This window comes from Alligator mississippiensis, chromosome 3 (genome assembly GCF_030867095.1).
Source record: "Alligator mississippiensis isolate rAllMis1 chromosome 3, rAllMis1, whole genome shotgun sequence".
NCBI classification, from domain to species: domain Eukaryota; kingdom Metazoa; phylum Chordata; order Crocodylia; family Alligatoridae; genus Alligator; species Alligator mississippiensis.
Window position 1 is genome coordinate 37,090,143 of NC_081826.1, and position 288,358 is coordinate 37,378,500.

Below are 288,358 nucleotides of genomic sequence, written 5' to 3' on the forward strand. Positions count from 1 at the left end.
CTCATACGTATCAAAATTCTTCACTTGCTCCACACTGACTCTCCCCTTCTGGCTTTACGTGTGCTGTTTTGATGTGTCTTTGCTTACCTTCATTTGCATTAGTGTTGCTTCCAGCAGTTTGGCTTCTATCTTTTCTTCACCCTTTTTAATATTTCAGCAGTGCCCAAAAGACTCATCTGAGAGCAGTGTCATGTTTTCTTAACGCTATATAAAAAAAATAAGAGTTTCTACCCTAAGAGTTCATACTTGTAACTAGGGTTGTCCAAATTTTTGACAGCTGAGAGCTAGATTGTATTACAGCAGTTCACTCAAGGACTAGATGGGAGGTTCCCTATTCTCTCCCTGGTTGTTCCTGGCGCTCAGAGCCCCCTGACCCAAAGGTGCAAAGGCAGGGAAGGAAGAAAGGGATATTCCCCTTCTGCCTCCACAGAGACAGCCCATTCCTTGCATCCCCACCTTCTTCTCATATTCCCAATCTCCACCCACATTGGCACTGCTAGAGGTCCCACTAGTTTGCTTGAGTCTACACTGTGGGTGAGTGCTGAGGCCCCTTGTTTCCCCCAGCAGAAGGTCCACCCATCTATGCTGAACTCAAGACCCGGGGACTGCAGATTAGTCTCAGCTTGACTGCATGTAGAGGCTAGAGAGGAGGAAGGTAGGTTGGGAGGGCCCTGCGTCTGCATAATGTTGACTGTGCACCCCCTCGCAGCTTCTCTCTACCATGGATGGCCCCAAGTCTACAACCTTCATGTTCTGCATACCAAAATGCCTGCAGAGAGACCACAGCCAGCTCTGCCTATGTTAATTCTGAGAAGTAGCACCGATCACCCCAGGGGCCATGCAGGCCCCACTCTAATTCATGGTGCATTATATAAAGTGCCATCAGTTAGGGTGTCCCGCAACCCTCCCCCCCAGCCCAACAGACATTCACCTGTTGGATTGGGGGAAAGGGAGGTGGGGATCAAGCACCACTTTGGAGCCGATTAAGCCCAAGAAGCCTGCCTGCAGCCTCTCTCCCCTAGCTCTCCCCCTGCATCCCAGTTCCAGTGCTGTTTGCAGGCAGGGAGGGAAGAGAAGGGAGGGGGAGTAAACTGCAGGCTGAAATCTGCTGGGCCTGAGCTGGGATTAGGGCCTGGAGGGGGCCTGCAAGGCAGGGGGCCTCCAATCCACCTGCCCTCCTCCAGCTCATCCAGGCAAACCCCAGCCCACAGCTTGCTCCCTCTCCCTTCCTGCAGACAGCACTGGAGGTGCATTACAGCACTGTGCACAACAGATTGACCCTATGGAACAGAAATTCGGAGCGCCTTCATCTGATTCCTCATTTCATAGATTTCATAGATGTTAGGGCTTGAAGGGATCTTGAAGATCATCAAGTCCAGCCCCCTGCTCCACAGGCAGGAAGTCAGCTAGGGTCAAAGGACCCCAGCAAAATAAATATCCAAGCGTTTCTTGAATAAGTCCAGAGTAGATGCCTGCACCACATCTGGAGAGAGTCTATTCCAGGTCTTGGGGGCTCAGACAGTAAAGAAATTTTTAGGCAGACACCAGGTCCCCCCTGAACCTGCGCTTTTCCAGACTGAAGAGTCCCATGGCTCTCAGACTTTCTTTGATGGGGGTTAATTTGTTGCATAAACAGCACTTTTAAAGGACTCTGCAGCCATACACCTGTGTCATGACACAGCTGTAGAGTGCTTTCAGGGGGCCAGTCATGAGACAAATGTAACTTTTGTCTGTGCCCCAGGAGCAGCACTGTGTGAACACCATTTTACAGCTTCTGGAGCTGGTGGATGAACCCATATCTCGTAGTCTCAATGCACTGCCTTAATTAAATTAATATTTTTTTAGGGTAGGAGGTTCTTACTTGGGCATATTCTTAGTGAGCTCATAATGATTTTTTTCCTTAGCACCAATCCAGAGGTTCTTGTCCTAAGTTGTCTGTGGGCTTTTTCTGCCTTATAAAGAATATACATCCCTTTAAATGTTTAAGAACAACCACCCAGCTTTACAAATATGAAATTTAAGGCTGGCCCCAGATTCATTATAGCCAGGAATACACAAATATAGTGTAACCCTGCTTTTGTGTATGTATACGTATGTTCTAATGATAACAACTCTGTTCCACTGTATGAGTGTTCAAATTTAAATACTCTGACCTGGTATGCAGGTTCAAAAAGTTAGGGGCCTGCTTGTGTCTCCCTCCTGATTTGTATCCCTAAGAAACTAAATATAAGGGGCTGGGGCAAATCTGGCGTCACTAGGCCTCCCTCCAGATTTTTGCAGTTGGAAAGAACAAATGGGCTGTGGGACACAGTTGTGTGGATGTTGTGGGGGGGTGGGGAGGAAGCAATGCTCAGTGTGACTCCTTTATAGTAAAATACAGCTGAAGCCATCTTATTAGTAAGTCTAAGAGTTGAAATCCCTGAGGAAATAGCAAACAGCTTGAGATATGAAAGAGTTGAACTACTTGATCAGCTGATAGGTCGGTCAGGACCTGAAGAGTTCACATCGCTCACCAACCTGACAAAGAGAAGTTCAGAGGCCCTAGGCAATGTGACCTTTGAGCAGTGAGGGACTGGTAGGCAGCACAGTCCCAAGACAAGCAGTGATAGGTGATGTACCTCCATGTGCTTAAAGTCCATCAGATGTTAAATAGTCTTTGCAGGACTGGAGCTACAGCACTTGTCACCTTTGTGAATATAGCCCTTGCTCATGTGTCTCTTAATTTTGGAGGTGTGTAACAGGTACCACCTCCAGGGGTGGCTGCGAAACCCCTGGAGTCCCATGAGCCCTTGCTCTGTTTGGGCAGCTGCCCCATCTCACCTGCCACACCTTGATGTTTTGTTATTTTTATCAAAGAGGCTGTTCCCAGGGCTTCCAATCTGTTCTATCTATCTATCACCCATGACCTTCTCACCTTAAGGGCTAATTGCATGGCTCCATTTTGCCCCTAACTATGCCCCAAGCCTCGCAGGTGTCATCATTCATTGTTCTTCCCACATGACACTTTCAGCCATGACACTCCAAGGCCAGGCCTCCCTCAGGCCCATCTATTCCAGAGCTTGGCCTCCCTGGCCCTGTCCATTCCTAGACCCTCTTCTCCCTGGCCTCTCACTTCCAAGGCCCTCTGCCCTGTTCCTTGGCTCTCCATTGCTTACCTTACCCCACTGTGGAGCCTGCGCCTCGCTCCACCTGGCCTATCGGGGTGTGGCCCCTCCCCTCAACTCGCCTGCCACGACTTGGATGTACTCGATTACGTTCAGAGGGGTCTCCAGTGGAGATCTTTATCCTGGGTGGGACCTCCCGATAGACGGTGTTACTCACGGTTACCGGACGTAGTGATCCACGGGGCTCCGCCTCCCCTACACCCCGTCCACACGCCAACCGCTGGGCGATGTTGTCCAGATGTTGCCAGGCCCAGTATGATGGCCCCTGACCGGTTCCCCGGTTCTGGTCGTCCTCCCTCCTGCTGAGAGGGGTTTCTCCTTCCTCCTTCCTTAAAGATAATACTCCGCCGAACCAGGGGGAGCTGGTGGGTGCTTCCCCTGATGCCAGCCCCCTCCCGGGGCCTCTGCTGTCTCCCCTCTCGTCCCGTCCGCAGGGCGCTCCCCTGCCTCCTGTGCGTTTGCCGTTTCAGGACGCTGAGAGAGTGCCTCAGCGTGCACTCTCTGGCTGCCTCTCGCTTGGCTGCCGGCGGCAGGCTTACAGCTCCTACCTACACTGCCTGTTTGAGACCCGCAGGCGGGGTCCTCGCTGCCCCGTGCGAGAGCCTGCGGCACGGGCAGCACACCCGTACTCTCTCTCCCTGGCTCCCGCGCCTTCCCTGTTCTGCCGGCGTTCTTAAATCCTCCCGCCGCGGCCGCGCCGGCCGCTGGGATTGGCTCAGCTGTTCGCCGCGCGGGGAACAGCTGTTGCCAGAGCCGGCGCAATGGCGGCTCGCACGACTGCGGCCGCGGATGCGGCTCTTCCTTCCGCTGCCCCTCTGACGGTGCGTATGCCCTTCTGGGGGCTTGCTCTCGGGGTCTGGGGTCTGTGGGTCCCCTTTGCTCCCCCTCGCTCGCCTGTGGGGGTGCTTCGCCGCCACAGACCTCCCCCCTTAAGTTGCCTTGTGGCGGCTGATTTCCTCTCATAACGGCATGTGTCCCCTGCGGCTCCTCCCTATGGATGTGGCCCGTACCTTCCTCTGCGTCGTCTGTGCCTCCCCACCTGGACAAGAAGTCAGCCACAAAGTTATCTCGGCCCGGACGGTGTATCACCGTGAATTTGAATGGCTGTAAAGCCAAAGCCCAGCGGGTGATCCTGGTGTTCATACTCTGTTTCTGTGTTAACCACTGTAGTGGTGCGTGGTCTGTTACTACCACGAATTCCCTCCCCATCAGGTAGTACTTAAAATATTCTATAGCCCAGCGTATTGCCAGGCACTCCCTTTCGATGGTGGCATACCTGGTTTCTGCATGACTGAGTTTCCTGCTGGCAAAGGCAATTGGGCGCTCCTCCTGCCCGTGTTTCTGCGGTAACACTGCTCCCAGTGCCCGTCCTGATGCATCCGTCTGTAAAACGAAAGGGGCATTAAAGTTAGGCGTGTGCACGACAACGTCATGGCGCATTGCTTCTTTCAAATTCTGGAAGCTTTTTCGCATCCCCGGTGTCCATTTCAGTGGCGTCATAGATTTCCCAGCTAACGCGTCCGTAAGTGGTGTGGCAAGCGTCGCGAAGCAGGGTATAAATCGTCGATAATAGTTAACGAGTCCCAAGAAGGAACGCAGTTGTTTACGGGTTCTCGGTTCCTGGAACTGCCTTATAGCCTCAATCTTATCTGTGAGTGGCCGAACTGTCCCTCGGCCTACTCGAAACCCTAGGTATGCTGTTTCTTTCCCCGCCAATTTACATTTCTTCGGGTTGGCGGTCATCCCTGCTGCTCGGAGTTCCCCCAGGACTGCTCTGAGGTCTTGGAGGTGTTGTCGCCAGCTGGCGGAAAATATAATGATGTCATCAATGTATGCCGCCGCGTATGCTGCGTGGGGTGCCAATAGGTTGTCCATCAACCTCTGGAACGTCGCAGCTGCTCCGTTGAGGCCGAAGGGCATCCGCGTGAATTCGAATAGGCCCCATGGGGTCCCGAAGGCTGTTTTGGCACAATCCGTGGGCCGCATCGGGATCTGCCAATACCCCTTTGCCAAATCAAGCGTGGTTATATACTGTGCTTCCCCGATTCTCTCAACGAGGTGAGTGACATGTGGCATCGGAAAGGCATCAAACGTAGTCAGGGCATTGAGCTTCCTGTAGTCTATACATATGCGCAATGACCCATCCGGTTTGACGACGGGGACTATGGGGCTCCGCCATGGGCTGCGGGATGGTCGAATAATCCCTTGTTCTTGCATTCTCATGATCTCTTGCCGTATTTCCTGTTGCCACCGCTGCGGTATCGGCCTCCATCTCTCCCTCACCAGTGCTCCCTGAGGGGTCCTGATCTCATGTTCTACTCCCATTACTCGCCCCGGGATCTCTTGGAACACTGCCCTAAATTCCTCTATCAAAGCTAGCAATTCTTGCTGTTGGTGGTGGCTCAACTCCTTGCCCGTCTGTACTGACCCCTTCTTCCCGGGTCTCCCTAACTCGGGACACATCGGTCCCAGGTCCTCCTTTGCATCCTCGTCTAGGGCCAACCAGCCCTGGGGAGTTTTCCACTCCTTGAGCAGATTTACGTGGTAAATCTGCCGCTCCCGGCGGTGACCTGGTTTGAGCAACTCATAATCCACGGGCCCTACTTGTCTCACCACGGTAAATGGCCCCTGCCACATAGCCAACTGTTTGCTGGAGGAGGTTGGCAGCGATACCAGAACTTTGTCCCCCGACTGGAACGTCCGCATTTTCGTCTTCTGATTGTAACGCCTTTCCTGTATGCCTTGGGCGTCCCTCAGGTTTTGCCTGGCGATCCGTTGGGCCGTGGAGATTCGGTCTTGTAGCTCCTCTCGGTACCTCTCCGCCGATACCCCCAAGCCTATTGGCTTTTCCCACTCTTCCTTTACGATTTGTAGCAGTCCCCGAGGGCTATGGCCATACACCAACTGGAATGGGGAGTACCGGGTTGACTCTTGCAGCGCGTCCCTTATGGCGAACAGCAAGGGTGTCAAGATGGTATCCCACCTCCGTGGGTCTTCCTGGGCACACCGCCTGAGCATCCGCTTGATGGTCCCATTTAACCTTTCTACCAAACCGTTAGTTTGGGGATGATAGACCGAGGTCTTTAGCTGGGTGATGCCGAGGGTTTTACATAAAGCCTTCATTACCCCAGACATAAAGTTTGTTCCCTGGTCCATGAGGATCTCCTGAGGGATGCCCACCCGTGCTATCCACTTAAGAAGTTCTTCCGCTACTCGAGTGGCAGTTATGGACCTTAGGGGCACGGCGTCTGGGAAACGGGTGGCATAATCTACCATCACCAGGATATATTGGTATCCGTTATGCGACCTGGGAAGGGGTCCTACTATATCCAGGGCGACCCGCGAGAACGGTGTCTCTACTATTGGCATGGGCTTCAGGGGTGCCCTTGGGGGCTTCCATTCCTGGGCCCTCTGACACTCTGGGCATGCGGCCCCCCACCTTTCCGCATCCTCTTGGAGCCGAGGCCAAAAGAATTCTTGGGCCAGCCTCGCCCGGGTCTTGTTACGTCCCAGATGGCCACCCAGGGGTGAGTCATGGGCCAGTCTCCACACCACTTGGCGGAGTGAGGTTGGGACCACTAATTGTCTCCCCCGTATGGTACCCTCCTCACCCCGTTGGACCCGATATAATAGCCCCCCTGTTACCTCGAAGCTGAGCCGCCCCTGTGAGGGTCCTTCCCCGGGGTCGGCGTCCCACATCCGCTGTAGTTCCGGGTCCTCATGTTGTGCCCTGCGAAATTGGGCCGCGCTCATGAGCTGTTCCAGGTCGATGTCGCCTGTCATTGTCTCGTTGCAACGGGCTGGGCCCTCGCCGGCCCATCCGTCGCCCCTCTTGATCCGGTTCCTCGCCTCCTGCGTAGCCCTCACTCGCTCAAGGACTGTATAGAATGAGCCCCATTCTCGGCCTATTATCATCTCACATGCCAGGGTCGGGGCAATTCCCACTCGGAGCTCTCCGCTAAACTCCATCACCCTAAGCGGAACATAGCAAGTCTGGAACCGCATCTCTCCGCCTAGTATGCAGGTCATCGTCAGGGGCCCCTCACTCTTCCGTTCCCTCTGCGGAGCGAGGTCTGCCCGAAGTAGGGAGTGGGAACACCCCGTGTCCAATGTGGCCTTAACCATCCTGTCTCCAACCCATGCGGTTACTACGGGCCGGTTCCATCCCTCGTTCTGGGTTGCCGACCTGAAACTGCAATCCATGGGTTCCCCTCTCTCTGCCTCTTTGCCTCTATCCCGGGACGGTGGATATCCCGGGACGGTGGATATGTGTCCGGTTTGCCCACAGCGGTAACACACCACCCCTTTCGGTGGCCCTCGTTTGGCGACCGTTCGCCTTTCCCCTTCACTTGTGGGTCCCTCTTTCGTGCCTTGGGGGCCTCATCCGTATCCCCGTTCCCTTTCCGAATTCGCAAAGGCCTCCGCCAAGCGAAGTGCCTCCTTGCTAGTTTGCGGCTGGTGTCTGCATACCCACCTCTGGGCATCCTCTTCCAAATCCCATAGGAATTGTTCTAACAGGATCTGGTCCATCACGCCCGCCCAGTCGAACTTGCCGGGTGGCAGCCATTTGTTAAGTGAGTCGCTTAATGCTTGCAACAACCCTCGGGGTTGCCTTGCCTCCTTTGACTTTCGGGCTCTAAAGGCCTGGCGATGGCTTTCAGGTGAAATCTCGAGCCTGTAAAGGATTGCCGCTTTCACTGTCTCGTAATCACGAGCTTCTTCCCTCGATAGCGCTCGGTAGGCCACTTGGGCCTGATCTATCACCAGCGCCCCCAGGTGGTGGCCCCACTGACCGCGGTCTAACCCTGTCTGGATGGCGGTCCTCTCGAATGCCTCGATATAAGCTTCTGGGTCATCTTCCCTAGTCATCCGGGGCATTTTAAATAAAGCAGCATTTCGCTGTATCCACTCCTGCTGGTGTGCGCCCTGTTGTTGCTGTACTGCCAGCACCTGCCCTATGGCCTGGATAGCCTGCGTAAGCAGCTCCGTGGGCGCGAGGGCTGGCTGCTGCATCGCTATCGGGTCCCAGGTCGGGACACTGTCCCTTTACCACCGTCCGAGAATGATGTTGTTCCCAGCCAATGCACCACTGTGGAGCCTGCGCCTCGCTCCGCCTGGCCTATCGGGGTGTGGCCCCTCCCCTCAACTCGCCTGCCACGACTTGGATGTACTCGATTACGTTCAGAGGGGTCTCCAGTGGAGATCTTTATCCTGGGTGGGACCTCCCGATAGACGGTGTTACTCACGGTTACCGGACGCGGTGATCCACGGGGCTCCGCCTCCCCTACACCCCGTCCACACGCCAACCGCCGGGCGATGTTGTCCAGATGTTGCCAGGCCCAGTATGATGGCCCCTGACCGGTTCCCGGGTTCCAGTCGTCCTCCCTCCTGCTGAGAGGGGTTTCTCCTTCCTCCTTCCTTAAAGATAATACTCCTCTGAACCAGGGGGAGCTGGTGGGTGCTTCCCCTGGTGCCAGCCCCCTCCCGGGGCCTCCGCTGTCTCCCCTCTCGTCCCGTCCGCAGGGCGCTCCCCTGCCTCCTGTGCGTTTGCCGTTTCAGACGCTGAGAGAGTGCCTCAGCGTGCACTCTCTGGCTGCCTCTCGCTTGGCTGCCGGCGGCAGGCTTACAGCTCCTACCTACACTGCCTGTTTGAGACCCGCAGGCGGGGTCCTCGCTGCCCCGTGCGAGAGCCTGCGGCACGGGCAGCACACCCGTACTCTCTCTCCCTGGCTCCCGCGCCTTCCCTGTTCTGCCGGCGTTCTTAAATCCTCCCGCCGCGGCCGCGCCGGCCGCTGGGATTGGCTCAGCTGTTTGCCGCGCGGGGAACAGCTGTTGCCAGAGCCGGCGTAATGGTGGCTCGCGCGGCTGCGGCCGCGGATGCGGCTCTTCCTCCCGCTGCCCCTCTGACGGTGCGTATGCCCTTCTGGGGGCTTGCTCTCGGGGTCTGGGGTCTGTGGGTCCCCTTTGCTCCCCCTCGCTCGCCTGTGGGGGCGCTTCGCCGCCACACCCATCTTATTTGGTCTCCCTCATAACTCAGGTACAGCCCTGTGCCAGAAGCTCCTCACCTCTTGGCACTCAGGGCTAAACTGCGTGACCTGGTTGGGGTCTGGGCTTATCTCCCAGTTAAGCCCAGCCCTCTCCTGATTCTGCTACACTTGCAGGAAGCTTTCCAGGCTGGTTTTTCTCTTAAACTGGCAGGCTCACCATGCAGCTTGTCACAAGGTAGAACAGGTGCCTTCTCCAAACTATGGATGTCAAGAGATCTTCCCTGTCTTCTGCCCTTCCACCTCATGGTCTATAGCAGGGTAGGCAAAATATGGCCCATGGGTCAGAGCTGGCCTGCCAGGCCATTCCATCTGGCCTGTGGCGCCCCTAAAACATATAGAAAATTAATATTTATCTGCTCCTGGCTGCCTGTCAAAGACGACAGGAGCCAGGGGCAGTAGTACCCAGTATCCTGGCAGCAGGACCCAGGATCCCAGCCCTGCCCCACCCCCAGCCATTTCCCCACTTCCCTGCCTGCACACTGCTCCAGCACCACATGGCTCCTGGCTACATGGCTGGACCACGTGGGCATGGGGCACATGCTGGTACCCTGGGGCCAGGAGTGGGGTGCATGTGTGTTTAGGGAGGGGGAGACAGATGGTGTGTATGTGCGTGTGTGTTCATAGGGCGAGTCCCACATGCACACCCCACCAAACATGTGCACCCATAGCCCCCCCGCACTGCCATACACACAGACCCCGACACTCACCCCCTCACATACCCCAGCCACTCTCTTCCCACACACATTCACCCACAAACCCCATGCCCACCCACATCCCAGATATCCACGCACATGCCCACATGCTCCTTCAGCCCACCCCCACCCCCCCGCACCTATCCATCCCCACAGACACACCCACCCCCTCCCCCACGCCCCCCCCCACATACTGACACACACACAGCCCCCCAATAAACCTATACCCACCCTGCCATGCCCCCACCCCCTCACAATATACAAGGCTAACTTCATTTTAAGACATTGTGCAATCACCTCTATGGACACTAAACAAACACATGTAAATAGGACAGGACAAAAATATAAAAAATATAAATAGGACAGGACAAAAATATATTTTTAAAAATTAAATTAATGAATGTTGTAGATGTTCACTTTTTAGAATATAATTTGGTATCTTTCTGGTTCCAAGATGGCAAAATCCCTTGCTGAAAGGAGTACATCTGCGGGGGGCAAAGGGAGGGACTTCTGGTAGCAAAGGTCAGGGGTTACAGTGTGGGACTTTTGGTCACAAGATGGCGACCAGGGGGTGGGGCACTTGTCAAGAGGTGAGGCTACCCATGTTGCCCTCGATAGCTTGCCAAAACTCGGTAAGCAGCCCTCCAGCCAAAATAATACCACCCCTGGTCTATAGCGAATCTGTCATTGCTTCCACAGTGTTGACTGCTGAGGAGGGTGAGTTCGCTAGCATGGATTCCTGTAGGCATTGTCCTCTAAATCCGGAGTGGGATGACATCATGCGAAGCGATTCTGCCAGAGCTACTCCCTCACTACCAAGGCAGCCAGCATTATGCAGCATTTACAGATCCCCAATATGAAGAGATGATGTGCAGGGGCTTCTGAAGACATCAGTGGAGGAGAATGAAGAGGGGGAGATCATACTATTCAAATGCCTGTCCTCTGACACTACTGGACCCACTCTGACTGAGGGGCTTTTCCCCCTTCCCCACAAACCCAATAGGATGAAAAAAAGGGATGGATATGGTTTCTAAGATTTGAGCGTTAAGGTTCAAAGAGCTTAGCGAGAAGACAATATGCAAAAAGAGGACTAACTGGTTAGGCAGATGACTACCAGGGCCATATGTTTTTCCTGTTTGTTAGGAATCAGTCAATCGATATGATGTGTTGTCATTGCACACTCACACATAACAAGTCACCTTATGTGAGTGCTTGGCTATGAAACCACATGCCAAGAGCCATTAACCTATGTCATAATTATGCAACAGAAATGCTGGATCTTAAACTTACTTTTATCAAAGAGCTTGTCATCTCATTTAAATGTAAAAAGAGACAAAATGTAACTTCCTTATCATGAAGATGAATTTTTGCATCCATACTAAGGCCCCTCTGCAGTGCTTTGGTGGTGAAAGGGGCTTTTAGCATGAATACATGGCACTGTGGACTATACACTATTGAAGTTATGTCTGACCACCAACAAGCTTCCAGTTGGAGTGGAGCCAGGTATGGCTGGTGAACTCAGACTGGTGGGGTGGGTGGAGCGTTCCACAGGAGTGGGCGGAGGCAGGGGGCAGGGGGCTTTGCAGCCTCCCTTCTACCGGCCGGAGTGCTTGGCTGGCTGCAACCCCGCCTCCCTGCCGGCTGCAACCCCCCTCTCCCCCCTCTCCCCACGCTCTTGTGGGACACTCCACCCACTCCACCAGTCTGAGTTCACCAGCCACACCAGAGTGGAGCTAAACTACTGAATGGATGGTAAGCTATTTAATCTCAGCTGACTCCGAGCCAAAATCAAGACCATCACACCTCAATCATTGAGATCCAGTACTTTGATTATGCTGTAGTCTGTGCTTGCTCAGAAACAGATGTTCAGGCAATCGTTGATGTCTTTACCAAGGCATAAAAGAAAATGGGACTGATGCTTAACATTCAGAAGACAGAGGTCCTCCAGCAACAAACTCTTAATGAGCAGTCCCCAGCTCCAGTAATTCAGATTCAAGGTGAGACTCTGGAGAATGTTTAGTGTTCTGCATTTTCAGTTTTTATTAAAAAAAATTTTTCAGGGTTTATTTTCCAAACATAAAAACTGGGTTGACATTGGGGTAAAAGGAAGAAAAGAAAAAAAATGGGTTTAAATTGGGGGGGAAAAAAAAATGTTCCCATGGTGGGTGAGGGGAGGAAGGGAGTCCCCACTCACCCTAACCACTGCTGCAGGGGCCCTGGCAGCAGCCGACGCCGGTTGCCTGCAGCTTCTGGGCTGCGCTGCACCCCGAACTCTCCAGGGCTCCGCTTGTCCCCACTCACCCCAGCCCCTGCTGCAGCAGCCCTGGGAGCAGCTGACTCCACCTGCTTGTACCACGGCACAGTGCAGCCCAGAGGTTGGGGAGCAGTGGTGTGCGGCTGGACCCGACCCTGACCATGGCACCAGCACCTTCTCCCTGCCTAGGGTTAGAACTGGGAGCCCCACACCCCTGGGCAGTGGCTCCGGTCCCACGGGCCCGTGCAGAGCAGCTGGGTGCAACGCCTGTTGCAGCGAGTGGGGCCGGGTTCTCCTACCTGCCTCCATGAGTGGGGCTCCCAGTGCCTGGGACAGGGCTGCAGCCGGAGCTACCGGGGTGCAGCTGGGTCCTGCCCGCACCAGGAGTGATTCCTGTGGCCCCTCCCTCCCTGCCTGGGGTCAGAATTGGGAGCCCCACACCCCCAGACAGCAGCTCCAGCCACCTTCCCCTGGCCCTTGGGCAGCCACTGCCCCCCTCTCCATGTGTGGCTGCTGCCACCCTCCACCCTCTGCATCCAGCTGGAAACCTGTGCCTCAGGTAACTGGCACTTTTAGCTTACCAGTACCCCCCAGCCATTACCCGCTCATGCCAGTTAACAGGGATTTTACTGTACCTGGTAAAATTGAGTGAACTGAAAAATGGGTGTAAATCAGTAAAACCTGAATAACTTCAATAAAAAAACCAAGGAATTAATTGGTGAAAAGCGGAAAAAACAGAAAACGTGGAACTACCAATGCATGGGGAGAATTAGGTTGTGAATCCCTGTTCCTAGGCACAGCTATCATGCTAGGAGATGATGCCTATAGTAGCCAGTAAGACATGGGTATAGAGGCTAGCTCACTTTGTTAAGAGTGGAGGAAGAGGTGCCCACACTTTCCATAATGGCATAGTCATTGCAGGACATACGGTGGAAGTAGAGGCCCAGATTCAATGTTCTCATCAGCTTGAGGATTTTCAAACATAACCCACATCTCTCACCTCCCAGGAGAATGCCTGGGTCCCCAGGCTAGAGGCATGGTCTAATCCAGGATTGCAGCAAGGGGTCACTGTGATACTGGATGCCAGTGAGCTCTCCAGCTTGTCTTCACAGCTCCTTCTGGAATTCTGAGCTCAGTGGTTGGTAGGTGTAAGGACCAAGTTGTGTGCAGTCTTGCCTAATGGTTAGGCCACCAGAGGAGGGCCATAGGCAGGTACAGAATCCAAAACACAGGCTAAGTCAGGAGTCAGGAATTGGGGACCAAATTACTGGAGCCAAAATGGGTATTCAGAGGCAGAATCCAAAACATAGGTTAAGCTGAACCTCCTGGATTTGCATGTAGCTACAGGCAACACTGCAATAGGAGCATGCCCCCCACTTCTTCTGTTGAACTTAACTTCTGTGTAAAAGAGAACCTAAGGGCCCTGCTACCCATTCAAATTAAAGCTGGATAGAAACCAACCATGTTACACATTTTCAAGCACTAATTTTGTAGCTAGTTAGCTCCTTTTTATAGTCATTTTTATGATGTGATAATTACTTTGCCTGTGTGGCTGGTTAAATTTATTGCATGATTGACCAGTTAATTGTGCAATATATGTAAAGTGTATCAGGGGCCTAAGATCTACAGAACAAGAGAGAAGGAAGCAAAAGAGATTATGACTTGATAGCCTAGGAATAAGAGCTCTCCATGCTTTGCAGAGCCTGTCTTAGGTGTCTGCATCCATTTTTTTCCTAGACATCTTAGAGAATAGCACCAGTATTTAACCCCAGTTAAGAGCATGGGTTGGTGAGATTTCTTGCTGGTTCATGTTTACTTCTGGAATTCTATCTTAGAACAACTGTCAATTGAGTTTATCGTTGCTTGACAAAATTGCGTTCTTCCTTACTGACATAACTTAATTATGGCTAGATGAGTCTTTGTCATCTCAAAATTAATTAATGCAATGTAATATACATTGAGCTGCATCTATATATAATTAGTAAATTACAGCGAGCAGAGGAAGTATCTGCTCACTTATTAAATAGTGTTTTTGTTTTTATTGATGGAGCAGTCTATAGCTCTTGTACATGCATGAATTGTTCAAACTGGGCTACTTCTGTAGGCCAGGCAGTTAGATTTAAGCCCTTTGGTGTATACCATAATCCTTGGTTTTGTCTAAATTAACACTGGTGTGATTACAAATTTATTTTGGCTGCTTCTAGCCACAACTGTTCCACATCAGCAGCAGAACCAGAGAGATTCAGATACAAGACTCGCTGAAGTAAGAACATTTTAACTGTTTTTTTGACCTCCTCACTGTTCTCCTTTTATCATGAGCCTTGTAAACATCTTGTATTATTTCTGAAAGCCCCAGCTCTTGGTGTCAAGTGATAATGTCAAAATCTCGGTTACTGCTAAAAGAAAGTAAGTTTCTGGAATTCATGAATGCAGAGAAAAGCTGGAACTTCCTTTTACAAGCAAACCCCAAGGGCTCGTCACCAAGTGTTAAATAAAAAAGCCTAAGATTTATTTTGTAACCCTCCTAATTTTAAAGCCAGTCGCATGATTTTGGAGGAGTTGGTTGATCATTTATCATTACTCTTTGTGAGCTTGATTTAAATAGGCACATCTAGCCAACATGTAGGTCCAATCTTGACTGCAGGCCTTTTCAAGCAAATCAGTTTCATTTCATAGATTTCATAGACATTAGGGCTGGAAGGGACCTTGGAAGATCATTGAGTCCAGCCCCCTGCCCCAGGGGCAGGAAGTCAGCAGGGATCATAGGATCCCAGCAAGATAAACATCCAAATGTCTCTTGAAGGTGTTCAAAGTAGGTGTTTGAACCACCTCCGGCAGCAGTCTATTCCAGAACTTGGGGGCTTGGACAGGAAACAAGTTCTTCCTTATGTCCAACCTGAAACAGTCACAGAGGAGTTTGTGAGTGTTTGACCTTGTCATCCCTTGGGGTGCTCTGGTGAACAGATGTTCCCCCAGATCCTGGTGAGCACCCCTGATAAACTTATAGGTGGCTACCAGATCACCCCTGAGCCTGCGCTTTTCCAGGCTGAAGAGTCCCATAGCTCTCAGCCTGTCATCATTAGGTCTGTTCTCCTGACCTCTGATCATGTGTGTGGATCTCCTCTGGACTCCCTCAAGCTTCTCCACATCCTTTTTGAATTGTGGAGCCCATAACTGGACACAGTACTTCAGCTGCGGCCTCACCAAGGCTGAATACAATGGGAGAATGACATCCTGGGATTTACCTGAGAAGCCAGCGTTTTGCCCACTTTATTAGCCACAGCATCACATTAAAGGCTCATGTTCATCTTGTGGTCAATCATGACCCCTAAGTCCCTTTCGTCCATAGTGCTAGCCAGCGTAGCACTGCTGAGCCTATAAGCATGCTGCGGGTTTTTCTTTCCAAGGTGAAGAACCTGGCATTTTTTGGTGTTAAACACCATCAGGTTCTCGTCCGCCCATTTGCTGAGCCTGTCCAGGTCATCCTGGATTGCCCTCCTGTCCTCAGGTGTGGATGCTTTACCCCAAAGTTTGGTGTTGTCGGCGAACTTGGCCAGTCCGCTTCTGATACCAATGTCCACATCATTAATGAAGATGTTGAATAGTATTGGCCCAAGGACAGAGCCTTGAATGGGCTTGTAGTCTCCAGTCCACAGTTCAAGCTATTTGGTGAGAAAGCTGGTCCGAATAATGTCCTAGCTATGCTGTGAATACAATAATCTTGGGGTAGCTAATTTTAACATAGTTGCATATCATGCATGTTGTGCCAGAGCTTGATTCTTCTTTGTACAATAAGACTGGTGGCACAATCAGATTAAAGAAATGAATGCTAAAGGTGTGTTCTTTATCAGGAGCATAGCATGGCTAAATCTTGGTTTACTTTTCTAACAAGGGTAATATTTTTTAAATGATAGCCAGTGGGACTAGCCAGGAAAAAAAGGTTTCTTTAAAAATTTAGGCTTGATCTGTTAAAAAATGGCATGATACATGCAAAATAAATTATTCTATTTAGTGTTATTTTTCCTATGCTCCTGTCACTCAGTGCAGAAAAAGTAAAAGAGTGGTTCTCTTCCACTGCAGCTTCCTTGTATTTACTCCTCCCAGCCTTATCCAGTTGGGTGGAAGAAATCCCTCCCCACTTCTGTTTTTATTTCACTCCCACAACTTCTGAAGAATCCTTATCAAGACATTTCCTCCCATCATTTCAAAAACTGTGTTTGGAAAAAACACCTAATGAAATGCCTTTCAGAACAAACTCATTGAAATTTCATGTTGTAACATGTTATTCCTGGTTAAAAATTTGACCGGCAATCATGAGAACCTGTAAGCACTGTAGTTGTTCAGGATGACAAACTTTATTAATCAGATTGCCCAGGTTAAGCTCTGTATCATGTGACTGGAATACAGACCTTATTATGAGGTACCTTGTTTGGAGTGAGGCTCAATCTGTATTGAAGGCAGTGTGATAGACTTGGCTAGCTTGGGTGCTGGGATATCTTCCTTAGGTTCCTGCACTCTCACGGGTGCTGTGCTAACCTATGTGTTCGTTGCTAGGACTTCTGGGGGCGCATATCCTATGGTTCTTTGTACTGCTGAGCCCCTCTGATTCTTCACCAGTGAGCTGTGGAGAATGTGCCTCTGTCTCTGGAAGCATGGGTGAGGGTAGTAGGGAGATAGCAGGAGAACACTGGAGTTAGCTGCCAACATGAAAATGGAACCTGGGTTCCAACCCACAACCCTGGCCAGGGCAGTTAGGTGTGGAGAAGAAGCTCAAAAACTAACAAGAGTCTGGGCAAAGCATGTTGTAGACACATGCCCTTACAACCTGTGTAGATTGGGACTGACAGGAAAGTTAAGGTGAGTTAACTACAGGTGTTGATGTGCACAGTATAAGGCACAAAACTCCTGTGTGGATGCTCTTATTCAGTCATGAAGTGGCCATACATCACTGCAATCTAAAGCAAACTTAAAAAGATTAACACATTTAAAAGGATTACCAGAATGTTACTACTCTATACAGTGATCTATGTCACTTCCTACCCAAGTGAGACCATACAAATGAGGTAATGTGCTTTACCTATGTACCTTGAATTAACATAGGTGTAGTTATTTCACTATAACAGTGGTTTTCAACCTGTGGTCCACAGATCCCTGGGGGTCTGTAGACTGTCTTAAGTAAAAGATGTAAAAGATGACTCTGATCAATGAAAAGTGTGTGACTACCCACACTTACAATTCAAAGGGGTCTGCACTTCCATTCAAAATATTTTAGGGGTCCACAACTGAAAAAGGTTGACAGCCACTACATGGCTGTTTCCTGTACAGAAATATTGCTTAAGAATAAAAACAGTAAACTGGATTGATTCCAGTTTGAGTGTTTTATCTTATACCAAACCCCAGAGCTTATAATAAGGGCTTCTACAGACATTCAGGGAACAGATTTCAGTATTCAAGTCTGCTGGAGCACGGAAATGGACACACTCCAGCAGCCTTCCACGTCACATGTATCGGTGTCCCCATGCATCCCCGGGTTGAAAAAATGGTGGTGGAGTGCACTGAAATAAAACACGTTCAATGAGCTTTAGTTCAAAGCATCCTGCCATCATTTTTTCAGTGTGGGGACTCTGATACGCATTAGTGCGGCTTGCTAATTAAAGTGCCCAGTGCTGCATCCCAGAGCACATGTAAAAATGCCCTAAGTACCTGTGAATTATCTGAATTAATGCTTTACCTGAGAATAGTTGGGGCTACTTCAATTTAAGCCTCATGTATAAACAACTGTGTCACATTTGTTTTGATCAGAATCATATCCCAGACTAATTAGTAGCACCACATTAAGCTGGTTGGGTTTTTTAGCCTAAAAGGCTGAAACTAAGAAAGTTAAAATGCTGCGGGGCTTCAGCAGGGCTGGAAATGCATAATGGATTTGGCTTATGGTCCTCCTTTTACTAGGATAAAAATGGAGCTAGGCATGATCCTGTTTGAATCTGGTTGTCAGCAAGGTTGTAGCATGGCTGCCCTGATGAGGGATTTTTTTGATAACCGAATTATAGTTATGTGGCAGGCAGGTGTTACGAGAAAAGCACGATCAAACCTTGTTTGAATAAGATTTGTTTTCAGTAGTGTGGACAGGACCTTAACTTCTACCCTTCATTTCAGCAACAGCTCTTAGAATGGTTTGTTTCCCTGAAGCAAAATTCCAGTTTTTCAATAGGTTGTGAGGTATTTCTTAACATTTTGTTTAAGGGAGTATGTGCTGGCTGCAATTCTCCAATTTGGCTTAGGGAAATAAAGAAGCTCAAAATTGGATAAGTTCTATTTCACATAGTTTTGCAGTTAATGCATCTATAAAAAACTGCAGTCTGTTTCCTAGCAACTTCCTTTCATGGGTTCTTTATTAGGATCTGTCTTAAAAAGTGCATTATCAGTATCACATAATATTACTTTTGCTTAATTAAATAGTTGTATAATTCTTAGTTGACCAGGCAATTGGGGTGGAAGCAATAGTATCTGACTCATATACTTTTCCCTCGAGAACTAACAAAGACAAAATTCTAAGATGATGCGTGTGGTTGAACCATTTCCTTTATTTCTAAGGGGGAAAGAAAATCCCTATGTTGAGACATTTTAACCACTTTGCTGAGAATCTGTTATATGACCATGCTTTGAAGCAGGAAACTTAGAATTTGGTAGGGATGTACTTTTTGCTATTTTTGTAAAAATATACCTAAATCTGTCTGACTTACAGGCCTCTATACCTCATGTGCTTGACTAATTAGCATTTGGACTGATGACTGCTCTGTTCCTTAAGTTGCTGTGCATTTGGGGAAAAATTTTAAACCTAAAGTGGGCGCAGTTTCTTCTATACGTACCCCTCTCACATGACTGCTCAGAGCCTTTTGCATTTTTAAACGAACAGATATTGCTTATGCTGGGAATAAGCTGCCCCCCAAATGGCTGTTGTACTATCATAACAAGTGACCACAGGAACTCTCAGGTCATTAACCCAGACCCCAGTATTTCTTGAACAACCAAACTTCCAACTCATGCCCCTTGCAACAAAACTTGTATGGTTTAACCAAAATTAATTCAAATACCAGGTCAGTTGAATCAATGTAACCCTTGTATTAATACACTTATATTTGGTTTAAGACTGCCTATCAGTTTAACGTTTGCCTGGCATTTACATGTATATAATTCAAGTTGAAATAGATTTAAATGTTTAAACAAAAGTTTGTAAGACCTGCTAAAATCTGTTTATACTTTTAGATAAACTGGTGTCACTTGGTAGAACAGACCTAAAAAAGCTGGACTTAGGGGTACACCAAGAATACAGGAACAGGATTCGGTTTGTCCAAACTCCTTAATCCATGACGTATCTTTGAGACAAGTTATTTTCTACAGGAATTTGCCATTTGTGGCTCTTCAGACCTCACAGATTGAAAGGACAGGGGAAGAAAAAAACCCAATAAGGACCTGAGAAACTCATTTCATATACTGAAGTGTTTTCATTGGAACCCGTCTTTGTCCAGTAAGCTTTCACTTGCAGAGCAATCTTGAAGCAACTGAAAGGCCAGAGTTAACAGGAGACTCTGGGATCTTCATATGCAGTATCTGGTCTAGTTCTTCTCTTTAGCAGGGATGATCTGTACCCAGCTGGACAAACAACATACTCATGGAGTTCATCACCCCACCTGTGGTTGCTTTCATAACCAAAGCATCCTTCAAACATAATCTGATCTGAAACCCCCAACCTAAACCTCCTCAGGCTTAGCTGCCCCTATAATTACCTTCTCTCAGTATAAGACACTTGTCCCCATTTGGCAACCCTTGCATCCTGTCTAGAGCTGGAATTATCTGGATCACAGCAATTACCTTGCTTCTCTGGTACAGATCATGGTGTTCCTTGCTTAAAGATGGCATTTGTACCAAAGTAGCTGCCACAGTGGCTAACCACATTTGGAATCTGTTCTCAACACTCCTCTCTAGTTGAGAGTTGTTCCCTGTCTCTTTTATACCTTAGTGGAATAATGAGCCATTTGGACTCATAAACTAGTTCATTAAATAGCCCTCTCCTCGGAAAGTTAGGACTATGTCTTACGTACTACAATCAGTTTAAAGAGCTGTTGAAGTAGAGTTCTAGCTGACAATGTCAATTGATTTAGAAGTGGTACTGCAGCACTTGCATTCTGAGAACAACTGAATATTTCTCTAATGGCAGTCACTTCACCTGGTTTGGAAACAATCTGTATTAAACTGTGACTGGCTACTAGCCATGTTTTTTCTTTTCCAGGGCATCCCAGCTGAATGTGCATATTACATATTCTGGACAGGAATACAAGTTCAAATTCCTGACAAATACAGTATAACCCCAGGAGACATTAAACTAGTATAAACTAGGTATGTGCTCAGGGGGTTGCCTGATATAATCTTAGTACCTGACTTACTAGACTCTATGAGACTGCAAAGAATTCCAAGTAGTCGTTCTTTTACATAGGAATTCCACAATTAGCTGTAATGATAAAGAGTTAATAGTATGCTGAATGCCTACAAAATCTGTATAACGCATGTTTGGCAGGTTTTCTGCATCTTTTTAAAAATTACTTCTGTCTTTTTAAGCAAAATCTAAAGCAGTGCTTTAAAAAATAAGTGGATATTAACATTGCATGTAATAGGATGGCTCAATTAAATATCAATATGTTTATCTTGACTGTTCACTCTAGGATTTAAATTTTTATATTAAGAACCTACCTATGTATTTAAATATCTTAAATACTGATGCTTATTCAAGGTACCTTTTTTGAAAGTCCTGTAGAGTGAAGTCTTTAAGAACAGCACTGACATAGCATTAGAGCATCAGCAATGTACTCTTCCTGGCTCTACCCTGATGATGCTCAGTCATGATCTGGAAAATTTTTCCAGCTCTGAGTCTGGTTACCTGTCTATTCACCTTAAATGTCTCTTTAAACTGCTGCAAGTCATATTTTAAAAAAGTATGAAATAAAGCTTATAAAACACACTAAACACATCTGTCATCAATGAGATTCAACTCCTCCTAGACTGACATTCTGCTCCCTTGCTGTTATTGACTAATTTACTGTAAATTGTTCAGGGTAGTGACCTTTCATTTTGTCTGAAAACTTATTGTGCTTTAAAAGTGTCACATCTAAAAAACATTAAAGAACACTGAATGCCTGACTTTCCAGGCTGAAAAGTTGGGCAATAGCAAAACTTTACCTTCAGCATTCCAGTGCAGCTGTTCTCCTTCTCCTACATGCTACTTGGGCAGCACAGCAATAACACAGGGAGCACAAGAGAGACAGTCTTCATGCTCTCTTAGCCATGAGGAGCTGTTTTTCAGGAAATGTCTTCATCAACCCTGGGGATCTGATAAAGCATGTTTGGTCCTTTTGGCACATACAGGCAAGTGAATGGAACTTGCCTACCACAGATGAAATCCTTGTCCAAATGCTAATTAGTCAAGCACATGAGGTATAGAGGCCTGTAAGTCAGACAGATTTAGGTATATTTTTACAAAAATAGCAAAAAATACATCCCTACCAAATTCTAAGTTTCCTGCTTCAAAGCATGGTCATATAACAGATTCTCAACAAAGTGGTTAAAATGTCTTAACATAGGGATTTTCTTCCCCTCTTAGAAATAACTTAAAAAAAAACAAACATCAATGGAAATTGTCAGCCCAAACAATTAGCTTGGTCATAAGCCACTAAAAATATGCTATAATTTTGACTAGTATTGACATTACCTGTACCCTAAGACTGTGTAATGAGCTGTAGTTTATCGGCATCCCTAAACAAACATGCTTGTTTTCTTATTAATGTACTGAATTAATAGACAGCAAGGTGGATAATATGTCAGCATTTGTTGTATTGTTGACTGTAACATTTCACAACTGTTTAACTGTCTCCTTTTCTTAAGTCAATGCTACTTTGCAATGCAAATATTTCAAAACCATTTTTTAAAATTCTGATTCTTGGATTATTTACTTTTTTTTCCTTTTTAAAAAATGTACTGGTGTGTAAAGGTAAATTAAAAAAATGGTTCTATACTTAAATATTGATGTGTATGTTAGCTCATACTGTGGAAGGACTTTTCATTTGTAAGACCTTGTCTATCAGGATTGCCGCCTCAGCTGAGTCCAAAATATACTGTGGTTTTGCATTGTAATCATTTCCACAACTCATTCGGATGTCCTGGAAGGATTACAATCTCAGCCTGCGAATAGGCCAGAAGAGTAAATTTTTTTTAAAGAACAAAGATCCTTTCATTTCTAGTTTAGTTTAGTCTCCTTGGTAGTATTGTTTGGTATCTTATGTAAAATTACCTTAGTCTTCTCATTTGCTTCCCTGATCTTGTAAAGCCTTATCTGTATGCTCAACTGTACATTGAGGATGATGAGCAGTCCAACTAACCTTTTAAGGTTAAACATATGCATCAGGCTTAGCAAGCTTAGAGCCAAAGGACATACATAACCATCAGCAGTCTTTGAAGCCAAAAATAGAATGTTTGGAGGATGAATAAAAATCCCAACCCTTCAAAATGGATCTAACCACCAGTAGCTGAAGCACTTTTGCAAGTTGCTATTGAGGTAAGCTCCAGATGTTGCCCACAGGGTACCCATGAACATGGAAAATGTCAGTGTTCAGGTTGTCTTGGTTTAAATCTCTTTTCACCAAAGTACTATGTTATTTAGCCATCAAATATAATCACAGCACAAAAGGAGCTCCACAACTATTCAAAATAGAGAATGAAACTAAATCTGTCATAGTCTATTTCTTTAGAAAAAAAGAAAGGTCCATTGTATATTGAAAGAATGTTCAAGATAGTCTGTTTCTTTAGGGAAAAAAAAGATAGATCCATTCATATTCCTAATTCTCTATAAAGTAACAATTTAAAACTTTGCTGGGAGACAGCCAGAGGTGCTTTATGACATATTTTTTATTCTTAATAATGTAAATGCAGGAAGCCCCAAAAGTGAATGATTTCAGTTTGTGTAATGATTTCTGATTTGCATAATAACAATTGAATTCTTTTGCCTTTGGTTATGCTTGTGCAACTACATTGTCTTCCATATTGTGGAACACCGTATAAAATGGGGGCAGACTTTGGCTGACAATCCTGATTATGGGCACAGCTGCTGTCTCTTCCCCTCACCGTTGACTTTTAGATCCCAGATGGAATTTGAAAACAGAACAAAACAAAAATTGCATTGAGCACATTTTTTTAGAAGTTGTGGGGATGGCTTAGAGGTGAAAAGCATTGTAGGGTGAAGGATTTGTGGCAGGGCTGCCAGAGGTGAGGGCAACTAGTAAATATCTGGGATGACCCAAATAGCTGAAGCTCCATGAAACACTTCATATAGTATTTGGGAAGGACCATTCTACCTCCCAGTATGACTGGACACCTTATGCAATCTGGCAGAGATAGCCTTCATCTGGCACCAGTAGAGAAGAAGGATGCAAACCCTGTAGAGAACCAAGAAATAATGACCTTATCAGACCTGAGTGGACACAGTAGAGCTGTGAAGAGCCCAAAAGGAATAAGAAAGGGAGCTCAGGTAGCTGCATTATTACATAGTATATTTTTTCTTTTGTGGTGTCCAAACATTTCCTTCCTTGCCCTGGACTCAAATGTCACGCTTGTGTTGCTAGAGAATAAAAGACTTGCCTTTTAAAGAAGCCTCTTTGTTTTAAGACTTTGTATTAGTAATAATAACTATCTAATATTTGGGATGACCTGGCACCAGGGTAGAATTCTAGCTATCATAAAGGAGAGAGAGATCAAAAGATCAGTTGAGCATACCCAAAGAGATTATCCAGGAACTATCCAGGAACACTAAAAGATGCCTGAGCTGCTGCCTGTTTAGTAAAAACCAGGAGCTCTGAGAAGTTTAGTATAAATGTTTTACAAGAGTAATGTAAGTGTTGCAGAAAGCAAGGCCTTGCTTTAGACCAGGGGTGGCTAACCTGGAGTGCAAGTTCCATAAGTGGCACAGGCTGCCTGTGTGTGTGGCACATAGCAGATGGGGACAGGAAGCACAGGCAGCAGATAAGGCAGGAAGCAGAAAGCAAAGCAGCAATCTAAGCAGGGAGCACAGGGGAGAAAGCAGAACAGCAGATCAGGTATAGGAAGGGGATGGGAATGGCACTTTGGGAGGTTGCAGTGCTAATTTGTGGCACTAGGTAGTGGGGACAAACCTTTCCTTGTGAAGAATATGGCTGATGTGTCTACGAGTACCCCTGTGGTCCTGAGCACCAATTTACTTTGACAGTATTTTGTACCTTCTCCTCGACATTTGTAGAAATGGTAGCCTTGGTTTCTTCTACAGTAATATGACGCCCTGCCATACATTCTGCAATGAGCTCTGCTGGCACCACTGCTTTAAATAGCTTGGGAGCAATTGGGGTAGGGTGATCCCAAGCTGGCTGGAGCCTTGCTTTCTCTGGGCCTTCCTACCCTCAGGCATGTTGTATCAGCCTTAATCACCACTACCGAACTGTTCCTACACAGTGAACCCCTTCTTCTGCCAGTCCCTCATTCCTTTATGGTAGTGAAACAAGTTGATATGTCTGGGGGGGGGGGGGGGTGTGTGTGTGTGTGTGTGTGTGTGTGTGTGTGTGTGTGTGTGTGTGTGTGTGTGTGTGTGTGTGTGTGTGCGCGCGCGCGCGCATGCTTGTTTTAGCATCTGGAAAAAAAATGGAAAGTTGAGACTTTGTGCTTTCTTTTGTCAGCTACCACTATAAATCTAAGGTTTTTTTCTGAATGCACTTCTGATGTGTCAACAAAATAACAGGTCCTAGCAAGGCCAAGTCTACACCTAAAACTTCTGCCAGGATTAGCAACTTTGGTTAGCATGATTATTCTTGTAATATGCCTTTACCAGTAAAATGTAGATTGGTATAACGGCATTAAATCCTTTGGCTGGTGTAGCAGGTATAGTTGACATAGACACTGCTTGTTTGTTTGTTTTTTGTATAGGTTAGGCCTAAGTGACAACCCACCACTATCTATGATGTCTGGGATATAGGGAGAGTGTGGTATTGCAAGCTGTATTTCTTGTGTCCTAGTCTACATCAGTGTTTCTCGACCTCTTAAGTAGCAAGTACCCCCTAACTTCTGAAAATTCTAGACTAATGTGTGCCATGTGTTGGAAGAAGGCCTGTGTATATAAGGCTGTGATATGACAGATGTCTGATCTGGTGTGGGTAGGGTTGCCACCTTTTACACCGGGGTACACAACTCAAGTATGTACCTGGGCTAGAGGTGATGTTGGCCAAAGCTAAGAGGGCTGAACCATATTATTACTGAGGAATTTAAAGCACCGCGCAATGCACCAAATTTTTTGCTATAGTTTTGAGAGGAGGAAGGGGCAAGAAAGAGAGGAAAAGAGGGCGAGAGAGAGAGTGTTGGGATACTAGTGTACCCCCTGCCTGTGTCTTGTGTATCCCCAGGGGTACATGTACCACAGGTTGAGAAACTATGTTCTATATCACCGGGTTTATTGTCAAAACAGCAACACCACCCATTTTTCTTTTTAAAACATAATGTTTGTAACCTATATTCAGTAAATAACATTTATTTTAACTAAAAGCTAATCTCTCATATTTTACTGATGTCTTCGTTAAGATGCAAGAGCCTTGGGGCTAAGTTGTTCCAGCATCAAAACAGCATGCTAGGTTTCATTTTTTTTCTGAGCAAAGTTACTTTTAAATGCTGTCATCTACGCACATCAATCTTTCAAGAACCACACAAATGAAGCAATAAACACACAAAGTACATACCCTGAAATTAAATCTATTAAAATTAAGATTCAGTCTGGAACACTCGTTAGAACTTAGAGAAATATGAGACATTCATTACTGCTAACTGGAAATTCCCTTTACGTCTATTGTCCTCCAAAACTATTTCAGAATAGTTTGTAAAACTGTTGCTTTCTGAGATGGTTAGAGCACTCAGATCTTGAAACTAGTTGCAATTTTAGCCATCATTTAATTTAACAGCATTGGTGGAACCCTAAGCATGAACCCATTGCCAAACTTAATTTTAGTAGAAGAAATGATGGCTTTCTTGTTTGCACTGGTGCAGGTAGGCTGATGACTGAATTTGGGCTTTTGCCAGGTTAGCCAGCATCTGTACACTAGATTGATGGGCCCTCAGAAGAGACATGCTCCTGTAAAACTTTCCTAGCTCTTCTTTTCCTTTCTGTCTTTTATATTTTGGGTTATACAGTATGCTAACTTCAAGTGTGTGTGTGTGTGTGTGTGTGTGTGTGTGTGTGTGTACAGTGACAATTGCTCTGTGTGTGTGTACAGTGACAATTGCTCTTTAATAGAAAGCTGCTGCATTTGTCTGTATATCTGGCAACTTAAATGACCTGGACATTCCAGGAGAGCCTGAGATTCCAACTAATGAAGACTAGAATGCTCCAGACCACAACTGTTTATATATAACACACTTCAAAAGGCATATTAAGAGAAGCAGACTCATTGCAGAACTGCATGAACATAGTACAGTGGAGAATACCAAAGCCTGTTACAAAAACAAGTATTTAAGAACTGTTAAGTGAATTAGATGTTGAAATAAATGTAATGAAATCTGAGATACTAGGCTTAAGTGAATTATTAGAACACATACAAAATCTTGCTGATAAAATGACTAAGTTCCCTCACCTTCAGAAAACATAGTTGTACTAATTGATGTGAATTAAGAGATTTCACCAGGCTAAAAGACTGATGTAAAGAAGGAAAGTGAAGCAAATGTTGGTATAGAATCTTCAGAGTAGTGTGGCATACAAACAAACCTTCATTTTACCCTGCAGAAAAAAAATGTAAATGTAGTAGTATATTTAATCTGGGACCGTGGTCATAAGTGTACAGCATCGATGTAAAACTCCCTATCCTGGATTTTAATAAAAGGGGTCTGTACCTTTATTACAGGTGTACTTATCAGTATTCTTGAGATATTTAACTAAAATACACACAAAACCAATGTTTGCTGTTTTACTTTTTAAGAAGGAAAGACAGGCTCAGCTATAATCAGCTGTAGTTCCATCAAAATCAAAGCTTGGCATGCTCTAATCTATGGATTTGTTCAGCTGTTGAACCTGGCAATGTCTATTTGAAGGACAGACCAAGCAGCTGGTTATCAATGCCAGAACTTCATACTAGCTATGGCTATGGTAATTTCATACTAGCTATGGCCAGAACTGGTAATTTCATACTAGCTATGGCTCAAACCAGCCAGTTCCCAGATGCATAAGTTCAAGCATATGGTGAAAAGTGACAAAACTTTTTGCATTATACCAGAGCGATCTGGTTCACCAAGCACCTCCATTCATTTTTAGGGAAAACTTCTTGAGAAATACAAATTACCCAAGTGGAGGCATCATCTCTCTTTTACCATGGGCTAATATGACTAACAAAGTTACTGGCAGCAGAAGGGCAAAGAAAGGGGAGAGTGGCAATTTACAGACTAACTCATTCAGAAATAAGCTTTCATAGGCAACAGTGCACTTCATCATTCACGTCCCTTCTTAAGAAACAGCCTGGTTAGTAGAAGGCCAGGAAAATGAAAGGTACTATTTAAATTCTAAGAAATAATCAGTTGCTCTGCACTCTTCTTTTAGAGAATACTGGCAGCATCTTCCCCCCACCTTTGCATAGGTGAACCCATTTATAGGGAAGGATAAAAGGATTAGTCTACAGCAGTAACAGAATTATTTCCCTTGCCATGAGAATCTATGGAAGGCAAATATGAGAACTCCGGTGCATTACCAAGGATGCTGTTCTTCGTGATGTCACGAATGCTTCCTTCTCGTGTCCTTGTGACAGGTTATCTAGCAGAATTCACGGAGTCATTGGACTCTGACAGGGCTGCACTGCGAGTGCTTCTGCTATGGCCTCAAACTTGCAACCTAGACTGTACAACACAGTTATATCTTAACTTCCTTCATCAGCCAGTCTTCATGTTTACCTTTAGAGAAGTGCTGACAAAGTGTTCAGGGAGAGATTTCAGGTGTGTTCTTGACATACTTGATTATGGAAGTCAGATGGTAAACTCATTGCAGTTATCATCCTTCTCATGTAAAGTGGAGGTACATCTTAGTAAATTGTAACTTCATATAAACACTAGTGTTGTTCTTCCTTGGAGAAGTCTCAAAAACAATTCATTACATGGTACAGACTAACACCTCAATGCATCCTGATTTTAAATACATTCTCTACACTAGGATTAGAGACATCTTAATCCCTTGACCTATAACTTTCTTTCCTAAATAAGCACCTTTTGCTAGGGCACGCGAAGAGAGACTACGTGTTCGTGGGTAAACAACACTGGAGTTGCAAGGGACGTTAAGGGGATACTAAACCTTGCATGCTGCAAGGCCCTAAGTACCATAGGAGCGAGGTTGTAGCCGCGACTGTCTGGAAATTTTGGGAGGGGCGAGGATTTCTTAAGGCGATGTCTTTTATTGGGCCAAGACTAGACTAGAGACGGTGCAATATAAGAAATCCTTCAAGAAACCCGTGCCTCTCCTGAACTACGCGGCTCCGGCAATAAGAGGCTGGGATGCGACCTCTCCTCCTTACGAGCAGGCCCTGGTCAGCTTCAGAGGCAGATCCGGGGCCGGGCCGCAGCGCCGCTTTCGTGCTTGGCAACTGGGAAGGCAGAATACAGGGCCGCTTCCCTGGGGTTTAAGTCGGGCTCCAGCCTCCTCCCTGCTCCGCACCGAACTGCTAACGGCTCCCAGCCACCCCCCGCACTGACGACCGCCCGCCCAGCCCCTTACAGCCTCCCGCACTCCCCCCAGCCGAGGCAGCCAAGGCCGGCGCCACGCCCCGCCCGCCGCCTACGCGGAGAATGGGCGGAGCCACTCCGACGCGAAACCACGTGGCCTTGGCGTAGCGCGCGTCTTACGCCACCGCGCTCGGTGAACCGCCGGCCAATCCGCAGCGCCCTTAGAGAATCGCTGCCACTCGGCGTCTGCCGGGCCAGTGAGTGCCGGCCTTGCAGCGGGGTCGGCGGGCGCCCCGCCCCTGCCGGGCCCGGCGCGGCGCAGGGCGGGGGAGCAGGGAGGGGGAAGGGGAGGCTGGAAGTTAAGATGGCGGCGCGTGTGTGAGTGCGGCGCGGGCCGAGGCTCTCCCTGGCGCTGCCGCCGCGGCCCGTGCTCCGCCGCCACCGCGCCGCGCCGCGCCGCGCTCCGCCGCCGAGCGCAGCCCCCGCCCGCGGGCCTGAGCGCGCCGCCGCCCCCGGCCGGGGGCCGAGCTCCCCCCGCCCACCATTGTGTGGCCGGCCCCTGCCCGCCGCCGGCCGGCCGCGCAGCATGACATCCATCCACTTCGTGGTTCACCCGCTGCCGGGCACCGAGGACCAGCTCAACGACCGGTGAGGCCAGGCCCCGCGGCGCCGCGCGGGACGGGCCCGGCCCGGGGCGAGGGGAGGGGCCGGCCCGGCCCATGCGGGCGGCGGGGCCTGCGGGGCGGAGCGTCTGTCCCGCGTCTGCCGGGGGATCCCCCCCGCCGCCTGCGCGGCCTCGCCCGAAGCGCCCGGCTCTGCGGCGGAGCAGGTGCGGCCCGAGCGCCGCAGAGGCCGCCCCGGGCCGGGGGGAGGGGGCTCGTGATAGTGGCCGTGACCTCCGGGGCCGGCGCCGGCGCCGCCGCTTCCTCCCGCGCAGCCTGGGCCGCGATGGAGCGGCGAGGAGCCCAGGCCCGGCATGCGGCGGCGAGCCGAGGGGGGAGGGTGCAGACTCTGCAGGGTTTCGGCCGCGGGGGGAAGGAGCCTGCTCTGAGTGACTGTGTGCGCGTGCTGGGGGGGTGACGCGGGGAGCCTTGTAGCTCACTTCAGCTCAGGCTGAGTCCGAAGAGCTGGGAGAAAGTCGCATCCTCTGTGTCTGGGTTCCTCTCTGGGTGCTCTTGGCCTTGCTGTCCCTTCCCCTCAACCATGGGGTTTCTGCTCTTCCCGCATTTCTCCCTTGCAAAGCTGTTGGGATCCAGTAATGGTTTCCTCTTGGAGAGATTCCCTGTTTTGGCTGCTTGTGCTGAGTAACAGTAGCTTTACTTATAGGCCGGGAATTGTTCCCATCCGGCTGCTTCTGGATGTGGATCTACATTCTTTCTCACAACTTGAACAGGTCTGGGTCTGGGCTGCTTCAGTCAGGGTTTTTCTCCCAGTAATTGGAACTGGGCAGAGACACGTACCAGTTCATGGCGGAGATGCTGCCATTCAACCGGCACCTGAAATTCAAGGGCTGAATGTTTACAGTAAAGTAGGTCACTCTAAAGATCATATTTCATCCAAAGTGCTTCATTGCTGTTCTTAAAATGGAGATGAAGTTTTATTTGACGATAAAATGGACTGCGACCAGAAGCTTGGCATTTGGTTATCATTTTTGGATGACCTGATGTCACATTTTGTAGGGTGGTGTTTGTTGTATGCTTCCCAGAGGAGGAGGTCTGACTACTGCTAAGATTGGCCTGCTCCACACTAATGCCTTTAAATGTGGCATACAGCTGCTTCCTGTCGAATGAGAAAATTGTGAGGAGTAATACAGCACAGCCATCACTTCCGTTCCTTCACCAGGCTATTCTGATTAACGAAAGCCCTTGATTTTGGAGGGGGGGGTACGTGCGTGCATGTGCGCGCGCACACAGGCACGCACACGCACACACACAAATGTAATGTTAAGAAATCCTTTAGAAAATACTTGATACATAATTTTCACACATTGAAACATCTCTTTAGATTTTTCTTTATGAGAGCAACTTAACTCGTCTTGCTGATATATCAGTACTGGATGTGTCCCTTCAGTCCCCATGTTTCTTTTTTTTTTTTTTTTTTTAATCACAACAGTAGCTGTTAAGATTAGCTTTCTAAAATATAGTAATTAATATGTGAAAAACTGGAAGTGTTATTAAGTAGTGACTTCTGTCAAATCAAGTGGCACCTTAATTTCTGCTGTAAATCAAATATCCATTTCACAAACATAATTTTACTAGAAATGTGTAAATGTATCAGAACTTGTCGTTGTATTATAATGTTGTCAACCCCTTTGAATTTATGACTAGTTTCATATTACATATAGGCATAAGTATTTCTGTACAGAAAGATGTACAATGTTCTTCTAGGTCGTCTTTCTCTGTTTTTATAGGCTTCTTGCTCTCCTTTACTTGCCTAGCATGTTCTCCCTGTTCCTGGTATGGTCAGCAGGTTGCCTTACTTTTCTGCATCCTGCTGCAGCTTCTAATTGCTACTCAAAAATCTGATTTTAGGGAATCGGAGTTCTGTTTTGCTTATAAGTGCTTTGTTTAGCACTGTGTGCATAATAATATTAAATTATGCTGTGCTCATGAAATCCTAAATATATGAAGAACAGATATTTGCTTTTAGTGTGTTTGCCTGTTTTGAATCATGAGAGATTTATGTGTGTAATACCATTGTGAGTCAACATATTGGATGGCTTTGGATATTAAAATAATGCATTTAACCAGTGTAAATCCTATAGAGCAGGAAGTGTAAAGGATAAAGGACAGTCACTTTAAAAATCAGTTTTCAGAAAATGTCAGCATCATATAATAAATATCTGAAATTTAAGGGTGGAGGTTTGAGAGCCCTTTGTATATGTGTAGCTTTTCACTAATTCCTTCTACGTAATTAGTCTGTTTTCTTAAAGGAGAATGTTCATATAAAACCATAAAAAATTAGAAAGGACTTGGAAATCTATAGTATCTGAAATTACTTTTAGACCATGCCTTGATGGTGACTCTTGTGCTCTCATAGAAGTAGTATTAATTGTAGCTTGTCCAGGATACTTGTTAGATTGTAGAAGCTGTTTTCTTTGGAGAAACTTAGTACAAGATACTGTTTTATTTTGGGGACTTTTATTAAGATTCATCTTTTGAAATGGATAGTAGACTTGTTCAGCTTAATTTCGGATTAACGGAAGTAACAAAACTTGAAGAGAAATAGCAAGCTTGTGTAGAGAGTAGTAGGTTACTTTTTTTTCTAATCAATTTATATTCTGTAAACTAAATAGGAAAAATGAAATTCTAGGTGTTTTTTTTTTCTACAGCTTGATTAAGAAATTAAATTTCTGTAGAGTAATTGTAATTTGTGGTTTCCATTTAAAAAATTGAAGGGCACAGCTACAATGTTAGTAGGAACTCCAGATATTTTATTAATCATACACTTATGGCAAATTATATCTCATCTTTTCAGGGATTCTTCATTACGTGAGAGGCTGAAGCTCGGGCACTACAAGAAGTTAGTTCTGCAGGGGCTCCTGCACTGACTGACAGGTTATATGGGGAGAGACAGGAAACTGGCAAAATCCATAAATAAATTCTCATTAGTTTTTTCCTTATGTAATGTTGGGGAAACGGGTGTTACTAGAAGAGTGGCTCCACAGACTTACTGAAACCTCAGAAAAACAATTCCACTTGCTGTTCTGTGGCTTCAGAAGTCATTTGCTTACTTTAGCAGGCATCACAGTTCTTCATACATGAATGACAAGATCTGTCCTAGGGGCTTGTTTTCAGGAGAAACAAGGTGCACTTCTGCCAGATTAGGCAGCATCTATACACTAGCATGATGATCTTAATGTAGACAAGGTTAGTTGTAGTTAGATGCTTCTTGGATGTTATGTGATAAAAGCACCTTTTTTCTTCCACTGATTAGCTGCTATTGTTAAAATCTGCGAAGAATAAAAAAAATCTTGGAGTGTTTGCAAATGGGGAAATGGGTGCATAATGAAAGTAGCTGCTGAATTATATTCAAATGAAAAGATACAGAATTATTGTTTAGAATGTTAGCAAACACAGGGAAGTTATACAAAAATAACTCCAGGAGGGGGTCATACTTTTCAGTTGTAAGCTTCATATATATTTCAAAAGCCAGTGTCTTATTCCATTGCACTTCCATTTGAAGGAAATCTCCAGGCATTTTACTCAGTCTAGTACTGACAAAGTTCAAAAGGCAAATGTCTCTATGAAACACAATGTGTTTGCAGATAACAGACTTGGAAATGCCCGTTAAGATTTTGATGGGGAAACCATTTTTTGTGGAGAAAGTGCTGTTACATTTAAAGTCTGTGTGCTTAAATCAGGATTATAAATTAATATCGCAAATTGTCCTAATTTAGAAGGATGGCTACCACTTGTTTTGTGGTAGCACCTACTAAACAATTGGATTCATTTTTTGTTGGACACTGGGCATAGTACATTGTTGTTTTTTTGTTGGAAAGAGCTTGTAAGTATTGGTCCTGAAATATGATCATTGAAAACTAAATTTCATATACAGTTTATTTATGGTGAGAGATTTTTTTTTAAAACTTCCAAACTTTTAAAATGTTGTAAATTTAATAGTCAGCATAATTTGTACCTGCTTCTGTTATTTCTATGTCTCTTGCTTTATGTCTTTTCCAACCAAACATTTAAAGTAGTGCAAACTCCTGCACTGATATTTCTGCTGAGTTAACCTATCTTGTCGTAGTTTAAACTGATTCCTAGCTGAGTTGAGCTAAACTGAAATTAACCTTATAAACTGGAATAATTGTCCTCCTCAGGGCTTTAAACTAGTACAGAGTTGCACCTTCAGTTGAGTCCATGTGATTTTTTTGTGGGACAAAGGCCTAAGTAATATTAATGATGGTTTGTTTTAATGGTTCATTTTCTTAAATGTGTAGGAAATCTGAATTTAACTTCCGGAAGTATTGGTGGCACTGGAATGTCTACCTTCCACAATGACACTATAATTTATTTATTAACTTGAGGAAAACATTGGTAGTCAGTCCCCTGTCGAAGTCAGGTCTTGGAATAAGCCCTTCATTTACAAAATTAGAAACATTTCAAACTCATAATGCTTTAAAAACAACACTTGATTTTCACTAAAGGCTAACTCTGTGAAAGATGACCAGTAAAAAACAAGAAGACAAATAATACCCCTTAAAAAAAAAAAAAAAAGTCTGATAATTCCACTTTATATATTTTTTATGCAGCAACCAATTGGGTGGTACTGACTCTAACAGATCCAAGTTGTAGTTAATTGATAACATAAGGATTTTTTTAACACTTATCACTTCTTAGAAAGAAAACTGTTCTTGCTTACTTATATAATTTTTTTTTCCTTTTACCAGTGTTTGTAACTAAAATCCCCCCCATTTCTTACTGTGAAAATTTTAGCAGCACTGGGTTTTATCTTTTTTTTTTTTTTTTTTGTAATTACTTTGAAGATGGGATGGGATTATTGAAACTCTGTAATGGTCTGTAGCAGGAGTGTTTAGATCTGTGTAGCATGACATACATTTTGATATCAATTCTTATTGACCATCTCACCCATTTGTGATTACACATCTTTGTGGCACCTGCAACAGTTGCTCCTATATAAGATTACTCAGTATACCTGAATGTGTCCCTTAAAGCAGTTAAGAGCAGGAGACAGAAAGGTCCAGTTCTGTGTGAATGTGAGCTCTTTCTAGGGCGCTTGTGGTCTGACAACAAAAGTTTAAGAATCCTTAGACTATAGAAAGAATTATTGTACCTGTGTCCACCAGTGGCTGGTTAATCCCAGATATTTCAGAGGAAAGCATAGTAATCCTTATACAGTGAAATCATGAAAAAACATGTTGGTAGAAGTTTCTTCCTTCTCCAGGCTGTCATTTTTTTGCCTTATGCCTTGATGTATTAGGCTTTGTATTCTTTCTGTGAAGTTCTTTATACTAGGGGGAGTTTTTGGCTAGATCACTATCATTTTAAGTCTTACCTGTATTTGCTATAGTGTGAAGAGCATCCACTGTTGTTGAAAAGTGCAGTAAACTCTGTTTGGGATTACAGAATATAATAAAGTCCAAAATGTATTATGGAAAGGACTTCCATTGAAAGTTAGACTATACACATTTTTTATGATGCTTTTGTCCAGGGACATCCTAGATTTCTAGTGTGTTTGTCAAATCACAATGTGTGTTTGATAATCTTGTAGATTTAAATACTGTTACATACTTTTCAAATTTAGTTTCCTTATGTACAAACCTCTGATTGGATATTCATGTAAAAATCCTGAACGCATCTTTTGAGCAGCACTTTATACCTGAGGTTGAAAATGGAAAAAATTACTTGTTAAAACCCATAATCCTAGGTGATGTACATTTCTCCACTTCTGTCCCAGAGTCCTTTTTCAGTTTTTCTCAGCTCTTGCATTTAAACTCTACTTGTGGTGAGCATGTATGTAATGGACTATGCCTACACTTCTGGGATATAACTGAGAAAAGCCAGACAAGGAATTTAACAAAAGAGCAGTTGGAGCATACAAACTACTCATTTCCCTCCTGCTTTTCGATTGCCTATAGCAGTGGTTTTCAACCTGTAATTTGCAGACCTGCGGGTGTCCACAGATGATGTCTAAGGGGTCCACAAAAGATGACTTTGATTAATTAAAAGTATGTGAATACCCACACTTGCAATACAAAGGGGTCTGCACCTCCATTCAGCTTTTTTTTTTTTTTTAGGGGTCCGAAATGAAAAAAGGGTGAAACCATTGGCCTATAGACTTGAGCTTCATGTGTGCTAATCTTGCAGGATTATTGGCTCCATAATAGGAGACTGTATTGGCCATATTTTGGGGATGGAAGTCCAAGTCGGACCTGTCAGAATTTTTTTCAGCTTTTGATTGTAAAGGTTTATAAGATTTTGCAGTTTAGTATCGGTACGTTGTTTTTAACGTGTTCATTTACTGTAACCTCACAGTTCCACCTTGATCTATCTTATTGTGGTCTGTTAAGATATGCTTTAGTTGCCATTGGGAATGACTGTATAATACTATACATTGCATACCATACCATATTTTAAGAATTTAGCTTTAGAAACAGATTTTAATGGGTGTGAGCATTTGTTTTTAACCTTTTGTGAAAGACCGTTGACAGGGCTTATATCCATTGCACAAGAAAAGATTTTTTTTTCACAAAGAGAAAATGTATAACCTCAGAGATTCTACTCAAACAGCATACCTAAATACTACCAGCTTTTCAGTTGGTTGAAACTATGACTTTGCAGTTCTTGGCTTAAATTAAATTCTTAGACTGTCCTTTATGTTATATAAAATCCATGAAAAAGATTAATCTTCCAAAGTAACCAGATGCTGATTTTTTTTTTTTTTTATAGATATAGGTATCAGTTATGTAGTTATGCAGCCATCTTCATAACTATATAAATTATGGAGATGGTTGCACTAAGAGCCATCTCCATAACTTAAGTTGGCAAATAATTTCCCATTATAACCCCTTCCTCTACATACTTGAACTGCCTCCTCAGAAGAGATGCAAACATTGTTTTTAAAACAGTGTTAGACACACCACACAGTCCTGGAGGAAGTAGGTTATTGGATGTGATTTCATGTAGAATATACTTTGATGTCACTGATGTGCAGCAACATAAAAACCTCAGGGACAGAAAAAAATGACTGACAGATTGGGCAGGAGGTGAGTTGATGTAAGCTAAGCAACAGTTAGGCAAAGACTTACAGGCTGTACTTTAAGGTGTGGTTCAAGTTGTGCATATATTGCTAGCATCTGTCCTGGCACAACATACCTCTCATTTTAAATGAAGATTCTGTGTGGTGACTACACAGTGTTGAAAGAGTGCACTAAAATCATGGTTACTGGCAGTGCATACCAAGTCTCAGCTTTCAAACTTCAGATGTTTTTGACATCATACTCAGGAACATTGTGCTTCTGATTTAAAGAGTCAGCATTTTGCGCACACTCACTCTCTCTCGTTAGGTTTAAAAAAAATGAAACGGGAGAAAAAAATTCTCTTAGGACTTTTGTTCAAATGTTAATGCAAGAAAGACAAAACATGAAAACTTCAGAAAGTTACAAATATGAGAGCTCTTTGTTCTTCAACAATATTTTAAATTGAATTCTTGTAAACTTGTGCAAGAATGTAATAGATGTATACTTTGTAATGGTACATTGATTTCTGTTGTAAGGATGTTAACTGTAAGAGCAATTTTTCATGGGGCAAAAGAACTCTGGTACTTATCCATATGCCCTGGTAAGTGAAAATCTAAACTGCAGTTGTTTAGCTGTCTATGGAAGAGAATTAAGTTTACTTCTAATTTACCAAGTGGTAAGAACATGCAAGCGGGCAGTTACCCACTGGAACAGCTGACTTGCAGTAAAGTCCTTTGCTCTTTTAAGCTAAAGTAAATGGTTTATATTTTTATGACCTTGTATAACTAAGTGGCATAAATGTAAGGGATGATGTCTCTGTACACATTTTAAAGTGCTTCTTGTATATAATTACAGAGTAAAAAAGTGAGGATAAAAGATGCAGGTATCATAGGGAAACAATTCCCAGTTCCAAAACACAATTGGCATCTGCAGGATTGTTTGTGAATTTTGAGCAAATTTTTTTAGTTTTACTTATTGTATTTAAAAATCTCAGGTTGTGTAAGTACTTAAACCACACAGGGTAGAATTATCTTCACCTAAGATGATAGCAAATATTTATAATGCACTGTTAGAAAAATATCGCTCAGGGGTTAAATTTAAATGCTGCTCATCTCCTGCCAAGATTCAAAGGTAGCTCACACTAGGCATGTGTTAGGCTGTCAGGGTGTTGCTTCTAAATACTGTTGGCTAGCCCCATCTTGCTTACTGGCCATTTGTAAGCAAAGTTAGCATTGTTCTGAAGCTGCAGTTGGATTTACTTATGTGCCAAAGACTGCCTATTTAGATATAACCGCAGACTGGGGCTTAGCTGCCAAGTTTGTTCTACATTGCCTCTGAGAAACTAAAGAACAGAACAAAACTGTCACGAGTTAGCATTTTATTCTGTTGCTGCAAGTTCCTGTACTAATGAGAGTGCCTCCTTCCCTTGGAGTCTTATGATACGTTATACAGTATTGCAGGATTCACATTTTTAGGTAAAGTGCCTTAAATGCAAATAGGTTGTACATTTATTAGCATCACAAAACAATTGCATATCTGGTTACAATTATGTGTGTGGCATACTTTGTTTGCCTGTTACTTTAGTTTTTTTTTTTTATCAAACAGTCCACCAACATTATGCCATAAAATAGTTCCAAGCATTTCTTTGGAAAATTAAATTTAAGATTATCATAGTCTCTTGCATATAACCTGTACCTTTCCCCCTGAAAAGTAGCTGGGGAAAACTGTGGAATGTGTATTATATAAGAGAATAAAGGATCCCTATAGGTCTGGAAATTTTGCGGGGGAGGGGGAAGAGCAGGGTGCAGCAGAGGCAGCATTAACTGCTGTGGCTCTGGGAGCTGTGGGAAATAACACCGGTACTGCACCTCGCTTGCTTCCCCCCCCCCCCCCCCCCTTCCTTCAGTGGGGAATCATGTCCCACTCTGCATGTGGGGTTGGTTCATGGAAGGACGAGGCCTGATCTGGCACATGACTCAAGACCCAGTGTGCCAAGTCCAGGACTGTGTGCTAGCTTTGGAGCCATGTGTACAGCTTGGGACACTAGATCTGGGACAGAGTGCAGGTTTTCAGGGTGAATGCGGTGTCAGACCTGGTGTGTCCTAGTAATTGGTTCTGGATGTGGCATGTTCTCAGGCTGAAGCACCCCAGGCCCACTGCATGGCTCCAGACCTGCTGTACTGGATTCATCTGGGGGCACTATCTCCTTGCTGCATGGGGCTAGCAGCAGGTTTGGCTCCCTAGCTGCTGCTACTCGGATACTTGATTTAGATAATTTTCTTCATGTTATCTTTTAGAAGATGGTGTGTCTTATATCTAGGGGAAAGTTATATGTAATAAAATACGGTATTTTTTTTCTTTCATTTTTTTCTTTTTAAGTCCAGTTGTTCTAAGTCAGTTCTGTTACAGAACAAAGTTTCACAATGTTTCCTAGCCCTTTCTTATGGGTTTCTACACTTCATTTTATAAAACCATTCTAAGCTGGCAATGGTTTGCTCCCAAATCTATTTTTGCATGAAAAAAATACAGACTATGAGTAATTCAGTGAGGACATATAACTGTAGTTTATGTGTTGTAACAAAATAGATAGCTTAGTATAGCATCATAAGACTATGATTTGAAAGAGAATTTTGAGAAAACAGTTTATTGATTAACACCTCTACGAATTGACAGAACTGGCCAGTCATTGCTGTTTTATGGCTGTTGACAGTAGGATTTTCTGTCAGATTTTTGTGGCAATAGAAGTATAACTCAGATAAATCTGAAGGCTGCTGGAGGCCTTACAGTTTTAGGAAATGTATTGATTCAAAGAAAAACTTCATACTGGCTGCTTTGAGTAAAGACCACCAAGCACCAGTATGAGCTACAGGCAAGGATGTGGTGGGTAATTCAAGGCCAGTGTTCGTATCCATAACTTTTTTTTTTCTTGGTAACCACAGGAGTCTTCTCAGGGCACCAGACTTTGCATGGGGGAAAATCAGTAATAGTCAGAAAGGTTCTGTATTATCTCCTACCTTCATTCGCTCAATTCACCTTGGGACTGTGTGTGTGTGTGTGTGTGTGTGTGTGTGTGTGTGTGTGTGTGTGGTATTGTTGGTATTAGTTCATCTTAACTGTACACAGCTTCATTTTTCCTACCAGTTTGGCTTTATGCCATCTTCTCCCATTTATGAGCTCTCAGACTTTTTTAAATTACTTTATCCTTCAAACTTTTTATTCTTTCTTCAATTCTTTCCTATTTCAGCACTTCACTCTGACTAGAGCCCTCCCAAAATAAGTTTTTAAACTACACGGAAGTACCTGCACTATTATCATGCGACAATAATAGATTTATAGATTGTAGAGTCGGAAGGGACCACAATGGATCATCGTGTCCGACCCCCTGCCCCTGGCAGGAAAGAGGACTGAAGTCAGATGACCCCAGCCAGGTGACTATCTAGCCTCCTCTTGAAGACCTCCAAGCTAGGTGATAGCACCACCTCTCTTAGAGGCCCACTCCAGATCCTGGCCACCCTTACTGTGAAAAATTTCTTGCTAATATCTAACCTAAATCTACTCTCAACTGGTTTACACCCTTTATTCCTAGAATCCACTCTCAACTAGTTTATACCCTTTATTCCTAGGAGAATAGTTTTCACCCGTTATTTCTCCTAATGGTAGGAGAAAAGGAAATATATGAGTAAAGCAGTGGGAACAACGATAGGTCCAAGTCTTGTTTAGTTTGTATAGATGCAAAGCTACAAAACACAAACCTTCCCTTTCACCCACATTTGCTGTTGTCTTGCTGGATTGCACCTTCTGTGGGGCCCATAATCAGGTGTTGGAAATACCTTAATAATCTTGCAAATGCCATAAAAATATGGTGGCAGCAGGTGTTAACTTTTTATGTGCAAATTTTCCTTTGCAGACTCTAAAACAGAGAGCCTGAAAGTAAAAATGAGAGAGAGAATAGGAAATTACATCCTTGTTTTTCATAATCTAAATATAGGTATTGTGTAGTTTCTTGCTAGATATAACTTTAGACTATTAATTGAAATAAGGCATTGTTTTATCAGTTTATCATTGTTTTACACATTCTTACAGTAAGTCTTCCTAACTTAGCACTGCTTTCTTTTGTATTTCAGCTGCATTATATGCCCTCTAGGTGGTGCACAGTTATTCATGGGTTTTCCAGTCTTCATTAATCCACCATTTTGTTATCAGTGACAGATAAACTTATTTTTTTTTATTAACTGTGTCCTAGCTAGCAATTGTAATTGTCTTAGATTTCAAAGACTGTACTTCATGGAGATGAATGTAAATAGCTGTTTACATTTCACTTGTCTACACTGCAGCATTAGGAAGACATCACATGATGGCAGTCTGTTTGAAAACTGGAGTTCCAAATTCAGGCAAAGGTATCTAATTAAAATTATGATTTTTAAGTTTCCCATCAGAATTTAACTTTGGTAAGGAAAGTGACTTGCTCTTCCCTCGTATTGCTTCTAGTGGTTGAATGTATCACTGCTGTGTTCATCAAATCATACGTCATAATTGTTTCTTTAATTCTTTAGTGATTTTAATTTTCTTTTGCAGGACATGCCAATGGGAATTGCTTATAATCTGTGCAAATAAGAAAAAGCTTAGACTTTGCTCACGGTTTCTAGAGAACAGAAAATTGCCTTAAGCACTGTAAAACAGTTAGACAACCTACAACGCTGTAAAATAGTTAGGCTTTAGTTAAGTTTCTGCTATGACTGCTTCTGCTTATTAGTATAATCTTGTTTTCTTTTGATCCTGCTGTATGTGTATCTAGTTCCCAGCTTCTTAAACTGTTTTTCAAGACAAGGGCTGTCTAATTTGCACAGTGCCTACCACAAGGGGCAGGGGATATGAAGGTGCTCTTGCAAAAAAAAAAAAAAAAAAGAGAGAGAGAGAATTTTAAGGTTGTCTTTTTTTTTTTTTTTAACTTTAGGATTTGTGAACTTTGCTCATCTAACTATGACACTATCATAAGGTCAGAAGTCAGTCTTAAAGTTAGTATTAAAGATGCTATTATTAGATTAAATTATGGCTGTGCATTTTACAGTAAATTTGATTTAGAAGAACACTTTCTTTTCTCTCATTTTAACAATAAATATTTACATTGTTGGCCTGATTCCCCAGCTCAGAACACACTATTTCCAGATTGTGTTCTAGCCCTTCAAAACACTTTTTATTGGTTGAACCCACAATCTTTAGCAACCCCCAAAATAACAGTTCAGCATAAATCCAATAGCTACCTTTTCCCCTGACCCTGAGGCTTTCTTGCTAAAGTATTTCTGCTTTTGGTAGTCCCATTGAGCATTAGTTCGTTCTCTTCCTCAGACTGAGCCCATTTGCTTCTGTAAAAACCCATCCAACCAAATGCATCAAAACTGCCATTCTGGCAGGTCAATGCAAGTTATCTCCTAGCTTGCAAGATGTAGTCTACAAATCCCCATTTAGTTATTTTTTTTTAAAAATCCAAAAAAAGCTCTACTATGTAAAGTTACTCTCTGAACCTACTTACTTTTATTCTTTTTCAAGAAGGATGGACCCCCCCCCCCCCCGTGTACACCCCATTCTGTGCATTAGATTTTACAGAGTATTTATATTATGTTATTGATGTTGTCTTTGTTCTCTTCCTTCAGCCTTTCATTGCCTTGTCCCTTTGCCCCTCCTTTGTATAACTTTGTAAAGTTTATAAGCTTCTTTTGGGTAAGGGGGGGTGGTCTTTGTCTGAATCAAGGGTCCTAGGACATCTAAATAATTAACCCATACAAGGTCTTCTGCAAGATTTGTGTTGGAATTTGAAAATTTGATCTGATACATGATTTCTGCATGCTGGATCATTTTAAAGTCTGTATGAGGACTGATCTTGGGTTTTGTCGTCTCCCACAAACGTTCAGCCTGGGGCACAGGACTTCTTATGTCAGCAAGCACGCTACTTTACCTTCAGACTAGTGGCAACAGCCATGGTCAGTTCCTCAGTCCTTCACACCTTGTTACCTCCGTTCTTATGCTACATTTTTATTGCTGAAAAGTGCAAGTGTCTTCCATGGGAGGAGAATCTTGTAATGCTTTATCTTAACCACTTAACAGTGTTCTTGCTGCTGACAGTACTTTATTACTATGGCTCACTGATACCATTCCTGTGAAGGAAAGGATAGTGCTTAATGGAATATACTTGTGTTGATTACACATCCTTAAAGGAGATAATTTATGTACACAGATGCTGATCCAAATGGTAACTTGACCTGTTTTACTTTTTAGGAACTTTGTGCAGAAAAGAAGGTGGAATCTTAGTGTAGTTTTAAATTTACCCAAGAGTCTACCAAAAATTAAGGAAATCTTATAATCTTTTTTGAAGAATAGCGTTGGCTGATATCTATTACTGCATAATTTCTTTAGGATGGTAGTACCCAGAGGTTCCAGTTAGGATAAGTGAACTTGTGCTGGGCACTACACAGGTATAGCAAAGAGTCCCTAGGTCAGAAGGCTTTCAGCAGTTTCTGAAACTCAGAAAGGACCTTTGTAGTAATCTAGTCTGACCTCATGTATAATGCAGGCCATAGGATTTCTCAGAGTTGATTACTGTTTGAAGCAGAGTACATTTTGGAGGAAAACATGGTTTTGTTTTAAATATTTGTAGCGATGAAGAATCTATTGCAGCCCTTCCTAAGTTGTTCCTGTGGTTAATTATCCTCATTGTTTTCTTTCCTTCTTTTTTCATTTTTTGTAAGAGTATATTGTTTTTAGTCCAACTTTTGAAAGTTGAAATTAGATGGCTTTTGTCTCCTGGACGGCCGGTTATCTTTGTCTGCTAGATAAACTAAAAGTAGCCTATTAGTGAGGGCACTTCCCTGGCTGGCAGTAGAACTGGGTTCCAGTCCTGTCTTCCAGAGTTATTTCTGTTTTTAACCAATGACCTTTTAATGCAGGAGTGCCAAAGATGTGACCAGTGCACGGAGCCCTATCATCATGGGTCAGACGGACTCTGGCATGCTGCATGCAACAGATCACCATGCTGGCCCTATGAGCCTGATTTAAGCCAGTTCTGGTTTGTGGGCTTCATGCAGCACATGTGGGGCTGGACCAGTGCTGCACATAGCATGCATGGAGCCAGTCTAAAGGCTGCTTGGCCCATGGACTGACCCCCGGCTACTCATCTGGCCCCTGGGACTGAGTGTCTTTGACATCCCTTGTTTAATGCAAAACACACGCATCCTGACAGCAGTGGTGCTCCACTTTCTGCAGCCCATCTTCTTGGGTTATAATAGCCATGTACAGGTATTTACATCTCTACTGGGAAAATTGCTGCTCTCCTAGTAGAAATGGCAGGCAAACAAGTGTTCACTGAATTCCTGCCACAGGAGATATGTCCCTTCAGGAGAAAAATCTTCTGGGTGACACCTGGAAGATCTCCCTTGTGAGAGAAATTCATTGGCAAGAGTGAAGGCTTGTGTGTTCCTCAGTCCAGTCTGGGAGGGGAGTAGTGAGACTACTGTTCCCCAGCTATTCCCCAGACTTGGCCTTGCCTGATTTGGGGAAGGGGCTGGGGTTTTTGCCTAGACTAGTCCAGGAGGGAGTGAGAACAGCAAGGCAAAGCCCTTTAATCACTATTCAGACCATGGTTCCCAGTCTGAGGATCAGGTAGCAGGGTTTGACAGGCTGCTCCCTCTGCTCTAGGCAACCAGGAGCAGATCATAGAAGCAGCTGATCCTTGCTCCCTGCCTTCTCCTCATACCAGGGTCCCCTCATTGCTCCCTCTGTGGGCAATGTTTATAGTCCACAGGGCCAGGGATTGCTGTGGGGAGAGCTCTCCCCACCCCATTCCTGATCCCACAGGCTTTAAATTACTGTGTGCATTGTTCAGCTGGGCATCAACAGGATGATTTAAAAGCTGGGGGGCTGCCTCTTGGCAACTTGCCCCTTTCCCAGGCTGGGGAGAGGACAGGCTGTCAAGTAATGGGCTCCCTGTCAGCAGTAGCCCTGGGAGCGGCCTCTTACTGCCTTCTGGCTGGAGAGCTCACCTGTGTGGAGCTCGCCCGTGGCTAGAGAGCTCATCTCTAACCAGGGGCTGGAATGTATGTATGCTTCTGCTCTGAGGCTATTTTTCTGTTGGTAAGAATTTAAGTAAAGTTCTGACTGGTAGAAATAAATGCCTGTCTGTGGCCATTGTCTTGTACATGGAACTCTTCAAAATTTCACTACTCCTACAGTCTTTGAATCACCTGTGAAATCTGTCAGTAATTGTTTTCTTGCACATGTTCAGTGTCAAAAAATATAGAATACCATAAGCCAAGGATAAGTCCCCATGAGCCCTTGTTAGAATTTGTATATCCTTTGGTAGTGATTCTCCATTACACATTTTTTGCCATCTAATGTATGCTGAATTGATTTTGACTATAGTGGTTTTTTTAGGAAAAAAAAAGTTATGCAGGACCAAATCAGGTGCCCTTTAGGAGTTTCTTACATTCAACACTATTGCATTTAACAACCAAATTTATCTAATTAAAATATCAAATTAGTATGGCAGTGTCTAGCTTCAAAAAATTTATGTTGATTGGCATTAATACTTTTAATGCAGTCTTGTATTGTTCATGCCATTATTTTACCTGTGATTGTCGGTCTGATAGGTCTGTATTTAGCTGGATTGTCCTGTTTAACCTTTTGAAATACTGGCACAAACTTTAGTTGTCTTCCTCGTGTCCCAATGTTCAGGTTTGTTAAAAATCAACACTAATGTTTCAGGGAACTCCTTAACTTGTATCAAAATTTTCAAAAACTAGACATTGTGGCAGGGCACTGTTTGTGCCTGCCACTTTAAGGGCCTGAAACAGCAGCTGGCAGGTGCCTGATTAGGGCAGCCATTTTAGATTCGGGGCTGCCCGGGATAAACAGGGCATTTTGCTGCTGGGAGGCCAGGCAAAAACATTGCCTGGCTGCAGGGCTGCTGGTGTCATCTGGAGGTAAGGGGGGAGCTGTAGGGGATGGATAGGAGACTCCTGGTCCTGGGCTTGACCTAAAACTGCGCCCTGCTGGGATTGGGTGCCGTGGTGGGGCTCCCAGTGGCGTGGGAGCCCCCAGGAAATGCCAGGCCAGTTACCACCCTGGTGAAAGGTGGGTTGGGGTGCCTTAACCCCTAGCCCCCACAACCGGATGGGTTACCCCTTTGTAGGGTGTGGAAGGTAGACCCCCAAAGAGAGAGTGGGGCCATAGACTCACACCTCTCTGTACATCCCCTGACTGGTCAATGCTGGGGCCAGGACCGAAAGGGTCGAAGGGCCAGGGGCCCACCGCAGGGAAGGCCTAAGAGCTGAGGGCCTGGGGTTCTAACTAGCCTGGCGGTGGGCCAGGGCTAGAGGAGCCAGAGGTCCCGGGGGGACCACATCCGTAAGGGGAAAGCAGTTTAGGGAGCTATACTGCCTAGGATGAAGGTGGAATAGGCTGCCTGAGGAGAGGAATCCAGGCGGGGTTCAACTAGTAGGATTCTGGGGCTTGGCGAGGGGCCGGTGATTGTAAGAACTATGGATGCCATCTGCGAGGCTTGGGCTGCAGTGTAGGGGAGGAACGGAGCTGCAGATAGCACCCTCTGGCATCGGGGCAAGAAATGGGCAGCTTCCTGCTTAATTTTCATCAATTAATTAGTTACCAACAAGGCATGGCAGGTGGTTAGGCCAGGCGCAGGCTGGTGGGCCACAGTGAAATTGGCCCAGAGCAGGCCCCCTGTTACAGTTATCTTTACTTGTTGGTTTAAACATGTCTGGCTTTAATAGCCTCTCTTTTCTATTCCAACAGTAATTCAGAAGGATGTTAAAGTTTTATAATCATAACTGCAGCATCTGGTCTTCTCCCAGAAAGAAAAATTTAGCAGCATAGGTTTAGAAAGGACACGTTGGGTCACTGACACTTGTTTCCCTGGTGTTGCCTTTTCTGCTTTATTGGTGATTTTTTTTCTTGGTTCTAGCTACTAACATGCTAATACTGTTGTTGGGATTCCTTTTGTCCTTTACAGACATGAATGGAGGTGCTTTAAATAGTGGAGCGGGGAGATGTCTACCTGCATGAACTAGGACTTTTGGGATCCTCCTGATTTCATCGGGCTTGTATGAGTTTTCATGGGAACAGAATTTTAAGGCCTGCTTCAATGCATAGAAGTTCTAGAGAAGGGATTAGCTACCTTTCAGGCTATGGGCCAGATTGACCCAGTTTGGCTTAGAGGCAGGGTCAGTGCATGGTGGACAGGCACTGGGACCCAGCAGCCACAGCTTTTCTCAGCAATTGCCCAGGAAAATGTCTGCTGCTCCTGCTTTTCTCCCACAGTGGCAGGAGAGTGTCTACTAGGGCTGTGCGAAATGGCTGCGTTTCAGTTTGGTTTTGGATTCGGCAGTTTTGGAGGACAGTGATTCATTTTGGTGTTTCGGATCACCGTCCTGTTTCGTTTCGGCCAAATCTGCTTCGGAGATTTGACTCTGCCGAATCTCCAAATCTGTTTTGAACGGGCTACAAGCTTCACACGGCCCTACTGTCCAACTGGGCAGGGTTTTGGGCCAGGGGCTGCAGGGCCTTAGCGGGTAGCAGTGGTGGTGAGGAGACTCCTTGTGCAGATCTCTGCTCCCTGTGGAGACAGGTCGCGTGGCAGGGAAGTGCTGGTCTCTGCTGTGCAATCTGGCTCTGCAGGGAGCAGAGATCTAGGGCTGCACGGGACAGGTAGTGGTGGAGAGGAGACCCCGGCACAGATCTTTGCTTCCTGTGGAGTCAAGGACCAACGCTGCCCTGCTGCATGACCTGACTCCACAGGGAGAGGAGATCTGCCCCTGGGTCTCCTCGCTGCTGCTGCCTGCCCTGTGCAGCCCCACATCACCAGGGCAGGCAGTGACAGCGAGGAGACCCCCAGTGCGGATCTCTGCTTCCTGCAGAGCTGAGTTGTGCAGCAGAGACTAGCAGGCTTGCTTGTCACTGCGCTGCTTCCCTGCCCTGCGACCCAGCATGACAGGGATCAGAGATCCACACGTGGGTCTCCTCGCCTGCACGGAGGGCAGCGGCCCTCTCCCCAGATGAGCCACCCACAGCCCTGTTCTGCTACCTACTGGGGTCCTGCTGCCCCCGGCCCCAAGCCCTGTCTGGCTGGGCAGTAGGGTTGTTCAAAGCTTGCTGCCTGTTCGAAACAGATTTGGAGGAGATTTGGCTGAAACGAAACAGGATGGTGATCTGAAACACCAAAACAAATCACTGTCCTCTGAAACGGAAGCAAAGCACAGCTGTTTCACACAGCCCTATCAGTTCCCACTCCCTTGCTAAGTCTTTGTGTAGAGTCCTCAGGAAATAGTCTTAGGGTTACCATTCCCACACCAAGAGAATTCCCTCCTGACTACACATAGGGCCCTAAAAGCTCCAATCCACCACTCCAGTACTTTTACATCCAGCATAAAATGGGTGAAACAAGAGTGAAGTCTCCTCTCCCATGGTTGATGCAGCAGGGCATAAATTCAGGATTATGCACTCCAAACAGCATGCCCCCATGTTAATAGGAGATAAACATAAAAATGAAGGGTAAAATAGTCTAAATAGCGCTGGGCGGGCAGCGGTGAGGAGACCCCTGGCACAGGTCTCTGCTCCCTGCGGAGCTGATTTGCGTGGCAGGGCAGCAGTGTATAGCCATTTCCCTGCAAGCCTGGCTCTAAAACGCTGACATTTTCTGAAACAGTTCCAAAACAATGCCTCGTTTCATTTTGGAGATATTTCTGAGCCTTCTGTTTCGATTTGGATTCGGTGTTTTGGGTGCTGAAATGGCCCAAAACGCTTTCAAAACGAAACAGCTGCTGAAATTTTGCATGCCCCTTGGAAGTGTATGTGAAGTCTGTGTTGAGGGTGGGTGCTGTTTGTGCTATGCTAGGGCATTTGAGGCAGCCCAGGGAGGCTGATTTAACTTGGACGCACCTTCAGTTCAGTATTACAAAGTGCTTTTTCATGTCCAACACAGCTTTGCAGCAGGATCCAAAAGTGACCGAAGCTGTATTAACCCTTCCTGCCAATTTCAGGTTCTAATGGTAGCAGAATTAGAATAGCCAACTCCCCAGCTCCAGATTGGAGTATCTATGTCTAAACCATCCCGTTATTTGCTTAACTTGTTCTTAAAAGTTTCCAGTATGAGTTTGCCTCAAGGTTAACCAGATGTGAGTCCTTTTACGGAACTTCTGAATGTTACAGCTGGGGCTCCAGCACCACTTGCTGACTGAAACTGCCACCTGATCCAGTTCTCTGAGCTGTTGAATTTAGTCTAAAATATCTGCACTTAACAATATGTAGTGTTTTACTTCTCTGCTTGATGTTTCTGTTTCATTTGAGTGAACTTGTTATGGGGTCATCAGAAGCTAGATGAGTTGACTCATTTAAAAATGTAGGTTTAAAAGCTGCACAAATAAAAATTTTCAAATCTTCTTTGAAAAAAAAAAGTTCTGTTCATGTAAGTTCACAAATTATTAATTCAGCCATATAAAATATGGGCGCTTGTCTTTATAGTTTTTCATGCAAGATAAATGTATTAGTATTTGCTATTTTCATTATATTCCCATCTGCTGAATATTTCAATTTATTTTTTAACTCTTCTAGAAATTGTTGGTTTTCAGCAACAAAGTGAACAGGAGGTTTTTGGAGAGAAGGTGGTATATAAATTCTAACTATACTTAAAATAAGTTCTCAGCTGCAAAGCACTCTTTTCTTTTTTGTGTTTTTTTTGGGGTTTTTTTGTTTGTGTTTCTCCTCTTGTAAATCATCTTTTCTAAGCAGGCAAATATAGAATCTGAGAATGTAAGATTTCTTTGGCTTTTCAGTCTTGGGCTGTTACACAGAATGTATAGGAAGACAAGCATGCTGATCCTAATGTCTGAGCTCTATGCTTCACTAAAATGCTTAAGCATTTATTTTCTAAAATCTCAGAGCAGTGGGAAATCCATGCTTTTAGTGCATGAAGGGAAACTCAGATAATCTAACAAATTGGCCAGAAAGGTAATGTAGGTTCTGTTTATGATATGACAGTAGTATTCTGGGTAACACTGAAGAATATGATTGGAAAGTAGAGAATTCCCTTTGGAAATGTAGTATGTCAAGCAATCATTGTTGAGATCTGGAAGGTCTTTAATTTTTGGATGCTCAAATTAGATCCCTCAAATCCCTTTATTCATTCTAATAAGATGAATGAAAACATGTATAAAACAGAATGTTACCTTTATGAATTTCAACATGAGGGAGTGTGGTGCAAGTTTTTTAGAAGCTTTAAACTATTTTAAAATGGCTTTATTAGATATTTCTGTAAAGCAAAAGCTGGTATTTGTTTTGAAATGGAATTGGTAGGGCATCTCTTACTATACTAACTGGGCAAATGAGTTAAAATTAACACAACAGGCCTAACTGTTTTTACATCAATAGAGGCACATTCTGCTGATCAATTTCTCTGGAAGCATAAATATGTTCACAGGAATACATTTTTGATTAATTATCATCTATTTGAAATATTTGACTTGTCAGTGGTGAGAAAAGTATCAATGTATGCATGTTTCCTAATTTATGTAATCTTGAAGTTAGGAAACTCATACACATGCACGCAATCCTTTTTTCCTTTGCCTCAGCCAGATTTTCCATGCTTTCTTTGGCAAAACACCTGGCCATACAAGTTTCTAGTTCTGCTTAGTCTTGGTAAACCTATGGGTGTTCCAGCATGGCACTGGGCACTTTTAATTAGCCCACATTAGGTGTCAGCATAGTTGGACCTTTAAATCCTTCACAAACATCACGGCCACTTGCCGTAAGAGTAAATTAGGGGTCAGCAGCCTATAGCTCACAAACTTGGATACCAGCAGCATTTTGGTGGCGGGTTGCACGCATGTTGGAGTCAGTGTGTGTGAAGGTGGGAGAGAAGTGGTGGCAGTGGCAGCTGGGTTAGAATCTGATCTTCTTTGGACAGAACTGCATTATTTTGGTCCCCTGCTCTGAAAAGGTTACTGACCCCTTGTGTAAATGATAGTCAGAAGTTGTCCTTGTCTTCATGGACTGTCAGTAGAGGGAGTTGAGATTCAGACCTTGCTAGTTGGCTTTGCATGTTTACTGACTGCAGAGGACTGATGGAATTGCAGACTCTGCATGCTCCCTTCCTTGAAATGGAACGTGAGGCTCTTCTGTCCCCAAAGTTGACCCCCTTCTACTCTGTCCTCTTCAACTTGTTGTCTGGAATCTTCCCAGCATCTGCATCTTTGTCCCAGTCCTAGTCTCATCCTCCTTGCCATCCTAATTTCCTTCTTCATCTGGGCCTGTTCCCCCTCCCCCCCCGCTTACTTGTCTAATCTGTCCTATATCTTCAGCAGCTACTCTTTGCCTAATCAGACTAATTCTTTCCACATTCTCTAGCTCCTTGAGGAAGCTCTTTCCTTGTCCCCCATTAATTCCTAGTTAGTTTCTGGCCAGTCTTAGATTCCCTTTGTCCTCCCACCTAGTTTTCTGATCTCGGTTTTCCCCCTGCCAACTGGGTCCTGTTTTCTTTAGTAGCTTCCAGGAATATTGCCAGATTCTGTCCCCCAGCTCCAGAGCATGGGGTTGCTAGAGCATTCCCAATAAATTTTTGATTTTGTTCATGAGCAAAGCTGTATGCTTTTCCTTATTATTTTGGAAATGGCTGAAACTTTTTGGCTGTAATTTCCTAAAATGTTTGACTGAGGGGAACACCTCTCATGGAAAGTGATTAGTTTAGTGACATTTTATAAGCAACTGAAAAAAGAATCTAATGGGAAATGTTGGGCAGACTTAGTAATAGGTAGTGATGCTTTCTCATTTTTCCTCCCCTTCCCCCCATAATTAACCTATATTTAATTATGCTTATCTAAAAGCTTGTAAGGAGTTATATTACTTTAAACTGTCCTTATTCTAAATTAAAACACATGTAGTATGTTTTCCTTGAAATGTGTGTGTTGTGATACTGTGTAACTGGAAGTAGGTAGAATTCAGGTTACGGACAGAATCCATCCTCTGAATTTTCTTCCTTTTCTTCCAATAAAATCTTAGTATTAATCAGCATTAATTTCTTGCATATTACTTTATAAGCTTTTCTTTCTGCTTGAAAACTTTTTTTTCTTCAGAGTTTAGGGCTGAGATCTGGTGGTTCTGGTGTGAATCAGAAGTTCTTGATTAATTATAAAGTAAAATAAAAAATGTTTCTTGTCGTGAAGGTATTTTACTTTGGGGAGGGATCTGTGAGCGCTCAGTTTAAGAAAGGGTTAATTTTAAAGTGTGATGGCATTAAGTTTCTACCAGAAACCTTTTGTTAGTGGATAGAATATACATGCTCCTTCCCAATATTTTCCTTATTGTTGTGCTTTGAGCTGATTGGGTGCATCTACATGAGACATTTACTGCAGTTGCCTAATTAGCTCTGCAGTAAATGTCTCAACATCTACATGTGCGGCCCTATTAGGCTGCAGGAAACTAAGTCTGCCACAGCTTAGTACTTGTAAACACAAGTATTATCTTGCTGCAGAGTGTTTTGTGTTTTTTGTGCACAACAGCGCATGTGTAGACGCTGACCTGGCTGGCTGGGGCAAGAGGGTACTTTGGTATGGGGGCTGCTTGCCGTCTAGCCTCTCACTGAAGCACCCTTGTGCTCTGGCCAGCCCCTCTGCAGCACGTTCAAATGCGGTGCCTCGGAACAATAAACTCCAGCACGATATGTGCCAGAGTTTGTTGCTGCCTATTAATATTCATGTATAGATGTGCCCGGTATCTGCTGTTGTGATATTAGATAGAAACATGGCTGATTTAAAATATTTTGCATTTTCCTTTTGTTAGAGTGCTAATAAAGGGATTTCAACAAGAAATGATCATGATTTTAAATTTTGCAGTATTTGAAAGTTAGCAGTAGTCTTCCCCCCAGTAATGTCAGCCTATGCAACCTCTGATGTAAATCTGCATGCTGACTCTTGCTTTGTTACAGACTAGTCACCGGATCCAACTGCAAAGCCTTGGCCTTCTGAGGGTGGAAACCCCTCCATAAGATTTTGCAAGTCCTCTGTAAAGTAGTTTTATGTAAGGCCTCTCTTTGTCTGCAGCTTGGAAGTATTTCTTAAACTGAATTAATGTTCAGCTGCTGTGAATGCAATATTAAGCAAGATGGGAAACCTTTTAATCTCATTTTACATTATATGGAGCAGTTAAGCAAATGCCACTTTTTTGTTTCTGTGTGACATGAGCAGCACAGCAGTCATTTAAATGTAGGCTTTCCATTCTGTAGGTATTACCGTACTCCCACTTACCAAGAAGAATGTCATTGAAAAGCTTCTTGTGCTTTCTGCAAATTGCATTAATCGGAACATTTCAGGAATGAAACTTTAGGGATATTTAACTTGCCAGATATACAGTGTCCTTACATCTGTTTCTCATATTGTCTTAGGTGCTTCATGCTTATTTCACTCAAGGGTTTCATTCAGTATTATGTAACATTGGTTCCTCTGTAGGTGTGTGTCTTCTATCCAAACAGTTTAATTGGTTTGTTTGCTATGCTTTTCTTTTGAAAATTGCCTCTGCAAATTCATGTCGTACGAATATGCATGATGCTGGCCTGTGGGGAAGCAGTTTCACCTGGGAAATAGAATGGTATGAATGCTCACTTGCAGATCTAGAAGCTTGGTTCAGTGCTTAAAAGACGTAGCTCCAACCATTGTTCACTTCCTTTTTTGTATCTAGCTGTTTTGATTCAGTAATTTGAGGCCTTCATGCTCTTGCATTTGACCTGATGCAGGGGTTGTTATAAATTGGACAGCTTTTCATACTAAATTATTTTCTCTAGACTTACACCATTCTGTTGGACACAGTCAAGGTGAAGCTGTGGGCTTTTACAGAACTACTCTGTGATCTTGTTCATGCTCAAGATTGCAGTTTGTTTAGTAACTTCAGATTCTCCATTTTAGATACTATTCTGTTTGTGAAAATTGAGGTGAGCTGGGTAAAAACACCTTGTCTCCAAGAAAACAAAAATGTTGGTGTCTTGAGTATCCCTGGTCTCTGAGGAGAATGTTGCTTGCCAAAATGTACCATGTTCCTCCCACACTTGTTTCATAAAGGCATTTATACTTTTAATCTGGTACTACCCTCATAGAATTAGTCTTCCTTGGCTTTGGCACCAAAAATTCCTGCTAGTTCTAGGAGACATATGGAGTGAAATATCATCAACCCTAAGACTTTGGATCCTCTTGGTCTGAGGTTTCTAGCTGCTTAAAGTCAGAGGAGAGTGTTTGAGACAGGGAGAGAGCATGTCCAACTCTTCCCTGAATGCTCCACCTGTCTAAATCGGGGGTGCTCAACCTGGTCCGTGGGTCAGATGTGGCCCATGGAGCCTTGTGGTCTGCAGGGCTCCCACTGGGTTGGGAAATTTGGTTGTGGAGGAGCAAGGGCCATTAATATGGCCATCCTCCCCCACATCAAATTCCCAACTGCCAAGCCCCACATGGCTGGTTGTTGCTGGGCTATGTCCCCTTTCCCCTGAGGGGCTAGGCTGTGCTCTCTCCCTTTCCTTCTGGATTGAGGCTGGGTCAGGCCGGGTCATTCCCCTTCTCCTTTCTCTTGTGGTTGGGGCTAGGCCATACCCCCTTCTTCTCTCCCCACTGCCCCATGAGGCTTGGTTGGGACCAGGCCATACCCCGTCCCCTGTGGGGTTGGGTTGAAGCTGGGCTCCCCTCCCCCCCCACCTGTCTGCATAGCTGGATGGTACTAACCACACCCACCCTGGCTGCTGGATCAGGGCCACTAGTCAGATCCAGTCTGTGGACAAACAGTGGGGAGGGGGGGTGGAGAAAGAGGTTGAGTGCCACTGGTCTAAATGTTGATGTAGGTACTAGGGGTGCACCAATAAAGATATTTTTGGATTGATACCAGTGGCTGATTATTAACAAGCCATATCAGCTGTTATCAGTCTGATTGCCAATATGCAGCATGGCGGCTTGGAGAGCAGCATCTGGCTGGTAAGTCTTTTTGGGGATAAGGGGCAGGGGAGGGAAGAGGCGTGGGGTGGCGCAGATCGAAGCCCACACAGTGAGGGAGGAGGGGGGCTCGGGCTGGTGCTGCCCAGCTGGGCCAGGACGTGGGGCAGAGCCATGAGTAGCTTTTCCTGGGGATGGTGGGCTCCCGCTGCTGTGCCCACCCCCAGGACAGGCATGGGGGCCATGTGTCCCCTGCATCTGTGCGCGGGGTGAGGGTAGACTGCAGCTGGAGTTGGAGGTGGTGCCAGGTTCTTCCTGGCCGGGGGCCTGGACTAGGGCTGTAATCGGTGGATGGTGGCACTGGGTGTGGGGGCTACCGTAGCCCTGCTCCCAGCACCGCTGCCTTGAGTGTAGCCCTCTCCCAGCCCCCCTGCCGGGAAGAGCCTGACACCACCCCTGGCTCCAGCCTGCAGTGGCAGCTCACCCTCACCCTGTGCACGGATTGGGGAGGCACATGTCCAGATCTGGTAGGCATGTGCCCCCCATGCCTCCCCTGGTGGGGTGTGCAGCAACAGGAGTCTACCCTCTCTCCCCGTCCCCTACCCACCCCAGCCCTTTCCTCGCTGCAGGGACCTTGATTTTCCTTGCTTCCCCCCCCACCCCAAGCAAACTTACCAGCTGGATGCTGCTCTTTAAGTTGCCAGGCTGGCTGCATGCATGCTGTCTGTGGCTGCATGCATGCTGTCTGTGGCTGCATGCATGCTGTCTGTGGCTGCATGCATCCATGTGGCATTTATCCGCAATGTTATCAGCCAAAAAAGCCAATTGCCAATAATGTCAATTTTCCTTTTATCATTGCTGATATGATATGGACCGATGTATCGATGTACCTCTAGTAGGGACCTCAGTTTTTGTAATCTGAAACTAGTCTTCTCAGATGTAGAGGGGGTTGAGATTGTTGTAGTAATCCTTTTGATGACTTTTTGTTCTTAGGCATCATTATTCTTTTCTTGCTTGCTGTTTGAAAACCTGCTTTCTCTTTTTTCCTTTTCCATGGTCCCACACACACACATCCTGAGAAGTGTTAACTCACCCTTCTGTTAAGGGGGCCTGTCTTCAGGTTGATTGTGGGTACATAGCTGTTCTTTATGATAACTACCCATTGCTCTCCTGCATCGCCCTGTATGTGTCAGCTAGGAAAATTCTGAGAGCAAGATTGGAGGAATGCCCCTTCATTTTAAGGGACCAAAAAAGTGAGCGATGGGAACATAGATCCTGCTCTTAGATACCATGGCAATATGTGGCCATATAAAAACAACTAAAAGTAGTTTTGAGCCTGATTCCTATATGATTGCTGTCTTGACATCATGTAATATTTGTACCAGTTTTTAATACATTGTGGTGAGTCATTTTCATAATGAAACTTCATTGCCTACTGATGTAATGTCCTGGCAGTTGAGTAATGCAGTGTTCATCTTGTGCTCTGATACTTAATTTGACTGAAGAACCAGACAACCATTTACAGTTCACTTTTGCTGTTATATTGAATTCAAATCATTATAAATGGTGTTACAGAATTGACATGCCGCTTAAGTAAACTGCATATAAGAGAGGATATTTTTCATACAGTAGCTTCTTTTCTTTTTCCCCCCCCCCCCCTTAGGTTAAGGGAAGTTTCAGAGAAGCTGAACAAATACAATTTAAACAGGTAAGACACACTGGACATTGCTATAAAACCATCCAGAAAAAGAAATGCATTTTTTCTGGCAGTGATGAGGAGCAGTATATTGCATTGTAGGTATGAATTTTTAATACTAATATTAACTTTCTCAGAAATCAACCTACCTGTGTTTTCCTTGCTTTGAGGCAGGAAGTGCTAGCTGCTGTTATTAAGTACCCACTTCATAAAATAACTTGAATTTTGAAGTAGAAGCCCCATTATTTATTGTTGACTGAAATAAAGTAATATTCCTCTATCACCGTCTTAGGTTTTGTTCTGCAATTTCTGTATTTAATAACTGAAAATACATCATAGTTGCTTCAACTAATGTACATTTTTAGTTATTCTTGAATATTTTATATCAGTAACCATCATTGCACGTTGCTCCTTCCATATGCCACTTGTTTTTTAATTTATTTTTTCAAATTTTAAAAGTTTAAAAAATGTTATACATGTTCACTTTTTGTTTTCAGCCACCCCCCTTTGAATGTATTGGAACAGGCTACTATTAAACAGTGTGTGGTGGGACCAAATCATGCTGCATTTCTTCTTGAGGTAAATTACTCAACAATCTGTTCAGATAACCATTTTTTTTAACTGTATTTCAAACTTGTTAACATTGATTGATGAACATTTTTCAACTAAAGACCTGATTTTTTTTTTTTTCTCTAATTTTGTCTTTCATTTCAATTTTGGACACTTGGCTTTCTTGTTTTAAATGTAGGATGGTAGAGTCTGCAGGATTGGTTTTTCAGTTCAGCCAGACAGACTGGAATTGGGTAAACCTGATAATAATGATGGGTAAGATTTTTTTTTTTTTCATTTTATATTAAGCATATATTTTTAACTGGATAAATCTGGGTTTTTAAAATAGGCTTGTCTCTGAAATCCATCTTCAAAATTTAAAAAACTAGTGAAAGAGTAGGGATTGGTTTAGGTGTTCTTAGTGCTTGTGGTAATGTAGTCAAACAGTTCAATTTATTTTTGTGTTGAAAGAAATTATGATAAAAACAAAATGGAATCTCTTTAACGTAAAACAATATGGAATCTCTTTAACTTAACCAAATGAACATCCTGAAAGGAACTGGCTTAAATGCTTAAGCCCCGTATTGCATCTACTCTGACAGTGGTCCCAAATGGAAGGGCTTAACTTTCCAGATCTTCATAATCTTCAGCCCAGGTAAGTCCTTGTTGATAGGACTACTATCAAAATAGCTAATTTCTGGGCTTAAAACAGTTCTATGTTTAATATAAAAATTGCAAGCTGTTGGCTTAGGTTTACAGGCACTTGACAATTACAGTCTATACGTAGACTTAACATTTAGTGCAGAGGCTACCTCAAATCAGTAATTAGAATAATACATATTTGCAATTATTCATGTCAGCGATTTTAACAGCATAAGATTTGTTAGGTGTGCTTTCCGTTTTTCAGCATACATCTTACTATCTTGCAGTTAGATTAGTTTGCAATATTCCCCAAGGGTGTTGCTTAAGCTGGTATGTTACCAGACTAAGTCCCTGAGAATTTAGACCTGGGATTCCAGGTTTTGTTCTTAACCCATTTGGGATTGTTTTGTGACTGATTTACCATCTTTTACTTTCAGTTCAAAGTTGAGCAGTGGCTCAGGGGCAGGAAGGACATCCAGGCCAGGCAGGACTAGTGACTCCCCATGGTTTCTGTCTGGTTCTGAAACTCTGGGCAGACTGGCAGGCAACACCCTTGGGTAAGTTTTGATAGGACTGAGGCTGCAATCTGTTTGTACCATATTTGAGTATGTGTGCATACACATATATAAATCGTATACAATATGTTTGAAAAAAGTATAAATGCAGCAGTTTGTTTAGCTAGGGCACAACAAAAAAGTATTGGTTGATTTAAAGCAACGGATTTACAAGCAACCAACCAGAGCCTAGGATTTGAAGATATTCTGTATTCAAAACTTAACCACTTCAAAACATAAAAACAAAACATACATGTTTCAGCTGTTTGTTCTTTTAAAAAAAAAAATTCAAATTTTGAATTTTGACAAGAACCTTTTTAGAGGGACACTGTCAATTTAAACACCACTCATCCACTGGAAAACCAAGGCTTCTAGTGTTGAAGTTTAATTTTAAAAGGAAAGAGATTACAGGGTTGTATGTTTGGTAGCTTTCTGTACATAGTCAGTTTTATTGCTTTATTCCATATAATCCATTGGTAAGTTTTCTGTTAGTCTGATTCTTTTCTTTTATGCAATAAGAAGAAAGAAACATTTAAAATATAGGAAATTGTGTCTGCAAATCCATGGAAATTGGAAAGAGGACTTGGAGGTGTAGTACATAAAATGAGTTATAATTTTGGGGACTGAGGTGGCATGAGTGCAAAGTTGACAGCCCAGAAGCTGCAAGTTTGAGGCCATAGCAGAAGTGCTTATGGCGTAGCCCTGTCGCATTCTAGCAAATCTGCAAATATTGCTAAGTACCTTGTCACAAGGACATGAAAAAGGAAAGGAAGTTCTAATTCTTTTATAGTTGAACACATTTCAAATTGATGGTGTCCCTTTAACACAAGTTAGATGCATATATCCATGTGTGTTAGTCATCACTGTTTAATTGCAGTGGTCTCTGCATTGCATACTTCAGTAAGGCATGTTGAACAGTGCTACATGTTTTTATTGACTATATCAGTGAAGATTATGAAATTCTGTGCTCTATGTGTGTGGAAACTTGCAGCATGCCTGAACAGAGAAGAGGCATTGGCTTTTATCCAAGGTGTCAAAGTGGTATTTGTCCCTTATGCTGAAGAGAAAAACTAATTTATAGGCAATGTTATATGTGATAGTGACAGATTTACATTGCTGTAATTTTTTTTTCTGGGGTTGGTTTTAAGCCAATCTGGGCAAGCATGTAAGAACTTAGTCTTGACACAGTTCCGTTCACATTTAAGGCATGCAGCTTCTTAGTCTTGACACAGTTCCGTTCACATTTAAGGCATGCAGCTTCTTACCCGGATCATGGGATCTGGAGTCCATTTTTATATTGTATTTTATTGTGTACAGTCAGTATGCTTGATGTTGTAAGAATTAGAGAAATCTGATGCTAAGGCAGGTGTTGGAAATGTTTTTGAGCCGAGTGCTAAAACCCCCCACAACCTGGACTTGGAAGATGTTGCTGTCAGGGGTAGACAGCGGGGGAGCCGCGAGGGGTACTATCCTTCTTGTGGTAGCACTGCCCTGGCCACTTTTCTGCTGTACACCCCTAGGCATGTGTGTAGCTGCTGGCAGCTATGGATCCGGGCTGGGGCTCTGGACCTCAGTGCAGTTGTCTGCAGCCTGGGCTCTGTGGTGACGGCAGCTGCTGCTGCTTCTCTCCCTCTTAGACCATCCCCTTGCTGCCCTGGCCAGGGCTGTCTGGAGTTGGGTGTCCATGGCCCCCCATCAGCCTCTTGCTGACCCACAGCCCTGTTCAGCTACACAACATGTCTGCTGCTCTCACCACTTGTTCTGGGCGCTCAGCTCTGAGCACACTGCTCCCCTCCATGAGCCAGTGAGGGGGTTGGAGGTTCCTTCTATCTCGAGTGAGGGGAACAATAACTGTCCCAGGACTGGGTAGGTTGGGATCTGTCTATTTCGGGTCAGCTGGAGATAACTATTAACCGCTCCCCATCCTCCCTCCCCCCTGTCTTCCCTCTGCCAGACAGAGGCTCTTGGAAGATCGGAGGTAACTGATTAAAAAGGAATTAGCAAATGAATAATTTGCCGTGAGAGTAGGAAAGAGAGCCCATGGCTCCTTAAGAGGGAAGCACAGCACAGCACTGGAGAGATTTTGGGCTTCTGTGTCTCCAGTAGTTGCTCTTAGGGCAGGCTGCTGAGGACTCAGGAAAGGCTGTTGGCAGGCTGGGGTAGTGCTGCCCTGGGCCCCTTTCCCACCGTGTGCTCTGAGGTACATATGCAGCTGCCATTGGCCCCAGAGCTTGGCTGGGGCTCCAGACTGCTGCCTGCCACAGAGCCCACACTGCTCTTAGCAGGGCTTGCAGACTCCCTGCCACCTGCTGCAAGCAACCTGGGGCTCTGTGGCCCACGGCAGCTGCCTGGAGCCCAGGCTGGCTGTGGCTTGCCAAGCAAAATGGCCTTATGTGCCATGCTCTGGCACGTGTGCCAGGGGTTGCTGACCCCTGCTCTAAGGATGTTCAAATGGTTTCCTGTCTGACTTCAGAACTGAAAAATCAAAGTATACCAAACTAGTACAGTGAGAGTAAATGGTTGCTGCTGTGCTTGAAGGGGCTTAGTTACTTTGGTTCTTAAAACTTCTGATTCTGGAGCATCCAAACCAGAAATCCTGTTGCTGTCCCCTTTCCTTCCAAATCCATACCATCCTCATGGCAAACAGTTCTCATTTACATGGAATATTAGTACAGTTTGAGAATTACTGTATCTGTGTTTCAGTAGCAATGGGAGAAGCAGCTTGACAATTTGGACAGTATTTGCCTGTTTTTAAATTCAAGCTAGTCTCTTTAACTTGGTGTAAAGGAATGCATGCATTTTAAGGTGAAAAACCATTTTGTTTATATAGAATTGTATAAGAAACTAGAAAAGGTGAATTTGTATAAGGATGACTTTTATGTCATGATTTGTTTGAAGTTCATGGTGTTTTACAAAAAAACATTTCTAAAGTGGTAAGGACTGATGCTTAGGTATTGCAGGAAAAATGAATATGGCTCATACAAGGAAAGAACATTTTAAATCAGTTGGTGGTACACTGGATGACATGAACAAAGGACATTGAGACTCGGTGGTTGGAACCTTCCACAAGTTTGATATGACCTTGGAACTGATTTGGCTTAATACTTAGCCAGTACAGAATTTTTGTTTCCCCAAGTGTACTTGGTACTATTTCAATATTGAAATAAGGTTTATTTAAAACATCTGGGTTCACTGCAGGTAGAAAAAATATATCTAAAGGACAATATGAGCTCTAGAACACGTGATTATAAACTAGCAGTGAATAAATTTAGGATGAAACGGTATGATTCCTAACCAGTAGAGCAGTCTGGTTCTGGAACTGCCTTCCCATGAGATTAGTGGGGGCAAAACACCCAAGCAGTTTTAATATGGAGCTCAGTAAGTTTTTGAAAGGGATTGATTATATGACATGGTGCATGGACTTGATGTCCCAAGAGGTCCCTTCCAATGTTTTTCTTATAAGAAAAAAATTACTTAAACCTTTTAGTAATGCCAGCAGTTTAAGCTATCATTCATAACTGACAATTTTTTATACAAAAATTAAAGATGCTTTGGTAATAAAAGGGTATAAACTTGTGAAGTCTCGAGGCATACAGCTTTTTATTTTTATTTTTTTAAAAACCTACATCCTTCTTGCCAACAAAGGTAACAGTGCAAATGAGCTGAGTTACTCTTCTGTATAGAAAAGAGCTGAGGACTGTGATCCTCAGTAGCTTGTGTCCAGTGTGACATCCTTGCCAATAGGCTGATACTCTAATTCAAAATGTCAAAGTTTTATTTTGCCAGGGGGTTTCTTTTGTCTGTTTTGAACACTTCCTTCCCTGGACAAGAACCCTGGTTTCCCAGGCTTAAGAACAGATCTGGGTGAGCAGTATAATGAACCCATTATTTTGCTGCCCATTATCTCTTCTATGTGGTCCTTGGGCAGCAGTATGAAAATCTAAATCCAAAACATTTCCCTGTGGCAGGGCCCCGACCCAGGCAACTGCTCAAGTGCTTATGTAATTGTATTGGGCAGTTGCAAAAAAGGTCCAAGCAAAAGAGAAGCAAGTTAGAAATCACCTTATGCCATGAAGGAGATTTAATTGTACCTGTTTGTTTAATTAGCTTTCATGGCTACAGATGTTAATGGTCTTAAGTTTACCCAGTCCTTTTTCAAAAGGTTACAGTTTGCTGTTACTACTTCAGATAGCATAAACGTTTTTCTTTATTAACCAGAAGTTTGCTCTAAAATTTGCATTATTTTTCTTTTTGAAAATAAGGCTCTGGTTGAGTTTGACCTTGTTTAAGTGCCACTGTTAAATTGTCATTGATGTTATGTCTGATATTCTTAAAGCTTGCAGTGGGTAATGTGACAGCTTCTGTGTCAGGCACAAAAGCTCAGTGCCAGAGGAAAAACTGCCTCTGCTTGACCATCTTATTCTCCAGAACCTGCTCTTATTGGAGAATACAATACAGAGTTTGATTTCTGGGAGAGTTGGAGTACCTGGGTTTACTTCAGGATAGACCCATCTCAAATAATTGTATTGATCTTTAAGGTGTTAAAATGGGCTGCTTGCAGATGTTAAAAAAACCCCAAAAAACAAAACAGTGAAGCAAGATCATGTTACTTTGAACTGGCTCCGCAGCATCTGTATAGATCGGGCACTTCAGCAGGGCTTTTTAGCTGATTCAATCGGCTATTAGATAAAAGCATCAAAAAAGCCCCACTAAACAATTTAACTTGTATAGATATTGGGTGAGCCAGGTCCAACTAACGTGCTGCCTCTTTTGGGCATGTGCTGGGCTTTGTGTGAGAGCGTGCTCAGTTTTTGTTGTTCCTTTTTTTAACGTCTGCAAGTAGCCATTAAGGCAGGTGAGATGGTGGATTAAGTTTGGAAGACCTGGTTCTGTTCCTCTCTTGATGCCAACTCATTGTGTATGTCACTTTATATTAGTTACCCCCTAAAACAGGGATGCTTACCCTTTCATATAAAAAGATATATACTGCCAAAAAAAAGTTCAGATGGAGTATAATGCAGCGGTTCTCATGCCTTCTTGAGTCAGGACACCCCTCCCTAGTTTTTGGATTTGACAGCATCCACTGTTGTGCTGCCTCCTTGTACCTCAGTGGTTCTCAACAGGGTGCCATCACTGCCGAAATGGGCAAGTAAAACTTCCCCTTATGCCTGGTGCATGGCCAGACCAGGAAGGGCTGCAGCATGTGCGTGCTCTCCTGCCTTATTAGGGTTCTGTAATAAGCCTGAAGCAGTCAGGAGAGGTGACTTGTGCTGCATCCTTTCCCAGTCTGACTGCACAGTGGCACTATCCTCTACTTCTTTGTTTCTGGTAGGAGTGTTTGTTGGGGTGGGGGGTGATGACACATACTGGAAAGAGCTGCAGAACAAGCTGGCTCTTTTGCCTGCTTTAGGCTTATTGGAGAACCCTACTGTGGCAGGAAGCCTTGTACATGCTGCAGGATTTCCTGGCTTGGCTGTGAACTAGGATTACAGAGCACTTTTTTACCTTGCTGTCCTGGTGGTGGCAGTGCCTGCACTGTGACACCCCAATATGTTCTGTTTGAAATACACATTCATATGTGTGGTGGCCCACAAAGAACTACTGGCTGAAGATGCTAGCCCCTTCTCATGTGTATTTTCTTAGTAGGAATTCACTTGCAGTAATTAGATGATCTTTTTGGATCTGTTGGTATTAGTATTACTTTTAGAAACACCAAGAGCTATAACTAGAAAAGTGAATCAGAAGGTAAAACTTCCTATCCCAGAATTCTGCTTTAAGTTTACTATGCAGTCCAACCTTTTGAATTGGGTAGTATTACCGCTTTGTGCATTGCTCATGCTTTATTATTGGAGATTACTGCTTTAGACCAAAAACAACAAAAACCCAAAAACCTCAGCCTCAGTTGTGCTTGATAGAGAAAGATACTTGTGGAATGTTTGTTATCCAAGTAATTTATTCAAGAAATCTTACTATTTTAAAATAGCACCGAAAATACTTACATGCTTTTTAAAAATTCTTTTAAATCACTTAGAAGCCGTTGGAGTTCAGGGGTTGGTGGAAGTGGAGGAGGATCCTCTGGTAGATCGTCAGCTGGAGCGCGAGATTCCCGAAGGCAGACCCGAGTTATTCGCACAGGACGTGATAGGGGATCTGGACTGCTGGGTAGTCAGCCACAACCAGTGATTCCAGCATCAGTCATTCCAGAGGAACTCATTTCACAGGTATGTGAGGTGTATAACATCCTTGTTGCCTAATGCCAGACTTCTGAGAACTAGAACTGCAGCTAGTGAAAGCCATTTTAGCATTGTCAGGAGACTGTACCATTGGCTTCTCCATAACACTTAGAAACCTGGTCCCATCCAGTTGAATTGCTTTTTGATTTTTCTATCATGTTGAAATGAATTAAATGAATAAGAGACTTTTGCAATCAGGAGATTTTGTGGGGGGACTGGAGAGGTGGAAATGATGAATGCAAAGGTAAGTAGTATTGTGGAGCTGGGCTGCAGATATGAGATGTAGCAAGAGGAAATTTACCTTCCGTGTCAGACTTTTCTTGATATAAAAGTCTGATTAAAGATTTGAAGAAGGTTGTTCCATTTGACCAGCAGACAAACTATTTTTTATATTTATTTAAAAGAAGTGATGTATTTATGTTATGTCAAGGTTCCAGTTAATTGGCCATAGGATCATAGGGCTGGAAGGAACCTCATGAGGTCTAGATGAGCCCCTTGCTCAAGGCAGGATCATAGGTTTCATAGACATTAGGGCTGGAAGGGACCTTGGAAGATCGAGTCCAGCCCCCTGCCCCAGGGGCAGGAAGTAAGCTGTGATTAAAAGAATCCCAGCAAGATAAACATCCAAATGTTTCTTAAAGGAGTCCAGAGTAGGTGCATGCACCACCTCTGGAGGCAGTCTGTTCCAGGCCTTGGGGGCTTGGACAGGAAAGAAGTTGTTCCTTATGTCCAGCCTGAAATGGTCTTGGAGGATTTTGTGACCGTTTGACTTTGTAATTCCTTGGGGTGCTCTGGTGAACAGGCATTCCCCCAGATCCTGATGTTTTACCCCTTATATACTTATTGGCAGCAACCAGGTCTCCCCTGACCCTGTGCTTTTCCAGGCTGAAGAGTCCCATGGCTCTCAGCTTCTCATCATAAAGCCTGTTCTGCCCTCTGATCATGCATGTGGCTCTCCTCTGGACTCTCTTTCAAGCTTTTCCACATCCTTTTTAAATTGTGTAGCCCAGAATTGGATGCAGTACTCCAGCTGCAGCCTCACCAAGGCTGAGTACAGCGGGAGGATGACATCCTGGGACTTGCTTGAGAAGCATCTATGGATGTAAGCCAGAGTTTTGCTCACTTTACCAGCTGCAACATTGCATCAGTGGCTCATCTTGTGGTCAGTCGTGATCCCCAATTCATCTTGTGGTCAGTCGTTATCCCTAAGTCCCTTTTGGCTGTGGTGCTAGCACGTGTAGTACTGCCAAGCCTATAAGCATGCTGTGGGGTTTTTTTTCCCCCCAAGGTGGAGTACCTTTTATTTTTTGGTGTTGAACACCATCAGGTTTTCATCCTCCCATTTTCTGAGCCTGTCCAGGTTGGCCTGGATCACCAGCCTATCCTTGGGTGTGGACGCTTTACCTCAAAGTTTGGTGTCATCAGCGAACTTGGGGGGACCCCACTGGTAACAGCGCATCACAATGATTTATTTCTGTCTATTTACCACTCTCTGGGTCTGACTTCGGAGCCAGTTCTCCAGCTATCGGACTGTGATGTAGCCAAGGCCACAGTTGGCTAATTTTTTCATGAGGACACGAGATCGAAGGCTTTTTTTAAGTCAAGAGATACGATGTCAATCTCTTCTCCCCTGCCCAGGTGATATGTCACTTGGTCATAGAAGGTGATGAGAGACCTACCTGCAAGAAACCCATGCTGGCTATTCCTCAGGATGTTGCCATCAGCCAGTTTGTCAAGAATGGTCCTTTGATTTTTTTTTTTTTCCCAAGATCTTCCCTGGGATAGAGGTCAGGCTGATAGGTCTGTAGTTCCCCAGATCTACTTTCCTCCCTTTCTTGAAGATAGGCACCACATTGGCCTTCTTCCAATCTTGTGGCACTCCGGTGAGATGCCTGGAGTTCTCGAAGATCCATGCCAGTGGTTGAGCTATGATGTCTGCCATCTCCTTAAGTACCCTGGGGTGTAAATTGTCTGGGCCAACTGACTTGAAGGTGTCCAGCCTCTCGAGGTAATCCTTCACATGGTCTACATTGATGTAGGATAACAATTCTCCCTCACCCTGGCCGTGCCCTACCCTATTGAGCAGGGCTGTCCCTGGGGGCTGGTGAAAAACTGACGCAAAATACCCATTAAGTAGGTTGGCTTTTTCCTGGGTGTCTGTTGTCCCATTTTGGTTTAGCAGTGGTCCAATGTTACTTGCTTTTCTTCTGGCTCCACACGTCTGAAAAAGGCCTTTTTATTGACTTGGATACGTGTAGCCAGTTGGAGTTCAGTCGCAGCCTTAGCTTTTCTGGTTTGCTCCCTACAGGTCCAGACTAATGCAGAATACTCCTCCTTTGAGGTGGTTCCAGTCTTCCATCCATTGTAGGTCTTTCTTTTTAGATGCAGGAGGTCGACAAGTTCCCTGCAGAGCCAGGGGGGCTGTTGTGCCCTTTTGCTACTTTTCCTCCGAGATGGGATAGACCTTGCTTGTGCTTTTAGGATCTCTCCCTTGAGGAGCAGCCACTCATCCTGAACTCCTCCCTTCCCTTAGGTCACGGTCCCTTAGGGCCTTGCCAACAAGCCTCCTGAGCTTGTCAGTCAGCTTTCCTGAAGTCAAGGACTTCTGCATTGCTGACTGACTTGCCAGCTTTACGGTGGATAGTGGAAGTGATCAGTTGATGGTCACTGTCTCCCAGCTTCCCTTCAGTCATTAGGTCGTTGACTAGATTATCCCCTTTTGCCAGGACCAGGTTGAACAGCGCTTTGCCTCTTGTTGGTCCATAGACTTGAGTCAGAGCTCGTCCATGCACTTGAGGAAGCTTTGCGACCATTTGGATTTGGCCGAGTGCTCTTCCCATGAGAGATCTATGAATCTGGGTAGTTGAAGTCTCCCATGACAACCATGTACCGATAATGTGCAGCCTCAGCCAGTTCCTTGGCAAATTCCTGGTCAAGCTCCTGATCCTGATTAGGAGGTCTGTAGTAGACTCCTACCATTGTCCCCTACGCCATGTTCACCACGAATTTTAACCCAGAGGGTCTCCAGTGGACCACCCTGGATGCCAGTGTCGGCTTGTAGGGATGTGTAGCTTTCCTTGATGGAGAGCTACACCCCCGCCCCTTTTGTCTACATGATCTCTCTTGTACAAGGTATGGCCTGGTGGAGTCTCACCAGGTTTCCGTTATCCCTATGAGATCATAGTAATTCCTGTTTGGCAGGAGGACCAGTTCCTCCAGTTTATTCCCCAAGCTCCTAGCATTGGTTTACAGGCACGTAAGTGTCCCATTGGAGACCCTAGTCTTCCCTACACGTCATTCCGGGGCTGGGGTGGGTCAGGGTTCCCTTGAGTGCCTGATCATCCCTGACTAAATCCATCCAGCCAACTGAAACCTGCTCATGGAATCTCCATTCCTGGAAATTTTCCAGACTTTACTAGGTAACCTGTTAATGCTTGACCACCCTTACAGTGAGAAGTTCCTCCTGGTCTTCGCACTAAATTTCCTCTGCTGTAGTTTTGAGTCCATTGCTCCTAGTCTTGTTCTCCTGTGGCCGCAGAAATTAGCCTATCTCCAGCCTTTCTATAATTGCCCTTGAGGTATTTGAAGACTTATTAAATCCCCCCTCAATCTTCTCTCCTCCAAACTAAATTACCCCACCTCTTTCAGCATTTCCTTTTAAGTCTTCTGCCCCAAGCACTTAATCTTTTTTGTCATTCTGCGCTGAACTCTCTCCAATCTGCCCACATCCTTCATGAAGTGTGGGGTCCAATGAACGAATGTACAACTGTTCTTGAACAATAAATGTAGTTCACCAGTATTAATTGAACATAAATTGCCTTATGATGAGCCTTCGTATACAGCAGCCTGAACAGACTAGGCTTCATACTGTGTGTAAAAGCAGCAGCTTAATTTGACTTGCAGAAGGCTTGTCCAGCCTAGAATAAAATGTTAGCTCTTAAAATGTATTAGCTCAGATGTGGTACATATGCCATAAGTTGACCACAAGTGACATGGGCAACTTTTGTGTGTGGCTTTGGCAGATCAGGGAAGGGGACAGGCAGCACAGTAGCAGATGGGGCTAGGAACAGAAAGCAGAGTAGTAGGTCAGGCAGCTAGCACATGGTAGGAAGCAGAAAGCAGGGCAGCAGATCACATGGGATAGGGATTGGAATGGCACTTTGGGAGGGTGCAGGGCTAGTTTGTGGCACTCCTGACAAAACGGTTGGCTCCCACTGTTAGCTGATCCATTTTGAGCCATAGTACAGGCCGGGCAAGCTGTGTTTGAATGCATTGGCTATTTCTGTTAGTCACAGCTCCTCCATAGGGTTTACTTTAGATAGGACTAGTTATCAGGTGGTCAGTTTTAAAACTGATTGAAATGTACCTTCAGAAACATTCCATAGTAGTGTGGACAAACTGTTCTCCAAGGGGGGGGGATTAGCGTATGGGTCAAATGCTCTCAACTGAAAGTGTCCTGATTTTTAGTCCCAGTATTGAAATTTAGGAACAGCTAAAGGTCCTTAACAAATAACCACAGGTGATATCTTGCAGGAAGTTTTCTGGTATATGTTCAGCTCAACCTTTGTAGAATATTTAATATCTGGTATTAATAAAGAACAATATTAATGTAAAATTTCTCAGTGACTTTCAATAGTAACCAGTAGTATTGCCAACATTACCTTAATCCAGGGATTGGCACTCACCTGGTATGTGAGCCAGAGCATGGTGTGCAAGGGCATTTTGCTTGGCACGCCACAACTGGCCTGGGCAGGTGCTGTCAGCCATTGAGCCCTGGCTGCTTGCAACAGGCAGCCAGGAGGCTGCAAGCATCCTGGGCTCTGTGGCTGGCAACAGCTGCCCAAAGCCTGGACCAGCTGCAGCCAGGAGATTGCAAACAGTTGCATGGGGGTGCGCGTACACTTCCCAGGCGGATGGTGAAGGAGGGGCTGGGGTTGCATTGCCTCAAGCCCCTCCCCTGCTGGGAGTTGGCTCTGGAGCACTGGTGTTGGCTCTATGCTGGCGGCAACTGTATGAGTGCCGCAGGGCGGGGAAGGAGCCTGGCAGTGCAGCTGTGGCCCCTCCCCCACTATCTGCCTAGAGGCATGAGTGCAGCCATTGCCAGCAATGAGGATCAGGCCTTCATGGCTCCCCCTGTGGTCTGCCCTTAGCATGCCAAGTCGAGGCATGGGTCGGGGCTGGGGGTTTTTTGGCACTGGCCAAAAACGTTGTTGACCCCTGCCTTAATCCCATGGGGGTGGAGGCATGTGTACAGCTATAGGTGACTGCTCTGGTTCACGTTACTGAGAAGCTGTCAGCGTCAAATCACAGAAAATTCCATCTGTGGCTGTGTTACCTCCTGTCTTAGAGCCTTTATGTGTACGTAGGAAGGCTCCAATGTTGAAAAGTATGATCATGCTCCTGTAGTCACAGTAATGATCACTGACTGTCCTGACCCTGCTATGGCTAAGTACAGACAGTCAAAAAGTTTGAGGCAGAATCGATTCAACCTTCCCAGGTTTCTCTAAGCAGCATAGATTGAACTGATAAGGACTAAACTGCTGTCCTGTTTTCAGTTTGGAAAAGCAGGCAGCAGAAGACTGCATGTGTCCAGAAGGCAGAGGGTGCTTGATTGTACCTCCCAGGCTGCAGGCAAAGCTGAGACTAGCCCAGCACATGCCCCAAGTCCCCTGCCTTCCCCTCCCTGCAGGGTGGAGAAGTGGCCATGGTTCGGGTCAGGGTCTGCCCCACCTCTCCTGATGGCCTGGATTGGGCCCACAACCCCCACTCCCTCCCCAGCACAACCCCATTCCCACTCATTTCCCCCATTGCCCTCTGATTATCTGTGGCTGCCCACACTGTCTTGTCCCAAGGACCAGGCAGGGAAAGGTTAAATTGCCTGCAGGCCTCTGCTGCTGCTGCCTGGTATCTGGGCCAGAAGAGTAGACCCATTTAACCCATCCCTGCCTGCTCCCTGGGATAAGACAGCACAGTCAGAGACAGGTAATCAGGGGGCAGGGGAAGTGAGTGGGGATTGGGGAGGGGGGGCTGTGGGCCCAATCTGGGTCAGCAGGAGTGGGGGAAGGCCTCAGCTTAGCGCTGGAATGGGGGCTCCTTCCTTTTCTTCTCTCTCTGTGGGTTAGAAACTACCAGGAGGTGGTGCTTGGCAGCCAGCCCAGTGCTTCCACAGCTGGCCAGACCTACTGGGGGAGGTAGGGGGGACCTGAGTTGGCATGGGTGAAACTCCCCCCTCCCCAAGCATGGGGCTCCCCCACATGGATAAACCCTAACCCAGGTTTCTGGACCCAGGATGGGGGCAGTGCTGCCCCTCCCACCAACACCTCACTGACTTGTGATGGCTCAGCTACAGGATAGGGCAACCTTGGGGGGCTCTGTCCTATCCTGTTCCCCTGCCCCTCATGGGCTGATAGTACAGGTAGGAGGCAGGCTAGGGAGCAGAGGTTTTGCTGCCTCAGCTCTGTGATGGTGTGGGGTGGAGCCAGCCATACTTGGCTGGAGCAGGCAGCTTGGGCCAAGGCTAACCTACCTGCCTGGGGAGGGGAGGTGCAAAGCAGCCTGGGATGCTGGGGGACTGAGTTGACTTGAATCTGGAGGGGATCTGGGACAGAAGTGTGATAGACTGGTATAACCTAAATCAGTTAAGCCTGATACTGCATTCATCCAGGTTTTCCTTAAACCAGTTTTGGCCATTTTGAAACCAGCTCGTGCACTGAACAGGCGCACATAAACCTGTTACAGGTTTAAACCGATAACCAATCTGCCGGTTTATGTGTAATTTCTGTCCCTGCTTAGGAAAACAAAAAGGTTGAAATGGAGTGGGGAAATTATGGGCAACAGATTGAAATTGACCTGGTTCTCATAAATTTTACTGTTACCTGGAGACTTAAGACAGCCTAACGTCTTTTTTTTTTTTTTTTTCTGTAGACCAGGGGTCAAGAGCTTTTGTCCAGTGCCAACTGGAATTTATAACCCAGGCCTGGCTGTGAGCCGGAAGTCTCCACTCCCCCAGAACTCCTGCATTTGCCCTCCGGTAGATACCTAATCCCTCTGCAATAAGGGAAGCACAGAAAGATTTTAGAGGAAAAGTTCTCAACTTTTTGCCCTTTTCCCCTTTCTCCTCCCTCACCCCCCCCCCCCAATTAAAAGATCTACCGACTTCTTCTTTTCTATTTACACTTTTTTTTTTAACACCTGAGTTGAAGCAGAACTTCTAAAACTCAGTAACCGATGATAGATACATGTTCTCAGCCTGTATCATCAGCTTCTGCAATGTTTGAACTTTCACGTAAAAAAAAAAAAAAATACCTATAGTAGGGGTCAGCAATCTGTGGCCTGTGGGCTGGATGTCCAGTGTGACACGGGATTTGTGGCCTGCTGCTACTCAGGTTCTATTTTTTCCATTACTGGAGAGGGGTTGGGTTCCCCTACCTTGGGGGGTCTTTAAGAGGAGACTGGACAAGCACCTTGCTGGAGTCATCTGACCAGCACTCTTTCCTGCCTGGGGCAGGGGGTCGGACTTGATGATCTGCTGAGGTCCCCTCTGATCCTAATATCTATGATACCAGCAGCTGGCTTGTTGGGAATGGAGAATGCTGAGGGAGGTTGGAGGGTAGAGATGGAGTGGAGACTTCTAGCCCACAGCCACGGCTGGATCACAAGCTCCAGCCTGCGTTAGCAAAAAACTGCCATCTCCCGTCAAAGAATTATAGGGTAGGAAGAGACTGAGGGTCGTGTCCCTTTTAATGCACATGCATGTGTGGTGGGTTTTCTTTCCTATACTCCCAGATTTTTTTTTTTTTTTAAGTGTTTGTATTTGCCGTAGTGAAACCGGCTAACCAGACAATAGTAAGTAGAGGTGCACTGATGCATCGGTCCGATATTGGATCGGTACTGATATAAAGAAAATTGTTTATATTGGATACTGGCCTGATGGAGCCGATAATTTGGCTGATAAATGCCTGTGCTGAGCACAGCTGCAGCGCAGCATGGAGCAGAGCCAGCAGTGTGGAGACCTGCTTCCAGCTGGTAAGTTGGGAAGGGGTGTGGTGGGTGGGGGCAGATCAGTGGTGAGGGAGGGGGTAGGGACAGGCTGTGGTGGGGCAGGCACAGGACGCAGGTGCAGCTTGGGGGGTGGGGGCAGCTGCTTGCACCGCAGGAGGGCAGGGTGCGTGTGTGTGCCCCCGTTCCACCCCCAGCTGCAGCCTGCCCCGAGCTGCACGGATCTGGAGGCACATGGCCCCCCACCCTCCTCAGGTGTAAGCAGTGGTGGGAGCTGCCCTCACCCCATGAGCCATGCCTCTGTCCTGCACCCCCAACCCTGGCTGGGCAGTGCCTGCCCCTGCCCCCTCCCTCGCCACCGGGGGCATTGATTTTCCCCCTCACGCCCCTTCCCTCCCCCTTCCCCTTCCACCACACCCGACTTGGAGGCAGCTGTATTGGATTGGTATCGGCAGATATGCCTCCTTAAATATCGGCTAGCAGTATCAGCTCCCCAAAATCTCTATTGGTGCACCCCTAATAGTAAGGTGTAGAGGTGCACTGGTACATTGGTCTATACTGTATCGGCACTGATAAAAGGAAAATTGAAATTATTGGCAATTGACTTTTTATGGCTGACATGGCCAATAATGCTGCTGATTAAATGCATCTGTGCAGCTGCGGCAATCACACAGCCAGTCAGGCAGCTTGGAGAACAGTATTTGGCTAGTAAGTCTGTTGGGGCGAAGGGGTGGGGGGGAGGGATTGGAAGTGGGGGAGCAGGGGCAGAGATTGAGGTCCCCGTAGTGAGGGAGGGAATAGGGCTGGGGCATGGGATGGAACCACGAGTGGCTCATCTTGGGGGGTATGGGGGGGGGGCAGCTCCTGCCACTGCACATCACCCCCTCCCCCCCCGTACAGGCATAGGGGGCGTGTGCACCCTGGATCTGTGTATGGGGCAAGGGTAGTCTGCCGCTGTGTGCTGGGGGCTATGCTGGGCTCTTCCTAGTGGGAACATTGAGCCAGGGCTCCACTTGGTGTGTGCAGCAGCACTAGGACTGTGATTACAGGGTAGCTCCCCCTTCCAGTGCTGATGCCACCTGCTCCAAGCGCAACCTCCAGGCCAGCTCCCCTTGCTGGGGAGAGCCTGGCACTGCCCGTGGCCCCAGCCCACAGCGGCAGCCCACTCTTGTCCTGCGCACAGATCCGAGTGGCACAGGCTCCTTATGCCTGCCCTGGGGGTGTGCACAGCAGTGGAAGCCATCCTCCCATGCCACCCAGATGAGACATTCGTGCCTTTGTCCTGTGCCTTGCCCTGGCTGGGCAGCCCCAGGCCCCCTCCTTCCTCATTGTGGGGGGCCTTTATCTACCCCCACAACACCCCTTCCCCTCCCCTCCCCTCCCCGCCCAACAGACTTACTAGCTGGATGTTGCTCTCCAAGCTGCTGGGCTTCGTATCGGCAATTGAATCGGGATCAGCCCAAAAAAATCTTTATCAGTGCACCCCTAGTAATGTATAGCATCTTCCCTTCACCTTCAAAAGGTGATATTTAGAGAGACAAGAAAGCATCTTTTAGAAGGGAAGATATTTGAAGATCTTAACAGTGGGCAAGGTATTTGATAACCAAGAATGACATGCATTATTTCTTGGCTCATTGCATAAGAATTTCTTGCAGTTGCATTATTATTTGCTCATTATCTTCATTTTGATTCTGCCTTACAGAGGCAAACTGTTATACATAGGTGGTTGGTGTGGCCTCTAACCTCAACAATCTTGCTTTTTCATCGTAGGAACTTGATAATCATTCTAGCAATTTATGAATCAAAAATTTTGCACCTAGCCTTTTTTATATTGTGCTTGCAATTTGAGGAATAGATAATAATAGGTAACTTCAGTAAGCTTTGTTTTTAAAGAATTACTTCTTGGGAATAATGGTTAATGATCTGGGAATTTTAAGTAGTGAATTGCATTCTTGATTTTTGCAGGCACAAGTTGTTTTACAAGGGAAGTCCAGAAGTATCATTATACGGGAACTCCAGCGGACAAACCTTGATGTAAATCTTGCTGTAAATAATTTGCTGAGCCGTGATGATGAAGATGGAGATGATGGAGATGACACGGCAAGTGAATCGTATCTTCCTGGAGGTTTGTATATTCTAACGTCTTTTCCTGTCTTTAAAATAATGTTAGTTCTGCTGTTTCAAATGGCAGTTTGAACGCAGTTATGCTTTCAGTGTTCATTGTTAATAGTCGACAGCATACTCCATGCTGTACGAGGTACACGGTGAAGATAGTTCTGGCCAGTAAGAACGTTCATTCTAAAAGATGGACCAAACAAGATCTTGTATTAAGAAGTCTAGGAGAGAGAATTGCTTAGAAATCTTAAAAAATTTACTATTGACTCTTTTTGAGAGGCATGGAAGCGAGTCTTCAGGATATTGAGCTTTATATAAGAACATAAGGATTGCCATTTATTGGGTCAGTTTTGCCTAGTATCCCGTGTCTCAGTGGCAGAGGGTGGATGCTGAAAGGGAGAGTGAACTGGGTATAACCAGAATTTTTTCCACTATTCCTCTCTCGCTTGCAGCTTCCAGCATTTAAGGTCTAGGAAGTTCTGATTTTGGAGGCTGTATCCTTAACTCCCATGCTCAATAGGTACTGATGGCCTGTTCCTCCATGAAGTTATCCTGTCCCATTGACATTACAGATTAATGCACCTGTTCAGTGTATGTTTGCCCATAAAAGCTAATTTTAATGAAAAATAGAATTTAACTTTTAAAATCTGTTTTAACACGGTAACATTGTGAATTTTATAAAGTAAACTGCATATAGCTTTCCATTAAGATGTTTCATGTAAGGGCTAAATAAAATAGGAAAAGTGTGCCCCTCTGCTCCCCCCCCTCCCCTTTTTTTAAAGCATCCTGTGTAACTGGATTTACAGATCCTTCAGCCTTTTCTTTCATTAACTAATTACTTTGGTACTCTGACTCTTCCTTACCAAATAACCATATTTGAAAATATTTGGTTGTCAAGTCTAATATGCTTTTTTTTTTTTTCTTTTAGCTAGGTGCATATTATGAAAATAACACTTCTAAACTCTGAATAATTACTAGTTTGTGTATGATAAAATGACATTTTAATATTTTCCTATTAAATGGGATTTTCTGCTCATCTGGTTCACCAGGAAGCTCATGGGCTTCCTTCATCTTTATCTTATCAATCATGTAATTAGATCAAGCGCTTTTCTGCACCAAAAGCTTGTTGCTACTTCTGTATTCAAGTTGCATCTAGTAAACTTCTCTATTCTGCTTTAAAATCAAAGGCCTTTTGGTTGAAAACTTGTAGGGAGAGAGATGGACAGAAGTGCCTTAGTTTGCACCTTGCTTTTTAGTAATCAGTAGTTGCACAGTCTACCAGTTTAGCACCTCACTCATGAGATGCGGTTGGGGAAATGAATTAATTATACTCTTGCCAAACTTATTCACAGAAAACTTCTTGTTCTAAGAAGATCGGGATGCTTTACTTCAGAAGCTGCCATTAGCTTAAACAATAAAGTATCACTGGTGTCTGTATAGACCAGAGTTTCATTCCAAACCACTCTAACTACAAGCTTTCTACATATTAATTATTCTCTTGATTTTAATCAGTGCTTCTGATCATAGAGACCATCTGGTAATTTATAGCTCATAGCACTTAGGAGCATTTCCAAAGCACATTGTCTTCTGTTCATGTTTCTGCCCCATCTTTTATCAAGACAAGATAAAGTTGGTGATAAATCTCTATATGTTATGTTTTCAGTAAATACCTAGCAATACTGTTTTCTCCATAATTACCTTTTCCCCAAGTTTTTCCCTTTTGCAAAGATCAAACCTTGTTAGATTACAGCCTCCACATGTAAAGCTACAATCTTCTTTATCATCCTTAAATCCTAGTTCTTGTTCATAATTTTCAAGGTCTTTGTGGAGGAGTCAAAAATGACAGCTGAAATGATATATTTCATGTTCCTTAACCCCAGTTTGGATAAAGTTTAATCTAGAACTCTTGGATCTCAAAATACACCTTCCCTGAGTCTTTCATAAACTATTTTACAGCCGAAGCAATAACTAAGGATTGTCATACTCCAAGGAGTTTAACTAAAGCCAAGCTCTATGTGTAGTCAAAACAATGCCAGAAGTTTAATAGTACTTTCCTAGCTCTACTCTTTGCATATTAAATGTTACCTGCAGACTTAGTTTCTCCCAGCTTTTCAAAGTTACTTATCAGGCTAGTGTTTAAGAAGCAGCTGATCAGAACATCTTACCTGTACACCTGTATGTTGTGGAAAAAGTGATAATATCTCCATTATGAAGCTCTGCAGAATCAGCCATTGATTCTAATTTTCACACACGCAGAGCATTTCCTTACTTTAAGGCTTCTGAAACTTCTTTATTTTCTGAAAACCTTCACCTATTCTCTTGCCTTTGGATGCTCCTCTGTACCTACTGCTGTGTAAGCTTAAAAAAATGTACAAAAAGCCAAAAATTGCTGTCCATTGCAAGCATGTTTTAAAAGGTTATTTTGAAACATTAAAAGAAGGTAATTTGTTGTTGTCCTTTTTATGATGTTTAATGAATGTTAAGTTGTTTGGGTGCTTTTCCTGCTTGATTTTATTTGTTTGTTTGTTTGTGTTTTTAACTTTAAAAAGCAGGGCTATATCAAAGCTGGTTTTGATTCGCATCTTTCATGCATGGAAGCTCTTCAATTTTTATTTTAACCAAGTGTTTGAAGTTTAAATATTTGTTAAAATATTAAAATAGGTTAAAAATCTTTCCCTCTTACCATAAACAAGGATTTTTATAGATTGCAGTGTCATTTCACTAATATTCTATCCTCAGTCACCATAATCTAAATCAGGAAAGACTGACTTGAATTTCTGTTGAAAACCAATAGTAACAAAAAAATGCTTGGCATGTCTTTGAGACATTCTTTGTCTTGTCACATCATAAAAGAGAAACATGTGCCACCTTGTCTTTCGCTTGTAGGTCACCTTTAAGCAATGTTTCTTTTTTATATTTTAGAAGAACACTTAATATGCTTGACAACTGTGCTCCATAAAAAATCTATTAGTATTTGTTTTGGTGACAATTTGATTGAGGCTCCATGAATTTAATATATTACAAACAAATAAAGCAAAATGAGGTAAATGAGACTTTACAGAGGAACGTACCAGTTAACGTAGAGATGACTGAAGATATTCCAGTTCAGCCACCAACTACTATCTCATGGCAAATGAGGTAGTTAAGTTAGAAGCTTGCCCTTGCTTTCTGTTTCCCTGACAAACTGCCTTGATTCTCCAGAATTTAAAAGGTTTCAGCTTAGTTCAGATTTATACTTATTTCTCTGTGGCCAGCCGTCCATAACATACATACCCGATTCTTACTGATGTGGAATGCCTTGTTTTTGGAAAAAAAAAAAAATGTGAAGCACAGATGCAGTGACATTACTGATTGCTTCTGAGATTGGTCCCTAAAAGTTCAGAAGGAGTAATTTTGCAATCTTGGTGGTGCAGCTTTGCCATTTATATTTGTATTGCACCATAATGAATATGAACCAGTCGAGCTGAGAGATGACTACCAGAATGGAACATCAAAGCTGGCTCTCTAACAACTATCCCAGTAAGGGACCACCAGTTGAGTTTTTTAAATGAATTTCAGGATGGATTTAGTCCAGATGTAATAACTAAACAGCACTCATTTGTTAGAGGTTTTTTTGTTTTTTTTTTATGGTTTTAATTCCTGGGCCACTTACTGTGCTTCTTGGGTTTGTAGGGGGGTGGGGGGAAGCTTCCTGTTAATACCCATTAGCTTATTGAAGTTGAGTAGATGTAAATGTGAAGCTCAGCCCATCTCATTTAGCATTGAGCGATGTGACAGACATACAGTTATGAGCTAACATTGTTTGTTTGAAAGCATCAGTGCTGAAATCAGGTGGGATTCTTGAGAACAATAGCACCATGACAAATGAAATACTTTTTGTCTTTTCAGGCTGCATCTATTTGTGTCCGTAAAACCCAAAAGACGCATAACTTAGTGGTAGTTGAAGGGTAGTGGATTTGGCTCCTTTGTCAAGAAATCAATTTAACTTATTTATTAAACTGGTAAAGCATTTTGGGGGAAAAAGGAAGTCTTATAGATAAAAAGACATGAACTTTTAAATCCTGTGTAAAATGGAAGAAAGAGAGAATTGATTTCCCCTTTTGTCTGAATGAGCCAAAACTTCATTAGAACTATTGGTTCTGTTGTGTTGACCTGTAACTTCCTAGGTCCAGAAGAGCCAGATGGGGAGGAATGTTTAAATTCTTGGAATTCATGTGCCACTTCTGTTCAGCACTCTTCCATACTGGATGAAAGAGCTGAGCTGAGAAAGCAAACTATTGTGAAATGATTGTTGGAGTGTCTTCTTCAAGAGATCTTCTGTATAGATTAGTTCTGCTGAAAAGGGCTGTCATGATGTTCGCTACAGCTGTTTGAATTGACAGTGACAGAGGGAGTTGTTTGATTATTTTGTTTTCTTTGTGGAGAGGTGCCAGTATGTGCAGTGAGATTAGGCTGCTCTGGGTTTGTATGGAGGGATAATACTACGTAAGTTGGGTTCTTTTTTTATTCAACACTAGGGGTGTCAGAGTCAATTGAGTCGGTGGGCCATATTCCCTACCAACAGCCATGGGATTGGCCATAGCTAGGGATCTGGTCTGTGAGGCTTCTCATAGGCTAGATGTGGCATTTTCAACTAGGGGGTATGCATACCCCTGGGGGTACTTGGGATGGCCTCAGGGGGTACTTGGTGGTAGGCGCCAAATACCTTGGGCATTGCCACTGGCACTTCTGCCAATCAGCCGAGGGGGGGACACTTCCTCCTCCCCCCCCCCGCCTGCCGTCACTGATCAGCTGCTGGGGGAACACCCTCCTCCTCACCCCCCACTTGTTTGGCCACTGGTGGACTCCTGCCTTCTTGACTGGCTGCCAGGGGTACACTAACCAAAAAAGTTTGAAAACCCCTGGGCTAGATGATCCACCTCTGCATCTGGGCTACAGGAATTCCTATTGTTGGAGCATCTCTGTTGATGCAGACAGCACCCAGGAAATTATCACCAGGGATCTGGGTTTTCCCTTTGCTGTGGAAAAACATGGGATGTGAGAAACTGTGGGTTTCCCCTTGCAGGCTGGCAGAGCTCCAGCCTTCAAGGGGTTGGTTGGGGCTGGAGGGAGCAGGACACAGGGAGTGCCACGTGCACACATGAACATAGCCAGCAATACAGCCAGGAAGAGGTGGAGAGCAGCTCCCTGCAGGTAAGTCTGTGTGGTGGGGGAGCAGACTAAGGCAGCCATGGTAAGGGAGGGAGTAGGGCAGGGTTGGTGGTTGGGTCTGGGAGCACTGCCCAGCCAGGGTGGGAATGTGGGGCCTGGCTGGGGGAGCAGGATAGAGCCATAGGAAGCTTGTTTGAGGGGTAGTAGGAGGCTGGTTTCCTGCTGCTGCTCTCCCACTCTCTGCTCTGGTGGCAGCAGCTGCTGGGTCCCATAACCTTGGAAGCTGGGGGCCGCCTCTGCCAGTGCTTGGGGGACAGGGTGCTGTGGGTTGGCAGTGAGGGGCGCCGGTGGGGGGGGGGGCTGTGGGTTGGCAGTGAGGGGCGCTGGTGGTGGTGGTGGGGGGGGGCTGTGGGTTGGCAGTGAGGGGCGCTGGTGGGGGGGGGGGGGGCTGTGGGTTGGCAGTGAGGGGCTCTGGTGGTGGGGGAAGCTGTGGGTTGGCAGTGAGGAGCACTGGCTTGGACAGGGGTGGCATGGACAGGGGACCAGCATACCAAGGCTGTTAAGTGCCATAAAGCAGTGGAGGAGAAGAGTGGGGGAACAACCACAGCTGGACCCACATCCTGGTGAGTGAAGGGGGAGCTCTGATTTTCTGTGATTAAACAAACCAAAAATGCTAGAATATATAGATATTTAGAATTTATTTTATTATAATGATTGAGGCACTGGTAGGCTTCCAAATTGCTTTAAAATGTAAATATATCAATAAAACATTGTGTTCAACTAGCACACGCAAGCACACAGGCATTTCATCTTAACTATGAAAAAACATGGATTTTGGGGGGGTTTAAAATTGGATAATTTAGGGGTTTTTAGAGAATCTGGGATTTTTTAAAACGGAAAAAAACAAGACCCTGGTTATTACTGCTGTCTCTTGCACTTTTTTACCCCCCCCTCCCCCCCCCCCATTGTCAACTGTCACCACAGATTTCAGTCACTAGCCTCAAAAAAACAGCAATTTGGTGGCAGCTAAGTTATGGTGGGATGGGGGAGTGGGGGCGGTGATGGAGCAGGGGCCAACAGCATTAACCCTCTAGGTGCTGGCTCAGGCTAACACAAGCCCTGCATCCCAGGTTCTGGAGTGGGTCATCCAGCCTCTGGGGCTTTATAGGCTGAATGCAGCCCAATGGCTGTATGTTCAACACCCTTCGTTTATACCATTCCAGGTGTTTAGATTATAGAATACGTCGTCTTCCACTGTAAACTGATATGTAGGCAGTCCTCGGCTTACAACATTTCGAGTTACAGTGTTTCGCACTTACAACATTTATAAATTGACACCCTCTGTCGACTTTGACGTCAGTTTCGACTTCACAACGCTTGATCCGATGCGCTGCATCACTCATCTCTCTGGAGAACATCTGTCCAAACTTCCTTGGACACTTTCTTTAAGAAAGCAGACAAGACTCCAGAAAAACCTGCAGCCAAGACTCCTGAGAAGACTCCAGTCAAGAGCCCTTCAAAAAGTCCAGCAAAGTCGCCTCAAAGAAGTCCTTCCAAAACAATATGATTGCTAGTTACAATATGAATACATTAATGTAGCTATATTACTCATCTATAATTGATTGAATACACAATTCTGGCTTATTTTTGGTGAAAATAGGGTATCAGGCCTTGGTTCAGGAACCAATCCCCCATTTATAACATTGTTTCCTATGGAAAAATCATTTCTGAGTTTCAATGTTTCGACTTGAGATGCGGTTTTCAGGAACCAATTGTGTTGCAAGTCCGAGGACTGCCTGTACACTACTACTGCATTGATGAAGAATGTGGATTAGAGAATAGGTTGGGGAAGGCTTCCATCAGGAGCTAAAACAAGTGCATCCAGCAAGCATCATCCCCTCTGTTTTACCTAGAAAGGTGAACAGACTCAAGTTGCTCAGTTCCCATCTGCTTGTGAGGGGAAGCTTTTTAAACTGCGTGTGCCTTCAGATTGCAACCTAGATTGCAGAATTAAGGGGTGTTCTGCAATAAACCAACAATGTAACACCCAAACTGTTTCCCTTACTCTGATGTGGATAAATCTAAGGGTATGGACTGGTGTTCATTTGCAGTGCTACAAAGTTTCTCAACAAAAACTTAGCACAGTGTGGACATATAGGCATCCCAGAGAGGTACCTTAAAGGGGGGGTTCTGTAGAAGGATGGGGTGGGGGAGGGGGGAACGTGATAAGGAATCTGCCTCCACAGGAGTCAGTGATGCTGTCCATAGCTGGCATCACCCATCTTGGTGGCATCCACGATGGCACTGCTGGGAAATCTCTTTCCTTTGGCCAGAACGCTAGATCTTGCTGGTATTTTTGAGCTGCAGGGGTGTGGCTCCTCACCGCCGCTCTTGAAGCACTTCCTGCCCCTGCCTCTGCATCAAGAATACCAAGCAGGGGACAGCTGTATGACTAGAGCTCTGCTGAATGCCTGGCTGTGATGGAACCATGTCTTGGCTGGTCCTGATAGGCAAAACCAGTTGGGGCTGCCACATGGCTGGCAGAGCTCCAGCTTTGCTGGCAACAGGGCCCCTGCAGGTGCCCTTGACAGCTTGTGACTTTGCAGGCTATCAGGGAGAGAGTGCTTTAGAGGTCTCTAGGACCCCCAGCATCCCAGTTTTCTGTCCTCCCCAAGGTGGAGGGAGAAAGGGAGGGGAAGCAGCTACTGTACAGGCATTAGACGTAGTGCTACCAAACTTATAACTTCCTCCTTGACAGTAGTACTTTTAGTCTGTAAAATTTTCAGGGTCTGCATGGGGCTACAAACAGCGTGAATGGCTGTGGGTTTTTTTTTTTATGGCACTAAATACATCCCTGTAATGTTACAAATGCTGCTCATGTCCATGGCCTAACAGAAATGTCATTGGTGAATGTGAATGTAGGTGACCCTTTTCTTCCACTACTGAAATATAGGTCACATTTGTGGGGGTTGTTGGACTTGTGTCTTCAGAATGGTGCTTATGACTTACGGCCTGAGGGCTGCTCACTGAAGTTTTCATCCTGAAGACTTTAAGCATTGGATTGGTGTCTAGATTGGGGGTCAGCAACCTACAGCCTGTGGCACAGAGCCTTTATATCAGGGGTGGGCGAAATACGGCCTGTGGGGCCCCTAAAATTAGTATTTATTTGCCCCTGGCTCCTGTCATAGATGAAGCTGGGGCTTCTGGCCTGGGACCGTGGGGCTGTTTGTGGCTGCTCCAGCGTGGGAAATTCAGGCAAGAAGGCGGGGGAGGACTGCGGGGATCACCTCTGGGTCGGGCCAGCTCCTGCTGAGCTCCACGGTCCAGCCATGCAGCTGGGAGCTGGCAGCAAAGTGGGGGTAGGGGGGAGCAGAAGCAAGTGGGAATTGAGGGCCTATGATGGTGTACCAGGGTTAGCACCAGTGGGGCCCAGAGCGAGGTGGTGGGAGCGCAGGGTGTAGGATGGCAGGGGTCTGTAGAGCCAGGCTGGGCTGCATCAGCAGGGAGAGGGAGGAGCTGGCCCAACTACATAGAGCCCCTGCTGGCCAGGACCCCGCACTCCTGCCACCGTGCTCTGGGCCCCACCAGCTCTGGCCCCGGAACACCAGCACGAGCCCTGTGCTCCTGCCCAGCTGCCACTGGCTCCCACAAGCCCACTTACTTCCAGAGCACCAGCCCCACAGTACAAGTGGGGAGCAGCGCGCAGCCCCGACCCTGTGCTTGCCCACAGAAAATGAGCTGGTGCTCAGCACGGGGGGAGGAAAGCGCCCACCCCCGCCTCCATGGCTGGTGCTTCCTGCTGCAGCTGCTTGCAGCCCATGTGGGACTGTCCTGTCTCTCAGTTGCATCGGTGCCACCCCACGGGGCAGCAGTGGCAATGGAAAGCAGGCACAGGCAGCCCTGCACAGGCTTGGAGAGGCTGCAGCACAGGGCGCTGGCCACGGGTGGGGGGGAAGCTTTTCCTTCCGCACTGAGCACCAGCTTGTTCCCCAGAAGCTGCTGCTCGGTGCCAGTGGGCTGTGTTTGCTGCAGCTGCACGTCCAGGCCTGTCATGCTAGGCTGTAGTGCAGCTACTTCACTGCCTCTGTGCTGCCCAGTGCAGCCTCTGCGCTGGGCAGCACAGAGGCGCTGGTGAAGTAGCCGCACCACAGATTAGCCCGGTGTAGGCTCTGGGTGGGTGGCCATAGCAAACACTGTCTGGCAGTGGTGAGCAGGCGGTCCACTTTCCTCCACGACGAGCAGCAGCTTTTGCCAAGATGCTGCTGCTGCAGCTCAGCCCCAGTGGACGAGCCCGGAGCTGGCGTGGGACCCAGGCTAGCAACGAGCTGGTGCTCAGAGGAGAGGGAAAAGCAGGCACTTTTATAGAATGATCCACCCAGGTGAGAAGTCAGAGGGTGCTAGGACCCTGCCATCAGGGTGGGGTGGAGGTACTGGGAGTGAGCGGGCAGGCAGGAACCAGCGGCAGCCAGGTGGGAGTGTGGGGCCTGTGCTGGTGTCCATTCAGCAGGTGCTCTATGGAGCTGGGCCCATTTCCCCCCTCTCCCTGTTGGTGCAGTCCAGCTTGGCTCCACAGATTCCTGCCAGCCCATATCCTGTGCTCCTACCACCCCACTCTAGGCCTCACTGGCCCTGGGACATTGGTGCAGGGCCTGCGCTCCCGCTTGCTTCCACTCCCCCCCCGGCTTTCTCCACTCTCCTGCCTGCCCACTCTGCACTACATGGCTCCCATACCCACATCCATATCCACGTATCCCCACAAACACCCATATGCAATCATTTCTGCATCTACACCACAAATGCCCACGAATCGTGACAAAAATATATTTTTTAATTAAAATATATTATTATGGGTGTTTGATTTTTTTTTTTTAGTATGTAATTTGATTTTTTTTCCCCCTAAGATGACAAACCCTCTTCCCCAAAGGAGTACTTCCATGGGCAAGGGGAGGGACTTCCAGTGGCAAAGGTCAGAGGCTAGGGGCGGGACTTCTGGTCTCAAGGTGATGACCAGGGGGCGGGTCTACCCATGTGGCCCTCAACAGCTTGCCAAAACTTGGTAAGTGGCCCTCCGCCCAAGATAATTGCCCACCCCTGCTTTATATCTACTCAAGTTTGTTAGGCTACAACGGCATATTCATTCAGTGCCAGGGGTGATTGTTGGCTGTGGGAGTTCTCTGTGTGCTGCTGCAGAAATGATGGCAGGGTCCTAGCACCCTCTGACTTCTCACCTGGGTGGATCATTCTATAAAAGGTTGCCTGCACCTGGTCTTGATAGGGTATCCTGGAGGAGGGACCTAAGCTGCTTAATGGAAATATAGTATAACATTTGTTTGCGTTCACTTAACCAACACTTGGGTGAGAGAAAAAGGGGCAAAGGAAATGAGCAAGAGAATTTCAGAGGTGGGAAGAATTTTAGAAAGTGAGAGGAAGACAGGTCAAAAGAAATGGGCTAAATGCTTCTTAAAGTACATTTAGTGATTAATTTTTTTTTTAATGCCAGTTAGATCTGGTTTAGCTTAAGTAGGTTCTAGTCTAATAAAAAAAATCATATGCCTATTTTTATTCCCTGTTAGGAGCACTTAAAAAATTGTAGGCCGTATTTAGCAAACTTTTTGATAGAGCCAGGTTATAGTGTCTAAAAATCAGGGTTTACCTCAGAATCTTTGCTCTTCAGCTTTGAACTGCGCTTCTTGGCTGAACAGCTCATCTCCAGATGAGCCAAGATAAGTGCTCTTTTAAAACTTAACTTTATATCTAGGGAAGAAGTCATTTTCCCTAATAGGCTGGGTACCTGGTAGAGGCTTCAGGATTTAGTTTTTAATATTAATTTCTTTCAAATGTTTAATCTAGTTATTTCTGTGGACGAATGTGCATTTTACAGCTTTTAATTACTTTCTTGATATGCTTTACTGTTTGGTCACTTATATCTTATCTGTACTTCATTATTAAATTTATTTATTATTTTACCTTTAAGTTTTGTATTTAATTTAGGTGGGACTAGCTCTTGAAACCTTTCTTGTTTCCCAGAATATATGTGGGGTCAACAGTAGGCTGTCTCTTCTGTTTCAGTTTTTAGGCATCTCTCTTGTTTTCCTTCTCTTTATTCCAGAAGTTGGGAAAGGAAAGGTTCAGAGCTCTTCTATTATTATTAGTTCTCTAACTCTTTTGGGTCTAGATTTCCTTATTGTTTGATTGAGACTATACATTTGATTATAGAAAGGGGTTGTGACTGAAGCAGCTAGGTGCATTATATAAGGTTGTTGTTTTGATATATTGCACTACTATTATAGGATTTGGTGTATGAACTTGGGATAGATTTCATCACAAAACTTCTGTATCAACTATTACCAGCTTCTTCGTTAGTGTGTGAATATTATCTAGCCCTTATTAGAGAGAACAAAGTATGATAATAGGGGCTAATAAAAGAAATGTAAATGTCTGTAAGGTCATACTGCCGGATGCAAGTGTTTTAGAGTAGTGGCTAAGATACCTATAGTATTTCAGTAAACTTTTTTTATTGTTAGTACTCTTCCAGATACCTCTTTAACCATTTTAATATGGAAAGCGATCCTTATGCCAGATAGCTATTAAAGCTTGCTCTGAGGGTTATAGCTTCTATTTTGTGGACTGAAAAATTGTTTGATTCCATGTGCTGGGCAGCCACATGCTAATGTGTAGGATCTTAGGAGGGGCCAGCTTTTGCCATCAGTTCTGTCCTCCGCTTATCGTAGGCAATTCAGGCAGTTCTGCTCTGTGGGTTTTTAACATTTTTATTAGTTCTTTGTTTTTTCCAAGTGCATAGCAAGGTCTGGCTTTCTGGGTGTGGAAAACTTTTGCTTTGGGGTAAGACATGTCTGGGGAAATGAGGTTAGACAAGTGATAGAGCAGCTCCTGTAGGGAAAATTTGCTCCACATATTGGTCCAATGTGCTTGACTTTCTGTGAGTGCATAGGAGGCACATCAGTTTGCACTGGTGAATCTGAAGAGCAGAAACTTCTTATAGCTAGGTATTTTTTGTTTCGATATTTATTTGGTGATGGTCTTTCTAGCTGATGATTTTAAGTAGCTGATTATTCACTTAAGACCCTTGTCTCCTCTTATAGAGGATCTTATGTCTCTTCTGGATGCTGACATACATTCTGCTCACCCAAGTGTCATTATTGATGCTGATGCTATGTTTTCAGAAGATATTAGTTACTTTGGTTATCCATCCTTTCGGCGTTCATCACTTTCCAGGCTAGGCTCATCCCGAGGTAATTTTGCACCTTTTTTCTTTGTAATAAGTAGTCTGCTTTGCAAAAGGTAGAGATAGTACACCCTGGGGGTTTAGGCTCTAAGTTTTATGCACACCAGTAATGCTGTATACATTGTGTCTAATGATTATCAAAATTATTAGTTAATGACTTCTGAATGCAAGCAGGTAAGTTCTGTAAAAGCCATAGTAACATCTTTGAAATTTGATATCTTTAATCATTGATATGCAAAGTATTATAGAAATTTTGCATGAAATAATACATCTTTAAAAATCACGTAGGAGAAGCATCTGCTAGTTACCTTATAACCAACTGGGAACGTTAATTCTGCTCTGTAATCCTGTTTCATGTGACATGCAGCATTCTTCAAGCTAGTTTCTTTGGTTTAGGCTATTATGTACATAGTGTTCTTATTTTCTTACATGTCCATTTTGTCATAGAATAAGTTTGTGCAGTGAGAGTAGACAGTTTAACTGCAGTCAAGGGAGATGGAAGTTAACCTGTGTATTTCCTTTCCTTTCTTTTTTTTTTTTTTTTTTGGAAGCCTTTTTAGAGTTGGATTAGGAATATTTGTTTGTAGATAGTAAATGTTTTGAAAAGTATATTACATTTTAAGATGCTTAATAGAGTATGGTAGCTACTTCCTTATAGGTTTTTGAAGATCATCCTACTCAATAAATGCCCACAACATTTACAAACTGTTAATCCAACCTCTGTCATATATGCTCATTTAGTACAGCTCTGCCCCTTTTCACAAGTCTGTTTTCTAGTATGTTAACTGTTGAACATAATTGCCTGATATAAATTGAGTCAAGGGTCAGTTTGATGTTAGCAGGTACACTGATATATGAACTTGACCTGTAAGACAAGCTGTTATGTTTGGCTTCTATAAAAACTCGTCCCCATTTGCCTAGTATAACAAAAAACCAAAGCCTTGCAGTAATTTATTTGAAGGGATGATACATTAGTGTGATCATTTCGTACATGTAATTCCAACTGAATTTTGTGAACACAAATGAGGTACTTAATGGGTTAAATTCATTATGTGCATGTACAAATATTTGGCATCTGACATAAACTCCTTCTAAATCCCTCCTTTTTTTTCCTTTCCTAAGGTTATTCTATGTAAGACGTTACCACGAATTTTATAATCCTTATTTTCCATGCATAGTTGACTCTTGGAAAGTTAGTTTGATTACCTGATTTAAAAAATTTATCTGCATGAGCGAACTGCAGAGTACTGGCTTTAGACAGTTTGTAGGCCAATTGGAGGGGAAGCATTTTGGTAAGGAACATTTTCCTATGAGGATCCTTTTTAAAACTTGTCTGACACTTGAAAAGTTTTCATTTGAACTACTCAAAACAATTAGACTTTAATTTATTAAATCCAGTCCTATAAAATATTGTTTTAAACAAAAGGGGTTGGATTATCAAATTTTTACAAAAAAATACTTTTTTTTAAGATTGTTTTGTCTTTAACCTTTTCAGGTTGTTGTTTTTGGGAGACTTGTTGTGAAACTCTCTAATAAATACTCCTTTTTGGCTTGCTTAAATATATGTAACAGGTGTTACAGATATAGATTTTTTTTTTAAGAGATTGATAAAACACCATGCAGTAAAACTGTGCATATTGTACCCTAAAACCTCAAATCAGCATGTTAAACATTTTTTGGCATTTTACTGTTGGTGAAAAATGAAACCTTATGCTTTATAATAACACTTGATGGTCAAAACTACCTCACTTATTTCTAGTTCATAATTTTTATATTTTATATTATTTTGGTAATGTTAAGTACATATGCTTGAAAGGGTTTATATTCAATGTTGCATGTCAGGAATTTTTATATATAAATATTTTTAATTAATGATGAGTAGATTTGCCTACTGTTAGTTGCATCCTGAAGGGTCTTTACTAGAGAGTGGCTTACTTTTATCCCACTGGTGTGACCCAATTGCATACCAGTTCTCCTTCTTCCCTTAGAGAGAGACTCTGAGCTGTTGCGTGAACGTGAGTCCGTTTTACGTTTGCGTGAACGAAGGTGGCTTGATGGAGCCTCATTTGATAATGAAAGGGGCTCTACAAGTAAGGAAGGGGAGCCAAACCTGGATAAGAAGAATACTCCTGTCCAAAGCCCTGTTTCATTAGGAGAAGACTTGCAGTGGTGGCCAGACAAGGTACTGAGAATTTTTTGGCTTGTTTATTCATTTTGTATATTATATGCAAATATATAATTCCTGGTGAATACTTGGTTTTGTTTGTGTAATTATTGAAGTAAATTTGTTACATTTTCTTATGCACTTATTTCTGTTTATACTTTTGATGTTCATGTCTCAGTAATTGAAGGTTTGTGGCTATATATGTTCTTACTTATTCCATCTGTCTGGCATCCCTCCTTGCCTCGTCATGGAATATAAGGTTTAGTCTCCCTAGCTGCCTACCTGGAGCACTGACCCCATTTTCCTCCAGCTGCTGAAGCTGAGTTGCATAGATACTTGAGAGTCAGGAAAGTAATAGTTTTTTTCTAAATAAGTGCATCTTGACCTGACCGGTGCATGGGATTCTGACCTGGTATCTGAGCTAGTAACTCTAATCTCTTAAATCAGCAAAATCTGTGCTCTTGGTCCTCTTGCTGATCTGGCAGTAGAATGAAGGCTACCAAGCTCAGCTGGACAAAAAGGAATGTTTTTAATGGAGCAGAGCATGATTAATAGGAGTCGGAACTTGGGCTACCAGACTATCCTTCAGCTATCTGCTACAATGTACCCGTGCTTTTCTGTGGAAGTGAAGTGCTCCCTTTCTGACATGGCGACCACCCCCATTAATTTATTCAGTTTCTTCCTTGAGCGCTATTTTCTGATATTGATTTCATACAATAGATTGGTTGAGTCTACAATCTCTTCCTGGGACATCTTAGTTTTTATAGTGTTCATTGCCATAATATTTCAACATTTCTAGTTGAAAACCACTTAAGACTTAACACAGACTTCATGAACTGTTCTGCTCTTCTCAGATTCAGGGTGGCTTTTTTTGACTGATACCTCTCTCAAAAATATTTAAAGAAATATACATACACATTTCAGCTTTCAGTTAAAGCAAGGAAACGTTATCAAAACAGGTTTTTTAGTATATTCCAGAGTGGCCAGAATTTAGATTATTTGCCTCTTGGTTCATTTTATAGCTCATCCTTCTTGTTTTGAGAATACTTTGTCTCTTCTCCATTATTTTCCCCTGGGATTTGTTAGCTGTATAGTCAAAGAGTATTCTGTTTGAGGATCTAGCTGCTAAACCTGTGTCCCAACCTACTGATAACCTTCAAAATCTAAAAAAAAGTCCTTGAATAATAAACAAAAAATAGGCATACTTGGAGCCAGTGGAAGGGTGCATGGCACATAAGTGACTTACTGAATTGATTCATCCTACTGATGAGATCAGCAACTATGTTTTCATGTTGTTTCCATCTTCAGTCCTAATAATAAGCTGTTGTGTAAACCACAATGACTATGATAAGCATATGGCTTAAATTGGTTAGGTTGTCAGTTCGAGAAACAGGGGTTATCTCTTGCAAGTCTGCCTGATAACTTAGTGATGAGTCCAGTAGAACCTGGGACTGTACATTACTTTTAAGTTCTTTTTTCCAGAGAGTAAAATCAATCTAGTTTCTTACTTTGAATTCCTATCCTGTTTGTTCCCAAAAGCTTCGTATACAGTTGCGTGCAGTCACACAGCACATCAATAGCAAATATTTGCCATGGGCACCAAAATTGTTCTCCAATCCAGATTGTCTGCATTGCAGGAGAAATCAAGTGGACTGCTTTCAATATTTAGCTTTGAGGAGTTAGGTTTACTACATCCTACTGAAGTGAAAAAGAGGAGAAATCTTGGCTGAGTTACGTAAGGCAGATTAGGACTACAGTTTTAATTTGAATGTTGGAAGATATGCCATTTTTGATGCTGGCATTTATCAACATTAGTATAAGCCAATGTTGCTATTGCTCTATAGTCCGTGTTGATGGCAGCCATATCATAGCAAAACAGTTTTCCTGTATTTTGTTATTTTGTGAGCTTGTTACACTATGGACAGCAAGTGATGACAGGAAAACTGTTCAAATGTTCCCTTCCAGTCTTCATTATTTTGCTATCCTTTATATTTAATAGAGAATTTTGAACTGTTGGTAATTTCATATTTTCAAAAGCATAAATGCATTCTTGATGCATCTTAAGATCTGAGCATATATGCTTAAGAAAATTTCACTTTTTCCAGCTGAAAATGTATGTAACCAAAGGAAAATCTTTTAATGAACAGAGAACATAAAAATACACCAACTTTTCCCAGAGTGTAGTTAATTCGTGTATACCTAGATCTCTTAAGACAATAGACATGATTTTTTTTCACAGTTTGTACCATTCTGTGTTCAGAATGGCTTGTTAAATGAATATTTGATATTATTCCATGAGTTAACCATCCAGTAAAAGGAGGCAATGTATTGTTTTACAAAATTTGAAAGTCAAATCTATTAAACTATTTGTGATAAAAGCTAAAAATGGTGAATACATCTTATAAACCATGTTCACTATGACTTGTTTGTGTTTTTTCTTTCCTTCCTCTTCCTCATCTTGTTGTGGGTAGGAAATGTCTGGTTATTTTAGTCCTTCAGCTGTTGCTCTTCATTGTAAACAGCTTAGATGCAGGTAGCATTTTTGACTTGACAGCTTTCCACTAACCAACAGCAAGTGTTCAATGAAGCTTTTGTAGTTAACTTTAATTCTTAAATGTTTTCAGTCTATTGGAAAATAGAAAGAAAACCAGAACTCTGAAAGTAAAATTGCCATTAGATAGCTGTGTTGGTAGCAAAACTGTACCTAGGACCTCTGTGGAATTCAGACCGGAAGGAAACATGGTCTTCAACAGCATGTCGAAGATAACTGTCCACCATATAAAATGGTGGAGCCTAATTGCATTAGTTCATAAGATTAATAATTGAAAGATTGCACACTAAACTAGCTAAAGTATTTACTTACAAGCTGATTACTACACCAACCAGTATCAGAGTTAATTTAGCATGCAGCATCATAAAGGTATATTGCAATAAGATTTAGCGCATTGATTTTTAAACCTTCATCTTGCGCAGGTTAAAGTCAATACGACTTAAATAGTGAAAGAGTAGATAATTGTTGTTATTAATAAACCACAGGCTTCAGCTTAATTTGAGAATTATTGAATAATTGTCTTAAGCATTCTTTAGACTTGTATACTTCAATTTATGTGCAGTCATTTTAAAAAACAAGCATTTAGAGGGAAAATTTTATACTTAAAATAACAAATATTGAAATTTTGGAAATATTAAAATTTAACTTGCCTTGTATGAGCAACACATTTCTTAATTTTTAAAAGGCCTCCATACAGTTCATTATAATAGTATAGAGCGAGCACATGTCTTTAATGAGTACATAAACTGTACCAGATATCAAAAAAGCTTTAATACAGGGATGAGAAACCAGGCTTTAAGAAGTTACTGTTGATCCTTAACTCTGCCTCCATTTTATACAACTTAAAAATGGGATTCTGGTTCCTAAAAGTAGTAGAGAGGATCTGGCCATATCTTCTAGTAAAAAAATGCATGGCAAAATGGTCTGCTCTGCCTTGAAAATCTCCATGAGGGTCTTTTTACAGTACTGTAGCAAGGGATGTTACCAGCAGTGCACTGACATAGGGTGCCCTTGCACAGAAGGTGCAAAATCACATGGAAGTAGTATTGCATAGTGGCATATAGGGGGCTGCTCTGCATATGACCTGCACCAGGCACCAAGATGCAAGCTTGGCTACAGCTCTGGTCTTTTAGATATTTGTCACGCAATGCAACACTACTGTAATTTTTTTATAGCCATATGCACTATATTTGGATTATAGTGATGCCTGCAGGTCACAAGCAGATTTGGGGTCTCATTTGCTATGCACCTTATAAACATAGTACAGGTACTCCTCATTTAGTCACCCCAGTTAACGTTGTTTCGTTATTACGTTGCTGATCTATTAGAGAACATGTTCATTTAAAGTCGCAGTGTTTGGTTACATCATTGTTTGGCCACTGCCTGCTAGTGGGTAACTACTGTGACGTAATTGGATTCACTTAACATTGTTTTGCTTAAAGTCACGTTTTTCAAGAACATAACTATGATGTTAAGTGAGGAGTAGCTGTATCATGGTTCCTGTCTCTGAAAGCTTAGTGTGAAAGGCTAAGACATGGAAGCATGCTGGAGTAAGGTTTGGGAGGGAGCCAGGGTGGTAAAAGGAAAGTACAGGTTGGGCATAATTCCTATTTAGCCATGGGAGTGGAAAAACCCAGAAAACACCTGTCACTTTTTGGTGGGGGTGGAGTTGCATGAAATTGAACCATTTCTTGGAGGCAGTTCAGCTGCCCAACCTGTCTGATTGCTAACTTGGCAGTCAATTTCATCAGCAGTCTGCCCAACTTATTGGCTCTCCTGCTGGGAAACCAGGCACCTGAAAGCCCATAGTACCCTAGTTCCTCAGGTGGTCAAGTTGCTGGGCTCCCAGGTGCTGTGCAACACATTAGCTAGGCTCCCACAGACACTGGAAGCATCGCTGTCAGTCTCTGTAGTAGCTGGGGCTTCCCATGCTCAGGGACACCAGGCCCACAGACAGCCTCAGAATGACAGGCATTCACAGAACAAAAATTGTTTTTGTTGTTTACTAAATCAGGGGGAAAAAATTACAGAACATTGAAATCCTTCCTGGAACGAACTGCTTTCTCTATATAACTGTACACTACAAGTGACTACAATGCATTAGCTACCTAGCTGTTTTGATTTACTCTTTTTTTTACTATGCCTATTTTGCAGTATATTTTTGTTGATAATGTTGTTTATATGCTACTTAGTAATTTTTTGTTCCCAAGTACCGTTTTAATACAAAAACACAGCCATGTTTTTTATTGATTTGTGTAAACAAGCCTTTTAACCAGTTAAAAACTAAATAAAACTGTCCAGTGCTTGAACTTCAAATGCATGTTCTGGCAAATATTTCTCTCAGCTCTGTTAAAAAAGATGCATTCAGCAGAATCTCAAACATGAAGCTTATGTACAGTTGGAGGAAGCTAATCTTAAATCAACAGACTCTGCTGATATTAATACAAAGTCATCTTGGAATGGATATTTAAGCCCCTATTTTAAAAGGACTAAGAAATGATTGCAGTTGGCATTGAGAGGACCAGTAATGTGAGAATTACCTAGTTCTTTAAGCTTTTGTTTCGCATGTGGGAAATTTAATGAAAAAAACAAATGCAGGTATTGGTACATACAATATTTGTTATGTAGTATAGGCTTCTCATTCTACCTTACACTATATGGTTTCTGTGACCAGGATACGAGTGTATATAAATCCCTTATTGAATATATGTTGACTGTCTCTACACCTTTAAATGAGTTAAAATACTGTACTGGTTTTCCATTTAACTGAAAGCTGGGATTAGATTGTATAATGTAGGGTCAGTATAGAATACTAAACTGTTACTATTTTATGTATTTTATAGCTATTTATAACTGTTATAAAGAAAAATATTTTTTAAGGCATAACGTCTGACCTACTTATTGTTTTGATTAACTATTTTTCATTAAACAACTATTCTTTTGAGAGAGAGTTTTGACCTTTTCAATTTGCAAAATTCTTTCATATGGAGATGTTAGGCTTGATGCTTCCAAAACATTAAACCACCTCTTAATGGGAGCTATTCTGAAAATTGATTCCCTGGTTGAGTGCTTTTGTTTGTTAGAAACTCCCTTATTTTTTTGCCCTCAAAACCAACAAAAATGAACTCTCCCCCTGCTCGTCAAACACCTCTTATCCCCCAAATGACCCTATCTTGATTTATAGCTTCCTTTGTAAGATTTTAGTTTTAAGAAAATTAGTTTATTTTAAAGTTGAAAAAATATCCAGTGCTGAAAAGGCAGAGGCCTCTATCTAACAAAAAAAATTCTACTGCACACTGCATGAAATCTGAGGTATTAAAGCTCGGATCCTGTAGTTAGATCTTCACAGAGAGATTCCTGCAGGAATTTCCTTTCCAAGACTAGTAGGCTGTCAGTGCTTGTAGGGTTGAAGCCTGAAACTTTTTTCTAAATTGCTGAATTGTTTTCTTTTTATGTACTTTGGGATTTAAATGCTGAACTATTTTAAAAAAAAGTGTGAAGAGTTATAGCTTAAAAATGGAACTTTTAACTTAAAATTTCTAAAAGAATTTCATATCAGTGCTTCTCTTGAATAAAGATTCCTCCCTTTACCAAAACAGTGAAGTTTTCTAACCCAAGACTTTCTTTTACGGACAGTCTGCAGACTTTTTACTGACAGACGCACTTTTTTTACTGACACAAACTTTCACTAATGTTTTGCCTAATGTAAAGGCAACCTTGCTGCTAGACCCCACTTAGAAGGGTGGGGTTCAAATTTAGGAGTACAACACTAAGAATAGTTTATTTAAAAACAAAAAAAAAATTCAGTTTGTAGCTTAAAAAAGTTCTTGGATTGACACATCTGCTTGACTGCAGCAGTTGTTTTGCACCATACTGCCTCCATCCCAGGAGTTCCTCACTCACTCCTCTGATGCCACCAACTGTATCCCACACCATACTGCTCTCTGCCCCCAATCCTATTGCCTTTGGTTCCCCCCCCCTTGTCTAGCACAGACCCTAAGGAAGCCAACCTGCAACCCAACCAGAGGTGGGGAAGGATCTACAACAGGGGTGGGTAATTTTGCCTGTCCCTGGTCTACAAAGTCCTCATAGAAAGCTTCCACCAGGGTGCTGTACTCCTTGGGCACCAGGTTCCTCTGCTGTGCTCTTTGTGTTTCATTCAAACTCTGACTTTCCAGCTTCTTTCTGAGAGGCTTCACAAGCAGCCAGAGCTTGATTGCTTTTAGAGATGCCTCACATTTATTTACAGACTCTATGGCTTGGCATTTTTAGCCTGAATTTTTACTAGCTGTCCATAAATGTATAGGTAGTTGACAGTAGTGTGATGCACAAAAATGCACAATGTAAATGAGATTATATCATTGTTCCCTCCCTTTTTTTAGCTATTGTTAATGATAACTTCCTAAAACTTACCATAAAAGATAAATAGTTATACAGAAGTTTTATAGAGGATGGATTTTTCCAAATTGAGTATTCTTTCCAGGCAGAGTTTAGGTTTTTAATATTTTAAATACCTTATTTTTGTAGTCTTTTTGTTTTAAAAAACAAAATGAAGCATTGTTACCTTCATTTTTTTGTAGCTGCTGAATTGATGCATTTTCTTATTTGAGTGTCAGTGAAAGACAGTGCTATTCCGCAACTTCAGAAAACAGCTTTTAGAAGTAAAACAGGACTTGCTTTTGAAGTCATGAGTACCTACAGGCACTTGATCCATTAGATAACTATCATTACTGAATTAAAATTTAATGACACTGAAATACAGGGCTGGTGAACTAATGCAGTTTCAGTAACTATTATTTGTAAGTTAATTTTTGCCTGCTTGACACTTGTACACTGTTAAAAATTTTCTGTTACTTAAGGATTTATTTTATAGTATTGTCGTTTAAACGTTCATTTCCTTGCATTTGTAGGATGGAACAAAGTTTATATCTATTGGAGCTCTGTATTCTGAGCTTGTGGCAGTTAGCAACAAAGGAGAACTTTATCAGTGGAAGTGGAGTGAATCAGAACCTTACAGAAATGCACAGGTATTGTACATCTTTAAATCTGTCCTTAACATAATTCTTTTTATATGAAACTATAAAATACTAATTCCTTTTTATATATTCAAAGAATCCTTCACTACATCATCCACGAGCAATGTTTTTGGGATTAACCAATGAAAAGATAGTCCTCCTGTCTGCAAATAGTATCAGAGCAACTGTAGCAACAGAAAATAACAAGGTATGAGATTTTCCATTACTATTGACATTTATGAATCAACCTTTTGGGTTTTTCACTTTAATTTTGCTCTGAGTAACAAATAGAGTCTGCAGCTGTAGATAAGCTGCAGGAATATATTTCATTATAAAGATAAAGATTGAATAATCTTTGTTTACTGATTTTACTTTTTCTATAAATATAAAACATAAAAATCAATTTTCAAGTCTGCAAGCAAGTTTAAAAACAAAAAAGAGTAATGCCACACTAAGGACATTTATTATCCAGTGGGAGATTGTCCCACTCATTAAATTTTCTGAAACTGCTAAACTTCTGCTCCTTTGGAATCTGAAAGTAGTCTAAAAACTACCATAGTTGAAGACTAGAAAGAAGTCCACCATTCACATACCATTTGGAGCTACTGTAATAATAGTGTGGTTTTTGAAACTCTTCTGTGATAAGATTGGTTAGCCAAAAGAAGTTTGTTTGAATAATAGTGGGTGAATGTAAAATGGTTTGGAGTTTAGTTTGGATAAATATTCAGATCTGTTAAAATGCTTGAACAGTACTTTCAAACTTTTATAGTTCTAATCCTGGCCAGAAATTTAGCGACATTTATATGAATAGATCAAAACTTAGTTTTATTTCTGAAAATTGTGATACAGGTTAGATGAGGTGATATAGTCCCAAACTGATTTTACTGGTTTTGTCATCCTCAAAGTGCAGGTTGTATGTTTATATTCAGGAATTAATGCATGGCTGCTTTTTCAATCTCCCCTCTCTTAGGTCGCTACCTGGGTGGATGAAACTTTAAGCTCAGTAGCTTCTAAATTAGAACACACTGCCCAGACCTATTCTGAGTTACAAGGAGAACGGATAGTTTCGTTACACTGTTGTGCTCTTTATACATGCGCGCAACTAGAAAACAATTTGTACTGGTGGTAAGTGGTATAGGGTGCTGGATATGTTCTGAATTTATTCCAAGTGCGTTAGCCAGCCCTTTAGAATTAAGTTTTCTTACAACGCCCTTCATTTTAACACAGTGTGTCTTGTTTTTCTGTTTTGTAAACTAGAATAGGTTGAGGTTTAATTAGTATTCAAATACTACATTGAGTGCTGTAAAAAAAGCCTACGTAAGTGATTAAATATTTAGGCTTGTGTTCCTAACAACTTTGTTAAAAACACCTCTGTGCTCCTCCCTACTCGAGCACTGTCATAGGAGTTGTGGACCATGGTTCCTTGGACCATGCTTATGAGAGGAGAGCATGTGTACATCCCCCCCCCCCCCCTTCCTGTCCCCCTCTCATAAAGACAAGGCCTTAAAGTCTGAAAATTTGGGCTGGTCCACAGTATAGACAGCCTCCAATACTTCCAGGAACTGATGACCTAGGTCATATTTGCTGGTAGACAATTTTATCGAGGGTACACTGTCCTTGTAGTCAAAGCTGATCTTGGTGTTGAACAGTGTTCAGAACTGCACACACAAATTACACGATACTTAAAAGTTCTAAAATATGGTTGTTATTACTCAAGTCTCTTGAACGGCAGTTCAATTTGCCTTGCTTTTTGCTAGGGTGGTAAGAATGTAGTATTTAAAACCTTTTTAAATGGTTTCAGTTGATTCTTTTGTTGACCTCTGTACAAAATGTCATTATGATCAGATAGATGTCTTGAAATTGGCCCGTTGCTATATCATGGCTGAACGGTTCAAGCCACCTGAAGTTAATGTTGCTAGCCTTGCAAAACAGCAAGTACTAGTCTTTTCTCAGCATGTTTAGCAGAACTGTGAATTGAATTTGAGTCTTGGTTCCCTATTGTTTTCTGCTTCCTATATGGCCCACATTTTCTCAAATATAAGGATGTGTTCTCAGTACTATCAGTCAGTATAGAAGAGTAGGGAACAGCAGGTCATCACTTGTACACTGCTGCAGGTTCTTGAGGAAGAGTTGTATTCTTAATCATTATGGCCTCCATTTTTTTGAGCAGGGACTGGATCAGCCTGCCTGCCGGGACTCCCTCAGGCCCCAGGGGAGGCGTACCCAGGCCTAGGGTCAGTGAAGATCTAGTCAGGGAACTTCTGGAGGGACTGGATGTATTTAAATCAGCTGGTCCTGATGATCTCCACCCCAGAGCGCTGAGGAAATTAGCAGAGGTCATTGCAGGACCCCTGGCATGGTCGTGGTGCTCTGGCGTGGTGCCAGAGGACTGGAAAAGGGCCAATGTGGTTCCCACTTTCAAAAAAGGGAGGAAGAAGGACCCAGGAAACTATAGGCCAGTTAGTCTTCCTTTGATCCTGGGGAAGCTTTTTGAGAGAATTATCCTGGCTCATGTCCACGAGGGGTCAGCAGGGGAGGATATGCTTAGGGGCAACCAACATGGGTTCATTAGAGGCAGGTCCTGTCAGACCAACCTGGTGGCCTTCTATGACCAGGTCACAAAATCCTTAGATGCAGGGGTAGCAGTGGATGTAGCCTTTCTGGACTTCAAGAAGGCCTTCGATACTGTCTCTCACCCCATTCTCAGTAAAAAAAAACTAGGGGACTGTGGCGTCGACACCTACACAGTCAAATGGGTTGCTAACTGGCTGGAGGGCTGCACCCAGAGACTGGTGGTGGACGGGTCCTATTCAACCTGGAGGGATGTGGGCAGTGGGATCCCCCAGGGCTGGGTCCTCGGACCCACGCTGTTCAACATCATCATCAGTGACTTGGACGAGGGGGTAAAGAGCATCCTGTTCAAATTTGCTGACAACACTAAGATGTGGGGGGATGTGGGCACACTAGCAGGGAGGAATAGGCTGCAATCAGACCTAGACAGGTTACAGGGGTGGGCGGATGAGGACAGAATGGGTTTCAACACTGACAAGTGCAAGGTGCTGCACCTGGGGAGGAAGATCCAGCAGCATACCTACAGGCTGGGGAACTCCCTTCTTGTCAGTGCAGAGGCAGAAAAGGATCTTGGAGTCATTATTGATGCCAAAATGAACATAGGCCGGCAATGTGGGGACGCGGTAAGGTAGGCCCAACCATACCTTGTCATGTATCCACAGATGCATCACGAGCAGGTCCAAGGAGGTGATCCTCCCCCTCTGTGCAACACTGGTCAGGCTGCAGTTGGAGTACTGCGTCCAGTTTTGGGCGCCACACTTCAGGAGAGATGTGGACAACATGGAGAGAGTCCAGAGGAGGGCCACTTGCATGATAAGGGGCCAGCAGGGCAGGCCCTATGAGGAGAGGCTATGGTTCCTGAACCTGTTCAGCCTTCACAAGAGAAGGCTGAGGGGGGATCTAGTGGCCTGTTACAAACTAGTCAGAGGGGACCAGCAGGCAGTGGGAGAGTCCCTGTTCCCCCAAGCACTACCAGGAGTGACTAGAAATAACAGTCACAAGCTGGCAGAGGGTAGATTCAGACTAGACATCAGGAGGCGCTACTTCACAGTATTTCATAGATTTCATAGACATTAGGGCTGGAAGGGACCTCGGAAGATCATTGAGTCCAGCCCCCAGTAATTGCGGCTAGGATCTGGAATCAACTTCCAAGTGAAGTGGTGCTGGCTCCTACCCTGGGGGTCTTTAAGAGGAGGTTAGACGAACACCTTGCTGGGATCATTTGACCCCAGTATTTCTTCTTGCTATGGCAGGGGGTCGGACTTGATGATCTGCTCAGGTCCCTTCCAACCCTACCAACTATGAAACTATGGTAATTGTAGTTGTGAAACGTTTTGTGGGGTTTTTTGGGGTTTTTTTTAAGCTCATAAGCAAGTGCTACCTCTTTTATAGTTCTTTTAAAAACAAACAAAAACCCCAATCAATTATTTTCCTCTAGGGGAGTAGTTCCTTTTAGCCAGCGGAAGAAGATGCTGGAAAAGGCCAGAGCAAAAAATAAAAAACCGAAGTCTAGTGCTGGTATCTCGTCAATGCCTAATATCACTGTTGGCACCCAGGTACGTGCAACCATTATATTGTGAACTATTCTGAGTATTATGGGAGGGAACACGGGTTGCTCAAAAAAAGACTTGAGTTTTATGCCAAGACTTTGTTTATTCATGTAAGTGGTATTGCCTTATGGATGGATACAACTTCTATAGCTTATCTGTATAAGCTTATTTTTGTAAATATAGACAAATAAGCGCTACCAGAATAAATCTGAATTCACAGGAGGTGTTATCTCAATCTACTTTGTGGGGTAGTGTGGTGACTTTGAAAAATTAGCATGCAGTGTATTGTGGACTCTGAAACTATATTCTCAGAGTACATTAGTTTAAAAGTCAGTCAGCATTAATCCTGCAGATGCTATGTTTTCTTTACTTGTATAAGAGTAAGTATTTGCTGGCTTGGGTCTAAGAGTAGCATAAGGACTTGGATGTTTTATGTGACTTACTGGTGTTAGGCAAAATAACAAAACAGACAGCTTCCTAGTCCTAAGCGACTAAAAGTTACAGTTGTACTTTTGTTGGGAATATTTTCTTTTAGCATTCATTTTGTGGCTGCCTCTTTACATTATTGTATTATCAGGCAGTTATAACCATACTGTAGCCATTTTGCCACTGGTAGCTGCCTCTTTCTTTCAGCAAAAATGCTTGGTATATCATGCTGTGCCTTCACTTCCTCACTTCCCTCAAGTTTTCCTTTTCTACTTGCTAAAGAGGAGGCACATTTTCAGGCTGATGTATGTTTTTTTCCTCACTTAATGCTTTATTTGATCTTACATAGAAATAACTAATTTTTGCCTGTAGGTGTGCTTAAGAAACAATCCTCTGTATCATGCTGGAGCAGTTGCTTTTTCAATTAGTGCTGGAATTCCTAAAGTAGGTGTATTAATGGAATCCGTCTGGAATATGAATGACAGTTGTCGGTTCCAGCTTCGATCGCCAGAGAGCTTGAAAAACATGGAAAAAGCTAGTAAAACTACTGAGGCAAAGTAAGTGAATTAAAAGGATTTTTATATGCTTAAGAGGATGAATTTAATAGTTTGGAAAAGTATAGAGTGATGTGGACTAAAAAGTATCAGTTAGCTGATAGTAGTGTCACTCATGAAAGTTTGTGCTGAGGTTCTCATGAAGTAGCAGTTAAACTCTAAAGAAATTAAAGTCTCCTCAGCTGCTGCAGCATGGTGCTCTATGAGTTCTTTGCTGACATCTTGGCTAGGAACAGACATTACACAAACTGGTTTAAGTGGTTAGAAACTGGTTTACACCTGTAACAGAACTTCAGTGTACATAAAACAGTTTCAGAATGTCTGAAACCAGTTTAAGATAAACTTGGTTGAATGTAGTATCAGACTTGAGTGATTTGGGTCAAACCAGTTTATGCAATGTCTGTCCCAGACCCCTTCCTGGTTTGAGTTAAACCAGAGTCCCCCAGCATTCTAGATGCTTTGTACCCCTGGACTGTGCTGTGTGCTCCTGTGCAGGGCTGGCCCCGCCCCTCTGCTCCCTAGCCAGAGCTCTGGCAGAGACTGCAGGCACAGCAGCTTCTGTCTGACCTCCCCTCGCCACTTGCTGCTCAAGCAGGGATCCTCCTCTCCCATCTCCCACAGAACAGAACAGACCCCAGATATGTGGTATGCTAGCTAATGCTCAGAGGTGTGTGTGTCTGTGTCTCCATTTTCACTGGGACAGGACAAAGGCAAACACTACAGTGTCTGCTTAGGCCTTTTTGGAGGTAATCAGCAGGTCAGCTGATAATGTCCCTCTATTCCTTCCTTGGAAAAAGCTGTTTAAGAAGAGCTTGAACTAATGAGAGGGGCTTTTGTTTTCTTGATGGGCTGCTAAATGCTGTGTTACCAGTTCTCTGCTGGCCTTTGCCTGTCAGTTTTGCTGCAGACAGTATAAAGAAACAGGGAGAAGGAGATTGAAAAGCTTAGTATCATCAACAGATGTATGCAGTGCACACCCCCTTTGCGTCAGGAGTGCTAGCTGAAGGCAGGGGTCTGGCAGCAAGTGGGGAAAAGCCTGGGACTGGAAGCAGGGTGGGGATTTAAACCACTCCTGAATCAGTGTCCCCTGCCAGGGCCTAGCCATGCCGCCACCGCGCTTCTAGTCTGAGCCACTGTGGGCATGTGCCTGCATTTCCTCAGTCCAGAGGGAATGTTTATGTACTTGCTAATTGGTTTAATCTAGGCAGGTTAGTCTAACCTGCAAAGATGGAATCAATTCAGGCTCTGGCTTTTTGAATGTTTGTCCGTAGCCCCTGATGGAAATTACCTGGGAAATAACTAGTGGGTAAAATGAACTATTTTAGAGGTAATAAATGGGTGACATTGAGTTATTGAATTAAATTGATGGTACATAAAATGGATAAGACTCAAAGGCTGTCCAGGTAACCAAATTTAAAGGAGGAGCTACCAACCGTAGAGATTTGATTAGTCAGACAGATGGGCTATTGTATTGCCATTTAAAAAAAAATTTAGTATTAAAATTTGCTATTAAAAAAAACCTGGAAAATATTGTAAACAGACTTCCATAGGGCAGATTGGGAGATTCCAGTCTTCTCTGGTACATTGTGTGAACTATCCTACTGACCTATGCAAAAGGAATAGGTGTTAACATCCATGCAGTTGTAGTTGAGCTTTCCTCTAGACAAGCCCTATCAAAGGTGGTTGTGGACTATGATTAGGTAGACATCCATAATGATATAGTGAAGAGTACCATTTATAGTCTGTGCCCATTTTTAGATAAAATTTGCCTCAGTTCCTGGAGAGGAAACAGTAACCCACTTATTTATTGGTCATTAGACAGTTGTCACACTTTTCCTGTTCCTTGTTCACTTTTTCAGATGTTTTTAGTGACATGGTACTTGCTTCTGGTACCATACGATTTTTTAGACTATGCATACCTATGAAGCTGTGCTGTGGCACAGCCTCGGTGCATTTCACAGTAAAATTTTGTACTTGCTAAATTATGTAGAATTGATTTCCTCTCAGTTCTTGCTGGGATTTTTTGAGGAAAGTTGGCATCTAATAGGTAATTGAGTTAAGTTCCATTAATAAGCCAAGCTTCAGGTTTGGCTAAACAATTTCCTAAAGTAAGTTTTAAAAAGGGCAGTGAATATGCAGCACTGTTATTCTTCCTAAAGTATGTACTTTTCATATGACACATTATGCTCTTACTTCATGATGGTCAGATTTAGTGATAACCATGGATCCTGGTTTTCTCTATTTAAAAAAAAAATCCTAAATTCTCTGATAAACCTCCCCTCTCCCTCATCCATGTTTTTCTGTGATTTTAAAATGAAATACCACTGCATAAACACTGTGTTCAACTAATACATGTATTATTGATAAGTTTACAATTTTAAAACAATTTGGAAGCCTATCAGTCAGTCCCTTAATCATTATAATGAAATAAATTCTAAATACCTGCATATTTTGGCATTTGATTCTGGTTTTTATTACTGTGGAAAATCAAAGCTTCCCCTGTCTCCTTCACTGACCCAGGATGTGGGTACAGTGGTGGCTGTCTTTCCCTGATATGCCGTTGCCCTGCCACAGTGCCCCCAGCTCTGCAGGTGCCCTTCACTCCAGCCCTTCTGCCCCATGCCTTCAGGTCCCTGGTGTAGGGAAAGTATGGGGGTGTAGGCACAGGTGGCATCCTGGTTGGGGCTGGTGGGGAGAGGAAGCTTGTGCCCCACACAGATTTCTGCACCCACAACAGGGTGTGGGGCTACAGCTGGGCTGGACCAGCTCTGGGCAGGAGCCACCTCCACAGCCCAGCGGGTAGGATTCAGCATGGGAAAACTGTCAATAAACTAAATAAAAAAGCATTCCAGATGAGAGAATTTCCAGGATGGTGACTTTATGAATGACTGTTTCATAGAATATGTGATTTAAGAATATATTTAATTTCTCAAATGGGAATGACACATTATTACTGGGGTGGACTGAAATTGCAGCATATCTGCATATACATTTAACAGATTGATTGATGTATAGTAGGTTTCTGTAACATTGGCTATTTTTTAGCAAAGTTATAACACAATTTGAGAGAGAAATGCCCATTTATAACCCTATTTTGAGAGGCTATATAGCTGACCTGAGTGTGTTAAATGCATCAATTATAAACCCTGAAAAATCTAGTACGTGTGTCACCATATGTATAGCTATAGTTTCTATTTCATTGTTGGCTGAATATCATGCAGTTAGATTTATTATGTGGATGGCGCAGTAAATGCAGTTCTCTGTATGCTAGATCAAAGATTAGTAATAAGTATTTTTACTAAAGCATGCATACTAGCTACTCTTGCATTTTGTTAATAATTTGACATTATTACACAATAAATAGAGGGAGCAGGAAAACGGTACAAAAGAGGTGATTCTGTTTACGATGAGCATCTGGTTGATAAAATTATATTCAGACTAAAAGAGTGGAAAAATTGAATTGGCCAAATTTTGCCTGAGTATGTGGGGGGGGGGGGGGGGGTGAAATCTGCAGTGTTTATTCAATTTGAATTAAACTGAAATTTACTTTTAAATCCTGTATTGCAAGTATACCATAGAAGTCTAGAGCTATGAAAGTTTACGCAGTAGAAGTAACTGGTTGAAACTGTTATGCCTACTCCATCATTTTGTAGTGATAGTAAAACTATGCTTGGAAGACTTTAAAAAAAAAAAATCTTAATTAACTGGGAATTGCTCCGTTTATGGAACTAATCACATTTGAAAGATCTGTTACATAGCTTTTCCATAGAGAGGGTTACAGCCATCATCCATTATCTGAGTTGCAGATCCTTTTGTAAAATGAATTGTACTACCAGCCTCCCATAAATGCACATTTGGGGATTTGTTAAAAATTCTGAAATGTGAGATTTATGCTCTTTGCTGGAAAGTTGCTCAACCAGATCTTGAGTAGAGAACACGATATTATTTGGATATTAGAGCAGTGGTTCTCAACCTCATTAGAGTCAAGGCACTCCTCTGAAAATGCCAGGTCTTAGTTTTTTTGATCTTTTTTTTTTTATTTTTGACACCAGAAAAATAATTTAGCAATTATTCTGTTGCGAAGAACTTGGAAAAACCACAACAGGTCAAAATGTTTTTTGACACTGTGGATTCTTTTTTGAAATATCTGATTTTTATATCTTGAATCATGTGTATGTGGTTGCACATGTAACAGTTCTAATGTCATGTGATATCCCACAGCACCCTTAAAAAAGGATTTCATGGTTACCTTGGCTGAGAATCGCTGCATGAGTTATCTGTTAGTTACGGTTATGGGATGGGTTGAAAAATAAAAGCATAGTTTTGTAATGGTTATGACTTCCGCTGTTCTACTCTAGGAATCCTCTCTTTAAAGTGTTTGCAAAAGAATTGTTTTTTTCAGTTGTGGCATAAATTACAAAATAAAACGCGCCACTTCTAATTTGGTAAAGCAAGCCCAAGGATACCCTTTAGCTAAACCAAGGAATAGGTGTCACATTTTACTGTTTCTTTTTCATAAATATAACTATATTTTTAAATCTTAGGCCGGAAAGCAAACAGGAGCCAGTGAAAACTGAAATGGGCCCACCACCATCCCCAGCGTCTACTTGTAGTGATGCATCCTCAATTGCAAGCAGTGCATCAATGCCATATAGTAAGTTATAGAGACTACACAGTTGTTCAAGAATAATTGAATGTTAGATACTGCAGCAACACAAGATGTGTATCCAATATGTGGAAGTGTTATCTATCTAGTATTGAAAATGTTTTTCACAAATCCATTAAAACAATAAATGGTGGAAGTAGATAGATGTCTCTTATGAGTAATAACTACAGAAGTCTTGGAAAAATATAGCTTTCTGACGAATTTATATGAATTCTACCTCTTCCCTATGAGCTGCAGTTCTCTTTAAAAAAAATCACAATAATCTTTCATCTGCTAATGGCAAGAGCTGAACATTTCCAGTGTTAAATGGAAGCTTGGTTCTGGGTGTATCAGTAAATTTTAGCCCCAGTGGATGTTCTAGACTGATAGAAAGATGCATCACAAGCAGGTCCAAGGAGGTGATCCTCCCCCTCTATGCGACACTGGTCAGGCCACAGTTGGAGTACTGTGTCCAGTTCTGGGCGCTGCACTTGAGGAGGGATGCGGACAGCATCAAGAGGGTCCAGAGGAGGGCCACTTGCATGGTCGGGGGCAGCAGGGCAGGCCCTACGAGGAGAGGTTATGGGACCTGAACCTGTTCAGCCTCCACAAGAGAAGACTGAGAGGGGATCTTGTGGCTGTCTATAAACTAATCGGGGCGGGGGGGAGGACCAGTGGGGAATGGGAGAGGCCCTGTTCCCCCAAGCGCTACCTGGAGTAACTAGGAATAACGGCCACAAGTTGAATGAGAGTAGGTTCAGGCTAGACATCAGGAGGTGCTACTTCACCGTCAGGGTGGCTAGGATCTAGAACCAACTTCCAAGGGAAGTGGTGCTCACTCCTACCCTGGGGGACTTCAGAAGGAGGCTAGATAATCACCTAGCCAGAGTCATTTGACCCTGGAATTCTTTCCTGCCCATGGCAGGGGGTCAGACTTGATGATCTGCTCAGGTCCCTTCTGACCCTACCAACTATGAAACCATGATAGTTAATGCCTTTTTCACAAGATATGCGTTTTGATAGGAAGCCTAGAGTTTAAAGCTTTATTGGCTTTTTCATTTATAAATTTGGATTCCTGGTTAACGTATCTTAAAGTAATTTAGCTTGATTCTAGCCTTGAGGTGATTCGGTTTTAAAAAACTGACTAAACTCCATTCATCCACTTCTGATTTATGCAAGAGTGTAGAAACATACTTTATGCCAAAATTAACAGAATTGTATGTATTTTGCACATATAGCTGAACTTGAAAATGGGCAAGCTTCCAGTTAGATTAGCATTTTACTGAGAACCTTCTCCCATGGATATGTGAATGTACACATGTGAACATACGCAGGTCTAACCATTTAAAAGTTCAGCACTGTGTAGGTATTGGAGAGCTATTTTTGTTGCCTGTTTCAACAGTTAATAGATGTTTAAGATGTAATGTACTAGATTAAAACTCAAGGGTGCAGATGGAAGTGCCAATTTTTGCCCGACCTGGTCACAGAAAGCAGCCTGTAGCCGTGACTGAACACAAATACACAACTGTAGACAGCTTCAAAAATGGCCGATCTGGTCAAAATTTGAACCTTCGTTGCATGAAGGGTCAGATGAAGGCATTTTAAAACAGAATGTCTTCTGTAACTTGTGTTTTTGCTGCCTCCCAGCCTCGAGCTGTTTTTAGAATGGGAGGGGAAAAAGGGAACAGAGGGAACTTGTTTTTTTGGAGGCAAGTTGGCCCTTGCGGGGCTCCGTCCCCATTCCGATCTCACAGGCCCCAGACCTGAAGAAGGTGGGGGTAGTGGAGTCCCCCAAAGCATGGGGCTCAGGGTGGTTGCCCTGATTTGCTGCCGCCCCGCCCCCCCCTCCCCTCCCCTCCCCTCCCCTCCCCTCCCCCGGGCAGCCCTGGGCATCCTATTCAGCCTTTGTCTCCTCCCCTTCCCCACCAGTTACAGGAATTCTTATTCTGATACTAAAACTATAAATTAGCCTAATTTTTGGCCTCAATGCTTACATTTGTACATGTTCCTACAATTTGAGAACCATTAATTCATATTAACTTGACCGTATTAAAGGTTTTTTCCCTTTTAATAATGTAGCTAAGCACCTGTTTTTAAAAACAGAGATTTCTACGATAAGCTTGTTGCACTTCCAGGAACATTTTACAAACCCAGGTACAAAATCAGTTTTCCATCTTTGCCGTGGTAGCATTATCACCTATCAAAAATATTACTTATCCTAGGCTAGTAAAGAATTTCTTGCAGGGCTGTCATAAAATGGACTACATTTTTAACACAACTGAATAAAAGTTCTTGTACTAAAGTCAGAGTTTTTAGTTACTTTAGCACAATTATCTTAATATTACAAGAACATTTTTTGTACATTAATACTCAGTGTAATGTATGTATTAAACACGTGGCTAAGGAAGTTGTTGCTTTAATAGATATTTTTCTCTTTAGTCTTTCATAAAGCTAACGTTTATCTAGTTTTGTTGATCATAGAACAGATTTCCTAGTTTGGTATTTTTAATACCAAACCCATCAAGTAGAATTGCTGGATATTATTAGTGAACTCTGATTTTAGGCAGTTTTAAAATCACACAGAGTGAACTTGCTTTGATATTCAATTTTAGTATTTAGACACATTTGCAGAGGCACATAGTGCACTCTAAGATTTAATATTTCAAGTAGAGGTGCACTGATACATCAGTCCAATATTGGATTGGTACTGAGATAAAGAAAACTGGTTGTATCCGATATTGACCCGATTGGGCTGATAATTTGGCCGATAAATGCCTGTGCTGAGTGCAGCTGCAGTGCAGCACTCGGGCAGTGAGGAGCACAGCCAGCAGCATGGAGAGCTGCCTCCAGATGGTAAGTCAGGTGTAGTGGAAGGGGGCATGGGGGGCAGAGCAGATCAACACCCCCTTCCTCCTTCCCCCCCTCCCCTGCAGTGAGGGAGGGGGCAGGGGCAGGCGCTGCCCGAGTGGGGTGGGTGTGGGTGGAGCTGCAGCTTGGGTGGGGGGGTGGAGGGAGGGAGCTCCCGCTGCTGCTTGCACCAGGGGAGGGCATGTGCCCTTGGATTTGCATGGGGTGGGGCAGGCTGCAGCCAGGGCTGTGCAGGGCTCTTCTTGGCAGGGGCTAGGCTTGGAGTGGTTGCCGGTGGCACTGGGAGAATGTTGCATTCACCCCAAATTTCACTGCCGCTCCACTCCCAGCGCTGCTGCCTTCAGCTGCCTGGGCTGCCGGTTCAACGTCCCGCCTTCACTTGCGCTGGGAAGAGCTGAGTCTGCAGTTGGTGGTGGCAGCTCTGGGAGCAGAGTAGTGGTGAAATTTAGGGTGGTTGACAGCGGCACTGGGAGGATGCTGCGCCTACTCCAAGCCCAGCCCGTGCTGAGAAGAGTTCCAGGTGCAGCCTGCCCCGCCCTGTGCAGATATGGGGGGGACACGCCCTCCCGGGGTGCAAGCAGTGGCAGGAGCTGCTGCCCGCGCGCCCTCCCTTCCCCCCCCCCAAGGCTCTGTCTCCCCTTGCCCCACCTGGACAATACCTGCCCCCTCCCTCACTGCCTGGGGGGGGTGGAGGGGTGTTGATCTCCTCTCCCTTTCCACCACACTGGACTTAACAGCTGGAGGCAGCTGTATCAGAAATCAGATTGGTATTGGCTGATATGCCTTCTTAAGTATTGGCTATTGGTATCGGCCCCAAAAATCTCTATCAGTGCACACCTAATTTCAAGCCTTAATTTTCTTGGTACATACTCTTTTGTTTCAGAACGAAGACGGTCTACTCCTGCTCCAAAAGAAGAGGAGAAAGTGAACGAAGAACAGTGGTCTCTTAGGGAAGTTGTGTTTGTAGAAGATGTTAAGAATGTTCCTGTTGGCAAGGTTTGTTTTAAATTAATTCTGATGGTTTTCCTTTTTAACCTTTCCTAGATGAGCTGACCTGGTCACCTGGTTGTCCTTTCAATATAAAGTGACTAACTGGAGTTTTTTTTTAGTTGTTTCTTCTTGATATAGCTGTTATAGAAAAAATAAAGCTTGAATCTGAAGATTTTTGGGGGGGGCTTGAGTCATGCTTAGCAAGAAAGATGCAAAGACTTAACATTGCTCAAAGTCTTGTAGTATAAAGAATGATACTGTTGTAGTCAATCCAGTAAAATCATGGTGGGCCAGAAAAAGCATTTTTTTTTTTTAAACTAAGGCCTGAACATTTGCTTAGGCAAATCTGTTGCTGAAATGAGATATTGAAAATTAAATTAAAATCAAAATGACAAGTTTCTGACTAGGAGTCAACTAATATATTTGCTGGTGAATGGTAATAATTTTATTTAATGTTTTAGTAAATAGCTGTTGTCAGCATCAGGGCATTTCATTCTTTATTTAAAGAAACCAGGTCCCAGAGCTCCTGTCTGGTAGGCTTTGGGACAGGGTCAGGAACTCCAAAGGAGGAATATTCTCTGTTCTGTACTCCACTTTACCTTCTTCACTGCTTTGGTTCTGGCTTTATGAAACTGGTCAGGATGGACAAGTCAGCTGGGCAGGACTCTTCTGTGCTTTTCAAGCTTACAGGGAAAGTAGCACAATTTGCAATAAACTACAGGGAATTGGGCTACTTCCCACTCTAGTTAAGAAAAAAAACAACTTGTGCCTGCTAGGGAAGGACCCTGTGACCATAGATTCACAGATGCTAGGGTTGGAAGGGACCTCAACAGGTTATTGAGTCTGACCCCCAGCCCTGGGCAGGAAAGAGCGGTGGGGTCAGATGACCCCAGCCAGATGCCTATCCAGCCTTCTCTTAAAGAGACCACCAAATTGGGGAGAGAACCACCTCCCTTGGAAGCCCATTCCAAATTTTGGCCACCCTTACTGTGAAGAAGTTTTTCCTGACATCTAGCCTAAATCTGCTCTGTCAGTTTGTGACCATTGTTTCTTGTTACCCCAAGAGGTGCCCTGTTGAACAGAGCATCTGCGATCCCTTGCTGCATCCCCACAATGAATTTGTAGATGGCCACAAAATCACCTCTCAACCATCTCTTGCGGAGGCTGTGAAGAGGTCCAAGTCCCTCAGTCTCTCCTCATAGGGCTTGTCCTATAAGCCCCTAACCATACGAGTAGCCCTCCTCTGGACCCTCTCGAGTCTATTAACATCCTCCTTGAAGTACAGCACCCAAAACTGGATGCTGTACTCCAGCTGCGGTCTGACCAGTGCCACATAGAGGGGGGAAGTACAACCTCCTTGGATCTATTTGTCATGCATCTGCTAATGCATGATAAAGTGCGGTTAGCTTTGCTGATGATTTTGTCACACTGACAACTCATGTTCATCTTGGAGTCCGCTACGACGCTGAGATCTCTTTCCCCTTCTGTGCTGCTGAGAGGGTCACTTCCCAGCCAGTAGGTGTGCTGGATATTTTTGCTCCCTAGGTGTAGCACTCTGCATTTGTCCTTGTTGTACTGCATCCTATTGTGTACTGCCCGTTTTCTAACCTGTCCTGGTCTGCCCCTGTTCACCAGATCTTTCCATACCCTCTGGAGTGTGCACTTCACCCCACAATTTAGTACAGTCTGCAAACTTGGACAGAGTACACTTCACGCCCACATCCAAGTCACCGATGAAGATATTGAAGAGTACAGGTCCAAGGACTGAACCCTGTGGGACCCCACTACCCACATCCTTCCAAGTCGATACCAACCCATCTACTACCACTCTCTGGGTGTGACTGCTAAGCCAATTTGCCACCCACCGGACCGTGTAAACATCTATGTCACAGCCTCTTAATTTATTTATGAGAATGGGAATGGGATGAGATACCAGTTGGAGTTGACTAGGTTTTAGGTATTCACTTGTCTAGTACATCTCAAAATCTGGAGACCTAGGAAGTTGGACCCTCCAAGCATCTTTGAAGGAGGAGGATCCAGTGATGAATTTTCACTGTCTTCTCTGCTGCAGAGGAGTCTGAGCAGTTTAGTAGGCAACTGTCAATCCTCTGGTTCATGGTGTACACATAAGAGGTCTAGTCAGATGCCTGATGAATCTGTTTGTGGCTGACAGGCCCAATTCGAGAGCGACACAGCTTGTTACAAGTTTTACAGATCTATATGTTGTCTGAGTTGGAGTTGATGCTACTTTTCTTTCTTGCTTTGCTTCTATCCCCTGGATCAAAGCTGCTTCATATTGTGCTGTAGCTAGTGCCAGTTGTTCCCTCCAGATTAGATAGGATTCTGTGCACTTCTCCCAGGTTTCTACATTGATGTTGAATGACTTCATATAATTTTTGCCCACATCGTGGTACCACCATAGAGGGCAGCCCTGCTTTCTAGAGCCACTTAAACAGCTCTTAAAACCATTGCAGGGTGCCATTACAGAGTGTCATTACAGTCTAGTGAATAGGAAACTGGGCTGAGAGTCGAGAGAGGTTCTGTTTCTCTTTGCAGTGACCTACTGTGGCTCTAGTCAAGCCACTTAATCTATTTTTCCTCTTGCTGTCTTTTCTATTTATATTGTAACTCATCAGGACAGGTGCAGTCTTGCTGTTTCTGTGATGGTGCTTCAGTTTTGGAGGATACCAGGAGATGTTATTGTACGGGAATCAGAAATGAAATTTTATTGCATTTTTACAGACATTTTATTGTGTGTTTAATTGGACTAGTATAGCCATCTTATTTTGTCTCAAGTTGTTGAAATAGAAATGTCCACTAATTGCTACTAGGAAGGACCCATCTGTCAGGACTACTAGGAAGAAATTTTTGCAGAAAAGCTTTATTCCTAAATAGGTATAAAAAACTATTGGGTGCTATAATAATGTGAAAGGGTACTTCTAAAAATAAAACCATAAATAAACTATTTAAAAAATAAAAAGGAAAGCACCTTTTGATCACTTAAAGCAGGTTTTGGCAACCTACAGCCTGCAGAACTGTGGCTTTAGTGGCATTTGGTGACAGGGAGCCTGGTACACTGAGGAACTAGTAAGAGCGGATTGGAATAGCAGGCTTTCACTGTTTTGCTGATTTCAAAAGAACCAAGGGTGATAACATTTTTTTCTCATGTCCTTTAAGAGACCAATTTACTAATATTAGCCTCTGAATTTTCTGTTTTGGCTCTTGGAACCAGCTGTTAGATAAAGAGTAGGAAACTTGGGCTAGAGTTGTCTTATGTTCTTTGGCAACTGCAGTTCCTTTTGGTCTGAGTTTTTCCATTAGCAGAGTCCAAGAGCTCCCCAAATAGCTTCAGTCCACCAGACTTCACTTAGATTGGGTGAGATATCTGTATAGTCTTGGTTTCTAAAACAAAAGTTTTTCTTCTGGCTTTATATTTTGGGTGAACACACAAATTGGACTGACTGTGACAAAGCTTGGTCTGCAGGTTGGATTATGTTATTTCTGTAGGTGCATTAAATTCTTAGCCTTGCTTGGATTTTGGAATATTTGCTTAGATAACCCTCTTAAAAAGTACTCTCACCTAACATGGTCTGCAAAAGGAACGTGGCAGGTATGCACTTCATAGAATAACTACCCATGTCTGCCTGTGGTCTACAGAATGAAAATTCAGCCTTTTTCATAGTTTTACTTGGTTGTTCTAGGCATCTTAATTTATTGTTCCTTTATGCTTGATCTTTTGTACATATCTGCTAGGAAAGTGGAGGGTAAATCCGTACGTTGAGTGATTTGTGCAATAACTATCTGGGCTGAGCTGTCTACTGGTGAATAGGTTAGAAGGTAAAAAATGCACTTTGGCTTTCATTAACCTTACTAAGGCTTTTGACACCGTCAATTGTGAAGCCCTGTGGAAAGTACTGACCACATTTAATTACTCTGAAAAATGCATCAAGGTCCAGAGGCTTCTCAAAGACCGGATGAGTGAGACCGTTCTTTGTAGCAGATCAGAGAGATTCATTTATCATCCAAACTGGGGTCAAGCAACATCACCCCAATTCTGTTCTCCGTTTTTTTTTAATGTCATCTTGGTCTTCATTTAATAACTGTTTCCTTTCTGGAATTGCCATTGAATACTGAACGGAGGAGTGCTCATCAACCTGGACATTTTCACTCAGACCAAAGTATTCAAAACAACCATCCTTGACCTTCACTATGCTGATGACTGTGCCATCCTTGTGCACACTGAGGAAAACCTCCAGACTACAGAAGCCTACTGAATTTAGAGTCTCTCTCAATATTGAGAAGACTAAAGTCCTCTATCAACCTGCTCCAGGCCATAGATGTGATCCCACTCCTCAAATTACCATTCAGGGAAAGACTCTGGAGGTCTTTGAGCACTTCTCTTACTTTGCCTTCTACATCTCAGAGATGGTTAGAGATCATCTCAGATCTGGTGCACAAGTGCCTCCTTTGGAAAAGTTGCTTCATTGTGTTTTTATTAATCTCAATCTCTGGAAAGAAGGCTATAAGCAAGGGATCCTGATTTTCTCTGTTTAAAACATCAAAATTCTCTGATAAAAATCCAAACTTCTGATTTAAAAACCCCAAAATCTTTCTTTTCTATGGTTAAAATGAAATGCCACTAATATATGTGTGTGGGTAGGTAGGTAGGTATCAGCTGAACACAATGTTCTATTGATATATTTACAAATTTAAAGCAATTTGGAAGTCATCTAGTGCCTCAGTCATAATAAATTTGAAAAGACTATATATTTTGGTGTTTGAGTTGGTTTGTTTTTTTTATCATGGAAAATCAGAGCTCCCAACCTGTAACAATGTGGCCCTGCTGGCATTCCTCACTTCTGACCTGCTGCCCCCAGGCCCCAGCCCCCCAGTGTTATGGGGCAGGGGTGTTGTGGACATAAGCAATGGGTTGTGGGGGCATGTGGGGACACGTGTCGTCATCCCCCCCCTCCCCCCCATCCCAGATTTCTGCATCCACAGTGGGGCATGGGGCTGCAGCCTGGCTGGACCAGTATTGGGTAGGAGCCCAGCAGGCAGGACCTATCGTGGGATGGAGCTCTATACTGCCATAGCTGCCAAGGTAAATGTACCCTCTGCTCACCTGGCAGCAGCAGGGAGAGAGAATGTGCTGCCACTGGGAGCTCAGCTCCAGCCACGCCAAAGTGAGGTGGTGTAGAGTTGTGCCCCCCCACCTCCTTGCTGCTGCCGGGCAGGCAGGGGGCGCCTCACCTGGGCAGCCATGGTGGTGCAATGCTTGTGGCTGTGACGGCACCAAGCTTCCCTGGTCCACTTCACCATCCTGCACCAGGTCCCAGTTGCTGGGCCATGGAAGTGGCTTCTGCTCAGTGCTAGTCTGGCCAGGCTTCAGCCCTGTGTCCCAGTGTGGACACAGAAATCGGGGGATATGTGACGACTCCCCCCCCCCCCCCCCCATCCGCCCCACCCCTTAACAGCAGGTGTTTCATAGAGTGCAAAGCATTCTGGGAATCAGTTTTACAGAGCAGTAGTGGAGCTTGTTCTTGGTGGGGGGGTTGGACCAACTATTTTTTGCTGCTGAATTTAGGAGGTTTTTTGCCTTCTGGACATGGGCTTCAGCAGCAAAAAAAAAAAGGTTGAGAGTCCCTGAGCAGCAGCAAACTCCACTGACACTCTAAAGAGTAACATTCCCCCAACACTTTGCACTCCATGGGACTGCCCAGCTCCTTGCTATCTCTAAATCCTGCACCTGTAATCAAGGTACAAGAGACGGGGAGGGGAGTATGTAAGACAGCTGCTCCGGGCTGACTTTTCATGTGCTGTGCCTCTACCTTGTGTTGATCACTTTTCTTCCCTGTGAAGGCAATGGATTACCATGGGTCCATGGTCACACCCTTGGGACTTTCTGTATATGAGGATAAACACATCCAGAGATACTTGATTCATCATTAGGGGCTCACTCTTACTTTTTGATGTATAACAGTCAATATTGAGCTGTCAATCACAAAGCTACCTTGGTGATTGTATTTCAGAAGCTTACCTCTCACCCTTTTTCCGTCTCTCTAATGTCTTATTGAGCTGGGATCTTTCCCAGCTTTCCTAAATAAGTTCTAAATGACCTGTTTCTTTTTGTGCACGGTGTTTTTTTTTATTTTGACACAGGATATTAAAAATAGCTTTCTTTAAAGGACCCTGCTCTCTTGTTTCTATCAGTGTTTTGTCTTATGGAATGAATGAAGAGCAATTTGCTTTTTTAAAATAGCGACTTAAGCGTATAGATTTGCTTTAGGAAGATATGCTGCTCTATGGTATTGATGAGAGCTTCCCACTGCTTTTTCCTAGAGCACTGAGCAAGCCTTGAAGTAGAGAAGGGACCACAAAAGATCATCTTTCTCTAACCCCCTGCTCAATACAAGATTATCCCCATCTCATCAAAGACAAATATTTATCTAACCTGTACTTAAATCTCTTGCACTTAATAAGCAGGAGCCTCAGTTTTTAGAGTAATAATTAGAAACCTTTAATGATTTCTGAGTTTCCTCTCAAAACGTTATTGGGTTCTCTTTTATCATGGAGAACACAACACTAGCAGATTCTCCTTTTGGCTGAAGAAGGTTATTCATGCCTGAAAGCTTGCAAATAAAAAATTTCCCAACTATTTAGTTGGTTTAATACAAGATATGACATTTACCCTAAAAACCTTGTCTGCTTATGGCTTTAGACCAACATGGCTACAACATACAAATTCTCAGAACTTTTTTGCATTTATAGTCAGTGTTTTCTGCTTACAGGTGCTAAAAGTGGATGGTGCATATGTTGCTGTGAAGTTCCCAGGCACATCCAGCAGTGCAAACTGTCAGAGCACCTCGGGTTCAGATCCCGATCCTTCTTCTCTTCTCCAGGATTGTAGACTGCTCCGAATAGATGAGCTCCAGGTATGTTGTGTGGAGCAGAAGGGGAGGGAAACCCAGCCTCAAAAGTTAGTATGTTTTCTTTGCACTATGTATTTATTGACATCTAACCTATGTTTTTAGGTAGTAAAGACTGGCGGCACTCCAAAAGTTCCTGATTGTTTCCAAAGGACTCCTAAAAAGCTGTGTATTCCTGAAAAAACAGAAATCCTAGCAGTGAACGTTGATTCAAAAGGTAAGTCACTTCCAAAATATCCCCCGCTTTCTCTTTAAAAGCATTTTTTCTCTTTTTGCAGAATGCATTAAAAAAAAGTGTAATTGTCCACACTAACTGCAGTAGAGGTGCAATAGTTTGGACTTGTTTAAAGTATGCTTGTACCACAAGTTTTAATATTTTCTTTATTTGCCTCTGAAGGAGTTCATGCTGTCCTCAAGACTGGGAACTGGGTCCGCTATTGCATATTTGACCTCGCTACAGGAAAAGCTGAGCAGGAAAATAATTTCCCCACCAGCAGCATTGCTTTCCTGGGTCAGAATGAGAGAAGTGTTGCCATTTTTACAGCTGGACAGGTTTGTTTGTTTGTTTGTTTGATTTCAGTAATTTAACTTTGCAGTGTTGTTGTCCTTCCAGGGCTAATACTGCGCATCTCTTTAAGGTTTGCTAGAGGTGGATTTTTAAATGGGAGACTAGGAAACTACTGAAGATCGCATCACTAGTTTCACCCTGGACTACTTTGAGTTTAGGGTAGAACTTGCAAAGTTTTCATTTTAGAGGAAACAGTAACTGTTTCAGTGAAAGCTTCAGTGTTCAGTTTTGTTTCAGAGGAAAATTATATTTTCATCTAACCCCATCAGCCTATTGGGGATCCCAGCTTCTGGAGCACATGGGAGCCTTGAAGGGCTCTGGAGGCTGAGAACACATTTTGTGTAATAACGTTCTGACGTATCCCTTACCCCTTATTTTATCACTCCATTAATTGGATTGAACATGTAACCAGGTCGCTACTTAAAACACGATTAACCAGTTAATCGCATCGTAAGTGTAACATCTGTCAGGGCCCTTAGCGTTATGAGTTAAAGACAGTCTATTCATTCTTTCTCAGTGCAGTTTATTATCTAAAGCTGATGAATATAGCAGTTTCACATTTTTTCTGTGGATTTTGCACTGTTTATGATTTGGTGACACCTAGAGGTGCACTGATGCATCGGTCCATATTGTATCAGCACAGATAAAAGGAAAATTGACATTATTGGCAATCAGCTTTTTCTGGCTGATGTGGCCTATAAATGTCACCAATAAATGCTGTGTGCATTCATGCAGCCACAGCATGTGCGCAGCCAGCCTGGCAGCTTGGAGAGCAGAGTCTGTCTGGGGCAGAGGGGAGGGAAGGGATGTGTGGGAGGCAGATCGAGGGCCCCCACAGTGAGGGAGGGAGTGGGGCAGGCCGGCATTGCCCAGCCGGGCTAGGGTGGAGCGCAGAATGGAGCTGTGAGCAGCTTATACAGGGGTGTGTTTGCAGGGGGTAGCTCCCACCACTGCGCATGCTTCCGGCGGAGGCATGGAGGGCATGTGCCCCTGGATCTGTGCACAGCAAGGGCAGGATGCTTCTGCAGGGTGGGGCAGAGCCAGAGTCTTCCAGGTAGGGGGGTGGGCCAGGGCTGTGCTTGGGGTGTGCGACGGTGGCGGTGATGGGGGAGCTACGGGGAATTTTGGGGTGGCTTTAGCCTACCCTGCAGCCCCTTCTCCCAGCACTGTTCCCTGCCCCAGCGCAGCCCTAACTTAGCCTCCCCACTGGGAAGAGCCCAGTGCTGTCCTAGCCTGCAGCGGCAGCCCGCTCTCACCCTGCATGCAGATCTGGGTGGTATGTGCTCCCCATGTCTCCTCTGGGGATGTGTGCAGCGGAGGGAGCCACTTACCTCCCTGGATGAGCCACTTGTGGCTCCATCCTCTGCCCTGCCCCAGCTGGGCAGCACTTGCCGGTGATTCAGCCTCACTCCCTCCCTCACCATGGGGTCCTCAATTGCTGCCACCTCCCCCGCCCCCAGACTTACTAGCTGGACGCTGCTCTCCAAGATGCAGAGCTGCGTATCGGCGGTCGAATTGGTATCGGCTGATATGGCTTGTTAATAATTGGCCGTCGGTATTGACCCAAACATTTTTTATCACACCTCTGGTGATGTCTTGTCTGTAGTATAAAGATAAATGAACATTGTGTCTTGCAGCACATAGGAGTTAAGAATAAGGTAGCAGAAATAATTTTCAGTTATCTGTTTTATACTCACTGTCTGCTTTACTAAAGATACACAATGGGATCTAAAGATGCATGCATTGGCATAAGCTCTGAAAATGTGGAGATTTGACATTTGTGTCAATTCAGGTTTGTTTTATATGGGGTTTTTTGTTGGGTTTTCTCATGAAGGTGTAGTGGTATCAGGTCCAGGTGTCCTATTAATATCTAGGTAGACAAGGTTCTTCGGGTAAAACTTTCCCATCCAGGAAAAGCACACGCCAACTGCAGATGTTTCCTCAGCCTGATGAAGGGTATTTATACCGGAAAGCTTGGAAAGAAGATTTTTTCCAACTATTTGAGTTGGTCTAATAAACGATACTACTTTTACCCGAAGAACCTTGTCTGCCTATGTCCTTAAACAAACACGGATACAGCCTATACCCCTACTAAGATCTATGCATGTTTTATTTTAATAAGGATTTTTACTATATCTCCATAATATAGATGCTTGGCATGTTCCAGGCATTCAAGAAGAGGGAATGAGGGGAGATGATGTCCTCTAGAAAATCTGTGGTTATAAAGCTAAAAGATAGGAGTGAGGAATAACAAATGGTTTCAGATTTCGAGGTTGCCTCTTGGCAGCTTGGTAGAAATAGGTCTTTAGGAGGGAAAGCATATTACATGATGACTGAAAATACATACTTTATAAAATTTGTTTTTAAATTTTAAGTGGTTTTTTTTTTTCTTTTTTTTTGTAGGAGTCTCCTATTATTCTTCGAGATGGAAATGGTACCATCTATCCAATGGCAAAAGATTGCATGGGTGGAATAAGAGATCCTGATTGGCTGGACCTTCCACCTATCAGTAGTCTTGGAATGGGTGTTCATTCTTTAACAAATCTTCCTGCTAACTCTACCATCAAAAAGAAAGCTGCTATTATAATTATGGCTGTTGAGGTAATGTACTGTTTTGTATTTGCTTCATTATTAAGTAGCATTCTTAGGACCTTTTTAAAATGCTTAAAGTTTAAAGTAGTTTGGGATTTAGCTCTTAAACTCTGGCTATTTTAAAGAAATACTTAAACTGCCTGCATTTCTACAAACTTGAAAAGTATAAGCAAATATATTTGGTAAATCAGAAGACTGTTTGTCTTTGAAAATGCCTCCAGCTTATGCTTTTTTAAATTAAGTTACTTACAATTCAAAATGATTAGGGATTAGTACCAAAGTCAAAATAGTGTTTGTGTGTTGTATGATGCAAACGGAATGATGTATGCTAGTAGCCTTTAACTATCTGAAGGGTGGTTGCAAAGAGGATGGAGCTAAACTGTTCTTGGTGGTGGCAGAGAGCAGAACAAAGAGAAATGGACTCAAGTTGCAGCAATGGAGGTTTAGGTTGGATATTAGGAAAAAAACTTTCTCACAAGGAGAGTGGTGAAGCACTGGAACAGGTTACCTAGAATGGTGGAATTTCTATTCATGGAGGTTTTTAAGGCCTGGCTCAACAAGCGCTGGCCAGAATGATCAAGTAGGGGATGTTTCTGCTTTGAGCAGGGGGTTGAACTAGTTGAGGTCCCTTCCATCCCTAATTTTCTGTGTTTGTGGGTAGGTGTGGCAAATATAAACATTGTATTCATTCATGCATTCAGTTCATATGCTTCCCTTTTCTTTTGTATTTGGAACATATTTCCTTTCTTAGGACAGCACAGCTCTAACGCTTACGGTAAATGCACTACAGTTTGCCTATAATTTAGAGTAGGACAGGAACTGATGAGGGAGAAACTGTAAAAAATATAACTTTTAAAGTTCTTGAAGCAGGGACTTGTACCTGTGTCACTCTAAACAATACTTTATACGTTGGCAATGTTCAGTGCTTGCAATGCCAGATAGCTTGTTACGTCCTCTTAAATTGTTAGTTTCATACAGTTAATGTAGAACCTAAATTTGCATGTATTTGCTGTATTTTCCATGCTGTCACCAGGATGTTTTACAGCTAGCCTGGGTTTGGATCTCAATTGTAGAGGAGCAAAAGGTCTTTTAGATATGGGGTGAGCCTTACAGGCAGCTTCAACCTCCCCTGTCCCTTAGCTGTTAAGAGAGAGCTCTGTAAAAGCCAATAAATATCTTGCTCTGTCCTTGAATCCTCCTTTTTTTGCTGTTATGTAAAATCATGAGATCAAGATGATCTCTCTTGGCCATTGCAGTAGTTAACTATGATGCCAAGTATCAAACTCTTGTGGGTTTGATAGATGTGTGATTTTTTTTTATTTCAGCATGTCCTTCTTGAATTTCCTTTTATTATTTAGTTAAAATAGATAAATGAGCTCATAACATGAGGCAGTTCTGATACGTTTGCCCTTGGCATTTCCTGTGTTGGTTATTAATGAACCATTTTAAGTTTAACTGCAGTTTCATTTCTGCAAGTGCTTGTGTCTGATATTTTTGTCATTTTATTAACACCTGTCTATTTTCCTGAGCACAGAAACAAACCCTAATGCAGCATATTCTCCGATGCGACTATGAGGCCTGCAGGCAATACCTGATGAATCTTGAGCAAGCGGTTGTCTTGGATCAGAATCCGCAAATGCTGCAGACATTCCTCAGCCACAGATGTGATGGAAATCGTAACATTCTGCATGCCTGTGTATCTGTGTGCTTCCCAACAAGTAACAAAGAGACTAAAGAGGAAGAGGGTGAGCTCAACAAACAGTATCATGAGAATCATTTTGAGAACTCCTTTTCATGCAGTGTCAAAAGTACTGAGAATACAGATCAAATTCTTGGAACATAGGTGCCTAATCTGCACCTAAAATTAAGTGGCCTTTACTTATCAGTGAGGCTGAGTAGATGCACTTTCCCTTAGCATCATATAGATGTTTGTGGTAGCTTAGTTTTCATTAATTGTCCAAATACTGTTTTTAGATGCCAAACTTCAGTTACCTAACTAAATTTTTTTACAAAGGAGAGGAAGTGCATTGGCTTTTGCATCACTTCTTGCTTGGTCTTTTTATGCAAACAGCATAATTTACACTTTCTTTTTCAAGGTTATCAAATACCACTGAACATTAGCCAAGTTGCATTTGGTGTCTTTTTTTCCATTGAAAAATGTGTTCTTATGTGACTTACTAAAAAATATGAACACAGGGCTTTCTGTTGAGTCAAGGCATTAACACACTTTATAGCTGCTTAAATATTACTACATCAAAAATCTGTTAAAAGAATGTAAATCTGTAAAGTCAAGCACTCAAAAGTTAGGAAATGCCAGAATTAAGATAATCCGTGCATTATGCATATGTATTCATTATAAAACAGACTGTAATTACACAATCATACTATTTTTTCCACAGGACTACCTCATTCAGTGCACAAGATGGACGGTGCTCACCGAATGGGTAGCTATTCAATATTTCTTTTTCTCCTCCTCATTCAGTGTGTGGCCCCATTCCTTATTTACTGCACACCATCCAAACCTTGCACTGAATAAAAGAATTATTAATCCCCTCGAGGGCTTCTCTGTGGTGCTGTCATTATCTTTTGGTTCTTTAAAACGTTTAAAAAAATTAATCTCCACAATACCCTTGTGGTGTGAGGGAGCAATATTTATTCCCATTTTACACATGGGAATCAGAGGAACAGATTAAATCTTAAAGTGTTGGCTAATTTTAGGTGTTCAATATGGGAAGCATGGGGCCTTACTTTTATTTTTTTGGAGTACTTGACAGTTTACCAGACTTCTATGTACAAAATTCAGTTCTCATTAACCTTGGTGGTAGCTCTGAGCACTTAGCACTTCTACAAGTCAGACCCCTGGTGTCTGTAATCAGGGTCTCAGAGAATAACTAATATAGTTGCCACTTATGAAAAATTTGGTGTTCTGCTGAACTGTTTGCTTCACGTGTGGCAGAAATAGAATCCAGTTTTGGAGCAGCATTCAGTTGTGCTAACTAGAAGACACTTGTTGTCCCCTCCCTCTCCCCCCCCCCCCCCCCCCCCCCCCCCCCACAGGCTCCTGTCTCAGTATACTTTCCAACTTCTGCAACAACTGAGGTTGTCCTACAAGCAACCCCTTATTTATCATGCTTTAGTAATGAATAAGGACTTTATCGTGTGTCCTGTGCACTGTTTGGGAAACAGGGGTCTTGCTGAAATGCTGTATGTTTAAAGATGGCATCTTAAAAGATGACATCCTAATACGTACACACAGGGCAGATGAAATAAGGATGCACAGGCAATCTTAACCTGGCTTTTCCTAATTTGAGTGCTTGTCTTTGCAACCTTGAGGTTCTTTTAATGTAGTTTGATTAGATGTCATTTTCCAAGGATTTAAAAAAATATTTTAAATTGAAAAATCATTGTCCATCGTATGAAATCTTACTGAAAGCCTCTTGCTTCCTACAGTATAGGTCACAAGTAGGGATTTTTTGAGATCTTTAGATTTAATCAATAGTCTTCCATCCCAGGAGCTACAAGTTGCTGATAACAGCAAAAGGCTGTTATCTTGTGTGGACCTGCCTCTAGAAGGTGGTGGTGATATTTACTAGACAGTGAAAGAATGACTCCAGAATAATGGGTTCATTTTAGGTATTGGTAGGGTTGTATTCAAGCAGTTACTGGCCTCCCATCCATTGGCTTCTCTCTGAGTCTTTTTGCTAATCTACTTTTAGTCTTAATGATTTTAATTTTGAAAAGTTTTTTTTTTTTAATCTATTGAAAATGAGTTCTGATAATGACAAGTCAGACATTCTTACATACAATTCTTCTTATCTGCATGACCTATAATAAAAGGATAAATAGCACTATATATAGGTAGTATCAATACTTGAATTTCCTCAACCTGGAAACTGGACCAGTATTGGTTAAATGCTGGTACAGAAATGCTTCTAAAATACGTTTAACTTGGAAAATATAAAACCTGTGACATGATAGTCTATGCTTTGAATCGAATCTGCTTTAATAATAAACTCATAAATGACTCAACCTTGAATATTTTAGCCTGTATATTAATGTACTTTTGCTGAATCATTCTGATTCATCAAAAAAAATTTAGTGAGAACTGAACTGAAGCAGTTTCTCCTGATGCCTGTTTTCTGAGCCTTTTAACATAGATTTATTTTATAGGAAAGTAGGATTGTTTTAAAAAGCAGTTGAGGAAATATTGTTCCCCATGTCTGGATGGAAACGCCAAAAGTTAACAGGCTCATTTTCTGGGTGTTTAGTTATCTTAATGTTGTTGTTTTTAAAATGCAAACCCTTTCTTGGAAATGTTGAAATGTAAAAAATGTTGTCATTGAAAGGATCATTTTTGATAGGAAACGATAAATTGTTGTCTTGTTCAAACTTTCCCTAATGCATGAAGAATTTTGTAATGGATTATGAAAATATCTCTGCTGAAACTGGCGCGCACACGATACTGATGGTAAGCCATCTGTATCATAATCGAGCAATTCATCATTGAGTTTAGACCTCAAAAGTTTGAGGGGCCACTGGTCAGCTGTTGCTCTTTAGTAAGCTGCTTCCTCTTTAGCCATCTTCCTGATTCTTATATCTATATGGCCAGGAGAGAACCACCTTTTGTGGGATTCAGACTATCAATAATATTCACCTCAGATAGATATAATTAGTACACACATGTAAGACAAAATAACAGTAATAATCTGGCACTATTTAAAAATGTAAACTTCCATTTTTTTCTAGGATGTGGGGAATATACTCTGCAACCATTTCCTGTCAAGAGTTGTTTATCTGGTATTGAGACCTACCATATTTATTCAAATATAAAATGACCCTGAATATGAGACAACCCCCCAATAATTAGACTCTCTATATGGAAAAATTATAATTTATTATAATTTTCCAGATATAGAATCTAATTATTGGAAGCTTGCCTTGAATTTGCTCCCTTCCCACTGCTACAGCAGGGAAAATTTAATCTGCGGGGTAAGAGAGCCTTTTGCCCTCTGAGCCCCCTTAACCCCCCCCAACTTCTTCCCCTGCAGTCCCTCCCCCCCCCCTTACTATCAGACCCTGCTCTTCCTAAACACGAGGAGCAAACTTGAAAACAATGACCTTGAAATAAATGCATCTAGTAATTTGCATATGGGCAAATTGTTACAGGTACCCATAGACTTAGTTCATCCAGAATTGATGCAGTTTACCTATTTTGAAATTGTTGCAAGTTGTAGCACATGTATTGCATAAACACACCTTTAAACAGCACTTTTGTACCTACTTATCTATAGTACAAACTGTAATATTAGTCCAAAACCAAAAGGCTCATGACTTAGCGTATTGTTCATTGGGCTGTGCCCCAGCAGAGTCAAGTGTTTTCAAGCCATGATGACCCAACAGCTCCGTATGTACGTGTATTCCAGATACCTGCCCCCCACTAGGGATCCATGTGGTAATTAGCTTCCCCCACTCATGACAGGAACTAGGTGTTCTTATCATGAGTCCTGGGATGCTCTAAAAGTGTATATGCAGGTGAGACATAGGGCAGACCTGGTCAGGTTCCACCTCATGGACAGCTGGGTCACACTAATCTGGGTGTCACAGGCTGAGAGAGGGGGAGACCGAGGGATTCTGGGTGAACTGTTTGGGGCCCAGTTTGGTAATGTTGCCACATGTTTAAGGCTGGTGAAGAAACAGGAATCATTGGAAATAGAAGAGGTGCAGCTCAGCTGTGCATGTGAGGAGGAGGTTGAACTGTAGTCAGTGTAATAGTTCACCATGACTTGAAAAAGTGTCAACACTAAAGGGATTGCGCACAGTGGGCATTGCCATAATTCTCATACAAGTGGGCTACGCTAATCTATCCTTGTGGTAGGTTGCCATAAATATGTTTTTTTCCAGTATGGGTCATGTGTTTTATAGCCATGCTCAGTGTTGGCTGCATTAATGCTGTAAGTGCATTCAAAGAAACAGGGGCATCTCTGCCTATCACAACTACTGTGATTTGAGCATGAATTGACAAATGGTTCTTTGGATAACTGAGTCTTAAAAATGTGTAGTGTGATAGCTTGAAATGCACTTGAAAGAGAGAGTGCAGGTGTAATGTGCTTCTGCTGATCTACAGTTTTGACAGCACTGAAGCTTCAGGGTGACTGTTAAGGCTTGTTGCACTGGTCCATTATGGAGTGATTGTGGGAAAAGTCTGTCTGAGGTACTAGTAGAACCTCAAGGCTAAGCAAAGATGAAAGACATATTACTTCTGCTAGTGATGTCCACTAAGATTCCAAGGATTCAAGTCACTGTAACTGTTGACCAGCACCCTCAAATTGTAGCAGAAGCCAGTTGTGTCGGTTCTCAGTGCTAAAACTCTGCTAGTAAATAATTTTGTCCAAATTGGGTTTCAGTCAAGCACCCCACATCTGGGTATTACTCTTGTCTTCACATGCTGGCAAGACACAGAAGTGACAAATGCCATGTTGAAAGAAGAAAGGGGATGTCTAGCACATTGTGAAATCTGCCCCCCCCCCCCCCCCCCCAAAAAAAAAAAACAAAAAACTTAAGGCATTTTCAGCTAACTCTTTCAGATTAGGTGAAGAAGCCTGCACTTTGTGATGCCAAGACACTGCTGATTGTTTTGTTCTGTCATCCTCAGTCTCAAATTGGAATTTTTCCCTAACTACTTAAGTTGATCTAACAAAAGATATCAGATTCACCCAAAGAACCATGTCTGCTTATGTCCTTAGACCAACAAGGCTACAAACCTGCATCCTCAGCCCCTAGTTTTGTGTCTTTGGCATACCTTGTTGATCTAAAATCCTGTTTCAGTAATGCTGTTTAGAAATGAATTGCACAGAAAAATGAGCAGATATATATGCCAAATCACTTAAAGTTACTGCCATACTTTTCACCAAGGCCCCTGTTGCTACAGATCCTACTGTGAAGGTTAAGGTCTGCTAGATACTCTTATGATTGTCCTGGAGTTGAAGTTTCTCTCTTGAATTCCTTCTCCAAATTTGGGGTTTGGTTGAGTCATGGGAGAATTACAGTTCAGACTTTAAAAAAAGAGAAAATTTGCATCTAATCTTCCTGGTAGTATCCCTTCAAACGTAGTGAAAAAGAAAACTGTAGTAATCTTTTTGTCTTAGTGAAATTCCCTATTTTTATTCCTTTCTTATAACTCAGATGAAATTTTGGCACCAAATATTTTCTTAATGTTTTCAGAAGCAGAACGCTCTGAAAGGAACACGTTTGCTGAAAGGCTCTCTGCTGTTGAGGCTATTGCAAATGCAATTTCAGTAGTATCAAGTAATGGTCCAGGAAATCGGGCAGGATCATCAAGCAGCAGAAGGTAAACTGGTTTTAAGATGCATTACTCCACCTTTTATATGCTTCGCTCACTTAGCATTGTGTATTAATGTAACTCAGGTCTTTGCCGTTTACCCAAGATCAAGCCTAAGCTCTGTTGTTAGTTTGAGAAATAATGTCTAGTTGTTAAAGCACAGGGCTGGCAGTCAGGGAGGCTGCTAGTCTTGGAATTCTGGCTGTAGTACAGACTTCTGAGTAAAGGCACATCTTCTATCTTTTTGTCCCTCAGCTTCCTCAGTTGCAAAATGGGACTACCTTGTGAGAAGGTTAAAGCCATTAGTTAATTTATGTTTGTAAAGTTCAATAAGAGTCCAAGCATGAAGTGTTATAGAACTATAGAAGATTTTGTTTTGATTTATGTTTTGGACAACTTTCCAGGATAGACAGTGGGCATGTTTTTATTTGTCTTAAATTGCCTAATACCGAGACTACTGTTGCTGATAAATCTGTTATAGTGATGCATCCTGAAAGAACTTGGCGTTTTCTTTATCCCAAGCTTATCACTGCTCTTATGGACAGGAAATAAATGGTATCAAGATAGTATTCCTGTGATCTAGCACTTTAGAGGATGATAAAGAAATTGATAAACTTCCAAGATATCTGATAGCATCAAAATAAGTGCCTCTTCGCCATTGTATTTGAATTGGTATTGATTTTGATAGATGTCTAGGACAGAACAAGTTTCTACCTTTATGATATTGGGTTGTCCTGTGCTGATTGGAGAGTTTATATTATTTTAATATTCTAGCTTGTTGGCCAAAGCAGAAATGAACTTGAAGCTGGTTCTTTGTCATTCATGAGCTGCACTTCTCAGTCCAGTCAACTGTTTTGATTCAGGAGAAGTAAGGGTTAAGCCCTCCTCCCACCTTCTCTGGAAAATTCACCTGGGACCCGTAACAGGAGTTGGGTTCATACCACTTCCCTTAGACATGTACCACATCCCTGTATTACGTTCTTCTGTCCCCATAGCCTCCCCAGCTTCCAGATTCGGCTGTGTTGATGCAGGTTTTAATAATAACTATTTGAATTCTATTGTTCCATTGTTCAAAAATATCCTGTGGGTTCATGCTTCTTCATACCTTTCTCCCTAATCTTTCATTAGACTCTCCTCATGTCTTTCTAGTGAGGTAAAGGGCCTGAGTGTTTAGCCTACTTCCCTGCCTCTCCTCCCAGCAATCCTTATTTTATAAGCTGTTCCACTGGCAGGATCAAGACTTCATAAGAAGAGTGCTATACCAAAATATGAGAAGCTAAAATATGTTCTATTACAATAAAATGGTAGGAAGGAATTAAAAATTACTGTTTGACTTCCTTCTTTGTGCCAAAGAAAATCATAGGAATAAAAAAAAAAAATTAAGTTGCCTTTAACTCTAAATGTTTGCTTAAGTATATATTTTTTTTTAAATGAACGTGGGATGGAATTTGTTTAATGTTTGTCCAGTTTGAGACTGAGAGAAATGATGAGAAGATCCTTGCGAGCAGCTGGATTGGGTAGACATGAAGCTGGTGCTTCATCTAGTGATCACCAAGACCCAGTTTCTCCACCCATAGCTCCACCCAGTTGGGTTCCTGATCCTCCTGCAATGGATCCTGGTAAGATTACTAATGCATTAGTTGATGCCAGTGTAAAACTTAATAGAAAAAAAATGAGGGAGAGAAATCAGTGACTTTTATGGCTCAATTTAAATATGTGCAAAATACATGTATAGTTGGTAAATGCTATAGAAATGTAGTATTAGTAGTTGGAAGTGTTTTTTAATGAGAGTAAAGATAGGGTTTAAACCCACTTTTATTAATCGGAATAAAGTAAACAAACATTTTTCTTTTAAAATGCTGTCGCCAAACTTCCTGCAAGTATTTGCTGTAATGTTGGCTAAATTGATGGCTGTCTAGTGACATGACCTTTTGCTAGAAGCAAAATGTGTATAATGTAGCTAAGTACTGCAAAAAGAACATGTTGTTAGGGATGTTTTTATATATTGATGTACATCCTGCTGTTCTGTTTACTGAAAGATGGTGACATTGATTTTATCCTGGCCCCCGCTGTGGGATCTCTTACCACAGCAGCGACTGGCACTGGCCAAGGACCTAGCACCTCTACCATACCAGGTGAGAGCATGCTATTTCTCTGTATATACTTTAGAAGGAAAACAGTCAACACAAACAAAAGCTGGTAGGTCTTCTGTATATGAAGATTCCTTTAAATGAAGAGGGACTTGAAGTTGCATTTTACCAGTTCATTTGAACTATATATTTGTGACTTTACATAAAGCAGAGTTGACGGAAGACTTCATGTAAAATCTTCTGCTTACCTGCACATGATATACAGGTGAAAAGGTACTCTAACAGGATAATAAGAAATTACTGTTTCTAATTTAGGTCACAGTTTCACATTCTGAAATTTAGTGACATACATAGTACATTATTGAAATTGGTATATGCATCATAGTAAAGTTGCTGATTAATCATACCATTAGTACAGTGCTCTTTTTGATGAAAGTACTTGCAGTAAATGACCCGTTTAGGGGATTCTGTTTCTAGTGCTCTGTTTTTCTAATCGCAGGTCCTTCTACTGAGCCATCCGTGGTGGAATCTAAGGATCGGAAAGCAAATGCTCATTTTATACTGAAATTGTTATGTGATAGTGTGGTACTACAACCATATCTTAGAGAACTACTGTCAGCCAAGTAAGCATTTTAAAATTAATTGCCATATTTCTTACCTGAAGATGAGACAATACATCAGCTGAAACTTTTTAACCATCCTTATTAAACTGTTTTCAGTGTGTAGGCAAATATTTTCATGTAGAAATATGAATATATATTTAGTAGATTTCATAGTGAAATAGACTTACTGCAGATAACTTATTAGAGCATAACTTGTTTCCCTCCATGCGTAAGGTAGCAGAACTAGGATAGTAATTACTCAGATATATAATTATGACCAGAGTGTAGTTGGAAGACAGTTTGTCTTATGAATATTCATAATATATCAGTGCGGCAGTATGCTCATTTCTCTGTTCATGCCATGGCTGTCAAATAATGGATGCAACCATGGAAATCTGGTCTTTTAACCTCAAAATATTCCTTATCACCAGTGTTCTGCGAGAACTTAATCTTGTATTGGCACGTATGTTGTGATAATACTGTATTGGAGAGGGTGCAGTAGGACAAGGATGCAAGTCCCAGAAACTCATTCTAACGAAAAGATTAAATGGACATGAATTTATCTTTGCAGAAGACTCTGAAATTAATTAAATTTTCCCAGGTAACAGGATTGGTAAATTACACTATGCTCCTATTGATGAACAACTTAAAAAAAAAAAAAAAAAAAAAGCAAAGAGGTGTTTTTGTAAACATGAAATTGGGAATGTATTACAGGCACATTGTAGGGGTTTAGGTTGTAGCCGTGTTGGTCTTTGACCAATAGATGTGTGCATTAATATGCTACACAGCATTTTGAATGGATCAGGCATTTAAATTCTTGCTTGAAAAAAAGAAATAATGAAATACTAGGATAGAAAAGCCCTACCCTCCAGCTGAGGTAACTATTCTGACAAAGGTGTGAATATAATCTATGGTAAATTAGAAAATTATCAGCGGATACCCAGTGTGTTTCTTTGCTATCTTAACGTTATCTATAATTCTTCTAGTGTTGGCATACCTTGTAGCTGTCTTTACTTGTAATGAGGATAAAAAAAAGTTCATCCTTTTAGACATGCTTGTTAATTTGTTTCCTAGGGATGCAAGAGGCATGACACCATTTATGTCTGCAGTTAGTGGCAGAGCATACCCTGCTGCAATTACCATTCTGGAAACTGCACAGAAAATTGCTAAAGGTAAATTAGCTTACTGTACTTGCCATAGTAGGTTGTCTTTTTAATTTTGGTTTGGCATGTGTGCATATATAGTAATTGAATTCATAACTAATGCATGTTATTTTGTATGAAATTGCATATGTTTGAGTGAATGATAGTTTTGAACTCATACTCCCAAAATGCAGTGCATGTTACTGTAGGCTGTGGAAAGTGTTACTACTTGAGAAGCCATGCCAGTTTGTGGTATGTTATGACAGTGTTACTGTTACACATTTGGATTACAGTACTGTTTTGACTTCCTTTGCAGTCCTTCTGAGAATCCTATTATTTTACAGACAGAAATAAATTAATATTAAAAATGCTGTCAAAGTGCTAAATCATTAACGTTCACAGTTCTCCTGTACTTTAAAGCAGACCTGTCCAACCTCTAAGCCCGCGGGGGAGCTACACATCCAATGTGCCCTTGTTAGTGTTCCTCCCCTCTTGCCAATGCAGTGTGCTGGCAGGGGAAATTTAAGCAGGCACGTCATAACTATGTGAAGTGACAGGTTACATGGAGTTAATTTTGGAACGTTTTCCTTGAAAGATTATTTTGTACATAGTGGTTGTTTTTTAATCCTTCAAAATAAATTGACTAGGATGGCATTTTGAAGCTAAAACCAACTTCTCGTCTTTGCTACAGAAAGACCTCTAGTAAGATTGGGGAGAGGGGGAAGCCTTCTAAAAGCATTTTATTATTCATATTATCTCCATAAGGGTTTGACTGTGGCATAATTTTTAATGAAGATTTATTTTTTAAACAATTTTTAGCTGAAGTAACTTCAAATGAGAAAGAGGATGATGTGTTTATGGGAATGGTTTGCCCATCTGGCACAAATCCAGATGATTCCCCATTATATGTTCTGTGCTGTAATGATACCTGCAGCTTTACATGGACTGGTGCAGAGCACATTAATCAAGTAAGTTATGTATTTTAGAAAGCTGGAACACATTCCCATTAACTATCTACCATCTAGTTATACTTTGTATGTAGTGACATAGAGCACTGCTAACCTTATCTGTGTGCTGATGGGCTCAGTCAGTTGATTCATTTTAACCATTTGAGTTATGCTATTGTCTGTCCTATCCATTTCTTCTCAACAAGTAAAATATAAAGAATAGCTATTCTGATCAAACCTTTTTTGTGAATACAGTTCTGTCATCTTGACCAGTTTGGACAAGGATTTTGTTTGTGCATAGTATTCTTTATTTTTTTGAGAAGTAGTGACTAGTGACAATTTCACATTCTAAAACTGGCATCTTTTTAGGTGGGATGAATAGGTCTGACCTGCTAAAACTGTGATTCAAGGAGGTGTTGCACATTTTTTAATGAATAGGCCCACTTGGGCATGGGAAATCTGCTTTTATGTTGACCTCACTGACTGTCTTCATGAAGCTTCACTAGTAGCTTTCTTTTCTTATCTTACATATTTTTGAGAATTTTCCCATTCTGTCCTCATTTAGTTTGGCATGTAAGTTTTAATAATTTACTTATTATATGGAAAAATATATGAGGAACTATAATATACTTACTATATTGAAGTGTATACTAAATCATCATTGATAATAAATCTTCACTTGTACCGTGCATAATTTTCCTCTAACACTTCTATAAACTGTGTATTTTTCATTCTAGGATATTTTTGAATGCCGAACATGTGGTTTACTGGAATCACTTTGCTGTTGCACGGAGTGTGCAAGGGTTTGTCACAAGGGTCACGACTGCAAGTAGGTGCTTGCTTGTAATCAGTTCCTTGAAGTAAAAAAGGCCTTAATTGGTTCCCCTTTATGCTTAGTAGTTGTATCTTATAGACTTGTTTAATGCATTGCAAAATACCCGAATGTTAATTTTTCACTAATTTTCAAATACCTAAACTTCTTCTTCCAGCATTTCTAAAACTTTTTAAATAGTTTAATATCAACCTGTGTTTCACTATATAAGTAGTCTTGTTTTTGTCTTTCCATTCTTCTGTGGAGGAACAGTTGTACATAGGAAATAAATGGTGTATTTCATGGCAGCCTCATATGTTTGATCTTTGTGCAGATACAAACTAATACTCTTAAAATGGTAGTTCTCAACAGGCAGGCTATAGAGGTGCCACAGGTGTGCTGTAAGGACAGATAGAGGGGAGAACCCCGTCACCCTCCCATCCTCAAACATTCCATGTAGTGTCATGCTGAGATGGCATGCTGATCTTTTGAATGTGCTGCTTTCATAGATTCAGATGTTAGGGTCAGAAGGGACCTCAATAGATCATTGAGTCTGACCCCCTGCATAAGAAGGAAAGAGTGCTGGGTTTAGATGACCCCAGCTAGATGCCTATCTAACCTCCTCTTGAAGACCCCCAGGGTAGGGGAAAGCACCACCTCCTTTGGGAGCCCATTCCAGACCTTGGCCACTCCAACTGTGAAGAAGTTCTTCCTAATGTCCAATCTAAATCTGCTCTCTGCTAGCTTGTGGCCATTTATTTCTTGTAACCCCCAGGGGCGCCTTGGTGAGTAAAAGCTCACCAATTCTCTTCTGTGCTCCCATGATGAACTTACAGGTAGCTTTCTCTTGCGGAGGCTGAAGAGGTCCAGGTGCCCTAGTCTATCCTCATAGGGCTTGGCCTGCAAGCCCTTAACCATACAAGTGGCCCCTCTCTGGACCCTCTCCAGGTTATCCACATCCCTCTTGAAGTGCAGTGCCCAAAATTGCACACAGTATTCCAACTATGGTCTGACCAGCGCCCGATAGAGGGGAAGTATCACCTCCTTGGATCTGTTCGTCATGCATCTGCTGATGCACGATAAAGTGCCATTAGCTTTTCTGATGACTTCCTCACACTGCCGACTCATGTTCATCTTGGAGTCCACTAGGACTCCAAGATCCCTTTCCGCTTCCGTGCCACCAAGCAGGTCATTTCCTTGGCAGTAGGTATGCTGGACATTTTTCCTCCCTAGGTGCAGCACTTTGCATTTCTCCTTGTGGAATTGCATTCTGTTGTTTTCTGCCCATATGTCCAACCTGTCCAGGTCTGCTTGTAGTTGTTCCCTGCCCTCCGGCGAGTCCACTTCTCCCCACAGTTTTGTGTCATCTGCAAACTTGGACAGAGTACACTTCGCTCCCTTGTCCAAGTCGCTGATGAAGATATTGAAGAGTATCGGTCCAAGGACCGAGCCCTGCGGGACCCCACTGCCCACACCCTTCCAGGTCAATACTGACCCATCCACTACGACTCTCTGGGTACGACCCTCTAGCCAATTCGCCACCCACCAGACTCTGTAGTCATCCAAATCACAGCCTCTTAACTTGTTCGCCAGTATGGTGTGGGATACCATATCGAAGGCCTTCCTGAAGTCTAAGTAAATGACATCAACCCCTAGTCCTGCGTCCAGGCATTTTGTAACCTGGTCATAAAAAGAGACTAGATTAGTCAGGCATGATCTACCTGCTACGAACCCGTGCTGGTTTCCCCTCAGCATAATTTTTCCTGCTGGGCTCTCGCAGATGTGAATCTTGATAATTTTTTCAAAGACTTTGCCAAGGATGGAGGTGAGACTGTGACTGGCCTATAGTTGCCTGGGTCCTCCTTCCTCCCCTTTGCCAATGGGAAACTGCCTTTGCTGAGAGGCAGCAAGCACTAACTAGTTATGGCACACCCCTTCACCCACATGGCTGTATTCCTTCTGGTTGTGGATGTTGCACACAGAACTAGATTGGGTAATTCTGTATGGTGCTACCTTGCCCTGATACAGTATTACACTAAAGGAAACATTATGCTACTTCTTGTTCTGACTGCATTGCATCCTACAGGGGTTTAGGTTGTAGCTGTGTTGGTCTAAGGACATAGGCAGACAGGGTTCCTTGGGTGAATTTGACATCCTTTATTAGACCAACCCAAATGGTTGGAGAATAGTTATTAAGCAAGCTTTTGGGTTCAAAAACCCTTCGTCAGGCTAAGGAAGCTTCAGCAGTTGGTGTGTGCTCTTCCTGGATGGAATGAAAAGCCCTTGCATCCTACAGTGCATTCTTTGCTATAGTTAGAGCTTTTCTTTGCAATTTAAAGGGTAAGAAACATTGATCTCAAGGATCCAAACAGATCTAACATGCTACCTGTTTAAAATAAAAAATCAGGCCAGAGAAACGGATAACTATTATTCAAAACCAAAGTAGATATCCAAAAATATTTCTGCTGAAGATTGCTATCAATTAGAAATTAGAGACCAGGTATTCTGTAGCCACATTAAAGGTACATTGATATCATGTGTATAAGGATTTTTAAAAAATTGACTTATACCTCCAAAGATGGTCTCTCCATTTTAAGTTCTTGTAATTTTATTTCAATAAGGACTTCGAGTTTAACTTTGTGTGCGTGTGTCCTGAGTCTCCTTTGCTCTTTGTTTTTTTTAATGTTAAACTTTATATAGTGAGAGTATTTTGCTAAATTAGTAGTAGAACAGGAAAGCACTAAAATGAAGTTCAGGTATTTGTAGAAATGCTATTTTTTTTTTTATTTTGAAATTAGGGTTTTGATTATCTACTGCCATTAATAAGCCTGTTCAGAAACTTGTTTTTAAAATTTTACTGGGCAGAAGAAGTGTAACACTTTCATTTGCTCCAGGCTCAAGCGAACATCCCCAACAGCCTACTGTGATTGCTGGGAAAAATGCAAGTGTAAAACATTAATTGCAGGGCAGAAGTCTGCTCGTCTTGATCTACTCTACCGATTGCTTACCACCACAAACCTTGTCACCATGCCCAATAGCAGGCAAGTTGGTATTTGGAGTGAAGGTGGGTGGAGGTCAGTGGAATTTAAAAACCAGCCTGCAACATGGTTTTCCTCATTAATCTATTTTTTATTATAGGGGAGAGCACCTTCTGTTGTTTTTAGTACAAACAGTTGCCAGGCAAACTGTAGAACACTGCCAGTACCGACCACCTAGAATCAGGGAAGATCGTAATCGTAAAGCTGCAAATCCTGAAGGTGAGAGCCTTTTCGGCGAAAAGAATGCAAACATTTCTGGATTTCGCTACTTCTTGCACCCATCACTTCTGTCTGCCTTTTTCCTTAGATTCCGATATGCCTGATCATGATTTAGAGCCTCCACGATTTGCTCAGCTTGCATTGGAACGTGTTTTACAAGACTGGAATGCACTGAAATCTATGATCATGTTTGGCTCGCAGGAGAATAAAGACCCGTGTGTATTTGCAAATATTGTCTCAGTTACATTTTTTTTAAGTAATGATTTTTGAGTTATTAGTTCACATTAAGTGAACTAATGTAAAATTTGTTTCTTTTTCTTTTGTTTTTTCCAAGTCTTAGTGCAAGCAGTAGGATAGGTCATCTTTTGCCTGAAGAACAAGTGTACCTTAATCAGCAAAGTGGTACGATTCGGCTGGATTGTTTTACGCATTGCCTTATTGTTAAATGTACAGCAGACATTTTGGTAAGCACTGTTTCCTTTTTTATTACCAATGATAAATCTTCTCAATATAAACAAGCTTAAACACTTTTTGATTCAGCTTGAAATAAATGTGTTGGACTTTCCCCTGGTTTACTTCAGTGTGCTTTTATTCTTTTCTTGAATCTTTAATGTAGCCATTGAAAACAAAGTTATTAAGAATTTCCAGAAGTTAGTATAACATAAATATATTATGCATTATAGTATGTTACTGTTTCCATAGCTTTTAGATACTTTGCTGGGTACTCTGGTAAAGGAACTACAAAATAAATACACTCCAGGACGCAGAGAAGAAGCTATTGCTGTTACAATGAGATTTCTTCGCTCTGTGGCAAGAGTGTTTGTCATTCTAAGTGTGGAAATGGCTTCATCCAAAAAGAAAAAGTAAGAATTGTTTTTATTCACTACATGAATGAATGTTTGTGTGTGTGTGTTGGTCATTAATTGGGAGGAGGGAGAAGGGACACTGAAATTTTTTTTGCAGGAGTTGATTCAGAGTTGCTGTAAATAGCCTTTCATCTCTGTAGATCCAGATTTAAATTACAGTTCAGCTTTACATGATAAATAGCTGATATTCATTAGTGTTTGCTTAGAATATAGTTGCATAATTCAGCACAATTGGCAGTTTCTTGCAGTTTTTCAGATTAAAATGTTAATGGTAGATGCCAAGATTGAGATGTATTCTTGTGAAAGTTTATGCTGTTGCTTGGAACATCACAAATGATTCTGGACTAAAACTTCATGAGACATACAAATTTATAAATTGTGCATGAAATTCGCTGTACCCCATAAAAGGAACCTGATATTTAATCTTGGATTTTTGTTTAAAATTTGCATCCATGAAAACTTGATTGTTTTTCTATTAACAGTAGTGTGCTTTGCTTTATTTATAATTTTTACTTCCGACTTTCTGTACAAGAAATAGTTAAACTCTTTTTTTGACCAATTAAAACATTAAAGCATTTGGTTTTCCACTTACAAGCCACTCCATTTATTATATATGAAGTCTCATGAGAAAATTATCCTTTAGTTATACTCAATGTTCTCTAGTTTGTCAAATTAATTAGTCATTTTGGATTTTTATCTCAATTTTTTTTCTTTTTCTTTTTTAGAAATGACATGTTTGACCTTTTTTTCTTTCCACCTTTTTTTCCTAGCAACTTTATTCCACAGCCAATTGGCAAATGTAAACGTGTATTCCAAGCTTTGTTACCCTATGCTGTGGAGGAATTGTGTAATGTAGCGGAATCCCTAATTATCCCAGTCAGAATGGGTATTGCACGCCCTACAGCACCATTTACTCTTGCTAGCACTAGTATAGATGCCATGCAAGGCAGTGAAGAACTCTTCTCTGTGGAGCCTTTGCCACCAAGACCATCTTCTGATCAATCTAGCAGGTAAAGTTCACTACTTGATCTGTTCTCTTATTGCTTGCCAAAGTAGGGTTTTGGAGCTTTCTTTATGGAACCCTTTTATAAACTCCATAATATATACTGAGACTTAGAATTTTAAACGAAATTCTATGGAATATGATTCCTTAGTTACTAAGAATACTTAGTTACCAGTTTAGAGCTGGACAAAATGTTGCATCCATGCCAACAAAATCAGCCTATTATTAAAGCATAACTTGAACATCTGGTGCTATCAGTGTGTGAAGTGTAGAATATACTATCTTTGGGATGCAAAAAATATCCAAATTGGAGTTTGAGGGCAGTTGGGTTTCAGTTGTCTAAAAATTCCACTGATGCTAGAAATCACAGCATGCCAGAAAGCAAATATCTGACCATGTTGGGAAAACAGTTTGAAGTCAAGGGCCAATTCTGATTTCTGCTTAAGTTCAAATGAGGAGTAGTGATGTTGAAGCTCAGTCGCAAAATTATTTGACTTGGTGCCTCCCATTTAAGCTTAACAAGTAGAAGCATAGACAAACATGCTTGGAGCCATTTCAGAAGGAGAGGGGAAGCTGCTGTACAAAAGTATGCAGTAGCTGTTACATTATAACAATTTCATACATGTGCACAAGCCTGGAATGATGCTTCCATGTTAAGTCTGGATGGAGCAGGGTTAAAGCTGGAGCAGTTCTGCTACATTTGTATGGTTCCTAGCTTGTGTAGGTGTAACAGTTCACAACATAGTAGCTGCTGCATGATCTGGACCCTAGTGTTCTTCCCACTTTTGGAACCTTTACAAATGTATGTTTGTTCACATTCTAAGAAGCATGAATGTCCAGCAAGATTGGAGCAATGCTGATGGGTGGTCAAAGGCCACAACCTGAAGAGCCCATCATTTTCTTCTTCACTTCCTATTACTGTCTTTCCTATTACACAGATGTGCACACTGATTAATTCTTGTGGGGTTTCTTATAAATGCATTTGTTGAAAGGTGAACATTTTGTTGAGTGAGAACCATCTTGACAACGAGTGTAATTTTGAAAATAGTTTTCTCACCTGAAATGGAAGGGTTGGAGAGGCTGGTCCTACATTGATAGTAAGTCTAAAGAACTCATTTTGTTCATCCATCCTTAATAAGTCCACTAAGTTTAGATTAGCTTTATGATCAAAAAGGGTAAATTACTATGGCTTTGTTAAAATATTTTACTGTGTAAATTTTTGTTTTGGTACATACTTCAGGTTCTGTTTTCTTTGTAGCTCCAGTCAGTCTCAATCGTCCTACATTATTAGAAACCCTCAACAGAGACGGATCAGCCAGTCACAGCCGGTTCGCGGCAGAGATGAAGAGCAAGATGATATTGTATCAGCAGATGTGGAAGAGGTTATTTTCTTATCCTTTTTCAATTTGATACATAACATGCATTTTGATGTTAAATGAAATATAGCACCACATACATCTCTGAGGCATGCATTTAGTGTCCGAGTCTTATAAGGTGTTCACACGGTACAGTAAAAGCTTGTTTTCTGGCATGAGTAGGAATTGGGGGGGGGGGGGTGCTGGAAATCTAAAAATACCAGTTACCTGAGGCACAGGGGTTTCCGGCTGGATGCAGAGCAAAAAGGGGGGGGGGCGGGGTTAGGGGGAGGGGAAGAGGGTGGTGGTGGCCGCATATGAAGTGGTAGCAGTGCAGGGTGGTGGGTAGCAGTGGTGGCTGCCACGTGAGCTGTCAATGTTCTCCTCCTCTTCCCCCCACCCCATGTTTGGCCAGCCAGCCAGAAATTCTGGTTAATAGAAATGCCGGTAGGAAAATGCTGGATAACAGGGCTTTTACTGTAATCCAGTATAAGAATGCTGCATGTGAATTCCATAGGCTGCAAATGTTACATTGTAACAAAACCCTACCACACAGTAACACCTGAAATGATTACAGTAGAGTTCATCCTGGACATATAAATGGGAATGGATTGACATGTTTGTACACACATTTATGGTATATCTAATGTCTTGCAATTTGCAAAATCATAGCAAGATTCAGAACATTATTAAACAACATTCAGTCCTTCGTGTGCTGCGGTACCAAAGTGTTTACATATTAAGTGATAAGGTGGTATACAGTCTTAGTGGGCGCACCTACACATGAAATTAATGCTCAGTAATAAACTCCGCAGCTGTTTCAGCTAGAGTCAACTGCTCCCAGACACAGTGTCTACACATGTGCCCAGGACTTTGAGTCAGGGTGTAGCAGCTCTGCGCTGACAGCAGGCTCAAGGGAGGATCAGCCCTGGGCTCTGGCTGGCAGCATCAGTGGGCAGAGGGGCTGGCTAGTGCATGAAGGTGCTGAAGTGCAGGGCGTGAAACCAGTCAGCCCTTATACTTTAGCAGCCTTATGTGCCAGCCACCTCCTGCACCATCTACACTTGCATTTCAGCAGAGTAAATGACTCTGCGGTAAGACAGTATTGTTGGGGATCCCAGCAGTACTATCTTATGGTAGAGTTGGCTAACATAGTATGCCCTAATACCAGCGCATGTGTAGATGGTGATACTTTACTTTAGAGCTATTTAGTCAACTGTAGTAAAGCACATGTGTAGATGCACCCAATGTGTAGCTTTACTACTAGAGATGTTAATCTTGACGCATTCCCTTGCAGAATCTACCAGGTAGATGATCAAGATTCTGTAAATTCAGAAAGAATTGGTTACTCCTGGTCTTTATGGTCAAATTTTGCTTTCAATATTAGATTTTCTTGGACATTAGAATCTTTTCGGAGGCCTAGACTTTTCTAGGGCACTTAATTTTGAGGCCATAAAATGAACTGTCATACAACACAGCACTAAAAAAAAATCCTCCTTGTTGAGCTTTACTACTTCTAAAAGTGCAGGTTAATTTTACATAGATGCTATTTTAAGAAACAGCATTGTCAAACTAAACTCTGGGGAAAAAACAGGTAGCTTACCTTCAAACAGTACTTGGTTCACACCTTCCTTGATGGCTTAAATGCAGTCTAATAAGACATTCCATAAAAATACAATGCTCGTTTCAGGTTGAGGTGGTGGAGGGGGTAGCTGGAGAAGAGGACCACCATGATGAACAAGAAGAACATGGAGAGGAGAATGCTGAAGCAGAAGGACAGCATGATGAACATGATGAAGATGGTATAATCATTTTAAGTTTTATTCAGCAATCCAGTAACAGGGATAGTCAGAGGTAGCAGTAATGTCCAGCTGTATAAAGAGTGATGCAACTGTTTTATTATCATTAACATCCTTTATTTCAATTACATAAATTAATAAAATGCCCTCGCCTATACTTCTGTTAAGGTAAACTGAACTTCTCTCAAAAATGTAATAGAAATAAAACAGGCCCTCGTGGTCCAGAGATGGGTAATAGCTACAGATGTGGGAACTTTGTGAGAGGTGAGAGTGTAAAACAGATCTGCAGTTTAGAAGAGACGGATGACAGGATATTATAAATGAATGGTATAAAGCAGATAACATAGGCTTTCCCCCTTATACTTTCCTATCAGACAGAACAAGAAAATATCTAAGGGAAACATGACACAATCTATAATTTATCCTTAGCACTTGCTGTTGGAAAGTATAATATTTCTCTCAGTTTTGCAAGTTTTGTGAAAGGAACAGACACGTGGAAAATGTGAGCATTTAATTTGCTTCAGGTAGAAAATTAGAAGGAATCTCAACTTTCATGCTTCAGGTCAGTGGTGCCCAAACTTTTGGCCCTTTGGGCCAGATGAGGAATATGGATTGGTCCATGGGTCCAATCTGGTATATAGGGCCAATGCAGTACCCAGCCCTGTGTGCTGGATTGGGCCCTGGCCCTGCTTGCAGGGCCATGTCATCTGGCCTGTGGGCTTGGCAGTTAGGTGATGGGGAAGTGGTGTCAGTATTGATTGCCACTGTTCTCTTGACACTAAATTTCTACACCAGTGGGGAGCTATGGAAGAACTTTTCATGGGTGAATGGTTCTGTAAATTCAGTGGGTGATCCTCCTCTGTGTCTGAATTGCTTTGCACCTGTCTCTGTTGGACAGTATTCTGGCCAGGTGGACTCAAGATCCATTCAAATGTGACGTGACAGGTTTATGAACATAGGGCTGTTCCAGTGTTTCCATTGAATCATCTTTATTTGTGGTTGTGATTTCTCTAGATTTTGGAGTAACCAAAACCACCACCGTCAAAACTGAAATTTGAATGGCAACATGGATTTTGTTGTCAGAATATAATTATCTAGGGCTATGGACAAATGTACCTATAATTCTTTCAAAAGGGGAGGGGAAGCTCGTGCGTGGGGGAGTGCATCAGTTCAGTAAGGACAAGTACAAAGTCCTGCACTTAGGACTGAATAATTCTGTGTACTGGTACAGGTTGGGGACCAACTGGCTAAGCAGCAGCTCTGTAGAAAAGGCCCTGGAGGTTACAGTGGACAGTAAGCTGTAGATGAGTCAACAGTGTGCCCTTGTTGCAAAGAAGGCTACCGGCATAGTAGGCTGCATTAGTAGGACTGTTGCCAGTAGATTGAGGGAAGTGATTATCTTGGCACTGGTGAGGTCACATCTGGAATACTGTGTCTAGTGTTGCCCACCCCCCCTTCCCCAACAATAGAAAAGATGTGGACAGAGTCCAGCAGAGGGCAGTGAAAATGGGTAGAGGGCTGGGGAACATAATTTATGAGGAGAGCCTGAGGGGCTTATTTAGTCTGGAGAAAAACAGAGGGAGGGATTTAATAATAGCCTGTTAAAGTCTGAGGGATGGTTACAAAGAGGATGGAGCTAGGCTATTTTCAATGGTGACCGATAACAAGGAGCAATGGTCTCAAGCTGCAACATGGGAAGTTTAGGTTAAATATTAGGAAAAACTTCCTTACTAGGAGGGAAGTAAAGCACTGGAGCAAGCTACCCAGAGAGGTTGTGGAATCTCCATCCTAGAAGGTTTTAAAGACCTGGCTAGACAAAACCTTGGCTGGATTGGTATAGTTGGGGATGGTCCTGCTTTGAAGAGGGGGTTGGACCAAATGACCTCCTGAGTTGCTTCCAACCATAGTTTCCCAAGATTCTGTGATTCTAACTTGTGTCTGCATACAAATTAGTGAAATCATTGTAACTAACTTTTTAAAACAGGGTTAAAGTTGCAGCAGTTTTGCTACGCTTATCTCTACAGAGGCATGCAGAAATAATAGTTGCATCACAACTGCTTGTATAGGTATCATTTGACATCAACATGATGTACTACTTCTGTTGTAGCAGTCGGCAACCCCTAGAGCATGTGTGCCAAATCATGGCACGCCTCAGCCAACCCAGGCTCTGGGCAGCTGCTGCTGGGCATGGAACCCAGGCTGCTTGCAGTAGGCACAGCTGAGAGGCTGCAAACAGCTGCACTGGGGTCTGGATCTCCATGTGGGCTTTGTGGCAGCTGCATGTGTGCCTTAAGGGCAGTGTAACCCTGGCCCCTCCCCTGCTGTTTTCCTAGAAGTGCACATGTGCCCACTGCCAGCAATGAAGCCAGGCAGACCTCAGTGCAGCTGTTTTCAGCCTCCCCCTTGCCTTGTGCGAGCAACCCTGGCTCCATGGTGGACAGCAGGGGCCTGCCTAGAGCCCAGGCCAGTTGTGGCGGGTGACTGGGAAGTTGCAAGCCACCTCAGGGAGGTCTGCGGAGCCCCACCCAGCTCATTGGTGATAGTGGCTGCACATTTGTCTCGGCCCCTTCCCTGCTGTGCACCCCAAGGCATGTGTGCAACTGCCACCAGCTACGGAGCCAGGCCAGGTCTCCGGACTCCAGTGCAGCTATTTACAGCCTGCCTGTTGTGAACAGCCTGTGCTCTGTGGCTGCCAATGGATGCGTGGGTACCTGGGGTGCATGGCAGGGAAGGGGCCTGGGCAGTGCAACCTTAGCCCCTCCCCCACCATCCGCCTATAGGCACCCATGCTTCCACTGCCAGCATTAAGGATCAGGTCCCTTGTGGCTCCCTTGTTGTCTGCCTGTGGCGTGCCAGGTCGATGAGCGGGTTGAGGTTGGGGTATGTTTAGCATTCTGGCTGAAAACGTTGCTGACCCCTAGTCTATAACCTGAAGGTTTTGCATGTTCCTGGTATATTCAGTGTGCCCATTTTATTACCCAAGACAATGTGGTCTTGTAAATGGACTATTTTAAGCCATGTACGGGGAGTAAAGGCTATGAGTTTAGCTTTAATTGTGGAATCTTTTGGTTTTGAGTGGAGTTCTTAACACTTGGTTAATGGTTTTTCTGCCAGGATTTATGGAAGCAAGATGATGGTAAGATGCTTAGTGATTACCCTCTCTTCTCTTCCCCTTCTCCCCCTCCCCTCCCCCCATATTAAAAAAAACAAAACCCAAAAACTGTTGTAACACTAAATGCCATGCAGTGTGCTTTCGTATGTACTTACATTTTTTAAGCATAAGTTGGTTTAATATTGATTTATTTGGGGGTTGTATTTTTTTTAGGCAGTGACATGGAGCTGGATCTGCTAGCAGCAGCTGAAACAGAAAGTGACAGTGAAAGTAACCACAGCAACCAGGACAATGCTAGTGGACGTAGAAGTGTTGTCACTGCAGCCACTGCTGGATCAGAAGCAGGTGAACCATTTCTTCCTAACTCATATTTTTATTCTTTTCTTAGTTGTTTTTAAACTAAGATACCAGGATTCGAGTGATAAAAGAGTATGTCTAAGTGAATAAATACAGGTTTAAACAAGGACAGGACAGACTACCCATCCCAGAATTTGACAGGTAATCTTTGAAGACCCACATGCTGTCCGTTCTTTGTCCTCTGTTGCTCTTGGAAGTCAACTTGAGAGAGATAAGCTATTTCCCACCACCCACTATTGCCAGTTTCTAATGAGGAGGAAGAAGAAAACTCAGACATGCAACAAACTAAATGATTTTTTCCTCCTCTTGCAAGACTGCCCCGCTCTTTTTCTTCCTTTATCTACAGAGGTAAGCCAGCATGCAGTCCTCCTTTTCGAGAGAGAGGCTCTTACACTAGTACAGTTTTCATATGATTTGATTGCTTAGGAATTGCTGCTTGGGTTAGTTTGAAAATATCTGGGAATGTTAATCTCAATTTACAATATTTCTTTTCGCTATGTAACCTGGACACTGCATTTACAAAACTTAGTGGATCATTTTAAGGATTTTTGCAAGTTTTTTTTATCTGCCTTTTATTTGGAGCATAAACCTTATACATTAGAGTTGAGGCCACGGGCAGTCACTTCTTAAAAGTCCTCTTCATAAAACTGTAGCATTGTAGGGGGCCATTTGTTAATTGTGTTATGTGAGCAGTTGTACAATATTCTTTAAGTGGTATTTTTAGGAGGAACATTTTAAATGCTTTATTCTGTTTCCTGCAGCCCAACTGTGACTTAATTGTTTATTGCTTAGTTACTGTAAAGACTTTTTTGTACATAGGTGCTAGCAGTGTTCCTGCATTTTTCTCTGAGGATGACTCTCAGTCAAATGACTCCAGTGATTCAGACAGCAGTAGTAGCCAAAGTGATGACATAGAACAGGAGACCTTCATGCTCGATGAGCCTCTAGAGAGAACCACAAATAGCTCCCATGCCAATGGTGCTGCCCAGGCTCCCCGTTCAATGCAGTGGGCTGTACGAAACACCCAGAATCAGAGAACCACTAGTACTGCTCCATCCAGCACATCCACCCAAGCAGGCAAGTCTGGTCAAAATGAATGTTATGAGCATTAGCTAAATTACATTTTGCTCCTTGTTTTCGCTGTTTCTTTTTTAGAATTAAATACAATATTTACCTTGTGATCTTTCCTCATTTTTGCTTAAGAGGAAGTCATAAAGTGATTTATTTGTACTAGTTAAGATCATGGAATAGAATATTCTTATTTGTGGTGGACATAGTCTTTCTGGACTTTAGGAAGGCCTTTGACAGTGTGTCTCACCCCATTCTCATTAAAAAATTAGTTGGCTGTGGCGTCAATGCCTACACAGTCAGATGGGTCACAAATTGGCTGGAGGGCCACGCCCAGGGAGTGGTGGTGGATGGGTCTTTTTTTGACCTGGAGGGATGTGGGCAGTGGGGTCCCCCTGGGCTCGGTTCTTGGGCCCGCAGTGTTCAACATCTTCATCAGCGACTTGGACAAGGGGGTGAAAAGCACCTTGTTCAAATTCACGGATGACACTAAGATGTGGGGAGAAGTGGGCATGCTGGAGGAGAGGGACAGGCTGCAACTAGATCTGGACAAGTTAGAGGGGTGGGCAGATGAGAACAGGATGGGATTCATTACTGACAAGTGCAAGGTACTGCACCTAGGGAGGAAGAACCAGCAGCATACCTACAGGCTGAGGAACTCCCTTCTAGTCAGCACAGAGGCAGAAAAGGATCTTGGTGTCATTGATTCCAAAATGAACATGGGCCGCCTATGTGGGGACGTGGTCAGGAAGGTTATAACCGTACCTTGTCATGCATCACGAGCAGGTCCAAGGAGGTGATCCTCCCCCTCTATGCGACACTGGTAAGGCTGCAATTGGAGTACTGCGTCCAGTTCTGGGTGCCGCACTTCAGGAGGGATGTGGACAACATGGAGAGGGTCCAGAGGAGGGCCACTCGCATAATCAGGCTATGGAACCTGAACCTGTTCAGCCTCCACAAGAGAAGGCTGAGAGGGGATCTGGTGGCAGTCTATAAACTGGCCAAGGGAGACCAGCAGGGAATGGGAGAGACCCTGTTCCCCCAAGCACTACTGGGAGTAACGAGGAATAATGACCACAAGTTGACCTGAGAGTAGATTCAGGCAAGACATCAGGAGACACTACTTCAGTCAGTGCGGCTAGGATCTGGAACCAACTTCCAAGCGAAGTGGTGCTCACTCCTACCCTGGGGGTCTTTTTAAAAGGAGGCTAGATAATCACCTAGCCGGGGTCGTTTGACCCCAGCATTCTTTCCTGCCCATGGCAGGGGGTCGGACTTGATGATCTGCTTAGGTCCCTTCCGACCCTACCAACTATGAAATTATAAGAAGATACTAGTGTTAAAATGTACTGTCTAGAGTAACTTTCCTGCTGTCGAACAAAACAATTGGCAAAGTTGGTAAAAATCAATAATTGTGTGTTCTCTTTTTCTCTTTCTTTAGCAAGTTCAGCAGGTTTGATTTATATTGATCCATCAAACTTACGTCGGAGTGGTACCATCAGTACAAGTGCTGCAGCAGCAGCTGCAGCTCTTGAAGCTAGCAATGCAAGCAGCTATTTAACTTCTGCAAGCAGTTTAGCAAGGGCATACAGCATTGTAATCCGACAAATCTCCGATTTGATGGGGCTGATCCCCAAATACAACCATCTTGTATACTCCCAGATTCCAGCTGCAGTGAAACTGACTTACCAGGATGCAGTGAACTTGCAGGTATGGTACAGATAGAACATTTTAGACATGAATGTTGGTTTTAATATGAAAATGGTCTGTATAAAAAAAAAAAAAAAATCTTGTATTTGCAGTCTACCTATTACTCCTTAAACTCGTTTGCAAGGAATTCTCCATATTTCATAGAAGTAGACTCTGCTAAAAACATTTTAGGTCAGATTTTCACTTAATGTATATTACTGTTAATGTTTTTACAGCTGCGTCTGTTTAGTATTGGGTGTATTAAATACTAATGAATTATGCCCTCAGCTTTCCTTTTAATATAAGGGAATTTTAACCCCTTTTAAAAAGGGAGAAATTTGTACAATAAAACTGTTGCAGACTCACCTTATCTTCGGCAGTACGACTATCCACGATGCATGTTCAGTACTCTAGTGCCTGAATTACCACTGTAACATCAGGCTTTTTTTAATGTATGCTTCTTGTGCCTTTCTAAAAAGGTTTGGAAGAGCAAGTGGCTGACAGTTAAGTCATGGCAAGAACAGGCAGTTCAGAAGTTACGATTAACATGAAGGAAGAATTGAGCAAATGTATGGGAAATACTCTTATGGCTTTCAGGGAAAGGGCTTCAGAAGTATAGGAATCAGGAATAGTAATTTTGAAATGAACAGAAATTAACAGTTTGAACTTGATACAAGATTAAGATTGAAGTCTGAAAACTTGAAGATGTGGGAGAAGTTGGATGGAGGGTTTCAGTCAAAGAGTAGCTCAGGAGCTTAAATATTATAGGTAAGAGGCCTTCAACCTCTGAGCTTAAGGTGAAAGAGGTTAAAACCCCCCCAAAAACTGATGGGTTAAAAGGCGAGTTCATGGCATAAACAGTTAGCTTAGTCCTGGGAATTGTTAAGGGGGAAGCAGTGGGAGGAAGGTTTGAATAGCAAGTTAAAAGTAGAAACAGCTTGGGGAGTAGAGGAGCAGGAATTGAATAGAGAAGGATAAGAACTTTTTAAAGCAAGACAGGATCAGTTGAAGACCAGTGTGTAGTGTATGGTCCTGGGGCTTTTTTCAGAAGTACTCCATGTGATTAGGACAAAGAAATTAAAAGACAGTTAGTGGGAACAGTGCAACTGCAAGGAATAGCAGGATAGTGGGTAAGAGGAGCTGAAGACAGTCCAAGGAGTCAAAAGTAGAAGGAGACTAGGGGAAAGATACTGGTATGAGGTATGTTAGATTTTCTCACATAGTTCCTGCCCCAAACTAAGACTTGCACCTTATTGGGGGAAGGCAAAATGAAGAGATTTTTTTTCCAGAATTTTACCTGCCACCACATGGACTCACGTAATTGAGTACTGGCTGTAGGGAGTAAGGCCAAAGTCGACTTGTAACCATTGCTCAATCTGTAGCTGCAGCTTCAGAACCAGTATTTTTACTGTCACAAAAGCCATGTAACTGATAGCATTTTTTTGGCTGCTCTGGACCTGGATGCCACTGTTGCTTTTCTATGCTGCTTGGTTGAAGTGCAGTCAAAGCCCTCTGCTGCCTGGCTGTGGCACAGATGAATCTCTCCACAGCTGAATCCCTCTGCTGCCTAAACTTCCTGCCACCCAGTACTGCCAAAGACCCCTCTGGTATGAGCCAGATAAAACTGTGGGCTGTAGGTTGATTGTTTGTGGAAGCTACAAGCTTCTTTAGAGTAGGCATGTAGATGGGAAGCAGCAAACAGTGGATTGTATCATTGTTGGGATGTTTGTAATCTACTCGATAAGACTCATTATGTAGACATGGATTCCTGATAGGTAGCAGTGACTTAAGTGTTTGTGATAAATCAGAATGAACAGAATCTTATACTTTCATTAATCTGCCTTTTGTCTTCAGTATTTGTTGTGGTGTCAGTAACTTAATAGATCTCATGCTTCCTCAGAATTATGTGGAAGAAAAGCTTATTCCCACCTGGAACTGGATGGTTAGCATCATGGACTCCACTGAAGCTCAGCTGCGTTATGGTTCTGCACTGGCATCAGCTGGAGACCCTGGACATCCAAACCATCCCCTCCATGCTTCCCAGAACTCAACCCGAAGGGAGAGGATGACAGCACGTGAGGAAGCTAGTTTAAGGACACTTGAGGGAAGAAGGTATGAAATCTGTTCATGTTTACTATACATTATTCATTTTTGGCACTGGAATCTTGATTTACTATGACATTGTGGGAACCTGGACATAGGAGACTTCACATTGACATCTTAGGAAATGCTTTTATCTAGTTCTTAACCGGACTGATCTTTGATGACCCTGAAATTCTTGTTTGGACAAGATAAATTATTCAGATTATCTGTAGTAATCTTAAATTGAAATGTTTTAAAATGGTATGTTTTAATCATTATATTTCACTGTTCAATGCTGTGATCATCACAGTATCTTGCATTACAGATTGAATGTTTTGCAATCATATTTTATATGTCTAACCATAGTATTTTTAAGGCATTTGGCACTGTGGTATCTAAGCACTGTTTATAGATCGATGTTTGTTTGTTTTCAATAGACGTGCTACCTTGCTCAGTGCCCGTCAAGGAATGATGTCAGCACGTGGAGACTTCTTAAACTATGCCCTTTCTTTAATGCGTTCTCACAACGATGAGCACTCGGATGTTCTTCCAGTTCTGGATGTCTGCTCCCTGAAGCATGTAGCATATGTTTTTCAGGCCCTTATTTATTGGATTAAAGCAATGAACCAACAGACAACATTGGACACTCCCCAGCTGGAACGGAAAAGGTATCAAAACTGAGTGTATAACCATTAAAAAAAAAAAAAAAAAAAAATCCTGTAAGAAAAACATGACCACTGGATTTTAGTTGGTCTTGCAGATTTCAATTATTTGTTCTGCTCCGGTAGAAATATTTAGCAACAATTATGCCAACCACTGCATCTTGTCCATAGCTGGGTGTGCTGTCTGCAGTAAGATGCATTTATAGTCTCTTAAGTAATATATAGCCTTGGGTATCCTTATAACATCCTCCATAAAGCTGTCCTGGAAGCTTATCAGCAAAGACATGTAATCAACTCCTCATATTTGAGTAAAACGATACTTTCCTTATCTGTACGATTTTTTTATTGTTCTGTATAATTGAGCACAATTAAAGCAGTTTGGCAAATCTGAACATTATGAATGGCTTGTAACAATAGATAGGACCTTGCAACATAATTTATACAGGATTTAGTGCTGTTTAGTGTTGGTACTTGTGGCTTCCTACACATAACATAAAGCATAGCAGAGCAGCATAGAATATAGAGATTTGCAAGAATATAATTTAGATCATTAATCTTAAACTCTGCCACCCAGATGCTTGTATAGCTTTTTTTTGTAAAACCTGTTCAGATTTATTTTCAAATAAAGTACTAATATTAATTAGAAATGGTGAGGTCAGGGTATTTAAAATGGTCACTACTGAAGCTATCATTTTAGATAAACTGAAATAGATGTTTTAGTGAAATGGAGGGTGTGAATAGTTTAGAAATGCCTTCAAATTTTGTAAAGTCATTTTCCAGTGCAACACACTGGGGGACAGGTAGGTGACCATGTATTGTAACTTCAGAGAATTTATGCATGTAGGTAAGTGAATTAGTTTTACTAATCCATACTATTGCTTTTACAGTGTTGGTATCAGTGTTTTTATTTTCCAAATGACTTTCTTTCAAGACAACTCACTGATTCCTTTTCTTAAAGGACTCGGGAGCTCTTGGAACTGGGTCTTGATAATGAAGATTCAGAACATGAAAATGATGACGACACCAATCAAAGTTAGTATACAACAACAGTAATACAGCAAGCCATGCTACTCTGTTTTTTTCCCCCTTTAAATAGGGCTTTGATTTTATTTTTTTTCTCCTGCATTTTGACACCTATATGCTATATAAATTGGGAGCAGGGGCATAACTTTGGAGTAAATGGACTGCTATTCAAACCGTCACTTGACTACATCTATATTTCTTCTACTTTCTTATCCTTCCCCCTCCATCTTCTTGCCATGTCCCCTTTTTAGTCGTGTCTCTTGGTCATGGGCACTAATTCTGTAAAGTTTTCTGAGATTTTTTTAAAAGATAAAAGCATTTATTCTATTTAGGTGCGACGCTTAATGATAAGGATGACGACTCCCTTCCAGCAGAGACTGGCCAAAACCATCCATTCTTCCGACGGTCAGACTCCATGACATTCCTTGGTTGTATCCCACCCAATCCATTTGAAGTCCCTCTGGCAGAAGCTATCCCTCTGGCAGATCAACCACATCTTCTACAGGTGACATCAGAGACTGTTTGTTTGCTGAAGGACATTTGTAGTTTGAGTTTGATTTTTTTTTTTAACTGAAGTATATTATTTACCCAGAACGTTTTTATTACATTTCAGCCAAATGCACGAAAAGAGGATCTTTTTGGTCGTCCAAGTCAGGGTCTGTATTCATCCTCTGCCAACAGTGGGAAATGCTTAATGGAAGTGACCGTAGACAGAAACTGCCTTGAGGTACGATTATAAGAAAGTTATTGTTCTTCAAGCGTGAAGCTTATTGAAGTTAATAAGTCAGTCTGAAAAATGTAGTACTTGCTGAAAATGCTTTTTCCCAGGAGAAGCATCAAAGACCAGGTTTTGAAAATGAACAGTGGATCTAAAAGAGCCTAAAAAAATAAAAGGTTGTTTAAAAACAGCAACATATTTTGAACATACATTTTTTTACTGCTGTAAAATATGGGTTTTTAATAGATGCTTTAATAATCAAATGTCTACTTGGAGATAGTATCCCCAAGGCTACAAGAGCAGCTGCAGATTAATTTGGATGCAGCAGTAAATTAGAATTACTTGGAGAGAGAGAGGGAGAGCAAAATATACCCATGTCCACTGTCCTATTTAGATCGGCTGAATCCATTTAGAAAAGTTTTTCAACTCTGATTTGCATAGTCTCTGCTTGTAGTCTATGGGCAAACCAAGCTTATTCATTTTTCTTAAAGCAAACCAAAAACACAACAGGAAAATTGTATCAGACAGGCTTCCTGAAGTTCTATACTGTGTACTTTTTGATAAATTTACTTCTGTCTGAAACACAACGGGGTTCACATTTGAATCACATCCCCTCAGACATGTCTAATATGGAAAGCATGGTCAGCTTTTAAAATGTAATTAAATGTGTCTACTTGTTTAGGTTCTTCCAACTAAAATGTCATATGCGGCCAATTTAAAAAATGTCATGAGCATGCAAAATCGGCAAAAGAAGGAAGGGGAAGAACAGAATGTGCCAACAGAAGAATCTGAAACGTCAAAACCAGGGCCTTCAGCTCATGATCTTGCAGCACAGTTGAAGAGCAGCTTGTTGGCAGAAATAGGCCTCACAGAAAGTGAGGGGCCACCTCTTACATCTTTCAGGTACTTGAAAAGTGTAAAAAGAAATTAGCCTATAATATACTGTTAAATTAGCATATGACTCTCTTGGCATTTCAAGTCTTTTAGTAAGAAACTTCTGGAAATAGAGAATGGAAGATATGCAGTTTCTGACTTATGACGGTTTCAAAGTTGGCTTGTTGTTTAATAGTACAGACAATTAAATTGAGTGGTATTGAAATGGGACTGGACCAGGGGTGGGCAAAATATGGCCCATGGGCCGCATCTGACTCGCAAGGCCATTTCCAGAAAATTTGAAAAATTAATATTTCTCTGGCCTTGGTTCCTGTCAAAAATGACAGGAACCAAAGGCAGTAGGACCCAGGGGAAGCCCAGCCGGCTCCAACAACAGCGGGGCCCACCTGGGCTTGCCCCCCAGCCAGAAGCCCCAGCTGGGGTTTCTGGGCTGGGAGCATGTGCCTGCCCTATGTGGGAAGCTCGGGTAAGTGGCGGGGGGGGGATACCCCAGGCAAGAAAGGAGCAGGGGAAGCGTGCCCTCCCCACCCACGCCCTGTGCCCCACGTTGCAGCTGCTCAGCTTTTCCCTGGGCTCCTTCCCTGCACAGAGAAAAGTGGCCCCTCACCTGCCCCATGGCTGGCGCCCCGCACTGCAGGCGCTCGCAGCCCGTGCGGGACTGTCTGGAGCAGGCACAGGCAACCCCAGGTAGGCTGCGAGTGGCTGCAGCGTCGGGCATGGGGTGGGGAGGAGCTGCTTTCTCTCTGCCCCCTCAACGCTGGGTGCTGGCCATGGTGTGGGTGAGGGGCCACTTTTCCCCATGCTCAGCACAGGCTTCTTCCCTGCTGGCAAGCAGGAGGTCAGGGCTGTGTGCTGCCCCCTGCCTGTACCGCGGGGCTGGGGGGCACTGGGTGTGAGTGGGCGGGGAGCCAGTGGGAGCACAGTGCCTGCACCGGTGTCCCAGGGCCAGTGCTGGTGGGGCCCAGAGCAGGGTGGAGGAGCGCGGGGTCCCAGCTGGCATGGGCTCTATGGAGCCAGGCCAGCTCCCTTCTCCCTGCTGGTGCCGCCCAGCCTGGCTCCACGGACCCCTGCCAGCCTACGCCCCACTTTGGGTCCCACCAGTGCTGGCCCTGGGACATTGGTCCCAAGATGGTGACCAGGGGGTGGGGCACCTGCCAAGAGGTGCAGCTACCCATGCAGCCCTTGACAGCCTGCCAAAACTGGGTAAGCGGCCCTCTGCTCAAAATAATTGCCCGCCCCTGGACTAGACTTCCACATCTTACACAGTTTGCATGTGGTAGAGCAGTGGTGGGCAATTATTTGGGCCCAAGAACCATATGGGGAGCTTTGAGCTGTTGTGGGCTGGGTCAGTCCACTTCTCCCCCACCAATGCAACAGCTCACTAAAACTCCCTAAGTTCTGGGGCACTGATTCTGTGGGCAAGTATATGCAGGGAGCAGATGCCTCTGCCCATGGAACCAGAACCCATTGCAGGGGTATGCAGGCAGCAGACTGGCTCTGTCCGGGTCCTGTGCTGTCACTACTCTGTGATCCTGGGGTCTCCAGGGAGTCTGGCTAAGACTCGCATGCTGCTAGGGTGGATAGGATGGGTCCACAGGCAGGCGGAGGGCGGCATATGCAGTCGTGTCCAGGATCTTGGGGTGGGGATAGTGCTGGCTGAAGCGCACAGCAGAGCTGTGATCCACTGCCCACATGACCCTGCGATGGGTACCAGTTCTGTGGGCAGGGGCATGCAGACAGTGGACTGTGGCTCTTCCCCGGGCCCTGGCCCTGTGCTGTCACTTTCCCAAGATTCTGTGGTCTTCCTGGCCCCAGATGCTGCTCCCTACCATTACAGGTCCTGGTCGGTTTCCATGGAGACCCTGGGATCATGAGGTGGTGACATGACAAGGCAGAACTGTGAACCACATCCCTGCCCGCAGAACTGGCACCTGTCTCAGAAATGTGCAGGCAGTGGATTGTGGCACTGCCCTTGCCCTGGCACTGTGCTGACACTACCCTGTGATCCCACCCCACTATTCCAGCCTCACTTGCCTGTCCTTATCCCAAACACTGCTCCCTGGTTGCCCATAGCCCCATCCTATCCACCTGGCTGCTTGCCCTGCCTGTACACGTCCTACCCCTGGCAGTGGGTATGGGCCAGGTGCCTGGGCAGCTGGGCTGTGTTGGGCAGGAGCTGGAAGTTGCTGCTCGTGGGAAGCAAGTCCAGCTGCTGCACTGCCCCAGCCCTGCTGAGTGCCCAGGGGTGGTGGGACTGGCTGCATGTGCTGTGGCCCAGGACGCCCCATGTGCCTGAGCTGGGTGGGACCAAGGGACCTGTCACGGGCCAGACAAAATCCCTCAGTGGGCCAGATCCAGCCTGTGGGCCATATTTTGCTCACCCTTGTGGTAGAGAGACTCCGTGACTTCTTGACTAGCCAGGCTTCAATAAGAAATTTAGTTTATTTTCTCAGTTGAGGTACCAAATTTATTTGATGGGCTTGGAGACTGAGCTGTTGTACATCTTTTTAGAAAATAATGAAGACTCTCATTTAAAAGGGGGATCAGAGGGCAATTTTATAGCCTGTGTTTTACAACAGGTCACACTTAGTGATCCTGCCATCCCTGCTGGCTTCATAAACTATTATAAAGATTGACATGCACAGGAAAAGTGGAGGAGCTGTCTTTCACAGCCTGTGTATTTTGCCACTTGGTTCTCAAAAATCATCATTTAGTATCTTTCATAACCAAAAAGATAACCAAAGGTGGGGTGGGCGGGGAGTCTTCAGAGCTGTTCCTGCTTGCTCCAGCTGGGCTGTGCAGAGGCTGAGCTCACCTAGGGCAGCCACAGTGGAAGCAGCTTCTTGCATTTGCTCCTGGGGAAACTGGGCAGTGTGGAGGAACCCATGCCTTCCCTGTTGCTGCTTCTGCTGCTGTTCCCAGTTAAGCCCAGCCCTACCATGCAGCCCTCCTGGAGCAGACAGGAACAGCCTGCCTCTGAAGCTTCTTCCCCTGCCCCAGGACAGTGGGAAAGCAGCAGCTACAGGAGGAGGAGGGAACAAAAGGAGAGGCGAGGAGGCATGCCTCTGAGCATAGAGGGGAAGGTGGGGATACTCATCTGCTTTGGGAACTTTAAAAAGTTCTTAGATGCTTCTGCTCCACAGTCTGCCTACATTGGTGAGTTGAGCGAGAGAGAAGCCTGGGAGTGGGGGTGCAGCACAGGTGGCTGTTCCCACACCCCTCTTGCCAAATCCTGGATCCACCTCTGTCCAGAGCCATGCCACCACAGCAGATCCAGCAGTTGTACTGACAAGCCATTGCCCTCCTTCCAGAGCTGGGTTGTTTTGGCTTGCAGCAAGCCCTGCAGTCAGATCTAGTCCACAGGGCAAAATAAGTTGGAACAACTTGTTCTACTGCTAGGCTTTGGTTGGTTGAAATTTGGGGTACAAGCAATCTTAAATCTCCAAGTTCTGAGTGATAGGAAGTCAGGAAATTAGTTTGAAACAAGTGGTTAAGAAATAGAAATATTAACGTAATCTAACTAAGGTTAAACAGAATGGTTTTGTTTTTTAAATTACTAAAAATGTTTGTTTTGTTTTGTTTTGCCAGGCCTCAGTGTAGTTTCATGGGAATGGTTATTTCTCATGATATGTTGCTAGGACGTTGGCGTCTTTCTCTAGAGCTGTTTGGCAGGGTGTTCATGGAAGACGTTGGAGCTGAGCCTGGTTCGGTATGTATCTTCTGGGTTAAGAACAACTCATCGTGCAATTCAGTTCTAAAGCTAATAATCCATGGCTTGATTTTTGTTTGTTTGTTTTAAAGATTTTGACTGAATTAGGTGGCTTTGAAGTCAAGGAATCAAAATTCCGCAGAGAAATGGAGAAACTTAGAAATCAGCAATCTAGGGATTTAACATTGGAGGTAAATTTTGTGACATATTTTATAAAAATGTGGTGTTGTTCAGTAAAAAGCTTAACATACAAATACTAATGATTAGTAGCTCAGTAATTCCATACAGAAAGTTGCCTTTCAAACTCCGTAAGCAAGCACTTGTTACATTTTGCATGCTGTTGCAAATTACTGTGTACCTTGGTAAGAGGAATTCACAAATTAGTATTTCAGGAAACTCTTAATTTGTGTTAAACATAATCTTGAATGAAATTAAAGCTGAAATGTAACCTCTGTGCCAGTACCAAGAAGTTAACAAATAATCAAACCTCTGTATTCACCAGGTTGATCGAGACAGGGATCTTTTAATTCAGCAGACAATGAGACAACTCAACAATCATTTTGGTCGTAGATGTGCTACAACTCCCATGGCTGTGCACAGAGTAAAAGTTACATTTAAGGATGAGCCAGGAGAAGGCAGTGGGGTGGCACGAAGTTTTTATACTGCCATTGCACAAGCTTTCCTGTCTAATGAAAAACTGCCAAATCTAGACTGTATCCAGAATGCCAACAAGGGTACCCATACGAGTAAGTACCATAGACAAAGTACTCTAACATTCAAGTAACCTTTAGACATATTTGCACGTTGGAATAGTGCAACAATAACTCTCCAGCTGTTCCTTTTCTTCTCAGGCTGGCACAGGAAATAAAAGTACTAATTGAAAATGCATTGATATGTAGTTGTCAAGTTCCTAACATGTTGTGATTTTAGCTTTTTTCCCTTTGCTGCCCTGTAAGTATGCCTTAACCGTATCATCTCAACTGAAACTACGTGAAAGGGTACTGATATTAAATATATTTAAGTAGGCACTAATTCACTTAAATCTAGATTAAAACCACCAACTTGCTGTACCTAGCTGTTGGCTAGTATATATTCTTTACTGGCTTTGAACATTACCAGTATCATTTAGATATGAGTAAAAGTCAATATTTGACAGACTTTGTATTCTATGGCCAGCTTTTCTATTCCCTCTTTTTTTTTATCCAAGAGGTCACAGTGAAGAAATGTGCTGTCAGCGTTTTTTTTGGAAACTTAATTTTTACAGAAACTAAATTTTAAGTTTTGATTGGTAGAGCTGAATGTTTAGTTCTTGAAATTGCTAGGATATTCTAAATGTGAAGACTTACCACTACCTGAATTCAAGAAAAAAGAGTCTTATTGTAGAAGTGTATTATAATAAGAAACTTTATTTTACCCCCTCTTTTTAGGTCTGATGCAGAGATTACGAAACAGAGGGGAGAGAGATCGAGAGAGGGAGCGTGAAAGGGAAATGAGAAGGAGCAGTGGCTTACGAGCTGGTTCTCGAAGAGATAGAGATAGGTAAGTGATTGATTGTTTGGTAATTATGTCCTTATCACCTACTAAATAGGTGAGTACTGTTTTAAAACTACATTCTTTTCTTCATATTGAGGGTATCAGTCTTTTCTCTTTCAGGTTAGGTGTATTCAAATGAATGTGTTACTATTTCAGAGTCACTTCATTGTTGACCATGTCTCACATCACCTCAGTTACTGCAATAGTAACACTTGCTGTGTATCAAAAGAGGAATGTACTTTAGCACTCCACCCCCTGCTACATTTATGCAATGATTAATATGTTAATCGTGGCATAAATGGAAAGGATGCTACACCTGCACCCAATTGAAGATGCCATAAAATGACACACAAACCAGAAAAATGTTCCACATGATGACCATTTTTACACTTGTTTTTTATGGTGCCTTAAATTTAATGTATGGCCTGGGCTGATGGATGACTAATAGTCAGTCCTGGGCCTGGAATCACATGGGAGTCTGAAGCATGGTCCCAGTCTCAGGACTGACAATCAGCTGATTGCTAATCTGTGTCCGAGGTTGTGGTTGGGTGGCAGGGGGTGAAGGGTGCAAAGGGCTTCCCCCACTGGGGATTTTTTAAACTTTGTGCCCAGCAGCTCCTGTCCTGGGACTGCACTGCAGATTTGAACCAGCCCTCATGCAGTGCCAGGCCAGGGCTGACAATTAGTCAATTGACAGCTCCAACCTGGACAGTCAGCTGATTGTCAGCCCCGGCCCCAGATCTCTGTGGGACTGGCTTGAGTTCCCAGTGGGGTTCTGGAGCCAGAGCTGACTATCAGCTGATCATTGGCCTTGAAACCACAGGGGGACCACTTTGAGACACTGTGCAGCTTGTGGCTGGAGCCGACAATCCAGCTGATTGTCAGCCCTGGTCCCAACTGCCTGACTAATAATCCTGGGCTCTCCCTGCACTGGCAAGTAATAGTGGCATGATTAGGATCTGATTTCTGATCCCAAAATTGTGCCCCCTGCCATACACTAATGGTATGGCAGGGGGCACAAATGTGAGGATTGGGAATCAGATCACATTTCACCACTAAATGAATGTAAGCCAAGGACCTTAGAAACAATGTCACCTTATGTGGATAGTGAATAGTCCAAATGCTTCCATCAAAGAACCGAAGAGTTTAGGTCCATTCTTTCCAAACAGGTATGAAAAATGCTAGTTATACAAAGTAGTCAGCACAGTTTTGGTCTGTACGAAAATGATGCTTTCCAAGAGTGTTGTATCTTTCCATCACAGCTGAAGCCATCTGTATGGGGTCTCACAAAGTAAACTCTATTAATATATCAAGTGTTATAACTTTTAAAGGGACTTCAGAAGACAACTTTCCATTGACACAAGACCCTTTAGACCGGCATCAGAAGGGAATCCGAGTGATGATCCAGATCCTCTTCCAGCACATAGACAGGCTCTTGGAGAAAGGCTTTACCCTCGAGTACAAGCAATGCAACCAGTAAGACCATTCTGTTTTCTATAGTTAATGGTTTGTTACTCTGGGCATTTTTCATTTAAAACTTGTTTTATTTGTTTTGTAACTTGCTAAATTAAAATTCTTAACCCATAAGGGTGCTTTTATATGTCCATTGTGACTTTTTTTTAGTTCTTACAGCTTGTATTTCTACAGCTGGCATAACTCTCCACGTTCATTTTACCATTTTTTTTTCCTAATATACTGCACGCTCCTAAATAAGGCCCATGCCTTTTGTGGAAGGCAGAATGCAGAAAAAAGGATTTTTCCGAAGTCATGGCAGAGCTGAATGTATGCAGCAGGTTGCTGGCCCTCAGCCAGCTTACTGGCTGCTTCAGGCAAAAAGTGCTATGTTTCATAATTGGTAGGGTCAGAAGGGACCTGAGCAGATAGTCCTACCCCCTATCCTGGACAGGAAAGAATGCTGGGGTCAAACGACCCTGGCAAGGTGTCTATCTAGCCTCCTTTTGAAGACCCCCAGGGTAGGAGCAAGCACCATAGATTCATAGATGCTAGGGTTGGAAGGGACCTCAATAGATCATCGAGTCCGACCCCTGCATAGGCAGGAAAGAGTGCTGGGTTTAGATGAGCCCAGCTAGATGCCTATCTAATCTCCTCCTTGAAGACCCCCAGGGTAGGGGAGAGCACCACCTCCCTTGGGAGCCCATTCCAGACCTTGGCCACTCTAGCTGTGAAGAAGTTCTTCCTAATGTCTAGTCTAACTCTGCTCTCTGCTAGCTTGTGGCCATTATTTCTTGTGACCCCTGGGGGCGCCTTGGTGAATCAAACCTCACCAATTCCCTTCTGTGCCCCCGTGTTGAACTTATAGGCAGCCACAAAGTCGCCTCTCAGCCTTCTCTTGCGGAGGCTGAAGAGGTCCAGGTGCGCCAGCCTCTACTCATAGGGCTTGGCCTGCAAGCCCTTAACCATATGAGTGGCCCTTCTCTGGACCCTCTCCAGGTTATCCACATCCCTCTTGAAGTGTGGCGCCCAAAACTGCACGCAGTATTCCAACTGCGGTCTGACCAGCGCCCGATAGAGGGGGGAAGTATCACCTCCTTGGATCTGTTCGTCATGCATCTGCTGATGCATGATAAAGTGCCATTAGCTTTTCTGATGGCTTCGTCACACTGCCGACTCATGTTCGTCTTGGAGTCCACTAGGACTCCAAGATCCCTTTCCGCTTCCGTGCCTCCAAGCAGGTCATTTCCTAGGCAGTAGGTATGCTGGACATTTCTCCTCCCTAGGTGCAGCACTTTGCATTTCTCCTTGTGGAATTGCATTCTGTTGTTTTCTGCCCATATGTCCAACCTGTCCAGGTCTGCTTGTAGTTGTTCCCTACCCTCCGGCGTGTCCACTTCTCCCCACAGTTTTGTGTCATCCGCAAACTTGGACAGAGTACACTTCACTCCCTTGTCCAAGTCGCTGATGAAGATATTGAAGAGTATCGGTGCAAGGACCGAGCCCTGCGGAACCCCACTGCCCACACACCCTTCCAGGTCGATACCGACCCCTCCACTACGACTCTCTGGGTGCAACCCTCTAGCCAATTCGCCACCCACCGGACTGTGTAGTCATCCAAGTCACAGCCTCTTAACTTGTTCACCAGTATGGTGTGGGGATACCGTATCGAAGGCCTTCCTGAAGTCTAAGTATGCGACATCAACCCCTACTCCTGCGTCCAGGTGTTTTTGTAACCTGGTCATAAAAAGAGACTAGATTAGTCAGGCATGATCTACCTGCTACGAACCTGTGCCGGTTTCCCCTCAGCATAATTTATCCTGCCAGGCTCTCGCAAATGTGAGCCTTGATAATTTTTTCGAAGATTTTGCCTAGGATGGAGGTGAGACTGACTGGCCTATAGTTGCCCGGGTCCTCCTTCCTCCCCTTCTTGAAAATGGGGACCACATTGGCGCTTTTCCAGTCCTCCGGGACCTGACCCATGCACCACGAGTGTTCAAATATTCCTGCCAGTGGCTCTGCAGTGACATCAGCCAGTGCCTTCAGTACCCTCGGATGGAGCTCATCCGGGCCTGCCGACTTAAAGGCATCCAGTTCCTCCAAGTGACTGCACCATCTCAGGGTCTTCCCTTGGAAGTTGGTTCCAGATCCTAGCCACCCTGACTGAAGTAGCGCCTCCTGATGTCTAGCCTGAATCTACTCTGTCAACTTCATGGCCATTATTCCTTGTTACTCCCAGTAGTTCTCAGGGAAACGGACTCTCCCATTGCCTGCTGGTCTCCCTTGGCCAGTTTATAGATGGCCACCAGATCCCCTCTCTGCCTTCTCTTGTGGAGGCTAAACAGGTTCAGGTCTTTAGCCTCTCCTTATAGGGCCTGCTCTGCTGACCGCTGATCATGCGAGTGGCCCTCCTCTGGACTCTCTCCATGTTGTCCACATCCCTCCTGAAGTGCAGCACCCAGAACTGGATGCAGTACTCCAACTGCAGCCTGACCAGTGTCGCATAGAGGGGGGGACCTGCTCAAGATGCATCTGTGGATACATGACAGGGTGCAATTTAGCCTTCCTGACTGCGTCCCCACATTAGCGGCCCATGTTCATCTTGGAGTGTATAATTACTCCAAGATCCTTTTCTGCCTCTGTGCTGATGAGAGGGGAGTTCCCCAGCCTGTAGGTATGCTGCTGGTTCTTTCTCCCTAGGTGCAGTACCTTGCACTTGTCAGTATTGAATCCCATCTTATTCTCATCTGCCCACCCCTGTAACCTGTCTAGATCCAATTGCAGCCTGTCCCTCCCTTCTAGCATGCCCACTTCTCCCCACATCTTAGTGTCATCCGCGAATTTGAAGAAGGTGCTTTTCACCCCCTCGTCCAAGTTGCTGATGAAGATGTTGAACAGTGCAGGACCGAGCCCTGGGGGACCCCATTGCCCACATCCTCCAGGTTGAAAATGACCCATCCACCACCTCTTCTGGGTGTGGCCCTCCAGCCAATTGGCGACCCATTTGACTGTAGTCATGTTAATTCTTTCAGAGCTGCTGTTGAATTGGTAGTAGTTCTTGGCTGCCCAGTCAGACTACTGCTAGTTTAGCTTCTGTGAAAGGGTTAAAACTGGACTTTTCCTTTCCTGGGTCCTGGAATGGATAGAAATGGCAGCTTGTTACAGCAGAACATCTCCATGCTTCTATTTCAGCAAAATAAAATCTTCTCGAATTAAGACATGCGCTCCAATTTTGGAGGGATGATCTTTGAGAAAATGGTGCACTTGTTATGCAAGTAAATATTGAGTCTGCTAAGATATGGATATTTTGGTAAACTATATTTCAGCACCAAAGAATTTCAGGAAGGAGGATTTAGTTAATAAGATCTTGAACCCTTGTTTCCAGGCATTTGCAAGTAAAATTACAGGAATGCTGTTGGAGTTGTCCCCTGCCCAGCTGCTGCTGTTGCTAGCCAGTGAAGATTCCCTTAGAGCAAGAGTTGATGAGGCCATGGAACTTATTATTGCACATGGAAGGTAAACAAATGCCAAAAACATTTCCAAGAGTGTTTTGTTTTGGGGTTCAAATAAGAGGAAGGCCAGTCTTGTGACTAAAGCAGTAAGCTGTGACTCTCAGCAGTGGTCTGTGGGTTTACTTCCTTTAATAATTGCTTTAGGCAAGTCACTTAATGTCTGTACCTTCAGTTTTCCATTCAGAAAATGAGAAAAGGCTTCCTTTTTCCACACTTAATCTATCCTTTTCTGTTTAGATTGCAAGCTCTTTTGAGGCAAGAACTAATTCTTACAATACACTGCATTCTAAAATGGGGCCGTGACTTTAGAAGCTGTACTTTGTGTACCAGAACCTCATTAAAATGGCTTGTAGTATACATCCTGTGTAGCTATAGCTGCTTGTTGAGGAAAACAAGCTGTCTAAAATCGGTGATTTTTTTTTTTATTTATTTTTTTTTTTTCAACCAGGGTGCCATGAGATCCTTACAGGGGTAGCTTGGGGTGCCATGGACTGTCAGCACTGTGAGGTGTGCAGACACGATTCACCATACAAACCCAGAGGTTTCAAATATGAATCCATAATGTTAAAAACATTCTGACCTGTTGTGGTCTCTCTGAGTTGTTGGCAACGGAAGAATTGTTCTGTTGTTTTTCTGTACAGGCAACCCCTGCTTAACACTGTTTTGCTTAGTGCTATTTCGCTATAATACTCATTTTAAATGGATAGCTGATTTCACTTAGTGCTCAGTGAGTTTCATTATAATGCTCGCGGTTGTCATCTTGGGTTGTCACATACCTTTGGTTTTGCTTAACACTCATTTCTCTTAATGCTTAGTTTTTCAGGAACCAATGAAGAGTGCTAAGTGGCGGTTGCCTGTATTTTGGGGGGGATGGGGGCTAAAATAAAAGGATTCATTTTGATTCTGTATATTATTTGAAAAAAACTTTGAAACGAACAACGTTGCCAAATTTTTATTATGCATTTAGACTAGTGGTTCTCAACCTCATTAAGACTTGAAGCACCCCTCAAAAAATACCGGTTTTTAGTTTTCACTCATTTGACTACAGGCAACCCCCACTTAGCACTCTTAATTGGTTTCTGAAAAACCGAGCCTTAAGAGAAACAAACGTTAAGCGAAACCGAAAGTATTTGATGACCCAAGATGACGACCGCAAGCATTATAATAAAACTCACTGAATACTAAGTGAAATCGGGTATCAATTTAAAATGAGCGTTATAAGTGAAACAGCGTTTAGTGGTGGTTGCCTATATAGTAAATTTCTAGTCCCAGACAATAAGCCTATAATCTAGTAATGTTAAATTGAATCTTGTCTTGCATTTTTTTTCTTCCCCCCTCCCCCCGCAGGGAAAATGGAGCTGACAGTATCTTGGATCTTGGGTTGCTAGACTCTTCAGATAAAGTTCAGGTAAGAGAACTATTCTGCATTAGGTTTATATGTGAGCTGAAAGGCATCTAAGATTCCGTTTATGTTAGTATATATCAGATGCTTCAGAATATATATCAGAATTTCCAGAAACAGGAGATGATCTGCTATTTAGGTTCATTGCCACCTTTTTATCATATAAAATTATATTCTTTTTCGATAAAGTGAGGCTTTGCTGACCAGATGTTTCTTTATCTCTTTACAATATATTTTTTCTAAATAATGAAGTAGCTGCTCCAGAACTTCAAATTCTACTATGACCAAATGTTACTGGCCTTCTGAGTTGATTAGACTTGAATCTGGAGGTCCAGTAATGAAAAGAAATCAGTGCTCAATGGGCAACTAAAATTAGAATAGATATTTAGTTGCTGTTCTAAATGTATCTTATGCTTTTGTAATAGGAAAATAGAAAGAGACATGGCTCTAGTCGCAGTGTGGTGGACATGGAATTAGATGATACAGATGATGGTGATGATAATGCACCACTTTTCTACCAACCTGGAAAACGAGGTTTTTATACGCCAAGGCCTGGAAAAAACACAGAGGCAAGGCTGAATTGTTTCAGAAACATTGGCAGGTACAGTATTTTCCTAGTTTTCACTTATTTGGCAGTTTCTATTTTTGATCTTTTGTGTCTTTCCCAAAGACACAAACTGCAGTAGATGTCTTTACTCATGGGTTTGTAAACCTGGTTTGAAACTAGATAAGGAATTTGAATAGTTAATTATATTAAATGTTTACTTCTTGTTAAAACTTGTGTAATATATTATTACTTGGCTTGACTAGTAATTTTAATTTTGAATGCATCAGAACTGTTTCACTTGCAAGCATTTCAGATCTTAAGACTTACGAAATCTTTGAAGAAATTTCAGGTCACTTGAGCCAAAACTTTTATCGTTCTGTTCCCTTTCACCTTTTCTATTTTTCCACATGTTAGACAGAAGCACCAGGTCAGGGGCTTAAAATGCCTCTGGTGCTAATCGGTATGTCACATAGGCACGCATCCAGTTGGCCAGACAGTAACTGAGTTGGCTGTAATATTATCTGCATCCTTTCATTTGCTATGGATTCTTGGCAAATATAAACCCAAGAATCTTTTCTAGTCTTCAATCATGATTTCATAATCCATTTTAAAGTCTTCCCTGAATGCCTTCAGGCATGCAATTCTCATATAACACTTTCTTTGCTGGTTAAAACTGTCAGTGATAGCAGCACTAGAAAATGCCTTGCAGAAAAGGTTCTCAAACTGTTTCTGTGCCCCTAAAACAACCAGTCAGCTTCAATACTTTGCTCTGTGAATACCTCCTTTTGGTTTTCAGATACTGCCTTAGAAAGCAAATCCGCTTCTTTTCAACGAACTGAGGTTTCTGTGAAGGAGAGCCAGACTAAAAGATCTCCCCTTTCCTATATTTTTCTAAATCAGGAATTTGCAATCTTCAAGGAACAGCAGGCCAAAATAAGGCAGCTGGATCCAAAGGTGGGCCAGCCACTTGTGACCAAGCCACCTGCTGCTGCCCCAACCATCCCTGCTCTTTGTGGAGGACTGCTTTTTCTCAGTTTGGCATCATGAGAAGTGAGAGTTGCAGGAAGGGGATTAGAAAGAGCACAGAGGTGTTGGGCAACAGGAAGTGGCAGTGGCAAAAAAGTTTGTGGGAAAAGGAAAGCTGTCTCACTCCCCCTGCAGCAGAAATGTTGCTGATTTCCAGCTCCGCTGGCCAGATTCAATTCCTTGGTTGGCTGGGCTATAGGTTACTAACCCCAGATCTAGGCAATTTCTCAAGTGTTCTGTTATACATACCTGCCATCAAGGTGACAGCAGTGCAGTACCCCTAGATATGAAGCCAGTAGTTTGGAAACTTTAGCTAGTACACGGCTGGGTAACTGGCACAAAGGGTTAATATGCAGCCCCTGGGCTGTTACCCAGCTGCTGTTCCTTGCATCAGTCTGGCTACAGTAGCCAGTCTCCAGGCTCCTCTGCTGCTTCCTGCCTTGGCCCCAGGGGATGGGACAGTGCAAGGAGCTAAGGGCACGGAGTGGGGAGGATGAGAGGTGGGAGGGGAGAACTCCCAGTACAGTGGGGCATGGGAGAGCATCCATGTGGCAAAGCTGGTATGGCCCACATGGCATGTGGCCCCTGCTGGTGCAACCCCCAGGGCATATGGCTCCTGGGAACTTAGAAGCTGGACCTGAACTGGTACCTAACATTGCTGTGCGTTCACTGAGCAACGTAGGTTACCATGAGTCCATCAGAAACTTCCATTCTGTGTCTGGCTTTTCTATAGAGCAGGGGCTTTCAACCTTTTTTAAAGAGTGCGCTCCTTCTGGGTACACTTCTGGTGGGGGGGGTGACCGGACGCAGAGTGGGGGCAGCTTGCGTGCGGCAGCGGCATGGCCCGCAGAGGGAAGCCGCTGCCCTTGCCCCCACCCCCAGACCTGCTCCTGGGAGGTGGCAGCGCTCTATTCCCACCCAGCTGCGTGTACCCCCTAATCCCCTTTCCAAGTACAAATCCTGCCACAGAGTATCACATGAATCCACATGCAACAGGAGGCATTCACATTATTTAATACCTTATTGGAAGATGCTTCAATATTACGGAAGTGAGAGTAATAAAAGAACCAATACTGAAGTCTTCTGTTTTCACCATTTCTTTCAATATAGAGACCTTGTTGTTTTGGGTGTATTTGTGGTGATTGGTAGGATCTTTTTATCGCATTGGTTCAGCTCCATTGAGAATGTGTGCAGCCAAAAGCGACTGAAATGCTCTGCTTCCCCACTTCATTAAAACAAAGCTTATGCCTGGTGTCTCTTTTCTTGACTGACTTACAGATTTCTGTGCCAAAGACATTGGCCCTAATGGGCTCAGTACCTTAGGATCTATACTTTGGTAGTGTCAGTGCACCTGGCAGGGAGAACATGCAGAGTCATTTTGGAGAAGCTTTTTTCGGTGGCTGCAGAGCAGTCCATGCCATGGGTTTGCTTGGAGCAGAATAGTCCTCTTAAATTTACTCAGCCTTATTTCATGCTAGCTACAGATTCTCCCATTTCCAAAGAGGATTAAATAGTTGCGTGACTGCAATTATTGTTAGTCCTTTGCAAGCCAGTACTTTAACGGCTCATTCAGTCTGAGTGGTGGCTGTTTACAAAACCAAACTCTAATTTTCCCTCCAGATTTATAGGGCACCTATTTTGAATGCTCTGCCCACTTCAAAATATAATTGCTTATCTCCAGATGGGCATCACCATTTGAATTACCAGCCCTACATAAACTGTATTTTCCCAGGCCTTTCTCTCTGTTCTATTTAGTTATGAATCTCTTGCTTAATCCCTATCTTTGTTTTTCAACGTGGCATTGTGTTGCAGTAGGTATTAGGAGTCCCTTGTTTAATTGCAACTGTTCCCTGAGGGGGAAAAAAAAATAAACAAGCTTTTCAATGTCACGGGCTGAGATGCAGCATGAACCATTTCACAAACATTGGTTTCTTTTGGGAATGTTGGGGGTGGGAAGTTGTATCAGGCTTATTACTGGGAAGCTAGCTTTAGCCTAAATTCTGGAGTAATTATTTGATTTTTTTCATTCATTTGAAATACTTCAGCAACTTTCTTTAAAACTAAACATGTTTAAAAATGAGTACAAAAGGGAATGTTGTTTTTAAGAAAAGTATTCTTTATTTTCAGAATCCTGGGATTATGCTTGCTGCAAAATGAACTGTGTCCCATCACACTAAATAGACATGTGATCAAAGTTCTCCTTGGCAGAAAAGTAAGTTGATTATAGAAATCTGAATTTCTTTTAAATGTAAAACATTTTGTTGTTAGGAATGTGAAGTCTGTTTTAAAGCACATTTATTAACATTGACTTCATAGGCATTATGGGCTGGAAGGGACCTCATGAGATGGAGTCCAGCCTCCCTGTCATAGGCAGGAAGTCTGCTGGGGTCAAGTGATCAAATGATTAAGATTGTGCCTGTCAGAAGACAATTTAGTATTTTTTTTTAAATGTAATTAAACTAGCTGTAATATTTTTTTTCTACTTCTTAAGGCTCAAGGGAGTATACTTGGGTGTGCAGAAATTGACAGAAGGGGTATTTCTAATGTAACATGCTTTCATAAAAAAGAGGGGATAAAAATTGATCTGACTTCTTTCTCTTCGGCTCATAAAGTTGAAGAACCAGAGCTGTAGCATTAGCTTTCTCTTGTATCATCTGTCAAAACTTAAAAAAAAAAAAAAGGGGGGGGGGGGAGGAGCAGTGCATTTTGCTTAACATCTCAGGTGTTACATCTAAGGTGTACACATAATTCATTGTAGGCCAATAATTACCTGACTTTATCAAGCTACATCAGTCATTTCTTATCAAATAACTCTTAAATTATATTTGATGCAACAAATGTTTTGTATTATAAAGTGGAGAGAGGTTATTAGCTGTGTTAGGGAGAAGGTAGGGCAGGGTGGCACCTTTCAGCCCAACTCATTCAGAAAAGCCTAAGGTATTGTCTTTTGAGTTAGTTTCTAACCCTGCCCTGCTTTCATTTTTAAATAGTGATCAGAGCACTCTGTTTTCAACATGAATATAATTTTATAAAATTGGGGGAATGAAGGGAGAGAATGGTGACAAATGGGGGGAGGTTGTGGATCCAGAAAGCCCTCCCAAACCAGGCCTATTTCTAAACTAGGAGGTATTTTACCTGCTCTGTCAACTGTAAATTTGAAAGTGCTAAATTTTTTATTTAATGAGATATAGGGGCATCTCCAAAAGTAGGCTTTAGCAGAAGAGCAAACAGCTTTCTTCTGCCTGTTAATAAGAGAAGTGGTGAGGGTTTCAGAAGTGGGACAAAAAATGGGGGAGAGGTCTGCTTGTGGGAGGGCAGGGTGGAATACAGCTGCTTGTCTCTCTGCCTAAAAGAATTTTACAGCTGCTGGGGGAAGTAGTCTTGGTCAAAGGTGCAGTGAGCATCCCTTCACTGTTGAGTGGTTGAGGTGGGCTTTTGAGGAAGTTGTGGTAGCTCTTGTGACCTCCTTCTCGAATTCTGTTGAAAAAACTCTTATGTCTTCTGTTCCAAATTCTATTTAGAAAAGGTGTTCTGTGAGCTCTGGCAAGGTTGCCAACTCTGTAATTTTTTTTTTTTATATATAAGCAAAAGCTCCACATACCTTTCCTCATCCTTTGCCCATGCATTTCAGTCTGGTGTTATGTTCCTGAAACTTCAAAGCATGATGAGATTGGAAATTTTTAACTTTCCTTATTCTTCCGAAAACCTTGTGTGGCCCTCTGGGTGGATTTCTGCTAATGTGGATGTTACACAAACCTAGACTTTGTAACACACACATATATATATAAAAATACATGTTTCATATCAAATATTTACTTTATTTTAGGTGAACTGGCACGATTTTGCTTTTTTTGATCCGGTTATGTATGAGAGCTTGCGGCAACTTATCCTCGCCTCCCAGAGTACAGATGCTGACGCTGTGTTTGCAGCAATGGACTTAGCATTTGCAATAGACTTGTGCAAGGAGGAAGGGGGAGGGCAGGTAGGTACAAGCTAAACTTGGCTTTAGTTTTTAATGTTGCTTGCTTGTACCATGCAAATCTTGGGGAGCATTTTGAAAACGACAAGTGATTTGGGAATATGAGATCTTTTGGAAGCCATTGTGACTTATTCTTAAGCCACAGAAGCATTTTTTTAATATTCCACCTCCTAAGCTGTATGTCCTGTTTCATTTCCATTTCACAGAAATGATCCATCTCACTGACTTTACCATCTTACAGTTATTAAATATAGTTTTTGTTTAAGATTTCCATGTGTTATGGCTTGCTTTAAGACTGAAAAGTACTGTATTTAGTTGCGTAGCCCCACACAATTTATTTGCTGCATACAGTAATAGAAGTACCTTGTAATAAGTTACTTTCCATTTTTGTTACAGGTTGAACTTATCTCCAATGGTGTAAATATACCTGTCACTCCCCAGAATGTTTATGAATATGTCCGGAAATATGCAGAACACAGAATGTTGGTTGTAGCAGAACAACCTTTACACGTAAGTACTCTGTATTGTTTCAGTATATACAGGATTCCTTCCTCTGAAGCTTCTTTCTTCATATGTTCATAGAGTTCATTTTTAATAAAGTTGTCAGACTTCTAAAAGATATTAATATTTAAATGTGAAACACTTGTTTCTTGTCACACAGCTGCCAGCTTAACTTTACAGAGTCCTGAATATGTTGAAAGGTGTTTTTTTTCCATAGGTAGGAGAATTAAGTTCAAAGGAAGAAACTAATTTAGCTCAAAGGCTAGTTAAACTTGAAGATTTATATTAAAAACATTATTTGTGACTTAAGCTTACACAGCACACATCCTACTAGGGAAAAGTACTGTTTTTCCTCTGCATTTGGAAACTTTTATCTTGAAAGTCTCCCATGTTGCTGTGCTTTCCTGTCAGCCTAGGTGTATTTAATCCTTGTAGTTCAGCCAAGTTTAACAAAATAAACTCCAGAATAAATACATAATTTTTTCCAGAACTTCTGACCTTATGTCCACATTCTAGAACATGCAACTAAATAAGACAGAATATTTGTTCTTACCTTTTATTTGGAAGGAAGGAGTGGGGAGGAACGTGACTAAAATCATTATTGTCAAAACTGGTGTTAAACTGTATTTTGGTTTTGGAAGCCACTTTTGAAAAAAAAGACCAGGGGTAGAAATTGCTTCCTTGAGAAATGATTCAGAGACCAATGCTTAGCACACTTTTACTGGGCTGCCAAAGAGGCCACATGATGTTAGTCTTTATATTATTCTTACTATATTATTTGTGTTTTCACCCTTTCAGTGTTGACACAAATGAGCAGTTAGTAGCTCTGGAACTCTCATTTAAAGTTTGAGGCCTAGGCTGCCAGTAATCCCCTGGATAGTCCCCTAGCCTTTTAAATAAACAGTCTTATTTTAAGAAGTGCTGAGCATTTATATGCTCCCATTTAAAATATGTAAACGTCAGTAATTACACTGTAGAACAAAAAGCTGAACCTGAACTGGTGTGTTAACTTTCCAAGCAGCAGAAAATATCAAAGTGAGTTCCAAGCTTCTCTCTGTAGCAGTGGCATTAGCTTTATAGATTCATGGATTCATAGATTGTAGAGTCAGAAGGGACCACAATGGATCATCGTGTCTGACCCCCTGCCTCCGGCAGGAAAGAGGACTGAGGTCAGGTGACCCCAACCAGGTGACTATCGAGCCTCCTCCTGAAGACAGTGACTTTGTGACTTTTTCTGTGTATTATTTGGACCTATTGGCAATTTTTAGAAAATAATTTGTGACCAATGTTTGACCAGTCAATTGACTGAATTTTACTTGACCAGTCAAATTATACCCAACCCTGTGAGAAACATATTATTAGTAATTGCAGTTCTTGTAGAGAAATTTCTTGTTGTGCAATATATCAATCTACTATTTAATACTTTCTCTTGCTGTTACTTCACAAACATGAACCATCTCATTTTATCTGAGTTTCCTTAGAAAGAACAAACACTAATGTGAAAAGAAGAAAATCTAGAGCAGGTTTGTTTAGGAATAGAACTAAGGATGCAATGCAATATTCACTCTGCAAGACATTTCACACTTTAAAAAGAAGGTGAACTAAGATTTCCGTGTTTCATCTAGATTAGCAATTGGAGTAGAATACAATACTTTTATTATAGTGTTTCTGATATCAGGCCAGCACTGTTCTCTCTGTTCTCTTATGCTGAAGTGATTGTCAGTGTACCATATTTAAAGCAATATCAGAATTTAACCAAGTTGAACTGGAGTTACATGAGAGGAAGAAAATGTTTAAAAAAATGCTATCTTCACGGAGAGTTTTAAAATGACATAGCTATGTTGAACAGTTCAGATTCTAGGAAGAAAGAAAGCATTTCTACTTTTGTTGGTTTGTAAACTACCAAATTTGACATAGTGTTATTGAAAGAAAATTAACTCTGCCTGCAGATAGCAGCTTCCTGGTACGTAACTTTTTAGTGCTGTATTAAAAGGTAACAGAAAAATGATGGGTATAAAGTGAATCTTGTAACTCTTTCAGGCCATGAGGAAAGGTCTGCTGGATGTACTTCCAAAGAACTCATTAGAAGACTTGACAGCAGAAGACTTCAGGCTTTTGGTAAATGGCTGTGGTGAAGTAAATGTGCAAATGCTGATCAGCTTTACATCTTTCAATGATGAGTCAGGTATGATATTTTATTCACTTAAAATGTAGCTGTACAAATAGTAATTTAATGTGTTCACCTGTTAGTCTGCCCACTGTTGGGCAAATTTTAACTTTAAAAAAATAAAAAGTTAAAACCACCCCTGTGCTTTGTCTGTCAGCAAATGAGTTAATGCGGCATGTTTAAAAGATCTTCAATGTTGTACCTTATTACTGGGGACCTACCTAAATTGCTCCAGAAGTTAGCAGTGCAGCGGTGCCTTTAATCTCATTCTTTTCACAGCATGGTACCTCCCCTCCCCTCCCCCATTGAGTGGTTGAGGAGCAATTAATGCTTCAGTTTTTGCCTCTTGGTCACTCAGTTGCGGGAGGAAGGTGGCAAAAAGAGTGAGATGAGAGGTGCTGCTGAGCTGCACTGCAAACTAGGATTTAGGTAGGTCTCTACCCGTTATTATCACCTACATCTGAAAATCTTTACCTTCAACTGCAACACTACAATACACAGCTCTCTCTAGGGTACAGCCTTGCTATCTCTTGGGTACCATAATCCATCAGGTTAGGAGATCTTGAGAGTAGCACTTCTTTCCTCCCTCAAACCCTGGTCTTAACTGTATGGTTAATTAGAAATGTGATTGTGATCTAATCTTTTAAAGGATTGTTTTAATGATTTATTACTAACTAGATGTAGCTATTATACCATGAAGCTGTTCTGGTTCTCTTTGCCCAGATTTTATGGAGAAGAAATGTTGTGCTGAAAGAATGTATTTACTGATGCACATACATAAAACAAGTGCCTGCAGTATTCAGTATTCCAGTACACAAATGTAAATGTATTTGTTATTTCAAACAGGAGAAAATGCTGAGAAGCTTTTACAGTTCAAGCGTTGGTTTTGGTCCATAGTTGAGAAGATGAGTATGACAGAAAGACAAGATCTAGTAAGTTGGCCTTTTCCAGTGAAAATTTGCAAACCTCATTGCTTCTCTGGAAGTACTGTTTTTAGTGTGTGTGTGTGATGCAAACGTTTTCTACATAGGTATGATGACAGTTAGGTACCAGTGAGTTAATACACTAGCATTTCAACTGTGGATGCTCAGAAAATGGGTAATGGGATATTTGTCAAAATCCAATCCTCCAAAGTCACACAGTTAAGCACACTTTCAATTTTTCTTTGGGTTTCCAAAATGAATGATGGATGGGGTGACTGTGGACTAGTAGGTTAAACTGGGATTCAAGAAATTTGGATTCTCTTCCTGGCCATGCTCGTGGTCTGGCAAGATTACTCCACCTGTCTGTACCCTCCTGGCTGTAAAATGGGTTAATGGTACTGGTCACCTTAATGAAGTGCTTTGAAAAGCCATGTATATGAGAAAGTAGGGTTGGCAAGCCAGTCAGTTAACTGGTCAAATTGACTGCATATTTTTTGATTGGTCAAATGTTACCAAAAAAAATGTTACCATTGATTAGCAATGTTACCAAAAAAAAATAAAAATCCTTTTTTGTAGTTTTCTTGACAGAATTATGAAAATTTTATTTTTTGACACATTTCTTAATGAAAAATTTGTGACTTTCTGTGTATTATTTGGACCTATTGGCAATTTTTAGAAAATAATTTGTGACCAATGTTTGACCAGTCAATTGACTGAATTTTACTTGACCAGTCAAATTATACCCAACCCTGTGAGAAACATATTATTAGTAATTGCAGTTCTTGTAGAGAAATCTCTTGTTGTGTGATATATCAATCTACTATTTAATACTTTCTCTTGCTGTTACTTCACAAACATGAACCATCTCATTTTATCTGAGTTTCCTTAGAAAGAACAAACACTAATGTGAAAAGAAGAAAATCTAGAGCAGGTTTGTTTAGGAATAGAACTAAGGGTGCAATGCAATATTCACTCTGCAAGACATTTCACACTTTAAAAAGAAGGTGAACTAAGATTTCCGTGTTTCATCTAGATTAGCAATTGGAGTAGAATACAATACTTTTATTATAGTGTTTCTGATATCAGGCCAGCACTGTTCTCTTTTCAGTGGAACCAGGTAAAAGAACAACTTTCTATGACAAGTAGTAGTTGATACCAATAAGAGCAACTCTCCCCAAGTATGTTGCTTTGATAAGGTACTTGTAGCTGAGATGAGCCAATGAGTTAGAGTAAAATACATTGGCAGAAGAATATGTATTAGAGCCATTGAATTGGCCAGTATGCTATAAGGGAATGTTTCATGATCAACCATAATATGTCAGATGTCAGAACAAGGAGTAATGGTCTCAAATTGCAACAGGAGAGGTTTAGGTCTCATATTAGGAAAGACTTTCTCGCTGGGAGGGTGGTGAAGCACTGGAACAGGTTACCTAGAAAGGTGGTGGATTCTCCATCCTTGAAGGTTTTTAAGGCCTGGCTTGACAAAGCCCTGGCTGGAATGGTGTAGCTGGGGATGGTCCTGCTTTTGAGGGGGTTAGACTAGATGATCCCCTGAGGTCCCTTTCAACCCTAATTTTCTATGGTTCTGTGACTTTCACCACTCTGTAGCTTAATGTAAGTTTACATGTGGTTAGACCAGCAAAAGTGATACTCTGCTTTCTGTCCTTTCAGGTTTATTTTTGGACATCAAGCCCATCATTACCTGCCAGTGAGGAGGGATTTCAGCCCATGCCATCAATAACAATAAGGCCACCAGATGATCAACACCTTCCTACAGCAAACACTTGCATTTCTCGCCTTTATGTCCCACTCTATTCCTCTAAGCAGATTTTGAAACAGAAATTGTTACTCGCCATTAAGACCAAGAATTTTGGTTTTGTGTAGAGTAAAAAGTGTGTATTGCTGTGTAATATTACTAGCTAAGTTTTGTAGATTTTCCATTTGTCTATAAAAGTTTATGAAAGTTAATGCTGTCATACCCCTGGTGGTACTTTAATGATTAAATGCAAACATTCCTATACTAGATTTGTAACGTAAAGGCCTAAGGAGCACTAGCAATGTTCTACTGTAACGGCGACAGCATGCTAGTCAGTAACTTCTTGGCCTAGCCCCAGCCAAAGATGACAGCAGAACAATATTATTTACACTGTGATTTATCTTTTTGCTGAGGGAAAATATGTAAAATGTTCTGAAAATTCACTGCTGCCTTTGTGGAAAGTGTTCAGCAAAGGTTCTTGTATAGAGGGAGTAGGGAATTTCAAAATAAAAAATTAAGTATGTTCTGTGTTTTATTTTAACTTTTTTATGGTGTTTAATTTGTGGTTGGCTGCAGTTGTGTATCATGTATATTGAACTTGTAAAAAAAAAAAAAAGTTCTTGACAGTTCAGATCTAAGAGTTGGAATCATTCACTTTTACTTATGAAACCACTTTCATTGCAATTTTTGTTCTTGTTGCATTGAACTCTGGCACATTAGAGATATCATCACTAATATTTTGCATGTAATCTGTACCTTTTTAGTGAGGGTTTTTTTTTTTTTTTTGTACATGCGATGAGGCCAATGCACAGTATTTCATAGTTCACAATCAACACTTTTGTATCCCTATTTCAGTGAGCAGACAGTCAGGAGGTTGTTCCATTTCCAGTTCTACCCAGACACTTGTACTACGTTATCTCAACTGTGTAAACTCAGCCTGGGCACTTTCTGGTAACTGTAAAATGTTTATAAGATCATGATTATTGAAGATACATTTTGGAAAATTTTAATGTTCGTGAGCAGCTTAACTACTTTTGTATCTAGCCTTTTTTAAGTATCTTGTTACAGTTTTTTAATAAAGAAATTACAGACAAAATACCAAGTCATATTGAAGAAACAATAGTTTTTATTTATTTAGCCCTTTATTTGAGCTAGCAGCATACACAAAACACAGTAGCCCACTTAAAATCTGAATTTTGTGCTTCTGCACTGCAATAAACAAAATGAAGAGATTCAGCCCGCATTTTACAGTTAGCAGAGACTTCTGAATGAAATAAGCCAGGCAACCCCTTCTTTCACAGAAAACCTTGGTTTGAACGAAAAGAGGTTTGTTCCAATAAATTCAGGATTGATTTTGATGGAATAAATCTACAAAGTGCATAGCAGAGGGAACCTACTGTGTGTTCATTCTTTAATAACATGGTTTACTGGTTTTGGGGAGGGTAGTCTTTGAACATACAGTAAGCTAGGGCTTGTTTGTCATTTTCAATTTGTATTGCTTAGTGTGACTGCTTAAGAGTTGTAAGGACATTGGGAAAGTATGGAGCGACCCTGGCCACCTCTCCCTATTGTTATTCTGGTACCATAGCTTAGCGGATTGGATTGTTGAAGTGTAGGGAAGCACAGCATGGGTTGGCTTTTGAAAGATGCTACTGTTTTTCTACTTCCTCTAACCCTTTGACCATGTTACAAGGATTTTCCCTTCTGAGGAGAGCTATCGAGATTTTGTCAAAATCTGTCAATGCTGCTTTGTGGCTGAAAAATAGAGCCTTCTGCTTCCATAATGATTCTAGCTTCTGTAGGCTTTGATGAGGGCTTGAATCCAAAACTCTGGTTACTCTGGGAGTTTATACACATGCTCTGGGAGGCTGGGGGAGCTTTAATTAGTGCAGCTCCAAGAGCCATGCTAATAAAGTGCCCAGAACATCACTTATCAGTGTCCCTGTGCTGAAAAATGGCGGCAAGGGCCTTTGAACTAAAACTCATTGAATGAGCTTTAAAGTGCCCTGCAGCCATTTTTCAGCATGGGGATGATGCATGTGACACTGGAGGCTTCTGGAGCGCAGTAATTTCCGCACTCCAGCAGACTCGATTAATTGTGGCTGCTCTGACACGCTGGAATTACAGTGCATTGGAGCAGGCTCCCTGCATATGTATAGGAGCCCTGTGTGTGTTGCATTGACTCTGAAACTTTTGATCAGGCTAACTGTTCCAGACTTCCAAGGTTAAACTGCAGATGCATCAAATGAATCAGTAAAAATATTTCTACATGGATTGTGAAATGTAACCACATCCCCCTAGGAGTAACTCTTGTAGGCAAATACAGAGTTTTTTCTAGTGCTTAGATCATTAGGGCTGGGAGTGTAGTGTTTGGAATCTGCCACTGTGACCTTCAGGGAATCACTAAACTTTGGGCTGAGTCTGTCTAAACCCATAAATTGTACCTCTTTTTTCCTATCCTGGTTCTGTTGTTAAGTTATACAATCTCACAAGTGTGGATGCAGCTATAAAGGTGCTTTACGTTGGTGCACCTATTTCTGTATTTTAAAAAAAGGGGGGAAGAAAACTATACTGGTATAAGGCACCACTATATACTTCGGTAGCATACTAGGGTCTTGCCAGTATAATGATATTGTAGTTTACAAAACAAAATCAGAACATACCTCTAGCCAAAATACATAAAGTTGATACAAAAATTGTGTAGAACAGGTCTCGGATCCAGTTTGTAAAAATGACTCCCTCCCTGGTGAGCTTTATGAGACTTAATGGTGTAAAACCTTCAACAAAAATCCTCTGATGAAAGGCCATATACATGTAAATGATTGTGTATATATGTATTGTGTGTATATGTATATAAATGTATGTGTATGTATAACATATAAATATATGTTATATGTATATATATTTATGTATATAGCTTAAACAGTTTTTTTTTAAATCCTGTACTGTATAGCTAGGCAGAAACTACACAGTGCCTACAGTGTAGTCTTATACAGTAGTTCACAATATATACACACGAAGGCATTCTGATGACATGAATGGAAGGAAAAACTAGAATGATGTATGCTGTCGTCATTGACTTGAAATGTGTATGTTGCTTTATAAATTAGCTTTTTTTCTCTGTATGGTATATTTAAACAATATCAAGGTTTTAATAAGAAAATGTTTATTAAAATCATACACCTCATTTCCCTTTGACTTAAGCCCTTCTGTTAGTTTATTTTTAAGATGTGGTAGAGAAACAAAAGTAAAATGGGAAGATTTTTATAGCATTTAATTAAAATGCTTTATAGTCTACTTTCTCAGATGTTTACAACTGTTGAAAGAGGCAAAGTAGTTACCAACAAAATGTGTTGTTTTAAATATTAACACTAATTATTCCGTATTTTAACTCCAGGGAAAACTGGTCCTATGCTATGCTAACCTGTCAGTCTGGGATTTTAATGATTCCTGTAATGAGTCTACTTCAGCAAAGTTTCATGCTTTAGCCCTGGAATTCTAGATTTAAAAAATTGGGCTGGGTGTTCCTCAGCTGGTATTATTTTCTAGCTGTGTCCTGTTTTGAAATGTCCCTAGAATATACTTGCTTTTTGCTACATACATTTGAGCTTTCTGGTAATTAAATCCACATTTAGTGAAAGAGCAATGAATTAGAAAAACAAAACCAAATAAGTTTCTTGCAAGATATTAGTTAAGCAGCTGTGAGAAACTAAACTTCATTCTTTCCCTTCAGGGGTAGGTGTGGGAGGTGGGTAGGTGTAAGAACATGGTCTGTAATAAATGTTAGGATTTTTGTTTTGATATATTGGCAGTGCACCCATGTGAAGATATTGAGCAGAAAATATTATCATGCCCTTATCTTTAATTCTTATTCAAGTAGGGAGAAATACAGAAGTCATCAAAGCCATCTTCCTATTGCAGATCTGTGCCTAGGGTATCTTTTCTAGTAGTCTAATTTTAAAGCATGTCTGGTATCTTCTGTAACTACTATTCCAGTGGTCCCCAGTTGTATTGAACATTGGGTAACAGAGTTGATTTGAAAAACATGCTGTGGGCAGCAGCGTACTTTATTCTCACTGTCTAATTCAGTTTTAACCTTTCAATTTCCTGTGGCTGTGAGCAGTGTCAGTCTAGGGGGCAGTATGTTGCCAATGAGCTATGATTTTTTTTTTTTAAGGATCTTTAGTCTAATATATTCTACATTTAGGAAGTTTTCTTGTTTTTCTACCTACGTTTTTCTCTTTCATAAAGTCATCTCATCATAACCTGTGTATGGTGTATGTATATCATTATATGTAGTAGGAGGCATTTTTACCTTTCTGTTCTCTGTTCAGTTTTGAGCATATTAACTTCTATCTGCCTTTCTTTTGTATTAGTCAAGCTTTGGAGTGACTAGTTTCACTTCCTCAGTCTTTTCTCTGAACACCTTCAATTTTTCTGTCTTTTTAGAAACTTTTCCCCCCCAGAATGGAATGAAGTGCAGGCAAATCCAAATTATCAACATTTACCTTAACTGGCATTAAGTGCATCTCCAAGTCCAAAGAACCCATAGAAATTGAAATGCATCTGAAACTTACTATATGAAGACTTCAGCTGACACTCCTAACCTTAAACTAAGTGAAATTTATGGATCAGAGCTTTGAAGAGAAGACATGAACTTAATGGTTGTGCATCCCGGAATTACACTGACCTTTTGGTGCCGACACCATTTGCACAACAGACTTTGACCTACTATTTTCCTGAGTTTTCCTAGCCCCCTATTGGTGTTAACTTGGAAATTCAACTAGAAAAATGCTTTTTATTCATAGCCGAATCTGTCTTGGGTTTTTGTCACTGAACTGTAATTCAGTTATGCTGAAATCTCTCCTGTTGGTTGAATAACTGAAAAATTACTTACGGCTTTTCAGCTCTTGATAATCTAGCCTGTTGCAAATGTTTATGGAGAGGAGGGAGTATGCCTCTTAGTCAACAAGATATAGAGCAGGATACCAGGAGAACCTGCATATGTACCCATTCCTCCCCTCTAACTTCCTGTAACCCATCTACTTGTATCTGTTTTCTTTTCTGTAAAACTGGCAGACACTTACCTCACAGGTGGTGATATTTAATGTCTTAATTTTTGTAAAGCACTCGGGGAATCTCATGGGAAAATGTAGAACTGAAAAATATTATCGTTTCCACAAATGTGGCTTTTGCCTGTGGTAATCCATAAGTAATGTGACTGTGGTTAGATCTCCTATATACTGAAACTTTCAGTGAACTAAAAAGTCTGTCAGTTGTTTTGTGCTTGCTGCTGTGCTGGCCACCATAGGTATGTGTTCAATTTTTGCATACTCAGCCTCTTTAATGTTCAGTGACAAACAAGCAATACAGTAGATATGAACTGTAAGTTGAATAATGTATTCATTTAAGAGGAGTTCTTGAAATACTGTTTCTCACAACACACATCTTTCCTTCCAAAATCATCCCCTCCCTTTCCTTTTCCCCCCACAATTTGGGGTGCATGTATTAAGCAGGGAAGCTGCTTCCTTTGCTAGAAAAGAAGCATGCCCAGAGAAGCTGCATGCTGTGCAGCTGCCAAGATGGCAAAATCCTGTGTTAACCTGTAGCTTGTACCTGAAGGAGCAAGTGAGCTTGCTCATCAAGTATCTTAATGAAGCTTGTGATGTAGAAATAACTTTGTTTACAGGCGCTCATATAAAGAACTGTTTACAGTAAAGAAGTATCAGTCTGTTGCTGTCCTTGTAAGGGTCTGGGGCCTAAACTTGTGTGATGTAGAGTAAGTTCTCTTGGAGACAGTGTTCAGGAAATATGGCACCCCAGAAGACCGTCTGGGTGAGGCAGCTGGCACCAGAAACTTCCTGAGTACTGTTTCCAGAACTTGGTCACAGTCATCCATGAGATGACACTGAAAAAATATTTCTATGTTATGTCTTATAAAAACAAGGTGCATGTTTATTTGGGGATGTATGCAAGTAAATAGGGGAGTAGGTTGCTACCAAGAGCCAACATAACGCATGGCAACAAAAGTAATGTAAGCAATGGCTGGAGCTGGTTGACTTTTTAGGGGCAAATAGTAAATTAGCTGAGGAAATAGTTTTAGGTAGGCTGAAATTTGCAAAGTTGAGGTGAATTTGCAGAACTGTGTGGCTGAAAACTTGCAAAGTTTAATTCTACATTTTAAAAATGAAAGGTTTTCACTTTTAACTTTAAAATGGCATTTAACTTAAACATTGACCTAAGTTTTAAGAAAGTACAAATGATATACCTTTGAAACAAAAAAACTAGTTTCAGGTCAGATGAAATATTTTGTGTTGAAGTGAAACAATTGTATCATCATTTGTGAGGGGGGGAAAAAAATCCCATTTTGGGTTGACCCAAACTATATATTTTATGTTCCCTCCCCCTTTTTTACTACTGAACTGAAAAAATCACCTCATTATAGCAATGATTTATGTTTGGACTGGATTATAAGTGATCTATCAAACCATTCAGGGAATTGCTGTCAGGTGGGTTTCTTGTTTAGTTTTGCTACTTCAGTGGGAAGGGTTGAGAAGTGGTGTGGAAGGTGTGGGGGGAGAGATTTCAATTCTTATAGTGAAGTTAATGTTCTCTGCTACAAAAAAACTCTATCAACTATATTTCAGTAAACAGAAGTTTCTGAAAATTTCACTCCCAAAATCACTAATCTTAAAATCTGTCCATAAAAGATTGATGTTCATCTCTTCTCAGAAGAAATGGGTGGTTGCTTTAGCCATTGTTTTAGAGGGAACCTTTCCTTTTTCATGTCCTTGTGAAGAGGTATTTAGCAGAATTCACAGATTGTGTTGGAATCTGACAGACCACCCACAGTATTAGGCTGGGAGTGCAAAATGCAATTATCTTTTAACACTTTATATAATCATTTTTATAGGCAGGCTTAGGGACTACTGTGCTAGCTTTACTCCAGCTACATGTTAAATAGCAGTGCCTAATGCTTTGCTGCTATGTATATTAAAATGTATACTAGATTATGAACAGAACACCCATGAACCTATAATCTGCCTCTGGGTGGCTGGGAGAAATGTCCTGTTTTGCTTTCTGCTTTTTCATTTGCTTCTGTCAGAGAATGTTGGCTCACTTAAAAGCACTGGAACTGAAAATCCTTGGAACTGAAGTCATTTAGCCCCAGAACAGGAATTGCAGTAGTGGTACAAGGTTTGCTGCACTGTTAACTGCTAATTTCTGACATTTGTGGGAGGATGGGCAAGGACAACTCTACCTATGGGATGAAAGTGTAGGTCATTTGCCATATCCATTCAGTGCTTAGTTCCTTTTCATTTGAAGCATGTGTTCATATACCATCAGTCTTGGTCCCTATAGTGGCACTGGGCTAGCTAGCCTTGTGTACTGTATAAGCTGCAGTATTAGACTGAAAAAATGTATACATTACACGTGTAAATTGTCTTTTTTACAATCCAACAAGATTTCCATGTATCAGTGTTAGAAGCATCATATATGATACATAAAATATGGCTTGCAGAGGTTAACATTTTCAAGGTATTGCCTACATAGAAAACACCCAACTACACTATTATCAACACTTATTTTTCATGGTACACTTAGGAGAGATGTACCACAATGTTTAAGATAGTAGGTGGTGCATTGGCATGTTCCATTAAGTTGCTCTTACACTCTGGAAAGTGAGCACAAGCAAGTAGCTTATTGTCAGGGTTAATAAGGAGTCTGTGAGTCTTGCTTTAAGTGTTGTTCTCAAAATGTGGGTCACAGACCTTGTTCTTTATGGGGCCCAAGAAGAAACCTTTGGAAAGTTAGGTGGTGAGGAACTGGGGCTCAGAGGGAGAATTTACCCAGGGAAGGGTCTGTTATGAAGAAGATAACCTCACAGATATTGGCTTAACCACTTAAGTCATTTGCAGAAAAAGCTAACAGCTGTCTTCAGTAGCTGGGCAAAGTAATATGCATGATATACTATTATCCATTTGACCCATTTACTTCCAGCTGCAAAACACCAGCCTCACTCTCCTAGTAGATAGATGCTTGTTAGATTCCTGCAGTATGTGAAGTAGAGGAGCTTAGGGGCACATGGTTTCAGTCAGAAAACTTATTTTGACTTGAACAGGGAGAAAGTGGTTCCACATTTCAGAATAGGTGTATCCTCTAGTGCTGCACTGCCACTTCTGCTGCTCTTGTGTACACGTCAGTCACATGACACATGCTTGAGGTGGTGAAGATTTCTATTACCTGGCACTGGAGAGGCAGGTCAGGAGCATTTTGGCAGCAGTGAGATTGGGAAGCATTTTCTGGCTATTTTCTATCTTGTTCTCCTGCATTGACCCTCCCCCCTGCTTCCAAGATCATCTCTTGTACCTTTAAAGATTAGTTTAGGCTCAACCCTGTTGACTCAGCTCCCTAGATTGTTTATAAGCTTTAAACTAACATTGCTGGTTGGTTGTTTTTCTCATTGCTGTATCTTATGTTTGAGTGTGCGTGGCAGCCTGGACTTTACCCAGTCATTTTATTCAGTGTTTGAACTTTGGGTCTGCCTGGTTCATGGTCATTTTGGCTAGTTAGAAATGTTACTCGGCACCTTTTCTGTATCATGGTGACTATATTCTGGCCACATATATCTTTGCAAGGCCTTTGATACTGTTTCTCATGAAATTCTCTCAACCAAGGAGGGTACGGGCCTAGACCAGGCTACAGTGAGGTGGGTTGGCAACTGGCTCAGTGACCAACCCCAGTGAGTTGTAATTGATGGGGTGGCCTCACCCTGGAGGGCTGTCGCCAGTGGTGTCCCCCAATGCTTGGGCCTGTGCTCGTTAACATTTTTATCAATGACCTAGATGAGGGAGTGGAAAGCATAATGATTGAGTTTGTGGATGACACCAAGCTGTGGGGACATGCGGGCACATCTGAAGACAGGGCAAGGCTCCACGACAACCTTGGCAGGCTGGTCCTATGGGCTGAATGCAATCGGATGAGGTTCAATAGGGACAAGTACCAGCTCCTTCATATGGTGAAGGTTCTTCCTACCTGGATCTATACGATGGGTGGTGGCCCACTGGCTGGCACGGCATCCGAAAGGGACCTGGGGGTGACAATTGACCAGAAGCTGAATGAGCCATAAGTGCGATCAAGTGGCCAACAGAGCAAATAGAACTCTGGCGTGCATCAGCTGATGTGTTGCCGGTAGATCCAGAGGGGGGCTCCTCCCCCTCTACTTGGCATTGGTAAGACCACAGCTGGAGTACTGTCTAGTTCTGGGCACCACACTTCAAGATGGATATGGATAAGCTCAAAAGGGTGCAGAGAAGGGCCACCTGCAGGATCATGGGCCTGGGGAGGGGGCGGGGGATAGGCCCTATGAGGAGAGACTGAGATTTGGGTTTGTTCAGTCTGAGTAAAAGAAGACTGAGGGGTGACTTCATAGCCGCCTACAAGTATGTCAGGGGTGAACACTAGGATCTAGGGGGTGGAACTATTCAGAAAGGGAGTCCTTGGGAAGACACGGTCCAATAAGCACAAGCTAGTCAAGGAAAACTTTTGGCTAGACATAAGGAAAAACTATTTTCTGTCCGGGTAACTAGAATCTGGAACAGACTTCCAGCAGAGGTGGTGCAGTCACCATCCCTGCTGGTGTTCAAAAGGAGGCTGGACAACCACCTTGTTGAGCTCATTTGAGTCCAATTACCTCCCGCTCGTGGCAGGGGACCTGACTTGCTCTTACAGGTCCCTTCTGGTCCTTCTATTCTATGATTCTATCTGTTGAGAGATGGGGGAGGATTTGTATTAACACATTTGTGCTGGTATAAAAACATTGTGCACTGGCATAATTTCAGCAAAGGCTCTTGATGCAAGTTGCAATTTATACCAGAGCAGCATATTCATGTGAGGGGTTCAAATTGGGTCTGCATAAAACCTGACTGTAGGCAAGCCCAAATTGAAAAGGCAGGGAAAATGTACAGCTTATAGAAGCAAATATTCTGTACCTTCTTACAGATATGCTACATATGCTCTTATGGCTGCATTGGTTCAGGAAGAAGTCAGGTAACAGAACTACTTGTACCATCTTCCAGTTGTTCTCTAAAGGAATGCTCCATCTCCTCTGCCCTCACAGCCACAGACCAGCTCTTAAGCCATAAGAGCTCCCTTCTGCTATATGCATGTCTAGCGTATCTATGACTGCTGTGCTTAATTGCTCTGAAGTAGGGGTGTCAAGGCTGCAGCACAGGCTGGATTCAGCCTATGGAATTGCATCATCTGGCCCCTCCTGCAGGCCCTGGGTCTTGATTTGACCTAGGCTGCCTCCTTGCACAGGGTGCAGGACCCATAGCACATCTCTACATGGGCCCAGTCTGCAACCCCTGGCAGCATGTGGGGTCCACATGTCCTAGATGGGCTGGGGTGGGTGCTGTGTGCACTGGATCTGGCCCCAGGGAGAGGTGGAAATCTGTGAGCCTATGCTTCTGGCCTTCTGCCCTTGGGTCCAGATGAGTTTGATACCCCTGCTGCAAATGCAGTTACAGGACAGTGTCTTTGTCTCTTAAATTTCTGCTGAGGCAAAATCAGTGCAGATTTCATGCAGCTACATAGCCACCGAGGAACTCTGGGTGCTGCTCAGAAGCAGCTTAGACATCCTTTCGGGCTCTCGGTTGGAAAAAGCCCAGGTCTTGGAGCTCGACCTGTGCTTGCGTGCACACAGCAGGTCCCGTGTAAGGGACAGGAAAGGAGGGCAGCTTTCAAACGTGAGACGTGGCAGTCTCTCAGAGCAATGGCCCATACCGACCCGAGCCGCGGCAGACCTAGGTCCTAGAGGGGGAGCATCCAGCCAGAGGCGCTCCAGCACGCCTGCTGAAGCCCTGCCCCGTGGGCCGAGGCTGGCCCGTGCCGCGCTCTCCAGCGACCGGGAACCAGGGCAGCGGGGAGCAGCGGCAATTAATGCTGCCGCACTGCCGAGGGCCCTGGGGCAGGTTGGGGTGGGGGCAGGTCGCCCCGCGCAGGGCCAGGTCCCCTCCCCTCTCACAGCCTGGTGGGCGCGGGGCCAAGTGCTACCACGTGGCTGCCTTGGGGCCCGCGTGTCCCGGGCACTGCCCCCCCGCTACTCGACGCGCTCCCTGGCATCGGCCGTGAAGGCGGCGCGCGTGGCAGCGGTGCAGCCTACTCTGTCCTGCCGGGCTCAGCCTGGCGCGGGACCGCCCCCGCCCCGGGGCCCGGAGCCGGCTGGGGGCGGGGCTGCGCCGCGCCAGGCACAAGCGCGAGCTGGCTCCCAAGCCCCACCCTCGGCGCATGCGCTCTCGAGCCGCCGGAGGCATGCGCCTCCTGGGGCGGGGCGCGGGGCAGGCTGGGAGCGGGGCGCGACGGGGCGGGGCCGGCTCCGACCCAAGGCGGCTCCGTGCTATGGGCTCGCACTGCGGCCCCGCGCCGCTGCCGGGAGCCGAGGGGCCCGACGGGGTGAGCGCGCGCGGGGGGGTCGGGCCGCGTCCTGGAGGGGGGCGGCAAGGGGCCTCCCGAGGTCGGGCTGGGGAGCAGAGCTCCGCGGGGCAGCGGCTCTGAGCCGCCCGCTGTCCAGGCCGCCGCGCGGGGAGCGCCCTCACGGGGGGCCCGGCCGGCCCCGAAACCGCGGGCGGGCGGGCGGGCTCGGGCGCACGGCTTGGGTCGTTGGGGGGGGGGGAGCCGGGGTAATAGCCCGGTTTTGCACAACAAGGGATTCACTGGCGCTCTGATCCGTAGATACCGTTTCCTCGTCGCCTTCCCCGGCCCCTTGCACGGCTACGTCAGCAGGTAGAAACATCCGAGTCGCCGCAGCGATTAAGGGATTAAGAAGAGACCGGGGCGGGCACCCTCATGGTGGCAGATTGCTGTCGTCCATTCATAGACAGTCGGGCTGGAAGGGACCTCGCGAGATCATCGGATCCAGCCCCCTGTGCCAGGGGCAGGAAGTCAGCTGGGGTCAAAGGATCCCAGCATGATGAGAAGCACCCAAGTGTTTCTTAAAAGTGTCCAGAACAGGTGCTTGCACCACTTTTGGGGGCTCAGACAGTGAAGTTTTTCCTCATGTCCAGCCTAAAATGGTCTTCCAGCAGTTTGTGACCTCCTTGTCCCTTGGGGTGCCCTGGTGAACAGACGTTCTCCCAGATCCCTTATGTACTTATAGGCTGCCACCAAGTCCCTCCTGAGCCTTTGCTTCTCCAGGTTGAAGAGTCCCATGCCTCTTGGCCTCTTCTCATAAGGCCTGACATTCTTGTCTTCTGGATTCAAGCTTTTCCATGGCTCCCAGAGGTAGATTGCCCTCCCAGCTCTGGGCTTATACAGTGCAAACTCAGCCCTTTTTGGGTCATACGGTTCATTTAATTCCCTTCTGAGTCATCTGCATCTCGTCTTTCCTTAAAGCAGCAGGAGCCCCAAGCTCCCTACGTACAGATAAATGTTTAATGTACAAAATATTACCATAAAAGTTCAGAGTAGTCGCTATATACGAATTACATGATTATGCAGAGTAAAATAATCAAAGGTTTTTCATGTACACTGTGCTCATCTACAAGATGGAAAATAATTCTGGAAAACACTAATTGGGCACTGGGTGCTTTTACACATGCAATGAGGCTGCTCCAACGCATTGTAATTACAGCACCTTGGATGAGGAAACACCTTGAGGGGAGGGAACTCCAAGAAATTCTCCCCCCAGGACACAGTGGGTACTGGGCTGTTTTTGCATGTTGATGTAGCCCTGCAAGGTGCCTGGGGAAGGAGTTGAGGAATGGTATATGTGGATCAGGGCTCCAGTGAATCCCTTGTGCAAAACCAGATTTATTTGCATGCTGACCAGGGGCACCTTGTAAACACCTCTGAGGACCAGCAAATGGGAACCAGCGCAAATAGGATAGGTTCTAATGTAAGGAGAATCAAACTAAAGTTGTGGTCCTCTGGTGTTTTAGCCCAACTAAATTGTTTTCTTCAATCAGTATTTCTCATAGAAATGTATCGATTTACACTGGAAAACAATAGGATTTTGTCAAGCAGAGCTAAGTATTTTATAAGGAAGGGTATTAGACGGAAAGAAATTAGGCTAAAAAAAACTCCAATTGAAAGTAATCAGGAGGGATACCTTTTTTACAGATTTCTAAATGAACCAAGATGAGATATCAAAGCCATTGTTCTCGTTTATGTGCATAGCTTTTAGCCTGATTTGTTTTATGCACTTAATTATTTTAGAACTTTTGGTTTTATCCCTTCTACATTGCATAAGACAAAATGAGTGCCAAAGCATACCAAGTGCACTCCAAGCTAGTGGTTTACAAATGGGGTGTTAGTGCATTCAGAAAAGTTAGAGGGGAACCTTGAGTGTGTAACGGTTGAGAAGCCCTTGTTCTGTGCCGGGGTCTGCAGCCTTTCTCCTGCTCTAGGTGTGCCAAACCTTCCTATTAAGCTATTAAAAATGTCTTTGAATTTTTTGAGGAGTTTTTGCCTTGTCATTGAATTATACATAAAATCTTAGTGTGTTGATTAAACAATCGTCCTAGACCATTTTCTCCTGAATTTCTTTTCATTCTATATCTGCTGCTACAATAAACATGTCTGTTGTTCTGTGGTACTGGTGTCTGTGAGATTTGATTTTTTTTTTTTTTTTTTCAGGGAAAAAATATTAAGTTTCATGTATGGATACAATTGGGTATATAGTCTAGTTGTTGGTGTCTTCCAGCTCCCATTCCTAAGCTTTTTCTTCCCACTCGCATACATTTAATCTGGAAATATATTGATGCTTATGTTGATTGGGGCATCCTTCTGCAGCTGTTCTCAAGTACACTGGAAACTGAGGCCTCTAGAGCAGCTGGAGCGGGACACTCTGACATGGTCTCAGTATTGCATTTCTGGGTTTGGATGACCTGAGGTGGAACACACACATGTCTGCAGTCCACTAACTCCTCTTTGGAGTGGCCTGGACATGCAGCACTCCCAGAAGGCAGTTGGGTCCAAGAGCTCTGCAGGGGTGTGTGACTAGGCAGAGGATGGGTGGGGGTGACTGCTGCAGTGTCTGTGACTCCAGATGTATGAATTTCCCAGGTCTTGGTATAAGAAGGGCTATATATGGCAGCATTTAAAGCAAGGTGAAACCTGGTCAAGGGAACCCGAACCCAAGACTGGTGGAGGGACATACAGATGGATGAACCCAAATGTGAGGCAGTGCACTGTGGTATGGCAATGGGAGGACCACTAAACGTGGAGCAATTAGGAGTGTATCGGCACAGGCTTAAAGCAAACAAATCCCTGCAAAGTACTGCTTTTTTTACGAATAGGAGTATTTATTGCATCTGAGATGCCAAATTAATTCATTTTGAACAGCTTGTGCATAGACACATGATCTGTAATGTGGAGAAATTCTGAAGGAAATCTTGTATGATGTTCTGGAGTTGAACCGCAAGTAGCTGTGCTAGACGCAGGTTGGTAGTTGGGATGAAGTGACTTTGCACGTGTCCATGCATGTTGTGTTCGCTGCGGTACATCTGAGCTGGGTGCAAGTGAGTGCAGTTTCCCCAGAGACAGACTTTCTCTTTTGCACTGAACCACAGACATTTCCTGACAATGTTGCACCTGGTAGGGGGAAAATGTCTTTAAATTATGCTAGATAGGGCCACACAGAGAGAGGCAGATCATCAAGCTTGGGCATCAAAAAGATGGAGGGAAAGGGAAGGAAGGTAAAGATCACGTGGCTATTCTTATTAGGCATATGTACATCTTGATACAATACAAAGGAGTATTTTTAAATCTGTAACCTCTCTGGAAAAAAGTAGCAAAAGTAAGTTAATATTTGAGGAATAATGGGAAATAGTATCTTTAAATGATATGATGCTTTTCCTGCAGAGTTCCTCTTCAAACACTATTGAAAATGGTTTTAAAGTAAGTGAAGAGCCTCTTCTTCGAAAAAATCCTCGTCGATTTGTCATCTTCCCTATCCAGTACCCTGATATATGGAAAATGTATAAACAGGCACAAGCATCCTTCTGGACAGCAGAAGAGGTGAGTGATACAGCTCAGTGAGAAGGAACAATATATTTGTTCCAGGCTGTGGTACCAACAGATTGTCTGTGACCTCAGAGGCATCGCTAGGATTTTTTGGGCCTTCATTCACTTGTAAAATGCTTTGAGCACTATGGATGAAAATGTTCTTTTTAAGTGCTACTTGTGTGTTTGTTTTGAGGCAGACAAAAGTAATCAGTTACTGTTGTTATAATAGATACTTACTATGAATTGCATTAAGTATTCCTTCCTGCATAATAGAGTTATGTATGTGACTTTTAATTAAATCTTAGAAGTTAAGATAGTTAAATTTTACTGAAGGTGCTTGATATAGACAACCCTGGCAATGTGGTCTTTTCCAACTACAAGCCAAAGGGTACAGCAGTACACACTTCTCAGCTCTCCCCTTTTCTAGAGCCCCAGGCCTCCCTTATAGGGTGAGTGACCTGTTCAGACACTGTGCTCTTTTAATCTTTGATGCAAGTCTTATTATCTGTAGCCCATTTTTATTGGTGGCTCTTGTGATTTAGGTCTGATTGTTGGGAAATGGATCAAAATATCTATTTGCTTCAATTGCCAGCTCTGGAAAAATTGAATTTCAGTTTCTACTTGCATGCAACCCAGCTTTCTATTCTTTATATTTCTACTTCTGTGGGTTCAGATTTAGACCCTGAATTGCATTTGAGCTTAAGACCAAAGGTGAAAAGGCCTTGTGTCACACTTTTACTTCCATGTCTCGCTGTCTTTAGCTCCTGTAGGTACACAGGAGACTTGCTGAAATGAATTGGGGAATCTAACTGCAAACTCCCCCCACCCCCCAGTTTCTTATTGCTTTCACATCTGGCCTTACTTAACTGCCACTGTAATTTAAAAGCAAAAAGCCCGCCCATGTGAAGGAAGCTGTGGTTTTCTACCCTAGTCAGAATTTGCAGTCTGAGAGGAGGGCAGGCACACAATAATACCTGTATGGTAGAAAATAAACATCACAAATTAAAAAAAAAAGCCACCTGGGAACTTGACTGTATTCTAGGTTACAAACTTCTTACAAAAAATGTTGCTTATTGCAAGTATAGTTTAAAGATGCATTGAAACGAGCTCTGGTTATTGGCATCTATTCAGGCTTTGAAATCCTGATGCTTTAGTACAGTGGGTGGGTGGGCGGGGGCGGGCGGGCGCATGTGTGCAGGCATTTATTTTCAGCTAAATGTGTATTAGCAATTTCAGACTAAAGGATTACAGCAATTGCCAGTGGGATCACAAATCTCACAGTCTCTAACTCCCCTAAGCCTGCAATTTCCCTGTGTTGCCCAAAGTAACAGGAAGACAAAGCTGTATTGTGCCACAGCTGTTCTGCTGTGACTGTTGCCATATCTGCAGTTGCCCTGCAGTGAGAGCCAAACAGGGAGAAATTGCCCCAGTATAACGTTCTTATTTGCCAGGGTAATTGCAGGAACTTACCACTAAGCAGCTGAGGAGCATTGAGTCCCTGTCCTCTGTTATTTGGAGGCATGTAAACAGTTTCTGTATTCCTACGTCTGCTTCTATTCCATAAGGGAAGATGAGCATGGGCAACTTAACCCTGCTTCACCTATGGGTAGGTAGTCGCAGTTTAGCTCTCACTGTGGTGTAACAGTAAGCAGACAAGTAATCAACCCAGAAAATCCGCAGGTCAGTTATGGTATGCAAACACCAGCGATTGTTTACATGGGGTTACATGAAATAATTTTTAGGGTGAATGGAGATAAAGCTGGACAAAGTGTGGGAACTCCAGAGATAGTGTTTTATTTGTATAGTAGGAGTTGGCAATTTCTGGCCTTTGGGCTGGATCTGACCCACAGAGCAAGGACTCTGATGCTGCAGTAAGACATGCCAGACAGGTCCTAGTACCTACCTTTCTTGGACCCAAACTAGGTCATTCCAGCCCCTTGCTGCTGGAAAATATTGCCAGTTCCTATTCTATCGCATTTTCATCCTGAGGTGCTTCATAAACAGATGAAATTTGCTATGTAAAAGCAAATTAAGTTCTAGTTTTATCTAGTAATATCTTTGTAGACATATTAGCCCTAGTGTTCATGCTGTGACTCTAAGTCTCTGCCAGATGTTAAACTCAAGCCATGATTAACAGTAAATCACATCTTATGTAGTAACCTGACCACATGTTCATGCAGTTACTGGTACAATAAAACAGGAATGAGCCACGATGTTATTAAATAAAATGCATAACTTTGTGGCTGGTTCCCATCGTGCCTTAAATTGTACATGTAGCCAGACAGATTAGCTGTTTGCGGCTCCCAGCCTGACGAGTGCCTTTGAGCCCTCGACTGGCTTGTTCTGCTGGTTTACTCTGCTTGTAATCATCTGACTGGCTCGCTACTTGCTGACACAGGAGGATTTTGAGATTATAATCCAAGACTCCCTCTCCTCCAGCAATATGGTGTGATTTGGATTTTATCCCCAGTCATGCCTCCTGTAGCATGGCAGGAAGCATGGTTGTTGGAATCACAGATCAGATCCCCTCACATCTTTAACTGAATGTCTGCCAGGGGCCTAAATGAGGAGCAGTATCCTCAAACCTGCAGCAGAGGCAATTTAGGTTGGTGATCAGGAAGAACCTTCTGACTGTGATGGTGGTCGAACATTGGGACAGGCTACTGAGAGAAGCTGTAGAATCTCTATCCTTGGAAATTTTCAAGAGCAAGCTAGACGGACACTTAGCTGGGATGGTTTAGTCAGGGACAGTCTTTCCTTGAGTAGGGAGCTGGACTAGCCTCATGAAGTTGTTTCAAGACTTACTTTCCTATTATCCTGTATTTTTTTAAGATTGCAGAAGATAGGCTTTTGTGCATGAAGAAAACAATTCTAGTTAAAAATTAAAATCACTTCATGTTACAGTGGCAGAGGCCATTGGACTGCATAGTTACTATGTACTTGATTTAAGTTAATTACAAATGTAAACAACATCTCTGAATGTTTGGAGGGTTGGTCTGCAATTACACTTGCACCATTTCTTCCTTTTTTATTTTCATAGATTTCATTGATTTCATAGACATTCGGGCTGGAAGGGACCCCGGAGGATCATCGAGTCCAGCCCCCTGCCCAGGGGCAGGAAGTCAGCAGGGATCATAGGATCCCAGCAAAATAAATATCTAAAAGTGTCTTGAAGGCATTCAAAGTAGGTGCTTGAACCACCCCCGGCAGCAGTCTATTCCAGACCTCGGGGGCTCGGACAGTAAAGAAGTTCTTCCTTGTGTCCAGCCTGAAACAGTCACGGATAAGTTTGTGACCATTTGATCTTGTCATCCCTTGGGGCGCTCTGGTGAACAGACATTCCCCCAGATCCTGGTGAACACCCCTAATAAACTTAGGTGGCCAGATCACCCCTGAGCCTGCGCTTTTCCAGGCTGAAGAGCCCCATGGCTCTCGGCCTCTCATCATAAGGTCTGTTTTCCTGACCTCTGATCATATGCGTGGCTCTCCTCTGGACTCTCTCAAGCTTCTCCACATCCTTTTTGAATTGTGGAGCTCAAAACTGGACGCAGTACTCCAGCTGCAGCCTCACCAAGGCCAAGTACAACGGGAGAATGACGTCCCGGGATTTGCTTGAGAAGCATCTATGGATGCAAGCCAGCGTTTTGCTCGCTTTACTAGCCGCAGCATCACCTTGAAGGCTCATGTTCATCTTGTGGTCAATCATGACCCCCAAGTCCCTTTCATCTGTAGTGCTAACCATAGTAGCACTGCCGAGCCTGTAAGGATGCTGCAGGTTTTTCCTCCCAAGGTGGAGAACCTTGCATTTTTTAGTGTTAAACACCATCAGGTTCTTCATGAGCCTGTCACAATCTTCCTGGATCACCCTCCTGTCCTCAGGTGTGGATGCTTTACCCCAGAGTTTGGTGTTGTTGGCAAACTTGGCCAGCCCGCTTCTGACACCAATGTCTACATCATTGATGAAGATGTTAAAAAGTAAAGGCCCTAGGATAGAGCCATGAAGGGACCCCACTGGTCACTGGGCACCACGACAATTGACTTCCATCACCTCACCACCCTCTGGGTCCTACCGTGGAGCCAGTTCCCGAGCCAGTGGATCGTGGTGAGGTCGAGACCGCAGTTAGCCAGTTTTGCCAAGAATTGATCTTGGGATACCAGATTGAAGGCTTTTTTTAAGTCAAGATATATGACATCAATCTCTTCCCCCTTGTCCAGGTGATAGGTCACCTGCTCATAAAAGGAAATGAGGTTGGTCAGGCAAAACCTACCCGCAACAAACCCGTGCTGGGTATCCCTCAGGATATTGCTGTCAGCTAGCTTGTATAGGATGGCCTCTTTGATAATCTTTTCCAAGACCTTCCCCAGGATAGGGTCAGGCTGATGGGTCTGTAGTTTGCCAGATCCACTTTCCTCCCTTTTCTGAAGATAGGCACCACATTGGCCTTCTTCCAGTCATCAGGCACTTCACCAGAGCACCAGGAGTTCTCAAAGATCTGTGCCAGGGGCTGAGCTATGATGTCTGCCAGCTCTTTGAGTACCCTTTGGTGTAAACGGTCAGGGTCGGCTGACTTGAAGGTATCCAGCCTGTCAAGGTGTTTCTTCACGAGGTCAGCTTTGGTGGATGGTAAGGAATCTCCCTCACCCGGGCCTCCCTGTCCCGCAGGGAGCATCCTATGGGACTGGTAAAAAACTGACACAAAGTACCCATTTTTAGCAAGTTTGCTTTTTCATGGGCATTGCTCGTCAGTTGTCCCATCTGGTTTAGCAGGGGTCCAGTGTTGCCCTTGCTTTTCCTCTGGCTCCCCACATATCTAAAAAAGGACTTTTTATTGTCCTTAATATTTGTAGCTACATACAGATCTGTCGCAGCCTTGGCTTTCCTAGTTTGCTCTCTGCAGGACCAGGCCAGAGCAGAGTATTCCTCCTTGGTGGCAGATCCAGTCCTCCATTCTTTGTAGGTCTTCCTTTTAAGATGCAGGAGGCCCACTAGTTCCCTGGAGAGCCAAGGGGGCTGCTGTGCCCTTTTGCTGCCTTTCCTCCGAGATGGGATAGACTTTGCTTGCATATCCAGGATTGCTTCCTTGAGGAGCAACCACTCGTCCTGAACTCCCTTCCCCTTCAGGTTGTGGCCCTTTAGGGCCTCACTGACAAGCTTCCTGAGCTTGTCAAAGTCAGCTTTCCTGAAGTTGAGGACTTCTGTATTACTGACTGACTTGCCAGCTTTATGCCTATACACAAATGGATGGTAAAGGTGATCAGCTCATGATTGCTGTCACCCAGCTTCACTTCAATCATTGGGTCACTGATTAGGTCATCCCCGGTTGCCAGTACCAGGTCGAGCAGCGCTTTACTTCTCGTTGGCCCATAGACTTCCTGCGTCAGATAGAGGTCCACACACGAGAGAAAGCTTTGCGACCACTCGGATTTGGCTGAGTTGTCCTCCCACGGGATGTCTGAGTAGTTAAAGTCTCCTGTGACAACCATGCACCAGGAGTGTGCGGCCTCAGCCAATTCCCTGGCAAACTCCTGGTCAAGGTCTTGACCCTGGATAGGGGATCTGTAGTAGACTCCCACCATAGTATCCCCTGTGCCGTGTTCCCAGAGGGTCTCGAGGCCACCGTGGGTGCCAGTGTTGGCTTGCAGGGATGCGTAATTTTCCTTGACATAGAGAGCTACACCCACACCCCTTTTGTCCACTCGATCCCTCCTGTACAGAGTATAGCCATCTATACCTGTGGTCCAGTCATAGGTGGAGTCCCACCAGGTTTCCATTATCCCTATGACATAGTTATTTGTGTTTAGCAGGAGGACAAGTTCCTCCTGTTTGTTCCTCAAGCTCCTGGCATTTGTGTATAGGCATGCAAGTCTCCCCTTGGGGGCCCTTGCCTTGCCTACAGTTCATTCCAGGGCTGGGGCAGCGGTGGGCTTCCTTAAGTGCCTTGGCCTGCTGGCTTTGCAAGGGTTGCTCAGCGGGCCAGCAGTGGTGGTAGTCCCCCCATCCCCCGATTTTGGGTTATCATCATCACTAAAAAGGCAATTGTGTTCTAATTCTTTCTTTTTATCCCATAAGGTTGATTTGTCAAAGGACCTTCCTCACTGGAACAAGTTGAAATCGGAAGAAAAATATTTTATTTCACATATCCTGGCATTTTTTGCAGCCAGTGATGGAATTGTAAATGAAAACCTGGTAAGATATCTTTACAGTGGGTCCACTTATAATGTTTTGCCCTTCATCACATTGACTTGCAATAGTTTTCATTTCTCTTTTGCCTTAGTATAATCAAATAACTCTGAATTAATAGTTGCATTGTATCTGTGCCCCATCATCTGATCTTTGCTTGGGTATCTAAGCAACTTGTCCTACTTAGGCCACTGTCTTGATATGATGGTAAGAAGTCTCACATTCAGATCCTCTGTTCTGAACCATGGTCATCTGTGTTTCTCATTTAATCAGTAAAATTGCATGATCTTTCCCTAGCACAGCCTTTTTAAAAGATCAGTGGGGCTCCTGCTACATATTGTGTTAAGGTGAGGGCACCTTGGAATCCTCCAGGTTTATAAGCAAGTGGTATTTACCGTTAAAATGCTGCAGCTGTTTTTCTGATGCTACAACTGCCACTTCTAGCCCTGCTGAACTTCAGGAGAGCATGCCTTAAACCATTATATATATAAGACTGAAAATAACCCATTCTGAACCTTGTGTATGTATAACTTGGGAATATGCACCGGGAATAGATTTTAATATGGTGAGTGTGTGAGTGAGTGACATGCTTTAATTCTGTGTGACAGATATTTCATGGCCTTGTCTGCAATGGAGCTTCTGCTGGCAGGGAAGTTGCTGGAGTATTTGACACCCATGTAGCTTCTGGCAGCTCTCCATACCTGTGCTTCATCAGCTGGGATGGCAGGGTACAAAGTTTACCTCTGGGAAGGCACAGCAGCTGAAGGGACTGTGGCAGGCTGCAGAAGGTCCAGGCATATCTACATGTCTTCTGCTAGCTGCTTGTTGGTATCAGAAGCCTTTTTTGGTCAGAGAGTTAGTGTAACTGCCAGCAGAAAGTTGGGGTCCTGTGGATGTGGATACACTGTGCGACAGCACTCTAGTGTAGCCTAGGCCTGTGAACTGTCATGTGATTAAAACTTGTTGCTGTTTTAGACATTCTGATTTGTTCCTTGGTGCATAACCATACCAGGTGATCGCATTTTATATAAGGACTACAGAGGCAGATTTATTTAATTTTCTTTTCCACTGCTTCCCAAAGAACATCACCACAACCTGCCTACGTATTTGCATACACATGCAATAATTAACTGCACTGTTCCCATTTTTTCTTCAAGGCCAGGGCTTTATTGTTTTCCTCTTAGGCTTAAAATATTCTCTCATCTAGTACTGAGACCCTAACAGGCATTTTTTTTGGTAGGTGGAACGTTTTAGCCAGGAAGTACAGATCCCAGAAGCTCGCTGTTTCTATGGTTTTCAGATTCTCATTGAGAATGTTCACTCAGAGATGTACAGTCTGCTAATAGACACTTACATCAAAGATCCTGAGAAACGGTAATTCTATTAATGTTGTCACAGAGCCACTGAACCTAGTACTTCAATACAAGTTGTGTTGCCCCCGGGCTAGTCATGTACTGTGTGGCAGTATCAGCTAGCCTCTCTTTTGTGCTGACATGACTTTCCCCATGGCCACACGCTTAAACTTTCTGAGCCTATTTTCCTCTTCTGTGGAATTGGGAATAATGATACTTGCCTGCTGACCTCATGGGAATCTCATGAAGGTTAGCTAATGTTTGTCCTGAGTTCTGCATGTGTAGTGTGCAATCTAAATGACATGTTAAAAATTAGTTAGACCTGTTGCTGCTACTGAGTTCTTGTCTCAGTTCAGGGTTGAGCTAAGGTAGATCAGTTCAGTTATTAGTCAGATGTTGCAGTGTAAAGTTATTTGCTAACTGGCTTTACTAAGAAGTTCTGTCATTTCGCTTGCATACAACTAGTTTGTTTCCATTGTTCTTCAAAATGTCCTTTTAAAATGACCGGTAGTGAAGCTGAAGGGGAGTAGCGGGGAGCAGCTGGGACAGCAGTCACCCTGGAGGAGTGCAAAAGCAGCTGCTGTTGCAATCAGCACAGCAGAAACTGACACTGCCTTGTGCATTGACAGCTGCCTTGAGTGCAGATGTATCCTGCTCTGCTGCAGGGAATGTCAGTAGCCATTTATTCCTGAATCGGGATGATAGTATCAGCCTAGTTTAAATCATCATCAAAGTTGGGGGTTTTTAATGTTGGTCTGTGGCTGGGGGCTGATTCAGTGGGGGGTTGGTTATGCATTATTGCACTTGCTGGGTGATTTCTCTCATTGCCTCGGGGAAGCCAATGTCTCCTGGAACTCCCTGGCATCTGGGGAAGGGAGAAGTAGCTACAAAGTCACTTCCAAAGTGACCCTGCACTCTTTTGAGGTATTTAGAACAGTTACTGAAGCTAGGCAGGATCAGGGTATGTGTTCTGGGGAAACTGTGTCCCGTGCCTATTTGGGGCCTGCAAAAATAGGCAGCAGGAGGGTGGGACTCCCTGGTTACCATTTTGCTCATAGAATAACAGGTAACAGTCTGGTGGACAGGGACTGGATTGGTGATCAGGAGACTTGGGTTGTATTTCTGTCTCTGCCACTGACCTACTGCATGGCCTTGTGTAGGTTACTTCTCCTTTCTATGCATCTGCTTCCCCATGTTCCCTTGTGTGTTTAGATATTGTAGTCTTTGAGCTAGGGACTTTCTTTCATTCTCTGTGCACACTGGGTGCCTATACATGAGCAGGGAGGCTGCTCCGATGCTCTGCAATTCCAGCATGTCAGAGGAGACTCAATTAATAGAGCCATTACTGCTCTCCAGCAGCCTCCCTTGTCTCAGGTATCAGCACCCCCATGCTTCAAAATGGTAGAGGAGGCGCTTGATCTAAAGCTCGTTCAGTGAGCTTTAGATAAAGTGCCTCTCCTGCCATTTTGAAGTGCAGGGATGCTGATACATGAAGTGCTCCAGGTGCTTTAATTAAAGCAGCTCTTGGAGCCAGTTTAGTTAAAATGCCCCCTCCATCCCCCCACTCCCAGAACATGTGTATAAATGCCCACTGTGCCTAACATGGTAGCATCCCGATCTTCCTACGTTAGTACAGACCATTGCAAAAGAATCTTCTGATACTTCCTTTTTTTCGATTTTATAGAGAGTTTTTATTTAATGCGATTGAAACAATGCCATGTGTCAAGAAGAAAGCAGATTGGGCTCTGAGATGGATAGCTGACAGAGACTCCACTTTTGGTATGTAGCTTTTAATGAGGCTGTTCCTTTGCATGTGCCTCAAATGAATGAAGGGAAATGATTTATTTATATATGAGCTCTAGCACTTGGATGTGGGGCTAAATTTTCTCAAAACGGGGCAGGGAGTTGTAATGTAATCCATAACCTGAAAAAAAATCAGGCGTGCGTGTGTATCTTAATCCATAAATAGTGAGGGGTAGCAGCATCAGGATCCTAGGTATGAGATCTGACAGGTGCTTGTGGATTGTTTTCAGGTCACCTGAGGAAGAGCACTTTGTGCTCGAAAGCTTGTCTAAAATCTCTCCTGGCCATGGAGTTGATCCAGTAAAAGATATTACCCCCCAAAATATCTGTGCCTAGTGTATATTTCATGGACAGTTGGAGCTGTAACTTTGCACCAATGCTGGTCTTGCTTTTGGTGGTGGGCCAAGAATATCTCTGTGACACCATTAGAAACTGTTAATAAGGTTCCGGTTGTTATTTTGGAGAGGCAGGAAGGGACCCATTTTCTTCACTGCAGGCTGATAGAAGTGCCAGCAGGTAGTGGCACTCTGTTAATGTGTCTTGCTACAGCTCCAGAGTTGAGAGTTTGAGCCTCACATTGGATATATACCTAACTGACCCCACTGTACATGTGTACTTGGTCATTTGGTCTGGGGAGCCAAAGGTGGCTGGATGTGATGCTAGTTAACATAATTTCCTTGTCCTTGTGTGCTGTTGGGTATACAAACCGGTGTGTCTGGCTAGCTTGTTATGGGCTGGCAGGCTTGGTTGAACCATTGACTTTAAACATACTGGAAGCAGGTCTGCTCAGGCAGATGACTGACTGATGTTTGTACCTTATTTGATTGCTACTCTGAGGCTGCTTGCAGATGTTAAATAATCACTTCCCTGGACCTACTGGCAACACATCTACCAATGCAGTCCAGTATGCTGTTAGCTTTCTTTGGAACAGGGGCACACTGCTGGCTCATACTCAGTCTAAGAAGGGTTGGAAGCAATGGACAGAAGCAGGAGGGACATCAAGGGGCCAGGTTATAAGGATTGCAAAGTCTGTACCAGAATCTGGCTGACTTGGAGGAGTAGATAGAGGGGTTCCATCCCCTGATGCCCAGGTACTGAAGTGTGTACTTTGCCAACTGTCAATACACACATCCCTTCAGAAAGGCCACTGGTGTCTCAATGATTCTCAACCAGGGTGCTATGGCATGCTGAGGTGCTGCAGGGCACCATGCAATATTAGCATAGTTAAGTGTGCAAAAACCTACACATGATTCACAAGGTAAACTCAGAGATTTCAAATAGGAACGTAGAGTGCCAAAAACATTCTGATCTGTTGTGGGCTTCCTGAGTTCTTTGCAACAGAAGAATTACTCTGTTATTCTTTCCATTGTCAAGATATGAGTGAAAGTGAAGAGTGGTATTTTCTGAAGGGTACTTTGAGTCTAACGAGAGATGTCTTGAGTCTAAAAAGCTTGAGATCTATGTCACTGCTAAGTGCTTTCAACTCTCCTTGATTGTCTTGCAGTGACACCATAGGATTCAGTGCCTGCACTGCTTTCTTTAGGTAAAGAAACCAGCAAATTTGGGATTCATTTGTCTAGGCTTATTTAGTTTTAGAAAATGTGCTGGAGGGAACTCCATAGTTATGGTGTCACAGGGAAGATGGTTTGAAAGGTCTCTCAAGAGAATGGCTAATAATCCCAGAGTTGAGGTCTCAGCCTCACTTTTATTATGTGCTGTGTGGGGCAAGCCCTTCCCATCTGAGGGTTTTGCACTGATTTTCTTAGCCTTTGTAGCGCACACAGATTATTTTGCTCATTTGGTTGTCTTCGTTGTTAGAACACAAAGAGCAAGCTTCCCCTTGTGGGGCTTTACAGAGAATTTGTACAAGCTTTCTCTTAATACATTTTGGAGCAATACTATGAGAGATGCTACTGGATGTGTACATTTTTGGTTGCAAGTGAATGTTCCCTTGAGATGAATGTGAGGAGGAAAGTATAGGTTGCATACATGAAAGCATTTAATCATGCCACCTTGTTGTGGGGGAGGGGACAAAAAATTAGTATGAAAAGTCAAGGAATAGAATAGTGGTCCTAGACCAAGGGGTGGACGAAATGGCTGGCAGTGTGACTTGTTTCCCAGCAGCCCCTGCCCACATGGCTGAGGCCAGTGTCTGTGGAGACCCCAGCCTCAGCTGCACTGTGATAGTGCAAGGCTGGGGTTGCCATGGAGACCAGCCCCAGCCATGCTGGCAGGGCAGGGCAGAGCAGGGGGCTGCTCCAGAGCTTCTGGGAATTTGCAGAGGGGGCAGCTTGGTCTGGGGCCAGAGCACACTGCACACCCCTCCTGGAGTGCAGACTGCAGATTGTGGCTCTGCCCTGGCTCCTTGCAGCGGTGACAGTGTGGTCCCAAGCTGGGGCAGAGCTGCAATCCATTGCCTGCGTGCCCCTGCCTGGAGCATGCAGGCAGTAGATCACAGCTCTGCCCTGGACCCAGACCAAGCTGACCCCATCAGAAGATCCCAGCTGCTCTGAAGCAGCTCCCTGCCCTGGCCTGCTGTGCTCCTTGCCAGCGTGGCTGGGGTGGTCTCCATGGCAACCCCAGCCTTGCAGTATCACAGCACAGCTGTGGCTGGAGTATCCATAAAGACCAGCCACAGTCATGCAGGCAGGGGCTGCTGGGAAATGGAGTCGCCTGGAGGCCAGATCCGGCCTGTGGGTCAGAATTTGCCCACCCCTGTCCTAGGCTCTCAGTAATCCCATTTTCTTAGATAACTATATTATAAAGAATATCCCATTTTTTGGTGTCTTTCACTCCACTTGAATGCTTAAAATTTTGTACAGGTCTTCCTTCCTCTAAGCTTCTCTCCTTTAAGCCTTTGATAATCTTGTTGTTCTTGGGAGCTCTGTGACCTAGCGATATCATATATGTTGTCTCTGCCTGGCTTCTTAGTTTTCACTGTTGAGAAGAGGAGACTGACTGAAAGGAAGAAGTTTAAAGAACAAGTTTTATTCTGCAGCAGACTTAACCTCAGGCACAAAAATGCAGTGGAACAAATATCATATTTACTCGAATCCAAGATAGGGTTTCCCCCCCTTTTATCGTGGGGGGAAACCCCTTGTCTTGGATTTGAGTACAAGGTGCTGACAGGGGCAGGGAAGTGGGCTGCTGTCAGTTGCAACCACTGGCTACCCCTTGCTGCCTCTACTTCCCCATACCCACAGTTTCTACTTACCCTCCAGATCCAGTGTGGCTCCAGTTCTGCTCTAGTCCACGGTATGGAGCATGGTTGCTTCAGTTCTAGCTTGGCCACATAGCAGCAGAGGAGGTGGCAGTAACTCCATCCCTGTCTCTGGGGCTCAGTTGGAGTTGCTGGCACTGCACCAGCTGCTCTCTGGCCAGGCTGAGACTGGAGTAACCATGTGCTCCATGCCTTGGGCTGGAGCAGAGTCAGTGGTGTGAGGGGATCCAGAGGCTGATTTCCCTACCATCTTCCCACTGTCACTGCTTTCTCCACTGCAGCAGTGTGGAGAGCAAATTTAAGATGACCCTGCAATAATTAGAGTCTATAAATTATAACAAGTTTATAAATTTTCCATGTATAGAATAATAATTGGGGGGTCATCTTAAATTCAGAGTCATTTTGGATTCAGGTAAGTATGGTAGTTGCTGAAGAAGAGTTTCAAACTATTTGATTCCAGGGCACCAAAAGCTGTCAGAGGGAAAGGGATGTTTGCACTTTATGGAATAATAGCTTTATGTTTGTTAAAATGCAACATTGATAAATGATAGTTAGAGAAGGGAAACAATTTTCTGCAGCCAAGTTACGTATTAATCGTTCTTCTGTGTTGCACTTCAGAAATGTCAGCAGAGATTATGAATTCCTTCAATGGTAGTTGTTCTCACTATAACTTTTAATGCACCTGTTGTTTACTGAGGATGCCATCAGTTGTGATCTTCATAGTATTTTACTACTAATCCAGTTGGGTCTTTTAAGATTAGTATTGAACATTTTGAACAAAAAATGTTACGTGTTGTCTTTCCACTACACTTGCTTTTGAGATTATACTAGAACTCCTGCACTTTTGTGCAGATGTTCTATGTAAATGCCTTTGCACCTCTCAATTTATAGATTTAAATGTGTAGCCATAATGCCTTGGGCTATTTGCTTTTTAAATCTCAGAAGTGAAGCAGGCTGAAGGCTAGTCAGTGCCTGATCTGCATGGGAGATTTCCAGGCTCACTCAGGACATTGGAAAAGCAGTGCTGGTAGCATGTTTTTTGGGGGTTTTGCAATAACCCTGCATGGTGTTAGTGGCTACCATTCACTGAGAGGTGGTGTTGTTGTTTGAGGCACAACACATTCAGATCATTTGCAGACACTGAAAATTGTAAGCTGTTTTTCCAGTGTTATGTGTGGAAATGCTGCAGCTTCCTCAGATGGAAGATGCAATATGAATGCAAAGTTCTTTTCTAATCCTAGCGAACTGCATCTTGCCTTGCCCCCGTTAGGCAGTAAAATATTTTCCCCCTTGTACCAGAACTTGAAATGCAGAAGCCAAAGACCTCTAAGAAATCCAGAACTGAATCTTGTCCATATCACAGACCATCTCTCCTTCTCTCGGGAGGAGCAAGTAGTATAGGCCTGATGTCCTGCCTGCTTTGGGTGATTGAAACTGTAGCAACAATTTAATTAGGATATCCTATCCAGTTAATGTCTGGAAGTAGTGACATGTCTGTGCTTGTGTACCGTATTATTACTCCTCAGTTGTGGTTGCTGTATTAGGAAGTGTCACCTGAATGCACAGTAAGAAAATACTTTTAGGTGAGATGTTGCTCTGACCAGGTGTTGCTTCAAATAGGCATTGACTGTTTTTCCTGTTACCTTGTGTAGTGTGTATGTGGCTGCATTGCAGGGATGTGTTAATGGGGATGATTAGTGTGATTTGCTGTCTGCATGTTTTTGTTGCAACAAACAGCACATCTGGACCATGTCTAACTACAAGTGTGTTGTATTCAACAGGGGAGAGAGTGGTTGCCTTTGCTGCAGTGGAAGGAATCTTCTTCTCAGGATCTTTTGCTGCCATATTTTGGCTGAAGAAGAGAGGCTTGATGCCTGGACTGACTTTCTCCAATGAGCTCATTAGCAGAGATGAGGTAATACATAGAGCATTACACATGTTCTGAGCTTGTTAAGTGCCATAATGTGGCACCAGAAAGTGAATCGCCAGGCCAGAGGGGAGCAGCAGAATTTTACCTGTATGGTGTCCCCTTTTCGTGCTGTGCTATTGCCCTTGTATGCCTCAAGTGGAGCCCTGCAGTCCTACGGATTAACTGTAGACAGAGGCCCACCTCTGACTGCAGGGATAGAAGGAAGCTGGGGAGGAGAGTGGCAAGTGCCAAAGAGAAAGGGGAGAGGAAGGGAAGAAATCATTTAAGCAGGTAAGGGGAGTACATGCCCAGGAGGGAAAGGGAATCCAGCAGTGACATGGAATGAGTTACTAACTATGGCGAAGCTCTTTTGTTGCTGTTAGGGTTGGAGGGGCAGGGAGAAAGCAAAGGTCTTATTTCTGTGATACTCATCCTGTGCATCACAGTGGCTCTAGAGCTGGTCTGCATCCTGACTAGAGGAGAGGCAGTACATCCTGGCTAGAGGAGAGGTGGTGGTTCCCCTGCCTCTCCCAACTCTGTCACACATCTATGGCATCCCCTCCACACTTTTAGCTTCTTCATAGGGTTTTAGTCATATCTTTTATGTGTAGTGTGGTGACACCACAGGAGAGGCATGTCCTCTGCACAGATGGGCATCCTTCCTTCTACCATAGGCCTAGGAAGCATGGTAATCCTGGAGTCCGGTTGGATATAATGACTCTAGGCTGCGGAAGGAGTGAGATCCTGTGTAGAAGAAAGCCCTTTCCAAACTATATTTAAAAGACATGCTTCCCCCATTCTGTGCATGGGGCCAGGAAGCTGCTGCTGTGCTTTGGGCTTTGCGTCTCGAGCTGCAGCAGGGCTTGGGGCACAAAGCCCAATGCACAGTGGCAGCTGCCTGGCTCCAGACACAGATTGGGGGGGAGCACATGCCCCCCAGGCCTCCATTGGGGCTCAGAGTGCAAAGCCCAATGCGCAGCAATAACCACCTGACCCCACGCACAGATTGGGGGGACCATGTGCCCCCAAGCCTCTGTTGGGGTGCGTGGAGCGGTGGGAGCCTGCCCTGCACACCTGGACGAGGCGCCTGGGCTCTGACCCTCGCCCAGCCTGGGCTGGGCCCCCTCACCCCTGCCCCACCCCCTCCCTCATTGCGGGGGGCCCCAATCTGGCCCTCCCCTGCACCAGACTGACCTGCTGGGTGGGGTGTGGGGAGGGAGCACAGTAGATTCTGGATTGCCCTTTACTTCAAAAAGTGATCTTCACCTTAAAAGGGTTGGAGACCGCTGCACTAGGTGGTGGCAGTTACATGGTTAAGGGGAATTAAAGTGCCAATGTGTTCCCCAACAAGAATACTTGACATCCCAGGTAAAGCTGTTCAGCTACAACAGTGGTTCTCAGCCTTTTCAGACTTGAGGGGGACCCCCTGTGCATATGCTATCTCTTAATTTTCACTTAAGTAATAGATCAATTTTTCTGTTCCAAAAACTCAGAAAGACCATAGCAAGTCAGAATGCTTTTGACACTATGGATTCCTATTTGAAATCTCTGGGCTTACCTTGTGAATAATGATGTTTGTAAACTTAATGGTGCTAAGTAGGGGTGCATGGATAAAGATTTTTTGGGCCACTACCGGTGGCCAATTATTAATGAACCGTATCGGCCGAAACCAATCTGATTACTGATATGCAGCCCAGCAGCTTGGAGAACAGCGTCCAGCTGGTAAATCTGGGGGGGCAGAGAGGCAGATCAAGGCCCCCACGGCGAGGGAGGGAGTGGGGCAGGGGCAGGTGCTGCCCAGCCATGGCAGGACATGGTGCAGGACGGAGCCTTGAGTGGCATATTTGGTGGGGGGGGGGAGGTGAGGCATGCAGCTCTGGCCACTGTGCACCCTCGGGGGCAGGGGGAGGGGTGCCCTTGGATCTATGTGCGAGGAAAGGGCAGGCTGCCTTTGCAGACTGGGGTCGGGGGCAGCACCAGGCTCTTTCTGGCAGGGGAGGGCTGGGTATAGCCCCCCCCCCCCCCCCGAACCCCTCCTCCCAGCGCCACCACTGCCTGTCCAGTGCCATCCCAGCCTGTAACAGCAGCCTATCTTTGCCCCGTGCAGAGATCCAGGGGGTGGGGCACATGCCCCCCATACTTCCCCCGGGGGTGCGCATAGCAGCTGGAACTGCCACCCCCCGCCCCACCCTGCCCCACCCTGGCTGGGCAGCGACTACTCCAGCCCCATTCCCTCCCTCACCATAGGGTCTACGATCTGCCCCCCTTCCCTTCCCTTCCCTCCCTTCCCTCCAACAGACTTACCAGCCAGACGCTGCTCTCCAAGCTGCTGGGCTGCACTCCTGGCTCTATGCATGCTGCGGCTGTGCACATGAACATCGCATTTATCGATGACATTATCAGCCAAAAAAGACAATTGCCAATAATGTCAATTTTCCTTTTATCGGTGCCAATACAATATGGACTGATGTATCGGTGCACCTCTAGTACTAACATTTTGTGGAACTCTTGAAAGGATCTCAAGGCACCCCAGGGTGCTGGGGCACCTTGGCTGAGAATCACTGAGCTACACCCAGCTTCAAAGGGAAAGAAAGAATGAGAGAAGCAAAATCCCAGTTCACTGTGAACAGAAGAAACTTTATTCCCTGCCAGCATCTCTTGTATTGAATACACCAGTCAGTGTTGTGACATGCACCTTTCCCTCCTTCTCATTCTCTTCTCACCATCCTTTGGAACACTCCCTGGAAATTGGTGTCTGCTCCCCTTGGATGTGGCCTGCCTGCAAGACACACCACAGTTCATGGTGCTACTAGAAAATGATATGTAATAAAAATCTGAAGGATTTTCTGATTTTCTCCTCTGCCAGAATACCTGCATTGCAATACTTGAACCAATTAGAGTTGGCCTGAGAATGGAAAGAACTCCCTCATAAGGAAATAGCCACTAATGCCCAGTTACTTTAACTTAGAAGAAGACATTTCACATGATAAAAGGCTGAAGGTGTCTACTGAAGAACATAATATAAATAGAAAATTAAGCAAGGGTCAGACCAACCTACAGGCAGCTTTCATGGTTTGTCAAGTTATAAAATATACAGTGTACCACCAAACAGCTTCTAGTCTTTTCTCTTACTAGGTGTCATCACATCTGTTTCTGCAGGGAAAACCTGTACTTGGTTGTTCAGCCAATATTTTATGGAAAATTTATTTCAAATTAATGTGATGTAGGATGTTCCAAATGTAGTAGGTCCAACTGAGGTGCTCCTCAACACTGAAAAAATAGTTAACCTGTTCAATTTAGAGTGACCTAATTTGAACAAAGTGTGTTTTTTTATTGTAGTAAAAGTACTGTGCACAAAACATATTTTTACAACAGGAGCAACAGAAAACCAGGAATTAAAATCCTGTATAGAAAACCACGCTCTGGGTTGTTTTGTAATGTATATAATTAAATTGGGGTGGGGCAAAATACAGCCTGTGGGCTGGACCTAGCCCATCGAGGGGCTTTGTCCGGCCTACAGCAAGTCCCTTGGTCCCACCTGGTCCAGGTGCTGCCCAGCTATAGAGTGCCCTGCTGCTCCCTGGGCATGCAGCGGGGCTGGGGCAGCTCTGCAGCTGGATTGCCTTTGTAGGCAGCCCAGGTTTCAACGGCTTCTTCTGGCTACCACCACTGCTGGCCTCAGTCCTGTGGGGACCCGCATGCACAGGTCTGACCCGGTGTGCCCTGTACCTGCTCCAGACTCGCCTGTTGGGCTGAGCAGCAGGGGTGGCTGCCAGGCAGAAACTGTTGCTCAGCGTAGGGGAAAAGTGGCTCCTTCCCGTAGCTGCTGCCAGGCAGTTCTTGCTGCAGTTGCCCAGAGCCTGCACCACGCCAGGCTGCTCTGTGTCTCTGCTGTTGTCGCTGCTGCCTCTGGGCTACCCAGTGGGGTAGCAGTGACAGTACAGAGCAGCCACAGGGCAGCAGTGAGGATGGCAGAGATGCAGAGCTGTCTGGTATGGTGTGGGCTCTGGGTGGCTGCAACAAGAACTGCCTGGCAGCAGTGAGGGGGAAGGGCCACTTTTTCCCCATGCTGAGCAACAGTTTATGCGCAGCAGCCACCGCTGCTGGTCAGCCCAGACAGGCGAGTCCAGAGCAGGCGCAGAGTGTGCTGGGTCAGGGCTGCATGTGTTGGTCCCTGCTGGTACTGCAGGGCAGGGGCCAGGGGCAGCAGCAACCAGAAGGAGCTGCCACCACCGGGGCTGCGTAAAAAGACAATCCAGCCATGGAGCCACCATAGTCTCTCAGTGTGCCCAGGGAGTGGCAGGATCTGCCATGGCTTGCCAGTGCAGAGCAGGCACAGGGAGGGCTGGGGCTGTGCGCTGTTGGCAGTGGCTGAGAGGTGCCACAGGGTGCATCAGCTCAGGCTGTTGCAGGGCAGGGGCAAGTGCTGACTGGCTCAAGGGGGTGCATGAAGGGGGCTCCCATGCACAGGCCACCATACCCTGAAACCCTCCCCCACAGCCACACCCTCCCTCACACACAACCACACATCCCACAAACACTGCATCCACACACACCCTCTGCCATACCCCCCCAAAAAATTGCACACTCCCCCACATGTACCCATTCACCTCTGGGGGGAGCCCTGCTCACTGCTACGTGCACACACCCCATCACACACATGCAGCCACACACCTCCCCAGCCACCTTCCCCCTCCACACATCCCGCAGCCCCCTACAAGCCCCATACCCATCCACATAAACACCCAAACATCCTCACAACCCCCCCATACCCACTCACCCACATCCGCACATACCCCTACACCCCACATATACACACATCCACACACCCACAGCCCCCCACAAACCCGATCCCCACCCACCTAACCACACCCATCCATTCCCCCCACATCCCTCCACCCCCAATATACAAGAGTAAGACTTAATTCTGAGCTATTATGCAGTCACCTCTATCTACTCAACACAAACGCACACACAAAAATCAAGACAAAAATATTTTTTTTTAAATAAAATATGTTATCATGAACATTTAATTTTTAGTATATAATTTGTTGTCCCCCCTCCCCCCGAGTTCCAAGATGGCAAACCCCGTTCCCAAAAGGAGTACTTCCAGGGGAAAGGAGAGGGACTTCTGCCAGCAAAGGTCAGGGGTTAGGGGCAGGACTTCTGGTCCTAAGATGGTGACTGGTTGGAGCAGTTTTCAAGGGGTTGGGCCAGCCCTGAGGCCTTCAACAGCTAACCAAAACTTGTTAAGCAGCCTTCCAGCTGAAATAATTGCCCATCCCTGATTTAAATTGTGGGCAACACCAAATGGAGCATTATTGTAGAGAGACTCTTCACCCATTTCCTTTCAAGATACAGCTTCACACTTAAAAAATAACTCCCCAAGCCCTATTTAAATGTCAGCTAAGAGAACCCTGTAATTGCCACAATTAATCAGCCTAGTCCAGTGTCATCTTTAGCAAACAGGTCTGTGACAACTGAATCAAAGGAATAGGCAAGAAGCCTTACAGCAGGCAGTGAAGAAGCAAACTTTCTCAAGGAACTCTGCTTCTTTACTCCCATTCAGCCATGAGAGCCTTATGCTCTGAGCATGAGGATTTTTTAAACCCTCCTAAAACTCTTGGTGGTTTGATTTATTTTAATCCTTGCTATTGGATAGTCTCATGATGCATATTCTATCCAATCTTTTAAAATTTTATTGCTGTTAAATTCTTGGTGGTTACCTGGTTTCCAATAGGGAAGTACCTTCATGAAGGAAACATTACTTATTAGTTACTAAAGAAATTAAAACTGAAAATCAGACACACATTTGCAAGAGCATTCCAGTGGTTAATCAGCTTCAAACTGCAAAGAGAAGTGGTGGATTCTCCATCTTGATAATGTCACATCAAGACTGGATGCCTTTCCGAATGTTACTTTTAAACCAGATGCGAGTTGTGGGGCTCAACCTGAGGTTTCTGTGAAATCCCTGTGCTTTGAACGACGTTAGACTGGGTGACTGGATGGTTTTTTCTGGCTTTAAACTCTTCACATATATGAATTTTGGGCAGTGAGTTCTGTAGGCTAACAGCCTATTGTGTTTGATTGCTGTAAATCTGATATTGGTAATGAGCTTGTTTTTGTTAAACTAGCCTCTTCCTCTGGAAGTTCTCTGAGCAAAAGAGAGGAGGAAAATCTGCCAATTAAACACACTCATGCAGTGCATCACAGAATCATGAGTGTACCCCACTTAAATTTACAGGTGCATACTTTTAATGTGTCTGATGTTAATGTAGGTCTGCAAAGGTTTTGTTAATAGGAGTGTAGAACCAAACTTGGTTTTATACCATATCAAAAACCTGGTTTAATATAGTATCCTTCATAGTAAAGGTATATCTCAAAATATTTAAGTATGCATAAGGTGGAGAGAGTTGCATGCCTTTTCTTTCTCTCAGAAAGACATTTTGCAGTGGCTTTTAAATATTGTTTATGTTTTTGCCCAGTTAACAGTAATACCCTTTAATGGTATGATAAATGCAAGTGTCAACTGCACCATAAGGCAGGAAGTTAGAAAGCTTAAAACCTGCAAGAGAGATGGTTATCAGTGCAATTATTAACAAATTGCAAGGCAAAGGAAGAACTAATTTTTTTAATTCTTTTACTATTCCAGGGTCTCCATTGTGACTTTGCATGCCTAATGTTCCACTATTTAGTGAACAGGCCTTTAGAAGAGAGGGTCAAGGAGATCATTGTTAATGCAGTTGAAATTGAGCAGGTAAGACTGGGCAAAGCAATGGCATGGAGAGCAAGAACATTTTCACATGCCAAGACCCGACAGTAGCATTATTAGAATTGCAAAAAAATGACAGGCTACAATTATGGACCAGTGATCAGTTCTAGCAGCTTTCCCCTGCCACTCTTAATACCCCTTCTTGCCACTCAAATTAAAGGGCAAAGGAAATTCTTGTCAGGACTAGTCAGGTGATGATGAGTTACCTGCAAATGCTTGGGTCATATGCTGGTCAAGGAAGGGGTGGTTTTGTTCTAGTTCCTGTTGCTGTCCAGTTACTGTTGCTTTGGCAGTATGTTTGTGTACCAATGTACTTCATTTCGGTAGCAGTTTAATATTACTCTTATAGACTCCCTTTGTGCTGTGATTTTACCTGGTACTCTTTTTTGGAAAATTAAAAGTGCCCTTGCCCCTCTTAATTGTACTGACAGGTGCTGCTCTAATGGCTTAACTGTTGGTGGGTAGTCCCCACATTGACACAACCAGTTGACTGTAAGATTATGCTTCATTCCATAATGGATACATCAGGCTTCTAAGCCTATTTAGTTTTGCGTTCTGACCTACAGGGTCTGATCCAATTCTTAGTGAACTGGATGGCAAGTTTTTTTGATCAACCTTATTGATCCATCATGGGCTTACTGTCCCATAATGAAAACATCTGTGAAGATGCTGTCTCTTTACATAAAATGTGTGAAGAAAATTTAGGCAAGTGCGAGGAGCTAATGAAAACAAGAGAGACTAGCTGAGTTTTCAGTGTTGCAGGTTATTTGAGTGGTAAACAGCCTTGGAGTCTGATTTAATAGGAGCATTGCAAATTGAATTACCATTGATGAGTGTTATTTTCCTTCTTAAGTTGCATTGTCCCTTCTCTAAATGTCACCATTGTATTTTAATTTCCAGGAGTTTTTAACAGAGGCTTTACCAGTAGGTCTGATTGGAATGAATTGCACATTGATGAAACAATACATTGAATTTGTGGCAGACCGATTACTTGTAGAACTTGGCTTCTCAAAGGTGAGAAACTAGAGAGAAATGGCATGTCTGGGTATACTGGGTGTCTGGGATGTTGCTGTGTGCATGGGGGTCAGTCGCATTTAATGCTGTAGAGTCATGCTTTCAGCTGTTTATCAGAAAAAAACAATGTTAGTATTTAATTTTTTAAACAAGTAAGGGCAATTTCAGCTTTTTTTCTGGCTGTTGTTTCCCTACAGCTACTATATGGATTTTAAACTAGGAATGGTATGTTGTATTCAGATGTACCAGAACAACATGGATATACTCTAAGTAGAACTAGGATTTTTTTGTTAATATCTTTGTGGATCCAAGCATTTATATTAATTGCATGAGGATAACTAAGTCTTCTGGTGACCCAAGAGTAAACCGTTTGCTGTGATAGTGATTACCTTAGGGGAATTTGGGCATTCTTTAAAGTAACAAAAAATGAACAGGAGAGAAATAAGTTGGTGGTGGTTGTTTAGAGATGAGTTATGCTACATGTACACTGGTGCGAATAATGTCCGGTAGAAAATCATTCATTAATATACCTTGTCTGTAAATGGTATGTATATGTACAGGTACTCCTCACTTAATGTTGTCCTGATTAACGTTGTTTCATCATTACATCGCTGATCTATTAGAGAACATACTCGTTTAAAGTCGTGCAGTGTTTGGTTACAACATTGTTTGGCCACCAGAAAAACAGAGTAATCAATGGATTTTACCTTTTACCAGAGGCAAACGTGGATTTCTCATTTTACAAGAGAAACCTGCAGATTTTACTGTTTTGCAGTGAGCTCCATGCAGGCTGGCAGAGTTTCAGCCTGCAGGGAACTGGGAGGGAGCAGGAGGAAGATGGTGAGACAGGGGTGGCACGTGCATAGACATTCATGTGGCCCCAGGCAGCCTACAGAACAATTCCAGCAGCTAAGTGGGAGGGAGTGGGGGATTGAGGCCCCTGTAGGGAGGGAGCTGGGCAGGGCTGGAGCTGCTACCTGACCCCAAGCCTCAGCCAGGTGGGGCTTGGGCCCCGCAGCTGCAATGTGCTGCGGGGCCCCAGTGGGGAGCAGAATGGGACCGCGGGTGGCTTGTTGGGGGGAGAGGGAGGGCCAGCTCCCTGCTGCCTTGCATGTTCCTGTGGGGCAGGGAGGACCCACACCACCAGATCTGTGCATGAGGCAGGCTGCAGGCACAGGCTTCCACCGTGCGACTGCTGCAGCTCTGCAGGCACAACCCAGTGCGGCTGGGGACAGTGGGGCTACACAGGGATCTCCTTGCTGCTCTAAGCTCCCCACCTTCCCCCCCAGCTGTCCTGGCAATGCGCCCTGTGTGCCTACCACTGCTTTGAGGGGTGCAGCCCTATGTCGCTGCTCTCACTGCAGCCCCACACGCAGGAGGCACATTGTCAGGGCAACACGGGGCGAGCAGTGTTGAGGAGATCCCCACTTGGCTCCTCTTCTCCCTGCTGTGCTTGGTCACGGGGAGGGGAAGCAAGGCAGCAAGGAACAGTGGCGAGCAGCTTCTTGGCATGGGCCTGCTGTTCCCCGCTGCCCTGCTTCCCTTCCCTGCGACCCAGCACAGCCGGGAGTAGAGGAGCCGTATGGGAATCTTCTTGCTGCTGCTCGCCCCATGCTGCCCTGGTGATGCACCTCTTGCACACGGGGCTGCAGTAAGGGCACCAGTGTATGGCTGCGCCCCTCAAAGCAGTGGCAGGCGCAGGGGGTGCATCACCCGGGCAGTGGCGGGGGAACTTGCAGCAGCGAGGTGATCCCCATATGGCACCGCTGTCCCCAGCCACTCTGAGTTGTGTCTGCAGGGCTGCAGAGGCCTCGAGGCAGGGAAGCAGGGTGGGAACCCACAGCCTGTGCCTGCCCTGCATACAGATCTGGGGGTCAAGGGTCACCCTTGTCCCCTGGGAGTGTGTACGGCAGCGGGGAGCCACCCTGTCTGAGGCCGCAGCATGGGGGATTAAGGGTAGAGGACTGTAGACCCAGGTATATAATGCCTTTTGTCTGGCGAAAAATATTTCCCTGGAATCTAACTCCCCCTATTTACATTAATTTTTATGGGGAAATTGGATTAGCTTAACATGGTTTCACTTAGTCGCATTTTTCAAGAATGTAACTACAACATTAAACAAGGAGTAGCTGTATATCCCTGGTATATATGATATACATGCTGTTTTAATGGGTTAAAAGTTAAGTTTATTGCATGGCCTTCCTCAAGTGAATGCTGTATGCACATTAACAAGTTCGCTTGGGTTTCATTTGATATCTTGTGCTTCCTTCATGAGTGCCAGTAGCAAGGGTTGGTGGGGTGAGGAGAGAGAAACCAACCTGAGAAGTTAGTAAATTCTGGCTTTACTCCTACCAAGAGTGGGAGGAGCTCTAATTGGCTGCTTTGCAGATTATTCGCTGAGGAGGTTGTATATGCATTGTCATTTTGTGAATTCCAGAATAACAAAATTTGCTTTCCCTAGTTCTTTTACGCAGAAAACCCTTTTGATTTCATGGAGAATATTTCACTGGAAGGAAAGACCAACTTCTTTGAGAAGCGGGTTTCAGAGTATCAGCGCTTTGCTGTAATGGCAGAGACAACAGACAACGTGTTCACTTTGGATGCAGATTTTTAATATCTCTTCAGGGAGAGCATCTGAACAAACGGACAATGACTTTGCTTCCCTGTCCCCATCTCATTTCTTGTGATGATTTCTGTATTTCTTATCCCAAAGTTGGCGTTGAGTCTTCTGGAATGGTTTTGTGTTTCCTACGTCTATAAAGTTTATAAATTTACATTTGAACACGCTGTAATTTCCCTGAACAACATGTGTATAATCTGTAGAGTAAATGTATTTTCTTTGTTTCATGAAATGTCCTTTTTAAAACTTACCTAGCTTTTTAAAGAGATGCTCTTTATAAGGAGCCTGCTTGATTCCTGGGTAAAAAACTGAACAGCCTTTCCATTTTTCAAAAATTGACAACCTTTTTTGAGGGGCTGCAAAAGTGCTTTACAAGAATAGCTAAACTAAGGCAAGGATGCAGCTTACTACGCTTCACATTACAGTTTTAATCTTAAACCCAACTGAGGTAATACCCTATTTTAATATGCTCCATTTTGATGAGTGGTTTAAAAATGTAAACTATGAATCTAGATCCGTAGTCCTTCCTGTTGTTTTGCTTCAAAATAATTTAATCAATGAGAGAGTTTGGGAAGAGGTATGTGTTTAGTACATTACGAAGTATGATCTTTGGTAAGAAAATTTATTTAATTTCCTCATTAACTTGGGATCTAGGTTAAAAGAGCTTTCTGACTTGAGGTGGAAACCTGGTCTACCCATGACAGCAATAAGCATTCTGGGACACACAGCCTTCATATAAGACATATTTTGAAGATGATATAAGTTGGGTGGCTTGGTACTTGAAAGGTAAGTAAGTAAAAAGACAGTGGAGAAGAATGTATGCTCCAGTGTTAAAATGGTAACCTACTTCTGTGTTCAGTGCAAATGCTGCTACTCGTTTGAGTGCCTTAAGAGTAAGCAGATTTACAGCGGCAGTAATCATTGATTGTTTTGGGGTTATAACCAACACCAGAAATGGAAATACTGAATCCGCCTCTTCTTTGTTGTGTTCCTCTACTGGGTATTCAGTTTTCTTCTGTAATGTTTTATAACATTACTGGGCATGGCATGTCTTTTGGTTTTTTCACCCTTGACCTACCACAGAAATAATACTTTAACCCTTCCTATTGATACCTCCAATGTTGTGCTGGTAGGTATCTTCAGAATAACTTGTTTAGGTGAAACATTGAAACAATAGAATTTTCAGTATATAGATGGGAAAAAAAGTATACTTTCAACTATCAGTCCCTGTCCAGTGATTGCTGCATAAGCACTGCTGGTGATCTGTAGTATAATGTAGTGCGTGTGTGTGTATATGTACATATGCTTGTCTGTATATTTTAGTTGTTTATATTAAAGATAATTACTTATCCAATACAAGAGAAAACTGAAGGATAACTTTGAAATGTCACTTTGTAATATTTGATGTGGAAGAAATAACAGCAATAGTTTAATTTCACTCCATGGATTTAGCTTTTGGGTGGATTTTTGTGTTCACTCTTTTGCAAATAGATGGCTTCATTTTCCTGAGGGGTGCTCTATTTTGGAGAATAAAATATAAGAGCTGTTCGTTTAGCACTTTATAAAATTGCTTTTATATTTTTTGATTCCTGTTGTTCCAAAGCTGCAAGCATTTGAGTTGATTGGCAGAGAAGGCACATCAGTAGCTCAGGCAGACTGTGCTTTCACTGGAAGGTTGGGCATAGCCGTCACTGTCAGTGACAAAGCAGTTACCATCTGACTTGTGTGAAATCAGTCATGTCAGTCTAGTTCCTGGTGAACAAATGTCCTCATCACAAAAACTGACAACATAATTGTGAGCCCCTGCATTCTTCACTGCCCTTGTTCAGTCTCAGCCTAGAGGCCATAGATGTAATTGGCATAGAAAAAAAATTACATGCTGTCCTAGAAATGGGCCTGCTTGGTCTGGTGGGGCATTGAGGGGAACTTTATATGTCTGCCCCATGTACTCTACCTATTTTTAAAAAGAGAACTGAGAGTGCTGAATCTAGCCGTGGTCGCAACCATTAACACACATCACAGCCTGAATCTGATCTGTTTGGGTTATTCCAACAGCATTTTCTGCTTGGATTGTCACTGACTTAGCATCACGTGAATTTTAAAGCATTGTTCTGAAGTTAAAACTATACATTTAAATTGCTTGATTTTTAGTTCAAAACATGCCCTGGTTTTATGTATGGATTTGCTTGGCTCTCCTGAGCTCACAGAGCCTGTGAGATACTGAAGTCTTGTTATAGTTATCCCTTCCTCCTTGTCCCAGTAGTGTGTAAAACACTTAAATAGTTTTAGCAAAACTTGTAAAACATGGTCCTAGACATATCAGACAGACTTCAAAAAAATGGGGAAGAAAATGCCTTTGATTTACCATTTCTTGGTTTTTATTGCAAACCCTAAAATAATTGAAATGAAATAGGCCACAGTAAAACCTTGTGTGTCTTTAGCACTCATTCTGTCATAGGAGGAAGCTGCTCCTTTCTACGCAGCTTGTGTTGTGTTATGAAGCTACTGATAACACTCCCAGTGTTGTGCAGTCATTCTGTCATGGTGGGGAGGGTTTGCTGTCTGTGGATCTTAGGTCATCCATAGATGTCTCAAGAGCTGTGTGGAGCTGTGGACACCCATTGCAAGGGCAGGCTGGAGTGGAGTTTTGAAAGCAGGTGATACAGTAGCTGCTGCTGCACACTACTGGAGCCACAGAATGCCACTTACTCCCTGGGTTATCTGTGGCATTGATGGCCGTGAGGACAATGCAGTGGAGCCAGCTGTTCTGTTCTATCCACAGGAGTTTCTTGATTTCTCAGGTATATTGTGCAGTTTACACAGTTTAGAGGAGGGGCAGGTGTTGTCCTCTAGAAGTGAATTTATTTTACTCCTTAAAGCTGCCAAAGCATTAGGACCACCAGAGCTGATAAGTCCACAGTAGATTTGTTTAAGTATCTCCTTTTTATAAAATGTTTTACTCTGCAAATCTTAGTTACTGGAGTCAGATAAATAACTGAGGAAAGGAACATCCTCAGGAGCCTGCTCCTCATCTCTCTGGGATTTAGCCTTTGAAATTGTGTATAATGAAATATATTTCCAAAACATGTACGTGCATATATATAAAACCTGCTTCATGTTAGTGGAAGACCTCTGGGTATACTGAGGGAAGATGAATTCCTAATATTAGTCATGAGCCCCTGTTCCAAATGCGGCAGTTGCAGTGCATTCAGTTTTCTGCTTGCATAGGTAGCAAGATGACTGCAGAACCTGGCTGCTCTGCATAGCAGTGCATTACCTGTCTGCTTGCTGGTGAGTCAGCCTAGGTATTTGTTATTCAGATGCTTTCAATTTTAGAACCTTTCAAAATGTTCTTGACTTGGATGGGCCCTGCTCAAACTTCAGCAGAGGATTTTTTTTCAATTTTCCCAACCCCTATGATCAGCTGCAAGACCGCAGCATGTCCTTTGCTAATTGTAGCATGTCAGGGTCCCAGGGGATGGCTGTGACCGTGTCCTGCTCTGCCCCAAGGGCGCCTTCCTGTCTCACCTGCCACGCTTTGATAGAATAATGAGAGGGAGGCTGCCTATGGATGTTTGCTTGGCCCCAGTTCCATTGAACTTACACTAAGGTCCCTGGCACCCTACTAGTCCTTCCTGATCCTTAGCCTCTTCCTGGGCATCTGTGATCCTAGGCCCCTTGCTGGGCCTCTATGGTCAACTGTGTCTGGCAGGGCACCCAAAGCCTTAAGGGCTTTTACTGTGGCTCTAAATCCTCCTCTTTACCACACCCCATGCCTCTGCAATGTTGTTCCCTGTGTGGGGCTTTGGCCTTCTCAGCCTCTGCCCCTTTAATGTTGCTAGGCCTTCCTGCCGGGGCTCACTGAATTGGACCTGGTTTTGAGGCTCTAGCTTTTATTTGTGCCTTTGGTCACTGGGCCCTTGGCCCTTGCTTTGCACTATGCCTGATCTGGGCTTAGTACTGACTGTAGCCTTGAGCCTGCCCCTGGCAGTGCTCAAAGCTATCAGGTGCCCCATGGGCACAAATGGGGCTTCTGTAAACCTAAGCCCCCTGGCTATAACGTAACATAAACGTTGAAAATAAAATTGTCCCCTGCCCCTTTAATAGTTTAGGTCTTCACTCAACTGTTACAGTGTCCTGGGCTCTTTGTGAGCTCTGATCCCCACTGTTCCTGCAGGAGCAGGAAGCTCCTTCCCCTGGGGCTGGCAGGGAGGACATGCCCTGCCCTGCCCTCTGGCCAGCCTCAGCTTTGGGCTTATGAGCTCCCAGATCCCTGCTTACATCTGGTCAGCAGACTACCCGCAGGTGCCTGTTCTTTGCTCCATTAGCCTGTTGCCCAGTGACCTGCAGCTGTGGTGCCCTGCCTAGCCTGCAGTGCTCCCTGGCTAGGCTGCTGCTTCTGTTAAAGGAACAGAGATGTTACTAATGTTAAACTGCAGCTAAAAAATTGTCATGGTTCATGTTTAGTGATTTTGTCCTTCTAGTTAAAGGGGTTCAATTTAGGCTAAAATTGGTATTTATTCACTTCCACTGTGGTGGGTGTAGAGTGGGATAAAAACCCAACTGGCACAGAGGAAGTCTCAGCGTATGTTTGCATATAAGGAGGCCTGTGGCTTGGATACTGCAGTAATTATGAGCATGGTATCTCATCTAGCTCATGAGAAGGGATCCTGGTTTTCTCTGTTTAAAATAGCAAATTCTCTGAGTAAAACTCCTCAAATCTGCATTTATCCATGATTAAATGAAATGCCACTATATACATAAGCATCAGTTGAACACAATGTTTTATTGATATATTTACAATTTAAAGTAATTTGGAAGCCTACTAGTGCCTCAGTCATGATAATAAAATAAATTCTAAATACCTATATATTTTGGCATTTGATTTTGGTTTTATGGAAAATCAGAACTCCCCCTGCCTCCTTCACTCACCAGGCTGCAGATCCAGCTGTGATTGTTCCTCATGTTGCTTTGTGGTGCTGAGCAGCCCTGATACGTGGCTGCCCTGCCCCTATCTAAGCTGTTTCCCCTTCTGAGCCACAGCCCTCTGGCTCTGCTGGTGCCCTTCACAGTTCCCTCTAAGCTGTGTACATGCATGTTTGCGCAATAAAAAATCATGCCACACCAATAACTTTTTAATGCCACATAGTGGCATATTGACGGGGAGGGGGCAGTAGGGGGCCATGGCCACCAAACACCAACCTGGGGGCGACACCCAGTGGTGTACCAAAGGGGTGCTGACGCTCCCCCCCCCCCCCGGTTTCAGGTCTGACCACCCGCCCCAACCCAGCCATAGGCTGCTGCAGGAGTGGGGAGGGGTAGGCACACTGAGATACCAGCGCACTCCCAGCCGGGATTGCTCACGGATCACTAAACTTTAGAGGCAACGTTGGTGCCCTTTACTCCTGACCCACAGCCCCCCCCAGTCCTGCCGGTGCCCCTCACTCCCAAACCACAGCCCCCTGGGCTCCACCAGTGCTTCTTACTCCCAATCCACAGCCACCTGGCCCTGCTGGTACCCCTCATTTCCATCCTCCTACCCCCCACCTCCAGTGTGTGGGGAGCAGGGTGAGTGTATAGGAAAGGGGTGTATGGGCACAGGCGATGTGGGGAGGGTGGGGGGTCACAGGTGATCCATCTGGTGTTGGGGGGGACATGTGCTGCCCAAGATTCCTACAGCCACAGCAGGGCATGGGACTGCGAGGCCCAACCAGCTCCAGGCAGCAGCTGCCTCCGCAGCTCAGTAGGTGGGACCCAGCACAGGAGGTTGTTTTGGCAGCAGTCACGATCCCTCACAGTTGAGGATGATCACATCCATGGGTCAGGTAAAGGGTTGTAATTGAGTCCGTTAATGGCTAAGAAGGCTGATCCTATAGCTGCAGACTCTCTGGCAAGTGCCACAGGTGGTGGTTAAAGAGTGAGTCAGACCAGAGATGTCTCAGTCCTGTTTCTTTTCCTTCTATTTCTATTATTTTTCTGCCTACAAGGTGAGACCATTTTCCTTAAGGATATTCCTTCTCTCACAAGGTGTCACTATGTAACCCACTCCCAGATTAGTTTTTTCCAATTTGTAGTGCCAATGCCTCACTTTGCTTTGAGGGTGTCCTTGAAGTGTTTCCTCTAAGCCCTGCATGTGCTTGGCTTAGTCGGGACTATAGCAGTTGTTTTGGTAAACATACATTAGGCATGCACACACAGAGCCCTTTCCACTGCAGCTGATGTTGAATAATCAATGTTTTCATACTGGTGGTGTTAGCATCAGTGAGGACACTGGCATTTGTGCAAGAATCCTTCCATTTTATGCCAAGGATATTTCAGAGGTAGCACTGGTAATGGCATTCCAGGCTTTTCAGCTGGTCTCTGTAGGTCACTCAAACTTCATGGCTGTGGAGAAGAACTGGATTTACCACAGCCTTATATAATAGGGGATTTGTTTGAGTCCTGATGTCGTGATAATTGAACACATGATGATTCAGTCTTCCAAAGGCAGAGCTGATACATTGGATCCTGTACCGGATCCCATCATCAATGCTAGCCTTGTTTGAGAGATGGCTGCTGAGGTATGCAAAGTGTTCAACATACTTCAGCTTCTGTCTGTCAATGAGGATCGTTGCTGGGGGAGATGCTGGTTGGTGAAGCACCTTTGTTTTTCTGATGTTAAGGGCCAGTCCCAGGCCCTGGTTGTTGGCTCTGGATTTAGGCCCCAGATGTCTTGTTCCAGGGGCAGGGAATCCTACCCTCAGACAGACCACGACCTTTCCATTTGATAATAGGCAAATTTATTCATACACAGTGATAACAGAAAAGAAACGGTACAAACAATCAATCAATACTATATATCTACCAATTCTAGGGCTGTCATCAGAGTCAAAGTACATCTGGCCAGGATGCAGTCTTCACTCTGAGGCTCTTTTAGGTGTCAGATGTCAGCAGTTTGGAGGTGGGATGCTGAGCCCTGCCCCCTCCCCCTTTAGTGGGGTGGAAGAGATGGGCTGGTGGTGTGTCCTCTGTCCATGGTGGGATGGGGACAGAGACCCTCTTGAGGAAGAGGCCAAGGATGAGGAGGGGCCCTTTGTTACTTCAAGTTTCTGTTTTTGTCTTCTTCTTCCCTCCTGATGACTTTCCATCCGTGGCTATCGCTGATCATTCTCTTTCTGTGGTTGTCATACTGTCCACATCTTGTTCTGTCAGCATATTCCAAGTCCATCACACACACACCCTTCTTAAAGCAGGACTTTCAGGCCCCCTTCTTTGGCCTTGCATGCTGGTGTCACCTTATTTCATGTTAAGGAACAGTGTGGTACTTGCCCCCAGTTTCTCAGACTATATGTGCTTGTTTGTTAGACAGCCTGTCTGCTTCTGAAGGCTGAGAAACTGTGAGACCCAGGCTCTTAGAAATCAATTAACCCCTACTGCCCATTTGGAACCATTTTAATATACATATATACATACACACACGCCCCTATATGGCAATTCCAAAAAACAAACCTTTAAATACCATTCTTAAGCCATCAGTGATATGCTTGAGAAGCAGCTAAGGGTCATTTGTAGGTCTTCCTCCATATGTGCAATGACAGCACAATCATTAGTGTACTTAAGTTCCACAATCAAGGCCAAAGTAACTTTGGTTTTGGCCTGGAAGCGGGAGAGTTTGAAAAGGTTCCCACCCACCTGTACCCTATGCTGATGCCATGTGGCAGACGGTCATGGATGAGCATCTTGATGACTGCAAGAAAGATGGAAAACAAAATTGGTGAGATCACATAGCCCTGCTTGATGCTAGTTCAAATGGCAAAGGGCTCTGTAACAGAGCCAATGCATAGGATGGAGGTAGGGGTTTAGCTTGTAGCCGTGTTGGTCTAAGGACATAGGCAGACAAGGTTCCTTGGGTGAATTTGATATCTTTTATTAGACCAACCCAAATGGTTGGAGAATAGTTATTAAGCAAGCTTTCGGGTTCAAAAACCCTTTGTCAGGCTAAGGAAACTGCAGCAGTTGCTGCGTGCTCTTCCTTTTCATTCCATCCAGGAAGAGCACATACCAACTGCTGAAGCTTCCTGAGCCTGATGAAGGGTTTTTGAACCCAAAAGCTTGCTTAATAATTATTCTCCAAACATTTGGGTTGGTCTAATAAAAGATATCAAATTCACCCAAGGAACCTTGTCTGCCTAGGATGGAGGTAGTCATCTGGTCATGAAGGAGTCTTAGGATAGTGATAAATTTCCCTGGGCAGCCAAACTTCAATAAGATCTTCTATAGACCCTCGTGGTTAACAGAGTCAAAGGCTTTGGTCAAATCAATGAAGGCCATATACAGTCTGGTGTTGTTCTCAGCATTTTTCCTGGATCTGCTGGGCCACAAGGATCATGTCAGTGGTGCCTCTTGAAGGTCTGAAGCTGCACTGAGACTCAGGAAGGATTTTCTCAGCAAGAAGAAGCAGTCAGTTCAGCAGAATTTGAGCAAGGATCTTCCCAGCAATGTAGAGGAGGCCAATACCTTGATAGTTTTCAGAGTCAGACTTCTCTCTCTCTTTAAAAATGGTGATGATATTGGCATTTCTTAGATCAGCAGGAATTTTCTCAATGTTCCAGATTTTGAGAAACAGTGTATAGAGCTTGTTGGTCATAGTTTCCCCACCAATTTTGAACACCTCAGCTGGTATGCCATCAGGGCCAGATGCTTTGTTGTTCTTCATCTGTTATCACCCGCTGGATTTCTTCAGAGGCTGGTGGACTGGTAAGTGTTTCCCTTACTGGATGCTGTGGGATGGATTTGATGGTTTCATCAGTCACCGTCAATTTTTGGTTCAGGAGCTTTTGGTAATTGTCCTTCCAACAGTTTTTGATGGACTTGTCTTTGAGCAGTGTACTGCCATTTTCAGATCTAAGCGAGTTGAGTCTGCAAGAACTTGGTCCGTACACAGCCTTGATTGCACTGAAGAAGCCTCACATGTCATGACTGTAAACAAATTGTTGTATTTCTTCACTTTCTCTTCCCACCATTTGTTTTTGATTTCTCAAATCTTCCTTTGAGCTTTGCCTTTAAGCCATTGAAAACTTCCCTGCTTCTGACTGGACGTAGGATGGTTTTGCCAGTCACAGAAAGATTTACTCTTCTGATTGAGAAGGTTTAGATCTCAGCATTGTTTTCATCAAACCAGTCCTCATGGTGCCAGGTGATAAAGCTAAATGATTCTGTCAAGGAGGTAGTCCATGGAGAGGACTGCAAAGGTGTTTATGTACTTAACACCATACTAAGAGTTGCCTTGGTACTTTTGAAAATGCTACTAGGTACATACTGCATCTCTAGGCACTTCAATATCTTTAAACATCTGGATATTGGCTATTGCAGAACTGGGAGTTATACAAGTAGCAAGACAGGACGGTGTTAAGACAGTGGTTCTCAACCTTGTTAGACTCCAGGCATCCCTCTGAAAATTCCAGCTTTTAGTTTTCATTTGTTTTTTTACTACAGAAAAATAATAGTGCAATTCTTCTGTTGCCGAGAGCTCAGAAAGATCACAACAGATCAGAATGTTTTTAGCACTATGGGTTCCTATTTGAAACCTCTGGGTTTATCTTGTGAATTGTGCTTGCATGCCTAACAGTGCTAACATTTTGTAGCACCCTACAGAACCCTTGAAAGGATCTCAGGGCACCCCAGGATGCTGGAGCACATGGTTGAGAATCACTAGTACAGGGGATTAAGGTTCCCAGATGTGATGTTAAAGTCAGATACATTCACAGTCCCAGCTGCCAAAGGGTTAAGAGCACTACTTTCCAGTGAGGGTCTAATGACAATGACAGCTGTGATCCTGTCTTGACACACAAGCATTTAATGTAACTGAATGAGATTTAGTTAAAAGGAATTGGTGTAGTAGAGCAAAATCTCTGGTTCCCTCCTCCTAAATCACCGCCATTCTGTAGATTAAAACTCCACTCCCTGGTAAAATCCACAAGTGTGGCCTCAGACCATAATCCAGTCTGGCTCCCATTGTCCTATGCCCTGACCTCATGTGTGTAGTTTGGCTGGATTGCTTATTTTTGCTTTAAAGCTGTTCAAGTGAGTTGGGGCTGCAGGCATGCACAGCGTTAGTTAAATGAGTTGCTGCATCTGTACCAAATCACTGAACTGGAATTCAGTTTCACTGTTTGTCTTGCTTTTGCTTGCTGTTGAGCTGTGGGTGTGGCACCCCTACAGTCACTTCACAGCCTCCAGTAGCCTACTGGTGGGAGAAGCTGACTTCTGTCCTCTAGTCCTTCGTATGTTCAACCAATGAATAATGCTTGTTTTTTTCCATATGGTGGAGCACTTGAGCCAAAAAAATATTCATGGCTCAGTTGCTCTCTGAGCAGTCTCAGCAGCAGTGCTTGTTCAGGGAGAGGAAATCATTTAATAGATTAATAAGCAGTTGATGCTGGAGTAGTTCAAAGGACACTAGTTCTTAAGCTGAAATGAGCATTTTAGTGTGAACAAGAGAACTGGTGTCCTTATAACACTGAAGAGTTAATTCCACATTTGATGAAGTGGGATGAAAAGGAAGTCATGAATCAAAGCAGAACATTAAGTTCTAACAAAACATGTTAACCCCTTTTCTATATATTTAGATATTTGGGTAAAGCCTTGGGGAATCTGCTAATGCTAAGTTCATAGAGGAAAGGCTTAGGGTGAAATGAACATTATGAAGTTGGCACTAAGAAATGCTGTTTCTTGTTAGCTAAGGACTTTAGGCAGAATTGCTTCCTGAACTGGTATCACTAGCTGTATCACTTCCCTTTTGCAAGTAATAATTAATTGAACAATCACAAGTGTGGTAAAAAATAATACCAATACCCTGAAAAGAATCAGCATATCAACTAAAATACATTATTTATTATGTTTAAGGGCTTATTCTGTTCACTAGGCCATAAGTCATTGGCCACCTCTAATTTTAAAATATTTCCTTTTAAAATGATGTTTGTGTTTCAGCTACTGTATATTGACCAGAGAGAAGAATTCCTTCCAGGCTTGGGAAAAAACTCAGGTTTCCAACTACCTATCCTTCAGGTAAAAGAGAAAGAACAAGTGCAGATCCAGAGCTCTGCAGATAATGAATCCAGCAATAAGAGTCTGCGTGCTTTGCTGTTATGTGCCATGACAACAGCTGAAATGGAGTCTCTGCATATAGAAATTTTAGTACTAAAATGCATACTTACTTTGCTGGGGTCAAGTGCACTGGTCTTAACCACAGACACAAAACTACTTAGCTGATTCATTCTGGCAGCTAGACCAGGTAAGCACTATTAACTTTGACCCATGAGTATAAAAGGATTTGAATATCTTAAGACACAAGAAAACTAGACTGGGGGATTTTGCAGGGAGAAATGTTAGGAGCAGGAAGACCTTCAGGTTGCTTTGTCTGTAAGTCTTTACATTTCCTTTAGTTTAAAATAAACCCTGGGTGGTTTCTTTATACTGTATGCAATGGTAAATTTATACCATATGCAATAATATCTTCAATTTGTATGAGGGAAAGAAAGTCGACATTCAGCATAGTAATGTATAGAAGAGGAAGGCTCTTCTCCAACTTACATGGCAGTACCAGTAAGGTATTATAGTTTAAAGAAAAGCAAGTACAGATAAAAGTTTTATTTGCAAAAGTTATTTGCAAAGATGTCATGTGAATAGGAACAGGAATTCCTTGTTATACATCTACCCTTTCAAAAGAAAAAAAGCAGGATTTACAAGCAATAAAGGGAGAACTCTGATGGTAGACTGCCCTGTAGTAGAGAAACTGAGAGCAAATATCAAGTCTGCATGCAAAACCCAGTTGTCCAGGTGTAGTGCCTCTGAGCCTTACTCACCTTGAATCTACTTCAAGAGTTACCCAAGGTCTTTGTCCCCAGGGGAGTGCTCTTTCTTTGCATGTAATGTGCACAATTCAATTGGTCACAATACTGCTTCTGGCATGTTCTGCACTGACAAATCTTCGTTCATCTGCTCTCAATTCTTGTCTTCTTCTAACTGATTTGCTTAATATTAACAGGAAAAAATATCAACAGCTTTTTTCTTTCTGGCCTCAGCAGGGACTCTCCCAGCCATGGCTGTTCTAACAAGGAGACTCAAGATGCTAGATGCTATAGTTCTTCCCTGCTCACTGTGAGATAAGTAAGTGGTATTTCCATTTTACTGACAGCTCCACAACAGAGTCAGTATCAGCTGTGGTTGGGATGCTGGAGTTGATCAGGGTTTTGTGCTGCAAGTAACTAGTTATCCTGGATTTTCTGTGATAGTCCTAAACTTTGGGGAAATTCTCTGAAGTTTCTGAGGACCCCCTGAAACAGGACTTGTGCCCCAAATTTGAGAATTAGGCATGGCTAGTACCAGACAGCGTTTTGTTGCATCAGCCAAAAGGACTCGGCAAGATGCTGCCTGGCACAGCAGAAATGTGGCTATGCTGTTTCTAGTCTTGGCAGACAGGCTGCTTTCTGAACCATAGATTGCAAGGGGCTGGAAGGGACCTTGCAAGAACATTGGGTCCAGCCCCACTGCACTAGGCAGGAAAGACAACTGGGGGTCAGGTGACCCCAGCCAGGTGACCGTCCAGTCTCCTCTTGAAGATTTCCAGGGTAGGTGATTGCACCACCTCTGGAGGGAGTTTATTCCACAGTCTGGACACCCTGACTGTGAAGAAGTTTTTCCTAGTGTTATGCCTGAAATGGACTTCCAGGAGTTTGTGGCCATTACTTCCGGTTTTCCCCAAGGGTGCCCTGGTGAACAGTTGTTCGCCGAGCCCTTGATGTATTCCCCTGATATAGCAGTAAGCTGCTACCAAGTCCCCTCTCAGCCTTCTCTTCTTTAGGCTGAAGAGACCCAAGTCCCTCAGCCTTTCCTCATATGGCTTACCTTGCAAGTCTCTGTTCATATGGGTGGCTCTTCTCTAGACTCTCTCAAGCTTTTCCACGTCCTTGCTGAAGTGTGGTGCCCAGAACTGGAAGCAGCTTGGCTGCATTTGCATGGTGCTGAACCAGAAGCAGTATGGCTATGTTCATGTGGGACTGTGACCAGGCCAGCTAATTATCTCTGCCTCTCAGTGCTCTATGAGTACAGTGATAATTAGCTTGGCCACAACACCATGCAAATGCAGCCAAGCTGCTTCCAAGTTTGGGAGGCAGGCCATGGCATAGCACAGCTTCATACCTTTTTGCAGCACCACACTATTGCAGCCATATTAAGCAGAGCCAGGGATGGCATAGACTGCCCCTCTGTGCGTAATCTGTTCCCCTCCCCCCAGTTCCAAAGGTCTATGAAGCATCTGGGATTGTCTCCTAGATTTTTCTCTCTGAAAGTTGGCGTCTTTAAGCATAGTTCATTAGGGTTCATTTAGGCTCCAGTATAACTTTTAAGCAGATATCTAAATTTTTACTTAGGTGGGTCTCCATCATGTGCTTAATACACTGCCTAGGTAGTAAACTGTGGTACAATAAGGTGAGTGGCCCAGTGATGCACAATGAGTTAGCTAGAAACTGAGTTCAGAAGTCTTGAGGTAATCCAAGCCCACTGTACTGTAAATGCCTTTTAATCCTACAACATGCCCAGTTTAAATGCATCTCTACAATATGAGCAACAACACTTCCTTAAGAAGCAGTCAGATCAGCTTCTTGGGAGCCAGGATATCATGCCAAATAACCATTGTAATTTCAACCAGTACCAGCCATCTCTCACTTCTGGAAGTTACACTTACTGGAAGTGGTAACATGATGGTTTGCCAGGCCTAGTTTGCAATTTAATGCTTGGTGCATCAGTCCTAGCATGCAGAGTGGTTTATCTGCTCCGGCTAGTAAACTAGCTGTCTCAAGATTTGAGCTTCCTAACAAATTCTCTCCCCTGGAAGTGGGTTTTTAGATCTATGTGGTGTTCTGTGTCAGCCACTTACCTTTAAGAGATACAAGGAAGTGAGATGAAGAAGTTGGTGCTAGGGGGTGGAAGGGGACTGCTCCCTGCAAGCTTAATCCTGAACTTCCTTAGTTCAGTGGGATCTGAAGACCTAGGAGTTGATTCATGACCTGGAGGCTGGCCTCTGGAGTTCACAACTTGCTGTTTTCACCAAGTGCTCTGTGAGGTCACAGAGCATGGCCTGAAGATGGCTCACTAGCCATTCTTGCTTTGACCCTAAAGACTTTGTTTCTGAAACCTTTCCAGCTCTTAACATCTTCAGGGTTTAGTCTCTTCAATGCATTCTTTCTTCCAGAATCCATGAATTAGGTACTCCTCTATCTGTTTTCCTTCATTGTTGGCTTTGTCCCCAACTTCTAACTTTCAAGAAGTGTTGTTGCAATGAAAGGTGGCTAAATAATGGCAATTTTGATAAGACATTTTCCTTCTGCCCTGTCCTTTTCTGTTCCTTCTGGTTTTCAGTGTTGAAAAGTAGGTGCTATCTGATGTACTAGGTTTTCTTTTCCCAGGCTCTTACCCCACTGCAGTTTGACGTTAGTTCTATTGCTATTTGAGAAGCCAGTGGCATCATGTCTCTTTCATAAACTACAACTCTCCCTCTTGTGTCCTTTCACTGGTTTAGCTCCATGGCTGACTGGCTAGAGCATATGAGCTGTACCACTGCTCTTTCCAAGGGTAGACACTGAACTGCTCAAGCATGTGACATACTTAGCAGAAATATTTATCCTCCTGTATGTCTGGTGGGAGTGTCCTGTGACTCTCCAAACATCAAACAAGTGCCTACAGTTCACGTTCTTTTAAAAATGCATTAAATGGTCGTAAGGGATAAAGTCACACACATGCAGACTGAAAATTGTTCTTCCTCTATTTATAGTAATGCTTTAAGTTGTTGCATTCAGACAAATTTTGAAAACCAAACTTTTTGATGTTGTTTGCTTACTGTTTGCAATTCATTCAGCTTGGCTAACTGAGTTGGACAGAGCACAAACATGTTTGTTCCTAGCTGGATTCCTTACCTGGTTCTCATTTGTCACTCCAATACTGTTGTTGCTTGAGCTCACATCACAGTGGTTAGGTGATTCCATATACATTGGTTAGTTTGAGGTCATTTGGTTTCACTTTAGTTCAGTGTTTGTGTTTAATTTGCTTGGCTCTAGATTTGGTCACTGTGTTTTTCATTTTGGACCTGTTTTTCATGAAGTGAGGTCAGAGCTATACATGCTTGTTGTGTGTGCACCTAATTGTGCATACACATGTGCATTCCATCCCCTTTATATCAATCAGGGCCTTCGTCCTATAAAGCCCCGGGTAACAGGAATGAAAGTGACATGTTTAGCACTGTAATTCACTAAGGGTGCCGTCTACCATCCATGTTTACTTCTTCATGAAACCAAAATGCCATGAAAAAGGGACATCCCTTTTTCCTCCACTCATTGTCAGTCTTGTCTGTTCTGACTGAAACCGCCTTACAACAAAGACTGTCTGGATATGCTCTGCTTAAATACTCTTCCTTAGTGTGTCCACTCTGCCATTGAGAGAGACAGATGACTGAGCTAGATGGATTTGAGTTCCTACCCAGTATAGTAGTATCTCATAAGTTTTTCCCGGGCTGCATTTGCACAGTTCTCAGCATGATGGGATCCTCAACAAGGCTTCTGAGTGTTACTAGAGAATAATTATTAAACAATAAAGATGGATGGTGTTCCCTCTCAATTGCAAATGACAGCAGCTCGGGGGCCCCTGGAAGGTCACCAGTGCCACGTTCTACATTCCGCTTTCTACATTAGAGAAACAGAGCTTTGTGTCTCAGATCAGCATCCTTCAGAGATGTAGGTTTTAATAGATCTGTGGCTATCTAAGACTTCATGGTCATTACTATATTACCATAATGGCTGCTGAGCATTTTATGATGGCAGAGAAGCTAGAACCTCAGATCTTCCTGCTTTAAAAGCCTAACCACTAGCACCAGAGATAATGCTCCTTCAGCTACAGCAGGATTAAAGTTCACAACACACAAATGGGTTTGATACCATCCAGGAGAAGAGAGCAATTATTCATGTGTGCATGCACACACGTGCCAGTCTTGTCACAAACTCTCAAATAAAAGCAAAGCTTATAATCAAGCATTTAGGATAAACAGAAGTATAGACTGATTCATCAGTTGGACCTCATAGGCTTTGCTTATTGCAGGGTGGCTGCTCAGGACTCCATAGCAATAGTAACAGTAGACCACAGGAAGGATGTGCAGCACCAACATATTGAGCTGCAGGAGAATCCTTCACTACAGGGAGTTCTAGCGCTGAAGTTCTGACCCGCAGTTGTCCCAAACAGTAGGTGGCAGTGACATACACCAAGGTTACTGCACACAGCCCTGTTTGAAATGTGTTCAAATATCACGTTTGCAGAGCTTTGTTGATTTCCCCTTCTCAGTTATTTTAGTGCGTTTATTCCTATTTTATTATCTTCTGTTATAAGTCAAACCTGAACATTTCTGTTTTCCACCCTTATGTGAAATGTAATTGGTTTTGCTCACATCAGACTTGCAATCTCGTATCATATGAGCACCAGGTACAATCAAGAAATGCTGTTATACTTTTACCATGCATGTCTTATTTGCAGTTGTGCTAAAGGGTTAATTATTTTGTCCCTTTTGAAAAGATGTTCTGCATTTAAAAATGAACCAGAGGTGTCCAAACCCTTGTATTTCCAGGCACAGAGCCTAGACCAAGGATATGGTTTGTTCACCCTGTGTTTGAGGACCCCCTGCTATTTCCACCACATGCATTCCTTCCAGTCTCTCTCAATCCTGTGGAGTTTAGTTGGTGGAGGTCTGTTTCCATGGAAGAGTGACTTATAAGTACCATGGCAAAGTAGCCATTCCCCATGGCTAGAGTTATAGATAGTTTGTTCTGTGTGAACATTACATAGTTTCAGTGGTCTTGGGGTTAATTATTTTCATTCATTATTAGAGAGCTATTTCTAAAGCTACAGCAGCAGTGGCATAAACAAGGAGGTCTTGTCCTGCAGACCTGTAGTCCTGCCATTGGGTTCAAAAGCAGTGGTTAGTTCTAGGGTATGACTGGTAATGGCCACTTTCAACAACAGAGGTGGGTTGAGTTCCACACCCAAAAAGGACCCAAATCTAGTTTCTTTTTTTGACAGATAAGTAACACTCAGCTAAAAAGTTAGCTGTATAAGTGGCATTTTGAGGCACTTTCTAACAATGTTAGATTCTAACAGCGCTAGGCCCCCTGGGTTCAACAGGCTAGGTAGAGGGTGCCTAGTTTGTGGTTTGGTGGTTAGAGCACTTTGCTGGGAAGCTGAAGATTCAGGTTTAAATGCCCTCTCAGTGCTCTCACCAATAACTGGAGTCTTTTACTCATTGGCCAAGTGCCCTAAGTACTAGTTTAAGGCTAAGGTGGGAGTGCCTTCCTTTATTGTTTTCTGACTTACAAGGAGTCTGTTGCCTACCTAAGGGTAGTAGGATCTAAAATTTGCAAAAATGGCCCAAAATGCCACTCACCCATCTAAGAGTTGTTTTAAGAGTCTCTGAGCATTAAAACAAAAGTTTCTGCTGAGCCTCATCTGATTTACTTTTCTATCTGTGTACCTATAGTAGTCCTATATGATCATAGTAGAAATGGTAAGTGTTCTCTGGGCTTAAGCATGCTATCATATTTATAGAATTACATTTCTTCTATGAGATAATGAAAAACCCTAGAAAGAGCATGATTCCCCATTAAACACTACATTAAAATGGATATTTTATAGAACCTGGTTACCTTTGTATAACACTGTTGTTTGTCAGGCAACAAGCATTACATCTGTCAGAGCAGATGTTTTCTTTCTTGGGACAGAGCTGAAGCCAATGAAGAAGAATATTAGCTGTTTCTAAACTCTCTTCTTGAACTCCCAGAGATGAGGTGGGATGGATGGTGCAGGCAAGGTGAGGCATCTCTGCCAGCTTATTAGTTATGGGCAATTCCTGAGTGCAGGGAAATTTGCTGTCCATCTTTGGCCATTTTAAATCTACCTTGTCCTGCAGGATCTAAGAGCCTTGTTACATGATACACTGTGAGCCACACAGGTGTTGATCAGGGTTCGCGCTAGCTTGAGTTTGGACCAGTCAAAATGTTTAGGCCAGCAGGGGCCTGGAGGACTGAAAGGTAAGAATCCCACCGCCCCTCCCCCATTCTGAGCTTCCCCACAAGCTCCCCCAGTTCTCCCTCCCCCTCTCCCCCCCACGCCCTTCCTGCCCCTTGGGATTCCCCTCTGCCGCCCTCCCAATTACTTGTGGCTGCTTGCACTGGCTGTCCCAGGGGAGCAGGCAGGGAAGGGTTAACCTGCCTTCCCAGCCTCTGCCACCACTGCTGGGCTGCTGCTCTTCTCTGGGTGGAGCCTTCCCAGAGGGCCATGGGAGCAGTGGGGGCAGCTGGACAGGTAGATTAACCCTTCCCTGACTGCTCCCGAGGGATAAACAGTGTGGGCAGCCACAAGTAGGCAGGAGCAGAGTAGGTGATGCTCTGCCTCCCCACTGGACTGCACCCTGTGCCCCTGTGAGTCCAGGACTTCTGTTTTCATTTTCACCAACTGGCCAGGACTGGCCTACCGAATCCAGGACTGTCCTGGCAAAACCAGGACATACGTTCACCCTACTTAAAAAGTCTCTTGGAAAGGGAAAGTTAGGAAGGAGAAGGAGATTTTCTGACATCCCTAAAGTAAGGCTAGTTTGCTGTTACTCAGGGCTTGCTTTAATTACTTAGGGGAGAAAAGCGCATTTCCTATAATAGGTATTTGGTAAAGAAATTTCAAGCCTTGGCTGCAAATTTGATGAAGGGAGAAAGGCAGACAAGGTTATTTGGGTGAATCAGATATCTTTTATTAGACCAACTTAAATAGTTGGAAAACAATTATTAAGCAAGCTTTTCCGGTTCAAAAACCCTTCGTCAGGCTAAGGAAGTTTCAGCATTTGGTGTGTGCTCTTTCTGGATGGAATAACAAGTAAAGAAGCCAGAGGCTGGGCTGGGCTGCATGCAAGACAGGTAGTCAGTGAAAATGTAGATTGAGGAGTCAGTGGGTGAGAGACAGGCCGGGGCGGGGGGAATGACTTGTGGAGAGATACCTGGGGAGTCAGCTGTCAGGCAGGTTATAATGTGTCATAAATCCAATGTTTATATTGAGTCCATGAGTTTTAGTATCCAGGAGGTTTGTTTGTTTGTATGACGGGAGAAAGGTATTTATTTGTTAATCTGGAAGTAAAATAATGGGCAGTCTGTGTTTGATTAATGGGCAGATAATATGCATTTATAGACGGACTAAGACTACTGCTGAGTCAGGTTTCTGTGCTTCTCATACTGGGATGGCAGAGGAAGGCTGCGGGTGTGATGTGAATGTAATGTGTGTAACAGCAGGTGGAACCAGGAGTAGTCTGCAGAGCTGTGTAGTCTGTTACTTTGGGCTACAACTCCCAGAAGCCCCCATGGGCTGTGGGGCAAGGGAAAAAGGAAGAGGAAACTTGAGGCTGGAGTGAGGGGAAAAGAGAGCAGCATGCACTTGGAGCCTGGCCAGCCCTACAGAGGATCATGCAGTGGAGCTGGAGATCTCACTGTCAGCCAGGATTGTGGACTCAAGGAGCTGGACTGAGGCTTGGAAGCAGGTGCAGGCTGCTGTTTGAGCGCTCTAGGGACTAACTACTTGTTTGGAGACACCTCTGGAGGTGTGTTGGGGGGTGTGTGGAAATTAAGGTGCTGAGTATATGTTACCACAATGTTAATGTTTCTTTACCTTTTACCTGTTCCCTCCCTTTGGCCTGTTGGCTTGGGACCCTAATTCCTATGATTTTCTATATAAAAGTGGGAACTCCCCATTGCTTGTTGCGCCAGTCTTCAAGGAGCTACCAACAGTGTCGGGGCTTTCAGGACCAGGTCCACTATCAACTTTGTCATATTTCCATTAGTAAAAGAAGAACTATTTGGAGGGGAATAGTTACCGGCAAATGCTGCAAATCCTGTTGAGTTCAGTGCTCTTTAGCTGAAGCTAAATTAAGAGAATGATTCAGAGATAAGTGGCCAATTACAGAAATGAGCCTCAGTGTGGTCAAGGCAGCTTCAGAATAGTTTATAAAAGATAGTGGTTTTTTTGGTATTATACTAGGAACTATTCTTGCAATATGTGGCAAGACTTGCCCATCATTTGTTGATACTTTTTTTTGAAAGTTTAAGTGAAAAAGTTAAATTACAGCTTAATAAACTGAACACAATCTTGAATGTATTTATTGAGCTGTCCCAGTGTTGATTCATATTACATAAAATTGAGTTGGTGCTTCAATAGATACTTTTATTTTTTATAAGTTCAACCTAAGTTGTTTCATTCATTTATGACACTGCCATTTCCCTTGTATGTTTACCACTCACTAAGTCCATGGCCTTGTTCTGGAGAGGGGTTGCCTTTAATATTAATATATATATGACCATAAACTGCACTTGACTGAAGGGGCTGGTGGCAACATGCTGGGGTGCTCCTATAAAACACCACACTGTTGCAAACTCCAGAGTAAGGCAAGTATAGGGTGCCTCAAAACCCTAGCCCCCACTGCCTTCTAGGTACTTCTTGTTTGAAGAAAGGCTAAGGGACATCACCCATCACTGATGGAAAATACCCTCACTGAAGCATTAGGCAGTCAGCAGCAGTTCTTATCTGTTGCTCTCTGGCAGAAGATACAGCCATCGAAGCACTGAACCATCTGGACTCGGTCTGTTCTTTGGATTTTGTCTCAATGGTCTAAAGGGGATGGTAGGTCTTGGGCAGCCTCCATTTCTCCATACCCTTGCCTAAGCATACATATCAAAGCCCTTGGTGTGATGGTCACAGGACTCCATACAAACAGATTCATTAGGCCCCTGATTAGACCTCTTACATGTATACTATGACCCAGAGGATTGTTAGTTACTTACTAATAGGTTTTATTACTGTCTGAGTAATACTGCCAGCTAAATGTTTTGGTGAACACCTTCCCTGGTTCATTTCAAGGGGGGCTGGTGCCCTTAAAACCCATTTTCTCCAGCTACATTTCTGTGGCTGAACCTTTGCACTCTGCTTTAACTTTTGTGCTCTTATGTCATTCTCAAGTATAGAAATCTGTTCTTCCAAGTCTCATACACGGTGGACATGTCTACATATTCATTAATGCACCATAGTTACTGTGTATTAAGTTTAATACTTGGTTAACCAAGTAATAACTCTATGTGTAGTAATTCATGCAGTAGCACCAGCACATGGTTTTTTAATAATGCTTACTGCGTAGTAGCCTAATAACACTGTGCAGCTGCGTATTAGCACGGTTTTTGACCAGCACACTACTGCACAGTGTTATTAGGCTACTGCGCAGTAAGTGTCTCATGTAGACACACCCACTGTGTGTTTTGTGGAGGCAGCAAAGAAGCCTTTTGTTTCTTATGCCATCTCTAATAGGCTGTTGGCTTTCTGGATGGACACGAGCATTAAATACAAATACAGGTCATATGCAATGGTGAATCCTTTGAGTGCAAGTTGTTAATGAAGTTAACCAAATAGAAGGGAGTTCTAGGCCACACTCAATGGTTACTACCTAGGATGCCATTTTGGAGCGCTTCCCAGCAATACAGGGACCACAGAGCAGGCTGTGGATTACAAGCAGTGCTACTCAGCTCCTTCATGCAACTATATTTTTTGAGTCTGGTTATGTTGGCTTATTGGTTTCCTTCTTGTGTTGTAGCCACTGTATGCCATTGGATGCTGGAGGATAACATACAGCCCATAGGAAATATGGAATAATAAAATAATCACCACCAACATCAATCATTGGATTGGCTTTGATGCTCTATTTACTGTGTCCTGTCTCTTGTCAAAATGTCATTTCTCTGACTCACTGCCACAGACTACTAGTCTGACACAAACCTATCAAAAATACATAGGGGAAATATTGTGCACAGCTGCTAAGTTAATTGCAGAAGATGTCATGCTAGAAACTTGGCTTAGTGCAGTAGCTGTTTTCAGAAAGAATCCATTAGGCAGAAATCCTGCTGCATAATTATAAAATATTTTTTTCCTTTTGCCCTTGATTTCCCCACTTTGCATTTCTTCTATTGGCTGATTTTATTCTCATTAGCCTCATAAGCTTCAAAAACAGATCTTCATGACAGGTGGGTTTTTCCAAGTTCTTCCAGACCCTCTATTCTATGAATATGAATGCTCTCAGTATTACTGTACTTTACATGGATGGATAAATCCCTTTCTTTCCCACATTTGTTAAATGTAAGTGAAACCATTAGCCCACGCTGGCTGGGTTGCAAAATTCAAATTATCCCACACTAAGTAGGAGTTGACTGCAAAGCAGAGCACAGTTACTGCCACTTTTATTTCCTTTGAGCCACAGTTCCTGATTTCTTCCTTCTTTTGCTGCTGAGCATAGGTCCGAATTCAAGTGATCTGGGCATTCTCAGTGAAAAAATAATAGCTTTTTTTTTTTTCCTGGGAAAAAGAGAGAACATTTGTTTCGTCTTTCAATCCAATGACCTGAACTGAAAGACAAAATCAAGTTACTGCAGTTGGGTGTGCTTCCATGATGCTTTTTTGAATAGGTATTCCTAATAGATGTACCAGCCCTAGAATGCTTGAACAGAAAAGTGCCTTGGCCGGGGAAGTGGAACTATCCATATTGTTGTATGTGGAATAAAATGTCCAACATCATCCTGCTATAAATTGGTGCAGCCCTATTGAAGCTATTGCTTAAATAATATAGTGAAGGCAAGGGGAAGGGTTTGTGTGGCAAAGTCCCTTAGCCCAGCTGTGTTCCATCCTTTTCCTTTCCTGCATCCTGTCACCCCTTACACCACTTGTCCTCTGTGTGGAGAAGTAGATGTTGAGGCAAAATTTTTGGTCATGGGCACACTTTCTACAGTGCCAGGTGTGTTCTTATCGTGCCACAGTGAATGGACATCCCTGTCAGTTGTTTAAAAAATAAAGTAAAAAGAGGATTACCCCAGGTGCAAGGTGACTTGAGGACTGCGGTGCTACTACACAAGATGTAGATATCTGTTCCTTCAAACTCCTGCCTAATACTGATCTTTTGTATGCCACATTGCACTTCCAGGAGCCAGCCGGCTTTGAAAGTGTGGAAGTGCAGGGAGTGGTGACAGTAGGTGCCCCGGGACACAGTTCTAATGCTGGGTTAAAAAGGCTTCCTTTGTTTCTCTGCGGTTATTCTGGAGGCCATGGCTGGAGATGTCAGTGCCAAACAGCCAGCTCACCTGTTTTAATTTCACAGCAGAAAACGCAAACCATGAGACTAGATCACCCCGATTCCATAATTCTGATATTATAAAAGCCCAAGTCTGACGGTCTGTCTGCTTGGCCGTAAAGCTTTATTCGTGCTCTGATTGGCTGACGGAAACAGCCCACCAGAGTGCTCCAAGCATGGGGGAGAATCACCATGATTCCAAAACCGCACCGAGGACTGGACAGAGGGTGGGGGAGCCGAGGCCAGCAGCGCTATCGTAGGCTCCCTGCAAGAGGCAGAACAGCGGCAGCATGGGGCGTTAGGTGATGGCACTCCATCCCAGCCCGTCATTCTTGATGGGCAATTGAACAATGGGTCTTGACGTGCACCAATCTCCAACTGTTGGTAACTGGACCTTAGTGTAGTACAACTGCCAATATCTTTTACATAGACGCATCCACAGAAGACAGTAAAATGGGACAAGGTATAACTTTTTTTTTTCAGTGATCCTCTTCTACAGCTTGTTAGGATTAGTCTCTCTGTCTCTTGTCTCTCAGGCTTGGCTGTGTATTTGCTGCTTAGATGTAGGGATTGCTGTATATTAATTTTGGTGCCTAGATTAAGATGATAACCACCCCCCCCCCCCCCCGCTTTGTATTTTGTACAATTTCTGGTGTAGTCAATAAACTTGAGTCATCTCTGATTCAGAGATTGCAGTGGCTAAGAGTACTGGGGCCAGATAACTTAGGATCGTTGTGTAGCAGAGTCCCTAAACCCTGCTATTTAGCGACTAAGATCAGAGAGCTGCAGCGCAGTGTAGGCAGCTAACCAGGGGCCAGCTGCAGAGATGCAGAGAAGTAAGCAGCAGAGGAGAAGATACACAGAAGGGCTTCAGACAGCTATCTGGGGCAAGATGCTCTGCGGTAAGCTACAGAGGCAGTGCAGGGCAAGCAGGTAGCTAAAGAGAAAATGGAGCACAGCTGGACAATCTGGTGCCCCCCACCCCAGACTCAGGAGGCACCAGTCGCCCATGGGAGATATCACAGCTTCTCTCAGTAGCCTGTTCCATTGCTTTACCACCCTCATAGTCAGAAAGATTTTCTGATCTTCCTTTGCTGCAGCTGGAGTCCATTGCTCCTAGTTTTGTCTCTTACAGTCACAGAAAAAAGCCTTCTCCGGCCACTCTGTAATTGCCCTTCAGGCATTTGAAGATTGGTTCAAAATCCCCCTACAGTCTTCTGTAGAAAAGAGGGGCTCAGCCTCTGATCTTTGGGCCAGATCCAGCCTGCAGCACTTTGTCACCCAGCTCAGGGGGCTCCCCACAGGTCTGGAAATGTGGTGACCAGGGTGCAGTAGCACCACTCCCTCGCTGCCAAATCTCCAGATCCATGAGGAGCCCTGGGTCCTGTACACTGGATCCAGTACTCTATCCCCATGGGCAGGGCCAAAACCCAGGGCCCAATCTCATGGGCTGGGAGGGGGTGTTGCCAGCTCCCTGGGACCCAGCCCTAGTGCCCAGGGAGGAGAAGGGTAGTGTCTGGACCACTGCAGCCCAATCTGAGTACACAGGGGGTGGTGCCAGGCCTTGGGACCTGACCTAGTCTGCAGACAGGCCCTGTACCACTTATTTGGCCTGTGAAACCAAAAGGTGAAGCACCACTACTCTAAATAATCCTAGCTCTTTCAGCATTTCCTCATAAGTCTTGCTTCCCAGGCTCCTAATAATTTTTTGTTACTTTCTGCTGGGCTCTTTCCAATTTGTCCACATCCTTCTTTAAGTGGGGGGTCCAAAACTGGACACAGTACTTCAAGTGAGGCCTCACCAGTGCTGAACAGAGGAGAAAAATCACTTTACTTTATTTGCAAGTGATGCTTCTGTTAATACAACCTAGTATATGGTTAGTCTTTTTTGTAACAAAAGCACCATACAATTATTTTGTTTCCAGAGCAGGATTTTGATCTTGTCCTTGTTGAATTTCATTTGATTGAATACAGACCACTTTTCTAATTCAAGTCTATTCTGGTCATCCTAGCACTGCCCTCTAGACTGTCCATTATTCCACTCAACTTGGTGTCAAATGCAAATTTGCTGGGTCAGTGAGGTGTTTCTCTTCTGGGATGAGTGCCTTGCTGAGAGTTTCATTCTTCTCTTATACTCATTCTTCAAAGTATATTTTTCTTGATGGGTTGAAGATCAGGTTGCGGACAAAGCTGAGGTGGCACAATGGAGGGTCATTGTCCTTTGGTTGTGTTGTAATTGTTAGCATTTTGGATCTCTCTCTGGTTGCATGTGAAACTGATATGCACAAAAACCCTTGATAGCTCCGGAGGTTTATCATTTGCTTAACTATAGCATGGCTTGATTGCTCAAGCCCAACACCCTCAACCCTCAAGTATACTACTTAATTAATTGAAATAGGGCTTGATTACTTGAATTGAGCACCTTAAGATCATGAACTGTAAGGCACTGTATAGGTCATTGTTATAACAGGGCAGACCCCAAAATATTTTCCAACCGGCACAGACACCTAGATTGGTGAGGAATGTGATAACAAGGAGAGAAAATCACTATGAAAGGGGAACTTATTCAAAATCAATCTAGAATAGTTGGGCATGGGGTGTACTTGATACCAAAGCCAAAGATGAGATTAACTGTATTGTTGTTTCAGGTGGTCCCAGTTATGAGTTAACATTTTTGTGCAAAAGGCACTGGTATTATAATTTAGTCATTTAAATTTTGCATGTAGGTCCAGACAAGCTCTGTGTCCAGTACAGAGCTGTTGCACAGAGGGGCCTGCACTGTGTCATTCCTATAGATCCTTGGGATTCATGTGCCCAGGAAGCTCCATGAGGGCCCCCTGGCAGAGAAGGTGTAATGGCAATAGTGAGATGAGCCGCAGAAGGTTACTGGGCTCCTTTTACTTCCCTGTGGGCACTTCCTTGGCAGTATCCAATTTGCATGAAAAGTATTATTTTCAGACATTTTCTCAAATTGCCTGGTGAACTTTCCACAGATCTGTGGAGTCCTGAAAACCATAAACACATTTTCCTCTGCAAATGGCTTGTCTCCACTCAAGTTATTTTTTCTCTACAGTTGTGAGTGGTGGCCTTGGCTTATACGAGTAAGTAATGGGCTATCACTAAACAGGTGTGATTGATTGATTGTGCTGAGCTATAAATGGACACAAAGAGTACTGATAGGAAAGTGCCTGTGGTGTTAGTTAGTTGGTTTCATTACTTTCACTGAGTTCAGTACATTTCCAGAGCCTATTTTAATAAAAGGGTAACATTGCCTCAGGAATACACAGGCTCATCAGTGAGGCATCTCTAATGAGTTTTAAGATGCAGGCTGAGGTAGGAATATTTATGGGAGGTTTATTCTGTGCTCTTACCTGATCTTTTGAGATCCACTGATACCATTTACTAGACCATTGTTTAATTATTTTGTACCTGGGAAGAGTGAAGGGATAAAACTTCACTATACAAAGTTGCTCAGCAGCTGTCTAGTAGCTTGTTTGGAAGAACCAGTATTTATTGTAAATCTAATATCAGCAACCCCCTCACTTTTCACAGAGCTGTTAATGACCTGGCTTGAATGATTTGGATATGTCCATGATAGAGAATTGTCCCTAGCTGACCAGAGGTGGAAGACCTTTTTTTTTAGTTTCTCCTGCTACTTAATGGGGACAAAACAATAGAAACTGAGTTTTGAAACTTTGCAGGTGTGGTGGGGAAGAAATCAACAGTGTGCACCTCTCTTTAGTAAAGATCCAGTTACAGACATTTCACAAAACCCACTGCTTTGTGACTTTCTGTAGAAGCATCAGTGAAAAATTCCATAGATTAAAGTCAGAAACAATCCGGACTTTCTTCCAGCTCCCTGTATGTGTAAATTATGCCAGTTCACACTCTGACCTGAATCATGAGACTCCCATTCTTGCACAGGAGGAGTGTCAACACATACAGGTTACATGCTGCAGGAGGGGAGTGTAGAAGGTAGTCAGCTCTGTGTGTGTTAATGAACAGTGCATTAAGTTTACTCTAACTGATGCCTTCCAATTCTCTCCAGTTAATTGCTTTTCCCAAGTTTTCCAAATCCTCCATTTGCACAGAGGTGATTAGCCATGTTAATCTGAACTCAGGCAGAAGAGAAGGCAGGACGGACTGGCCAGAAATGAATTAGTGCCATCCTATTTCCAGCATCTGATGAAATAGGTGAAAGCTCCAGCATCTGCCTGTGAAATCTCACGCCTGCCTGAAACAGCTAGCCTCCAAGGTGGTGCCATCCTGCCCTGCCTTCTGCTAAACCCTCCATTCATAACCAACATGGGTATAGGCTCTGGCATAGATTACACTTTGACAAATCAAATTAATGCAATTTATAATGTGAAAAGTCCAGAAGAAGATTAAAGGCACCCTGAGATTTTCACCCTGCCTCACTTTTCAATTTGTTCCTTCATTGCTGTGAAATCCAGCAGGAAATAAAGGCAACATTCCAACTTTGGATACAAGTGTAGGGCTCCCACTCAAGTGAAGGAGTGTCCTGGAAGCCCAGGTGGAGCCCCAGAAGTATTACTGAGTATTACTCAGAAGATACAAAATTAACTCTGAATTTATAAATAGGGACCTAGCAATTTTATGGAAGTCATAACATTGGGCGATCTCCGCAAAATCCATGGACCCCCCCACCTGAAGGTTTCATGACAGACAGCCCCCCCAACCAATCAGTAGCTGGATTGGGGCCACTGGGGCCCCTTGGCCAATCAGAGGCATGGGGAGCCCCACTGTGATAAGCCCACGAAAATGGCGGCCCTCCGCACAATCTTCCTGCAAAATTGGCCAGCTGCCTACTCAAGTTGAGTAGACCCCTGTTTATAAATCTTCTGACTTCACCAACATGCCGGTGTTACCCACTACCTAAGCCTGAAGAACTATTTGTAAAGTCATTTTTAAAAAACATTTAGGCAGGTGCATATATATGCGTAGGGGATCTCATTTTAAAAACAGGCAGGTTGCAAAGACTTCTCACCCCTCCTGAAATGGCAAAAAACAGTAGATAAAAAGGGAAGAATCCTTGTTAAGAGTTGCATAGATTTTCTCAAATGAGAAATTGTGTGAGATCTGTGGGTGTCACATCCAGTTACTCTACAGGTGTGAAGACAGAACTGCTTGAATCGAAACTCCTTCATTTGGTTAGATTATTTCTTTCTGTCCAATAGAAAGGAAGTCTAGGTTGCTGCAACATCTATTTTAGGAAACATGGAAGCAAAGAGTCATGAGTTGCACGTGGTGGCATAGATTTCGATTGTTGATGAAATATTTTTTTAATTAATTGGTCACCGTCTATACCTGCACTGGGAAAAATGACCCTCCAGGGCACTCTCATTTAGTAGAAAAAAGCCTTACTGAGAATCAGTGGCAGAAGGATGAAACTAGTCAAAGGTAACCTTTAAATCTACAGCAATTTCTGAATGTGGGTAGTTAATTGGTGGAATAGCTGATCACAGAGTGTAAGGGCATCTCCATTATTTCAGGTCTCTCTACAAGGTAAACTCAAGTTGGACTGAAAGAATCAGCATGCAGGAATTACTGGACTAAGGTCTATGGCCTAGATTCTGTCGGAGGTCAGACTATATAGATCATGGTGCTTCCTGCTGATTTATAAAAGTATAAATGTGTAAAGAGAAACTTTCATAAGCAGAAAATGGCTCACAATGTTAATGTGAAGAATGCCTCTGCTAAGCCTCAGAATGACAGTTCCCCAACGGCAAATCCACTTTAAAGGGTATATAATTTTGAATGCGCTCTAATAACTGTCAGCGGATTATACCCAGAGGGCATAATTTTCTACTACATGTTTCTGGCTATGCATAGGAGAGAGATAATTGCCCAAGAGCCAAGTTATCTTTCTTTCTGCCACATGGTCAGAGATGCTTTTCAAGAAGAAAAAAATTTGCCAAATTTCTTATGGAAGATTCTACAGAGCACAGCCATGTTCTGGGTCATTCACAGTTGCACCTTTTTATTTGGCTAACCATGCCACACAACTTGTTTTATCAGCTTTGTCAGATTTCCTTAACTCCTAGAACCATTGTGTGATGTGGAGTTGCCTGTGTTCAAGGAAGAGTACCTAAACAATGCCTTTTTGGGTTACATGGGTTTAGATACCAGAAAATTTCCTGAGTCTCTGACCCCTGTAGAGGTATCAGAGGTGAATAAGGGGAATGTTAATTCTGGATCTTTGTGCCACAATATCTGTTTCCTACTGTTCTTCCAGTTAAGTGCTAAATCAAATGGGACAACTGACAACCGACACCTAGGAAAAAGCCAACCTGTTTAATGGGTATTTTGCGTCAGTTTTTCACCAGCCTCAATACAGTACAGGAAGGCCAGGGTGAGGGAGAATTGTTACCCTACATCAATGTAGAGCATGTAAAGGAATACCTTGAGAGGCTGGACACCTTCAAATCAGCTGGCCCAGACAGTTTACACCCCAGGGTACTTAAGGAGTTGGCAGGCATCATCGCTCAGCCACTGGCATGCATCTTCGAGAACTCCAGGCACCTCACCTGAGCGCCACAAGACTGGAAGAAGACCAGTGTGGTGCCTATCTTCAAGAAAGGGAGGAAAGTAGATCCGGGGAACCACAGGCCTATCAGCCTGACCTCTATCCGAGGGAAGATCTTGGAAAAAATTATCAGAGGCCATTCTTGACAAGCTGGCTGACGGTGGCATCCTGAGGGATAGCCAGCATGGGTTTGTTGCAGGTAGGTCTTGCCTGACCAATCTCATCTCCTTCTATGACCAGGTGACATATCACCTGGACAAGGGAGAAGAGATTGACATCATATATCTTAACTTTAAAAAAGCCTTCGATTTGGTGTCCCATGGTCTCCTCATGAAAGAATTGATCAACTGTGGCCTCAGCTACAACACAGTCTGATGACTGGGGAATTGGCTCCGAGGTCGGACCCAGAGGGTGGTAATAGAAGTAAATCATCATGGTGCGCCGTGACCAGTGGGGTCCCCCAAGGCTCTGTCCTTGAGCCTATACTCTTTAACATCTTTATTAATGATGTAGACATTGGTATCAGAAGCGGACTGGCCAAGTTCGCCAATGACACCAAACTTGGGGGTAAAGCGTCCACATCTGAGGATAGACTGGTGATCCAGGCCGACCTCAACAAGCTCAGAAAATGGGCAGATGAAAACTTGATGGTGTTCAACACCGAAAAATACAAGGTACTCCACCTTGTGGGAAAAAACCTTGCAGCATGCTTATAGGCTCAGCAGTGCTACTCTTGCTAGCACCACAGCTGAAAGGGACTTGGGGGTCATGATTGACCACAAAATGAATATGAGCCACCAATTCAATGTCGCAGCTGGTAAAGCAAACAAAACCCTGTCTTGCATCTATAGATGCTTCTCAAGTAAATCTCAGGATGTCATCCTCCCTCTGTTCTTGGCCTTGGTGAGGCTGCAGCTGGAGTACTGCATCCAATTTTGGGCTCAACAATTTTTAAAAAGGATGTGGAAAAGCTTGAGAGAGTCCAGAGGAGAGCCATGTGCATGGTCAGAGGGCAGGAGAACAGGCCCTATGATGAGAGGCTGAGAGCCATGGGACTCTTCAGCCTGGAAAAGTGCAGGGTCAGGGGGGACCTGGTGGCTGTCTATAAGTATATAAGGGGTGTACATTAGGACCTGGGGGAATGCCTGTTCACCAGAGCACCCCAAGGGATGACAAGGTCCAACGGTCACAAACTCCTCCAAGACCATTTCAGGCTGGACATAAGGAAAAACTTCTTTACTGTCCGAGCCCCCGAGACCTGAATAGACTGCCTCCAGAGGTGGTGCATGCACTTACTCTGGACTCTCTTAAGAAACATTTAGACGTCTATCTTGCTGGGATCTTTTGACCCTAGCTGACTTCCTGCCCCTGGGGCAGGGGCCTGGATTCGATGATCTTCCGAGGTCCCGTCCAGCCTTAATATTTATGAAATCTATGAAATCCTAGTTTGCCTCTTTTTTTTACTTTATGTAGAGGGCAGAGCACCTATCTTTTCAGGTGACTTACGTTTGCATTGATTGGGTGCTAGCTAACCCTATTTCAAGTGTGCAATCTGGCCCAGGTCCCCTTCACTTCTTTTGTGTCCTTTTAAAGAAACCTATGATGGGTGGTATTAGTGCCCAGTCAGAAAAGAAAAATGTGTTTAAGTAGATGAAACAGTGCCAGACAAGCCAAAATATGCTCTACTATACTGGTGTGTGTTGGAGGAATTCCACTCCTTCAGGTTCTTACTGGAACTTTTTTTTACAGGTGGGGAGTTTCCATTTAATTACCATAGCCTGACCAAATGCTTTTTAAGAGCAAATATGTCGCCCTAGGGTTATTTTCACAATCACATGATGCTGCATTTATTAAGCATCTCTGTTCACAGACTAGTGGTTACAACCCCCAGTTACTTATCTGCCTCTCAAAAATCCCTCCATCAAATAATGTTTCATCTTATTTTTCCCATACAGGAAATGGATACAGAGTCAGAATGACAACTTGTTAGAAAATTAACAGGAATGGAGCCCCCAAATTGAAAGGGAGATGTGATAATCTTTTGGCAATTTGTTGTCATGTTTGTCCATTGCATAGCACTTTGGAAATGCCAGGTGACTCAGTTCAGGATGGGCAGAAGATGGTGAGTGGGAGAATGGTGAGTGCTGGAGGAAGGTAACTCCCTGAACCTATCATTTCCAGCTGCCCCAATTCCCATTTGCACAAGGGCCCCTTTACAACATACAGTAACTACAGTTTGGCAGTACTGTGACCTGGTTTGAGGTTCCTTTACGCTACCAGAGCAATGTAAAATGAGTCTTATTATAAATCAGGGCTATCCAACTGGCAGCCCATGGACCCCTGTAACCACCTGACCTACTGCCATGTAGTGGTGTGAGCCCCGGGGGGAAGGCTGGACACTGCCAGAGCAGCTCATGAGGGCTGGGGGCGCAAATGCTGTTGGTGCAGACTAGCTTGGTGGGGAAGGGGAACCATGCTACCAGTGCAGTCCATGTACTGGAGTGGAAGAGGAGGTGAGGGCATCCCCTGTAGCATATAGCTTGCTGTATGTGGCCCAAGGGGCAGATGCTGGCAGTGCATGCCCTGGGGCCCCCAGCTGCACTGAAGCTGGAGAGCTCTGCTGGAAATGAAAGGCCATTAACCTTCTCAGGGTTTTTAAATTTTGCCTTTGAGCTACAAATCTTTCTATAGACAGCTTCTGGGTTAGCACCCTTTCCATGAGCTGGAAGCTATGCCTCAGTCAAGCCTGTAATAAGTAACATTCTTTTTTTTATTGTTCAATATCTGTCTTTTATTAGGTTTTAAACAGCATGTACTAGATAGCAAGAAAGAATTACATTAGTGGCACATAATTTCATTTCTCATCAGACTGCAAATAATTTTCATATTCCTGTGAAACTAATTTCAAAGTCACTGTGTTTTATCTTCTATATCTTTTTCTTTCTTTTTGTGATTTGATTAAAAACCCCATGTCATACACTAATCACTGGGGCAAGTAAAGCATAAATGATTAGGGTATAGCAGAAAACCCAGAGGAACCGTAGAGTTTTTACTTATTTTCACAAGTATAAATGCTGTAGGGAATAAATTGCCACTCTTTTCATTTAGGTTGATAATAATGTTTATTTATATTCTACCTTTCATCCCAAAGGATCCTCAAGGGCTTTACAGATGGATATGAAATCTATAGGCACCACAGCATAAGCTGAAGGGCAGCTACTTTGTGCGAAACATGACAACACTTTTTTTTCTTTTGGAGCATAAAAACACTATCAGATAAGTTGCAATGGGATAAAATGGAAGGTCTTTTCTATTTGTAATGCCAGAGAGGCTAGATACTCAGGATTGCTCAAGCTAGAACCTGCTATGATCTACCAAAGATGTCCAGGGCGACTTGATGAAGACACATAATCAGAAGGTATCATTGTTGGTGCTATCATAGTTCCTAAGATCATAAAGAAGAGACAGCTTAGTACTGATATAAAGGGAAGATCCCACAACTGAGAGTTCATCTGCATTGGTAACTTTTATTGGTTATACCACTGTAGGTAAGCCAATGTAATCCTACTAGGATAATTCATTTTATGGGCATTCCTATCTTGGAATAAGAGAGGCTCTCCACACCCTTTCCACAGGAATGTGAGCTGAACTGAAACAAGGCACTTTTCTAGTGGAATGAGGGTGCCCATGCACAGGGTTTAAACTAGGGTATACAGCATAACTGGTTTAGACAAGCCCTGACTCATTTACACCATTTTCTAAGAACAAAACCAAACAGCATAGGTAGACATAGAACTGGGATGATTTCAGCCCAAGTGGATTATGGTTGGACATTTTTTTAAGCAACTGAAGACAAGTCTACACATGAGTGACTGGTGCCACCTGAATCTGGGGGGGCGCCAGCAGCCTTGTTGGGGGGGCACCAACCATACCGACAGTATCAGTGTCGGCTGTCAGAGGGGCAGCGGCCCCATCGGGGGAGTATGTGCACCCCAGTGCACCCCCTACCAGTTGCCTATGAGACTATAGGTGCAGCTATCTGTGCTGCAGACAATGAAACACAGGGAAGGGCTATACATAATGTGCACTGTCAGAAAGAATAAATTGCCTCCCTAAGAAACAGGAAGCTCAAAACAAGTATACTTCCTGAGCAAGTAGAATGAGAACATTTGAGTGCCTTTTGGACAACAAACACCAAAAGAAGATTAAGCAACAGTCAGTGCACAGTGGCCAAATAAAAGTTATATACACTTGCTGTAAGAAATGTATCCTGGATTACTGCTGGACATATCATAATGCCAGTGAACCACCTAAAACTTTACAGCAAGTAGTGAACCAAAGGAGATGGTATCTAGAGATATATTGATAGATACAAAATTTTAAAAGCTTTAAAAATCATGTTCCACTGTTTATTTCTGGATGGCAAGAATCATGCACTGCAGCAGTTTTTCTCCCTGCACTTAGTGGCCAGGCCCAGGTGAGCATGGACATGCAGTATGTGGTACCGCAGACCTGCTTCTTGTCTCTGGGGAAAGCAAGGTGTGCCGCTGTTTTTTGTCCATGGGGAAACAAATATCCACACTCGTGTGGACATGGCCAGTGTGTCACCAGGAAGAGCACACACCAACTGCTGAAGCTTCCTGAGCCTGACGAAGGGTTTTTGAACACAAAAGCTTGCTTAATAACTATTCTCCAACCATTTGGGTTGGTCTAATAAAAGATATCAAATTCACCCAAGGAACCTTGTCTCACTCTGTTGACACACTGAAGTATAAAGAGAAGAGAGACAAAACTCAACCTCCTCTTCCCATCATCAGGTTCCCCAAAGCAGGCACCGTGTCTGATGTGTGAGTTCTGATCTTGAAGACAGGATCTCTTCTAAAGCAACAATGAAACAGCCATAGATATATAATCTGCTTTTTCTAGTATGGCTTCTTGCAAAAACAGACACTAGATGGACCAACTGCAGAGGGATGAATTTACCTTTTAACCTCTTGGTAGTCAATGTGAGTCAAAGCTCCTTACACTAGGGATGATTTTGGCATCTTCTATCTAATGACTCTAGAACAGGGGTGTCAAAAATACAGGCTGCAGGCTGTATCCAGCCCATGGCGCCATATCATCTAGCCCACAGTAGGGCCTGCTGCATGCAGCATGTGCTGGTCCCAGTCCAATGTTTTGCATGTGGGATGCAGAGCCCATGTGGCACAGGCTGCATATGGCATGGGGCTGGTTCAGGGCATGCACTGTATGTGGAGTTCATGCTGAACTTGCCCCTGCATGGTAGAGATGGGGCCAGTCCAGATAGGGCCCACAGGTGGGCTGCTTCTGCTGGATCCAGTGTGCAGGTGCTGCATGCAGTGTGTCTGATTAGCTCCATGCACCATATCTGGAACTGCTCCATATTGGGCCCATAGACTGGCCCCTTGTGCTGGAACCAGTGCATAGGGCTGTTCCATTGTGGGCACCTCATGCAGCATGTGCCCCAGGCCAGTGCCATGCAGTACATATAGCAAGCATCCTGGACTGGCCTCATATGTTGTGGTCTGCAAACGGGCCAGACTGGGGCCAGTGTGTGCTGCATTTGGTGCACAGGGTTGGAGCCAGCACACGTCCTGCAAGCAGCACATGTGGCCAGTCCAGGGCAGGCACTGTATGGGATACCCACAACAGACCAGGCTTGTGGGCTAGATCTGCCATGTGGGACATGCATACATAAGAAAGATCCCTTAAAAATTGTCTTTTAAGAGTTCTTTGGCTCAAAAATCCTGCAAAAGAAGCAGGTGCTAGAATGAGTCTCTCTTGTAGGTGTTTCCTCAAACATAGGATGCATATAGCCATACAAAAATGTATAGAATTAAACAATTTTATGGCAGTATTTTTTTGGCAAAAACTTATGTTTTGCTGTAGGCTAATTTTTTTAAAGGTGCAGATCAGACAAAGAAAAGATAATCAAGGACTGAACCATGTACTGTGAAAGAAGAAATAAAATTACTCCTTGTATTGCAAAGTTACAATAATATGGAAATAGCATGGTAGAAAAAATTATATAAAAGAGGAAAAAATCTTTACTGCAATTTTCTAATGAAAGAGTTTATAGTTTGGTCTCAAGACACTGTACTCACCTATAAAACCTATAATTGTAGTTTAGGGGTTGACTAAGTTCTGTCACATCCTTTTAAACATGAGCTGCTCCTGCAGTATTAATAAAATTAATTTTACTGACATTTTGAAACAGGGAATGAGAGGTTACAAATGGCTCTAAATAGCCAAAACATGTTTGTGTTATTCTGCATAGCTTCATGACGTCTTGTGGGCTAAGATCAAGTGTAACATCAAACAAATCTTTCGGATAGTGGACTTCACTGGTGTTGTGGGACATTGGAGGGTAACTTTGTAACAAAAATTCCACTCATAAGAGAAGATGGGACAAATTCAGTTCTCAGTTTCGCTGCTTGCTCTCTGTATTGTAGGACAGTGCAAATAATCAGTATTGCAGGGTGGTATGGTGAAGCTGAGTAGCACTCAATAGAGTCCAGTATTTGGACTGTGAGAGTGTTCATCAGGAACTGTTCCATAGGCTTTTGGTATATACTCCCTTCATGAAGACTTATGGGAACTGTCCAAGGTATTCTATTTGAGGTTGAGCTAGCTCTGTGTGGAGCCCGGAGGCAGCGAGGGTCAAATCCTGCTTGTCTGATGCATATGAATAGCATCACTGCCTATTGATTGCATAAACCAAGGAGCTTTTGCTACTTTTTAAACATCCTGCAGGCAATTCTCTTTCTGTTGTGTGTTACTTTAATCTCAATTGTAATCTCCTTGCAATTTACATAGAGAATCCCTCTAAATATTTTCCTGTCAAATCTTTTTATAAGACTACAAATAAGGGCTAAAACAGTGCAGTACTCTTGAGAACCACTGGCATCCTGGCAGATAACTGGGCATCTGGGGCTTGATCTTTGTGTAGCACGCATGTAGTGTTGCAAAATGTATAAACACAAGGTAAAATGTGATGGAATGGGCAAAGGGAGAATCTGGTGCTGCATTAATGAGGATACTGCTGTGCAGCTGCTAAGCTATGCTCGCCTGGTAGCAAGTTCGCTATCAGTAGTGTGGAAGAAGCAGGAGGAAGCAATACTAAGAGCTGCAGGGGAAAAATAAGCTATTCACTCAGAAGTTGCTGCTAATTTCAGAAATGAATGGGATTCAAGTCAGTGCAGTATGCACTGCCGTTCCAGAGTCCCAACTGGCTGATACGGTAAGTTGAAACCTTTTAAGCTTTGCCAAAGCTAGAAAATCCAACCTTTCCAGTGCTAGCCACTAGGGGTGTGTGTGAAACGGGCTGTATTCAATTTGGATTTGGATTCGGCACGAATCGGGGACAGTGATTCGATTTGTTGATTCCAATCACTGCCCCCGATTTGATTAGGCCGAATCTGAAGATTCAATTCTGATTGAGAGAATCAGCGATTTGGCCATAGACACAAATTTGGATTCGGCTAAATCGAATTCAGATTTGGATTCAGCTAAATCGAATCAGGGACAGTGATCCGAATCAACGAATTGAATCACTGTCCCTGATTTGGGCCAAATCTGAATCAAAATCTGAATCGAATAGGGCCCATTTTGCACACCCTTAGTACTTATGTCCCGCTGAAGGCCAGTGGGCTAATTCTTGAGAGAATTTGTTCCTCATCTTGGCACTGACAACTCACCCCTTCCAGAGGTGACTCTTTTCTTTTAGTAACTATGAGAAACATTTTACCTTTGAGTGGTAGATATTTCCTAAAGGTTTTCTTGTGGGAACAATTCCACATACACACCCTTCATCCAGTTCCATTTCTTCATCTATCAATAGACACTATATATTTCAAGAGTTTAAGTATTTGTGGCTTTATTTGCTTAGTAAAATGTATTTACCAGTTTTTGCACCCTTCCTTGTTATGGGCATGAACCATTTAATTTGCTGAGGGAAAACATGGATTTCTCAATCTCTCACCTTCTTTCCCTGCAGTGATGTAGCCTAAGTCTACACATGTGTTTTATGTTAATCAGGGCTGTGAAGAGATGATCCATGACCAACATGGTAACCCCAAAACTATTGTAAATGTAGACCAGGAGAACTGTTTTTTACGAGAATAGCTTGTTTTGCTTGTGGGATTTGCTCTACTGGGAGAAAGCACAGCCTGGCCTGTATGGCTGCACCCATACGGGGAGCATCTATATGTTGGTAAAGTGCACCTCATGTAGACATGGCCACACACTCCTGTTTACAAGGGGATTATTACAGACTAAAGAGAGTGTGTTGAGGAAAGGGTCCTTAATAATCCCTTAGCAGCACATTATCCTTATAAAGTGAGACAGACTTGTAATGCAAAACTGACAAGAGTTTGGAAATTCAAAGTGTGAAAGTGGTATTTGGGACTGGTGGTCTGTCTAGTAGCAATATTGCTTACTGCCAGGCAGAAGACTTGCATTGCATTTCCAACACTGCACTTTCAGTGCTCAAGCTGCATAAAAACGTGATGTTTTGATTCCCTTGTGATGTATTTTTTTCCCAACTTCTTTGACATTAAGATCATAGGGTAACAAGTATATTGGGCTTCCCAACACACTCTGGAAGTAAGTAGTAAAAAAATTCCAATTATTTCCCAAACCAATTTTGCTATAGAGCTGTTCCTAAAAGGCTCCATAATTGGAAGGTATTTTTTTATCTTCTTTTTATTCAAATGATTACATTTGGGCAAGCTTTTGTGCAGCAATCTTGCCTAGAGCATTTCACTCCATAAGTTAAAGTGTCAAGAAGTTCTAATTGACTGAAAAGAGAGAATTAGAATATTACGATATAACCTTAAAATCAGTGCACTGCACTCCTATTAAAATGCATTCACTTTCCACCAGTCACGAGTTTTATTTAGCTCTCACTGAACCCAGTGGAAAGACATCCCCAGGAGCTTCAACTACACTTGAAATGGGCCCCAAGAGTAATTTTTCTCTCCCTGACCGTGTCCCCTGAAGGTTTTTTTTTTCCATTAAACTATTGCCATCATATTACAGTGACAGCTCAGAGGTACAGATATGCCACTCTACTATGCAGTGCCACATTAGCCTGTGCAGGTGTCTCTAAAAGAAACAATTATCAATTCTATGAATATGCATGGTAGAAATCTGCTGGGTGACTGCTTGATAAAAACTTTATTTTGTGATTTCTCAGGATACTATTAAAAATTACATTCATTAGAATGAGTTTATTTTGGTGTATGTAATGAGAAGCACTCCACTTTAATTGTTTGTTTTTCAGCTCCTATAGTTCTATTTTGATAGGACTTTGTCATGTAACTCCTAAAAGAAGCTAAAGCAGTGATTACTGTACATCATACTTCATTGGTAATGACTAAAGACAATGCAATGAGAGATCAGCTCTCTTAAAGGGAAAGATGGTTTTACTTTACTTTAGATATTTACTCCATGCTTTTAAATATTCTCTTCTATCATTGTCATTGTGGAGTCTGCATTTTTGTTGCTGAATAATAACCAATAAGCTCATTTTTTTTATTTCTGAGATCAACTTTCTCAGTCATCTATGGACTCACTGGGCATCTATACATGCAATTAATTTGGGACAATAAACTCCTCCGCATATCATGCCAGAGTTTTTTGCTCTCAGGCACCATGTTTACACATGTGCCTAGGACCATAGCACATTGAGATGGATCGGAGCAGCCCCAGCTGGCAGATGGCCCAGGGGGGCAGCCTGCCAATCCGGGCTGTTCTAATCCAGCTCAACATGCTGTGGAGGGGTTGACTGGGGCATGAGGGTGTTTTAATGCAGGGGCTAGCTGGCAGGCAGCCCCTGCACCAAAGCACTCTCATGTCCCATCCAGCCCCACTAGCATCTATATGTGCACTGTTGAAGAGTAAAAAACTCCGCCATAGGTTAGTACTTGTTGTATTTACAGGTAGTAACCTGCAGCGGAGTTTATCAGTTTTCTCCAGCTTAATACTCCTGCACATGTAGACACTGAGACGTTTACCACAGAGCTAATTAGATAACTGTAGTAAACGTCTTGTGTAGACATGCCCACTGATGACTTCTCTGTTGATTAGAAGACTGTTTTCCTTGTATCGAAGGACTAATGACAACTATTAGAACATGATGTATGGTGATGTACGGGCTTGAAGAACCTTTGCAATTTTTAAGTAATTTTTTTTTTAATCTTAAGCACCCTGTTGTAACAATGCTCCCATATCTTGTTAAGTCTCCTTCCCTGAACATCATTTTTTCCATATATGTGCTCTGCATGTGTATACATGCATGTTACATAGACACATATGCCAATTGGCATAAAAGCATGCTGTATATCCTTTAACTGGCTTAATCTTTGCTTTTAAGTTGGGTTTTAATCTTTGCTACATGCAACCTTTAAATGCTGTTTGAAATTCACTAGGGGAATGTGGTTGTAGCCATAGTTATTGCAAAGGAGGCAGGCAGATGGAAGTGTCATTCCAGATAATTAGATTGGAAAATGAACTGTCTGCAGTAGTGATAGCAGATGAAAGCTCCCCAGGAGCAACTGAGAGGTCAAAAGTGCTTCTTTTTAAAGCCACCTAGAACAAAGATATGGCTGAACTACAAGACTTCTTGACCTCTAACCTGCGGGCCATGTCTTGATATTTTGTGTGTATGGTATACTGCTGCAACCTGACAGCAAATGTAGCAGGCTTAGACAGGGCTGGATCCTACTATGTGCTGCACATCCTCCACTCAGCACTCCACCCCCTCAGGAAAGCACAGTACTTTGCAGAATTGATTTGCTCATCAGGACAATTTTTTTTACAGCAATTCCAAACAGTGTAGATGTTAATACAAGCTGTGTATTACAACAGCATGACTAGACAAAATGTCTTATACTGGGCTAAGATATCACAAGAGAAACCAAGATTAAATTAACTGATGCTACTTTATTGAATCTATGCTCTTAAGTATGACAGAGACTACCAGGATACTCTGGGGGACTAGAGACCAATGTTACTAGGGTAAGAAATAGTCCGGGGAGCTGTGTGCTGTGCGAGGAGTGACTATAAGCAGCCTAGTGGACTAAGCAGAAGACAGAAGCCATCTTCAGGCCTATTGCAGAACCATAGGCAGATAAATGGGTAACTATAGCAGTACCAGGGCATTAGGGCTGTGTGAAACATCATTGTTTCATTCTGACATCTGTTTCACCATTTCGAAGGGACAGTGTTTCGTTTAGTTTTGAAGCACTGTCCCATTTCGTTTAGTCGAAACTGTTTCGCTGTTCTGACTCATTACGACGTTTCGCCCATAGGCTATAATGGGGCATCATGAAAATTTCGAAAACGTTGTCATTTGTTGCCTGATTCAGATGCAAATTGCAGGGATGGTACCCCCTTCTGAGGGTATGAAGCCTCCCAAGTTTCAAGGAGATAGGTGCAGAAGTTTCTCAGAAACTGCACCTCCAAGTCTTGAAAGCAAAATTTGCTGGCAACGGCAGCCTCCTGCCATCTGGCGTGCAGATCTGAGGGTTTGCACCCCCGAGAGGGCTGCGGGGCTGTGCCAGACTCCTCCCGGGAGTGTGGGACCTTGGATCACAGGAGGCTGCTGTTGCTGCCTGGGATGGGCACTGGGCGCAGCCTGCACCCAGCTCTGGGGAAGACAGATGCTGCTGCCGGCCACAGGCAGCAGCAGCAGCCTCCTGTCATCCAGGTTCAGATCCGCTGGGCTGAGTTACATGGGGCTGCGGAGCCAGTCAGAGCGCAGCGCTGGCTCTCCCCTGCCTCCCACCGCTGGGCTGCTTCAGAACTCGAAATGTTTCAAAACTTTCGAAACATTTCGAGTGCCCTCATTTTGTTTCAAAGCTGTTTCAAAGCTTTTTGTTTTGTTTCAGTTTCACTGTTTTGAGCTCAAAACACATCAAAACAGCTTTGAAATGAAACACTTGGCAAAATTTTGCACAACCCTACAGGGGATGTATCATAGACAGAATGAAACAGTTATTCAAAATATCAATAAACATGCTAGATGAGTGTACCAATGAAGTTAAGCCAGCATAAAACTGGGCATCCTAAACAGGAATTTTTGGTGACCAACTTTAGGCACAAGTCACCTTATTTTCTGAGATGTTGAGCAAACATGACTTTGGTTTTTCAACTCTAGTTACATTTGGTGAATGTTAACTGTGAAACTAGCTGACTCGGTATATAAGTTCAGTCAGTTAATAACAAATATTTTGGTGTATATGATAATTTTAAAGGAGAACACTTCTTAAAGGCTGGAGTATCAGTTAAACTACAATAAGAGAAATGAACAAATAAACATACAATGTTTTTCTGAGAGAACAACTACTGTATTTACCTGAATACAAGACAAAGTCCGGCCCCCACCCCCCCCCCCCAACCAAACACAGGGGGAAAAATTTTCTCATCTTATATTTGCATGTGAGGAAGCATCATTAAATATAATGTCTATCATTAAACAGCAACCAAAAGCAGCATGGGCTCATTAATGGAAACCAATTATGAAGATGATTAAATGCTGCCAACACTGAACATGACTATAAAACACATGGGCTAGATACCATGATCAACAAGTTGGTACACCCAGAGTAAGGCCTGTCCCTTGCACTGTGGGCAGGCTGACCCCTGCAAGTTTCTCTGAACGCGGGAAACTCAACTGCACAATTTTGTGGCAATGGGAGATTGCATTCATGCTTCTCTCCTGGCTTATTCCTTGGCCTTTTGGCTAGGAGCAAGTGAGAGAAGGGACCATCTGAACCCCAAGGCCTCTGGGCTTAGAGCTTACAGGTAGGATGCCTGCCATGGATTTAGGAAGTATCCAAAGCAAAGACTGATAGGTCTGGGAGACAGAATACTTGCCTGGTGGTAGAGCCACATAGTTTTGAATGATTGAGCTCTGCTCAGTTGAAATTTGGAACTTGACTATTAGGCTTTGCCCAGTATAATGCAGAACTGATTTGACCCTTGAAACAATTTTTTTCTAAAAAAAAATGGGAATCTTTGACAAGGACAGATTAGTGCACCCCATTTTCAATGATTCCCATTTCTTCAGCAGCCTTAAATGCCTGGCAAACATCACCAAATGGGGTCCCAAATAGTTCCCCCAGTTCCCCCCCCCCCTCCCCACCGGAAGCTTCTGCCTCGCAGAGTCTTCTGGGCTGGGACCTTGGGGCTGTTTGTGCCTCCTTGCTCCCAAGGGAAATTGAAGGTGGGGGGAGGAGGGAGGCAGGGGAGGGCTGCAGGGTTCACCCTAGTCCTCAGTGCTGGTATGGCTGCTGCTGAGTCGCGTGGTCTGGCTATGCATCCAGGAGGCATGTGGTGCAGGAGTGGCTGGCAGGCAGGCAGGAGAACAGTGAAAGTGGCAATGAGGGGTGGGGAGGGGGAAGTGGCAGCGAGCAGGTGCACAGAGTGCAGTGACAGCTGGGTGGGAGTGTGGGGCCCACACTGGTGTCCTGGGGTCAGTGTCTGTGGGGCCCAGAGTGGGGTGGCAGGAGTATGGGGCCTGGGCCGGCAGAGGCTCTGGAGCCATGCTGGCTCCCCCCTCTCTCTGCTGGCACAGCCTGGCCTGGTTTCATTTAGCCCTGCTGGCCCAGGCCTCACCCTCCTGCTGCCCTGCCAGCGCTGGCTCCGGGACACTGCATGGGCCCTATGCTCCTGCCCAGCTATCACTGCAGTCCACATGCCCACTTGCTGCCACTCCCCCTTCTACCACTGCTTTCAGCACTTCCCTGCCCACTTGCCAGCTGCTCCTGCACCACGTGGCTCCTGCCTGCATGACCAGACCATGGGAGCACAAGGCCCACACTGGTACCCTGGGGCCAGGAGCGGGAGGGTATGTGTGTGTGTGTGCCTCCATGCAATGAGGGAGAGACAGAGTGTGTGTGTACAATGAAGGAGGGAGGGACAGAATGGGTGTGCATGCAATGTGAGAGGGAGGGACAGAGTATGTGTGTGTGTGTTCGTAGGGCGAGTCCCACATGCACACCCCACCATATACCTGACCCACAGCTTCCCTCACACTGCCATGCACACAGACCCCTCAAACCCCATACCCACCCACACACCACATATCCAGATACACCCCCACATACTTCCTCACCCTACGTCCCGCATACTCCCACTCCCACAGCCCCCCACAAACTTATACCCCCCATACCTCTCACCCCCCAACAATATACAAAAGTAAGACTTCATTTTAAGCTACTGTGCACTCACCTCTGTGTACACTACACAAATGCATGTAAAGCAGGACTAAAATATTTTTGGGATCAAATTAATGAAGGTTGTAGTTGTTTTATTTTTAGACTATAATTTGACATTTTTCTGGTTCTGAGACAGCAAAATCTCTTGCTGAAAGAAGTACTTCTGGGGGCAAGGGGAGGGACTTCTGGTGGCAAAGGTCAGTGGCTAGAGGGTGGGACTTTTGGTTACAAGGTGGCAACCAGGGAGTGGAGCACCTGTCAAGGACTGGGGATACCCACGCGGCCCTCAACAGCTTGCCAAATTTTGGTAAGTGGCCCTCCACCTGAAATAATTGCCTGTTCCTGGTTTATGCTATTTATAAGTAGGTACTTACCTTGCAGGGGAAATACTGTGACAAATCAGGTGGTTTTCCTAGTTGCAGGGGAAAACCACTTTCTTACCAGGGGGTAAGTCATAGGTAGTCTTCCACTTTCACTTCCAGTAGGAAGATCCTGGCTATATGCCAACTTTAAAGGAATGGGAGACTCTTTCCTAGCTTATTTCTGTGGCCATATGGCTGAAGGCAAGCACAGCTCCGGGGCATCCACACCCCAAGTCTCTGGGATTGGACCCACACATAGGATGCCCACCAAAAGATTTGGAAGCATCTGAAGCCCCAGGTTGGGGTGGAGGATGTTTGCTGGTAATAAGGTCACATTTGGTTCTTTACTGACTCACGGATTTGGAATTGATTTGGCTGATTTGACTTGAAACACAAAAAATTTTCCTTAAAAAGAAAAAAGTTTATACTATTTATAAGTAGGTACAAAAGTGCTGCTTAAGTATGTTTATGGAGTATGTGTGCTAAAACTTGCAGCTGTTTCAAAAGAGGCAAAATGCATCAATTCTGGATAAACTAAGTCTATGGGTGCCTGTGGTAACTTTATACAAATTACTGCCAGTATGTTTACTTTAAAGTCAGTGTTTTCAAATTTGCCCCTCATTTCCATGTGCTCAGGGAGACCGGGACCTAACAGTATGGCTCAGGGGGAGGGGCCTGCAGGGGGAAGAAGTTGGAGGGGGAAGAGGGTAAGGGGGCTATTTGACTTCCCAGTGTTATTTTTCCTGTTCTAGTGGTAGGAAGGAGACAAATTCAAGACAAACCTCCAATAATTAGATTCTATACATGGAAAATTATAACAAATCTATACATTTTCATATATAGAATATAATTATTGGGAGGAGGGCTCATCTTATAATTGAGTAAATTTGGTAAATAATATTAGGTATGGAAACCCTGCAAGTGAGGATACTGTTGACTTGCATTTGTATCAAGACCTTGTTATTTAGCAGAATGTAAAAATGTTTTCCACCAATTTGTCATAGCTCTTAAAATCTTATATCCCAGCTCTTGGTGAACAACCAGACAAGCTAGAACCACATGTCAGCAGAGAGGGGAGGCCCAAAAAGTGAGTAGGTGAGAGAAATGTACATATATAATATGGGCAAGAGGAACAGCATAGTGCCACAGATCATTTAAATGATTCTTAAGGTCAGGCCATCTTTTTATTGGTATTTCTCTCTTGGGCTTTGTATCTTAATGGGACAATTCATGATGCCTATAACTACAGATCACAGTAACTCTTGCTACTTAGTTATCCATTATTATAAATATTACATCTATAAAATAGGACAAAGTAAATATAGATAACTCATGTTACTTTAGGTGACTGTAATTAAGATGCCATGAAATAAAAATTATAATGAATGAATATTAGATGCTGTTTTATGATTTGATGATAAGACAGAATGTTGTGCATATTTCTATCCCTGCCTTTCATTTGAGGAACTTGGTGTGTTTTAGAGCTGCCTGGACACTGTTGTAGCAAATCCTGCATCGTGGGGTAGGATCTTGAGCGAAAGCACTTGGTTGTGGTTTAACTGCTTTCACTGAAGTCAACACTCAGTGGGTGCATTTACTTGAGACGCTGACTGCTCAGTAGACTGATACTAATGTTCAGTAATGGTGCATGACAAAAATGGTGACGCAACGCTTCTGTGGAGTAGTATTAGGCTACTGCGCGGTAGCATCACAAAGAAGGTATTTGCCGGTGCTACTGCACAGTAACTCAGGTTACTGCACATTTATTTAGTATGTGTTTATACAGAATTCGTTTATACAAATACTAAATAAATGTGCAGTAACCACTGCACAGTAGCATCTCGTGTAGATGTGGCCAGGATTGGCCTATCTTTACTCTCATTAATGTCAATACCATTGTATTGAATGGCAGTAGTGTTAGACCAATACTGGGAGCTTTTGAAAATTTTTCTTGTCCGTCTTTCAATCACAAGAACTCATTTTCTTCTAAGGTAATAGGCAGAACTATGGAGCAAGCAATGAGACTATGAAGTGGCAAGTGCAAGTACTTGTTTTACATAGTGCATAATTAACTCATGACCATAGGGCATTATAGAGGTTACATTTTTTTGTAGAAAACAGATCCATTGGGGGGCTAGTAAACTAGTCAGGGATGTAATTTCAAGCTTAGGCCATCCTTAAACCTATGACTGCTGCTAATTGGTATCATCTGAAAGATCTGTTTTTTTATGCTCTACCTTTGTCATCCGCTACTTGTCTCTGTGGGATACGTGACACTGAGTTCAAGTATAGTAGTTCTTATGTAAAGTTCATTTAATTTTTCCAGCAAGTGATGCCATGAGAAAGTGTAGCTGAGTACTCTCGTTTGATCATTCACCAGGTAGCTGCCACGAGATCTAGTTGCTAGGACCACAGGTTTTAAAATTTCTGGCATCCAAACAGAACCCAGGCACTGCCCCTATCCTGGGATCTTAGCTATAAACTCTGCTTGCTCATCCTCTCTCAACTCCTCTTCTACTTGCCTGATAGATGGAACATGAGGTCCAGCTGCTTGTTCCCAGAAACCAGTCCTAACTCTTCAGGTGCCCTGTATCTTTTAAACACACCCTTCTTGGAGTCCCACTAAAGGCATGAGTGTTGGGATTTACAGTTTAGTCTTCAGGAACCAGGGGATACCTATGAGCAAGTAGGCTTTCAAGGAATTTCTGAATATGCCATCTTTATGTAAAAAATGAGAAATACTGATAATTTAGAAAGCAACAAACTTCCTGAATGCAGTGCATTTGATACTAGCTCACCCATCCCTTGATGTCAGTCTGTGTTAAGGCAGGAAGCCCATGATTTGTCTTGTTCAGACTTGAATGACTGTTGCTAAACAAGGTCCCCTCCAATACAGAAGCTTATCCATCTCTTTCCTTCTCCTATTCGATACTTCCTTGGGTGTTGTCTCCTAGGGCATTCTTCTTTGAGTCCAGGGAGTCCAGTTTCTTTGTTTCTTGTCTCTTGATCAGGTTGCTGATACTTCTCTTTTTTTCCCACTTCATGCCTACTTTTTGATAAAAGGAGACTGGATCTTCCCTTAGCTTGATTGCCCTAATTATTCAGCTTGAATACATGTTCAACAACCTTGCAAGAGGTAATTGTTCCAAAGGAAGAGAGAATCTGGCTGGAAACTGTCCCTTTAAGAGTCTCTTGCAAGAGCCAGGTGAAACCCATGGTTGTGTTTGTGCAGAGGTTCATGTTACACAGTGGGCCTGTCTACATGTGCACTTTAATGTGCAGGAGCCTATTTTACTGTGCATTAAAGCATTACATAAAAACCATGCAATTACACTAATGTACAGTAAAATAGGCTACTGTGCATTTATCATCACTTAAAAACTATGCACATTCATTACTGCGCAGTGAGGCAGCTTAACGCACATTTCTTTAGTACATCAGGGCATTTATACATGTGCTTGGGGGAAGGAGGGGGGTGCCTTACAGCATCTCTGAGAGCGGCCCCTCAGAGTCATGTGTATTCGTGTCCCATGCTTCAAAATAGCGGTGAGGGTGCTTGAACTAAAGCTCGTTCAACAAACTTTAGTTCAAGCACCTCTTCCACCATTTTGAAGCACAGGGATATTGAATAGATGTTATACAGAGGCTGCTGGGGTGCATTAATTAACACACTCAAGTAGACTCGATGAATTGAGCAGTGTTGGAGCAGATTAATCAAGTCTGCTCCAACACATGCTAATTATTACATGTCGGGACAGACATCTGGCACATGTATACCCTCACACTGGAGGTACTAAATTTAATGTTCATTAGAAAAAGGGCCTTAATGCATGTGTACATGCACCCAGTGGCAATAAGCTGAACTCAGACACTGAAAGAAACATACTTCTGTCAGACTTCTTGGCTTTGAACACTGAGGCTCTGTCTCTGCACGCGAGCATGTGTGGTTTGTGGTGCCACAAGCCTCTTTGTGGCACCACAAACTGCACATGTGGAATATTAAAACATGCCCTGCATTGCAAATTTGCAGCGAGTGGGCAAAATTTACTACCTAGATTTCTGTGTCAGTTGACGGGCCTCCCAGCCATGGGGGAGCACTATGTGCTCTTGCAGCTGGGAGCGCTGTCAGTTGACCCAGACTCTCAGCCATGGGAGTTCCCCAGGGGTCCCCACATTAGGGAGGCCACAGTTGGTGCAGTCTCCCAGCTGCAGGGGGTCTTCATACACCTCCACAGTAGGGAGACCATAGCTGCTGCAATCTCCAAACCATGGTGGGATTCATGCACCACACGGCTGGGAGCTCTGTCAGGTGGGGGTTCTCAGGCTCGGGGGTGCACATGGGCCCCCCTTGTCCACTGAGAGCTCCGATCAGCTGACAGGGCTCCCAGCCACAGGGGGCCCTGGCTACATGTACAATTAATGATATGATAGGAAGTATCTATAAAGTTATTACGCATTTTGTGGAATAACTTGATAGCTTATTCCTCTTTTTATCATACCGTTGTCAAGCCTGACCATGTGGCAGGGTGATCACTTAAGCTGTGATTAACTGGTTGATCACACTGTGTGTGTAATATGTACATGGGGCCTATGGGTGCAGGGGTTTCAGGAGCTGCAGCACATTCCTTCCTCTGAGGCCAGATAGGTCTTGTTTGCTCATGAAGTGAACAAAGCAATTGATTCATCTCCTTCCCTCCCACACTGTTGTAGAGGAAGTCTTGGAAGGTGCATGGAAACAGCAGTGCTCTCACTCTCCCCTTGCTTGTGCACCTGCAGAATGGTGCTCAGTTCTGAGTGATTTGGACTATGTATGTGAGTGTGCTCTTCTGGGCCCAAGGCCAATACTTCTAACCAACACTAGACAAGCCCATGTGCTTTTAACTAGCGCAGAAGTGAATTCTCCTCTTTTACCAGGCCAGGAAGAAAGCAAAGAATAATTGTAGGAAATGTGTTCAAGGTGGGTGGCAGCCAAATAAAGAAATAACCTAAGACCTTTCTAAATAATATTTGTTTTTTGGCAGCTGGCAAGTGATCTGAGGAAAAAACAAATCTTACATAACACTGCCTGTTAGGTGAAAGTTTTCTTATAACTCTGTCTTGATGCAGATTACTTGCAAATGACTTTCCCTTTGGCTTTGGGACTGATCAATATAACCAAACCTAAGTAGCTGTAATTAAAAGACAGACCCCAGCCATTAAGAAACATGTGCTATTTTCAAAATCTTTTCATTACTGCACTGCAGGAAATTACAGGATATTTCATTAGCATTTTTAGGATTACATGAAACACTTTATGTTAATATTAGCCTAGTTTTACACCCCCATGCTAACCTGTCACTTGTTCAGGCGGATTATCTGAAACACTTTCTATAGCATTTCTTCCTACATACTTCAGATTTACTCTATCAGCATTGTAAAAATGATTATATGTATTTCTATGCTTACAGCCCACCAGTAAGTAGGTAACAGTATGATTACATAATGTTAGATGACAAAGAAGTGTTAATCACTAAAAAATACTTTAACTGTTAATGGTCTTACAACAAGGAGCTGCATTTCTAAAATCCTTATTATATTTCTACCCTGTAAGCTCATAATGTTATTTTAACCTGTCATAATTTAGGTCTTGATATTTTGTACAGTGAGACAAATTATAATAATTAGTGCTTACACATCCTCTGAAGATCTCACAGGGCACCCATATCTTTAGAACGCCAGATTTGGCTTCCAGTCTTGTACACTGCTGCTTCTATCCTATTTAAGATAATAAAATACTATCATCCTCCCTGAAAACAGCAAACAAGCACAGTTTGAAAAAGAGGGGTTAAAGGTATAGCATTCATTATACAGGAAGATACAAGAGGCTCTATGAACTGCACCTCTTTAAGCTGACCATATACATCAGGATTTGGTGCTGTCACCCTATACAAGGGGGTGTCCATACACGGTGGGATATTTGGATTGGAGGAGTGATAAGAACATGAGGGCAAGGACTCTGTCTTCTGTATCTTGTACAGCACTAAGTGTACAGTGGATCCTTAATGAGTAAAAAAACAATAACTGAATGTGTGAAAGTAGAAGGTGTGGAGAGTTACTTGATTCCACATGTGACTCGAAGATGATGTTAATATTTAATCTTGGAATGTGGACTGCTCGGGGCCCCCCAAAATAATTTTCTACTGGTGAGGTTAATGTAGAAGAAATTTTCAGTGTGAGGATTAAATAGCTTCTCTCTCTGAAGTACTCTAAGGGTATGTCTACACATTGTCCTGTGGTGAAGTTATTAGTTATTTAGTACTTCCTTTTGGAAGTACTAAAGCATGGCGCAGTAACTGCCCATACAGCACCATACACATGATGCATAGTTATTTTTAGCAGCTACTTCACCATAGGGGTGCACTATAATGGGGAGCGCAGTGCTATGGCTAAGTAGCTGCCGATCATGTGTAGACACCCCTAGACACTATGTCCTTGTAGCACGTCACTACGGTGACATAGCATCATGCGTAGACGTGCCCTAAAGATAGCATCATAAAGTTTAATGAATACAACATAGTGCTTTGTTTTTGTTAGTTCTTCCCCATTTTGGTGCTGAAATAATAGAGAAGATTGTGCAGAGTTTGGAAAAGTTAATCGCAGACTGTTGAATAAATGTTTTTCCATACAAAACTAGTGCATGATGTTTGACACTCATGCATCCTTGCAAATTTGTTCTAATTACACTATTTCAGCAGAGGGACTTAATTTCCCCAAATCTGTTTGCATAGACACACTGGGGTTTTTTTCCTCTTAAAATATTTACAAGAATATTTTCTGGTAAATATTTTCAGTGGAATACTGCCCAAGAAACAAATTGCAGATTTATGGAATGAACCCAACTGGGTATCAGAGAGAAATGTTACTAAATGTGCTAAGTGTGGAATTTAGGCTAAATGTAAAGAAGACTGTTAGGCAGATTACAGGCTGAAAATAACAGGATCACTTATAACACTGACTGCTAGGACCAACCAACGGCTGTTGCAAAAATATTGAATAATAATTTAAATACTAGATGAGTAGAATGGTCCAAGTTTCATAACTACAGGTGAATGAAAATATCATTTACTTAAAGTGACAACAATTATCCTAAAAAGCTTTGGCTGAACTATACTGGAAGGTTAATAATTTGAATCTGGGTTTAAAAGAATCTGTTTTGACTTGTATAATGCAACAAAATAGAAAAGATTCTCATAAAACTGTGACTTTTGGTAATAATGACATGCAGCTGCTCTGCTCTAGCAAGACCTCCAGAAGCATTATGCTTGACTCATTGACTTCTGTGGGAGATCTAGATCCCAAAGGAATGCAGAAATCCAAGCACTAAATGAAAAAATAGTATCCATACTCTGAAAGCTGCAGATACCCAGTTGCCAAATTGCACATTGAAATGAATTCTACTCCCTCACTGGTTAATGGGAGCAAAAAACTCCTCCCCCCCCCCCCCCCCACACACTTCCTGCTCCCCTGGGTATCATGTATTCTCATAATAACTTTGGGATTTTCAGCTGTCAAATAGAACAACAATCTATAAGCACCCTGATCTTTACTGGGTATGCAGTACAGGAAAATCTGGTTCCAGTTTCTGGAGAGAGGTTGTTTGACTTCTTGCTAAAATGAAACCTGTTCTGGGGATCTTTGAGTATAGTAATAGTCATCATGTGTCCATTACCTGGCATGTTTTTGAAGCTGACAGAAGCTCAGGTGAGCAAACAGTTTGTCACAGAAGGTTGAACTAATGTATATTTTTTCTTGTTGCATATTTGGTTAATCAAAGATAGAGATGTATCTACTTTTTGTTAATGTTTATCCCAGGGTGGAACCATGCCTTTTAACAGTGTATTTGATATCAAACATATCACATTCGTTATTGCTGCAACTAATAATATATCAAGTGTTGCATCTTCACATCATTGTAGAAACCCTTCTGATACCTTGAAGTAGTTAAGATCTATATAAAACACAAATTTCTCACATCTGCAGAAAAAAATACAGGGCTGGTATGAATTTCAGAAAAAGAATAGAAAAAGCTCTGAGGGATTCAGTAACTCTCTGGGTAAGACCTAGAATCCATAGTTCAGAACAAATTCTATAGTGCTCAGGGACATACCACAGATGTTTTCACTCCTTGGGCACTTCCACACGTGCAGGCACGTGCACTTGCAGCAGCTCAAATAGCAGCAGCACTAATTTGTGTCAGATTTTTGCTTCAGCGCACATGTCTGAACATACCCTGTGTGGGGAGCAAATTGTGCCAGTGTGGGCAAACTGACCCTGCCCAGCTCCTCCCAGATCTTCAGCCAGGGGGAGCTAGAGGCCGGGGCCAGCACCTGGTGAGCAGCTCGGGGAGCTTCTGAGGCCCAGCCAGTTGGTATCTGGACACTAGCCTCTTGTGCCAGCTGGACTGCTGAAGTGGCCCTAACCTAGAGTGGTCCTTGCACCCTCTACCCACTACAGCAGTCTGGCAGTGTGGGCTGCTGCCTGGCTGTGACCTGCTGCCACCTGTGACAGCACCTGCTCCCTTGGACCTGTGGCCCTATGGTTGCATGCCTGCCCAACTCAGATGGGGACTGCACAGCTGCCTGGGCTGTGGTATGGGCACTGCAGCAGAGCCTCCTGCACTTCTGGGCTATCTGCCAGTGGGTTGTGTCTGCACAGTTGGTCTTCGGGCAGCACTGCTGTCATATCTTCTGATGCCCCCACCCTGCCATCTGGGCAGCTATTGCCCAGAAGGTGTGCTTATTGCAGTGACCCACCTGGAACTATCAAAGCTTGCAGGGCAGATGAGTAACCTCATCTGCCCTCCAGTTGGGTTCCCGGTACTCATGAACAGCGCGTGCCTCTAGCAGCTGGGGGGCACAGCGCAGCTGGCAGAGGCAGGAGTATGGTGGCATCGAGCGGTGATCTCCTGCAGATGCCGCTGGTGCTGTTGGCATGGGGGAAGGGTGAGCACCGACCAAGGGTCAGTGAAGACCCACAGACACTGCTGGCAGCATCAGTGCAGCATTGCCGCACGTGCACCCATGTGCATCTCCTACGCATTGCCAATGCCAGTGCTGGCCCTGAGCAAGCTCCTCTGACCAGGGCACGCCACTTATCTTACCAGCAAAGATCCTGGTGTTCCCTGTTTTAGAATTGCAAATTCTTTCATAAAAAAACCAAATTCTCTCATTAAAATACCCCAAATCCATGTTCTTCCATTATTAAAATGAAACACTACTATATAGAGATCAGTTGGGCAATATTTTCTTGATATATTTACAATTTTAAAGCAATTTGGAAGCCTACCAGTGCATCTGTCATCTTAATGAAAATTCTAAATATCTATACACTTTGGTGTTTGCTTTTGGTTTTTTTAAAATAGAAAAATCACAGCTGCCCCTGCCCCCTTTGCACATCAAGATGTTGAGCACTGAGCAGCACTGATAGGCCAGCACCCTGTCCTTGCCCTTGCCCCTCACTCTCAACCCATAGCCCCTTCCCATCCCCTCACTCCTGCCTGCTCCCACTAGCCCCCTCCTGGCAGCAGCTCTGTCGTAACACCAGGACACGAGTCCAGCTGCAGCTATCCCACCCACTGCTATATGGCTCCCCTGCAGTGCCTGCCCTTGCTGTTCTGCTTCCTGTGCCGGTGCCCAGGCCACAGCGATCCCCATAAGATGTTTGTTAACATGGGGCCACATGTTCTAGCACTGGTGTGGGCACGGGGCAGGGCTGCAGTGTGGCAGTTGCCCCTACAGCCGCAGTTACTGCCAGTAGGTCTCGTCCCATCCCATGTGGCCGGGTGGGCATGCAGTGTGTGAGATTTGTGGGGGGGATGTGGGGTTTGGGGGAAGTGGTGTTGGGGGGGTTGTGGGTGGGTGTAGGGGTTGTGGGGGTGAAGTTTGTGGAGGGGTATGGGGCTTGTGTGGGGGTTTGGGGTTTGTGGCTGGGTATGTGAATGAGGGGTTTGTGGGGGTGGTTAGAGAGTCTGAGGTTTGTGGGTAGATTATGGGGGGTTTTGTGGGTGTTGGAAGACTGTGTGGGTGTGTTGGGGGGGCTGCTCAAGAGAGGTGAGTCCCCCACCCACCCGTCTCAAGGTGCTCAGACCCCCCTGCAGCAGCAGCAGCACTCAAGGCCTGCTGCTGGCAGAGCCCCCCTGCAGTGCGGCCCTGACCCTGATGGAATCCTTTGTGCTTCGGCTTTGAGAAGCTGATATGTCTCCTTCTGTTGAGGTGAGGTGTTGTCTTGCCAAACGGAATGAACCCTTCTCTTCCAGTCAAGGAGGGGCTGGATCTCAGTGTTGCTTTTATCAAACCGGTCTTGGTGTTGATTGGTGGTTTAGCCTTTGGATTTCACATAGGTCATATAGACAGGGGCTTTAAACATCTTCCAGAGTTCCTCTGTGTTGTCTTTATTTGTGGACAGAGAGCTTTCTGTGGAGATGCTTTTGGAGATCCTTACAGATCTTCAGGATGTAAAGACATCTGGAGTTGAGAGTCCTCTGCATTGCTTTTAGCTATTTTCACTGATTCAGAGCAAGCCGTATTTTCATAATGGATCTGACAAGAAGGTGATTTGTCCAGCAGTCAATGGCTCCTCACATGGCCCACATGATACGGACATCCATTTGATCATGGGCTCTAACAATAACAGTTGAGGAGGTGCCAGTGCTTAGAGCAAGGGTGTCTCCAGGTGGTTTTTTATTTATTACTATCTAAAGATAGTGTTCGTGATGACAAGACTATGCTCTGCACATTTGCTCAGGAGAAGGATGCCATTAGAGTTGGTTTACCCTACTCCTTCCTGCCCACTGGTGCCACTCAACAGTTATAAGTCATGTTTGACTCTGGTGTTGAAGTCACCAAGGATAATGATCTTGTTCTCCTTGCAGGTGTCAGTTAGTACTTTGTCAAAGTTGGAGTTTTTTGACATCATCATCAGTATCATGTGTTGGGGTGTACAGGCTGATGAGAGTGGCAGGCTTATTGTTGCTGAGCTTAAGACAGAGGAGCATAAGTAGGAAACTACTTAAATTGTGGTTTTGTGATTTTTGTGGAGACTGAGAAAAACAGTGACTTTCATGATTGGGGCAAAAAATGGCATTGGCCACAATTTCCTGCAGAATCCAAAAAGAAAATGCTTACTGGAATATAAAGAAAGCACGGCAATCACTGCTGCCACAGAGCTTGTGATTTGAGTGAGAGCTACTGAGAGCTAGTGATGTAAACTAAGTGAAGATGCCAATCAGGAAAGCAAAAGTTTTTTGGTGCCAGTCAGTGGTGAGGAATGGGGCTGCTGGGGTCCCTCCACCAATCAGCAGCAGGCAAAAGTACTTCCACGAAATGCCCATGAAATTGTCTCTGTGTGCTGGTTGTGAAAAACCCTTTGAATGGTTTAAGTAGGTCTGTAGTCATAAGCTGTTTGTTGATGCCCACAGGGAGCTTCATAAGTTGACTGACAAGCTGATTCTTGATAGTGAACCTGATGCCATGAATGTGTCTGTCCTGGGCTGGTTTCCCCTTCCAGAAGAAGGTATAGCCTCCACCCTCTTTCCTCAGCTGATCCTCATCCACTTGTCTTGTCTCACACAGAGCTGCACTCACTGTTAAAATTGTATCTCACTATGTTGCTTACAATATTGCTATTACAAAAGTGTGTTTGAACCAATGGGATGATTCCTAGGTGTGAATCAACCAGGATGTTGACAGATTGCCATTGTTTTAGGGAATAAAGAGAGGAGTAAAATGGAACAAAATTTAAACACAAACAAAACCCCACAAACTTGCATCTTTTTAATTAAGAAACATTCCAAGTTGTGACTGTTTCTTCCTTCGTTTTGCTTTGTTTTTCAATATACTACAAATCTAGAGTTATGTTATGATTGTATTTTTACTCCTTCCGTCGAGGTGCCTCAAAGTGAATATTACATAGTAATGCTTTTTGGCATAGAAATGTATGGGAATAGGGCAAAAAGCCTGTAAATGAGGAATATCAACAAAGCAAAAGATGCTATTTTAAGCTGATATTTTTCTTAGGCATTATCTTGCTGTTTTTCCAAGTGCAAAAATGTGGGTTTATCAACATAAAGATGGATATTTTAGACTTTTTTTAGAGGGAAAATGGAAGTTTTGATATTTTTCAGAAGCATAATTTTCCTCGCCAATACAAACAAGGAAATCATACAGATATTTGTAACTAATAATGGCAAGTTCAAGAGTTGGTAGTAGGGTTGGAACCAGTAGTGAATTTTTTATGTAAATGATTGTACTGGGAGGAAAGAGAGGACTTTGCCTCTTTGTATAACAAACTATATAACAATATTTGTTTGTTATATAACAAAGTTAAAACAAAATGTTTGCTACAAAATTTTGCAATCTTTACTCATGTCAGTGGTTGTAAATCATGCAAAAAATTGCATGATTTCAATGGTGATGCTTGTTTGGAGAAGGATCGACATTGTGAGTAAGGGTGGCTGACTGGGGCCATGATTTACTAATCTACTAAACTTTAATATTGTATATTTGAAGGCTGCTTGTAGTGTAAAAGTTCTTGGCCTGTGATAAAGATTAGACTTTATTTTGCTTTCATTTTTATTTATTTTTTTCGGAACAGTCATTATTTGTCCTTCTTCAAATGTACGTCTATAGATTCCACTTTAGGTGTGCATGCATGTAGGTATATGTAGCAGGCTGGCTGGCAAAGGCTTGCAACAGACTGTACTCTCTAAGCTGGAGGAGCCTGCAGGCTTGCAGAGACTACAGCCAGCTGCAGTCAGTCAGGAGTGATTGCAGGCTGCCTCGGAGACCTGAACTAGCAGAGGATGATTAGCTGGCCATGGGAAGTTAAAGGCTCCTAGGGAGAGGAGTCAGGAGGAGGAGGAGACTGAACGAGGGAGTGGGTGCTTGGCTAGCAGCAGCAGAACCAAGCCAAGGGCTCTCTCAGGGTCTGCAAAAGACCCAAGGCTGGAGTCGGCAGCACCATGAGACAAGAAGAGGGAACTCATGCAGGAGAGGGAAGAAAGACTGCACTATGGCACTGAGGGAGTAGCATGAAACAAGCAGTACCTTCTAGGGTCTGGGGAGAGCCTCAGGACTGTGAGTTGCCCTGTATGAACTGTGGTTATGGGTGTGTTTTGAGGGCTGGTTTACATTGATTCCTGTATGGCAACAATGCCCAGGAATAAATGTATGATGCGAGAGATTTAAGCTGACTGGTTGAGCTAAGTATTAACCCTGAACCTGCTATAGTATATAAGATCAGGTTCTTGTCCAGGAGAGAGAAGATTCTCAGTGTCTGTTGGGGCCAAGAGTGCCTTGTGTCTCTTTCTGCTCTGTGGAACTACAAAAAGAGCAGAGTGACCATAAGTCTTTTTCATTTCCCTCATACTACCCTTACAGGGAGATAAAACTTGGTCTGTGATTAACCTGCTGCCTTTTTAAGTGATTTCAAGTCATTTTTCAGCTACTTTCTATGAAGAAAATTTCATTTTGTGCAATTCCTGTTTTCTTGAATTGACCATTTAATACATGAAAAGAAGAAAACTATCAGCAACTCCTTCTGGAATTAAGAAAGGCACTTGGCCACAAGACATTCTTTACAATTTCAGATTTCAAATTCTGTCTCTTCTGTGATAGATGGATCTCCATCAAGGATGGACATATCTGTTGGCACAGGAGAGAGCCACATCCTAGAGAACTGCTCTTACATAAAAGTCCTGCTCTTAGAGACAGAGGATTAGAAGGGATCTCCTGGACTGTAGAGTCTAGTCCCCTGCTGTATATCATGTTGTATAACACTCCTCATAAACCTATCCAGCTCCTTTTTTAATTCTAGCTAGCCCCCAATTTCTCTTCCTGGAAGGCTGTCAAGAATCTCACTTCTCTTCTGATTAGAAATTTTACTTTAATTTCCAGGTCAACGTTATTTATGGCTGGTTTATACCCACTTGCTTTTGTCCCATTACTGACATTTAGCTTACATAGCTCTTTTCCTTCCTAGTGTTTACCTCTCTCACCCTGATATATTTATAGAGAACAATCAAGCTCTCTTGGCCTTCATTTTGCTGGGCTAAACAAGCCAAACTCTTTTAAATGCCATATAAACTGTGTTAACCATTCTCTTGTTCATCTTAATGTCCCTTTTGCATTTGTTGTAGCTCAAATTCATCCTCCCTGAACATGGGCAAAAAAGACTGTACCAAACTGCCATTGCCAACCTACTCCTTTAGGACTTACAAGTCCAGGGACCTTGAGCACAAGTTATATCTGCTTGAACAGTCACCACAATTGTGATAGGCTTTCAAGGCATTCATTACTTCACCAGAATGACCCCTTGCTGAAGATTTCCTTAAAAATGCAATTAAGCAGTTCTCAATTAGCATTCTGTTTTATTGATTTTTTTAAAACCTCTGTATAATAAGATTTGCAGGACTAACAGAATTTCATAATGCTATAAGAATTCTTTATTGTAGATTGTTTTTAATGGCAAAACCCTGGCATTAATTCATTTGGGAATGTTGACAATTCACAAGTTGTACTGTAGCTCTCCTTAGCCCAGATTTGAGGATGAGAAAAGTCTTAAATTATAATTATACCATGATGTCCTTAAATCTCCCTTTTCACTTTTAGATGGGAAGTGAAGCACATTAGGATTCTTATCTTTTGTGAGATCCTTGCAAAAGGGTAAAAAGCTTTTCCCCACATGAGTTCCAGAAAACCACAGAGCTTGCAGAGCTCAAGACAAGATGGGTTATAATTTTTAAATGTGCAAACTTAGGCCAGCTCTACAGAGTACAGGTACTGCATAATTAACTAGTTAATTGCACTATTACCTTCAGACCAGCTATACATGCAAAGTACTTATCATGATAAAAACTCCAACCAGCTCTAAAGTTAGATCTCAAAAATGTGTACTAACTTCATAGTTGGTTGCTGTGATGGCAACGGGCCGCTGTCATGGGTGCAGGCAGAGGATAGGCAGGATAGGGGGTCAACAACACCCCCTCATGAAAGCCACGGGCCGGGCTACTCGCCACCGGAAGGGACTGTGGCGTCGGAGCGGGGACCGCAGCAGCAGATGCGGCCGCCATTACGCCGACTGTTTAAACAGCTGTTCCCAACAAGGGGAGCAGCTGAGCCAATTGCGGCAGCCGCTGCGGCTGCTGTGGGAAGTTTAAAAGCCCTGACAAACCCCGCGGTAGGGGGGGAAGCCAGGGAAGGAGGGAGGAGACGTGCAGCACGTCACTGGTGCTGCGGCTTCCCCGGAGCAGGAGCCTCAAACAGGCAGCTCTGTACTAGCTCCGCAGCTGGAGCGAGAATTAGAAGCCCCAGCGGGGGCAAAAGGAGTGATCCCTGGGGATTGCCAGGGTCAAGGCATTGATCCGGGAAATCTCCCCATCCTGGAGGAGTATTATTTCTGGAGATCAGGGGAGGAAAGAAAGGAAACGACCCGAGCTAGCAGCCAGGTTAGCCGGGTTCCAAGACAGGCGGACTGAAGTCGACCGTTGGCTTGGATCCCTCTGGTCGGGAACTCCGGTCGGCAAGAAGGCCAGCGAATAGCAGGCAAGCGACCATCTCACGCACAAGTGACCGGTTGGCGAGTGGACGGGGTGTAGGGGTGGCGGAGCCCCGTGGAACACCTGAGGACCCAATCGTGAGTACCCCCACGTCGGGTAAGCCCCTCTGGTAGAAGATCTCCACTGAACCCCTCCTTCGAATTACCAATAACATCAAAGTCGTGGCAGGCGGGACGAGGGGAGGGGCTACTGGACGAAGGGTGGTACCGGACGTGAGGCCCACGGACGTCACAGTGGTGCATTGGCCGGGAAGCTTGACGATAGCGTCAAGGCTCGTGGGGGCAGAGCCCCACCCAGAACTAAAAACAAGATGCAGCCATCAAGGTTATCCCAGGTTGACCTGTTGACTCAAGCAGTTCAGCCTATTGGGCAGTTGTTGGCAGCCCAACAATTACAGGGAGCGAATCAGCAAGAGTGGATACAGCGTAATGCTGCCCTCTTCAGGATGCCCCGTATGACTAAGGACGATGACCCTGAGGCCTATATCGAGGCCTTTGAGCAGACGGCCATTTAGATGGGGTTGGATCGGAGTCAATGGGGTCACCAGCTGGGGGCCTTAGTGATCGATGAAGCCCAGGCAGCATACAGGGCACTGTCCAGGGAGGAGGCCCAGGATTACGAGGCCATCAAAGCTGCAATTTTGTATCAGCTGGAGATCTCCCCTGAGAGTCACCGGCAGGCCTTCAGGGCACGCAAACCGAGGGAGAGTAAACGACCCCGGGGCCTACTGCAAACTATCTGGGACGCCTTGCAGAAATGGTTGCTGGTAGGCAATTTTGACCGTGCCGGGGTGTTGGACCAGATATTACTGGAACAGTTCCTCTGGGACTTAGAGGAAGACACCCAGAGGTCAGTGTGGAGGCATCAGCCGCAGTCCAGTGAGGAGGCCTTGCGCCTGGCAGAGGCCTTTTTGAACTCTGAGAAGGAGAAAGGGAGTGGGCGAGGCTTCCGGGTCTCGAGAGAAAGCTCGGGGGGTGAGGCAGAAAGCCGGGCAGCCCCTAGGAAGACTGCCCCGAAGGGAGTAGTTTGTTATAAATGTGGACACACGGGACACATCTCCCGGGACTGTGGAATGGGGCTGAGCGAGCTAAGCCGTGGTCCTGCGGGGTTTCGATGAAAGAGAAGGGCAGGGAGAAGAGCCCGGGGAAACCCATGGATTGTAGTGTGGGTTTCACCAACCCAGAAGAAGGGTGGAACCGTCCCATGGTCACAGCCTGGGTAGGCGGTCGGGCTGTGAGAGCAATGTTGGACACGGGATGTTCTCAGTCCCTGCTTAGGGCAGACCTAGCCCCACTGGGGAAAAAAAGAGAGGCGGGGGTCATCAATATAACCTGCATTCTAGGCGGGGAAATGCAATTCTGCTGCTATTATGTACCCGTTAGGGTGATGGAGTTCCGAGGCAAGTTACGGGTAGGCTTGGCTCCTGCCCTAGCCTGTGAGATGATCCTGGGCCGCGAATGGGAACCCTTCTACAGGGTGGTAGAACGGGTGCAAGCCACTGAGGAAGAGAGGAGGCGAATTAAAAGAATGGACGGATGGGCGGCTGAAAACTCAGAGCCTCCCCGTCAGGAAGGCGGGGAAGGCATTAATGTAGAATCCCTGGTGAGTGCGGCACAATTCCGACAAGCTCAACGGGAGGACCAGGAGCTCCAGTGGCTGAGGACCCGTGACTCTGGAGAGGGAACGTCTCGGAGGCAGGAGGGCTTCGAGGTAATAGGCGGGTTGCTATATCGGGTGCAGCGGGAAGAGGGAGGCGAGTTGAAAGGGAGGCAATTGGTGGTCTCGTCTCCCCTACGGCACCTTGTCTGGAGGCTGGCCCATGCCTCTCTGCTAGGGGGTCACCTGGGGCATACCAAAACCTGGGCTAGGTTGGCCCAAGAGTTTTTTTGGCCACACCTTCACAAGGATGTGGACCGGTGGGCAGCCGCATGCCCGGAATGTCAGAAGGCCCAGGAGTGGGCGCCGCCTAAGGCACCCCTGGGACCCATGCCAATAATTGAGACACCCTTTTCTAGGGTCTCATTGGACGTAATAGTCCCTCTTCTGAAGTCGCACAATGGCTACCAGTACATATTGGTCCTGGTGGATTACACCACCTGATTCCCTGAAGCGGTCCCGCTGCGCTCCATTACAGCCCCTAAAGTAGCTGAGGAGCTTCTTAAGTGGATAGCACAGGTGGGCATTCCGCAAGAAATCCTGATCGATCAAGGGACAAACTTTATGTCTGGGGTGATGAAAGCCCTCTGCAAGACCCTGGGCATCACGCAACTAAGAACCTCGGTTTACCATCCCCAGACCAATGGCTTGGTGGAAAGGCTAAATGGTACCATTAAATGGCTGCTAAGGCATTGTGCGCAGGAAGATCCCTGGCGGTGGAACACCCTGCTGACAACTCTATTGTTCGCCCTGCGGGATGCTCCCCAGGAATCAACCCACTATTCGCCATTCCAACTAGTGTATGGCCACAGCCCTAGAGGCTTGTTGCAGGTGGTCCGAGAGGAGTGGGAACGGCCGATAGGGTTGGGAGTCTCGGCGGAGGAATACCGCCAGGAGCTGCAGGACCGTATTCAGAAGGCTCAACGAATTGCAGGACATAATGTGAGGGAGGCCCAAGAACGGCAGGAGACACACTACAACAGGAGGGCGAAGGCCCGCACCTTTCAACCTGGAGACCAAGTCTTGGTCTCGATACCAGCCACTTCCAGTAAGCAACTGGCGATGTGGCAAGGGCCCTTCACCGTCATTAGGCAAGTGGGGCCAGTGGACTACGAGGTGCGTAAACCGGGTCACCGCTGGGAGCAGCAGGTCTATCGTGTAAACCGGCTGAAAGAGTGGAAGACCCCTCAAGGCTGGATGGCCCAAGAAAAGGCAGGTGAGGGGGATCAAGGGCCTCTTTGCCCAGGGTTAGGACGACCCGTCCCGAAGGAGGCTGTCCACTTGAGTAACGAGTTAAATAATCGCCAGCGACAGGAACTATTGGCTATAGTCAAAGAGTTCCATGAGGTGTTCCAAGAGAGTCCAGGGAGGATGGCGAGTATCCAGCATGAAATAAGAACGCCAACTGGTACATTGGTAAGAGAGAGATGAAGACCGATACCCCAGCAATGGCAGCAGGAGGTACAGCGGGAAGTCGTAAAGATGCAGGAGCAGGGGATTATACGGCCCTCTCGTAGCCCATGGCGTAGCCCCATCGTGCCGGGAGCTAAACCTGATGGCTCCCTCAGACTGTGCATCGATTTTAGGAAATTGAATGCCTTAACAACATTCGACGCCTTCCCAATGCCCTACGTGAGCCACCTCATCGAGAGGATTGGAGAAGCTCGATACATATCCACCCTCGATCTGGCTAAGGGCTACTGGCAGATCCCACTGCGGCCCGGCGATTGTGCCAAGACAGCATTTGGAATTCCTTGGGGCCTGTTTGAATTGGTAAGGATGCCCTTTGGCCTTAACGGAGCGGCCGCCACCTTCCAAAGGTTAATGGAGACACTACTAGCTCCCCATGCAGCTTATGCTGCAGCGTATATCGATTACATCATCATCTTTACCTCTAACTGGGAGCAGCATCTGGGGGCCCTGAGAGTGGTCCTAGCAGAACTCCACACAGCGGGTTTAACGGCTAACCCTAAGAAGTGCAAGTTGGTTTAAACAGCTGTTCCCGACAAGGGGAGCAGCTGAGCCAATCGCGGCAGCCACTGCGGCTGCCGCTGGAAGTTTAAAAGCCCCAACAAACCCCACGGTAGGGGGGAAGCCAGGGAAGGAGGGAGGAGACGTGCAGCACGTTGCTGGTGCTGCGGCTTCCCCGGAGCAGGAGCCTCAAACAGGCAGCTCTGTACTAGCTTCGCAGCTGGAGCGAGAATTAGAAGCCCCAGCGGGGGCAAGAGGAGTGATCCCTGGGGATTGCCAGGGTCAAGGCATTGATCCGGGAAATCTCCCCATCCTGGAGGAGTATTATTTCTAGAGATCAGGGGAGGAAGGAAAGGAAACAACCCGAGCTAGCAGCCAGGTTAGCCAGGTTCCAAGACAGGCAGACTGAAGTCGACCGTTGGCTTGGATCCCTCTGGTCGGGAACTCCGGTCGGCAAGAAGGCCGGCGAATAGCAGGCAAGCGACCATCTCACGCGCAAGTGACCGGTTGGCGAGTGGACGGGGTGTAGGGGTGGTGGAGCCCTGTGGAACACCTGAGGACCCAATTGTGAGTATCCCCACATCGGGTAAGCCCCTCTGGTAGAAGATCTCCACTGAACCCCTCCTTCGAATTACCAATAACATCAAAGTTGTGGCAGGTGGGACGAGGGGAGGGGCTACCGGACAAAGGGTGGTACCAGACGTGAGGCCCACGGCCATCACAGTTGCTTTAATTTGTATGTATAGCAGGTCTACCCTGTGGCTGGGAGCCCCAGCAGCTGATAGGGGTACATCATGCCTAACCAGGGCTGGGAGTCCAACAGGTAAGGGACTTTCGGCCCCCACAGCTGCCAACTCAGAGTCCTGGCAGCACTCTGCAGCTGATTAAGCCCAGAGTCCTGCAGCTGCGATTGCTGGCTCCTGGCAGTACACCTCCTGGTGCGAAGCCCCAGCTGGGTCCTAGCAGCCAAGGGGCATGGCTGTGATCTCCAAGCCCTGGGGATGCATGGATCCTCCAGGGCTGAAAGTTTGCAGCTGCCATGATCTCCCAGCCCAGGGGTGCATGAAACTCCCAAAGCTAGGAGATCGTGGCATTTGAACTCCCAGCTGTGGGGTATATGGGGTGCCCTCACGACTGGCAGCTCCTCACAGCTGAGGGAGCTCCCAGATGCAGGAGCTTGCTTTTTGCCGATGTAGGGGGAGCCCAGGATTGGGTTCTCCCTGCATGGGCAATAAGGCATGATGGGATCTAATGTGCAATACCAGAATTGCGCCTCCTGTCATGCATGTGTGGGGTGGTGGGAGGTCCAACTGTGTGGATCACACATTAGATGCCTTTACCTGTATGTGTAGAGGGAGCCTTAGTGGCTCAGCCTTTCTTTTACTAAAGTGAATGGCAAACTCCCACTGGCTTTTAACAGAGCAGATTACTGGACACTGCATGCTTTCGACATTAAGAAACATATCTTGAGGTCCCATGCAGTCATAGCTTTACCAAAAAATGGTAGTTTAAGGAAAATACTCATAAGTTTAGATGATCTGAATGATCTTGTAGCTAATTGTGCAAGCTTATCTTAAACAGTAGTTTGTAAGAGTGACGTTTTTCTTCCTCAAACCTGTTAAAAGGAAAAACTTAAATATGTTGGTATGGGGTTTTTGGGGGGTTTTTTTCTTCAGATTATAGCAATTTAAATAGAAATGAATTAAAGCCATTATATTTTCCAAGTTATTATGAAATACAGCACGATATACAGTGTCAGAATAAGCATACCTGCTCTGTTAGTCAAAAGACAATTAGGTTAACTAAGCCTAAAATCTAAGCTGCCTTAGATTCTATCTTCTAGCAAAGTTTTTTTACATTAATGTGAATGTACATGTAAAATGTCTTCATAAATGATTTTTTTAGCTGAGAAAAGTTAGTATTCTGTATAGGAACACCCGTGCTAGAAACCACAGTTAGCAATTTGGTACAAATTAGCTGCCTTTGTCACACTGTAAATATAGTTGTTGTTTAAGAGTCTCTACATGATTGGTTGTCAGTTATGATGTATATTTTTAGGATGTCCTTCATTGTGGTGTTTGGAAGCCCTTACAGAATTCTGAAATAAATTAATCCCAGTAATATTTCCAAAAGGAACATTAATTCTCATCTCCTGTTTTCCTGTTTTCTAATTTTGTTAGTAGTGTCAGCTCCAAAGACTACTGGGTCATCTATTTGTCATAGTCCGTACAAATACTGCACAGGAAGCTGGAGGAAAGGGCACCTGATGAAGTATTTGCACAATGTAATTGTCTTTTCATCTGCAGTGCAAAAAAGATGTTTGCCTCAGCCAGATATTGGAAGACAATGTGCCATTGGTCTTTATATGGAGTAAAATGCTTTTCACTGCCAAGCTTGCTAAAAGTGAGTTATATAGTGTTGGAATTCAAATGACCCAGCCAGTTAATTCAGCTAAAATACCTTTATTAAATCCAAAAGCCAATATAAGTTGTAGTTACTTGAAATGAATACACTAGCAGCGTAGTTTAGATTGGCAGTGAACAAAATACACATTCACTCTTTTGCGGGGAGAGGGTAAAGAGGTGGGGGAGGAGAGCAAATCTTAAACCAGGTTCCACCATTTTTAAACCAGTCTGTGGGTCTACATGTGCGCCCGACTGTGCAGTTGTTACTGTGCAGTCATCTAGTACTTAAAGCAAGTACTAAATGACTGCATAGTTTTGGCTCTGGATTTAGGGCCCAGATGTCTTGTTCTGGGGGGGGGGGGGGGAGGACATCCATCCTCAGACTAACCATGACCTTTCCATTCAATAATAGGCAAATTTTATTGATACACAGCGATAACATAAAATAAACAATACAAACAATCAAGCAATTCTGTACATCTACCAAGTCCTAGGGCTGTCATCAGAGTCAAAGTCCATCTGGCCAGGACACAATCTTTACTCTGAGGCTCTCTCTTAGGCATCAGATGTCAGAAGCCTGGAGATGGGATGCTGAGGCCCACAGCCCCCCCTCCAGTGGGGTGGATGAAACAGGTTGGTGGTATGCCGTCTGTCCATGGTGGTCTCGGGGGACCCTCCTGGGGGATGGAGACAGGAACCCCTCTCGGGGAGAAGGACAGGAAGGGACCCAGGTGGGATGGGGAGGGACCCTTTGTCACTCTCAAGTCTCTGCTTTTATAGTCTCCTTCCCTCCTGATGACTCCTGATCCATGACTATGGCTGGTTGGTCTCTCTCTGTGGTCATATGTCTGCATAGCTCATCACATGCACACATACTAATTTGGTCTTTCCAGGCCTTCTGCTAATTTGGTCTTTTCCCCCAAAACCAGGACTCAGGCCCCCCTGCTCTGGGGCCTTGTTATCTGGTGCTACCCTTATCTCATGTTATGGAACAGTATGGTACATGCCCCCCTCTTTCCCAGGCTATATGTGTACCCATTGGCCTTGTTGTGTTAGACAGCCTGTCTGTTTTGAAGGCTGTGTGAAACTCTGTATGTGAGACTCAGGCTTTTTAGAAATCAATTAATCCCTGCTGCCCATCCTGAACCATTCTAATATATATACACCTGTGGCAGTGCACCTTTGGTGCCTGCCACTTTAAGGGCTGGAGTAGGCAGCTGCCAGGTGCCTGATGAGGCATTTGCCATTTGCAAACATAGACCAGGGAGGCAGCAGTCTGTGTTGAGCAGCCAAGAAGGCAACATCAGGCTGAGCTGCTCCTGGAGCACCTTGGAGGTAAGGGTGAGGCTATGGGGAAGAGGAGGCCTCAGTGGTGGGCATGACCTGAAACTGCACCCTGCTGGGGATGGGTGGCTTGGTGGGGATGTTCGTGGTGGGACAGCCCCCAAGAAATGCCAGGCCAGTTACCTCCCCAGTGAAAGGCGAGGATGGGCGCCTCATAACCCCAGCTCCCACATCCTAGTGGGTAACCTGGCAAGGAGGTCAGCAGGACCAAGGGGGTCCAGAGTGGGGGAAGGTGCCCAGAGTTTGGGAAAGGGCATGGAGCCTACCAAGGGGCATGGAGCCTAGTGAGAGGCTAGGAGCCCAGAGGCTAGGAGCCCCAACTATGTATGTGGAGCAAGGAGCCTGGTATGAGTGAGGGGCACGGAGCCCAATGAGAGAGGCTGGCGTTAGGGGCTGGGATATGATTACAATTTGGATGCCATCTGTGAGGCATGGGCCACGGTACAGAGCCATAGATAGCTCCCCCTGGCATCAGGGCATAAAATGGGCAGCCTCCCACCAGTTATGGGAATAGCAAAGTCATGGCAGGAAAGACTAGGCAGACTGTCCTATGTAGACAGGCGATCAGGCCAACCTGAGACTCGACCCTGAGCTTGCCCCGTCACAACACCTTTAAGCAAGTTCCCAAAAAGCAAACCTTTAAATACTATTTTCTAAGCCAACATGCAGTAACTACTAGTACTGTGCTGTCCTGGCACCTTATGGACTGTTTCCGACTCTACTTTGCAGTAGCAACAAGCTATGGCAACATAGGGTCTTGTGCAGACATGCCCAGTGTGTGCTAAACTTCTGTTGTGTTACAGGTATAGACTGGTTTCCAATCACTTATACCAGTAAAAGTGTAATGTCTGGATCTGGCCCTACAGACTAACTGGATGTGTCTACACAAGATGTTTACTGTGCAGTTGACTACTTTAACTGCACAGTAAACACATCACTGTCTACACATGTACCCCTATTCAGGTACACAAAACCAATAAACTCTGCAGCAGCACATATGTAGATACTGAAACAGCTGCAGAGCCTGAAGGTGCTTCAGTGCAGGGTCTGCCTACTGCCTAGCTCTGTGCTAAAGCACCCTCATGCCCCAGCCAGCCCCTCCACAGCACACTGACTCCAGTCAGAGCAGCCCTGGGCTGGCAAGCTGAACTCCCTGGTCAGTGTGCTGCAGTCTGGACACTGATGCATGAATGACTGGTACCTCTAGAGACTGGGGGGGGGTGCACCATGGCGGTGAGTGGGGACCACCCAGTGTCAGCAGCGGAAGGGGTGGGGGTGGCGAGAAGGGACTGCCCATAGATGCTGCCAGCCATGTTGGTGGCGAGGGGAAGGCGGGTACAGGCAGCGACCACCCACAGAAGCTGGCAGCTGCTTCGGTGGTGGTCGATCTCAGGGGGTGGGGGCACGTGCCCCCTGTACCCCTTTACAGGTTGCCTATGCACACATGTAAACTGTGGTACCTGGGAACAATGAATTGTGAAGTAATAAGCAATAAGGCATAGATATATCTTATTTAGTTCATCTGTAAAGGTGCATAATACATAATTAGCCCATTGAACTCACTGTAGCAAATATGTTCTTGGATTCATTAATATAAATTTTTTATAAAAGGATGAAACACCCTGGCCTCATTCCTACAACTGACTCTGTACTAGTTGACCCCTATGCTTCTTTAGTGGGACTCTGTGGAGCCAGAGGGGTCTGCACCAATGGAATCAGACTGCAGCCTTGTACTGTTGCTGAGAGCCACTGGTGACGTGTAGGGGGTGCACGTGCACCCCCTGAGCGTGGTGGTGCACACCCTACGAAAAGGAACTGCTGGCAGAGTTGGCGGTGACTGCAGGTGGTAGTTGCTCATCACCCCCACTACTTACACAGCTGGTGGCGTCTGCGGGCTGTCAACATTTGCTACTGGCCACCGTTGCTGCTTCTGGCAGTGTCTGCGGGTGGTCACCAACCCCTGGTTGGTGCTCGCCACCCCCTTGCCTCCTTCCACCAACAGCGCCGGTGGCATCTGCAGGAGCTCCCAGCTTACTGCCACTGCGCTTCTGCCACCGCCACTGCACTCCTGCTGCTGTGCCCCTACAGCCACCAGGAGCATGTGTCGTTCATGCTGAAAGCTTCCATAGTTACTTTAGATAGCATCATAGTTTCTTAGTTTCTAGGGTCTAAAGGGACCTGAACAGATCATCAAGTCTGACCCCCTGCCCTGGGCAGGAATGAGTGCTGGGATCATAATACCCCAGCCAGATATCTATTCAACCTCCTCTTGAAGACCTCCAAGGTAGGGGAGAGCACCACCTCCCTTGGGAGCCCATTCCAGAGCCTGGCAGCCCTAACTGTAAAGTAATGCCTCTTGATATCAAGCCTGAACCTACTCTCAGTCAATCTGTGGCTGTTATTCCTTGCTATCCCAGGTGGTGCCCGGGGGAACAGAGCCTCACCTATTTTCTTCTGGTCCCCCTTGGTGAGTTTATAGATGGCCACCAGATTCCCCCTCAGTCTTCTCTTGTGAAGGCTGAATAGATTCAGGCCCTTTAGTCTATCTTAGAATGGGGTGAGAAACAGTGTCAAAGGCCTTCCTGAAGTCCAGGTAGATGACATCCACCTCAATGCCCACATCCAAGGACTTTGTGACCTGGTCATAAAAGGAAGCAAGGTTAGTCAGGCAGGATCTGCCCGCAGTGAACCCATATTTGTTGCCCCTGAGCATTATCTCCCATGCTGGGCCCCCGCAGATGTGCTCCTTGATAATTTTCTCAAAGGTCTTCCCAAGTGTTGCAGGGAACTAAGGTGCCCTGCTCCTAGAAGAGCAGAAACTGCCTGGGAGTGGGCCCAAAGACAGCGACAGAAGCCCAAGTGCAGGTTACCAGGGCAACAAGTCAGAGGGCAAATTAGCCTGCACCTGCACATGTTCAGCTGACCAGAAGGGGGAGGGCCCTGAGCCCATATAAACCCCAGGCTGGAGCTAGGGAGGAATGTTCTCCACCAGCGGCCAAGGGGGAAGGAGCCTTCATAGAGTAAGTGAAGGGAAGAGGCCTGACTAAGTTCTGCTCCTAGTAATAGAAAGGGGCAGAGCACACCTTATGCAGTTGGTGTTATGTTACAGCCCAGGGGCTTATGTTTGGTTGTAGTTTTATAAGACCGGTGGTTTGGGTGAGGCTATTTGGAGAAGGAGGAGGCCTCAGCGGGGGCCCACTGCAGTGTGGGGACCCCAGCGCCAGGGAGGGCATAGCATTTGGGGTGCACAGACCCTGGTGCCAGAGCGGGCACAGCATTTAGGTGCACAGATCCAGACTCCAGAGAAGGCACAGCATTTGGGGTGCACCGACCCCAGCGCCAGCAAGGGCATGAAACTAGGGGCTGCAGAGAGCCCAGGCCCCAGTGAGGCACAGAGACAGGGCTGTGGAGAGCCCAGAGGACAAGGGGGCCAATTCATAGCAAGGCCCAGGCCGGACAACGTCAATGCCATCTGCGAGGGTTGGGGCATGATAAAGGGTCGGTTGGAGCCATGCATATAGTCCATAAGGCTGGGGTGTCCCGGGACACCTATTTTGAAATGGAACCCACAAGGAGTCTGGGACCCATGGGGTTCAAGGAAGTCCATCAGGAGCATGTCCGACCAGATGTGAAGGCAGCTTCCCTATATTACATTTTTACATCAAGACGTGGCAGACAAAAAAAGAGGGTATCTGTCGGGCTGAATTGGCACAGTCGAGGGGCCATCCTTGAGGAACCTATCCCGTTACACCAAGGACCAAGGTGGGACTAACTGGCCTATAGTTACCCAGGTCCTTCTTTCTCCCCTTCTTGTAAATGGGGACCACACTGGCCCTTTTTCAGTCCTCTGGGACCTGGCCAGAGCACCATGAGTGCTCATACAGCCATGCCACGGGCCCTGCTACGACCTCCACCAATTCCCTCGGTACCCTCGGATGAAGAGCATCCGGACCTGCTGATTTAAACATGTCCAGCCCCTCTAAAAGTTCCCTAACTAGATCGTCCCCAACCCTAGGCATGACAGCGTGTCCCCTGAGCCTGTCTGTAATCCTAGTGGGACAGTTGTCCCGGTCCCTGCTCAGAAATATGGAGGCAAAGAACTCGTTGAATAGATCATCTTTTTCCTTTGCTGCAATCATCAGATTGCCAAACCTGTCCTGTAGGGGCCCCACATTACCTGGTGCCTTCTTCTTACTCTCTCTATATTTGAAAAAGGATTTTTTGTTATCCTTAATTCTGGTCGCCAGCCCTAGTTCCATCTCTGCCTTGGCCTTCCTAACCTCCTCCTTGCAATCATGAGCAATGGAGATGTAATCCTCCTTGGTGATAGCCCCTTGCTTCCACTGATTGCATGCCACCTTTTTCGCCCTCAGGCCCTCCTGGATCCCTTTACTGAGCCAAGGGGGCTTTTTAGCACTCTTGCCCGCTTTGGTTCGCATTGGGACTGACTCCCTCTGAGCTCAGAGGACTGTCTCCTTAAGGAACAACCACCCGTCCTAGACTCCCATCTCATTGAGGCTCTGAGTCCCCAATGTCTCTCTTACTAATCTCCTTAGCTCATTGAAGTTGGCCTTCCTGAATTCAAGGACTTTTGCCTTACTGCTTGCTTTCACCACCCTGCGTTGACGACGGTCACTAACGCCTAGGTAGTCAAGTATCTGCATATCCCTCACCAGGTCATTGCCTGTGGCAAGGACCAAGTCCAGCAAGGCATTTCCTCTGGTGGGATTGTGTACGTCTTGGGTTACATTGGGGCATTGATGCCTACACAGTTGGATGGGTAAAAAATTGGCTGATGGGGCGCACCCAGAGAGTAGTGGTGGACGGGTTGTACTCAACCTGGCGAGATGTGAGCAGTGGGGTACCCCAGGGCTTGGTCCTCGGGCCCACACTGTTTAACATCTTCATCAGCGACTTGGATGATGGGGTGGAAAGCACACTGTCCAAGTTTGCTGATGACACTAAGATGTGGGGCGAGGTGGACACACTTGAAAGGAGAGAGAGGCTGCAAATAGATTTAGACAGACTACAAAAGTGGGCAGATGAGAATAGGATGGAGTTCAGTGTAGATAAATGCAGGGTGCTATACCTCGGGAGAAGGAATCCACAGCGTACATATAGGCTGGGGAGTTCCCCTCTTGAAAGCACAGAGGTGAAAAGGGATCTTGGAGTCATTAGTGACTCCAAGATGAACATGAGCCGCCAATGCCAGACTGCAGCCAGCAAGGCCAGCCATACCTTGTCATGCATCCAAAGGTGCATCTCAAGCCGGTCCAGAGAGGTGATACTCCCCCTCTATGCAACTTTGGTCAGGCCGCAGTTGGAGTACTGCATCCAGTACTGGGTGCCACACTTCAAAAGGGATGTGGCCAGACTGGAGAGGGTTCAGAGGAGGGCCATCGGCTTGGTGAGAGGGCAGAAGGACAGGCCCTACGAGGAGAGACTGAGGGACCTGAACCTGTTCAGCCTCAGCAAGAGGAGGCTGAGGGGAGACCTGGTAGATGCCTACAAGCTCATCAGGGGAGATCAACAGCAAATAGGCAGAGCCCTTTTCTCCCCAGCACCACCTGGGGTGACAAGGAACAATGGTCATAAGCTGATGGAGAATAGGTTTAGGTTGGAGATCAGAAGGAAATATTTTACAG

At 43.9% G+C, this 288,358-nt stretch overlaps 2 protein-coding genes across 2 annotated transcripts; both read left to right on the forward strand.

Annotated features, from left to right (window-relative positions):
• The first annotated feature begins 29,293 nt into the window (after positions 1-29,293).
• On the forward strand, positions 29,294-178,691 carry UBR5 (ubiquitin protein ligase E3 component n-recognin 5). Its single transcript, XM_059723832.1, has 59 exons — positions 29,294-29,560; positions 56,241-56,285; positions 56,771-56,852; positions 57,022-57,098; positions 57,902-58,021; positions 64,050-64,239; positions 74,215-74,374; positions 86,619-86,768; positions 88,732-88,943; positions 96,387-96,503; positions 96,589-96,699; positions 97,462-97,616; positions 100,501-100,618; positions 101,411-101,595; positions 106,137-106,246; positions 109,989-110,101; positions 116,884-117,027; positions 117,127-117,238; positions 117,419-117,573; positions 119,993-120,190; positions 121,716-121,926; positions 127,403-127,529; positions 128,988-129,139; positions 129,560-129,655; positions 130,110-130,233; positions 131,287-131,384; positions 132,174-132,322; positions 133,039-133,130; positions 136,007-136,153; positions 136,251-136,369; positions 136,458-136,584; positions 136,704-136,833; positions 137,072-137,232; positions 138,006-138,245; positions 139,497-139,620; positions 141,284-141,395; positions 144,718-144,849; positions 145,681-145,938; positions 147,371-147,639; positions 149,519-149,730; positions 150,138-150,368; positions 151,321-151,394; positions 151,718-151,890; positions 151,999-152,112; positions 152,786-153,006; positions 156,586-156,706; positions 156,799-156,897; positions 157,209-157,452; positions 158,134-158,245; positions 159,571-159,715; positions 163,077-163,207; positions 164,551-164,611; positions 165,031-165,206; positions 168,306-168,390; positions 170,005-170,160; positions 170,554-170,667; positions 172,699-172,843; positions 173,672-173,757; positions 175,420-178,691. Exons 1-59 carry the CDS (start codon positions 29,499-29,501, stop codon positions 175,630-175,632), a joined length of 8,397 nt encoding a protein of 2,798 aa, XP_059579815.1. The 5' UTR covers positions 29,294-29,498; the 3' UTR covers positions 175,633-178,691.
• An 8,150-nt stretch (positions 178,692-186,841) lies between these two features.
• RRM2B (ribonucleotide reductase regulatory TP53 inducible subunit M2B) lies at positions 186,842-216,938 on the forward strand. Its single transcript, XM_006277330.4, has 9 exons — positions 186,842-186,958; positions 190,367-190,522; positions 196,581-196,697; positions 197,932-198,065; positions 199,728-199,822; positions 204,848-204,981; positions 211,628-211,732; positions 212,648-212,761; positions 215,223-216,938. The coding sequence occupies exons 1-9, from the start codon at positions 186,905-186,907 to the stop codon at positions 215,373-215,375; spliced, it is 1,062 nt and encodes a 353-aa protein (XP_006277392.2). The 5' UTR covers positions 186,842-186,904; the 3' UTR covers positions 215,376-216,938.
• The last annotated feature ends 71,420 nt before the right edge of the window (positions 216,939-288,358 follow it).

Excerpts from the sequence above, each read along its gene's own strand:
- RRM2B (XM_006277330.4), top strand. The coding sequence starts at position 186,905 with ATGGGCTCGCACTGCGGCCCCGCGCCGCTGCCGGGAGCCGAGGGGCCC. Across the intron at positions 190,523-196,580 it reads CCTTCTGGACAGCAGAAGAG|GTTGATTTGTCAAAGGACCT; the intron begins GTGAGTGATACA and ends TTATCCCATAAG. Across the intron at positions 196,698-197,931 it reads GAATTGTAAATGAAAACCTG|GTGGAACGTTTTAGCCAGGA; the intron begins GTAAGATATCTT and ends TTTTTTTGGTAG.
- UBR5 (XM_059723832.1), top strand. The coding sequence starts at position 29,499 with ATGACATCCATCCACTTCGTGGTTCACCCGCTGCCGGGCACCGAGGAC. Across the intron at positions 56,286-56,770 it reads AACAAATACAATTTAAACAG|CCACCCCCCTTTGAATGTAT; the intron begins GTAAGACACACT and ends TTTTGTTTTCAG. Across the intron at positions 129,140-129,559 it reads TCCTCCTGCAATGGATCCTG|ATGGTGACATTGATTTTATC; the intron begins GTAAGATTACTA and ends GTTTACTGAAAG.